Source organism: Gasterosteus aculeatus, chromosome 10 (genome assembly GCF_964276395.1).
Source record: "Gasterosteus aculeatus chromosome 10, fGasAcu3.hap1.1, whole genome shotgun sequence".
Taxonomy (NCBI): Eukaryota; Metazoa; Chordata; class Actinopteri; order Perciformes; family Gasterosteidae; genus Gasterosteus; species Gasterosteus aculeatus.
This window is the reverse complement of record NC_135697.1, coordinates 11,595,314-11,856,215: the sequence shown is the minus strand read 5'-3', so window position 1 is coordinate 11,856,215 and position 260,902 is coordinate 11,595,314. Positions and strand designations below refer to the sequence as shown.

Sequence of the window (260,902 nt, the reverse complement as noted above, 5' to 3'; positions counted from 1 at the left end):
GTGATTTACGCATGTCTCATTTTGTATTACATCTACTTTAAAATGGTGTAGAAAGGGGGCTACACAAATATCTGCCTTCTGAATTTGCCTTTCCTTTATGCTCAGGCATTATTTTTAATCTACATTTGGTGAAGACAGCAAATGTATCATTGTATTAAACAGACCTTTAACTAATATGTGTTGGAAATACCTTACCAGACGAATCATTAAAAATGGATACCGGCGTTACTGGATTGATTTGTCAATTATATTGTGATTTAAACTAATCCTAATATTCCTATAATATTTTATAAAGACTAATAGTGTGTGCACGAGTCAAGTGGCTCATTTGCTTGATCATTTTGCATGTAATCCAGTTCATTGCATCAAATGCTTTGTATCCGGACATTGTTGTAGTAATCCGTATTTTGCTGTCGAACAATAATTCCACAGCATTTTGCTGTGTACTTTTCCCTTTCACATCCAATATTCTGTAATGAATTATTATGATTCCATTCCCCGCTGCCTCTGGTCACCAATGATCACCTTTTCATCACTCGCATTGTGTTTTCCCGGACAACCTGATTGAGCCTTTCAGCGGGTTTCCAGCTCGTCTGCAGAGAAAATGCCGGCTCCTCGCTGCAGACAGTCTGCAGTCGCTCTTGCTTTGTGTCCCCTACAATTAGCCGCTTTGAATGGCAGAGAGGAGGCGAAGGGGGGTGGGGGGGGCGGCACGGAGATCTGAGACAATCCGCATTCCTGTGGGGGTAGACCGGCTCCAGAGCCCTGCCACTCCCGGCCGCAGCCCACCTTCCGGGTGAAATAAAAGAGAGAGAGAGAGAGAGAGAGAGAAAAGGGAAGGAAAATCCTCCACGATTTCACCATGTTATTAGCAGGCAGTCACACCGCGGCCAAACAAACCGTGCCACTGTGGGAAACATTGGGGATTTGAAAATTGATCTAATTGAATTTGCCCGGCCATATGCTCAAAGATATGGAAGTGAGTTTTTACAAACGAACACGATTCACAAAAATACCACACACACGCAAGACTGCATATGACCCACAATGACCCAAGCATGTTACCACTTCCACCTGACACACAATTCCTCTTCGTGATTGTAGCCTACACGCTACACGGGTTGCACACAGACACACGCACACGCACGAGCAAAGGGAACATCTTTTTTTTATTTATTCTGAAATGCCACCCTGCTTGTTAGTTCGTTTTCGGCCCAATTTATGCTGCAGACTAAACGGTGGCCGTGTCATTGCAATGCGAGCAGGTCACTGGAGAAATGCACATCCTTCCCACTGCACGTGCACGCTCTCAAGACCACTCAGGCGCGCGCTCGACCTCAGTGCACATGGAGCCCACACAGGCCTCAATATCTCTCTCACAGACACATCACTACTGTATGTCCCCAAACCATTTGTCCCTCTCTCTTTCCTCTCTCTCTCTCTCTCTCTTGCACGCACATGCAGACACAAACGCGCACACGCACGCAGACACACACTAGCGGTGCCATTATATCGAGAGCCCCCCGTTTATTTCCAACCGAATATTTTCCACTCAGTTTCCCCCCGTTTTGCAAATCGAGTCTAAATAATGACAGTTAGCTTTACTGGACGGCTTCAACTGTAACACTCCACAATAATTATTCTCCAGGATTAGGGCTGCCATTATCATAATCTGGACATTGACAATTACCTATAATTTGCAAAGATGCGCTTGGTTCTTGATTGCAGAGGGCTTTTTTTTTTTTTTTTCAAGCTTGCCATCACTAAACAGTGACAGTAATAACAGCTAATTTTGCAGGCAATATATAAGAGCTTACCGGGGTGTGCAAACACTTTCCCACCTGGATTTGCTTATTCAACCACCGGCAGTAAAACCCCGTGCAGAGCTCTCTTTTTTCTGGTTGTCTGTGTGAGGGAAGCGGAGGAAGGTAAGGACCAGTCTCATTTTCATGCTCGTGGCTTTTCTTGATGTTAAGGCTGAGAATGACTCGCTATGGTTAAATCGTGCAGGCCCGGGCTATGCCAGAGAAACCTTTCGCCTTTTCCTAAAGATAACCCCGGCGCGTGGGTTAGAGGGTCGCTGTGATGTGTGCAGCTATGGCGCGTGGGGATCATTGTGAGAGGAGCTTTTATACGAGAAGCTCGCTTCATGGCATCAGCTCCGTGCTGTTACGGCTCACAGAGCAAGAATAGACGCGTCACTCTATCGACCCCCCCACCCCACCCCGACCCCCCCCCCATATTTCACCGTGCTGCACTTAACTTTTATCTATCTGTACATGCGTCTCCATATTGTCTTGTCTTTTCACCCGATCTCTTATCTTTCTCTCATCTAACGCCATAAATCTATTTCATGTGATTTAGCTCATCAAAGCGCCTTTTTTTCTTCTTTTTCTTTTTGCAAAACACGATGAAACGCGTCAGTTCTCGGAGCTGAATAACCCCGACGTGTATTCATGAGCCTTGTTGATGTTGACTCGATTGCTGCTTCGGGCTCCCTGCAGCCTGCGGATCGGGGTGCACACGGCCCCCGTGAGCAGATAGGCCCCCAGTCTGGTGGGGGGGGGGGGGGGGGGGGGGACCAGGTATAGGCTGAATGTGCGCCAGTGGGACATCCGCGTCTTGACAGCTGCATGAAGCTTTTCAGCGTGGTAATTTCAGATAATATCCCGAGCCCTCGCTCTTCTCGGCAATTTGTATGTGAATAACCGAATAATTTCCCCCTTTGTTCCATCTGTGCTACCTCAAATCCAAATAAAGATGCCTTTTAGTATTAAAAGTGGTAGAAAATTACAGGTAATTATCTTTGACGGTAAAAACGCTGTAATCAGCGGGCTACATCAAAAATTACCCTAATTATGCCTGCATTTATGAGAATGGGAAAAAAAAGCCTCACTTGGATAAAAACCCACAAATTGTCCCAAATATCTCCTTCATATTGAACGCTGCTGCAGCTGGCTGCTTTGTTCACCATCGATCCCGTGGAGCTTGGCATTTAACGGCCTGCATTAGGACGGAGGGAAGGGAGAAAACATTTTGTCAATACTCCTAATAATTGAGGGTGAAATGACAAGATAAGCTGGACCTGGAGCAAATGTCTTTTGGAGGTGAATGTAGAGAGCAGCGGGGCAGGGTAAGTTCATTTCCTCCCGTGTTCAGTGCGTGTGATAAATCTATACAGTGGCGCGCTTCATCAGCCACCAAGCGCTTTTGGAATTATTTAAAATGTTTACTCTGGTAAAAATGGGCTTTTCAGTGAGCCCCGTGTCATTACCTCGTGTTGTCGGTTTGACGCGCGTACACACCAGGGGTACGGGAAATAGGCCCGCTATGATGTGATGTTGGCCCAATATGATGCATAAAATAAAAGGCCCAGTTTCAAATGAATATGAAATCATGCAACAGCAGGCGTCTTGTTTTTTTTTTTTTTGAGTCACGGTTTACTCAATCTGACAAAAACATAAAAAGTGTATGTACAACTCAAATCGCAGATTATATTTACAGACAGACAATTTGCTTGGTTTTGCATGTTGGAGAAACAACCCGGGAAAAAAAAAAAAAAACCCAAAACAGGAGTCCCACCACGTCGACAGGCTCACGGCGCACGCAGAGTGTACAGTCTTTGCCCAAAGTGGCGGAAATGTCACTGATAATATTTGGTATATTGACGTTCAGATGTTGACATGAATGAAAGCATAACAAATATGCGAGCCCATCGAACAGCCATGTACGCTTTAAAAAAAATGGTTAGTTCCCTTATTTGTGTCATCAACTCCGAGGCTTGGCTGCGTTTTTTTTTGTGTGCGTGTATGTGTGTATTTGTTGTTGTTGTTGTTGTTGTTGTTTTTTTATCCTGCAGCCGAGGGGTGCTTCTCCTCTCCAGCATTCAGTCTCTCCGCTGACACAAATTGTAGGCTACGTTGGAAACTGCATGGCGGGGATCCGGAGGCCTCCCGACAAGCTCACTGACCTTCCCGCCTCGTCAGTCTATCTCTGCATCGAGTCCTGATGCGGGGACGAGTACCAGTGAGAGTAGCCGGGCATGTAGCTGTTGGCCGGCATGTTTACTCCTTTGGACGACGCCGAGACGTCCCATATCGGAGGGATGGTCGGGGAGCGCGGGGACAGGGACATGGAGCCCGGCATAGGGTCGCTCTCGTGCGGGTTGCCGCCTTGCTTGAGCAGTTTCTTGAACTTTGACCTCTTATTCTGGAACCAAATCTTTACCTGCGGGGGAGAAGCGTGCATGCAGTTAGTGGAGGACGTGGAGAAATAGCCTGCGTTGAGTTTGAGGCAACGGTTGGTTAGTGTGCGGTAGAATAAGAATAAATAAATCAAGGTCCTCAGCCAAACAAAAACACCCACAGCCAAATAATGATGATAATAATACTAGTAAAAATGTCCTGATATTTGTACTAGGTATGCACATGTGGTTTCCAGGCGTTGATGTCAACGTGTGGAGAGTGAGTTCCTCCTCGTACCTGGGTTTGTGTCAGTCCTAAAGAGGCAGCCAGCTCGGCGCGCTCCGGTAAAGCGAGGTACTGTGTCTGCTGGAAACGGTGGTTCAGTGCTTGAAGCTGCAAACTGGAATAAATTGTCCGAGGTTTGCGAATCTTCTTGCCTTTCCCATTAAAGCGAATCTCCCCATTTTCGATCACCGTCGTTTTCTGCTGCTCTGCAACAAAAACAGCCAATGTTATTATTCAAGCCCGCAGCCCGCGGCGGATATCGTGCATTTTGTTGTGCAGCAAAAGCACAAGCGTGTCTAAACAGCTGTGGAAAATTCCGCGAAGAAAAAATAATAATTTGGGAGTGGGGGGGGGGGGGGGGCGAATGAAACTGTCTAAAAACGGAATATCTCGCATTGCCTTTAGGCGCCGTGGCAGCCACAATCCTCATACGCTGTCATATTTGGGATATTGCTGGTAATGACATGTCAATTAAATGCTAATTACAACATTCAAGGCGTGCGGGCTGCCTAATTTTCACGAGTAGTCGGTGAGGATTGCACGGTCGTGATGATCACACCCCGGGCATTAAAACGGGTTTTTGTGGGAAGCGAGAGGAGTGCTACGCGGGACAGCGAGCAGTCGGAGAGGGCTGAATCGAGAATTATCCAGTGCCATTTACGCGCGGTTTTCTTCGGCGTAATCGCCCACCTGAACGATCATTCGTCCAAATTTGGAGTGGCCGTGCCGTGACTTACTGTGGCATGATACCAACACTGGGCAGGAGGGGGGAGAAAGGAAGAAAAAGGGAAAAGCCACTTGCTAATGGCTGAACTGTCCTGCCGCCTGGGATGGACGCGACGCGGTGCTTCATTTTTTTTCTCTCTCCACTTGGCATGGTGCAAAAAAGGGGTCTCTTACCTGCGCCGTCTAACCTTGTCTGTCCTCCCGTGTTGTTGTGATAGGATGGCAGGTACGGGCTGTGGTGCGGGTGGCTCACGTAGGGGTAGGGTAACGACCTGTTGTAGGTGTTGGTCCCGGTGTACGCGCCGTTCTCGTGCTGGTGGTGAGCGTGTGAGCCGGAGTGGAGACAGTGCAGCGGGTAGTGGCCGCTGGCCATCGACGGGGAGCTCTGCTGTGAGTGCGACTGCTGCCCAAACTCCATGAAAGCAGACTTGGACGAGTCCTGAGCCTCCAGACCGTCAGCCATAGTAGTCATGGTCATCATCGAATTTTCTGCCTTGAGAGCACTCACCCCCTCTCTCTCTCTCAAGACCAAATCGGGTTTCTCTCTCTCGCTCTGCTGTTGTCTCTCTCCTCTCTCCACCGCGAAAAGATATTGTCCTATTAACACCCGGACTTTCCAGCGGCGTCTTTATTCCCCCCCCCCCCTCCTCGTTGTGTGATATTCTCGCTCAAAGTAGCGGAAGGTAGGAATAAGTTAAGGAAGAGATTTTAAGGTGGATTCTGTTAAAATTGAGCCCTGCTTCCAGACTTGATGCAGACGCTACAAGTAAAATGGTTTGTCTCCAAAGGGCAGCGCCTTCCGATTGGTCATCCAACCCAACGTCATCAGTGCTCTGCGTTTCACGGAGACTTGAGCTGGAGTTAACCCACCTTACCAGCTCCCACCACAACTCTGTGGAAATAATATATGGTGGGAAAGACGCAGAATTCCAAGAGACACGCTTCACACGTAAAAACAACTCTTTTTCAATCGCCAATTCGGTTTCGATTTTTTACCCGAACCCTCCAAATTACGCACGACGTGCAGCCTATAACACGCTCTTTGATTTCGCTTAATTAGCCAGCCGTCTATGTGCCTCTTGTTTCTCAGACTTTAACTCCTCCTCTCTTTGAGAATTAATACCTTAAAGGGATGCAGCAATAGTCATCGTGATTAACAAAGAGTGAAACAAGTCGAAATTCACTTTAATATGAAAATGATTCAAGAACTATTAGATTCATTCAAAAATATCTAAATAAATGTTCAGTTGTAATAGTTTTTTTTTAAATCAAATTTGTATATGATCACAAAGTGTAGAAAAACCTCAGTCGTTTTATAAATCAGATTTTTTAAACATCTAATAAATAAGAATAGATCATTTTTTATGTCAAGGAAAGTCCTCAAACAGGTGGAATGAGCTTGGAAACGGGCCTTTAACGTCAGCGTTTTAATTATTGACAAATGATATATATATACACATATATACTTTTACTTTTTTCATTTTTCATTTTTGAACATTACTGTTCGAGAATAAGTGTTTATTAAATTAAATTGTTTTTGCAGTGCAATATTTACTTTGATGTCTGCTAATGAGCAGTCCTGCTTAGAACCCCCCCCCCCCCCCCCCCCCCCCCCTGCAAGTAACGTATATTACTTCCAAAGGCTACTGACCATATGATTAAGCATCTTCAGACAATTGAAAGCACACTACATGTGACACATCAAATAACAATATGCCTGAGGTACAATAGGTTATTTTGCACATAGCAGGGTGGATACCGTGATGAACTGACAGTGCCTTTATCCCTGCTGTAATATGAGGCCGGATATGGTCCTCAATATATGTAAATTATACAGTTTGCCTCTGAGCGCTGCCACGTTCGATTCGCATATAAGATTCAAATGACATTTCCACGTACTTTAACGCAGTAGGTATTCAAATTATGTTTATTACCACTTTCGACACATTTTTGTCTACAATGTAGCATTCAGCAATTTTACCCCCCAAAAAATAGAGGATGAAGAATAATTATGGTAGCAATCAAGTTACTGCGAAAACCTATTTGATTAGCGGCCACACTTTACTCAAATTGCAGCTATAAAATTAAGAACAATTCGCCTGTAATGATTATGGACCGGATTTATTTTGGGAGGGTGGAATAAAAGTGGATATAGCATAAATTATCCCCTAATTATACGCCAGCGTCGCCTCAATTATCCTCTTATCAAAAATGGTTGTCTAAATGCAGCGTTTAGTTTTCAATTTTCTCCTTTTCTGTAACCAGAACTTGGTACCTTGCTATTATCGTTCCGGTTGTTATTTACTTTGTGGGATTTAAAAAGTGCACAACTCAGCCGGATAAATCATTTTTACAGCAGCGGACCACGAGAGCACAGAGGCAGGGATGTGAGCCCCAAGAAAGGATTTATTTCATGCTTCCAAAACTCTTCTATTTTTCGAAATTATATTTTACAAACAGGCTGCCTCTTTTGTCGCCAGGAGCACTGAAGGTAAGAGCTTCCTTTGAATGCTCCTGCTTTTTTTTTTATTTTTGTATGTCCCCCTCACTCTGGTGAATGATTTGATTGCCTCTGATAATTCCGTATTTTAGGCGCTCGGTGTGGCCGCTCAGACGTCGCAGGAAGTCAGCCCACCTTGGTCACCCCTCAGTGATCTGACATAGTGGCCAATTCCCCTGCCCGTGTTCCACTTGGACACGCAGAAGAGAAACCAGATCCTATACCTTTTCTAATCGCCTTTTGAGTGCTACTACAAAGACGCACATGCTTTTTTTTTTTTTTTTTGCAGCGATGTTCAGTGCACGATCTTCGGTCTCGGTTGAGATCAGACGTCTTTTTGCGGCATCTTCTGCGCGCCGCCGCACGATTCTTGTGGTTGTTACTTTGCGGGGTGTTCTGCGCGGTTAACACCCAAAGCCTCGGTGTCCCGCAGGCGTGCTGCGGGAGGCACGCGGAGATTAAGTGAAGTGGTGAAAGGACGGATTTGTTTGAACGCAGACGACATGACATGCTCGACCTTGGTGCTTTCGAAATGTTTTAAGATGCCTGCTGACAACCGTGTCTCATTGGAAGGCACGTGGCGAAACCAGCGGTTCCGTATACAAGCGACAGTGGACATAATTCGTTTAAAATCCAAAATATTTAGACTTAAAAAAAAAAGGAGACGGACCCTACTCCACCTGCCCTCCGTCATATTAAGAGTTCCTGGAGGGAAATTATTTCATATCTCACCTCCGTCTAAATGTCAATCACAAAAAAATGAACTGCGTTCAGCTGCAAATGTAGAAATCACTTTGTCCCTAAGTAGATGATTGACCTTCAGCACAATCAATGGCCGTGGCGGTTGAACAGAAGTGGTCTTTATTTCCAGCTGTCTTATAAACGCTGATGAATGACTCTCTAAAAATCACTCCAGGCCTGATGGGATTTCCCTCACGTCCGCTGTCCACGTCGGGATACACGAAAACTGAGAATATTTTACTGCGCGTTTAGGTGTAACCTGTCCTTATTTGTAGTGTTAACACGGTCGCTGCCAGTTTCGAAGGCGAGCTGTGGCATCTTAAACCTAAATTGGTAAAAAAAAAAAAAAAATCAGCACGTGCTCGGGCAAGGTCCTTTACGGACAACAGACGCGTGCACACGTTTCCAAACGGTTCAAAATATATGAAATACAGCTGTTCTCCACTTCCCTCTCTTACTTTCTCTGTCTCTCTCCCTCTTCCAATGTGTGTCACTGACTGCTGTCACGGTTGTTGTTGTTTTTTCTTCTTTTAAAGTCTGCACGTATATTTTCTTGTCTATTTTGGCCACACGTGTTAATCATACATGAGCGTCGACACGGACTTCCAGTAGAACACGGGGCTTTCCTGTAGCTGGAGGCTGGGCGCTTGCGGTCGGTGCAACGCCAACCTCCGCGGCTGCTCAGGGGGGTCCGGGGAGGTTTTTGGGGACGCTGAGGCTTGTCACCTGCAGGCAGAGACCGGGAGGCACTTAAACAACACGTTTCCCCTTCTCCGCGGCGCAAAGCCGCTGGCGCTAAACAGACAGCCGGGCGTCCACGGCGGCTCTCCGTGTCTGCCGTGTGAAGCGCACGCGGATGCACTCTCCCCGTGCGCAGCTGTCAAGCTGTAACGCGGTTTCATGTAACTACATGCATTGAGAGGGAGCAGCCCCCCCTCGCACAGATGCATGCATGCATGCACGCGCAACCTCACAGCCCCCCCCCCCAAAAAAAGATCACCGATCAGCCTTTAATGCGATCAGAATCCATCCGTGCCCAAATGGTTTACGCACTGATGCCAACCAATTTATGCAAAGCTTTGATGTGTCTCCCGAAAGCGCGAGACGTACACGCAGAAAAAATAGCGCTGTTTGGCCGTAAAGAAAACCACGCACCCCCGGGCGCACGTCCTTTTACAATAAGTTTTGCATCATAAATTGGGATTGCATTATCTCTCTAGTAAATAGATAAATTGGCATATGCATGGCCCCAGGTGCAGGGGAGCGAGGGACTTCAGACGGACCCAGCGTAGCGTGTTGCTCGAGAAAGTAAACCACAAATAAAGCGAAGGCCCGTAGCACCGAGTCTCCACAGACTCTCACGGACTAATGGATTTAATTTGGCAGACTGAATCCGCACTGGTCCCACTCAAGGGCCGAGTCCTAATTAAGACTGCTTGTTTCTCTTGTCGCCTCCTCTCCCTGCATGTTTTAGGTCCAGCTGACTGATTGCATCGCGTGGGGGGGGGGGGGGTTTAAACGATGTCACTCTTTTCTGAAATATTGAAGAGAAACTAGAGTTATCCAGCAATTCTGTCGTTTGGTGAAATGTGGCAATGGGTTTGATCAACCTGATCAGCAGAACTGTGTGGAAATGACGACAGCGCATCATACCGGTGTAATTAAGACAAGGTGTCCATATTGTCTCAAATTTTCGTTTTTTAATCACAGACTGTGCACAGTGCGCATAAATATATATTTTTGCATATCGTCTAAGATCTGATGAATACGCAGGATCCTGTATATCGAATCAATAACAAAAGGAGCTACATATTCCAAAAGTTGATTTGAATGTTTCGGTGACATATAAGACCACAGTGGCGTAGTGTGCGTCCCCCCCCCACACCTCCTTCTGCTGAATACGCGACATTATTAGGTCTGACAGCACAGTGGTCGGTCTTGAAGGAGAGGATTTGGTCGATGGATGACAGACAGGAAGGCCAGCAATCATGGGCTCTTTTTTATCAGAATGTACTGTTCGATGCCGTTTATCCCTGATGATAGAAAATTGCTCTGTTGCCAGGACGCTGCCGCTGAAATAGAGGGCAGGAGCAACATTTCCATTTTCCTGTTTGAAAGCCATTGAAATGAATTAGTAAAAAATGGGGAAAAAAAGAGGAAAAATGAGAACGAAATCCTGTCGTAAACAAAGGAGAGAAAACAAAGATACCATTTTCTTTTGCGAGATCCCCCCCCCCCCCCCCCCCCCTCCTCGATTTACCCCCGTTTCCCCCTCTTCCTGCAGCAGACTGAGGGTTTTACTTCCAACAGTTGCAAATCACAACCGTGGCTCCTTATGCAGTCCGAGGCCCGGCGTCTACTTCAAAGACAATCGTGTACCGCCCCCCCCCCCCCCCCTGGATTAAATTGAGGGGCTTTTCATCTGACGCGAAGGGAAAAAAAGATGCAAAAAATAAAGAAATAATACTCATTAAATAAACCCCCCGAAACTATTAATTTATATTATACCGTCATCAATTATTGCATGGGGGCTTCCTTCAAAATGAGTTTTTTTGAAGCGTTTTGTCATGATGTTTACGTCCCTGATGCTGCTGCCAGTTGGTTTATATGGTTTAAATCTCGTTTCTCAGTATTCTAATGCGACAATCGACGAACGCAGAGCCAACTGATTATAATATAAATCATATATTGAGAGGTTTAAAAACACAGCATTACTGTATTCCTCTTGCATGTATTCTTTCGTTAAGGCAATATAATGATCTGCGGGACTATTTATCGGTGTCACAGACGGATCCATCGTGGTGATGGATGCAGGGCGGCTGTTGGTGTCCGAGCAGGTGACTTAAACCCACAACCATAAAAAGCTCTGAGCTGCATGCAAACACACCCGAAACACTGGATTACAGCGAGCCCTTTAAAGCACAATTTGATAAATAGTGGCGAGGATGCCGCGGATGTAAATGTCCCACCATGACCCGCAGTCCTTGCAGCAGCGGAATGATAAGATGCTATTATGGGTAATAAAGTACGCCCGTAATGAGGACGGTGGGTCTCGATTACAAATGCGAGGGATTAGAGGAATTCAATCTTCGTTTCACACAACACACAATTCCTGTAATATATATCTAAATAAATAAACGTGTTACGTGTCGTCCTTATAGGGTGAACAACGACGGTGGGATTTAGAATTTGGAGCAGAATCTGCTGGATGAATAAAACATCACTGAGCTATCACTAAATCAAAATATCACGAGCACGAAGCTCAAACAAAATCAGATGAACCATGTAAAAGAGGATTAAACACGGGGAAATAATACTAAACTCTCGCTGAAGTGCTGCGACACCGGAGAAGATCTCAACTTTTACTCAACTTTGCCATGAATAGGCCTGAAAATACTGAACAATCCTGTTCGGTGGGAATATTTTGTAGATGCATCTCTCACAAGAACGCCCCCCCCTCCGTCCACACACACACACACACACATCCTCTCCCTCCCCCAACACACTCTCTCCACACACACACACACACACACACACACACATCCTCAATACATACATTACAAACTAATAAAGTAGTGTCTTGTGTGTGTGTGTGTGTGTGTGTGTGTGTGTGTGTGTGTGTGTGTCGGGCTCTCAGGCAACAATGAATGCCCCACTGGAGGAAGTGCTGCACACAATAGCCGATGCTGACTGCAAAATAAAAGAGCTTGAAATTTAAGAGCGCGGTGTGAAGCGAAGTGGAAAACAAGGGTAGAGAAAGGGGAGTCACACCTGGTGAGGTGAGATGTGGCGGACGAGATGCTGCTCGTGTTCTCATGAGCTGTGTTGGGTGGCAGCAGTTGGTCAGGTGAAAGCTGTGGACCTTTGTCTGCTGCACCCTGGGACACTCCTACCTGAAACTGCATAGCAGGCCGGGCTTTGGTTCGGCTTTGCTCCCTGCCCTCCTTCAAGGAGTTGCCTTCTTGCTCACAGAAAGTTGGATTAACAGAGAGCATTTATGCAAAGTCTACGTTTTGATTTATTATTATTTTTTTACCAAGAGTACACCTGCAATCAAATGTTCGGATCCAGAGTCTCCACATTCATTTCTGGTTATTTTGCATTAAAGATAATCGCAAAGAAGGGAACGTTCCTCTTCAGGCTGATGAATGTCCAGTGAAAGACATTTCCCTGCTAAAGGCCTCTCAAAAGGTTTCCCTTGTGAAACAAGTCAATTCTAACAACACAATGTTGCTCTCGCAAGATTCTGAGAAAACAATAGACTTGGACTTGTATAAAAAATTAAAAAAATTAAGCCATGTTTTCCTTCCATCTTTTACCTGGACCATCACCCCTACTGATATTACTATTATTATTACCGGCTCTTGATGTTTATTTTGGTGCTTCTAATGTTGCTGTTGCTGCTATTATCATCATCATCATCATCATCATCATTACATTCATCGCCAGATTGTTTCTTTCTTTATTACACTGCAGCTAATCCTTAAAATAATTCCATAAAAACACCAGAATATAAACAAGGTTAAACGGGAGAATGTAAAAATTAATTTTAAGAATAGCAATTATTACAGAATTATTGTAAAAGGTTTAGAAAACAAGTATGTCAGAATGAACTGATCACGGAGCACTAACATCTCCAATATGAACTACAAAAAAAGTACCAAACTGAAGCAAAGTTGACTACATCCGGCTGTACATGCAGAGGAAAGACATTTCTAAAAGGTCTGTCTCAGCTCAAAACCTAAGAAATAATCATCCACCTTTTTTAAATGTCAAAAAATATATTTTTCCGTCAAAAAAACCCGATAATGAAGGATTTCATCGATTTGATGGCCCACAACAATTCTGTGTCCTGCAGCATGATTGTGTATAATCGTGACTAGACCATACGAACATCACTTCAGCCTTTATAATACACTTTTGTTTTTAATAAAAAAATGTTTTTTTAATAGAATCCTGCTGCAAAACAAATGTATCACAGCAGTTCAGGGTCCTCTTACTTTACAAACTGCAGATCACAGATCAGCGTAATGATTTGGCCAAGAGATCGTGTCCATAGCCAGCTTCATAATATCATACTTATTAATTTGTTGACTGAAAAGCCCTCAGAGCCTTTATTTTCATTTGCTCTGAACTGTCATATTCAAGTGGGGAGATTTTTTCAGGACTTTGTCCATTTTAGTGAAGTGAAGGTAGCCAATTATTGCCATCATTGCCCTTGAAAATGCATTACGCCTCACCTGAGGGCTCACTCAATCAAAGAGACTGAAGGGGTGATTAACAGACAACTTCTGACCTTATTCCATCGCAAAATCCCCCAAAAGAGCCAGTCTGCAATCAACATTTCTCCCTCACTTTTTGTGTTGCAAACCTTCTTATTGTTGGCGTGTAACCTTGAGCGTCCCCATGGCAGCACTGGGTTGAGGAGCCTCAACGTGCCCACCTTCACTCTAAGTTGGTTCAACCTTGAATATTCCATCAAACTAAGCTGTTTTTTGTCAATCAGATTTTCATGAAAAATGTGACAACTGAAATGTGTTCCCCAAATTAGAATTTATTAACAGTATGTTAAAATGTGATAACTTTCACAACACAGTTGCAGATGAATGTTAAGTAAAATTGTGCACAATTAAAAAATCTACATGATATTATTTCAAATGTGTTCCCCAATGGTAATATTCACTTAAACACAATTTGAGTGGGTCCAGACCATTTCCTAAATGTTTTATACTATTTTTAAATGGTAAAAATGGGGACTGCATAAATTACTGTTAAAGGTCAATTCTGATTTTCTAAAATGGGCTTGATGAAAGAAACTCAAAGTTAATTGAAGCAATACGATGTTTCAAATCAAACAATTAAGATGTTTAAAGTAAAAAAAAAATGTTTGCGTCATTATTATTCCTGAAAACTACTTTACGACCTGCAGTTTTCAAATCATTTAAATTTTTCATTTAATTCAAACAAGCTTAATCGTGCCAAGCTTCCTCTGGAGTGTTGCCGGCCTGTCGTTAGCAGCCGCCTCAGCTGGGGATGGATGAGCATCACGTCCTGGAGACAACCTTTTCCTCCTGAGTAATTAAAATGAGCACAAAGTGGATGTAATGTTTTTAACAATCATTTCAATCAGCAGAAGGTAAAATGGATTTTCTCCTTTTTTTTTCTTTCAGGAAATGCTCATGAATAACTTTTTGATCTCTTTTGTCCCCCCCCCCCCTCCCCTTCTCCCCCTTCCTCCCACTGCCCCCTCCCTCCCATTGCATGTCCATCCACTGGTCTCCATCTCTCCTCCATCGCGTCCCCTACTCTCCTCTCCATATTCCTCTTCATACCCACTCTACCCCTCTCTTCCTCTCTCCTCAACCTCGCTCCATCGCCCTAACCTCCCCCCCCCCCACCTAATAGGTACGCCTCCATCCCCTCTTGGCAGCTACACCCCCCCAAGTCCTCCCTCTCCCTGGTTGGTTTCCACAGCTGTGGTGAGTGAGGGGCAGATGACCGGAGAATTGGCCCCTGGGAGAGCGCTGAGCCATCCTGGTGCTATTAGGCTCGTGGCTAATAATAGGTGTTTCAGACCAGGGGAAGATCAATCAGGGGGAATCATGGGGAATGTTCGGAGCAGCGCTTTTTACACATCGGCCCAGATGGATGAAATTACACTTGTCAGTTTTTAGTTGCATTACTCCCAAATTGGTTGTCTGCTCTTCTTTTTCTCTCTCTCTCCCTTCCTCTCTCTCCCTCCCTCGCTCTCTCTCTTCTCTCGCGTTGCCCTCATTCATGTGTCAGTGGCCTGCTAAAGGGATTCAATGGTGAAATCCCTGTCATTTTTGTCTCTTTGCTGTTTAGCCCTCAGCCAGCGACTCTGTTGCCTGCAGATGCACTTTGAAGAAATCCGTTTCAGGTCTGGTCTCATGACTTGGGGCCTTTGACATGTTAAAGGCAGGTGTGCAGGTGTCTAATGTACCTTTTATTGATCCTCTAACACAATTTATCTGATAATCAGTTCATAATGTTTCAAAAATTGCAATGTTTTGCTTTCGCATTTGTTTGTTCCGTGTCACAGTTAGCTGGATACTTTGGTGTTTATATATTGTTGGTTGGACAAAAACAAGTTTAGAAGATGTCACATTTTTAATAATCCATGTTTTGTCCTGAGTGTGTAATAAAGGATACAAATGATGCATTCTTTATGTTGAATTACACATATTCGTGTTTAAACCAAACTTATAAATGTGTCATTTTGTTGTAATCGCAAAATTATCTATTTGTGATGTAAATGAGTCTGTCAGGTGGAAAGTAAACTTGTGGTGTATCTCATGAAACTGAATAAAACACACAGTACTCACTTTCTTGCTATCAATTTGTCAAATAGCAGCTGAAAATTGTTCAAAACAAAATGAGGCTGCAGGTATAGATTAAGACTTTGAAGCAGGACAGCGCTTCTTTACTATTGTCACCCTAAAATTCTTACTGTGATCGATTTGATTTTGACTCAAACATTTAAGAAAGCTTAACACCCCCAACGGGAGCTCAGAATACAACAGATGAGCCGTGTGGTGTTTTATGTGCCGTTGCAGGGGAACATCAAGCCCCGTAGGGTGCAAAGGGGTTTATGCCTGGCGGTGTACAGCATCATCAGCATCATCTGAACGTGTTACACGATAGCGCGTCAAGCGTTTCGAGGCAGAACAGCTCTTTCTGTCAGTGATTTCCACTATTGACTAGATGTTGACAGACTAAAAAGTTTGGTGTTTACGATGCTTTCCCTGCAACTTGTCCTCACGTTAACAATCTCCCCTTGATGTGGGTACCAGCCAAAGCCTCTGGCTCAAAGGGGGGGTTTGGGGGTATGGTATTGATATATTCAAGTGCTTGCTTGTGTTACTCCTGTGTAAGACAAGCGGCTACTGCACCCTGCCATCAAAACACAAGCGTGACAATCACGGCTGAAAGATTGGCTGAATGCGGAAGTAGCTGCTCTGAATAGCTCACCGGGGAGACATTTACTCCCCCTGCCCCCCCCTCCCCTGGAAATCAATACAGCCCCCAGATGTTGGGAGTCTCCCGGTCCACGGGGCTGCCTGATGTGGAGATGTTCCTCAATGTCTGATTGCACAAGGAAGACTGGAGACAGAAAGGCTTCTTTGACTGAAAGTGCGGTGACCAAGGGGGGTGTGGGGAGGAGGAAGGGGGGGGGGGGGGGGACCGGGGCCCTCTGTGAGAGAGTCTTCATAGCAACGGGGAGAAAATTAACATTGACATCCTGACTTCCCAGCACTTCTCTTCCCAGGGTCTCTGCAGGATATTTCCATGGGGCAAGAAAAAAAGAAATATGTTCAAAAGCTGATATAAAGACACACACACTCTCCCCTGCTTGTCTTCCATTTATATTGAAATGAGTCTTTCTCCGCAGCTCGGCTCGTGTGTAGTGAATACAGAGTCCTAATGTATGTATTTTGCTCATTTTACTGTGTCTGGCGTTTCCGCGCCACTCCTCTGACTCTGTGTTTGCCTCCCGCTGTGGTAAACACAACATTGCTATGATAGCACATGCATTTCAGAAAGCTCCAAACACCGCAGAGGAGCCGAAACATTCATTCCCCACCCCCACCTCCCCCTCCATCTCTTCCCCTCCTTCTCCCTCTGACTCCGTCGGCTCTCTCCCTCACTTCCAGCCAAGGTATTCAGCTCCCATGATTGCAAACACGCATAATGACAGCATCTCCCGGGGGCCGGCGGAGGTACCCCACTGATGCTGAGAGACTCTATCCTGTCGTCACGTTGCAGGGAATTTGTCGGCAGTGCACGCTGGAGCCTGGTGAGCTTTGGCAAGGCACAGCCAGAAGCCGGGCTGGCTGTTTTTTGTTAATAAAATGAAGTGCAAATTGTGCCGGGGCTCGTATGCATCGGAACAGCTCACTGCTTCCTCCCATTACGAGGCCAGGGCGAGCGCCATGCAAGCGTAAGCGTGAATACATTATAAAGTAATGAGGAAACATCCCGGAGAGGGTCACGGGGGGCGTCAAGCGGCTCCAGAGGCCTCACCAAGAGCTTTCAGTGTGCTCTGTGATGGATTAGTCATTCGTGTTTGAAGAGCGAGAGAGAGGTGGAGTTCAATAATGTTACACGTAGCAACAGTTGCTAAGAGTTGCGGCGAGCAGGGCCTATTCAGGTTGTGAACATGGACAGTTGCTGCTGAGCAGTAACACAGGTGAGATGGAGCTGTTTTGTGTATCAATGATGATGGCGGTGGGGACATTTCCGCCGCCGCCGCATATTATTCATGAGCATGGAAAACGCTGCTGGGAACCATGGGTATGGAGGGGATGATGCAAAACCATTTGTACCGTAGCAGCAGAAGAGCAGATGAGACAAAATGTCTCAGAGACTTTAAACAAGATTTTCGTTGTAAACAACGACATCCCGGTTCGTGCTGCTGCTGCTGCTGCTGCAGATGGAGCATGTCGTTCCATAAATAAAATCGATTCTAGCTTGGTACCTGAAAGGCCTGGGGAGGGAAAAAAAAGAAAAGATTAATGCACATCATTCTGCTCAGCAGCAAATCACCCACCTAACCGGAATTATCGCGGCCTATTTTAAACCCAACTCCCTTCGGTGTGTCACAGAAAACGCTCGCAGTGACACATTTAACGGAGAAAGCCAGCCCTGAGTGCGTCGCCGAGCCGCTCCCCGTCAATCACGCATCGCACAAACAGGTCACATTCTATACATTCCCGTCGGGTGGGTGGCGGCGAGGGGGCTGGGGGGGGGGGGGAGCCGGTTTAAAGCCCAGTGCTTTAGAGCCACTTTTGGTTTCTGCACGCCACAAATACCCTCCCATTGGCATTCAGCCTCTGATGAGCCCGCCGAGCCGCGACGGAGTCGCCTGATGGAGCGCCATGGCAACGGCCGACACCTGGCAAGAGTTCATCCCACCTCCTCACTCCCTCTCCCCTCCATCGTCCCCCCTCCCCCCAGATGCTGGAACATATTTCCCTCAGACTGACTGAAAGCCCCTGTGAACAAATAATGGGTGCACGCCAGTCTAAATAAAGTGCGGTTTATGAGTTGCGGTCAGAAACGTCTCCCTCTCTCTTGCTCTCTTTTTAATGTTCTGCACGAAAAAACAGTTGCCAACGGTTTTTTTTTCCTTTTTTGGGGGGGTTGGGGGCATGTGGCTGGTTGGTGATTATACAAAGCCATTTTTTCCTTTCTCGCAGCGAGGCACATAGTTAAATAAGAGAGAGCGGCTCCACACCAGTAGTCTGTGAGTGGAACAAGGCTCCCGAGCCAAAACAAACCAATCTGTCCCTCCGCCATTTTTCAGCCTCAGCTCTTCATGTGTTAGACGGTGGCGTTGAATAAATCTCCAGCAGCGAGCTTGAGTCCGGCTGTGTTATCGATTAATCAAATTAATCAAGACTGCAGCGAGTAATGTAGAGGCCTTCCAATTTGAGGGAACCGCTGTTTAATGTGAACCCCAAATGATCAATCACAGAAAACAAACTTGCCGATGAAAGAAGATGTTGTTTCAGAGTTCTTCTCACACAAGCGAGATTTAGGTCTTTGTTATTAATCATTTATTAAATTGAATAGTTCATATTTTGGGCATCACGCATATGTTTCCAAGAGAGATTTGAGAAGACTGATATAAATGTCACGTCTTCAGCCGGAGTCAAAACATGTTTAACCAAGCTTAGACTGGAGACGGCCAGCTTGGCTCTGTCCAAAGTAAAAAGAAAATAAGGTTATTAACCAAATGTTGGCGAATGACCACATTGTATGATTGTACATTTACAATTTGTGGTTTCAGGGGGCGGACCGTGCTGATGCTTTGCTAAAATAAAATATGACATGTGTCTGCTGAATTTGTGATAACTCAACTGCTGCACATTAGCTTGTTACTCAAGGCAGCGCAGCCTCATTCGCTGCTCTACTGGTCTCCTTGGCTGAGAACAAGACTCAAGGATTTAAAACATTTTTAACATATTTGTCATTATAGTCTGTTAATATATTTGTATCCACTGTAGCCAAGGAGCAGCCTTCCGAATTCATTTCAACTCTTTTGCACTCAAACAAAACATTAGCGAAGCCGACAGCAGACGTTGACCAGAAATGTGCATCTGCAACACATATGTTTAGCTTTTTTTAAAGAAACTGTCGGTTTCAACATAAAACACTTTCTTGTTCTTGGTAGAGAAGGCACATTGTTCCCTTGCTTCCAGGTCCTAATGTTTCTAACAATCTCACTTCTGCTCTATACCCAATACAAATACGCCATGAATGTCTTCACCTCCCACATCAACATTCTGAATTGTTCTTTAAAGGAGGAAATCAGCCGAGCGCATTACTTAATTTTGAATTGCGTGCAATGAGGTTCATTGAGAGTTCTTCATCTCTGCCTTGAGTTCTAATGTCTAGTTCTTGATATCAGGTAAGATGAATGATGCAAAAATCCAGCAGCGATTAAAACTTACTAATTATTGTCTGCGTGACTGCTTTGTTTTTTGGTGAAGCCCTTAGTTTCAATGTTTTGTAAAATTCTGTACAGAACCAAATCGTGCCAGTAGGAAAATCAAGATGGCTCAAGCTATTAGTATATTGGCACACAGAACCATATATATAAATGTGACACGTCTACCAGAAATCATGCCCGCCATTTATTCAACTCCCTTTTGGCAGAGCCGAGGAGCTATGTAGTGGAACAGAGTAAACTGGAGAAAAGAAAACATTGAAAGGTGGCCCATAAAATTATGAGACGGAGTAATAATCTTAAATAGTGTAATGGAGCTATATGTTTAATTCTACTTGGTGATCATGCCGCTCTCGCCATAGTCACATTTATCCACGTATACGCAAGGTGGAAAATTGCTATTTGCGAGTCCATTACAACAGCGCTGCACTAACAAACGCTGAGCCAAACAACTTTCAGGAAGTTTGATATTTGCCTCTAATCCCAGAAACAACAAACCATTGTGACTCGCAGGAAAATGAGCAACTTCTTCATAGTCATGCTTGTTTAAATCTTTGGAAACCGTGGTAAACCCGGCGGTAACGTTGCCAAAAAATATGTTTGCAGCCATTAGTAAACGCTCCACTTGCAGTCTCTTTGTGACAAATTGGGCTTCATGTAATGTGTGTTAGCAGTAGCAGTACACTAACTCCATGTTTATGGAGGCTTAAGAGGGCCTGGATCATATCTAGGAATTGCCCCACTTGCTCAAAAAATAAGTGGGAATGACACAAACACTTGTCACAGAAGTTTGCGGTTCTGCAAAATCCATAACCTAATTTAAAAAGATGATCTTTTTCTTTCCGCACAAATATGTAAACAGCTTAAATCTCAGCCTAAGGCTCCAGGTTTCACAGCTTCGTGGAAGCTAAACTGAGATGATGTAAGTCGAGGACTAAGAGAGGCCAGAAGAGTGGATGAGCATTAGGAAGTTCTTAAAGTGTAACCATCTCCATGGACCCTGGATGTGAGGTAATGCCGATCCCCTCACCGCCAACCACAACCAAGCCTCCTCCAGGCCTGGAAACGACCGGCTCACACAGCAATGTTACAAATGGTGGGAAAAAAAAGATATAAAGACCATATTTGATGCCTTTTGTACAACAATTTACGCTCACGTATGGTGAGATCTGAGAGTCCTCCATACTCCGCCGATGACACAGGTCTTTGTGTTTGTGGAGAAAGACGAAGATGTGACAAGAGTTTGCGTGGGATACGGCCGAAAACTGAAAAAACATCTGCGGATGTTCGCTTTTCCTCCAATGGACTACCTTCTGGAATTCTCCTTAAGAGGGAGAAGAGAAAGTCAATACTCCTGTTTTACATCAGCCGAGCAACTGCCGAAAACAAAACAAAAGGACAGAACGTCCATCTAAAAAGTGACGTTTTCTTTTGATGATTCGCAGTGTAACCTCCTGAAGGCCATTGACATTACCGTGGGCTCGAATTCTCCAAGTGCCGTGTTTTCAAGCGATGCCATTGTGAGGCTGTTATGATCAGTGTTGTTCAGCATAGGACTTGAGGGAATAAACACACATGTTTTCTCTATGTCAGAACACCTGCCATTGATCTATCAGCTAAACTGCGATTGAAAACCACATTTTAAACATTACATGAGCGGTTTCAGACATATCTGGGGCATTCTATACTTACACACTGAGATGGCCCCTAATGGCCATAAACGGTATGCGAACTGGTCTTTACTAATTGCACACACACAGCACAGAATAAAATGTATTGCTTGTAATCCAGATTAAACAATGAGGCTGATTAATAGGAATTTAGTTTGTGTCATTTATTTTGTTGACCAAAATGGGACAATGTTCATAACAAAAAATCAAGAAAACAGCCATATATAACTCATTTTGGCAATAGGCATCCTCTATTGTAAACAAGGTACTGCTTGCACGTTGGCCGACCACACACACACACACACACACACACACACACACACACACTAACCCTTCTGAAGAAATAATTATGTGTAGGGAAATACATAAATCCAGCACACATTGATTTGAAAGTTCTTTTCACTCGTAAAGTACATCAACACCTACTGAGTGTAACTAATGTTCGTCACAACAACAGTTGCAGCAACGCTCGCTCGCACTACCTCTGGGATTTATTGGCTTTCAGTGCAAAATTAAACAAGTCTGCTTTTACATAACCACCTCAAAATGTCCATCATAAATTATCGCACACGTCTCGTGTGCAACAGGGTCGTACCTCTGCTTGTAAGAGGAATCATGTGCAGCGAGCAGGTTGAGGAGGAGGAGACAAACATCACTCCTCTGGGGTACAACAAATAAATGCTACTGGGAGACGAAAGGTGCTCATATGTGAAGACACGAAACTTAAAACATCTGTTTGTGAGCAGCAGGGTCACGATGGTTGATTACTGTTCATTTTCTTACTCTCTCATTGAAACTTGTTTTATTACAGAGCTGACACGCTGCTAAAATGCTGCCTAATAAATATCGCCTTTGTTTTTTTATGCCTGCTTTGAGGTAGCCCTAATTGACCAGGCGCTGCACGCTCTCCCCAGTGACATGTGTCCGAGCCCGAGCCAGAAATAACACCTTCACCGAGGAGGGGAAGGGGTGTGCTCCGTTGTGTGTTGCATGCATAGCTATCTGTGTGTGTGTGTGGGTGTGTGTGTGTCTCTCTCACTCTCAGTGCCACTTGTGTGAGAGAAAAAAATGTTCTAAGGGCCACAGTCAGATTTTCAATTTCAGTGCGTCTGCACATTTGCATTGAGAGTGCAGGCCTGGTGCTCTGGTGGAATCTCCCAGAGGAGTGCTTCAGAGGCAGAGGCCCCGGGCGATGAGAAAGGCCTCCTTCCACACGAGAGAGGACGGGGCACAGCCACCTGTGAGAGGGGTGGAGGAGGGAGGGAGGGAGGGGAGGATGTGACAGAAAACCCCCAGGAAAGTTGTAAACATAAAAGTTCTGGATGTTTGAGTCCAAAGCGAATGTGACGGTTACACCGTGAAGTCATTTTTATACCATTTGTTTTATGGAACTGCTGATTTCAATTAATTTGAACTTTATTGGAATATGTTTGAAATATAACATGATACATTCAAATGTGTTTGGTTCTTGTGTCAGTGATTAAAATGCTCTGCTGAATCCAAACCCGACCATCCACCACTAAGCCGAGAGCCAGGAGCTGATCCGTTTAATCCCAGAGTGAAAATTGCTTGCATCAAGTCTCGACACAAAAGTGTGGTTTCAAGACACAGCTGTTTCTTATACATCACCTACCAAAAACGAAAATCCAAATTAGCACCAATAGAAATTCTGGCTGAACATCGTGTCCAACAACATTAACGGCTTCTTTTTTTTTGAAGCCAAGAGCTGATTGATATTTTTCCACAAACAGCAGTAAAGTTTTCTAGTGTCCTTAAATCTTAATTCACCGTATTTGCTCTAGACTAGACATGACATCATGGCAACAGGTAGCCTAGTTTGTTCCACGGCTCTTTAATCATCAAGATTGCCATCATAATGGCTGAGTGGCCCACTGGCTCACAAAAGAAGGCCTCTCTGTGTGGAGCAGGAAGATAAGGTATGTCCCAGCTTCAAACGGTCTGCAAGAAGAAATGAGGAGAACAGCGCTCCCTTTATTTTTGATGATCTCGGATAAGACGATGCTCCCCAAAAACCGCTCCGTTCGCAAATACCTGGAAGTTGCAACAATCAACCAAAATAGACATTAACGGAAGCAGCAGAACGAGGACACTTTGTCGCAGTGGAATGGACCCAGCAACCACAGATGGCTCTCAGGTTTTCTATGATCAACAGAGACAGTTTCCAACATTCATCAATGACCAGACAGACTTCTGCCAAAACACTATCAAGGGCCTGTCAACACGTTCCCTGCACTCCTTCCTCTTCTCTCGCTCCTCGTGCCCGGGGTTGGATGCCTCGGTGTCAGCCGCACCAGTTATTCCCCCTTAATCCTAAACAGATTGGCTTCCGCCACAGCAGAAAACCCTCCGTCTGGCCGCCTCCTCGGCGCTCGCTCTGCAGAAATCCCATTAATCGGCAGCACATGCCGATAGGTTGTGGAACGGATTATGGGCCTCGCGACGCATGTGGTCCACGGGCTGCTGCGACGGCTGCACGGTGGCGTTCGCGGACACGGTCGGCCCCGAACGAGGAGACGGAATTGATCGTCGCCGTTCTCACTTTTACAGCCGCCCCAACCGAAAGGGGGTTCGGGGGAGGGGGGGGGGGGGGGCGACAGTTGTCAGTCATTCCTAATAGTTGCTCCCCTCAACAGCGGAGTCAATGGCTTTCTCCCTGATGTGAACACTGCATAGAAACTCATGCGGTGGGCTGAACGTGTAATTATCAAACGTGGAGCTGCTTATTAAGATGAGAAAGAGGACAGGGCGATTGTGTTTCTTTTATTTTTTTTGTTCCTCGGCACAATGGAGTAAGTGGAGGTCTGTGAAATCATGGCTAGGAAGAAGGATCTGAGAGGAGGAGGACAAGGGAAGCAGAGGGAGGGGGCAGAGGGAGAGAGAGACACGGGGAGAATGAGATAAAGGGAGACAGAGACAATCAGCCACACACACACACACACACACAACGTAATAGGGAGGTAACCACAGTTGTCTTTTTTCTACTGCTGTGCCAGTAGGTGGTATGTATGAACAAGTGTGCGTGTGTGTGTGTGTGTGTGTGTGTGTGTGTGTACCTCTTTAGGGAGGGGGGGGTGAGGTCTGATAAACACAGCTGCGCGGCCTGCTCTGCCTCTGTCAATTGTACAGCACCAGTCTGCCAAGGGTGAAAAGTGACCAAAATTATCCAAGAATCCAGGGTTAACAGTGTGTGTGTGTGTGTGTGTGTGTGTGTGTGTGTGTGTGTGTGTGTGTGTGTGTGTGAAGTTGCGTGTCTTCGTGTGTGTGCGTGTGTGGTAGGAGGTGTCCTAATTCAGGAGGAAAGGATGAAAATTACACCTCTGCACACATGTCCAGAGAGTGGATCATACGCTGGGTGGTTGCAAAGCTGTCTGTGAGGGGAGGACAGTGTGTGATCATGTTTGTGTGTGTGTGTGTGTGTGTGTGCGTGTGTGTGTGTGTGCAGGTGGAGGACGGATTGTGCTTTTCGTCAGACGGTGTCACTTTATTTATTTGTTTCTTTGTCAACCTGATACATGTTACCAAATGTGTGAGCAAGATCGATCTGGCCAACCTCGCATTTAAAAAAATAGATATCAATACCTCCACAAAACTGCTAATTTGCTTAACAAAAATAAAACCTGAGCACGGCTGATTGACACTGTTTATCAGAGGCTCACACATTGTGTCTCAAGTATCCCTACATCTGGGTTAAAGGCATGAAAAGTTAGATTTTGACCATTTTTATCTGAAGAGGAACCGGGTGTTGGACGCTTCCCCGATGATGCCGTTGCAGTGCAGGGTGGAGGGTGTCATAGATAGCAACACCCACCCAAAAGAGGAGTGACTTCCCGCTCAGGTAGACATCACTCTTCAATATGTGCACATGGATAATAGTCTGTGCAGCTATGTTAATGTTGAGAGGGAGAGGGTTGAGAGGGTTAAACATCAAAAAAGTCAATGAATCCTGTCTCAAACTCAAAGATGTAACTGTTTTCAATCTTAAACCACAAATCTAAATCCAAAATCTGAACCAAAATGTGAGCTTAAAGAGCTCTGAGTAGCCAAAATATAGCAACACAAAGCCCAGTAATGCTTCAGTTAAGGAGAGGATGCGGTTGGAGAAACACATGAAATGCACTGGTAGTGAACGTTTAGCATACAGTGCTTGCCCAAAATAATTTTTTCCTCATTATGTTGACAATAAACTGACTGATTAAATTACATTTCTTTTTTTTAAGTAAGTTGTTTATGTCCCATGCAGAAAACTGAATATTGTTCTTCATTAAGTTGATCATAATTTGGATCAGCTCAATTCCTCTTTGTTAAATCTCTGTTAATTCATCATTGATGGTGTCCTGATGTACATAATTGTCCAATGTGGTCTTCAACGTGACATTAATGCACCAAGCAATGCAGCGATGAACCAATAATTGTCAGCACAGAAAAAGATCGCTACAGCAAATAAACATGGATGCAAACAATTCAGGATTTGGATTTGTTTGTGTCAGTAGTCACTCGCGCCTAGCCGTTATGTCCGAGAGTGTGTGTCTGTGTGCGTAGGCCTGATGCCTGAGCACGCATGGCTATAAACAATGGGACTGGTTCATAGACGCACACTACAAGGCCAGAGGGACGCCGGCCCATCGACCGCTCGTGCGACGACATACTGGCTCCTGGCACATTATCTCCCCCCCAAACCGCCCGCCAGGACTGCTGTGTGTTCTGTTAAGAAGGTGAATGAATGGGCTCGCTAGCAAAACATCAGGACGCCTAACCGGCCATTCTGGGCTTTACACAACTGTGACAGGGCTTTCTGCTCCCCCAGTGAATAGTTGAGAATAGTAGATGTGTCCTCACACCATTTGGGTTGCTCATAGTTTGAAAATGATAATTAAAAAATACTGAACCCTTTTTTTTGCTAATGATGAACCCCTTTTTTTAAAAGTATTTAGTAACACACTTTTCTGACGTCCTCAACCCTTTTTTCCCTAAAGTGTCCAAGCAATGAAACACGATTCCTCTCGCTGTAGTTTTTAATTGAATTACTATCGAAAATAAGCTGTATTTTATTTCATTAGAGCCTGGGGCTAAAGTACGGCTGTGTACAGCGCGCAGTGCTAGTGATGATACTTCCAGGTATGTGTTTTCAAAATGCTTATCATTCTGAGCTGTGGATATTCACATAATGGAAGAGAAGAGGTGTTTCACAGAAAAGGTCAACTCGGAGTTACATCATTCTAAACTCTTTAGCATCTCTTCACAGTTAAACGCATTTTAAAAAGTGCGCACTCTATTATATGAGAGGATTTTGGGGAAACTACTAAAAAAAACCTGCATGCACAAGGTTGGGTTTGTGTGTCATGCATGGGAATATTGATTCTGCAGCCTTGTAAAATAATTTGCCAGTGATTTATTTGATTTTTTTTGTAGTGAATGTAAACATGTGGGTTGATTAATTCACTTCATTCGAGACCAAAAGACCAGATTAGCCTCTCCGACAATCTCTTTTTGGCAGAAGGGGGAGGGGGGGGGGGTCCCCTTACCATTAGTAATAATGAACTTAATCTTACTTATTATTTAATTATTTTAGAAAAATCTAATGTTCTTTCAATGAGTGTGGGAAGACCCTCAGCTGCCCTGCGTTTGCCCCTTGAGTGTGTCGCGATCGCAGAACCTCCCACAAAACCACCAGACTGCCTTGCTCTTGATCAAAGGTACGGCCTGTTATTAAGAAAGCCTGAAACTATGATAAAGGGCCTCCTGTTACAATAAGTGGGAAGTTGTACTTTCCTCCGTGGTTCCCCTTCACCATACTCTTCTCGGAGAGGCGCGTTGATCGGACGATTGTGTGCATGAGAGCGTCGGCTCTGACCTCTGTTTGACAGTAATGATCGCTTCTTGACCCCAGGGGTTTTTGTCAAAGTGATGACGACCCTGCGTGTATTTTGGTGAGACATGAGTAAGAAAGATCTGAGGCAGATGCCCGGGTGATAACCGCCACATCCTACCATATGTAAAAATGTGTAGGGGATCGGTTAAACAGTTTTACCAACCAAACCTTTGGGATTCCCCTCGCCGACTCTGCCTGTGTGGACTTTAGGCCTCTTTAAACCAGCAGCTGCAGCCCGCATGCATACATGGGAACTTGTCCTATTTTCCCCTGCAGCCCCCACCCCCCCCCCCCCCCCCCCCCCCGCCCCACCCCATCCACTTCCTGCTATCTCCAGGGCCAATCTAAAGCTGTGCTATTACGAGTCCTGTACTCGGTGTGTTGGCGGCCAATTTCGAACATCAACACCATCAATCAACCCGGCAATGGGGCCAACCAGCTGGCTGAACCGTCCTGTCCCACTGCTGGACAATTTGTCATACGGCGAGGCCAAGTTGCGTTCATGTATCTACACCCAAACCTTTTTCCTCTCTGCCCCCCCCGCCATCCCCTCTCGCTGAAAACCTCTCTTGATGACTTTTTGACTTGCCCTTTCATCTACTTCCTTTAAGTCTCGGCATCCCAGCGCACTGAGGCCTCTTTACCAAAAGCTTGAGGATTGTTTTCTTTCTGTCGCCTCGCACCCCGACGATAAACTCTTACAGACGTCAACGAGACGAGGCTCGCTTTGGATTCTCCTGACTGATGGTTTTGTTTCTGTTCACAGCCTGCTCCATTCACTGCTTTTTGCAATTATCTTTGGTGGAAAAAGCTGTGCGTTGTCCCTAACAAATGTTGTGGTCATTATGCAGCAAAATATATATCGCCAACAAACAAACAAATAAGCATGCAATGGAAAAAACGATGACTCATTGTCCTAAAAAAACTGGATACGGCAATAACCACAGAAATATTTGATTTTATACATGTTTCCTGTACACTCGAGTGATACTACTAGAGTAGAACAAACTTTATGTGTTCAGGAAGTTGTAGACATGGTTGGTAGTAGGAAAGGTTTTACGTGAAACTGATGAACAGAATCTAGATTTATGTTTTAACTGATGTGCAAAACAGCAGACGCCACGGCTTATTTAGATGAAATTCATGAAGATGAAAAGAAAACCAAAAATATGAATACTGTAGCTATACATGTGACAAATGGCTTTTATAAAGCCCCTTTAACAATGATGTCATAGATTCCTCATCACCCACCCTCACAGACACACACACACTTCCCCTTGTAATTGCTCAGTGTTCCCTGCTTTGCCTTATTACTTGGTCGCTCTCACTCTCCAGGCCAGCTGAGAGGCCCCCGGGGGCACTGTGGGGGCCTTGGAGTTGTCCAAACACCCCAAATGAAGGTCTGGGGAAGTTCCTTGCTCTTTTGTCTCCGCCGTCTCTTCCAGGGAAACAAGTGCAGCACAGTGCGCCGGCCTGAGAGTGTGTCTGCCGGGGTCACGGTACGACTGCTCGGCAGTGGCTCCCAGTCACGCTACCACTTCTCCTCCCAGCCACCCCGACCAGCCAGACAGACGGACCCAGCTGCACAACTGGCTGCCCTTTACCAGTTCAATCAGCCAAGGTCGCCAACAATCAACCAGTGATGATGCACATCTGTGTCTGTGTGTGTGGGGGCGGGAAGGTATCGAGCAGCATGCCTCCTCTGAATTCTTGCAGTGAAATGCTAATGTATTTCTCTCGCTACACACGTACGCTCTATTGTTGCCGTCGCCAGAGAGCTGTGCTTAATTTAGATGATCAACTTTCAAGTGCGCGCTAAGGATTAACGAGAGTCTGCGGCAAAACATTGGCGACAGTGAAAATTATTTCTGCTGAACCGAACAGAACCATACGTGAACACGCACGCAGGCTTTATTTGCCTGTAAATAATTTTCCAACATCCCATTTAAAATTTGGAGCGTTTGATTCCAGCTTTTTACGAGAGCATGTTTTACAAATGGCACGCCGGCCAAGAGAAACTGTACCTGGCAGCCATACTAAGGCTTTCCTCACCTTCTCTCGGTATTAATGAGCCCAGAAAGAGCTCGGACCCCGAGCCAAAGTAGATTACGGTGTGAGGCAGTTGCCAACCAAATCGCATGACAAACATGGGTGCAAATGCTGTTGAGATGCAGAACTGGATTCCGTCACATTAAACGGAGACTGATTACGACCATTGATGTTTGAAAATCAAAGCTGAGAATTGATAGAGACATTCTGGCATTGTAACAAATGTGATATTTTTGCCTGTAATCAGATACTCCCACTTGCGACTTGTGTGGCGTTCTTTGCATACCTGGAAGGAGAACGTGTTGAGGCGCATGGGGGAGCGATGGATCGAAGTTATAACAAGCGTAAATTGGACCCTTGGCCTCGGCCTTTCTTTGAAAACCCATAATGACAAATCACCACTTTCAGTTTCACCTCCTAGTGTTTCATCCGGCTTATACGCAGGGTTCTCTGCTCGCATTCTGACCGCCACATTGTTGGCTGAGCTGTTTAAGCCCCGCCCATGGCCATATTCTCGAGAAAACATTTTTGGTTTCATGTCTGCCTTGACTTCTGGCCTAAACTGACATTTACTGTTACCGCTGGCTGTCACCACAATTTGGAAATGCAGGCTGGCAAAAGCATGTGGGAACTGTGGTCATTTTGTTGTGGTGCGAGGATTGATTCTATATCATTAATACCTCTTGCAGAAATAATACTTAAATCATATATAATACATGTCTCAAACAATTACTTCTCCTCTCAAAATCTTCACGTGAATGAGAAGCAAACTAAGGAAACTTTAAATTAGTTATACATGTGGAGTGTGTTATAGCCTTTTCTCTCTCCTTCATTTGCAATGTTTATTTTTCTGTTTTTACCCCCTGAAATTTGTGGAAATGACAATGAACAGACACACTGTGCATCTTTGTTTAAAAAGTCACTGAAGGAGAAGAAACAATTAAGGAACAGTAATGACTTTAACAAAAGAGGGGTGGGGGTTTTGTTCAATGCTTACTCTTGCATAGCTTCCTCTCTGTTTTATCATTAGCATCCTCCAAGAAGGAAATTTAAATTGATACCAAGGGGGTAAAGTAAACGAGGAGTTAAAAATGCTTGATTAAAATTTTAGACTTCACATTATACTCCCATGTATTTCATGGACAAAGTGGATGGTTAATATGCAAATTCACAACACACAGGATTGTTTCCTGGTGATTTCCTGAAGTGGTAATAATTACATATTTTTACGTGAGCAGGCTAAACAAACACACAACCTTTAACCTTGGTGCGGAAGAGTGGATTGTGTGTCCATTCGCAAGATGAAACCACAGTCAGATCTGCAGACCTGACTGATGGCCATGCAATGCCGGAGCGAAATCCAAGCCCAGGTGACCACCAGCGGTCCCTGTCTGCAGCCCTCGTCTTGAGGGTCTAACTACTTAATAAGTGGCTGTCCAAGGTTTCCTGGACATAGTCCAGGCCCACAGAGGGCCCCTTCGAACGGACGCCCATAAGCATAAGGAGGGCTTCATTTATCAATCAGACCAATCACCGACTTTTCCGGGGCTAGGGAAGGCCACATGTTGGGGATTAGGTACACGGAATCCAGTACGACCAAATTGTGGAGGGTTAGTCAGGTAGAGATTACAGCAAATCAACAATGAAAAGAGTTGGATTATGCTGGATCAATGAGCTGTGGGTATTGCCTTACAATGTAAATTCAAGAGACGGGCTGAAAATTACCATATTGGTTGATGCTAAATCTGCCAGGATGCTAAGCTATTGTAACAGTAGCATAAAGTCTGCAAACTGGCCGCGTATAGCACAGTATAGCACACTATCCTAAGTCTGCTAACATTGGCCACCAAAAGACACTGGTTATTCCAGACCTGTAACACAATTTGGCATGAATCATTGGGAAAGATTGTATGTAGACAGATGTATGTATGTAGAACTAATTCCAAAATTATTTGTACTTTAACAAGATCAAACGTTTGCAGGGGGACACTGACCGTGCATGTTACTCCCGCCTCATATCCACAGCATCAAAACCCATGTTTCAAAGTTAGTGTGACATCACTGGAATGGAAATGAAGTCGATCTGAAAGCTTCGGAGTAGATGATTATTGTTACCCAGCCAACAGACCAACCGTGAGCCGTGGTAGAGGCTGACGGAGTTATCTGTCAACGTCACCTCTGGCATGTTGTGTCACTCCTGCTCATTTACATCTGTGCACACAGATGACAGATGAGGCCCTGACAGGTGTCAACCCTGACCCCCCCGTCCCCGCTGTGTGCGGCATGCACACTTCATGTACCATGACTTTTACTAAAAGGCAGTGGCGGGATGCGTATTTCACACGTATAGGCCACCAGTGATGTCGTGCACAGTTCTACCTGAATGAATCCACCTCTGTGCCTGTGACGGTCGCTCGCAAGCGTCCGGCTCAGCCGAACTCTTCTCAAAATGTTTAGCTTTTGCTGAGGATATCTTCATCAAATCGAACAAATGAGATTGTCCAGGTTGCAGAGAAATCGGGGTCATGGGGTTCAGTTGGCTCGCTCTGCATAGATCTGCCTCTCGCTGGCGTGTATCCAATCAGAGGACGCGCTGACGTGATTGTGTGCCCGCAGAGAAGGCTTTGCTGGCCCTGACCGCCTGCCACCGCTAGAAGGAGAGGGAGGTGTTTCCGTGTCTGTGTTTGCTAGATAGAGAAAGTAGAAATTGATTGGTGAGAGCGAAAATGGAGAAAAACAGAGAAAAGAGACAGACACAGAGGCAGCGAACAATATGTAATGATGAAAATATAAAGCAAACGTCTGGATAAGGCAAATTAGGAGAAAGCTAGGGGCTTTTCCAAACAAAAAGGTCAGAAATCCAGGTAGCCGACATTTCTCCAGTGACATGTGACATGTGTCATCTTTCACAAAGCCCCTTTGTGGTCCCGAACTTGGGACACGTCACAGCACAAAAGATGCACTTCAAGCCCAAGTTAGCTTTTGAATTGAAAGAATATGAATATTTTTACCTTCTTGTCCGAAATTAAGAAAATTCTAATTATATTGCTGTCCCATTTATCTTATTTAGAATCTGGAATTCTAAAACAGTCATTCAAAGTAATTTAAATATATCTAGTATGTATGTACAGGTTTATATTTTAGATCATACCATTCCACCATTTAATTTAACTGTCATTTATCTGTAGCCGTCAATGAAAATATGCGTCAATTCACCATGCACCATTGGCAAAGAAATTAACAATGATTTTACACAGAGGACAGCTTAAGCTAATGACTTGGTGTCAGCATGAAGATAGACTTTGGAGATAATGGGTACTTCCAATAAGAGTGCTTTTCACAGAGGGGGTATCACCTATGTTAAGAGTGTGTGAGTGCTTTTCACATACAATATAGGTCCATTGCACTGGACTATGGACACAGAGGTAGTGCACTGTAAACGCACATTACTGCGAATTATCATTTTATGATTTTATTAAAAAATATTTTGGAGGTCTGAAAACTGTTGTAATTGTAATTGAGTGTGTTAAGCGGCAGTATTATGATGCATTTTTCCAAATTCATTTTAAATCTGAAATGCGTTGAGTGGAATTTGTATCACCTGAGTGTTTGGTAAAAAATATTAAACATTATCAGCAAATGACTATTGTGAATATTATGAGTCATAGGGTGTCTATTCCAACCGTATCGACAGTCTAGCTCCACTAATAGAGGTGTCATTGTTCCTGAACTCCAGATTTCAACCAGGGGCTCAGGCAAAATGGAGTTAGACCCCCCATATTTCATTTCTCCCTCGCTGATAGCATTTATCAGCAGTGTCCTGATAAAAACAAAATATGCAACTTAAGCCCGAGCAGGGCTAAGCCGCCGAGGTGGACAGGATTACCTGGAGGCGAGCGGGGACAGGCATCAGATTGTACTGTCATAAAGGGCCATTAGACTCTTGGCAAACTGTACCTCAAGCCCAAGATGACAGAGCTTTTCAAGGCGGACAGGGGGGGAAAATATGAAACTTAAATTCGTCATGACAGACGTCTCTGTGAACAAGACCCCCAGAAATAAAGACCCTGTAGAGCAAGACAACCTAAAATAGATACTTTCTTTTTTATGTGTTTATTTGACACCTATTGCTTTTTTAATTGACTGATTGAAAGTTTGAAATAATCAATATCCACTGTTCCGAACTCAATGGAAGTTTTTTTCTGAAAACAGAAACCCGGTTTCCACACAACACACAATGGAGTAGACTCACTGACTGGCTGGGATTAAATTTAATACAGGATCTTGACAGACATATCCTGAATGCATATCACTCTCTCTGCAGATTTCCTTGAAGCAAAGCTTACATGTTTTGGGGGGGATTTGCCTCATTAATTGGCGGGTTAACTACCCCTAATCCACAATGATCACTTTCTTGTATGTTTTAGGGCATTTCTTCAAGTTTAAAAATCCCACTACTTTCTTCTTTTAATACTTTACAGCCTTCACAAGGAAATACAGCTCAAACACAAAGAAACAATTGCGCCCGCTCGGTTTTGAGTGGCATTAGAGGAAGCTTCTGTTTTGAGGCAGAGAAAGAGACAATGCAAAGTGTGACTGTTATGGGGAGACGTCCAAACAAAGCGTCTGCAGGTACAGCGAGGACACGGCTCGACAAGTTAGCAGCCAGCAGGCCGTCTTCCTGTGCGCCTCTCACGTTCTCTGACATGTGGCAGAAGAGGTCCGGTCTCCTATCTCTGGGAGGTGATCTGGATTATTCGCCGGCACGCCCCTTCTGTCGTCTCTCTCAAAAGTCCACCCGTTTAAAAACCATCCACCTCTCACTGTTCCCTGCCTCAAGGCCTTATCATCGGCGGGGGGCTGTGATAAGGAGTGGTTGGGGGGCGGGGTGGGTGGGGGGGGCGCAGACTGTCAGACTGGTGGGCAGGCTTCAGCCGGAGTCTTCCTCTGTCTGCCCCGTCTGTCTCTTTCAGTTTACTTATGGCGGCTGTCGGCCTGTCCTTTCCCAGAGGGCTTTGTGAAAGGACAGAAATGTGATGCTGATACCCAGACACAGGTTGCAGCGGAGTCTGTCTGCGGTAGCCATGTTGTATCTGCCTTCCTGGCCCCTCTGCCCCCCCTATGGAGAGACTCTAGGCGCCAGGCGCCGTGTAACTGCAGTCTCAGGTATGCTCGACGGACGCTGCAGCCCCTTCCCGGGGCTTCCCCTGCACCTGAGACTGAGTGACACAGGCGTCAGAGTCCGCTAGATAGGGCAGCTCGGAGCAAGAAAGGCTATCGTTCATGAACAAAGTTCTTACAACTGTCTTTACAAGATTCAAATGAAATGACACACTTATTACATTTCATTGCACACATCGTTTCAATCTTAGGGTCTCTTTAAAAAGGAATGACAAGTTATTATGTTTTCGGAAATATGATTAGTCCAGCATCTAATCTATAATAGCTATACTGTAATGGGTATTCTATATATTGCGGCTATTTACATAGTTAATTCATTCATTATTTTACAAGCACAAATGGAAATATGTGTTTTTGCCATCTTCTCAGTTGTAAAGATTTCTTTGTCTCGTGTAAACTAAATATGTTTAGGCTTTGAACTGTCGGTAGGACAACACAAGACATCAAAATATATTCAATATTAATCTAGGTTCGGACCAAAAATTGTCTAGTTATTTGAGGTTATCTGCAGATTAATTTTTGATAAAAAAATAACCTTTAGGTGCAGCCTGAAAAATATCCCAAGCAAACTTTTTTCCTTTCCATTCATAGAAATATTACAAAATTCCTTGAAGATTTGATCTTGTTTTTGGTCTGTAATTCCTAATTCCTGTACCTCCAAGCGTGCATTTCTATGTACTCCATAACAATGGAGCTATTTAAACACAATGGCATTTGCTTACTGCACTTTCTCTCCATGTCTTCTTCCTCTTCCCCCTGAATGTTGTGGTTGATTGTCATATGTAAAGGCTTAGGATGATTACAAAATAATTTGAAAATAGAATAAGTACGTAGAGACTAAGTTGAGGTTTGCTCTATCTGTCAACATATGACAGCTGCAGAGCAATTTTCATTGCGGTGAAAGTGGTTTTGTGGGAAATGCACGCTCTCATTTATCTAAAATACATCCTTAGCTCTGGCTGCCGCTTCATTATTTGAGCAAGCCACATGGGTTACAATGTGCATTTGTTCCTAAATGAAAAATCTTTGCTGAAGTTTGACTGACAGAACTGCACAAGCCTTTTGTGGTGGTGTAGGAGAGAAAAAGTGTTTATGTTCATCTGCCAAAGTCCTAAATAATATCAGTTTAAGATTAGGTCTGTAAAATCCCAGTGACAACTTTACAACAAGAACAAATATATATATATATATATATATATATATATATATATATATATATATTAATACGTTTCACAGTAATTAAAGTACCTTTTTTATTTTATATTTGCTGCAGACCCCATTGACTCAACTGGCTTAGAAAAAACACTTGTTGATATTCTATTATTCCCTCCTCTGGTTTATCAAGCTTATGATTAGTTATTGTATTTTATGATACAATAAAAAATGGATTTCCACAACTAATATACTATATGGAATATTGTTAAATGAGTGTCTGTGTATATTCTGTATTGGCGTGGTGTGATTTAATACCCTATCTGAGTGACAGCACGTGCATATTAATGCAAAGCACTTTTAGTTTACTTTATATCAAATGTGCTGCGTGCGAGAGAGAAAAAATGCCTCGCTAAATGCTGCGTTTTTTCTGCGCAGTCGACGCAATCTGTATCCGCTCGAACAGCCTCGTCCTCCCAAAGGTCCTGCGGTAGAAAGCCGTTCATTTACGAATAGCAACACAGCGCCAGCACTGCTAACATGTCAGACAAGAAACAGACAGTGGACCTGGGCTTACTGGAGGAGGATGATGAGTTCGAAGAATTCCCAGCTGAGGGTAAATGCTACAGATAATGTTTTTAAGTCTACGAGTATTTGATTTTCTTACTCCCCATCGGTATTCTCTGTTTTGATGGTGCTGGGCCCTGCAGCAGTGACTCAGCTAAGCTAGCCATGCTATTTTTTAGCGTTAGCCACCAGTTTACTCATTTTCTGGTAACACGCCACAGCCTGGCGATTTAACCTTAACCAACCTTACGGAATCGGTCAACGGGTGGCACTCGTTGTCTTCTGCTGTCACATAATGTGAATTTATACTTTCACAGTTCGCCTACATATTCATTATTTCGCTAGCGCGTATACCTCGGCTCCCGTGCTATCATTAACGCTAGCCGACAAGCTAACCAACGTTACGGTAGGGTTGAACCGTAGCCAAGTGGACGATGACGGTCAATAACTCCTATTAATGGCATGTTTGAACGTTTCCTATGATTCCAATACGACGTTTTGATAACCGTACTTTTTATTACAGTTTCTAATCGTGTTGACATCCCTCTTGTGTGAATCCTAGACTGGACGGGGCTGGATGAAGATGAAGACGCTCATGTTTGGGAGGACAACTGGGATGATGACAACGTAGAGGACGATTTTTCCAATCAACTGAGGTAATCTTTACACTCTGCAACATACATAATGTTCAGCTCGTCTAGTACAGCAGGTAGCAGATTAAGATCCCGGGCACAGATGGGATTTTATTCATAAATGGGAATGTGTAAGTACATGATAAATGCAATACATCCGACACGGTGCTATTTTTATTATTTGATGCAGAGTAACTGCAACTGACCATCATGTGAAACATTAGTGACATCCTGACTTATTGTCCGATAACCTGCACTTAAGGGATGGAGTGGCTCCTTTCATGTTGTGTGTTGGCTGTTTTTTTATTTGATTGATTTTATAATCACTGTCAAATACCTCCGTAAAACCAAGGATAAATTTTGTCTCGTAATAGCTTACTGAACTATTTAAGTATAAGTAATTAACCCCAATATTCCCACACTCTTTTGCAGTTTATAAGAAATCAAATGCTCCTGATTGGTTTAAATAGAATTCGACATTGTGACCGGACCAGTTCCAGATGATTTCTGGGACAGATTTAACCAGACAAGCCTGTGTTTTTTCAAAGTTGTTGTATTGACAGCATTAAAATTAGGGTTTTGGATATGGATGGCTCTTGTATTTCTTCCACGCATAAGAGTTAAAGACGTAAAACCGCTGTTCGTTTTGCAAGTCATAAAAAGGGATTTGTTGCCTGAAATGATTTGTTCAGCGAGCATCATCTACACAGTTGCGCATATGAGCCATTAACTTACTGTTTTTTTCCAAAATATGTCATTTAATGTGACATAGTTTTAAGCAAACAAATAGCCGTCCTGCAGCTTCTCTTTTAATGATTTGTTTTTTAACTGTCCGACACCCCGGAAAACACCTTGCACAAAACATCAAAGTTATCATGAGATCAGTCATACTTGCAGCCCTATTTTATTGGATAACCAATAACTGATGATAAATAAGTGGCTGTTGTTTTATTTGAGTACACTTTACACTGCGATATGCTATTGTTTTATTTGGACCAATTATGATGGCCATGTTATTAAGTTGTTTCTTAAAGATCATCATTATTGTTAAAGGGCACAGGTGCCACATTTCCATATATGTGTAATCATCAAATCCATAGCTGCACACATTATGTAATATTTTATATATTTTTCACTCCCATCTCTTAATGGTTCTCGCAATCAATAGCGCAGGGTACTTATGCCGCTACCTCCCACCTGTAATCATCTCCACTGACTTGATCTTTCTATTTTCCTTCTCCCTGTAGAGCTGAGCTGGAAAAACATGGTTACAAGATGGAGACGTCCTAGCGGCTAACAAGGCCTTTCGGTATTCGATGACATTCGATATGGACATTTATATTTGAATATTACTGGTTGACCACACGCCACCGCAAACTTACTGAGGATGTTGTTTGGTTGTTGTTGTTTTTTTGTAAGAAATATTGATTGAAGTAAAATGTTTGGAGAAAACTGTTTCTTTGAGTGTTTTGCTTACGGACTGTACTGCTTTTAGTAGAGTTTAATTTACTTAGAATATTACTTTGGACCTGCAGACTAGTCGTGAGCTGGTTGGAATTGAAATAATCAAAGTAATCACAGAAACATTGAAAGTTATATTGGTAAATAATTCATATTTGCTCTCATACCTCCAGTTAATGCGGCAATGGAAACGTTACGCTGATGCCAAAATGATCATTACCTGACATTTATCCCACATGCTTATTCCTTCCTTAAACTAAATGCAACTTTGCAGTTATTTGTTTCTGTATGGATGACCGAGGTTTTGGCTAAAATATCTACATATTCCAGGGTTTGTAAGAGCTGTTGATCTCTGCAGAAGCACACGTACCAAGACTGCACCATCTACCTGTAATGGGAGGCTTGTTCTTGCCCTCTGACACACGGTGGATTTATTTTGGTCTACATGAATTTTGCATGATATTATTCGAGTTCAAGTGCGCTCAACATAATTTATCCAAGATATACGTGATCATTTTGTGTGTGTGTGCTTGTGGTGTATGCTGCACACATACAGAGGCAGTTCCTCTGCCCTGTGCTGTATAACAGCCCTCCCTTCCTTCTCAGCCCCACAGCGCTGGGCCGAGTCCCTGAAGGAGAGATTATCCACTGCCGTGTTTGTCAGGGGTAGGGAGGGGGTCTCAGCATGGGGCCTCCCAGCTTGCCTTGCCCGGGCCTGCCCCTACTGCCAGCCAGGCCCGTCTCTTCCGCTTCGCACAGCAGGGACTCTCGTACTGAACCAGAGGCCAATTTATCCCCGCCACACTCCCCCGGCAAAATGATTTCTCTCCGTGTTTTGTCGACTCTCAGTCCCAGGGTCCTAATGAGGTGAAATGGATGCCAGTAAGACCAAGTCTGCAAAGATCAGCTTTCATCACCCTCTGGAAGAAGAGAATAAGCTAACTCAAGTACTATGTTTATGAATTGTTTGGTGTTTGTTTGCAATTGATATGTAACTAATTTATCTAGCTATTACTGAGAATAATGCTTAATCTTTTTTCTAAACACTTAGTGCGACAATATTGTGCTGACATTACATTAATGTTCATCCACTAAAGAGAACCCCCATGTGATCAAGTAATGTCTGTCTATAGTCACGTCCCAATGAATCATCCAACAACATAAGGCCATTGACTGTGGGACTTTAAACTTGATAGTAGCAACTTCATTTTGGAAAAATAACGGAACAAAACAAACCGACTAAATGAAACCGATTGTTTTATCGTCAACTGATTCCCTAAGAAAAGTCTAGCCTTCCTCTTCCAGTATACAATGTAGTGAATTAAGCTAAGCTCTGCTTCTGTGCATCAAATTGCATTCTCCTTCAAAAGAGTACAAGACCACAAGTGATGAGACCAGTTTGGACATCTTCAAACCAGCAAACTCTTCATCAGTTTCTTTTTTTAAATGTTTTCATTCAGTTTGGCCCTGTTTATAATCCTTTTTCCACCGTAGAGGAAACGCCAAGTTTCCTCCATAATTCACCCACAGGACGTGCTGTCCGTCCTCTGCTTGTATTTAGAACTATTCATTCTGCACTTCGGCGTTATGCACAGATTTTGGTGCCGAAGACTGGCGACGTTGGAAGTGGAAATCAGGTATCTATGGTTGTGTCTAAATCTTGAAAACACATTGACGAGCAGCTGACAGTCTCTCCTTCTCTTCTGGGAAAATGCAAACTCCCTGTTTACACCTAGTTATCCCAATTAACTGCATATCACAGCCCAACAGCCCCCCTGGGTCCATCTAGTGATTCAAACACAATGCTCCAGCTGCTACTGATATACCTGTCAATAAAGAAAATAGTATGCAGAGGGAAATGAAACAAGGTCACATGTTCATCAGGAGATGTGACTCATACATGGTGATACTGAGATCTGCTCGTGCCCTTGAACCTATAAGGGCCCTGGGCCAGATGATTATTCTAAGGGCTGGGGAGTCTGTGAAGTGAGGAAATCGGTAAGTGAGAGGAACAGAGGAGGACCTGTGACCATTTTGTTTGTGCTGAGAGCATAAGATTGGTCCCTTGTGTTTGACGCCATGAGGGCCTCGATGTGCCCCGCAATATTCAACCCTGCGCAGACTGCCGGGCTTCTTTTTTTTAATTGTCTACGCATTAGTTCGTCTTTGATCCCATTTAATCGTGACTTTAATTTGTGCGTGCATTTTTGTTGTTCCTTTGTGACCCACATGATTCCCCATGACACGTACGAGAAGGCCCACATGGCTCGTATTGATTGACTTACCGAAGCCTGAATAACAATCTGATGGATGAATACCTTGAACACATTGAAAGGTTTTATTGTATATCTTTAATACAATGGAACTTTTTGAAAGGGCTGTCCACGTGTTAGTGGTTGGCAGCCTTCGATCTCCATAAAGAAATCCATTTCATGTAAGAATACTAGCAACCAATTCACTGGATTGGGGAACTACGGCTGCTTCAAAATCTGTAACCTGATACTTTCCTTTATGGAAGACTAGATTCCTCACAAAGCGTTTTCTTATTCGCGAATCATTTCCCCTTGGCCCACGCAGCTCCGAGACCACATGACTCCATTCGAGAGCGCGGCCGATGGAACTGTGGCGAAGACTATTTCATAACACTTCGCGTCGGGAGATGGCAGATCCATTGTTCTCGGGGGCCCACGAGCCTGTGGGCGAGAGTCCCTGCTGTGTCCTCGCCGAGGAAAAGGCACCAGCCTCCCAGGCTATATTTCCCTCTCCTTCCTGCAGACTGGAAGCTACTGTGACCATTCAAACTCTCTCTCCCCGCTGCTGCAGGCCCTGCTCTCTCCACTTCTTGCCTCTCTCATCCCTCCACCACTGAGCCGGGGAGAAGACGTTGCTGTCTCTGCACAGCCAGGAAGCATGCAGCTGCTCCTATAATGGCCCTAATTGCACGTTTCTTTTGTTGGGCTGAAATTACCGACCGGGCTACAATGCTAGCCTAAAATCCCCCAAAACGTTCAAGTAAAGATGGAGGGGATAGAGTTTAAATTTTTTTTATTTTTTAAAAGACACTCGGGGTGCGTTCACCAGTGAGACTGCCAACCCACCGCCGAATGGCCCACACCTGCACGCTAGCACCCCCGCTAACGTAAACACAGATAATAAGGTATAATTACTTTAGAAAATAATAACGAGTAGCAACCCTTCAGACCCCCCCCCTGCTCCCATTGACAAAGAGCTGCCTGTTTATTGTCGGGGGGTGAAACAGCCCCAAAGGACGATGGCGAAAAACCTATCAAAGGACCCGAGGCCCCACCGAGGGTCCCTTCTAGGACAGCCATCAGTGTCAAGGAGGGCTGGGGCTTTTAAGTCCCTTTCTATCCTAAATGCCTCAATTAACCAGTATGGATTGACCACAGGCTGCTTTTTCATTCTCATCAAAATGATCCGGCCCTGTCCCGGGATCAGAAGAAAGGAAGAATATGCATCGTCTGATTACATACCATGTGGTGTCTGTGATCCTGCATATTCTCATGAAACAGATGCACAAGTGCAGAGGGCCTTTCAGAAGCTATGGATACGACACGTAGGACTACGCAGTGATGTTTATGGTGCTGTTGGAAGATATTTGCCTTCTGATTTGCATTAAAATAAATCACTTTCACGTTGTTCTGTTAAATATGAATCCGATAGACGGTTAGCTTAGCTTAGCATAAAGACTGAAAACAGAAGAAACACCCTGGCTAAAGCTCACCTTTGGAAAAAATCTAATCTCAAAAAATGATTGTTTCGTGCTCTAAGCAGTTTAGGCAAACAGCGAAGATACCACAAAGTTATTGGTTGATGCCAAGGAAATGTCTGGCACAGACAATCCTTTGGACTTTCTCTGGACAAGTTTTCTGTATGAATCAAACAAACTCCTTGAACTTTGGAGCTGCTGGTGGATTTAATCTTTGACAGAGCCATATGCTAGCAGTTTCCTCAGGACTTCCCTCTGTGCTAAACTAAGGCTCTTAACCTTGTCCAAAATGGTTTAACTAACCAAACAAAAATAATTTATAAGCATTGCTGCAGCACAGAAAATAACTTTCACCCAAAATGCTATAGGTATATTGGGAAACCAAAGCATCGGATGGAAATAATTTACTTCACCTTTTTATACATAAAGGCTCATCAATTCTACAACACAAGAAATTGTTTTATCACATAGCATAATGAAACTTCAAGTATATTTTGTTGTGTTGTAAAATGTCGGTAAATAGCTTCAAACTCCTCGTGAAACTCGCTCACGTTACGAGTTTTTATGAAAGTCATTAACACACAATGAGGATAAAGCCGTTTGAACACGTGGACATGACACCGAACATTTGAGACACATTTTGGGATCACGTACGCGGCCTCACCAACACTTAGACCCGTCCAAATTTTAACCCATTATGACATGTTGGCATAGAGAAAGAAACAGACGGGCATGTTTCAGTTTAACACTACCGTGGTGGTTGAGTCACTATGAAAACACGAGGGTTTGGTTTGATGTCAGGACGGATTATCGGTTCAACCGAGCAGTTTATGGACATGATCCGTCTCGCAGAGTTTGACAGATAAATGTATAATTTCAAAGGCAAAAACACAAGCCCAGAGTATAGAGTTCTTTGCACTGCAAAGCCAGAACAACATATTTGATTGGTTTTATGGACCAAAATCCAACCTAAAAAACATAATCAAAAACAAAAATACAGCTACTTACCTATTTTCTGCATTTCAAACACTATTTTGATGCTCTGGCATCCTAGTAAGTGTGTTTGTTATTCATCATAAATAGGACATGTAGGAATAGTAATACCCAAAAAGTAAGACCAGATAATGTGCCTAGCTTAGCAGATAACTGCCTTTTTCAGCAGCTTCTGACGATCTGAGGTGGTTAGGCAATTTATAAATTCCATAATTAAATGGGAATTTATTATATTTGCTAATTTGTTCAATACCATGAAAGGTGAAGAAAAAGCAAGAAATAAGTGTTTTAATCTCGAGTGTCCAAACGGCTGCATCTAAATGTTTCAGGTTTTGTGTTGTTTTAGGTCTAAATGAGAGTTCTCAAACTTAACATTTCTTTTTCAACTTTACTGATTGTACAGCTGTACTGAGTTACAGCTCTCTTAGCCAACACATGTAGTGTTATTTTTACCACTAATGAACTGCGTTCATGAAGCAAGACGCTACAGGAACCATGGTGATGTCCCAATGACACGAGTAGTTTTAATTAGGGTTGTCAACATTAATGCATTAACCTATGCGATTAATGTGTCCTAGATTAATGCAACAAAATATTTTAACGTAAGTTAGTTAACGTTCGTTTGTTAACTTCCGGTCCCGGAAGTAGACCGGAAGTTGACGGCAGAAACGAAACGGCCGCTAGCTGCAGTCAATTACATCAAGATGGAGAGAGCCTTTTCTATTGGAAGTAAAACAAACAGTGGTGCGACACACAGCAGAGAACTGTGCAGAGGAATTACTCCACGTGTCAAACAGAAGGGGGGTGAGTGGCAAACGGATACTGCTATGTTAAGCTAGCTGCTATGTTAAGCTAGCTGCTAGGCTAACATCTAATGTTACCCTGTGCGGCACACAGTCTGCAGAGGACCACCACTGTGTCGCTGAAAGGCCGTGGTTTGAAAACATTCTGGCTAAATGTGGGGAGATTGTTGGCACTTCAAACACAGCCGTTAAATTATGGAGAATTGAGAAGCAAAGTGCACGAGGACAACAGGAAGAGTCGCCAGTTCAACATGTCCCACCCGGTGGAATTCTGTCTCTCAAATGTGTGTAGTTTTGTGTTTAAAATAACATTAACAATTAAACAGCAGTGTCACTCCAAGGTTTTTTAGAAAGTTGAGAGCAGTGCATTACTTTGAGATTTAGTCTTTAGAGGAAAATTAAACATTTATTATAAACAACATTGTAACATCAATAACAACATTCATTCATGGGTCGTCGTGGCGCAGGGGTTAGAGAAGGTGTGCTGGGAAGCACGAGGTTGGTGGTTCGATTCCAGGCTGCCCCATGTTCCATGTCGAAGTGTCCCTGAGCAAGACACCTAAACCCTAATTGCTCCCCGGGCAAAAATGTGAAAAAAAAACCATGGGTTTAAAGTGTAATGTAAGTCGCTTTGGATAAAAGCGTCTGCTAAATGACCTGTAATGTAATGTAATTCATCGCCATTAATTGAGATTAATGAATTTCAAAATGTGCGATTAGTCAATTTTTTTTTCAATCTATTGACATCCCTAATTTTAATGAATCTATTAGCAGCCCTGTACAGCCATCAACAGGCTGGTAGCCTTCAACCAGCCTGCAAATAACACACCATGTTGAGATTGTCAGTTAGTAAATGTTTCAAGTCCAAGTCTTGTGGAGTCTTGTACTTTTATCAACACATCAGGGGGATAAATGCTGTGATTAACGGACTCATGTAAAGTGAATCAGTGTTTCGTGTGAGTCATCCTCGTGCCGTCATTAAACCACAATGTGCAACCGAGCCCAACGGCGCTGCACGGATGGCAGCGTGTTCTTAACTCTGACGCCTGTGGGCAACAACACTCCCCCCACCCCCCTACCGTGTTTCCTTCCCGTACACCCGTGATACCTGGCAATTAGAGTATTTGTTTTTTTTATTTTTACCCCTGTCCCTTCCCAGACCTCCAATATTTGAACACACCGTACCAGTCATCCACCTGTCCTGCTGCACTTAAAATCATTGAACAGTGAGGGAAGAGAAATTAATAGTGGGGAGGAGGGGGGGGGGCAATTTAGACACCGGAGAGGATTTTATCCATCAGAGCAGTAAAGCACACAAGATGTTGTCATCATCTCTGGCGAATTATTAGGCCTCTGATAATTGTAATTAATCAATCATCAGGCTCACTTGTGCACTCTCAATGAAACCCGGCATCACTGTTGATCAACCTGAGCAGTGTTGACCTATGAGAAATCGATGTGCATCCACGAGTCAAGGCGGACGCTTTCGAGCTTCTTTCACTTGGATTAAAGTAATTAGCATGGTAAATTAGATGTCACAGCGTCTGCGTTATAACTACACAAAGGAGGGAAACAGTTGCCGTCCACTTAAGACCTTCAACGTTGCACAATCCAATTCAAGAGAACATTAAAAGGTTGCAGGCGAATCCCTTTCCTTCCAGTCCCATCGATCATTCTCACCACATTCAACCGAGAGAGCTTCCCCCCACTTCACTGCGTGGCCAAGTTCAAACCAATCGCATGTGTTTATGAAGAGAGTAAAATGACAGACAAACTCATAACATACTGTCTGTCTCTCTCCTTCTCACTGTCTTTGCCTTTCATCACTCTCAGCATAACTCTCTGGCACACACACATGCACGCACGTCGGGTAGGGCCGGGTGGGAGGCCTTGGCCCAGCAACAGTCAGCTGGTCTCAGTCCCAACAAGGAAACAATTAATCATGTGTGAGCGGCTGTCTGAGTGTCTGCTCTCTGGACAACAACAACACTCAAGCCTTTATCTCCCCTCGAGGCAGGACAGCCAGCCAGCACACCACGCAGGCATGTTCCCCCTCGTTCCTCACACACTCACAGATGTGCGACAACCAGAACCAAAGTGCACGATTCCAAAATGCGCTCAAATGTACAGAAATGCATATGTGGAAAAAGATACGAGACAAAAACACTTAAACGCAGAGACACTCTTAACAGTAGATGGGAACGATATTTGGCGATTAACACACACACACACACACACAGGTGCTGTTTTGCCATCCTAATCAGATGGATGTCAGCACTTCCTAATGGCCATGATGACATAAACAGGAGCTACATGTTGCCGGCTCACCAAATCTCCGAGATCAAAGGCAGACTAAAACAACTCAACTTTCTTTTGTGATTTATTTGAGAGCGATGCCTTTTACCACGTTTGCCTTTGATATTTCAAACTCCTGTTCGTTGTTTATTATATAAAAACAGAGTGGAACCATCGGGGTGTTTTTCTTGCACTCCTCCGGGATGATGGAGCAAAGTAGAGTTGACAGTCATTTCATTTCAGGAAATTTACTCCTTTTTCATTTAACTCTTGCTCTTCCAACATGGAAGGCAGTTTTGGAGTGACGTAAAGCAGACAAGACTTAATCAAGCAAAATCACAAATTTGTCTTTCATTTCACATTGCCGCATTGACACGGGGTTGTTTGTGAGTGTGGGTGTGTGCGTGCACTTGTGTTGGTGAGTGCGTCCGAACATCGTGTTAGTTTTCAAAGTGGGTATTTTGGATGTAATTGCATGGTCATCTGTATATGTGTTAGTGTCCCACCTGGTGGAAAAAAAGGGCCTTAAACCTCAAGTGGAGTAAACAAAGAGGCCCGTGTGTGTTCCAGCATGGGGCATCTGGAGGGCATCAGGTGAGGCTGGCGGATTGGTAGTGACATAGGTTACCCCTGAGGTCCCTGGTGAGAAACACTTCGCCTTAGTCTGCACTGGAAAAGGAGCTTTGATGCACCAATGCGTAAAACAAGGCATCTGCATTGAAAGGTTTTCACGTGGCTCGTTTTGTTTTGTTACGCCATCCTCCTCTGGCTAAAGAGAAGGTTCCACTCGAAAGTTGGGCCGCTAATAACGATAGTTCGCAAACAAAAAATAAGTGAAAATCTTAATGATGTCATACTAATCAAACATAGTTGTTTTAATGTAATAGTCGTTTCCTGTAGCTGCTTAGCTCAGCTTGGCATGAAGTCAAATAACACAATTTACCTTTTGACACGTCTAGAGGTCACTTATTAACATGTTTTATTACAAAAACAAACAAACAGCCATACATTTAAGGGAAAACAACATGTTGTATGCTAAGCTAACTGTCTGCTGGCTAAAACATTATACCTTACAGAAATGAGAGTGGTATCGATCTTCACATGCAACTCTCTGCTAGAAAGTCTATTCCTGACGCAGGTGGTGTTCTATAGATAGCAGTGACAGCTGAGCGACTTGGATTAAGTGTGATGTTCGGGTGAACACCTAACCCACATCTATACAAGAAATCCTTCAAAGGCATTTAATCACACTATTCATGTTACATTCTAAAACTTCCTGCACCAACTTGAACTTCAATTAGGTAATTTAGACGAATGCAACCATTCTCCCGCTCCCTCCTTCTCTCTCGGTCCAGGTGGCAGCTTGACAGGAAGAGAAACAGGAAAGGACTTAAAGATTTGCTGCTGCTCTCATTCTCCTTCAAAGACAAATGCCCCTCTGATCATTTCCCATAGTGCTCCTTGCACGGAGGCCTCTGTGATCAGTGGTTATGAGAAAGCACAGGAATCACGGGACAGATAACTGCCTCAACTCTGGGAAGAAGAAGGGGGGCGATGGGGGGGTAAGCCTCCTCTTTCTCTGCCTCTGTGACTCCCCCCCCCCCCCCCCCCCCAACCCGCCCCTCATTCCATCAGTCTGGTTGCTGCATGTGCGGGAAGCATCTGGGTTCATTTATCCCCAACCCGGCCGAGCTGGAAGACCCCTGTGCCCTCTCGGGTTGCAGCCGGGGTCTGAGCACGCTTCGGTGTAGGAGCTCGCTGTTGTGGAAGAGAAGAGCTCGAGTGTGCCCGCTAACCCGTCTGGACCATCTCAAAGCCACCGCGCCCCTCCCTCCCTCCCCCCCAACCCCTCCCTTCGGTGCTTTGCCAGGCCCACGGCCCATCGCAGATGCCCGGGAGCATGTTTAGTGTCGCGCTTCATCTGAACCGAAAGATGCTAAACAGGTCATCATCCGGAAGCTTCACAGAAGACAGCCTACCTCCAGGTCTAGGATGGCAGATGGAAAGGAGGAGAACGTCTGCAGAGGGAGCGAAGCCGGTACTTCAAATAAAAGTGTGTGTGGGGGGGGGGGTGCTGGTATTAACTTTAACTCCCTCGCACGTCCGCGAATGCACACGTCGACATTTGCATAATGAGACAAGCCGGATATGCGCTTTATCCCGCAGTGCGTGCAACACACTCCCATGTCTCACGGCGGCAGGTGAACCTCGGGCCTACTGTTTGGTATAATCCGCAGTCCACTCCGGGCCAAACGTCAGTCCAGGTTATCCGGCTGCGCGGCTGAATGGAAGCAGAGGGAGTCTGGCTGGTTACTTAAATTCATTGAGAAGTTATTCAAACACCCAGTTATTATGGTGTAAACAAAAGTGGCTTGTCACACGCTATTACAGATATGGTGTTTACAAGAATGCCACTTTAACGCAGTGCACGTTATGTATAATGATTAAGGATAGTGTTTGACAGCCAACTGATTGGAGGAATGAAAGTAGATTACAGAACAGGCAGGGTTTTGTTGCTATACAGGCAGCAGAGACGATGTGGCAGGACGCTGTTATTTTGCTAATGGCTTTTATGTATTAGCGCAAATGATGTTTTTATGATAAAGAAGAAAAAAGAAGAAGAATCTTCTTGTACCTCATGCAAAACAGATTTGTTTGAGTTCTCCTCAGGTATCTGGGCCGTCCGTCTGTGTGGTTTTGAGCACACTTCTAACGTATATTAAATTACAAATTTGGCAAGTGTGAAGTTTGCAGCGGTTTGCCGCTGCACAAGGGGCGTTTTCATCTGTGAACACAACTGAAACGACTCTGGCATCAATCTGTGCTCTTAGCTTGAACGTTCCTATATGGTTACAGGAACGTGGTTGAAGGTTTGTAGCCACTGCGTCCATCAACAGCCATTTGTCCTGCTGGTGTGTCCTTGAGCAAGACATTCTGCTTCTCAAAATAAGAATAAGAACATTAGCTGAAATTGTGCAGAATAAAAAAGTAATTTTGGAGCCAAGCCCTACTTTTTCCTTTTCTTTTGTTTGACTTATGAGATTTCAATCAAAGTCACTCACTAGGGGGGGGGGGGGTCACACTTTTGTCTCTACGGATCTTTGGCCATCCAGCTAATTAAAAACATGTCCTGCCTTTTTGCCTGAAGGTATATTAGACACGACTCTGCAAACTGGCATTTATCTAAACAACCTTTCTGTTTTCAACATGATTGTTTTCAGAAAAAAAACTCTGCCTTTAAAAATGTTAAGCAAACTCATTGGTTAGTAAGCAGGCGTACTGTCATTACAATCATTCTTCTTCTTGTTTTAATTGTTGAAATTCTGCACTTTTATGGTAGGATGAGTGCAACAATAAAATACCAATGAAATCGCTAATGACTCATGCGTTCTGTCAACCTGTTTTGACAGTAAGTGACAGACAATATATTCCTCAGTTGTTTTCCAGACTTTAATTCTTTGGCTTTGTATCTCCATCACACACGTCTAAAAATGACATCAGGAATAGTGAGGTTAAATGTGAAACTCTATTCTTAAACTGTGTGAAACAGCACAAAGCACGTTGCTACAATCTGCCTCTTTCACGTCAGGTCAAAAATGTCTTAAATTTTAATTTCATTACCATGTCATGAATACGTCTTGGGGAATCCATTAGGCATTTTCCTGACTAAAACTACAATAGGAATTCACATTCAACCAAAAAAAAAAAAGGTTAGGGAATGAGAATAAAGCCCAATCAAGAACATTACTGTAAAGCTGTTATAGCGCTTTCAGTCCACTTAAGAGGAGGCAGCGAAAAAAAGAGAGGGATGTGAGAGACTGACAGACGATAGCAATAAAAGTAAGAACAAACCGGCCATTTTACTGCGGTGGGCCATTTGAGAAGGGATTATTAACTTGTCAGCATTTCAAACGGAGACACAACTTTTTCGCCACTAAAACACGTCCCTATGTCTCTGTTACTTTTATTAGAAAGTCTTTAAACCTTTTGACCCCAGAGGGCCTCCGTTATTGGCTGTTAATAGGGACTCGCTGGTCAGCGGGGAGACCCTAAGTGCCCTATTAATCATTTGTTTAGAGCTCTGGTCTATTTTGGAAGCTCTGTGTTTAGTGTGGTTTAAAAATAGGAGGACGCCAATGGAGACAGCCGTCCGCCACTCATCGCTCAAGCTGTCAGGACGCGTGGGCCCTTGGGGACGAGGGCAGGAGACCCCTCAGGCCGATGAGGTTCAAAGGTCGCAAGGTTTATCATTATTACTTACTCTGTGGCAGCTGACAGAAATGTTGTTGTTTTGATTGCTTAAAATAGATGCTGAAAGGCAACAAAAAGAATGATCAAATTAAAGGTACGTTTTAAAGATGTATTTTACATAAACAGACAAGAGTTGCATAGGAGAGCTGTTAGACGCTGTAGTTTATATGACTCAAGAGCATTTGCATTCATGAATAATACACAAGCAAAGCAAATGCTGCTCCGTGCTTCCTACAAAATGCCACAAGTAAGTGAGTTGTTTGCTGGCAGATTGACAGCAACGGGAAATAAAATGTCACAGGATCAAATCATTAATCTTGTCAAATATTGTCATATGATCGGGGAAAATACAGGTGTGGAGATTGCAACGGCTGATAAAACATTACTTACAGCCATTTTTCCAATAAGCGATGGACTCAGTGCTGTCAATATTTGTAGGGGATGCGAGGTATGCCCTAGTGAAGGCCATTTTGCGAGGAGCAGAGAGCCTGCTGGGAAAAATACAGTGGTTCATGCTGGGTCTCTGGGAAGCTGAAAAGCCACCAGCAAAAAGCTATGAATTATTTTGAGCGCAAAATACATTTTCTTTGAAGACTGTCGGGCCATTAGAGCCCTTTTGCTCCCTTTTAAATTGTTTTTATGCTGTGAGTAATGTTAACCTTTGCTTTTGTAGTCATGAAATCCTCTCTGCACCTTTTTCCCTCCTGGCGCAAAGCACAGATGGGCTGGAAAGGCTGGAAATAAAGTATAGGAACCATTTACGGCATCGAAAGAATCAGTATGAGGAAGGAACTGAGGCTTTTATTCTGACGTCTATTAGACACCCCTTTTCCTTAGTAGACTACAGTAGGGACTCAATATACATGCGAATAAACCCACGCAGAATAACCATGTTTAATATATATATACATATATAAAAAGAAAGCTTGAAGTGAACAAGGCAGGAAAAGCTTTTGGGGCCAAAAATCCAAAATTGTAGGAGGCGTGATTAATGCCATAACACACTCCCATTGTCACTTTGCATGCTGGATTTTACTGGTACGTTTGGCTCAAACAAGGGTTGAAACCCATAAAAAATATTATAGGAAACCATCAAAAGAAAACTTGTTTGGTAGATTTCTTGAAGCTAAGTCATTCTAGCTTCACTAGTTTTAATATGTTTTCTGTTACCTTATTATGCCTATTATGAAAATAGATACTATATCCCTTTTGACTGGGTCCTGATGACGTGAATGAAGTGGTGACAACAGTGAATCTTCGTGGCGACTCAGAGGGCCCGTCCATAATGGTCACACATTCAGGGGACACATAAGGATGACCTAAACACATTATTTTAAACTCAGGAGGATATATTATAAGTTAAATACAAGATGACACTTCCTCTCTCTCTCTCTTTCTCTCAAAACACACAGACACGCAAACCATCAGTGGGTTTATCCGTGGATCTGATGTCTACAAGCCTCCGACCAGCTGACCTTTCAGGCAGCACGTGCAAAGCTGATCCTCCTTCAAGTCCTCCAGCGTCACGCAGGAGGAAGTGAGACTAGTTGATCACCTTACCTTTGCTTGGCAGCAAAGGTAAGGTGAGTTTTCCACTTGGGTTGGTTTGACATCATATGACAATGACGTTGTTCCTCTTATGTAGCCGGTTGAGTAGTTTTGATGCGTAGTTGGTTAAATCAGACTGACTGAAGTGTCATTAAGGCCCCCGTCTCCAGTTTACTGCTGTGTCTCTGCTAAAAAAAGCCAGTTGTAATCACAGGTAACCTTGGTTAGCATCAAGCTACATGCTGTCACTCTAGGGGCCTTTCTGCAGGCTTCTTTTTTTAGAAACAGGCTTTTTTTTTAGGTCGTGTCTTGTTTGTATCGAACCAGTATGTTCCACAAACTGCTTAAATTCATTCTCTCACACGTGATACTACCACAACTTCTAATCGGGATAATATTCGGTTGGGTGAGTGGCCAAGTTCAAATTATGTTCAGTTTGTCATTCTGGTTCTTTCCCTTTGATTGTGAAAAACAGGATACTTTTAAATCTTCAAACTCCTGAAAGTATTCAAATAAAACGAACCACAGTTGGAGAGCATTCCTCATGCCGGATGCAAAGTGGGACATTGTGCATGAAAGTTGTACTCACAGATGTTCACTTATTGTTTAGCAGGCAGCTCTGCCCAGGAGGGCCGACCCCACTGAGCTGAAAGCCATTTTTGAAAAGGTAGGATTTTATCTATGTATTTATTGTTTGCCTCTACAGGCTTTTCTCGTATCCATCGAGACATGTTGGATTCACCTTTTATGTCCAACTCTAAAGCCCAGCGGGCACCGCTGTGTCTGCATCTGCTTTCCTCCCGACAGTACGCCAGCGTCAGGAAGAATGGCGAGTCGCCAGAGGACTTTGTGGGCCGGTTCCTCCGTACACGGCCGGAGTGTTGGATCAGAAGAAAGATGGGTAGGTGATGACGTTATAAAGTTGGAACTCTGGTGTAGTTATGGAATAACTGATAGAAGTACGAAGATTTGTCACATAGGGCCATATATTCCTTTACAAAACCATGAAAATAGAGGATGACAGCTGCGCGTCTCATGAGGATTGTACTGCTCAATGGCAGAAGTTGCTAATCTGACTGTGGAATTGCTCTGTTGAGTCTCAGATTAAGACGCAAATCTCTCTCCTCTGATTAATATCAAGCCAACTGCTAAGTGGTAAGCTTATGAAAGACTCTTATCAAAGCGTGTGTTATTTGTCTTTGATCTTGTGCGACTACCTTTCTAGTGGTATTTTGCATTTTATAAACAAACCTATGACTGCATCCTTTGGTGTAAAAAAATAAAATAAAAGAAAAGATGTTCATTCTTGAATTATATCGCAAAGAGACATCAAACCACCAAAGGCCCCTTTCAGGTGTTTCCTTCTTTGTAGATACACCCCCAATTTCACACTTACTCCTCCCCCCATCCCCATCACCCCCTTTTTTTTACATTAATATGTATGTATTTAATGATACATAATGACGGGTAATAAAATGTTAGGGTAAGTCAAAAAAGATTTTTTTAAAACACATTGCCATGGTAACCATCCGGGCTTATACAAAGAGCAAAGTGCACATGGCAGTGTAGCTTTGTGTTATTACATCTGCTTTAAGGTGTGTTTGTGTGTGTGTTTGTGTGAGTGTGTGCGCGTGCATGCAGAAACCGGTGAGATGGAGTAGTGGGGGTTTAGGAATTGGAAAAAGAGAAACAAAGCACCCACCCCCCCCCCCCCACACACACACACACACGTGCACATAAAAAACCCACACATGCACTGTAATTGCCCGTGCTATTCAGGAGCACTCCGTTGCATTGTGCGGCTTTGGAGCAGGATAAATGGTGGCCGTGGCATCGGGGTAAATCTATTAGGAACCCATGGCCCGGGCTTTGTATCTAAACCTCATTTTGGTTTTGTGGAGGGAAATGGAAATGATATGGGGGGGGGGCAAAACAGGAATAAAGTCTGTTTAGACCTCAGATTTCATTTGTTTTTTTGTTTTTTTTACAGTTGACTTTGTAAAAGCCTCGTGCTGCTTATATTGTGTGATGTATTTATTTATTTTTTCTCACCTGAACTTTGGTAGATGAATGGTTTAACAGGACAAAGAGTCTCTGTGATTATGTGGCAAACCTGTGTTTCATGAACACAAAACAAATGGAACTAAAACGTAGAGATGAGGCTCCGTTAGTGGTCGCTGGAGACGCCAATGCATTGTTTTTCAAACGCTCATCTGTGAAAACCTTATGAAAAGAACAGGGCGCGAAATAAAAAATACCTCTTTTAGCGACTGTATTCTCATCCATCTTGTCCTCATGCAAATACGCTTGTGAGCAATACGTTCCGCTTGTTACATGAACGCAGTGTATCTGAAGCTAGTGCGCCTGATGCTGTCTTTTTTTTTTTGTTGCCAGATAGGACTCCATTTCAACAAGATGAGTCAGGAGTAATAGATTTAGCAGGGGGTCAGACGGCAGCCAGCATGCTTGCCTACTTTTCTGTTGGAGTGGATCTGTGTGAGAGAAATTTGACTTAGATGCCAGTGTTTGTGTGTGTGTGTTTGTGTGTTTTTGTGTGGGGATGTAAACAGTGAAATGCTTTTGTCTGCCTCGCTGGGACTTTGTAAATCAGGAGATATAGTGACAGTCGTAACAATCTGTTATGTGGAAATCACTTTTCTCCCTCTTATTCTCGCCGCTCCCAGTGAGACAGAGAGACGGATAGATAGATAAATATATAGATAGATGAATATGAGAGAGGCTTCGGAGGGTGGAGATGTCTCAATTTCCAGAAATCCGATGTTTTTGTGTGTGTGTGCGCACCGACAGATTTCCCTCCTTCACCCGACTTATTTATGTCCTTTCTCTCCACTTCTGACTTTCTCCACATTCCACCGCCCTCATCCCGTTCTTTACCATAATTCACTCCATTTAAGGTGGGCTCCATCCGACTCCTTCCCTTTCTGCCTCGATATTCCTTCTTACCTCTGATGTTTTGTTAGATGCATCGGCTCAAGTGAGAAAACCCCCCCCAAAAAACACCAATTCAGTTTAAAATAAGATAAAAACTTTGTTAAGGGAGCGTGCTGGGAAAATGTCAGTGTGCCAGCTGCTGTGGGTGTTCTGGACTCTGAGAGGCCGAACAGACACTGGCAGCTCACCTCGGTGCGTCGTGTGTGTGTGTGTGTGTGTGTCTGTCTGTGTGCGAGCACGGCCGGGTGGGTGGAAGGCTGTCAGTAACAATGCCAGGATGCCAGGGACAGGGCTTTTTGAAGCCCCCGCAGGCCCCTCTCCCACTGCTATCAGCCAAGGGAAGCTGTCTTTCTATCAGCCGGGGCCCGACCAACACCGTGCATTTATGTTACTTGTACACAATGTTTCCAAGCCCGGGTTTTTCGCTTCAGAGGAGTGTATTTAGATGCCCGCTGAGAGGAGACAGAGATAAAAGCCGGGTGGCGAAGATGAAATAAAAATATAATAATAAAAAAAAAAGAAATGAAATATAGGGTGGAGTTTTTATACCAGACAGACGTAGCGAAGACAGTTTAAATTGCATTGTATTGGCATCCGAACAAAAACATCATTCAGCTGTCAACTGCGGCGGCACATGCTAGAATTAAGTCTTTGTTTATGTCTTGTGTGTTACATCTATTGCTTGATACATGTCACGGATATGTCAGCGACTGTTTCTCCATTTCTAACCAAATCCGGGGGGGTAAAAGGGAGTAGGACACGGGGAGGGGAGGCCAGGCTGCAGCATCACAGGAGCCTGGCCTCCTGGGTTCATGCCGCCCACTGTGGATGGTCGGGAGAGGCCGTTGGTTGTGTCTCGTAGGGGGTTTCGGTTTCGGATGGCCTACCCCCCCCACCACCTCCCCCTCTCGCGGTAATCATTTCTGCAGCCGTCACGGCGCTGCTAATCAACCGCCATAAGCTCCGTCCTCGGCCGCCGAGCTGAGCGTAAACGCTCGCGAGGCCCGTGGAATGTTTTCCTCTGATGGATCATGGAGATGCCCCCCTGGATCTTGTCTGGACTCTAAACCGTGGTCCAAATCCCCTTCGTGATCGGCAGCCCTCTCGGTTACACTAATATGCTGATTGTCCACGTCTGGGGAAACGCAGAGGGGAAGACCAGCTTGCATGTAAATTGATGCGTGTGGAAAAAAAAAATAGAAACTTGACTTTTCCCCTCCGTCGTGTCTGGGGACACTGGTCCTCTCTGAGTCCTCGTACTGCGTGTCTACTGTATCCGTCACAAAATAATGATCATTAGCGGAGGGTTTGATAAGCTCCCAGCAGCGTCAGCGCCGTCGGTATTAGCTTTTGTTTTAGCAGTAGATCGCGGACGGGTGCTTTGGTGCCAACTTCCACCCACTTGCCATCAGCAGGGCATCGCTCTTCAGCGCTACCTGCTCTGATAATAAAACATTTAGTCATGCCATTTAAAGCAGCAGCGGATTTAATTAGCATCTCGGGACAACTATGCTCACTGTTATGCTCTTAGTAACACACATCTACTATTTTAAGTAAAAGTATTCACACATAATACCAGTAATGATATGATATATGAGAGTTGACTGCTTTGGCCTGTGTCTTTGGAGGCTAAAAAGCCCAGAATCTAAACTTGCTTTTTAACCTTTATCCTCTCTGGTAATTATGCCGTTATTTTGATAAACAACCCTTTTTGTTAATGTACAGATCTGCTGATTGGGACAGAGATATTTTTCATCCATGCAGCATTTTTTTCCCGCATCCAAGCACCCGTGAGGATGCACACAGATTCTAAACAAACACATCTAAATTTCACCAGTATCATAATTAATTAGAAATGTAATCATGGCAGCCCCCTCCTTCTCCGCACTCCCCCTTCCATGGAAATTGAAACAGGTTTAATAGAAGGATGCGCTCATTAGCACTGACCCCTCCTGTAATTATCCGAGCCATTTGTGATATTCACAACGACCTCGTGGCAACAGTGAACCGGGGGCCTCAAATAGGGCCGGACTGCGGGGTCCAGTTCCCCACAGCAGGGCGCTCCCATGGGAGCTCCCAGTGGGTTCACACAATAGCGCTGTTTATGTTAAATTATAATGGAGAGACAGGACTCTCTCTCACACACATACACACTTGGGAAGAGAGGCAGAGAAAACTGATTGGTTGCGTTTACTTTCGACTCGTAGCTTGTATCTCCGCGTTCCCCGTTATAAAATATTTCCACCGTGGCTGCTCAACCTGACATTTACTCCAAATCGCGCGTTTCACGTTTGTTTTACTTGTTTAAAATGCCACACTAAAATGTATAACTCCATATTGAATTGAAGTTGACTCTCTTTCTCTCAACCAGCTGCCAGCTCAGACTGGGAACACACACTGAGCCTTTTAAACTGTTTTATTTTCTTGCCGTCACACTTGATGAGCTTATGACATTACACGTGAAATAAACCACTACTGGATAAAAGGCCTCTTGGATTGCGAGTGGCACAGACTGATGGCTTGTCTCAGTCGGCCAGTTTGCCACCGTGTGGCACAAATTACAATGGAGCTTGTTGTATAATAAGCTGCTACATTACCTTTTTTTTAAATTTATTCAACCTTTTTTTTTTTTTTTTCAATTAAGTTCCTCTTTACTATGTTTTAAATGACTTAATGAACATCAAAGACTCTGTCTCACACGTGTTTCTGATTAAGTCTTTATACTGACGCTTGGCACTTGAACTGACACACCACATAAATAAATGACAGCGCGTATCAAAGTCCTCACTATCTCCTTTCCTTGCTCCCTTCTCTCAGGTTGATCTGCTTCCAGGAGTTTGTCGCGTTCGAGTCGGTGCTTTGTGCCCCGGACTCCCTCTTCATGGCGGCCTTCCTTCTGTTTGATAAGGCAGGCAGTGGAAGGACCACCTTTGGTAAGTGAGCCTGCTCCTGATGTAGCGGGTCAGGTGCATTAATAATGTGGTCGTGTTACGTCCTACTGAACAATTAGCATCTCCATGGGAGCTGCTGTTATGTGGAATTATGTATCGTTGAACAGTCCAAACAACACAAGATCACTTGCGTTGAGACATATAATGCTCATTTTCAAATATTGCTTTTATGTTTGTTATTGTTCTCTCCTCCACTCCTCCGGGAGCGTCACTTCTCCTTCATGCTTATGTTGGCTTTTTGTTTTTTCTTTATTGAATCGCTCTTCACAAATCAAGAGAACTATTCCATTCTGAGTTCAAGTCTCAACACTGCTTTTGTTCCTTTTGCTTTTAGCATTAAACAAACACTCAGTCAGCCAAATCGTGACCGGAGCCGAGAGCGCGCTCCTCCTAAACGCACCTCTGAAAAAGTTTGTGTTCAAACTCCTCGTTTATTTACGTGTGGGTCTGACCTCCGCCCATCCGTTCCGTTTTAGTTGCGTCCACAAACATGAAAACGCTGGAAGCGGCACTTCATCTTGTCTGTTACGAAGACGAGGTTAGCTCCGGAGGTGTGGAGGGCGGGTGGCAACTAAAGGATGGAGATGAAGATGGAGGAGGGGGGTCAGGTCGCTCTATGTGCATGATTGGCACCATCACTCTGATGCCTTGACGCTCCGAGGTGAAAAGGGGGGGGGGGCAGTTGCACTCGTTGCTTATTTCCCATTTGCCTAATTGATTTCAAACAACGCTCACGCCGGCCTTCTGTAGGTGTGCGAGGCGCCAGCGCATTAGGCCTGATTTGAAATGCGGCGCACACATCCACATCCGCCAGCAGAGACGGGAGAGCAAGTGAATTTCATTGGAATTGTTTTTCCCGTCGACAGGGTGCAAGATCATCGCGGGTGATTATGTATGCACATATGTAAATGTTCACACCTAAAAGGATCAATTAGAGTGACGTTGTCTCGGTGGCAATTAAAAGGTCCGCTGTTTTCCCGCGTCTCCCAAAGGTTAATGAATGTACCGATGCCTGTGAGTTATGAGCCTCGCGCACAAGTGGAAAATTGCATGAAAAACATCATGCCTCACATCGTGGCACGAACAAACACGGACTGCAGTGTGTGCCCTTTAACCACCAAGTGAATAACGTGTGACTGAGATTATAGACTGGTTGCTTTGTTGGAATTTCTCAGATTAAAAGAGTCTCACCAAGGCACAATAATAAAGAGCTTTCCTTCATTGGCCATTAAAAACATTAATAGCTCGGGCTTATGGCGCATTAAAGGCTCGTTTGTTTTTACCGTGTATTAAATGTCTGTACTCTGATTTCTTTTCATTTCGTTTTCTATGAACCTGTTTTTATTTGATAATAGTAATTTATGTTAAGTACAGGCGACACTGGGCTCTGAATTCTTAACACTCAACAAAAATAAATGCATAATTTGGTGGAATGTTGTTTGTAAAAAAAAAAAAAAAAAGCATCATAACATGGTATATGTCGGGCTAGAAAGACGAAAAAAAAAAGAAGTGAAAAGAACCAAAGAGGACGGAGTGTTGACAGGTCTATAAAAGCTGATAATATAAACGGCGGCCTCTGCAGCGGTCTCTCCTTTAAAGAGTTAAAGGCTGTATATTTATTGCCTCATTAAAGTGTAAAAAACAACACTGCAGTAGCTGTCCTACTCTGGAAGGTGAGGCCAAGCTGAAGTAAATATCACCTTTTTTCTTTCTCTTTTACCCCCCCCTCCCCTCCCTGTCTGTCTTTATGAGAAAAAAATTGTTTCTTTCCTGCTCTCCTTTCTGCACTCGTTGAGCACGGCTTGTTTGGTAATAAGAAACAGGTCGCTCTATTGGTTTGTTTTTGTTTCTTTAGTAAGGCTGTAATTTAGGACTCATGTTCAGTGTCTCTGCGCTGCGCTGCCTGCAGAGGCTTAGAGGCTTCAGGCAGAGGAACACGAGCGAGAAGAAAAGGCTTTTCCTTCTGAATGCAGAGCCTACACAGCTCTGACAACTTCTGCCATGTGTCATTCAAGACCGATTCGGAGTTTAGGAACTTAAGTCTCAATCAGAGCAGAATTGTGTTCGGGAGATTGACATTGACGTTTTGTCAGAAAGCGTCAATTTAGAGAAAAGAGAATAATGAATTGATTTGAATGGAGGTGAAGTTGGCGGTTTATGGTCATTGGCCTCAAACGTATCAACTCTGCTTTTATCTTACGTTGCGTATTTAATATGGTTGAATTAACTTTTTATTTACAAATGAATTTATAAGAAAAAAAAAATCCCATGATGTTTAATGTTTAACACATTTAAACACGCTGTAGACAAATGATTCCCTTTCGTTGAAAAAAATAACCTTTTTTGTTTTTTTTCTGTTTCATCTGCAGAGGATGTGAAACATGTCTTCAGCCAGACCACCTTCCACCAGCACATCCCCTTCAACTGGGACTGTGAGTTCATACGGCTGCACTTTGGCACCCGGAGGGACAGGCAGCTCATCTACGCAGAGTTCACCCGCTTTCTCCTGGTAGGATTCATGTCACGGGCCCTTCTCCTCCGATCTGCCGACATGAAATCACCCTTCTTTGCTTTTCCTTGTTGTTGAAGCTGTGGCCGTGTTTTTCCTCAGCCCGTCCGACTGACTAACTCTGTCTTAGTTCACCATCATCCGGTGACCGCCGGCGCTAGTCAATAAATCTGTATAAACCGAGTCATGTGGCTGCACACACTGCCTCAACCTCACATGTTGTTTACAGGCTGTTCCTGCAATCCTGGCATCCAATTGTATTTGACTTATCTGAGCTCGATCAGACGACACACACACACACACACACACACACACACACAGGTTTTCCCGATCCCTCTCAAACACAGCCCTCCATATTGACCAGATTAGTCATTAATGAAACACTGAGGTTATATCTTCGGGACATTTCTTGGCATTAGTTTTCCATTAGCTGACGTAGCATTACTCCCCTCCACCATCTCGGAGGCAGGTAGAGACGCACTTCCACCTCCATAAATACTACAGCCGGAATATTCCCGGTGTGTTTGTGGCGTGTGAGCCATTTTCCAATACGATGTCTAGACTTGAATCAGGCCTAAGCAGGCAGAGTTGCTGGTGGGGGTTTGAGCGAGGGCCTGAGCTGTGCCAGGTTTGCATCCACACTCACGATGTATCTGAATGAGCTTTTTATATTACACTTAACTTGGACCAGATGGCTTACACACAGCGGGCAGGAGCGCATGGATATTGAGACATTGTTATTTGTGCGCACGTTGTTGTGTGTGTGTGTGTGTGTGAACATGCAGCATGTGTGCCTGCACATTGCTGTGGTTTCGGTGCATGCAACGTTTGTCTTACGTATCTGCTTCCCTGTGTGTGTGTGTGTGTGTGTGTGTGTGTGTGTGTGTGTGTGTGTGTGTGTGTGAGAGCAGTGGAATGCTTCCTTGTTTACGCTGTGCTTTTATTTTGGCCGGTCTTTGGCCCGTGCCTGTGCACAGAGCCTGTGGCGTACTGTGCATTGACAGCGTGCCCGGTCGGCTCCCAGTCAGTCACTCAGTGGTTTGCAGCTTCTCACAGCAGCGAGCCAGCAGCCAGTCACGCTCATTTCTCGACATGAAATGCCCGTTTGATCATTGCTCGTTGTTTTTGATTCATGCTTCAATTAAAATGGCAGAGGAAAGCGAATTTCAATTTGTTGCAAGGATATTGAAATTAGTATTCATTTTAAGCTTGGGAAATATTGTCCTGCTTTTCATCTTTTATTACTTGCTTAACTCGTCCAATTATGTTCGTGAAAAAATGTTTTAGGATATTAAAAATAATTTGTTTTGAGAGGTGTAATAGTTCCTTGGGTTCTATTTAAAGTGTGTCACATGAATAAGACACGTTGATAGCACTGTGAGGGTGTATTACTTAAATCAATTACAGTGCTTAGTTGCAGGTACATTTTTAGATTTTTGGCAGTGCGCTCTTACAGTGTTATCACAAACTCTAGTGATTGATGACAGGGTACAACAACATTTCCTGAACTACAAAACCGCTTCACACATACTTGTGATTGTGCTACTTCCCAGTAGCGCCACTTCTGCTAACAGACAAAGCATTTGTAAATGTCAGTCGGGCAAGAAAAGTTATCAGACAGCTATTTAAACAACAGATTATTGCACACACACCATATTGTGAATATCTTACAGTATTTTTTATGATTCTCTACCACCCAGCTTCCCTCCACCCCCCCAGCCCCCCAAGAATGTTCCCATCCTTTATTTCCTCCCCTTCCGGCCGTACATGCATGTGTTTATTGTGTTTTTCTGCCATTGTAACCGCGCCACTGCCAGATGCTCACAAGATGGGATTATCAGGGAAAACGTTTGCGCCGCATATTTCTCACAAGGGCTCTCTCTGGCCAATTACTGTCTTGATGGAAGCCAGAGATTCTCACCAATTACATGCATTTTTCACGTCTCACGCGTGGACGCCGGCCAAGGCCCGGCTCGCGCTGTCGGCGCGGCGTTGTCTGGCAATGATATTACTGATGGCCAGAGAAGTGGCACATACTAGTAGCCCGTATTACGGATCCTGGCAAGCAAAGGTCTTGAAACACGAGGGCGGGTACCACACGAGGCACTTCTTTCCTAAGCACTCAAAGCGATGGCTTTTATTTGTTTTTTTGGCATTGTTTAGATTTTAGAAGTCCCAATTATGTTTGACTCTAGAAATCAGCAGACAGCCCTTAACGTCACTAAAGAGGGCCGACTGGCGTTTGTGCTCCTTGTGTCGCTGATAAGAAGCTGTAACTGGAAAGGAGACCTGTAAGCCTGCTCATTTCTACTGTTTAGGTTTTGACGAGAGGGGGACGAATCCCAGCCACTGACGAACAAACAGAGGTGGCTTGTCATGTGTTTTTATTTTTAATCCAAGGACAATTAAAGCGACTGCAAATGCCTCGCATAAAGCCCCGGGCTTTATGTCCCCTGCCTCCGTCATTGCTCTCCCAAACAAAAAGCACGTCCCCCCCCCGAAAACACACATGCAGTTGAAGCAAGTCAAGAATAAAGTGCTCCGTCCCCCCTGGGCCGCAGTTGTTTTGTTGCTCCGCGTGGTTGCCGTGTGGCTTTTCATAGTTTTAATGGTCCAGGGAGACGGCTTCAAATGATGTTTTTTCCACATGGACTAAAAACAAAACCGATAAATGCTCATTCCTCTTTTGACCCACTGACAACTGACCAGAGGAGAGAAGCCCACAGCAAAATGTCTCACTTAGTTTCACTCTGGGAGTGTTTGCATGCGTCGGCCTCTCTTCGCTTGCCTTCCACTCGCTTGTTCGCGCTGCGGAGCCCCTGCTGTGCTCATAGGTGATACTGACACATGGCTGCTACATTTGCTGTTTTCGCAAATCTGGCTCTTTTGTTGCGATGTCTCTCTTCTCACTCCCCTCCGGTCTGCACTCAGCTTTGTGTTAATGTCACTCTTCCCCAGTCGTTTCTCTTGTGTGCTGCAGATGCAGAGTTCGATCAGTTACGCTGTCAGTGGAATATCACTCAAATTCAACACAACAATAAGTCGAAGCCCCGCAGGGTGTTGTGTTGTACCAAGATTCAAGCAGTCCTCTCCAGCACTTTTCGTCCGGCGTGTAGCTTGAAAAGAAATGTCCATTCTCCTTGGCAAATTGAAAATTTAACGTATTGTTTTTAAACTATTTACTTCACGAATCTGCATCTGCGTTTGAAATACTTTCATTTTGTATGTGTGCAGCATATTCCTTTTTTTTGTAAAACTAATTTTTAATATTCAAGTCAAATAGCTTAAAAAAAAAAATCTTTAAAAAAAATCTAATTATTGTCTTCATTATCATCTAATCAACTGATTATTTTTTTTATGAACTGTTTAATATCTTAAATAATAATAATTTTATAAAATACCAGAAATTTGTGAAAAATGCCCATTACAATGGCCATGCACGTTGGCGTATCCAAATTGCCTATTGGTCAGTGTATTATCACAGCAAGAAATGACAAGCAAAAAAGTTCCACATTTTCTGTCAATCCATCAATGAAAAATTTGTTTCAGCTTTAAATATTTGTGTGAAATTGCAAAAGAGGATTCAGAATAGTGGTTAAAACTCTTGCATCGATGTTTCCCTTCAGTTAACACACTGATCTCAACTTTAAAGGAAGTACCCTTGAGTCTGGTAATTCATCACCATGTGTCACAAACCTCCTCAATAGGAATAGAAGAATAAAACCTCATCATCTTTTGTCCCGAAGGCCATGATACCCAGTCAGAGCGTCTCTTTGACTCTCTGTGGGTTGTTATTGTTCTGATGTCCCCGTCTTGTGTGTAAGACAGAGGAAGTGACGAGGCACCGGTTTGTTTACGGCCGCTCTGCAGACTTGTGGTTGCAGGTACCGATAATGGCCGCTAATTCCAAAGGCCCCTGCGGGACGCGTCCTCACCACAGCCTGCTCTTGTCCCCGCGGACCTCTGAGTGTGTGCGCGAGAAGAGAGAAAAAGTGAGCAGTGAGGTGATTAGGCGTCTTGCCTGTGTGTGTGTGTGTGTGCATCTATGTGTGTCTCTGCCCGTGTGTGTGTGTGTGTTTGTATGTTTCTCCCTCAAGTGGGTTTAATGGGGATTTTGGGAGGGTGTGAAAAGCTCAAGCGACACCACCTCACAGTAGGCAAGCCGCTGTTTGCGAGAGAAAGGCGAGCGTGAAGGCCGGCCAAGCGCCGGCTGCCCTGTGACCGAGAGGCGGGAGACGGCGCCAGGGGGCCCGTTTTCATGCACACGTGTTTATATGAGTGACTTTGTGTGGATTTTTAATTTACAAAAGATAACTTTTAACTAAAGGTAATATGCATTTACTGTGTGATCTAAGGCCTCGACCCCCCCCAGCTGGAACACGCGTGGAAAGGCTTTCATCCAGCGGGACCGAGCCCACAGCGGCTCCATCTCGGCACTGGACTTCAGGGACATCATGGTCACCGTCCGGCCGCACATGCTCACATCCTTCGTGGAGGAATGCCTCGTGGCGGTGTTTTTTTTTTGTTTGGCTCTGTGGTTCCCTCTTCCCTTTTGTTCCACAGTCGAGGCCGGATGAAATCAGGGGAGGTCGGTCGCTGCGGTTCACCTGCAGTTTCGAAACTTTTGTCTTCATGTGAGGAACAAATTGGGTTTTCTTTAAAAAACAATAAATGCAGTAACTGCGAGAAATGTAATTTCACATCACAGCTGTTGTTTCGACGTGGTACATGATTGGTCACCATGTGTAAAACACACGCATCAAACCACGGCTTTGCGTAACCAAACGTAAGGTGATTTCAGAAACTTGTACATGTATTTACTTTATTTGTGATGTGTGCCTCAGGAAGGCAGGCGACCCTATTCACCATGAAAGGGTTAAAAGCAACACTGTTTTGTTCCATCTCACTTCCTCCCTACTGTCTGTTCTCTCCTCTGTGTTCGCTTCTTTCTCTCACCCCCACGGCCCAACGGCGTGGCTTTCTCCTTCCCTCCAGCTGTCCATCCCTCCTGTCGTCCCCTTCCTCGTTACCTTTCCTGTCACCTCTCATCTGTCCTCTCTCTGTCCCCCCCCACTCCCCTTCATTTTTTTCCCTCTCTTTCTCTCCCCGCCTCCCTCCCTCCCTCCCCCGTGTCTCTGTCTCTCTCCCCAACATGTCATTACGTCTAACCTCTCTGGCAGTGTCAAAGCCGAGCAGGCAAGCTGAATAGGAAGATAAGAGACAGAGATAGATGGAGACTGGAGCTTTGCAGTCCATCATCGTTTGTGCGTTTTGTGCTCTGTTTGTTGTGAGCTCTGAGGTGTTTGTGTGTCGTCGTTGCTTTTACATGTGCAGCGGTGTTTGCTGAGCGCGTGCCGGTCCCGCGTCTGTGTCCACCCGGTTTCATAAACACCTTGTAGACTGTGTCATTTTCTCCGCTGTGTTTACCTCACCGACCAGACATCTTGGTGTGCTGTTAGTTAAACGCTGACACACACGTGCACAAACACACACACACACACACACAAACACATCCAAAAACCTATAAACACTGCAGACACATTAAAAGCAGAATTATAACAGAACACGGTGAAACAGTAACCTTTAATTCACTCACCAACGCGGCAAATTACCAGCTCTGCTGTCTTTTCACCCGAATATTTTCCTCCTCCCCCCCTGTGTGAGGGCCTCTGTGTGGGATATTATGGGAAGATCCGTGCCCACAGGCTACACAGATACGAACCGATACAAAAGTGTCCCTCTGTTAGGACAGTTTCCCCCCCCCTCATCCCGCCCGAGATCCAGAGCTTCCCTCCTGGTTGCAAACATGGCGAGCCGAACGCAAACGCCGCTGGATGCGTCTGTAAAGCAAACAGTGCCATCTAGTGAAAGGCCGCCCTGCAGGAACCCTCCGCGCTGTTCATTCGAGCCAACCACGTTTCATAAAAAGGTACTCCGACGCGCGTTTCCTGGACGCACGGCAGCCCGAGCTGCTCCTCGCAGCGTTCCAGGGCCTGATTTGATAAAGATGGGAAGCTGGTTCACATAAAAGAGTTTGTGTGCAGTCTGGAATGTCCTCAAGAGCCCCAGCATCTATTTTTAATATGTTACCTTTTTATTTTCTGTTCTTTTATCACTTCCCTCCACCTCATAAAAAAAAAAAAAAGAAAAAAAGAAGTTAATTAAACTCCCTGAGAGTGTTCGTTGTGCGATGGAAAAAGCAGCGGTTGAGACAGGTTTACTTATCCCTGTGGAGGGATGGTGGAGACCAACGCTGATGGTTAACCGCACGAGTTCTTTAAGATTTCCCTTTTCACGTGCGTCAGTTTCTGAACGTCTCCTCTGTCTTACTCAGAATCTCTAATATCTAGATGTGTTCGTTCTGCCTCGTGTGTAGTGTGATTGTGTCTGTGAAAGGTTTTATTGCGTGTAAAAACAGCGCGTGCGTCTCCATCCATGGTGCAGGTCGCGGGGGGCAGCACATCTCACCAGGTCAGCTTTTCATTCTTCAACGGCTTCAACTCACTTCTCAACAACATGGAGCTGATGAGAGAGACCTACGGCGCTCTGGCCGGCCACCGGCGAGATGTGGAAGTCACTAAAGGTACAACAGGGAGAAGAAAAAAACAAAAAACACTCCAGAAAGACAGACATTATGCAGGACAAAGACTCACAAAACAAATGTGAGCATGAACGGTTTGCTCTCAGACGCACAAACTGCTACCGTCCCACACTTGGGGCCGTATCCAGTGTGTTTTGCAGATGATGTATTTACGTCTGTGTGTGCTGCGGGTGGAAACTTGTTTTTGTTTGGTTTTCTTCCGTCCCGTTTAGCGTTTTAAATGGACGCGCTGGATCAGACCGAGCACACGTACTGCGTGGCCGCGCTGCCTGACGGAGCCGGCTCTGTCTGCGAAGCGTCCCGGCACTCATCGCAGGGCGACTCTTTTCGGTCTCAGGATTTCGAAACGAGCTGTGCTGTCTCACCCTGTGGATCAGTGTGCACGCCAGATGCTTCAAACCATCTATGTAATACGAGTTTCCTTTACTCCTTTACTTACATTTAAATTACTATAGAGCGAGGTTTTCTCTTTTTCTCTGTTTCTCATGGTTAGTTCTTTTTTGTTAAATTGTGATCCCTCTCACTCGCTTGCCCCCTTTGCTGTCTCTCATTCCTTTGCTCGGTCCTTGGCACGAAGCCCAGTGAGCGTTTTCCAGTCTCTCTCTCTACCTTTCTCTCTGACTTCCCTCTCTCCCGCTCTGGTCATCCCGTCCTGACCTCTCTCCGCGCGGCCCGGGGGGCCACTCCTGTAGCCCGGCGATCCTATCTGAAGCCTTATCAGGGGTGTGGACCGTAGCCGACCCCGAACCAGGAGCCCATGTGCTGCCGGGCTTGTTCCCACCGTGGGTACGCCGAGGCTGGGCTTTGGCTCAACCCGCGGTGGCCCGTAGCCACCAGCCATCCACCCTCCACTCCCCGAGTCATTAAGGGCCTCCCCTGGGACTGCAAGGGCTCGGCTCCGCGCTCTCGTTGGCCGACGAGCGTGCAGTGTGCGCACACCCGCACGTATCGTGCGTGTGCATTTTGTACCACCCTATTTCAAACATTTCTCGCATACACACACACACACACACACACACACACACAAGCATTGAGATGCATTAACACAGCCAACCGTGCACACAAGCGTAATAATCCTGATTGATTCCGTATGTGCAACGAGGCCACTGTTTGCCTTGGGGACGCCATTACAGTGCTTAACGCCTACGCAACAGTGCGTGCACACACTGTGTGCATGTGTGAGTGTTTGTGGGCGTACGTGCACACTACACTTTGTTTGTGTGTGTGTGTGTCCAAAAGACTTTGTTTGTTTACGTACGTGCACACTAGACTTGTAGAACACATATTTGTGCAGGCTACATGGCACATTGTGATGCATCTTTTGTAAACGTTGGTGATGGCCGAACTTTGTGAGTTTTTCTGCATTATGTGGTTTAAGTTAAATGTCTAAACAAACGGTTGGATAGAAATATAGTGACACATTAATCTTTCCCTTAGGATGAACTTCTGCAACTTGGGTAATCGCTCTGACTTTTCATATCTCTCTATTATTAGATCTAAATCTATTTATGACACTTTCGTTTTGGACCAAATGCCTGCAAAACTTATTTGATTTCCCCTCAGCCTTAAATGTCCTTTGTGTCTTAAGCTAATTAGTTAGTGTTGGCATGCTAACATGCTAAGTTGACAAACATGAAAAACATGATATCTATTTGAATTTGAGCATTTAGCTTGAATCACTGCAGCCTATATCGAGTTTAGCAGATGTTGCTGTAGACTTTTTTTTAATTCTCTTTCGTTTCATGATTTAATTATTTTTTTTTCTTTCTTCTCCTTTAAAAAAAACGTTTGTAATGTGCTTTGTAAAAGTGCTGTGTGATTCAGAATTACTATTATAATACTCTGTGTTAACAAAGGATTGAGCGGAGAGTTCTAAATGAACCACTATCAACCTTTTTAAGTGCTCTTAAGTTGTCAAGAATCAGTCTGGAAAATTCCCCGCCGATGTCCAAAATGATTTTTACGTCTCATTTCTTTGTCTTCATCCTAGATTCAGTTTGAAAGTATTAGGTGTGTCGAGGAGGAGTGTGGGTGATGTCTGCTCTGCTGACACAAGGTGGAAATCTGATTAGCATTTAGCACCGTGTGGGTAAGACCACTTTACAGAGAGGCAGGTAAATATAAAATGTGTATAGAGGGTCAGTCAGGTGTGTGTGTGTGTGTGTGTGTTTGTGTGTGTGTGTGTGAGAGAGAAAGAGAGCATGCCTCAGGGGAGAGCCGGGCTTTGGCGGGGTGAATGGCTCCAGTGTGGGACGACTTTGTCACAACCCCAGCCTGCTGCTCTTTGAATAAAGCAGGTCAAACAATGGTGACTCCTCCACTGTAAGCCACCCTACAGTCAACCTGTTCTTTATTCCCCCAACAATACAGCGGGTCTTAAGTTACATACTAAGCAGCCTCAGGACAACTCTTGAAGTCCATAACTCTGCATGGCGCACATGTTCTATGCAATGTTCTCATGATGAATTCCACATGCTTTGACAGTTATCACTTGTATGTTCCAACCAAAAATCACCATAAAAAAAAAGAAAAACCCTTCAAACGGGTTCGAGCAATATAGGTCCTGCATGTCCGGGCCCTCTTTATCAATTCAATGCTCATCTTTCTTATTGCACAGGAGCAGATGGAACATAACACCACATGACATTACACTAAGGAGTGTTATCCAGTTTTTTCATTGACCCTGTGTTTAGATCAAAATGCCTAAGACTCTACCAAAGTAGAACAGGCGTCTTTTTCTGAGTTGTGAGAGGTTGTTTTGGAAAACACAGGTATTCAGAGTGATGCAGACCTGGCATGTTAGATTAGATTAGAACGCTTTATTAAATCCCATTGGGGGAAACTCATTTACCACCAAATTTACTCATACAGGAATGGAAACAATTTTCAGAGTGTAAACAAACAAACACAAGAGACATTACAATGAATAAATAACACCGAATGAGACATGACGAACATCATAAACAAAATTAACAAAAAATCGAAAAAAGGGTCTTAAAGCTACAGCATACACAAAAACCTTTTTCTAATTTTCATCCTCCTAAAAGCGGCGTGTTCTGTTCGGGGACATCTTCATTGCAAAGCGCTTTGCTGACAGCGTACTTGTGTTGGCTCCATCGGGGCTTGACCTGGCGTGCACTTATGCAGTTTTGCGTCCAGCTTTTCGGCTGCAAACTTCGGGATCCGGGAGACGGCCAATTGCTTGATTGGAGTGAAGAAAGAATTGTTCCGTCGACTGTAAGAGTTTGAGATGTAAGTTGGCTGGTGAGTGTATGTACAATGGACCACCAGATGGACAGCCTGATTGGCCTCCCCGTTCACAGGATGTTCTACCCTCCTACTCCCTTGACATGAAAACCCTTAAGCTCTTGAGTTACCCGTCGATCTACGCTCCGCTACCAGTGGTCAGGAGCTTTGATCTGGTATCTGAGAGTTCATGTATTCAGAATGAGCTCAGAGTGAGCTGGGTTTCTCTGCATAGAAAGAAGGCAGTGTGGGATCTGATCATGATGCTCCCTGAGGGCCTTGCTGTGAAGTTCCCCGTACCTGGAACCCACCAGAGGAATGGTTCATACCCACGTCCCCCAGATCGATGTGGCTGAGGAGAAAGTCCTCTCGGCTGTTGGCAGATTCAGAGCCGACAAAGGATGAATTGAGATATTTTGCATTCATTTCTTCATAAATGATCGTGTTTCCCATGAGTGCATTTTGGTTATGTATCTCTGAGTGTGGATAAATGAATGAACAGATATCTGTCTTTACTGCAGAGGAGTTCATCGCGGCTCAGAGGTTTGGTCAGGTGACACCTATGGAGGTCAACATCCTCTTTCAACTGGCTGACCTGTCAGAGCCCCGCGGGTAAGACGCACACACACACACTAGCTTTGATTTTATAGCCCATTTTTGATAATTTGACAGTTCTTAGCTGTATAACTTGGATTCCATATTCAATCTGGTCAAAAGGTGGAGGATAAAATCTTCATGGAAACAGTTGTTGGTGTTGGTGGATGTGACGGTTGGTGTCGGCATACATTCCATGTTTCACTGACAACAGTAACATAAGTTCAGGAAGGAGTAGCTCTGTGTACAGAAGGAATAGCATCTAATAACTGACACAGGCTTAAGTCATTTACTCTTTTCCTCAGTTATCAGTTGTAGAGGTTAAGTCCTTCCCAGAGTTGCCCCCCAAAGCGCACATTAAGCCCCAGGTCCGATACCTCAAAGAGAGAAGCGCTTCCTTCATCCTCAACCTTCTCTGCAAAGGATCAAAAGAATCCGCCACGACTGCGTCAGTGCCAGAGAATCCTCTTTCAGTCCAAAACCAATTCAAAATCCTCTTTCTCTTTAAAAAAGGGCAATTGCAGGCCCTATGATCCGTGGCGCACAACAACTGTATGAGTTTCACATTCCCCCACTTCCTTTGCGTCTGCCCAGCGGCCCAACCAGTGCTCTCATAATTCCTAACCCCGGCCTGAGACACCACCTGATTATTATTTCTGGGCAATGGGATACTTTAATAGCCCTCCCCACTCCCCTTGATTGGAGATGCGAGAGATAATAGCCTCAATATTCCTCCCCGGCCTGAGAAATCTGGGACCGCCGTACAGATGCAATGGAAAGCCTGGTTCCACATCCAAAGGTTAAATATCGTTGTTGTACTTGGATGACGGGATTAAGGAGTGGGAGCTGTCGGTTCCTATAAATCGGTTGTCTTACTCAATCATGCCAAGCGCGGGCCTGGACTTTTTTTAATGCCACAATGTATTCACGTGGAACGATGGCAAAGTGTCCGTAAACTTCAAGCAGCTTCAGACTGACAGATCAGGCTTCTAGAGGTCACGGACTCGGTGAAATGTTATATTCCTCCGAGAGTTTTTACAACAGTTTAAAGTTACTTGAAACCTCCCACTGTCTCTCCTCCGTCAGATGTGTTGGTTTAGTGGACATTGAGCAGATCGCTCCGCTGGAGGAAGGCGCCCTTCCCTACAACTTGGCTGCGGTCCAGAGACAGGTACGCAATATGAGGACTTGTTGATGTGTTTGGTTTCCTCTTCCACACTGGCAGCTCTTTTTTTTCTTCGCCCCAGTACATTCTCTAGAGCTCGATGTCAGAGCACTACGATTTATAATTAAGGATAATGATATCTCCTGTTCACAAGTAATTCATCTCCCATTGATTTGGGGTTTTTGGCATGAATTGCACGATTCATCCATTGAGAAATTGTTTTTGAGTTACACGTAAGAAGGAAAGAAGAAGAAGAAGAAAAAAAAACAACGGAAGACACAGATCCAAACATGTTTTGTTAGATGGAAAGTTTGCCCTAAAAAAACTCCCAGTGTTTGTTATTTCATCTCATTTTTAGAATTTCATACTAAGGCCGAGACCAAGTTGCTTCCAAGTAATGTCCCATTACCGACTTAAACCTACAGAGACTTCCGTGAGAGAAAACTGACATGTGTTTGAGGTTTTAGAACGAATATACAGACAAAACTCATGTCCAAGGAAATTAGGAAGAGAGCCATCCTCGACGCCTCATGAAGATAAAAGACGCATGTAAACGAGAGTGAAGAAGGACGTGTGGACAGTCAAACAGACGAGCAGACGACTGTTTTCCATCTTCGGCTGTTTGGTCAGAGTTGTGTTGCCTGGTGGGTTCCAGCAGTGCAGAGAAGGTTTGGCCGGGCCATGTTGAGGCAGACGGGGGCCAAAGGGGAGAAAGCAAAGGGGCCCAGCACTGCACAGACGCCAGTCCCACCACAATGAGCCACTTTAGGCCCTTGTGGTTTGGCCTCGGGGGGGCTGGCCGCCAGCGCGCTGGAGCTCTCTCTCCTCATCGGTTGCTGCTTCTCTCCATTTCCTTTTTTCATCTGCTTCTTTTCTCCCTGTTTCTTATTTCTCTACGCCGGCCGTTTCTCTCTGTGCATCCTGGTGACTTTTTCTCTCTCCCGTCTTTCACCCTCAAACATCTTGACGGTTTGTGTGGCCGAGTCGTAGCGGCGCACACGCGGAGGGAGGATGGTAGAGGTGGAGGAGGTCGAATATAAAGGAGACATTCGGTCAGGAAGGAAAACCTCTGGGGATGGATTGTAGAAGGGGGCGGGAGTTTACTCTGACAGGTGGACCTGTTCTAGAGACCCCCATCCCCCTCTCTCACTCTCTCACTCTGAGAGACACACACACACACACACACAACCCTCCACCTCGCCAGGCTCTCCAGGGTCAAGAGGCCAAAATGAGGCAAAACAGACAAGGCCACAGGTATCAGGTGGAGATGTTACTCTGTGTTCTCATGCCGAAATGATTAGTGTTTTTGCTCGTCGTTCAACTATTAACTAATTATCATTTAAAGTAATTATTCAAATGCAAAGGCATCGCGAGGACGTCATCTTGTGAGATCATAATAACGGGCGTTTCCTTCTTGCATTGTATATTATTAATAGAAATAAAACCATTAAATCAATAAATTGTTGGCCTTGATGTTTGTATTGATAAGTCATAATCAAAAACTCAATGTCTTAAGACATTTGTGTATATTATTTATATCTGTGGCTGCTTGGCACTCTCTCTCCATCTCTCTTGTCCACATTGACCAAGATGCTAAATACCCGTGTCACAATGAAATTGGGACTTGCTGTCAAACGCTGTACAGCAGGTGTGACGACTGATTAATTAATAGCTGGTAATTAAGTCTGCAAGGTGGTGCAATCAGATTACTTTTTTATGAAACAGTATTGAAGTGTTTTGGGATTTTTGAAAAGAAACGAATGACTAAAAACAGTGTCGCGTATCACCCCCCCCACCCCCATCCCCCCATCCCTCTCCCCCGCGGGGCGAGCAGCAGTTGGGCATCGGCGTCCCCCGCCCTGTCCTGGTCCAGGTGGCGGAGTCGGCCTACAGGTTCGCCCTTGGCTCAGTGGCAGGGGGTAAGAGTCACGGCCCATTGGCTCTCTGCATACCTGCACTCCACCACCCGCCCGCCTACCTCTTTGCGTGTCTACCTGAGCCCCTCCCGCCCCCCCCCCCCACACACACCCCTCCGCCCTCTGTTGTCCTCATAAGAAAAGGGTGAGAGACAGAGAGGACAATGCCCCCTCTATTGCCCCCCCTTCCCCTCCCTTGCTAACAAGAGCGACGGTTGCTCCGCTGCTTAAAGAGAAGTGCTGCCCCCCCCCTCCCCCCCTTGTGCCCCCCTTCCTCCGTCCATCCCTTTATCGCTCCCTTCCCTCCGTCTCGTTCGGTCCCGTCTCTCGCCTCTCGGCGCGCCATGGGAAAACCCTCCTGTGTGGATTCTTTTGTACCTGCGTCAGTGATCAGAAGGGGACGGGGGTGGGGGTGAAGGGTGGGGGTGAAGGGTGGGGCCTGGGCCTTGTGTTTGTCTTCAGACTCCCCACTGTTTTCCTGCTCCTCCTCCCTTCCTCCATTCCTTCCCTCTCCTCCTCCCTCTATCCCAAGGGAGACAGCTTAATAAGGAGGTACGGGTCCGCCATGCCTTCTTCTTTCTCGCTCTCTCTCTAATTAAGTCTGTCGCCTTGGGTCGGTTCTTTTTGTTTGTGTCCGTCTGACGGGCCGAAAGACACTGCGGTCTCAAGGCATTTTTCTTAAAGTCACCTCCGCAGACTTCCCCTTCCTCCTCCGCCTTTTCTCTTAAAAAGGGTCACATCACACGGGTTACAAATACGTCTATTTTCCTCTTTCTCCGAGGTTTATTTTTACTGTACAGTCAAGACCCCAAAAAATACCAAATACCAAACGGTAACGTTACAAATTATTCAATTGTACTTCACACAGTTCATTCGTAATGCTTTCAACAACAAAAAGAAAGTCTAATGTAACTTTCAACGTTTCTTATTTTATGAATCTATTTTTGACTTCTCTTCACTTTAAATCAGAATCTAAATAACCATCTTTGGTTTTCTTTGTAGCGGTGGGTGCCACAGCAGTGTACCCCATTGATCTGGTGAAGACGCGCATGCAGAAGCAGAGGACCAGTGGCTCCCTGGTGGGAGAGCTCATGTACAAAAACAGCTTTGATTGCTTCAAGAAAGTGGTGCGCTACGAGAGCGCCTTTACCGAGGTCAGTATGCACGCAGACGAATTTAAAACTCACGCTTTAATGTGTAATGTCAAATATCTGCACGCTAGCAGCAGGTGCTGCGGACTGGGCGGTTTAATGCATCACTCGTATCTTCACAATCGTTCAAAGGGGAGAGCAGTGTGCCAAAATCCAAGTAGTATTGACAGACAGCTTTCAGGAAAAACAACTCACAGGCAGTCAGATCCACAAAATGGGTTTTTGAAAAAACGAAAAATTCTGAGATGTGAGAGAAGAAAGAAGAAGAAGCAGCGGCGGCGAGGAGGGACGATTAGAGTGAAGAGGAGGAAGAGGAGACGAAAAGTGTAGGGTGGACAGGAGGGCCGTGCGAGTTCACCTCTCCGTTGACCTTTCTCCTTTGAAGCGATTCCGGCTGGCTGCGGACTGTAAGAGCAGGACAATGAACGCCGCACGCGGGGGCCACATTCCTTCGGGCCCGTGTCACCGCGCGGTGACGTCGCATGTCTGGACTCACGCGGCCGCAGACAATGAGCAGGTGCACAAGTATGCAGGCATGCACAAGCGGACAGGCGGGCGACTTTTTTCGGGTGGGGGGGGCATTCGAGTATACGGGGCACGACATCCCTAATCACCGCCTGCCCTGTCTTCGGAAGCCGGGACTTTGGGTGTCTCTGTCCGGGTACTGTTGGGGTCGGGTTGAAGACGGACTGAAAGACGTTTCCCCAGAACAGCGGCAGGGCGCTTTTACAAAAATCCCATGATCGTGATTGACAGCACCGGCTCCCGGGAGGAAACTTGAATGCTTGGATTTCTGTGGGAAACACAAAGGCCATCGACAGTCTGGCTCCAGGTAGATGGCCAGACAGGTATCCTGGCAGCCGAACTGTAGTTATGTAATATAAGTTGAGAGTGCCTTCGCTGGAAACCTCGGGGGGAAAACCGGCTGAGCGAAGAATGTTTTGTGCGAGGAAAAAAAACTTGGCACAATTACTGTTGTAGCATAATGTCAGGATCTCTCATAAACAAAACAGTACGAGGGGCACGGGGGGGCTTTTTTAGTCCTGTCTCCGTCGATGGTTTGAATTAGGCGTATTTTCGCCATGTCCTGTCATGTTTATGCATGTACGTTCTGTGTTGAAGACAGCATGTCAAAAGAATTCAGAAATGATTTTTGGAGTTGCTTTTTAATGAGGTCCAGACATCGGGTCCTTTCGCCAACTTCCAAATTAAGTGTGTGATTATGTGTGTGTGGCCTCGCTACACACAAACTACTGTGGATCATTAACTGTGTTTGTAACTTTCAGAGAATGTGTGTGTGTCCGTGTGTGTGTGTGTGTGCTTTTGGCCTTGGGGCTGGGTAGGGGGCCAAGTTTTATTGTGCTCTGTTGTGATTATTTTGTTTATTTTTATCCTGCTCTGGGTTGTAATTGAGGTCTGCGTAAACTTTTGGTTGGTTTGTTTTATACTCTGCCCTTTTTTTTCTATTCTGGGAAGCAGTTTCTCTCTTCATCTCCTCTTTACCCGTCCTTCCTCTCTCTCTCTCTCTCTCTCTCTCTCGCTCCCTCGTTGCTGCTCTGATGTCCCCACACTCCACATCAATGGGTTTCATTAGAGTCTGGAGGATCTCGCAGGGTCCGATGCATGCGCCGGGAAGCCACACATGTTGAGTGTGTGGAAGTGGTACACGTGTGCGTACGCACCAGTGTGTGTGCGAGTGAGTGGGGGTACCACAGCGCTCTTTTTTTTTTTTTTTTCTAATCATCTCGTCATTTTCTAATGATAGGTCTCGTACCACAGCTACTGGGTGTGGCGCCCGAGAAAGCCATAAAGCTCACAGTAAGTTGCTGCGTTAGAAAGTGCACACAGACACGGCTGCACATTCGCAAAGACGTTCAATGCATTGCTTCAATGCTCTTGATGGATTTAATATAATATGATACTACAAATATAACACGCAAAGAGATGTGAAAAAACTGTAGTTACATGCACATGACCGGATTTATTCTGTTAATTGTTCACGTCCTACATGAAACATTGTTTTACATTAATATCATGTTCTAACATACCAGGTAAAATAAATCCTCTTGTGTTTCCAGGTGAATGACTTTGTGAGAGGAAAGACAGAGGGACGGAAACGTCCCGTTGGCAGCTGAGATCATGGCCGGTGGATGTGTAAGTCTCAAAACAACTGCAACTTGCATTTCTTTTTGGTAATTTATGGTGTATAACTGGGTGGGCTGTATCTGGACAAAATGTATGACTTTTCTTCCATTCCATTAACTTTGAAAGTATAGAGTGGAAATTTAAGACAGATATTAACGACCACGATATTAGAAAGTAAACCTCACCTGACGTATAAATGCGGCCTGCTACTCGCTACGTATTTATAGATTGACTTTCAAGGAATATCAAGACAGGTGTTCAACTTCTGGCAAAGCAATAGTAAAAACATAATAGAAGGTCTTTCAAAAAGACACACGATGCAAGAGTTAAAAAAGGAACACGTTTGCAACAGTGTGAACTCAAATCAACTGTCGACAGAACATATTACATACATGTCTTCATTGTCACGGCTCTTGAAAGCGAAAACGATGCTGGGCAGCACACAGACAGTGAGTACAGCAGCGCGGCAGCACACGCGTCTGCTTAACTATGTTTACCTGTCTTCCTGCGTGCCGCCCCTCCGACTGCTGAGCAGACAGACGTGAAGCTGTTTGGAGGCCAAGAAGTCGCTGTTTGTTGATGGAAAGATGGAAAGATCACACATGAAAGACACGATACATTTGATACCACATACTGTACATGCTCACAGGAGCGTGTGCATCTATGACGAACAGAAGAGCCTACAGGTGCACAAACACACGCGCACACACACACACACACACACTTCCAGGGAGGAGATGAAGATTGACAGCCGCTGCTACCTGAGACCCCGGCCGGTCCTTTACCTGCTCCCCTCCCATCGTAGGTTTTGATCACTGAGCTGTCACAGTCTACCCCCGACGCATGCACACACACACACACACACACACACACACACACACACACACACACACACACACACACACACACGTTCGCCGTGAGTCCACCAAGGCCGGTAGCAAATGAAAGGAGGTCTTTCACTCAACCTTCTTTTGATGCAGATCGCTAAAGCAAACTATTTCAGGATACACAAGTCATTATGGGTTTAGCTCCACTCAGGCACATTCAATTGGCGTTATTTGTTACAGGAATATGTTTTAGTACGCTGCATTTGCTGTAAATTTTGTGAGTGGGTTCTTTGTGGGATTTTTCTTCTTTTTTCCTTTTTTTTTGCGACATAGACACAAAAAAAGAAAAAGGTATTGTAACCGCAGGAAAGCAAATATACTGAAGAAACATTTTTCAGCGCGGCACTGGGTGTGAAAGGCAGTGGTTGCTTTTATTTATACAACCCATATGGATTCAGAAGCAGAACCATAACAGATGCATAGGCAGAGCAGAGGATAAATGCAGAGGAGAGGAGTGTGGATGGATGGACTTTTCCTCTTTCCTCTGTGAGCCGTCGTGACAGCTCCTTTCATCCTGGCTGAGGCCCCGGTGTTAGTGCTGGCAATGCACTCTGCCTGCCACTTTATCACACACACACACACACACACAGACACACACACACATCGAACCCTTCTGAACCCTGTTTTAGCCGCTGCACATGAAATCTGTTTATGTCATTTGGTAGCTGTGAAAGTGTTGGTTCAGACCACAGTGTCAGCCCCACGTCCACAGTGCGTCAGGCAAAAGAGAGAGAAAGACGGAAAGTACGAGACGACGGCGATGCTATTTGTTTGCTCGCCATTTCGTAAACTTATCTCGAAAGCCTTTTCATCTTCTCCAATGTCTCATGTCTCTCGTTTCCTCTGCTCGCCGCCTCCACTGGCTCCTCTCCCTCCTTGAAGCCGTTGCTCAGCACCATTGAGCCTCAGCGCGCTTTGCCAATTTCTAATGGTCATTTGGTAAGAATGGCATGCTCCATTGACTGAGCTGGCTGGATGCTTATCTGGCAGTTACTGGTCTGCATTTTAGGACTTGAGTTACCCAAAATACCGACTGGGTCATTGTTGAGAGGGGGAGTCAAAATACAGTAATACTTTGTTCGCGTTCATTGTGAATGTAGCATGGTTGATTTCAGTCTTTGTAATGAGTTTCTTATTCGGGCCTGATGTGGATTATTCAAACCGTATCAAAGAATCTTACACACACACGCGCAGACCCAGACCAGCACATGTAGCATGAAGGGCGTTAAGTGCAAATGGAATTGTTATTTATGGAGGGTATAGTGAGCGATTGGCTTGTGAGTTTATGTTTGGGAGGGTCCTCAATCTTTACTAAACTCTTGGTATGCTCTCTGCAGCACACACACACACACACACACACACGTACACAAAGCCAGGAGCTGCGATGCGTGCGTAAGGTGCTGACGCTCCAGGTTTCTAAGGATCACCTTGCCTTGTAATTACCTGGGAATCATCAGAGAGCCGCCGACGCTGTCACTCCATAATCACAACCCTCAACCTCTCAGCCTCCACCTCAACCTTCCCTCTCTTCTCTTGTTTTGACTACTCCTCTCTCTGGTTTCTGTCTCTCCATCTCTCTCATTAGCTCATTCTGTTTATTCCTCTGATCCTCTTGTTTCTATTTGCCCCCCCTTCACAACCCCTGGATGCTCAAAGTTATTCTCCACAGCTAACTAGGGACGCAATGATGAAGCTGCAGCCTCACAGCTTTTATCTCATGTCGTCGGGCCTAATTGTCACCTCATTTTTCCGAACAACGTTGTTGTTTACACTCCTTGAGTAAACAACGTCTCCGTCTTCTTCATCTGCAGTCTCATTAATAGACAATTGGAGCAGCCATCACTGCCTCGGGGGCCGGAGCCAATGGCCTCTTGATGCTCAGGCTATTAGCCGGCATGTAATCAACTCTGAGTCATAAAGCGTTAGCCGTGAGATGTAGCAGCTTTAGCTGTAGCTATTCTGTGGCTCATTTAAAAAGCGGCTGCAAACACCTTCAATGCGACTATTATGATCTCTGTCTCCCCCTCTCTTCTTGTAGGCAATATATGGCAACACTTAAAAACGGAGGGAAATTAAGCGTGCTGCGGATTGAAGCTTAATGCCTTCCCGTAAGGCGGGAGGCGACGCGCACAATCCATCATTCATAACGAAGCGACTCATGAAAGGGGGAGAAAAGGGAGCAACAACAACAAACAGCCCGGGCCTATTTAGGACAGAAATGGCACCATGGCAACCGATTGCTATCTAATTGCAATGTGCCTCCCTTTCGCGTGTGGCTACAGTAACCACTGGCAACCGTAGCCAGAGAGAGACAATATTAGAAAAGATGAGAGGGATCGTTTTAGTGGAGGTCAAAGCAAGTAAAGGGAGAGAGACAATCCTGTAAAAGACACAGAGAGGGAGAGCGATCAACAAGGGAAGGGAAATACAAGACGGATGTCAGAATATTCAAACTGACGGCCGGTCCGCGTCTTCTAACGGCGTAAACATTTCTCACAAGCCAGAAGCCTCCCGAAGGTGCCGTCATGTCCCCCCCCCGACGAGACACAGTTAACCATTTGTCTCGCCACAACTCCGCCACAGCAGCTACTCCTTACGCTTAAAAGCCCCGCCGCCGACCTGAGAGGCAGAGGAACCGGTCTCAACTTGCAACAGTGTTGTTGCCCTCGCAAGTACAGGTTTGGAGGATGGTGTGAAGTGAGAAGTGGGGGAGAGAAAGAGGAGTCAGAGTCCCCGCAGGGTTTGTGTGATGAAGACAAAACAGCTGACGGACTCCACTGCATCAGCCGCCTCGCCTCCTCTCTACATGTTTGTTTTGCAACGGGGTCGCTGAGGTGGAACTGCTACTCGCAGTACGAGCAAGCGGCTGCATTCAAATAATTTAGGTATATTCAATCAGTGGGTTTTACTTTCACATGAACGCTTTGTCTTCACTGCCTGTGAACAATGCACTCAAAACACAATATCACAGCACAAGCAAGATGTGAATGATTAGCGGTATATAGGGGTGTAACAATTCATTTTAACAATGATTCGATTCGAATCACGATTCATGGTTGCCGATTTGATTCATGGACGATCTGGGTTAATTTAGAACGATTCGATTCGATTCAGTGACTTGAAATTGATTCAGTAACTACTGGACATTGCAGGCAAAGTTTCTGAGATCCCTGTTGTTTCTTGTAAGGAAATCAGGTTTAAATTAATTATGGATATTATAAACAAGCAAACAACAATTGATGGCAATGTATTAACCTTTTATTGTGCAACCATTTTCAATGTAAACATTACACAATGTTTGGATGAATTCACAGAACCCCGGACTTTCAACCACATTGTGGGGTCGCATGTCTTTACAGATAAACTTGGCAATTGTTACTGTGATGTTGAGTTTGGTGCTGGCGAGGCCTGAGGTGTCTGCAGAGCTGGAGTTACCTGCTGCTGCTGCTGCTGCTGCAGCGGTAACGCTGCTAGAGGTCCTGACTGTCGGCGTTGTTTAATTCCACGGCGCCTTAGTAGATGGCCGGAAAGATTCGTTGTGTTTCCGTGGTTTTTTTTATTTGTCTTCTACATATTCTACAAACAGCGACCGACTTATTTAGAACACCTCCGTGTTTGCAAAAGCCAAAATGTTTCCACACGCTGGATCGATAAGTTGGTTTGTAAATGTCTCGCTCGCAGTCGTCTCCTCCACGCTGTGTTTTGTTGTTGTTCTGAGTTTCACGCGGCTGCCGCTGCGTACTGATGACGTCACAGACAGGCAGACTGAATCGAGTAACGTTTAACGGGTCTAAAGTGCTAACAAACAAACAATCATACATCTATAGCATTTTTGTACTTAAATCCAATGTGCAGTTTCCAAGTATCGATACAATCGATTATGTACCATTTCAATCGGTTTGTAATCGATATATATCGTCCGGAATGCCGATTTGCGGAGCACAGATCGATTCAGTTGGATCGCAGGAATATAAATCGATTAATCGATTCAGTGAATGAATCGTTACACCCCTAGCGGTATATCAAAGTCAGAAGTCAGGTTGGAGTACCATGTTGATCCGTATCCCGCTTCTCTTTCTGCCCCCCCAGGCTCGTGGCTCCCAGGTGATCTTCACCAACCCGCTGGAGATTGTAAAGATCCGTCTGCAGGTGGCAGGAGAGGTCACAGCGGGGCCGAGGGTCAGTGCCCTGTCCGTCATCAGGGACCTCGGCTGCTTTGGGCTCTACAAGGTGGGAAACATGGTTTGGGTCTGCAGCATGGTTTGCATGTATTACGCACATGTCTGAGCTACATATGATTCTTCCTTTTGCAGTATTTTACAGCCACGTTTTTAGTTTTAGTTTTTACCCACAAAATGTACTTCTCTGCTCTACAGTATAATTTTTACTATGAAAATCTTGCCCACCATCAATATCAAAGTTCCTCTGTAAAATTGTTTGTCTCATCCCAATGTTACCTCCAAACACAAAAACCTTATTTTTCATTCAGTGTCATTCTTAATTTATAGAATAAACCAGGAAGCAGTTGGAATAATTTAGTCAACACCTATGAAATTGTCTCTATGTGAGTATTTAGTTTTGTTGCAACTAGAGTAGATTATCTGCACATTATCTGCACGTTGTTATGTTATGTATATTTATTAATGCCAATAGTGTAGAAATTCACTGATGCATATTAGCTTCTCAGTACTTACATCATGACAACTTTCCCTTTTATAATATTTTTACCATGTTTTTGCAGGTAGAGTCTCGACATAATTAGATGTCTAGTATTCAGATTGCATTGTATTTTTATCAACCTCACAATTTCACAGCAATCCATTATTTCTCATTACTGTTATGACTAAATAATATGTGATTTTTCTATTAAAATTATACATTATTTTACCCCACATCAGCCATCATTTAAATCAACCGTTTCATGTGGACTTCTGTTCAAGAACAAGAAAAGACACAAATTATGCTAAAAGCAGTATTTAACCTTAATTGCCATAATTGGTATTTTTCAATAGCACACGGCTAAAAATTGCAGTGCACTGTTTGACCATATTAGTTGTGTGATATTATGCACCTTGTAAGGGAAGAGTGAAAGATTATAGTTCATCATGGGCAAATATAAAAATATATTTGCGTTGGTGTGTTTTGAATATTATTTTTTCGTATTTTATAATCACACTCATTTCATATAAAAGACTTCTAGCATCTGTCTCCTCACACCAGGTAGACGTACAGCCCAATAGTGTGTAGGCTCGTAGGCATCAGTGGCTAACTGTGGCTACCGCTAATATCAGCAGCTTAACTGGCTAGACATTAGCCCGCCGGGTTAAACATAGCATGTCTAATTAAATGACATAAATAAGTCCCAATGGAGCTCGGCGGGAGACGCTCCGCTTCAACTGTAAACACAATCAAGTGTGAAAATGTCAATCTCATACCTGTGGTTGTTTTAATTTGCAAGTAAGATGATGGAACTTGTGTTTTTCAAATCCCAAGTAAACTATTAAAGATTTAGTCTTCCTGAGACCGGACTTTACTTTTAAAAGTCTGCTGATTATTTAATAAACTGGATCTCATTCCCTCTGGGGTCCAAAATTATTCCCTCCTCACTTTTGAGTGATTAGAGAAATGATTATGGATCATACAGGGAGCTCGTCAGACAAATCATGCGCTTGTCAGGTCCATGCATGACGGTATTGTTCTTTTTCAGTAGCAATCGATGGTTCTCTACTTTTCACAATGCACGATTTGAGTCCACTATGTAGGGTGAGATGTTCGGACAGCGCTACACAGTCTGTGTGGTCTGCTGATGTGATCACCTGTCAGCCCAGACAACTTCTACGTAAACCTTTGGGATCTTTTAATGAGACTATAACAGAGCGTGGAGCCTCCTCTTGTCTCCGTCTACCTGCCTCTGGTTCCTGTGTCTCTGTAGCTGTGCACTCACGCCTTGTAATTTATGACCGTGTACTAAAGAGTGTGTGTGTTTGTCCACGTAGCTACTGTCTCCATTCTGCCGTCTGCTGCGTCGCCCGTGTGTGAGTGTGTGTGGAGCTGTGCATGCCCGTGCACATGCTTCGGTGTGCTCATCTCCCATGCAAGGAGAGGAGACAAAGTGCATGGAGGAAGCAGTGGTGGTGATGGTGGTGGTGGTGTTGGTGGTGGTGGTGGAGGGGAGCGGGGTAGACGAGACGAGCTCCAGCCTGCAAAGTCCAGACGGGCTGGCTCCGCAGGGGCTGCACCCAGGCACAGAGCAGCCTTTGTCAGGGTAATTATCCTGACGCTCAGCCTCTGCTGGTGGAGCTGCAGGCCGGCGGGGCGGCCGACGCACTAGCGCCACCATTCGCCGCTGGGGGGGAAGTTCTCTGTGCAGGAGTGTTGAACCCACACAGACACTTTCGTGCACCGGGGTTAAGTTGGTGTTTTTGGGTGCCGGGCGTACATCTGCTCGACCGGGCCGAAGGAAAGGAGACGGGAGGGAGATAGCGCAGGTTATCAGCCAGCTGAGGGAGCGAGTCTGTGTTAGTGTTTCCCACAGGAGTTAAACGAAGCCTGCTCAGCCCACAGAATGTCTTCTGTTGACTGGAGTCGCTGTGTCAAGAAGGTGGCAGCGAGCCAGCAGCCTTTAGACGCAGCGGGGAACTCAATAGCCTTGATGACGCAGTGTTGTTTACAGTGGCAGACAAGGAGTCATCTTTGTCAGCAAGTTCGTCTTTTCTCCCACTCTGGTTTTTTTATTCCTTCGGCTTCGCTTTTGGATCCGCCTCCTTCACCTGCTGCCGGGGACGCAGATCGTGTGCATGTGGAGGAAACGGATCTGTTTGGCATGTTGTGGCCAATATTTCACTCCGCTACAGAGTTCCAGGAGTCTTTTGGAAGTCAGGCCTTTAGCGGTAACATCAGTTGATGCTTGACTATTCGGTTTGGAGATGGATAAAAAAAAAAATCTATATTTTATTCTCCCTCTTCCCCCCGCTCTTCTTAGTATTTATGCTTCTGCTTGTTTTCCCTTTCTGACTCGAGTTTGACTCAAACCCTAAAAACCCCGTCTTTTCATTCGGACTCTTTCTCCAGGGTTCCAAACAGGGCCTGTTTTCTGAGGGACGTCCCCTTCTCAGCCATCTGCTTTCCCTGCTACGCCCACCTGAAGGCTCACCTCAGTGAGGACGACGGAGGCATAGGACCGGCCCAGATGCTGTTGGCTGGAGAACTGGCAGGTAAAATAGTTGGTAGTTTAAGCCTTTAAGAGAAAATGGACTCGTTTGGAGCGTTTCTAGTCTTGCGCAATCATTTGAGAAACGGCCGCGTGTTTCTCGACTATTCATAGCGAGTCACAAAGCTTCGGTCCCTCAGTCAAACGCACAGAGCACTGAAGATAGTAAACTCTTTGTTTTCGGGTCCGGTTTTAGACAAAGTGTGAAAGCTGTTCTCTCGCTCGTCTCGGGCCTGCGAGTAACGGTAGCGGAGCTGGCAGTCTGCGAGCGAGGTCGCCTCCGACCGCAGGCTCCATGGCGGTGGCTGCTCATTAGAGCGCCGCTCAGTGATTGGGGAATGGGTGAGGGGGAGGGAGGGGGGGTTTGGAGCGCCTGAGATCCCTGCCAACCGAGGCCAATCGTAACATATTGGACATGCACAGATGTCTACACATGCAGCATGCATGCCATGCACATGCCCCCCCCCCTCCCCCCCCCATGCGGTGATGCAGCGCTGCCCGCAGGTCACCAGAGTCAGCGAAGAGGCCGAGGAGACAAACATTCGCCTTTGTCCCTCTGCGTGAGGATGCGATCCAAAGAGTTTCAATGTTGGATTTACCCCGGGAGTAAACACTAATAACAGACCGGCACTCCCCCGCCAAGTTAAAAGCCTTTTTTTTTTTTTAAACATTTGCATAAAAGGCTTAATGTTTGTTTTGAATCGTAGGAGAAGTGTGAGCAGCACTTTCTTTTTGACGCAGAGGCTCAGCACAACACGGGGGAAAAAAATCATAAATCCTGCCTCCTTTCTCCATTTTTACTTTAATTCTCACCACAAGACTGGCAGCCGCGGCCCACAGCTGAAACCAGCCTCATGATTTCTTTGTTTTTTTTCCTATACTTTGACACATTTACCCTCCTTCTTTTCCCATGTATTTATCAGCGGTTACAGCATTCTGGCAATTAGTGTTTTACAGTCAGAACAGGAAATTGAATTACACGCTCAGTTTGCGGGGCATTATTTAGCGAGGCTTTACTCCGATTTGCGAGGAACAGTGTTGGCCATATCGAACTTACACTGATGTGTGCGCGCGGGACATCTTGTCCTTATTCACTGTGAGGTGTAGGCTTTATACATTCACTCTTTTGTCAAGTAAAGTAAGTCTGCATATTAATTAAGAAATAATCTGCAACAGTTTGATGATTGATTGATTATTGTCTGCGTTACTTTTAGGGCAAAAATGTCTTTTATTTGAGTGTTTTCTGCTTTTCTCTGTTTTCTATTAGTGCTAAAGGCTGCGTGATTGGTTACAATATGAAATACCACTGTGCCAAAGTCAAAGTCTTCTATTTCTTAAATATTTGCTCTTTGAGGGTCAGAGTTTCTACATCGGCTCCCACATCGGCTGCTTTCCAGTGAAAGTTGGAGGTTGGAATTTCCAGCTCCCGAGCTTTCCAGCTGCAGCGCGATGCCAAAACGTAAACACAACACATGGTCGCCTGTGAGAAACTGATGTTTCTTTGACAAGCACACACACGATCGATCCTTCAGCAGCAGAGCCTCTTCGCATAATAAAAACTACACTCGTTTTCCAGAAGATCCAGTTTTTACTGCGTGATAGAAAATACCGCTGTACGTCGCGTTTTAGTTGGTTTTTCCATTGAAGTCACACAACTGCTTCTTCTTTGTCTCCATTAATTAACACTTAACACTTATTTCCACCACATCTTTCTCAAAAAAAAGCTACAAAAAGAGGGGTCCCCCCCCCCCCCCCCTCTCTCTCTCTCCTCAGCTCAGTGCAGGTGGTCAGTCTCCGCCGGGTGCCAGTCCGCTACCTAAAGCTGAGTTGATTAGGCTCGCTGAATAGCTCGTTTTGGCCGCTGCAAAAACCACAAAGTCAGAATAAATCGTCAAGAGGGCAGTTGATGGTAATGACGGAGCCATCAATGATTGAGCCCATTCATGGCTGAAGTGGCTGGAGTGGTGGCCTCGCAGTCGCTCCCTTCAGTCAGGCAGTCACTTTCACGGCCACGCGGGTCACAGTGTGCATTGCTCTCATTACCATCCATTGTCTGGCCCCCGTTGAAACGGCTGTAAGAAAAGTGGGAGAGGGAGGAAAGGGAGAAAGAAAGGTAGAGATTAAATAATGGCCTCGCTGGTGGTATGGATTTGTTGATGGTGAAGCCGTGGAAACGGGCCCCTACTTGTGTGCGCCGCATGTACGCGGCAGACTCGCTGCAAGATGGTCAAGATCCAAGATGACGTGTTTTAGAAGAGGAGACAAAGGAGGCTGAGGCCACTTCATCAGATGCAGTTACGACGATATGCAAAGACTTTCGTTCGGCCGCCTGGCGGCAGCTTTCTACGATCGTCGCGTTTGTCGCCGTATTTAGTATCAAACACATCCGACTGTAATAATAATAATAAAAGCTGGCTTGACCAAACAGCTCTTCTTCTCCACAGGCATGCCAGCAGCCTCTCTTGTGACCCCGGTGATCAAAACCAGGCTGCAGCCTAAAAGAGAACGATTGTTTTTTTCTCAGCTAATATATATATACACATTTTTTTACATCATTTTAACGCACCATAATATCAATATTTGTTTTTTATACATTTACATAATTGTCATTTGAAGGTATGTAGAAGTACTCATTTGCAACAAATATTCTCACTTTTTTGTTTTCTGAAGTTCCATTCACTTTTTGCAGGTGACCTTCAGTTTGCTCAGAAGCTGTAGGCGGGGCTTATTTTCCAAAACGTGTCATAATTGGCCTGCCTCGAACGTATCATCCAAGTCTACATGAAAAGAAACAAACAAATCTCTACTCTGTCCTGCAGCTCGTGTGTTCAGATCCTCGCCTCAGTTTGGAGTGACCTTGGTGACCTATGAACTCCTGCAGCGGAGGACGGTGAGTCCCGCGCTCCTCACGAGACGAGCCTTTTCTATGTCGTCACTGTCACCACTGGATTCTCAACCAACACTTTCCCTAATCTACCAGTGAAACAGCATTTCTGCATCACAACGGCTGCGCGTCGTCGTGCACGTCCTCCCTTCCACAGAGAAATTCCACAAGACCCAAAATAATGTTCATACACTCAGTGAATAGGTCACTCAGGAATAATTCAGTCACTTTATGAAGCCAGAGAGGTCGAGTGCGGAAGAGAGGAGGAGAAGCCTCGCAGGACGACTGAGAAGTGCAGCTGTGTTGCACATGCATGTCACTGGATGGCTTCATGGCTTTTTGCATGTTGCTCCCTCTCTCCCGGAGGCTCGCAGTCAAACAAAAATCATCTGCGGATCCAAAGACACTTTTTTGGGGGGGGTTGGTATCATGCGAGCAGATCCGTGCATTGCTGTTAGTGTTGGCGTCACATCACAAAGCTCCACGTGAGATCAATGAGGGATTTGACTTGTTCTGCTGTTGCATTTCAGATTTTCTATCGAGAGGCTCATGTCTGCGGTGAACGGAGTCGAACACGATCTAAATTTACGATTTAATAACTGTGATAAAACTCTTGTCTGTGCACGCTCACTCTCTCACGCTGCGTTTGTTGTTTCCCCCCCCTTTTAACTCTCACCACTCCTCACCTTTCCCGCCATCTTCCTCCATTATTCAACGCTCTCTCTCTCTCGCGGTGCCTCTCCCCCACCCCCCCCAGCCTCGCCCTCTCTCCCCCTCTCCCCACACCACAGAAAGCCGGCTGGCTCAGAGCCCACCCCGAAGTCTCGGATCAGCCTGCCGGCGCCCAACCCCGACCACGTCGGGGGCTTCAGGTTGGCCGTGGCCACGTTTGCTGGCATTGAGCGCCGGTTCGGTCTCCATCTCCCACGCTGCTCGGTGGCGATGGCGGCAGAGGCCCCCGATGAGAGAGCCCCCCTCAACCTCCGTGGTTAAAGGGAGAAAGGGGGGTGGTGGGGTATATGAGCAAGATGGGGCTTGTATGATAAGTTAGTACATGTAACCATACGGACTAGTGAGCTGATTCCAGAGGGCGCTTTGTGGCACTCGGACTGTAAACGTTTCTCTCTGACGCCGTATAGAGCTGTATTATAACGTGGGTATGTCTTTCATACGGTGAAGTTTAAACACGCCCGAGCTGCTTGCTTTTCTTGGAATATATTATCAAACACTACATACAGTTACAGCTTTTGTGTGATGTGTACATATGAGAAATCCAGGGATGAATATTTTAATATCCATAGACATTTTTGTTAATAGTGCTCATTTGATCATATTCCTCCACAGATATGAGCAAAGATGACTTGAATGTACACAACGCTCCCTGTGAGATGTTTGGTTTCACCGCTAAATGTATGCAGATGTTTAAATCTCAGACAGCTGGCATCCACTGCCGTTCTGAGTTGTGTCACGACTAAGTATTAGAAATGTGTACAGTACAGAGCATGTAGGAGTTACACGCGGCGTGTGATATTCCTGCCTCACTGTGCGTATGGCAGCAGCATGTGGACGAAGAGACTTCTGTTGTTCCCGATGTACGCTGGAGCAGTTCTGCTTTGTGAGGGGAAAGAAAGACAGACAACAGTTCAGCAGCTGGGCTTTAATAGTAAACACAACACGTCTAACAGCCAGCACTCTGCATCACAATACGTCTCTGGATAATTCACTGTTTGTTAAATATGAACGTACTCTTGTTCAGAACAAAAGACAAAGTGCGTCACCATGATGACTCTTCAGGAAGGTGTCGCATGCAGGCAGAGTACACAGAAAAGAAGCACAACATAAAGTCAACATGACGTTTTGTAAACAATACACGACTAGTCTATGGAACCTGCAGAACTTTTAGGATAGTGCAAAACATCGTCACAGTACAGACATCTTCATAAGGCTATAAGACCGCCACTTCCTATATACAGTACGCTCACGCGGCGGAAAGAAAGAAATCGGTAACAGCTTAACCATAAACAGACATTTGACAAGTCCCCAAAACGAACGTAAAGGGGACGAAAGAAAACAACACTGGTTTGAGACACACATGCTACAGTGACGCCGATGGCGCCACCAGGCGGGTGTACTACGAAGCGACTTAGCAACATAGCACGGCCACAACCTAAACCTCCAATCAGCGATGATGGGCGGCGCGTCGACGCACATCAACTGTCGTCGTTCACCCCCGTCTTCTTCGTCGGGCTCCATGAGCTGCAAGGAGAAGTGGATCGATAGCGGCCGGACGTTTTGATTGCATCGAGGCGTGAAAAAGGACCAGTGGGAAATCAGAAAGCAGCGTATATATGATATGCAGTGTGCAAAGTAAAGGTTTAATATTACCGGGAACAAATGGATGCATGAAGGGAGTGGCTCTTGTGTTCCCCCGAGGCTTCAGTGATGTAATGTGTGATTTTACAGAGAGCTTCTTTTTCAGCGAAAAGCCAGAGAACACAACGACATATTCAGCAGTTGAGAGCGCACGAAAAACCCGTGAATGTTGGACTCTGGCCGACGCGTGGGCATCCAGCTCGGTTGACCCAGAGCGATGTTCATGACATTGAAAACTCAACATACGTGGCAGACCCCTCCATCTTTGCTTCATGGTGCACCCCCGTGGTCTCGAATCCCCTCCTCTTCGGTGTCAGAGTCCTGCTCTATGAAGCCAGCTCCAAAGGCCCCTCCTCCTCGCCGTCGGCTCGGTTGGCACGAATCTCCATCAGGGTACGAGCGAAGCGCCCCCAGTCATCGGTGTGAGTCGCTGACAGCTGTGAGAAACATCAAAGACGACACAGGTAACGTGGTATTAAGCCCTGGATGGACACGTCTGCGCGCTGGGGAGACGCTCCTACTGTCCCGGCTCATTGTGAAACCCAAGCGTCCTCTCTGAGGATGCATGGGCATCTTTTCACTCGGGAGATATTATATGATTTTGTCATGTTTCATCGGTTTTGTAATGACAAATGGTTCACGTTCTGTCATCAACGCTGGTATCGCTAGTTAGCGTTAGCGCTCTTGGTTGCTAGAAGAGAAGTCAGAAGAGCATCGAAATCATTTTCATTCATCCACTGGGGACAATCCCATCAAATAGATGTTGGGATATTTCAGTCTGCTGCTGGCTGCACTGATCACAGGGCTCACGCAGGATGTCAAACTGGAAGTTCTTTATACGTTCAGCAGCAGCGCTGCATCGTGGGAGTCAGAATGAGTGGGACAAAAGCTGCGGCTGCCACCCAAGCTGCCTGTAAACGGCTTTGAATGGCTGGGCTGTAATTAAACAGGAACCAGGAGGAGGGAAGCAGCCATTTTGATCCCCCCCCCCCCCCCCCCCCGCGCCCCCACCGAGCCTCCAGGGGCTCGGCTGGCCACAGCAGGGAGTTCTGCCTGAACGTTGTGTATACGGTGCATTTACCGCTAGCAGCCATATTTGAACAGACTCCAAGAAGCGTCGCTGATGGATCAGTGCAGTCAGGCTTCAAAAAGCAGGTCACAAAACCTTTCACGGCGTGGACCTACATTCAGAGGACAACTTTTGGTTTTATCCCATTTGCAGCTTTCTGGAAGACTTTTGTTTTGGACTTTCCATCCAAAACTGGTAAATGACCATTCAAAAAAAAATCCCAAACCCTGCTGAACTGGAGTGTACCGAGTAAAATACTGCTGAAATAAAACTATTTTGCCTTCCTAGGACCATGTCAAGGGTCACTGTGGGCCCGATGTTTGCATTGAAGTAGAAACCTCCAACTTTACTACGACACACACACACACCTCATCATAGAACCTTCCGACCCGGCTCACTCTTATGACGGCTCTTTGTTACCATTTACCCGTCGTAGAGGCCACCAGCTCGGCTCAGCCTCTCTCCCACTAACCGCGCAACAAAAAAGATGCTAAAATTAACCCAGCGGCTCGGATAACTTCACATGGGGAACCCGACCAGAGCACTACAATGTACTTTATATACTTCAATGAGTTTCCACCTGGTTGTTAAACTGTCTCAATGTAATATTGATGCCTCCATCACCAACAGAAACAAAAAAAAGACCTTCAGCAATAGTTCTACTGGATAAAAGCTCCCAGCAAATTCAGACAAGATGAGCCGAGCAGAAGAGCCGACGCTCACATTCTCAGCTGCAAGGCTCTGTGGCATGTTGCCAATTTGCAGGCCCGTATGGGATTTTTTACTTTGTGGTTTTGGCTGATTCTGAGGCAGGGTCAAAGAAGAGAAAAATAATTGACCACACAAGGAAAAAAGAAAAAAAAGAAAAAGGTACAATGAGCTCATGTGAAAACAAGAGCCAGACCTATTTGTTCCTTCAACAGATGGAGAGAATTGCAGGATTAGAAAGGATCAAAAGCAATCGTCAATTGGTCCTCCTTACTGGTATGTAATCACTCTACTGTATTTCTGTAATATGTCGACTGTATTTTTGTAATACGTCGATGTACGTGTATATGTATTTTTGCTAGTATTTCCTGAAAGGCAGTGAGTTTCCGCTTTAATGTCTTACGTCATTCATTCCACGTAAAACAACGCAGTGACTAACTACCTCTCCAGTATCGTAGATCCACACTCGGCCTTCAGAGTCACCCACAGCCACCTCCTTTCCCCCCGTCGACCAGCGCACCCTGTTGAGGGCCGACGCACCCTCAATCGTCACACTGGCAGTCGGTACCTGGTGAACAGATTAAACAAATGACAAATGTTACATTTATTTACCGATATTGCAAACTGGTATAGATGTATACTGGGATGTATAATTAGCAACAAAAAGAGACAGGGAAGTGGAAAGACCTTTTGGAACTCAATCCTGTTTTGGAGTATAAATACTGCAAATTGTGGACTTTTGAAGTAAATCAAAATACAGTCCCCCAAGAAGTAGTATAACATGTCAAAATGAGTTAACCAAGTCACAGTAAAGCATGTTGAAAAAAAACATGATTATATGTCAAATGTGAGGTTAGTCTAGCACAACTTCTCAATATCAACACAGTGCTATTTACTGTATAATACAGTAACTGCACCCAGGTTTGTTATTGTGGGTAAACAGCAGTGCTCCTGTTGCACCTTCAAAAATCCTAAAACCATCTGCAACGTTTCCAGAAACTGCTCCTGACATGTGGCGGGCGAGTCTGACGCACGTCGCCAGTGGAGACAGAGGACTTGGCATCCCGTCGCCTCGCACACCGAGCTTCTGGGTATTCAAAGCGGCGCTAACCACAGACGGACTGCCATTAGCCTGCTAGCTCCCACTGCTCCGCCCGAGTGGATCTGAACTGAGCGCTTTAAATTGGCTGTATACGTCTGCGTACGTGTGCTGGAAATCAGAACCAGGCATCGTGCTGCTCCGTTAGTGTCGCTATGGTTTTATCTTTTTTTTTTTTTTGTGTGGCGGTCTGTGTCTATCAGACTCACTGTGTGATGTGCATGCGTCCGGTCCATCCGCCTGTGTGTGTCTGAGAAAAATGTTTCTCATTGTTGCACATTGTTAGCCAAGTTAGGCTGTCAATAATGAACTCTTCCTCTGTGAAAAGGCCGCTGTTGAGGGGAAGCATTGGGAAATTGTCCTCTGTGCTGCAGGGGGAAGACTGAATGCCAGTGATGGAAGGAGAGAGATGAGAGCAGACGGATATATAACAGAAGATCCTGATGAGGAGTGAGTTTTAGATGCGGACCCTACGAAGGGGTTGAAAGAAAATGAAGAGGACAGTGAAAGGGCATCACGACCGAGGGAAGAGAGCATCTGTAGAGATGAAGGCACTGTCGGTGTTGTCTCCATGGAAACCAAAAGAAAAGGAAAATGGAGGAACCTTTTTATCCAACTTTAGTGATCAAAGGTTTGGTTCCATTCTCCAATCTCAGTTGAAATAAGGTATATATATATTTATTAGAATCATGGAGACATTTCTTCTCTATAATGCAATTTTTTCTTCCTTGAAGGGATAGTTAAATATCTTGAGAGAGACAGTTATTTTTCTCCAAACTGTAAATATTTGGTTCATGATGAAGATCATTCATCTGAGATTATTACTGTTTTGGAATAAAAAGGTATGCAATTTATTGATTTTCATTCCGTAAATGGCCTCAAAGCCTCTCAACCCAAAATAAATGGGTCTTGAGGTCGTCTGTACGTTGGACAGAGGTCACAGGAATGTAAGCGGAACGTCTGGGTGGGAGCCGAGACGCGGAACTGTCCCCCAGTTTGATTTAAAGCGAGGGCTGTGTGAAACGCCCACAGGGGAAACTTGAATTGTGTGTTTGTGTGTGTAGGGAGAGACGTGAAGGGGTTGGTGGTGGTGGTGGTGGTTGGGAGGTGACGGGGTGATGGGGAGGGAAAAGGCTTGGGTGTTTGGTTGTGCGGTTCGGGCAGAGGCCCAGCAGCTGGCCCTGAGGACACCAAACACACACACACACGCATCAACACACAAAGAGATAACACACTCATAATGACCTATTTTAACCTAGCAGTGCCCCCCATCCCCCCCACACACACACACCTCGGTGTCATTGTTGAGGTTCCACAGGTCCAGGCGGCCCATGCCGTCCACGGCGGCGAAGGTTGCAGGGTGCACAGGCGACCACATGACGTCGTACACATAGTCGGCGTTGTCCTCAAACGAGTACAGAGGCCTGTTGTGCTGAAAGAGAGCGAGAGGGGAGGTTATCTACGGACGAGCGCGTGTGCACGTGGAGAGAGGGGACGAGCGTCGGGGATTACAGAAGATGACACAATGGAGACGGAAAGGAGAGAGAGACAGACCGAACGGAGAGAGGGAGTGAGCGAGCTTCAGACAGAGTGGCGCTGCCTCAGCCTTGGGGCCTGTCTGGGTGCAGAGCCTAATTAAAAAGCCTTGCACATTCACACAGCGCCATAAAACCGCTGGGAGAGATGAAAGGGAGGGCCCCTCCACAAGGTGTACTGTAACCTCAGCACAACAGCTGTCTGAGTGCGAGAGAGAGAGAGAGGGAGGGAGGGATGGGAAGAGATGGAAATGGGAAGAAAAGGGCATCAGCAGATGCCAGTATTTAAAACAAAAGTTATTTCAGAAGATTAATAAAACAAACTTGTCCGTGGTCTCTGGTGGACAAACCTTCTTAAAGGGGACACAGTTTCTAGACTTTTAAGCGCAGTTAATGTCTGAAGGCCGCTGTTGTGCTGCTATTAAAGACGCCATTTAAAATCAAATGTGTGTGGGAAAAACACCCTTATGCGTGTGTGTGTGTGTGTGTGTGTGTGTGTCTGCCCAGTAGGATTCCAGAGGCTCACAAACTGCATTCCTGACAGGTAGTGAGGAGACAGGTTGGCTGGAAGAGCAAATGAAGGAATGTAGCCCCTCTTTCTCTCTCATTCCGTCTCTTTCACCTTTACTCTTTCACTCCACAGTGGCTCTGAAAGGTTGTGCGACCTGGAGACAGATAGCGGTGCACACTCCAGCACACACAAACAAACAGAGCTGAGCCAATTTCAAGCCTCGATTGAACCTGTTTTCTAGCCGGCGGGGTGACAGCGGAGGTCCTTTTTCTCAGCATTCGATCAGCTGAGCGATTCCTATTTATGTTCTCTCTCTAGTTTTAGTTTCTGCCCCCATTTTGCAACCATACTCATCCTACCGCTTTTATTTCGCTCTACCCAAATGCATTTCAAATGTAATTTCATTGTGACGGCTGAACGACGCCTCTTAAGACGAGAGCTGTTACTAAATATAAATATGTCAGGGGGACTATTACTTACTGACTTGAGTCAAAAGACAACACTCGGGAGAAATATTTAGATTGATATTTGAGACTAAATAGGATAAATGATGAAAAATATATTTGACAGAAGATTAAGCACAAATGCTGACAGTCATACATCAAATAAAAGTCCCGGTGTGTGTAAACTACTATTTGACTGGAAGATATCAACAATCTACCATCTCAAAAAAGGTGATTTGGGTAAATAATCTGCAGCAACAAAAGCTTTAAACTAATCTCAAAATCCTAGTGGCGCCGCTCGTGATGTAACTGGTTGTCAATATCTTTCCTGTGCAAAGCTGGGGAGTTTCTGGCACGTTTGAACTAGAGAAGCATTACACTGAATACTGATAGTTAGCATGAATGCCACGTTTTAAAATGGACCGATGCGAGCGAAAGATTTAACATTTGAGATGTTGGCGCTAAATTATGCATCAGTCTTTTGATATTGCTGTAAAAATAAAATAAAATCCCAAAGACGTTGTACAACCTATAACAGACTTTTTGGGCCTTCAACACTTTGATCAAAATCCTAGATTATATAAGCACACACTGAGGGGACGGAGGTGCTGTCAAGAGCTCGGTTTCCCTTTCAGCGCAAACACGCTCGTTAACAATCACGTGCGCCGACTGCGACGGAGGCCTTTAATTAACTGCGGAGAAAAAGCGGAACAATTATTAGATGCTGGTTTTGGGGTCGAGAGGGCAGGACTGCTCAAGTCATGCACAATCACAAGCCCACTCGCAGCTGTCGCGACGTCCTCGCTCTCCGAAATGTTTCCACATATTTGCCGCGCGCTTCTGTTGCGACGGCCTTTTTGAACTTTTGCTGACAGGCCTTTTGAGGGCCGGCGTGAATGCGGAGAGAGATGCGCGCCTGTGTGCTGCGACGCGTGGGTTTGGGGGCAAACCTCAGGGGGGGGACTTTAGGAAAGCAAAGGCAGCTTGCTTAAAGTGCATGTGAGGCATGTGTGGTGGGTATATATTTGCACATGCGCGCGCGCACACACGCACACACACACACACACACACACACAGTCAGGTATTCCGCCGCTGCCCACACACAAATATCGGTTTTGTGGGATAAGAGACAGACACACATTCCTGCGGTTCCCCCTGAAAGCAAAGGGAATTCCCAAATCCTGAAAAATAACACACTCTTCTAAAGAAAATCCACAGAAATGTTTTAATATGTGTCGCGGGACCCTTGGCAGACTCATGGAGTAACTGCGTGCAAACATGAGCTAAAACTCATCAGTGCTGTGCTGCCTGTCACGTTCGAGTAGGAGAGCTGTAACTGGATCTCGCATAAAGCTGGAGGTATTATGCAATATGCATTATGCATTCTGCTCACGTTGAGCAGGTCTCTTTGAGGTCTGCCCGTGTTTGCTGTTTGACGCCCTGCTCGTGTTGATCCCTCTGTCCTTCAACGTCAGCATCGCCTCCATAATTTCTCTTAAAACGCCTCCCGGCACTTTTCCCCACACTGACTTTTCTATCCATTTTCCGCTCTCCCACTATTCCTTCTCCTTCCTTCTTTCTGTGTATAAATCTGCAATGTTGTGGTATTTGATCTATTTGATTTGAGCCATTCCTTTAACTTTTGTCCTTTTCTACTAAGAACAATTGATTCTTGACTTTATACATTCTCCAATGTTCCGCTTTCTTCTTCTAACTTGTTCCTCGTTTCAACTCCACTCATTTTATATGAATGATACAATGAATATTCTCTGATTATGATCTCAAATGCCTTCTCCTGTGCAGTATCTCAGACGTAGCTGAGTGCACCGCCATGCATCGCAGCATCATCATGAAAGTCTGCTTGAATCTATTATCCAATTCTTTGATTCTCCAACACTCATTTTGACAGAAAACAGTGACAGTTGTATTATTGCCGCTGATCTTCTGTCAAAGCGGCATTCCTTGCAGCGGATTTGAAAAAACAACAAATGCCCCGAGTGAACGAGGTCACTCAAATGCATTTAAGATCCTATTCGGTTCCTAGAATGCTGCTTTTTAAACAATAATCAAAAGGCTGAAGGTCATCGCAGTGAAAGAGGCTTGGATTCTGAAACAAGAGGAGAAAATGATGTACATAAAGACATAAATCTTGATATTTATGTGATATTATTCTCGATAAAGGTGTGTATCAAGATAGAGCTATATTATTCAAGCTACAATATCTCTATAAAGTACCTACATCGTTTTGGATACTTTTGTTTAAATACTAGACAAATGAAAGTACTCAGTATTTTCATCAAATATCAGAGGTGAGTTAGTATGTGATGGTTATCATCAATCTTGATACACGTTTTAAAGGGGATGTTTTGCTCTGTGTCAGGCCCCCCAGGCGTACCTGTTCTGTGCCTCTAAAACTAAAGCATTGCAGATCGTACTGCCAAATTTCCATCGAAAATATGTATATAATATCACAAAACCTTTTTCTAACTCCCTCTAATGAGGGGATTCACACCTCTGCAACTCTTCAGGTCCTAATTGTGTCACTCTACTATTGTATAATCAACTGACACACAGAAAGGAACCCGACTCCCACGCAGAAAACAGTTTCTTATAAAAAATCCCCCCCTCCCCCCACACTAGTTTATTCTCCCTCTCAGATTTCTCTCACACATATTTTCCACAATCAACCCCCCACACATCCTCTCTCTCACGTCCTCTCACACACACACGCCTACCTTGGTGCTCCAGAGTTTGACGGTCCAGTCGAAGGAGGACGTGATGAAGAGGTGGGAGAAGTCGACGGTGCCCACTGCGCTGTGGCAGCTGATGCCCGTCACCGGCCCCTGGTGGCCCTCGAACATCTCGCAGATACCCGCCTTGCTGCGGGGTGACGACAAAGACCACAGTACTCAGCTCTGCAGGGTTTCAGTGGTCTTTACTCGATGAATACATAGACGTGGGTTTTCCAAAATGAGATTCCTTTACAGATGCGCGTTTTGTAATTCCAGGAAAACTTTCTTCTCAGTTTCATTTGCTTCATTTACTTTGTAAATGTATATTTTTGGGGCAATTCTCGATTATGGAAGCAAATCAATTAAGGCAACAAAACTCCATCCAAACACGCTGGAGTGATCCAGCAAGGAAATGTCTGTGATCTTTTCTCTGTGTGAGTGTGTGTGTCCACCAACCTGCCGTGTCTGGATGCAGTGTACACAGTGCCCTCCTCACTCCCGACCACATAGTTGTTAACATCTCCCGTGGGAAAAGCCATGCCTGTCACCGCTACGGGTTTGGATTTATTGTATACCAGCTCCATGGACTCCTAGTTCAAACACACACACACGAAGAAGAACTCATGTGAGCCCATATAGAGTACACATTCAAACCACGCGCGTGTGTTAGGTGATGTTCCGGATGTGGTGTACCTGTGGCTGGGAAAGCATGTCCAGACTCCAGGAGCACATCCGGCCGTCTGTGGACACAGTGATCAGGTTGTTGGCGTTCTGTGTGCCGACCACGTTCACGCAGTACACAGGGTGCTGCACGCACATAGAAAGAAGGAAAAAGACACACGTGGCACGTGAGTGAGACTGGTGGGGATGCACGGCTGCATAACAGGGCAGATAATGCTTTCAGTATCTAGTAACTTCGGTTAGCTTGAGTCCTCAATAAAATATTTCACATTGCACTTCACGATATCATAACAATCATGAATTCTTTATTTATCTCATTGATTAGAGGCAATACGTATTTCAGCACATTTGACATTTAACATAATAAATATTTGGAGGACACAGCACATTTCAAATAATTTCCTAATGATAATCAAATTAGATTTTTACCCATGAGCCTGACATGATAATGTAATTTTATCCTTAAACACATGAGAATTAGTACAAATCCACATGCTTGCATGCCAGTGTGCACTGTGTTCCTTACAAGAGGAGTGTGTGAAACCACTATGTCATTACTGGGCAGTAATTGATTTGTGTGCTGTGCCGCACAAAGAGTCCATTCAGCAATCAGCACCATGCGAACTGGATGGACCCACTGACTGGAGAAGACGGGAGGGTGATGTGTAGCAGTGTGTGTGAGTGTGTATATGCCGTGACCATAAGCAGCCTGAGGTATTGCTGGTTTGTACTAGAGTGCAGGTGTGTGTGTTTCTATCGTGGAGATCAGTGTCAAAGCTGCAGCGTTATCATGTAAAAAATGTAATCATGGTATTTATTTGGCATTTCACTGAATCCGATTTGTTCCGCATCATAATTTCATAGGGCCATTGATGATGTCTTAAAATAGCCTGCTTGGTCTAGAAAATCAACATTCAGTAATATCAGATATTTAATATTCAATTCAACATTAAGATATTCAACTTTAAGACAAATTTAGAAAACTGGACCTAGCTAAACAATTGCCAATTTCTCTCAATCAACCAATCATCAAATAATTAAATAAAGAAAAGAAACTTGAAAAATGAAGAAAGAGTTTGGAAATCAAGGCACGGATCTGATATTTTTCTTTTGTAAATGTGTCAAAACTGTTGTGCTGGACTGCGTGTCTTACAGTGTGAGCAGCGGCAGACAGAGGAGTCCTCTGGACGGGCGTCCGGCGGTGACTGCGGTTGTCCCACAGGACGATTTGTCCCGAGTAAGTCCCGCCCACAACCAGGTTGGGATGAAACCTGGCGAAGCCCACCGATACCACTGGAGACTGCAAGACGAAGGCAGGGGATGAGGTTACATACGCCACTTGCTTTACTTTATCTTTGAACTTGGACCAGGGGACACGGCGAGGACAGAAGCGGTCGCAGGCGGCGAGAAAACAGCTAAAACAAAGAAAGATACAAAGCGGTAACGCGAGACGGAGCGCGGGTCGGGAGCCAGTGATCAAGGCGCCGCGATGGGTGGCGAGCACCGGGACAGCGGGCGGAGAGCGAGATGATGAGTTTGCCGGCGGCCGGGGGTCCGCTGAGGAGAGGACAGAGGGGTGACGCTGGGGCGGAGACCAGACAAAGAGGGGAATTGTAGTTCTCTTGCCGGCGGGCGTTTCACATTTCAGCATCAAAACCCCGGCGGCCACTGGAGCGCTCACTGCGGCCTCCGTCGTGACGAGCGCACCCTTGAACTCGCTCCCTGCCCAGTGGCGTGTTTATTGGGTCTTGGTTCCTCTCCGCTGCTCGTCTCATATGGGCTTCCTTCAACCAGAACCACTGAACCGTCTTCACTGCGGGGGGTTATGAAAAAATGCTTCAGCGTTATATTGTTAGGGGAGGGTAAAGTGGTGTTATGGACGGTCAAAATCACCCATCCATCCATCTAGCGAAGCTGCAAAATCCTCCTTCGCCGGCGAGACGCGGCCAGAAGAGCGTTGCACAAGGAGCTGGCGGACACGGGTTTAAACGCATGAAACAGGCGTTTTTGCCCAACATGGTCGTGAACTTGTCGGCAGACCGTCGGTGAGTTTTAGTGTTGTAACGTTTCGCTGTATTTATTAAGTATTAACAAGACAACATTACACTGACATTAAAGTATTCATCTTAGCATGTTGCAAGAACTATTTGTGTCTTAATTAAGTGAATGAACACGTTGGTCGATTTGAGGTATCTGTCGTGGTCTACACGCCCCCCTCATGACCGTTTGAAACCCACTGACGTTGACAAATGAAGTATTAGTGAAGAATACGGCTGCTGGAGGACATACATATACATACATTGCTTTGGGCACGGGGCACTAATGTGCCAAATATGTAGGTGCGGCCGTTACGGTAGTTTTGGGGACCAGCCGGTAGGAAATCATTACAAGGCATTAAGTATAAGATTTGTTTTATTTTTCTCTTCTTTTTTTGTATTCCTGTGCCGAGCGCTCCCCCTCTCTCTGTCCCTGCCACCACATCATGTGCTAGGCGGCCAACTCCAAACCCCAATTCGTTTTAAAGGCAGACTGGAAAACAAACCAGAGGGAACGAAAACACTGCACAGTCTTTGACTTTTTTTTTGTTTCTTCTGTGGACTGCAGGCAGAGCGGCTCGGCAGTCGCTTCACATGTCGCGACTCAAAATAAACTCAACTTTGGTGGTAAAAATAAAATCCCTCGTCAGCCGGGAAAGAGGCACTCTCCGGAAAAAAAAAAGTTCATTTACAAAGTTAAGTGAAAGGGAATCAGGGATTTTGGTCTATTAGTGCGTATTAACAGCATCATTTACATTCCATATTGTGTATGTGGCTTTGTCAGATATATTCAATATGTTATATTTGCTGTAAAAGCAGATAAAATAGTATTAAATGTAAAAAAAGCTAGAAATGGACGAGCAGAACTCGTGCCCTTTTTTTTCATAACTCATGGACAATTGAAGGAAAATGTTGCTCATCTGGCACTGGTGTGTGGATACCAGAAGTATTAAAAAAAAACGACTCAAATTTCAAGACAAACGCTCTCATACTCAAAGACACATTTGACCACTTCTTCTAACACACAAGAGTTTCTGGATGACCTTTGCACTCTGCGGGCTGCAGTCTGAGGTCTTTCAGATTGAAGGAAGCATAAACAACGTATAAAGAGATAAATATTTCTTTGTTCTGAATGAATGCAACAAAAATGAAATACTGTTGCTCCCGCTAAAAAGAAAGAGGCTACCAGCATCGACTTGGCTTCAGGTTTTCTCCGTCGCCAGGGTCTATGCTACGCTCAGCTAAATTCAGTTATGCTGCTCAATAACTCCCTTAACACTGTATTTTTGCTACATCATCACTCTGTGGAAGCTCATCTTTATGCGATAAGAGATAGAAACCACATATCTTAGTCCATGTGGTACTCCAGATTGTTCCAATTTAACAGTATACTACCTGAAATACCTTTAAACTACAGAGACAGCCCGTCTCTTTGATCCTTCCAGGAAAGATGCACGTGACCATATTGTGTTTCACTATCAACACCATCAAAATGATGTCTGAGCAAACACATAAATTCACAAACACACAAATGGAAAACATCCCCGCTCCCTTCTCTCTTCCTTGTCATTCTTCCTCCGGTTATCACGCTAAATGCACATCCCAACCCCCACGTGAGTAATGACAACGAGGAGCCAAATCAAACCAAGGGCCCCTCTATTGGCTCCATATGTTAGTTTAACTCCTAAGCCCTATCCGTGTCCCCATCTTAAGAGGAAAAGTCCCGACTAAACCTCTCCTTAAGAAACCACACGTTCTGCCATCATCCCCCTCTGGTACTGTCAGGCTCAGTGAAAGAGCTACTGAAAATGATCCCGGCTTTGTGCCGCTGGTGCACTTTGAGGCGCCTGCCAGCGCCGAGCTTGGACTTAACATAAAAGCCGTTCCCCCTTAAATGCTTCTAATCAAAACGTCACATCAGCACACGTGTTCTGGAGCACTATGCCCATTACGTGTACGGAATGAAATAAGATCAATTTGTCCCGCACTGTAAGGAGGTTTATGATTTAAGCTCAAGGGGAATTGGTTGACACTCTAGAGTGGATTTCCAATTTCAATGTCATGTAGGAAATTAATGACCGAGTTTAGAGCTGAATTATGGGCCGTTGGGTCTCGGCTGTATTTCTGTCTTTTTATTCATTGGCGAACATATACAAGATATATGATTCATCTCACTGTGCAAACACGACTGTAAAGCTGAAATTCTGATTTAAAAGAAAGCTTCACACTCAGATTGGGCATTTATATTAGCAATCTTCCAACTAACTCTTAAAGAAGCAAATCTCAAACCTTTCCCTCAAATCAAATACAACCACGCTCCTCCCACACCCCTGTGGCTCCTCCTCCTTTCAGATTGATCGACCACGCTCACGCATATCGAGTGCGACACGATTGCTAACCTGCCGTTTCATTTCCAAAACGCGGTGGCGGCGTGGATGGTTCTCGTCCCCTGCCAGGCCGGACGGATGGGGACGGAGGGGACGTGGGGGAGTGACAGCTCCCGGAAGAGAACGCAGCGGCGAGAGTCACTCCGGCGTATTAGGGGCCGAGATGAAAACTGTGGAAGTTTCACGGGGCGGCGCTCCTGCAGCCGGAATGCTGGGTCTCGTTTCTCTCCCCGGGCGAGGGCTTTGCAGTGCTGTTTGCGTGTGCGCGCACAGTATCGTCTGCCACATCTTGCATAGACTCACAAGGCTAAGTGCTTCTGGCAGCCCTCATTATAGCGATGGGAAGTGTTCTGCGGAGGATAATACACACATGTAGGCACTGATGAAAGATGGCACCCAGCGAGGGATCGGGGTGCTTCGAAGGAATGACTGAAAGAGAAGAAAGAGAGCTAGAGAGGCAAACACTCCCTCCTTTGTTGCCTCCTCCTCCCTTTTCGTTCTCTCCTCGGGCAACAAACTGTTGCTTAAGTTGGCTCGGGAATGCAGAAATGGAGCAATCGTGCTATGGTGAGAAGAAAGAGGTGGGTGGTGGGGGGGCTGACAGTGCACGCCAGCGAGTATATGCGCCCAAGTAGATCCATGCTCCTTCCCTCCCTCACCGCACTCATCTGTTTTCCACTCTGCCTTATCGGGACCAGATGGATCCCAGTGTCTTCCCCTCGCATCCCTGCTTCTCAACTTCCCCCTTCCTCTCAACCACCTTCCTCCTCCCTTTCTCCCCCCCTGGCTCCACTCGTTTATGACACCCCACGGATTTTGTCACTGCGGTTTCAGGCATAGAATGAAGCTTTGCCAGAGCAAATGCAGGAGGAGGAGGCTCGAGGAAGACAAATAGGCCTTTTTCTGCCTCCTAGAGCCCCAGTCCCTTGTTTCCCAAACTTGTTTGTTTGTTTGCTTGTCGGATTGCTGGTCCGTTGCTTTAATTTGTATTGTAAATAGACTTGTTAGACCATGTAGTGATCTTTTCTATTCTGGTACTGACTTCTTCCTTCTACCTTTATATAGACGTTAATAATACCACACACACTGTGGAGATGTCAAAAACTAGATCAAAGATTCTGTACGGATACCAAAACAACACTCATTTTGAGCTGGGTTTGGAGAAACTATGCTTCTTAGGTTTCTTGTTGTACCATAAGCGGACTGGATGAAATTCCTTTACCATTTCCCTAAAACATTGAACTCTTACTAATTGTGCTGAACTGCTGAACGGAGCAGTATTGAATAAAGAACACTGGCTAGTTTAAATGAAAATGTTCCCCGACTCAGATCAGATACCAAAGGATTTGACCAGGAGTCGTAGAAAATAAATTGAAGCTACCGCACAATTCAACACTATATTGTTTTTGCCAGCAGAAGAAGCGCGCTGCAAATCAAGTACAGTCAGTCACACAGCCTTAACCCATGTGCTCAGAGAGCACAACCGCTCTGCTGAGCCATTTGAACCCAATACGGCTTCATCCTCCAGTTGAGGTTGTTGGACTGTTGGAGTTCTCCACCCTCTCGCTCCCTCCCTCCCTCCCACTCCTCTCCCGCTCTGCTCCTCTTTCTCCGCAAGTCGTGGAAGTGTCAAAGGCCCAGCGGCCGATGCAAAGCAGCAGGATATTAATAAAAATATGAGTCCGATGGGATATGACAGCAGCAGCGGGGGTTGTTACAGGGGGGGGCCTGTGGTCTGGGGAGGGGTTCGGCAGAGGCTTTAAGTCAAACGGGCGCTTTAATGTGGTGTGACTTTGCCCACTTGAGAGGCCGGTGTGAAGTTACAAGATTGGACCCAACTGGGACGGGGCGATGACGGGTCCAACTGCTGAGACATCCGTGATGAGGGGGGGGGGACACGCCAGAATCCTCAGCACCGGCAGCCCCCTGACTCCTGGAGCACGAGCCCCGCCCACACACACTGATGGATCGCACACTTCCTCGACTACATCGCAGATCATGGCTCCGAAAGTGAGGTCATCAGCCCTTAAGGGGGCGGTATGGAGGACCCATACTGTACCGTGACACCGATATAGTTCATTTATGGCGCGTTTCCACCGAGCAGTATGGTACGGTACGGGTCAGGTCTGTTAACCATGATTTGGCGAGCGTTTCCACCGCCAACAGTACCCTTACTGGCGTGGTATATGACGGAAAGTAGATTGACGTCATTCGATCGCGCGAAAACTGAAAGCTAACCGCAAACCACAATGGTGGACATACACGGTAAAGTAATGCTGCGCGGCGACATTGTTGCGACGATGTTGTAGTTTAAAAATGGCGCCTCGTGTGTTGTCTTTACCCTTGCGGCACGCGCGCAAATGACGACACTCTTTCAACCAATCAACGTTCTGCAGTGAGTCTAGCTCCACCCTTTAGTACCAAACAACTGTGCCAGGTACCCCAACGGAAGGGTACCCAAAAAGTGGTACGGTCCGGATTTTTGGTACCATTCTCAACTTTTGGCAGTGGAGACACAAATAAAACCCGTACCGTACCGTGCCGCTCGGTGGAAACGCGCCATTACTGCCTAGAATGAAGCAGAGTTGAAGGGCCGTGATGTATTTAATTTGCTTAGTGTCATAATAAAAGACAGATGAAGGTAATTTCTCATCACAGAAGAACCACAGAAGCTGAATAAAGAGTAGGAATGAAAAGAAAGTGTATAAACGTGCACGTGTACATCAAAACTATTGAACAGATTTTTCTCCAATGAGGCCAAATACAAAAACACCATTTTTTTTGCACCATTCAAGTTTGTTTGACGTTTCTTCTGTATAAACTGCGTCAAAAAAAGCCGAAATAAATAAAACTGCACTGGAAATAATTGAGATGATCAAAACGTAGCAGAAGAAACTTGATTGCGTATTTTTCTTTTTTAAAAGAAAGAAGAGACCATTTTGCAAGACCATTCACCAAACTGCACACGGCCCGGCAAGAAATGTAGAAGCCTGACCTCACCAAAACCCCGTCTGAAACACGAAGCCTTCAATAAGCAATAGCTTTATACGACGAAGCCCCCGCTGAACCAGACTACAACCGCACAACCCTCAACCATCCAACCATCCCACAGCGCTCTCCTCCTCATGTTTGTGTGTGTGACGCTCACACCGACATGACCCTGCACACAAATAGTCATCTACCTATGCAGCCAAACGCAGGGGAACACTGGCAACAAATGCCCAACCGTTTGCCTCTGGGCTCCTTCAGTTGAGGATGGGGAGGTGGAAGGTGCGAGGAGAAATAGGAGAAAGTAGAGCGAGAGCGGGGAGGAGGCACCCGGCCGTGTGGTTTGAGGAGCTTAAGCGGCCGAACATGCTCGCACATTAAGAGTCATCTGATCCGCAGCTAACGGGGGAGCCTCGAATGTAAAAGAAATGTCTCCCGCCATCTACCCCCCCCGTCCCGTCAAACCACTCCATTGCTCCTTTCATCCCGACACAACAGGGACAGAGGAAGTCATCTCCATGTGTGATTTATAAGGCCCTGTTTATTTGCTCCCCGCTCGATCCATCTTTCGCTGTTTTTCTGTCATTCACTTCTCTGTTCCCCCTCGTGAAAAGAGCATGGCGCGGCCCCAGGCCACACGAGCTCACTGACTAACACGGGGCGGTAGGAAAGTGGGCCACTTGGGAGTTTCTGTTCTCTTTCAATTCTTCGTCTGTCTTTTCTCTATTTGATATCGCTTTGTCTAATGCACGTCGTTCCAGTAAAACACACACTTGGAACAAATCTCAGCATGTGAACAAGTCCACTGCGTTTGGAGAAGCGGTTCGCACGAGAGGGAGAAGCAAAAACAAAGTCCGCTGATAATGCTTTGCTATGTTTCAGATTGCTATTTTGTTTTTGATGCTAAACAGGCGCTATTTTATTCCAGCTCCCATTTCCACTTCAGTACAGTTTAGCTCTGCTGTACACATTAGCAGCCGATTGCCCCCTTTTGATAAACCGAGCATTTTATCAGCCGCTAACACAAATATCTTCTTCCCAAACGGCTAAAATTACACAGTCATGATTCACAGATGAGCATGCTTCAGAAAACCACATTTTTAATAAAGTCAGACGTACTGTACATATTTTGTCCGAGAACCAGATGGAAAAACTACTGACTCGTGCAGCTACAAGACGCATCACTGTAATCTACCCTTAAGACCACATGGATTTCAACAGCGGCATAAATTACGGTGCCGGAGCGCCTTAAAATCCACTGCGGAGCTGGACGCGTACGGCGAGTTTCGCATTGAAATATTTGCACGCGGCATGCGGTCGGCAGGAATATGAGGCTCTGCGTGTGATTGAAAAAAGGAGAGAAAATCTATTTCTGTGTTTCGTTCGTTTGAATGACACTTAAAAGCGCGAGAGCGCGTGCATTTCTGACACGATGTCTGAGCAGCGGGGAGGGGGGGGGGCGCGAATGCCTTTGACCGCCACGCCAGTACAGGTGCATGTGTACGTTTCAAGTGTTTCACTCGGTAATTGGAAAGCACAGCGGCGCTGATGTCGGACGCAGCATCGACGTGGGTGGGCTAACGCACATGTGGCAGCGTAGGGTGAGGAAGCGGTAGGCCACATCATTTTACTGCAGAGACGTCTCTATAGGGCCTCGCCTGTCTCGAGGGAGCCGTGAAGCCCTTACACCAAATTCTTCAGTCCCGCCCCTCCTCCCGACCGTTTTCTCCGTGTCACTTGTTATTAGCATCTCGCCCATCAATGACATTCTTTCCTACCGGGCTCCTTCCATTAAAACTTGCCTCTGGTAGCAGTGTTCAGCTATAATCCAATGTGGAGGGTCAAACTAGCTCATGTGGAGCTGCTTCTCATTTCCCTTTTCTTCACTCGCTACGCTTCATTGACAGAGGTCATTATAGGGTAGAAAAGAGGAAAAATACTAACTGACTGTTGGATTGCTGTACAGAGAATAAGAAATTGGAGAACAATGGTGTTATTCAGTGTGAAATTCTGAAAGACATACAAAGAGATAATAGGAAGATGGGGGAGGTTTTGTTCTTTTTTTCTGTGTTTTGCGCTGCAGCAAAACCAAGGAAAATACAGCACAACCAGCTTAACTGCTACGATGGTCTACGGGTATGGAACTATGGGAGAGGTTGAAGTACCTGACAGTGAAAGACGTATTCTGGTGTGGCCTTCTTAAATTTGATGTTCCATACAAGCGCAACACCATCCGGTTCATGAGGAGCATCTTCATTATTGTTATAGGAGGCAACCAGCAACTCGGGATACTGAGAGGAGAAAAAAAAAAAAACTTTTATTACCAAGATTTTGAATTTGGGAATACGCCGTGGCGAAATAGAAGAAAATGTTCAGTGGCAGTTGAAAGTGAGACACACCAGGATGCCAGCCTCACCTGAGTGGACCAGTCGAGACATGTGATCACGCGATGTTTCGACCAGTGTTCATCGTAGAAGAGACGACTGAAGGACAGACTGGAGCCGCTCCCCGAGTCTCTGAAAAAGCACCAGACGTTTAAAAGAAAGTCCTTCTGTCTGCAGGGCTCATTTGTCATCACTGTTGTTTGTAATTCTCCGGATCTTCACAAAGTATGCCACCAAAACCTAATGCATTGCGGTTAAGGCAGACACTATTTTGGACTATTTGCTGAATCAATGAATCATTATTTGCTGAATCACAGAGTAGCATTACACCTGTAGCTGATTGCTAAAAGTGGAATTTATGCATGACAAAATGACTGAAAATACATAACTTCAGTGAGATGAAGTCAAATGTAGTTCAAAGTAAAGCATGGTAACAAAAGTAGACAAACAAATCGGTGATGTGTTTTTCTCCATGACGCACGCTAGGCAGACTCTTACTTAAGCGCTTATTGCAACAGATGCTGTAGACTAATCAGTTCAGTCAAAGCTATGCGAGAATTAATAGCAGCATAAACGATGTGATGAAATGTTGGTTATGTTGTTACGGTTTCAGGAATAGCATGTGCGTGGAAACAAAGAGGAGGACGGATGTCAAGCACTGGGTCACGGTCTATTTTAGACATAATCTCTATTTGACCACAGGCTTGATGCTTCTCTGTGGCTGCAGTGGTCCAAGATGAAGTGAGCTGCATTCTTCTGTAATAGCAGAGCAGTACTCTTATAACTTCAACCAACACTTTCACTGACCTCCATTTGGAGGCAACTCTTCGGACGGCAAAACAATGCTCTTGTGTCACTTCACAGGAGTTTTTACCCCCCCACCCCCCTCTCCTCCCTCCAGAGAGTGTGACATCAGCAGGAAGACATGCATGTTGAAGAACAAAGGCCCCTGCATGGACACACTGGGCAGGAGTCTATGCACATTTTGCAGTTGGAGACGTGCAAGTAAACACTCACATGTGCTCTTATATCAAAACACAGGCTCACTCCTCCTCCTGCCCCTGTCTCGCCTCCTCTCTGCTCACCCCTCTTTGTCCTCCGGGTCCCGGCCGCTGTAGTCAAAGAAAATGTCTCGGTCCTCGGCCAGAGCTCTCTCCATCACCCGGATGCTGCAGTCGAAGAAGCTCTGAAACTCAGAAGAGTGCAGGATCTGCTGCCTCTCCTCCTCTGTCAGTTCGCGCAGGACTGGAAATGGGCCTGAAGAAAGGAACATGGCACGGACACAAAGTCTTCAATCGTTCGACAAACCGTTGTTTGTTCTGTGTTAAATGTCAGTGAACAACACCAGTCGTACTTACATGATCTACAAACTCAGACCAATAGTCCCAGAGATATTTCATGTGTAATAGTTACTTGACAAAGAAAGGCAGTAAATACTTCTAACTTGGAAGCCGCACGCTGGGAATGTTTTGGATTTTTGCTTAGAAAAATAGACCAAAAGTATATGATTAATAGATTATTATTGGTTTCTCATAATGAATAACAGCACAAATATAAATGGACTCATGTTGTTACTGTTCATTGTAGGGTATTGGGCCTTATCCATTTTCCTTTATTTATATTAAAAGTATATTCCACAATCTCTTTTTTCTTTTTCTCTTTCAGGCTAAGCCCTCGTTTTATTTACCCCTATTAACAAACAAACAATAATGCTTGTGCGTATGGCATTTCAAATCAATAAAATACAAGTCATTATACTTTGATGGGACATGCAAAAAACTGTTATGTCGTTGTTCTCTCTGTCCAACAGCCTTAAACTCTTTACTTACTCCATTATCAGACATTGGGACGTTTGTGTCTCTGCTTCGTCTGGCATTTCTCTGTACCTTCATAACTGGCACCGGTGCACTGATCATCTCATTCTCATTTTATTTCTATTATATTGTATTTTTTATTTCTTATGTTTGACCTCCCTCCTGTCTGTCCCTGAGCTCCTCATACGTTGTACTTTTATCACTGACAAAAGTACAGATGCCTCTCTGCATCTTTCTGTGCTGTACGCAGCTATTTTCATTGCCTGCAGAAAGAACGAGCACATGACGTGTTTCCAATGTCGGATTAACATTCATTTTATCTCTATCAAAACCAGAATCCCGTCCGGGACATAATAAACTACAAACAGCTCCTAATGCATATTTTCTAATAAAACCCTACTGCAAGAACTTCATAAACAAGAGAGAAAACAAAGCCCTCTGAGCAGGACGCCTCCCTTTGAACGTAATGGCGGCGCAGCACGGAGTCCGGTTTTTGAAGTCACTGTCCCCAAGCGCGCACGCAATTTTACACACGCACGCCGGCACGCACAGACACACATACGTCGACCTTTACCCTGCCTCTTGACTTTGATCCCCTCTATCCCTTTGTATTTCTTACGAGTTGTCAGAAAAGACCCAGTGAATCGAGTGGCAGAGATCAAAGGCCAGACCTTCTAATAGGCCGGGATGAAGAGGGATGACTGTGTTTATGAGTGCGTGTGCGTGTGCATACGTGTGTCTGCGTGCGTGTTTGAGTTACGGCGTGTTTGCGCTTGTGTGTGTGTTTGAATGCGAGCATGTCCGTTAATCTGTGTCTCCATCACATGTTGTATTTCACCCGCCCGGCCCGATCCATATTTGACCCCACGGACCGTCCGCACACGCACCCACAGACACACTTCTCCATTCCGCTCCACTTTGAAGTGTGGTCGAAGGGTCACATGACAGGTTTTTAATCAGCGCTGACCCCCACATGCCATGGAGCTGATATGCTGCTGCACCCGTCTTAACCCCCACCGACTGGCCGAGGGTGTCACACACACAAGTGGCCGTGTTTCGTGACAGTTTGACCAACAACATGTGAGAAGTCGCGGGGAGAAAGCGACCGGAGGATGAAGAATGGAAAGTGTTGTGTTTGCGGTAGTCGGGAGTCATTCATCAATCCTTTGTACCTTCTGCATTTTCCCTGTTGTCCTCTTCATCCTGCTGTTCAGACTCGGGGCCTGGCTTCACCTCCGTCATCTCTTCATCCTCCTCTTCTTCCTCCACTGTGATAGTTAAAAAAGAAAAAAAAAAGAAAGAGAGGAAGCGCTCATGTTAATCAACAGCTGTTCCAATTTTCTTCAACCTCCCGCTGTGTACTCTGCCCGCCCCCCTTCTTAGCAAAATAATCATTGCCAGACACGCACCGGTACACCTGACTAACGAACATCGGGTCCAAACGGGTTTGATTTACAGACGCACAGGTTTTTTATACAAGACTGCCAATTTAAGCCCTTAAAATATACTCTTCTACTCTGGACTGCAGTCGCAACAGTTAAGAAGTTAAGAGTTTCTATAAGTGTTGCTTGTGGATATTAAGTACACATGATCTCGGTGGTGAAACAAATTCAACAGGAAACCAGCCTGTGACCAAATCTGTGTTGTAGCTGTAGCATGTGTCCACGTGGTCCGCATGTGTGGACAAAACACACACACACACACACACACACACACAGCAGGAAATGTCCGAGTTGTGTGAGCCCTTTTCTTTTGATTTCACCTTTGACCCCGAGCAAGAAGCTCCAGAGATGTGTGTGTCTAAAAGGGGATTCCCGCTGCATTCTTCCAATCAGGCTCTGCAATTACGCCTTCCCTTTTCAGAATATATATCGTGAGTGTGAGCAGTGTGTCTGTGTGTTTGGAATGAGGTGGGGTTCAAGTATGAAGGGTTACTATCAACATAGGCACCTGCTTGTCAGCTACTGCCCCCCCCCCCGCCCAACAAGCCCCACACCCCTCGGGGCATGTGTTAGTAACCCTTGCCAACCTCTCCTCCCCTTTGCTGCCGCTCCGTCCCTCCGAAACAGATGCTGGGAGTCGGGGGGCCTCTCAGAAGCCCTCTTAACACCGTGACCGGACACCTGTGGTCTGACAACACACATGCCACACACACACACACACACACACACACACACCCGGGGCCCTCGCCTGCAGTGCCAGGGGTGGCGAGGGGTTAACTGGCGCAGGGTCAGGCTGACAACAGTCGCTCAGTCCAGCGGGAGGAAGTGACTACATCACACCCTCGGACGTGTCGCGTCTCTGTCTCTCTCTCTCACACACACACACACACACAGGTCGGGTGTGTTTAACTCAGCTGGAGTATGGCCCGGGGGCACCGTTAAAACCACTTGCTCGAGAGCCGCTCTTGCACCGGATGAACTGTCCAATTCATCACTTGAACTCGCCAGAGCTCTTGATGAACTCACTGCTGCCGCTTTAAAAAGACACAAATGTGATTTTGATTGGTGGAGCGATTTAGCAAAATGATTATTACAATACAATAGTTTCTGGCATTTGTTGTGGATTATTTAAGGGTTCCCAGTACATCCTTCTCTTTGTCTGCCTTTGTTTTCCCTTTTTTTTTCACGGCTAAGTCAAATCCTTTGATTTATGACTGTACTTTCTATACTGTGTGTACATAATAAATAACTAAGCTAAATCTAACACAGGGCGGTGAGGCTGAGTCCAAGTCGGTGGTTACCAGTCAGCTGTAGAGATCCAAACACCAGTGACCCACCAGTATGGAGGGCAGGCCGGAGAGGACCAGACCGGCAGACGGCCAGACTAGCTCTCCATGTCGGAGAACCCTTTTGTCCCTCCCGCCATGCTTCAGTTTGTTAAGCTCAATTTCTCTCGGATGTATTTTTTTCTTTCCGTCATCTCTCGGTCTCATCGCTCGGTCTCATCGCTCGGTCTCATCCTCCACAAACTGCTGTGATTACTCAGCGAAGGCTTCAGCATGTGACACAGAAACCCGAGTCCTGCTAACCAGCGTTGTGAAGATACGCGGCAAAACTTCCATTCCTCCTTTTTTCTTGACCTTACGTGAACGGTCCGGTCGGAATGTGTGGTGATCGGGATGGGAGGAGCGTGAGCAGAGGAGAGAGAGACCACATTGAGGAGCCGTCAAACTGTCAACCCCCCCCCCCGCCTCCCCCCCTCGGGACCACAGGACGCTGGAGCGAGGCAGCGTGATTCATGGCCTATGGGTTACCTCACCGAGGGGGGAGACAGATACTGCTGATGTCGTTGCCAGCGGCCATGCATCAAGTTGTTCTGTCAAGAGAACCGCAACAGAAATATCCCCATTCACTTCCTTTAAATGGAAATTTTTCAGAGATACATTTCCATGTACGCAAGTTAAGCAAAAAGCTATATCGCTGTAAACGACGCTGGAAAGTCGGGACCCCTGGGTTGAAAACAATGATACAAAACGATTTTTTTAAAAAGGGACACAACACGGTTTCCTGCAGAGTTGCAAGAGAAGCAGGCAGGATAAATCCAAAAGAAACAATCTTCCGCAGTTTGAGTTTGCCCGCGTGCTACCCTGTAAGTATCTGCACTCTCCTTGCTCGTCACTGGGTTGCGTTTTTCTTTCCACCTGCCGCTTAATGCCGCTCCTCGCTGCAGGACGACAGGTTAACTGGTTTCCTCCCCCTCGCCGCAGACAGGGGTCCACCTTGATGAAACTCCGCTTGGGGGCCCTCGTTTTGCCCGGCTACACACACACACACACGCGGGGTAATGATATCCTCGGCCCCCAGTGACGGCCGCGTCTGGCTGCTTCAATCTTCCCCCGGCTGCATACTCATGCTGGCCCGTGCCCAGTCAATTCGGCACAAGCCAGCAGGTATGTAGACACACAGATGCCCGGTGTGCAGGTACTGACACAAGCACACACGCACACGAATAGGTAAAAGTGAGTGCGGGTACACATTCAGACGCGTGTGCAAGTGCGTGAATTTGTGAAATTGTTTGGAAGCTGAGAAATGTTTATTCGCATCACAAGAGAGGATGGAAGCAACGGCACAGCCTTTCGTGCGCTCTGCATAAGTGCATGCGTATACTGTCAGTGAGGTAAACAGTATACAAAAACTGCAGTAATATAGTGTAACTACACTGTTCATGCATGCTTTTTGCATTGCGTTGCGAATACACAGCAGCAACATGTGCTCGTACTAAATTACGCTGGTTTTTCGTCCAAAGCGAAACCCTCTCTGACTGACAGGAGGGAGTCAACTGGCCATTACAAGCAGCTACTGCATTGAGCCTGATCCGCACTCTGTTGTTATGTCTTCTACGCACAATGCTTTTTCGGGATTTTATAAAGTAACAGAAGAGGGGAACAGTTCAGGTAAGCTAATGGTCTTAATGCTGGCTGACACGCCGCTGAGCGCTTCATTAGCGTCAACATCTTGTATTATTTCACAGCAGGCCGCTACTATCGAGCGCGTGGTGAGAGGTTTTCAAGACACTGACAGCGCGTAAACGATGCACACGCGTCGGCCCTCCGCTCCGCTCCGGCTGCCACACGGAGCACAATGGCCTGGTGTGTCACGGCAATAACGTGTTAGCGTGTGCTCCGTTTGGTGAGGATCAAAGTCGTCGCTAACCTTCTTTTCTGAACCCGATCCACAATAAGTGGTAGTGTTTTGAAATCAGTTAGCGCATGCTAGGAACAATTGGAGTAGTTATCTAGGAGCTGTGTGTGTGTGTGTGTGTGTGTGTGTGTGTGTGTGTGTGCAGAAGGGAGGACGGGACCAGGCTCTGCATTAGGAGGCTGATCATAGCAGCACGGAGGCGGCTGCTGAACTGAGTCACGCACAATCCAAGTTGACAGAACCTCATTTTTAGGAAACTCCGTGGTATTAATCATAAAGAGAGATATGATAGAGAAGAGGGACCCGAATAGGAGATCCAGGAGGACTGTTGGGGACTCACACACTGGGAATAACCCTACAACCATAACACACACATTTATATTGACACACACACACACACACACAGATGACAGGGATGCTGGGAGGTTGGCTGTTGAGCAGACCACAACAAGCACTACGCAGAGGAGTAGGAGGCTGAGATGACTTGAAAGGCTGCTCTAATGTGGCGCACGCGCACACACACACACACACACACACACACACACACACACACACACACACACACACACACACACACACACACACACAGAACTTCACCTCTTCAGATATTACAAATGACCTGAGGCATCCGGGGAATTTTCTCACTTTAATTCGTTAATTCTCCAGTAATTTAATCCTAGTTATCCAAGTACCATAAAAACAATCGATTCAACCACAATTATTTCAGGCAACATGAAATAATGATACAGGTGGTAAAAACAATGAGGCATATCCAAGATAAATGAAATGCGTTTGACAGGCCTGTGGTGACAGACAGGACTTATAAATGAAGCGACTTCATTTACGTTCACGCTACTACAGCGTATTGTAAACGGAAACCATCCGCACATTTTGGAGAGCCTGCATTGCCTCCCCATTTTTTATGTCATTAGATTTTTCAGCTACATTGAACAAATGAATATAGACTCAGAGGATCTTAAATTGTTTGAAGAGAGAAGAAGGTAAAATGCATTAAAATGTCCACTAAATCGGCATCTCTTAATTTTATTCAGTTTTTTTGCCTTTCCGTGTTTTTAATCATGTCATGTTCATCAAGTCATGATTACCGCAGTAGGGGTAAATGTATTCGCCCTATACATACACGCACGCACGCACGCACGCACGCACGCAGCCAGACCTGATGTGAAACTGGTGAGGCTAAAAACTGCAGGATGATTTAGATTAATTTATCTCTTCACCGCACTTCCTCAGATGATCGCATATTGCACATTGTGCGCGTGTGTATGTGTACACACCCAAGTGTACAGCGTATGCACACAAGCACTCACATAATGAGCATTCGTTAATGCAGCCCATTGAGGCCTTCAGGAGTCTGAGGCCGACCCCGCTGTGTGCTGTGGGTACAGTCGGATTAGATTTTCCCCCCATTTCCGTCTCTCTTTCAGCCCCCCCCCCCCCTCACCTCACCTCCCCCTTCTCGGTCTCAACCCCACTCTCTTTCTAGCAGTGCCACCCGGGCTTGGCCCCCGACCCAGACCCACATCTTTAAGACGAGCCACCGTGCCACGCCGCGCCATGCTCGGGGCCCTGATTAAAACCCATGACTTCAAACTTTCCAAACCGTCAGGAGAGAGAGAGGGAGACCAGCAGAGAGGGTAAAAAAACAACAAAAAAAACCCACATAAAATCACCGCTGGGGCATCGGCTCACTTTCAACGCGTCATCGGAGCTGGGATTTGTGTCACTCAGAAATAACGCTGCGTGTGTTTGTGTGTGTTGGTCTGTGTTTGCCACTTGGATGGTGATGGTGTTTCATTTTGTTTTAATGGGGGACGGGCGGACAGATGGGAGCGACGGCTTTTATGGGCCGGCTAAAGGTTGACGCTTGAGGTTGAATCTCTGGATTCTGCTGAAATAGACAAAAGCATTCCCAGCAGGTCCTGCAACACACTCAAAGAAAGCTTTTTGATGGAATTGTATTAATTAAATTAGGACTTTAAAAGTCAAGTTTAAGAGGTTTGATTTAACCTGTTAATTCATATTAGCATAATTTAATTCAAGCCAATACTCATTTCTAGTAAAAAAAAAAAAAAAAATCTCCCGACGCTTTTGGCTGAGGAGGCGGTTGGTGAGGCCTTGAGTTTGTGTGTCAAGAGTGCTCCCTGCTGTCGAGCTGCAGAACCGCACGCCACACTGCGGCCAAACAGAACAGCACGCTCATCGCATCGCACTTCAATCAACTGTCCAGCTGAAGCATAATAGAACTGCGACAATTATCTGGAAATTCCAACTTTGATTAAAAAATGTGTTAAATTTGATTTGCAGAGCAGACTGAAAAACAGTTGCAAACATTTGTAGTTTTAAACCTGGATTATTTTTGTTTTGACTTTTTGAAGTTAAAAAAAAGTTTTGGTCAGTTAAAACCCGAGAGTCCAACGCGGTCCAAAAGGCAAACCAAGGGTTAAACTTTATCCGCTGGGCTGCGAGCTTCAGGCTTCCCTCTCATAGAGAATCCCAAGAGAGTCAGAGGGATCTCAGAGTGCAAGTGAGACCACCCAGGCAAACAGTGTTTTACACACGCTAAAAGAAAAGTGCAGCGCAGGGGAGAGGAGGGGGGGGGAGGCCGGGGCGAAACATGTCAAAAAGTCAAGTTCAACCGAACTTAACTGAAAAGGAAGAAAAAAAAAAAAAAGAAGCAACTTGAAGAGAGAAAAAGGGGGGCACGTGAAACTGTATTCCTTCTCATGCAGAGCCCTCATCAGATGGCAAATATTATTTTGGATGATGGCCATTTTGCCAAAGAGAGAGAGAGAGAGAGAGAGAGAGAGAGAGAAAAAGCCAGAGGGAGATGGAGAAGGGGTTCATGTACCTTATTATACGGTGGTCGTAGGGGAAAATTGCAATCATCTGTGACTTACTTGGAATACCTTACGCGCCGCGAAAGACATTATTTCTCTCTAATATCGAGAGTTCTTGTGGGTTTTCACAGCCGTGGCCGCTTTGACAGAAACCGCTCGGGACCCCGCATCAATCTTCGGGAGCGGAACGCGAGCGGAGGCCGCGCCCTTTTGAGGGCGGCGACGGTGAAAGACGAACTCAGACTTGTTTTGCGAGGAGAGAAAGCGAGACGCGCCGGCCGATTACGTGCGATTGCAGGATAGACGAGAGGAGATCATGATAGGAAAACCCGAGAGCGATGTGAAGTGTGTGTGAGAACGCGCACACACTAAATAGCTGCCCTACACGCTGCCACCCCAGGGCAATAACTCCACAAGTCCCCAAACACCAAAAGACGACTCTCCAAGGTACTTTCAAAGTAAAACTAACTTTAGTACATTCCGTTCGAGGGCACTGGAAACACTCACTGTGGTTATTCACGGTTTTCCTTGAATTTTGACTTTAAAACACACACACACACACACACTTTGGTTCCCGTCTTACTGGTACAACAAGAATGTATGAGAGAAGCACTTCCATATGTGCCTGAATACACACACACACACACACACATGTGCATACTAATATATTATATTATATATATATATATATATATTTCACAGAATATATCACCATGTAAAGAACACTGTCATGCAACCACAGTCCTTCCTCCAGGTCCTTGAGGACGTCCCACAAAGCCCTCAATCACGTTGCTCTCGTTCGGACGGAGAGTGTGTTGCAGTCCCTGTTTTTTTGTTGTTGTGCGATCTAGAAACGGGACAAATCGCCCGACATTTGAGCCTCAGTCACTGACCAATAGGGTTATAAGCCCAGCAAACTTCCGCCCCCAGCCCCTCACCCACGGGCACAATGACTCATCAGGCTGTATATTCACTGGAGCTCGGCTGCTGCACTCCAGAACACGTTTATAGATCCGACCGGAACAGCTGTGCAAGGTGTCAATCAATGACGATGCTCAACATTTTTCAACACTTAAATATGTATATACACACACTGTATATAAGAAACATTCTGTTGAGTAAGAAAAAGTAAGACAGTTTCATACGCAGGTCAAAGGTTAATGCGCTTATATCACGTCATTCAGGCCGTAACATTTGGCTTCTTTCACTTATTACATTATCAGAATGATTATTATTACATGGCAACAGATTAGTAATTCGAGTGTAACCCGATAAAAAGAATTCCTCCAAAAGGTCAAAAGGATGTCAAAAATATATCTAAGGGTCAAATTTATGGGCCCACTAGTTTTAAATAAATATCACAATTATAACACAGCTTTTCTCAGTTGCTTTGGTAGCTGTCTGAGCTCAAAGCTGGTTGAACCTCAACGTCACTTCACATAATAAAAGCATTCGGTTTTCTCTGTGAATGTTTGGCACATTCATGCAATCGTTGTTGCCTGTTGATTCCCACATTATCGGCATGTCATGTTGATCCAAATGTAAGTATTTAAATACAGACACAGAAGCAAAATAATGTTAAAAATGAACAAAACAATGTATCTAGCTGATACAAACTCTATAGAAATAGAAAATATAGAAATCAAGTATGTCTTGTAGAAATGAGGTTCCTTTGCAACCGAATGTCTCTGCAGCCAATTTAAAATCTAAACCTGTTGGATTAAATCCTGAAGGACATGTTGTGTTTAACCGTTGACAAATTAGTTAATGTAATGTATAATACATACATAATGTATTTAGAAGTTTGTGAAAGAAATGCAGAAAAGTAAACATTGTAATTAGAGCAATGTGTAGCCGATGGTCACAATGGTTACATAAATTTGTCGCTTGGTTTCTTAACCGCTCCATTATGGGATTATTTAGAGTTTATGTGACGTTTGTGTGTGTTTGTCGATGTGCCCATGTGCTCCTGAATAAACCTCTGGTCCGTGCATGCTTGTTTTCTCCCCCATGTTTGTTGCTCTGCACATGTGTGTTTATATTTATGAAGCTGTAGACTCACAAAAAAAAGAAAATGTCTGCGTCTTTTCAGATTAGCGCTTGGAAATGGGTTTTCTCTTGCAATTAGAGGCCATTACCAGTTCACCACATGTCAAAAGAAAGCCACTTATTGCAGTAAATATACTTAAGGAGTGAATTACTGACCAACTACATACTCAAGCTATACAGACCCTGAAAACTAATGGTGCAGAAAATACTAGGGGGGGGGGGGGGGGGTGGAGAGAGGGAGCCATTCACACATCATTTTTGCATACAGATGCAGACTTTAACATACACACTCCTGACCCCGTGAACCTTTAACCATAAGAAGGGGCGGTCTGCCTCTGCAGCATCCAATCACACCAAAACACACACACACACAGTTGGATCTCTGAAGGCCTCTTTGTGGTTCCCTGCAAGTACTCACGCCTGTGATTCCACAACTGCTGCTTCCGCTTTGTTTCTCTCCCTTTGCTCCTCGAGCCGCTCAGTTTATTCCCCGGTGAACACAGATTTTGATTTCCTTCTTATCCTCTTTGGCTGCCATTTTCACTTGGGCCCATTACGGATCTAGTGGCAACCTGCACACGTGCATACGTGCACAACCGCGTGCGCCAAGTACCTGCCGTCCCCGTGACCTCTGCAGCTCTTGCCAACATCTCAAGTAAACACACCCACACTGATAGCCATCTTCCGATTGGGATCAGTAGAAAGTAAAAGAGTGTTTTGTATTGAGACATTGACTCCGTTAATGGCCAATAGGGGGTTGGTCAGCCCGGAGGGGGGACGCAGGGGGAAGCAAAGAGAAAGGCAGCAAGGTTGCCCACTTCTTGATGAGGTGTAAAATATCACCGCCTCCTCCCGCGCAGTTTAAAAACTTGGCTCCTCGCGATATTGTCAGATCTGAGTGAAATGGAGGTGGAACATTTCAAGCGCTGTGGTTAAATAATAGTCATGAGAAAGTGTTCCCGGTCTCAATGAAACTGCTGAAATTCTTCAACAGTGTCTGTGTTCCACACTGATGATTATGTGCGTTACATTTTGCAATTTAAGTAGAACATTTTATTTAAGTCTTATTTAAGACTTGTGCAGAGTTAAGTTGTGATCCTTCCCAAAGACTGGGCCCAATCCCATTTTAATTCCATAAACCCAAACCCCGTAAACCCATTTCTGTCTATAAAGAGGCTGTGACAGGTTTGCTCTTCGTGTCAATCTAGCTTGATGGGAACGGGGAGACAAATTTTCATGATCAATGTCCGAGTTGGCAAAACTTTGAAACAAATAGTCTCGATCCCAAAATAAGCTATGAGACATAAGACACATGGCGATTATATCTTAATGTTCTTAGCCCCTCTAGATTTTCACAAGTGATATTTATTATTTTCTGTTTTGGGTAAAAAGCACACAGTCACATATTTGAAAATGCAACGTCCACATTGTTTGGCACCAGACGGAGGCATGAAACGCCAGCTATCCAACACACACACTGTGTTTGACCTTAGTTGGTTAGGTTAGTATCACACACCACATTATCCCTTACTTTATTTCCCTGCTATGTACTCAGACAAAGCGTCCGTCCTTCACGACAAGCCTGTCCATTCATGCCCATTAGGACGGCAGTAAATAGCTGGAGCCAACCATGACTGGGGCTAATCCGATTGCCCCTCACAATGGACGCTCAGGACGGACAGATGAGTGGGCAGCCAATGGGAAAGGGAGCACACATAGACAGCTACACATCGGGACTCTAGGAAGGCCGTTGGACACGGAAATGAAAAGCCATATCATTAACTGGTTTAAATGAGAGTCACACACACACACACACACACACACACACAAACTCCTTTGAAAACACAAACTCGTGAAAACAAAAACAAAACTTGAGATGAACACAAAGAAAAGTCATTTCAAATCTGCAGTTTGATAAAGCGTACACAAGTGTCTTACACACACACAAGCACACTTCACCAGCCACCTTGGGCACGAGGGCAGATAGAAGAACTGGAGAGGTCAGTAGTTCACGAGGGAATATAACCTCCTAGTCATCGGTCAGTAATTTAAAGTGATCACAATGCGACTACACTTCCCCTCACTTTAACACACACACACGCACGTGTCAATACTACAGTTTTAATGTGGGGCCCCCAAACATCCACACCCATCCAGTATATTCAGGCCCGAATAACATTTGATGGCAATGACGATGAACGTCACATGCGCCTTTGAAATGATCCATCGTAGATAGATAGGTACATTATTTCTATCATTTCTCTTTCACGACCCACTTCAGTCCCGCAGTGATAATCCTGGCACATGCTAAATCACAGTTAAAATCATCTTTAAATAGCACATCCTATCACTATTTAACACACACACAGATCAGAAAAGCAGATGAGATGCAACAACTAGAGGTCGACTCAAAGAGATTCATACAGCCGTGAGATACACCACCATAATTAGGACAGATTTACTCTTCCGTTTCATTCCCCCACAGTAGCCAGCTGGCTCCCCAACCCCCCCCCCAACTAAATCACTCTTCTCTCTCTAAATATAATATATGTTTAGTACAACACAGAGGTAAAAGAGTTCCAGATCAGACCTCCGAGGGCAGAGAGGAAGGATAAGGGGGAAACCAAGAATGTCTAAAAGAAAAGAGGGCGGTACTCTGTAACTAGACAAACTATAAAACGGTGAATTGGGGATTGGGCTGATAGGATCAATCATTTCAAAGTAAAGTTAAATATGGTATCAATATAAAGAGCCGAGTTTGAGTTTGACACACACACACACACACACACACACACACACACACACACATATATAGAACACACACCTGTTTTTGAAGCTCTGAGAAATTGTCAAATTTAATTCTAAAGTTCAATTCAATAGCATCTTATTGAATACGAATCGTTTTGCATCCTCTAAAATATTCACTACGGATAAGCATCCAAGAGTTTAAGTACCCGACAGTGATAAATAGCTTACAGGCGGAAGGATTTTTTTCCTCAAAAATTAAGAATAGACGAACATAAACGATAGTGAATCTGGTCTGAGCACAGAGAGAGGGTCCAAATGCAGACATCATTGCACAGTATAAATGTGCAAACGGTGCACACAACCTGTAGCCACAAACCTGTGAGTGTGCTGTGTGTGTGTGTGTGCGCCTCAGTAATCAACAAAAGGAGCCGGCCTGAACAAACATGGAGCCAGAAGTGCGGGCAGGTGCTCCCATCAGCCACCTTTCCTCTTTCCCCACACACCAGCTTTGTGGCAGTTTACAAAAGGGGTCTCCTCAGTCCAAGGTCACCTCCCTGTAGACTTCCACAGCTCGGCTCTGGCTTCCAGATGTTCAGAAACACAAGCGTGCACACTCGTACACACATTCAGGGACCTCCAGAAAATCCGGTTGAAAGCCCAAGAAAAAAAACTTTTTTTGTATCCTGTATGCTGACTAATTACAGCCTATTTCGTTACAAGTTCATCTTTTTTACCAAATTGTCTTGTACAGTTTACAAAAGCTGTATTGTGTGTGTGTGTTTCACTTGTGTCTATCTATTTACTGTAGGTAAACTGCCTTCGACAACAAGACTTCTTGTACGAGCAAACTTTGTGTGATTGTGATGTGTGTGTTTGTATGTGTGCGTGTCTGCCAGTAAGTCAGAGCCTATGTGCACTTGTTGAATAAATGAATCTATTCCTGGGTCCGTCGAGGAAATGGGGGGAGTTGAGGCGTGCCGTAGATGCTGATCAGAACAGACGGGTGTGTGTGTGTGTGTGTGTGTGTGTGTGTGTGGCGGTCTGCCGGTGGAGGAGGGCCGTGGAATCCACACCAGACCATCTATTATAATGACAGGAAGCAGGAAGTACAACCCCTTCACAGTCACATGGCTGCCAGCTGTCTTGACAACAAAAAGAGGGAAGATAGAGAAGACCATAGAGTGTGTGTGTGTGTGTGTTTATTCCATACATGTCTGACAGTAGGTTTGGAGTCAAAGTGTGTAGGTGCAGTATTTGTTTGTGCATTCCTACACGTCGCGATAAATGGAAGATCTGCATTTGGAGGAAAGACGAAGGCTTGAAGCTAAACTCAACTGCGACTGTAATCCGTCCAAATCCCCCCCGCTCTTCTGCTCCAGTGGGAAACCACTCTGGATGTTATAATCGATATGCCTTGAATTTACAACCACCAACATCATGCCAAGTCCCCTGTGGGACCAACCTCCGCCTTCACCATATGGATGTGTTTAGTAACTCCTGCTCGGCGCACACGCGCGAGGAAACACAAATATGCACGCACACATTTCCATGTATGCACACTCAACCCTGCATGCAAACTCACTCTAACACACGCAAGGACACACTTTTATTTATTTTTTTGTTACCATTTTGTGCCCAGACAGAAATAACGATGGAGTGAATGACAGCTCTTTCTTGTCAAGAATACAAAGCTGTCCATAACAAATATGTAAAAGAAATGTACATATGTGTGTGTATAGAACACTCACAAACACACACACACAGCAAGGCAGGCAGGAATCTTCTTTGGTGACGTTCATCTGTCAGTCTTTAAATTACTCCGGGTTTACAGGCTGTGAACTGGCTAAATGAAGGAGCATCAAATTCAACCACACAACAACGACAATCATTGCAACATGACACCTTCTGTTGCTTTGTGTGAACCTAAAACAGCTTAAATCCTACAGTGTGACACAGAGTGTCAAGAGAAGTCACTCACACACACGCACAAATACTCACCTTCAGACAGGTGGGCGGTGAGCGGCGTCTGTGTCTCCTTGCAGTAAGCCACCACCTCCTTGGGAAGGAAGTCTACCTGTGTGATCTTACAGGCTCCCAGCCTCTGCATCCTGCGCCTGGGTACCGGAGACAACATTTTCCCGTTACCACGGCCACATCGCGCACGGACTTGGATCTGTGCCACGTGCAATTGACATTCATTCTAAGGTGTAAAGCAACAAATAACATGCAACCACTATCTCAACCTCCACAAGGCCGCATCATTGGAGTGGTTTACCCTTTAAATGGAAGATCAAATGTGCGTTTTGGTTATGACGTGCCATGCAGTGCCAACTAAGATGTACTGCAGTATTCATTTTTGTCAGACAGCAAACTGGAAGAGAGAAGGAAGATGTACCCGAGCTCAGAATCAGCTTGCAGCTGCAGCACAGAGGGGTCTGCGTCCCACTGCAGCGTCCTGATGTCACCAACAGGGGGAGCAAGAGGACATGCATGTTTACAAACGTTATAACAAACACACAGACATCGGCGCACAGACACACGTTACCGCAAGTATGCAGACACACTCATCTAGGGAACAGCTTAACGTGGGGATTCCCATCAAATTTCATGCAAAGTTGGCCGTCTTAATCCCCCACGTGTAAGGGCCAATCAGGGAGACATGATGTGTTATGATGATTTGATGTACCCTATTTATTTAATGATCTCGTCTCTACCAATTGGTTCCTTGGGCTCTGCTGAAACATTTATGGACAGAACATGAGGAACGGCAGTATGATGCATTGTTTTACCCGTGGGAAAACCATCTAACCTGCTGGCATTTAAATGCAGGAAAGCTCAGCAGAATTGTTTGTTGGAATTTTTTAATCCCTTACGGCATCCACTAAATTGCATCATATGAATCCACACTCGTCTGTGCCTTGATGTTTTATATTGTGCAAACTTGTGTCACATGATGCATGAAAGCCATGAACGACCTATCCAGCAACATGATTTACACCTCGCAAACAACAGCACAACAAACATGCATTTATTGAGATCTCGCCTGCTCAATAGACGTGACAATACACTTGCGATGTATCGTCGGTGAGCTTACCAAACACTGGGGGAACAGCTGAGCTAATTCAGTGCGTCTGCATAATTGTTGGGGGAGGCAAAAATAAGTAGAAGGGAAATCAAGCAACAACTGAAACCGATAAGGACGGATCAAGTCTGCAAACTGTGAAAGGAGAACGCTTCTGACATCAGGACACTTTCTGATGATGGCTTTTAGGGCCAGTGAACGTGCCCGTCAGGCCCTCAGCTCGTGCCACGCGGCGCCAGGGGAGAGTGGCAAGGCTTCGCTTCGCACTGACAGACCGGCTGTTTTGTAGTAACAGCAATGACACTTTAAGCAGCAGATTGTCAACTCTGTGAAGGCTGAAATGACTTTGGTGGCTCAGCTCATGCAAACAGAAAATCCTCCGAGCTGACATTTAAGGGCGACAGTCGGGGAGTCACCGGGGGAGGATCGAGCCACGAGGGGAACAGGGTGGCGCTGTGCTGTCAGGGGCTTAAAAAAAAATAATTGTGATGGGAAGACATCCCTGAGACCACTTACAATGCTGTCGCTGTCTCTCTGTGTTCACGTGAGGGTAAATTCAGCTAAAGAAAGGAAGGGGCCGAGGGGAGGGTGGAGGGGCGTTCCTGGGTTTGAAATCCTTACCTTGAGCTCTGTGCTTGGGACTTGTTTTTAGAAAAACCTGACCTACGAAGGGACAGACACATACACAGCCACAAATGGAGAAAGCTCAAAAATGGCATGCCATCATCCAGGGTGGATTTGGGGCGAGGGTGGGGGGGAGGGGTGCGGGACATTCATTCGACGCAGTAGAACTAACTCACCTATTTGTAAAATCCAATTTGTAAAAGCTAAAAAGAAACCAAAAAATAAATAAATAAATAAATAAAAAGGGGTAAATTTATTACTGCTAGGAACTTTATGGTTTTTTTTAATCCCCAAGTCCACCCCAGTCATTCCAGCATAACATATCACCCCTGAGGGCATCACTCACACACTGACCATCAGCTGCCATAAGAAGCAAATGGAAAGCACCAGACGACCACGCTCTTCTTCACCAGGGACTTAAGTGTAACTCGTCGCTCTACTGGTGTGGAGGGTTTACGGGTGCAGCAGCAGTTTTGACACCTGAGCCAGCACTGACAGGATGGTGACGAAAAAGGGGGAAATGCCGACATTTTGTCTGCTCAAATCGGCTACTTCACAGCCGACTTATGGTTCATCGTCGTGGGGCTCCGTGTTCAGAGGGTGTTCCTTTTACTGGCTCAAAGTAACGACCCCCCCTGTAGAAATGATCACAGCCGAGACTGACCTCGACATCAAACTCAAGCGCTGTGAGAAGCAACAACCTGCACAGCGGTCATCAAAACACCGGACGGCATGACGGGCGACAGATAAGACACAGAAAAACCCATCAGGGCGACACAACCTCACCGCCCATCCTCACCTAAACCTGTCGTGCCATTGACAAGAAAAGAACACAATATGTGTCAAAAACTACCCACAGCCCAAAGCAACGGCACGTCATGATTTATTGTGTGTCTTTCACCTCTTTAGCATTTCTTGAATGAGAGTCGTAGTGAAGAGAGGCTTCTCAAGACACTGGTCGGGGAACGTGACGTGTGTGGTTTCGGCCTGCCTACCTGCCTGCTGCTGCTGCTGCTGCTCCTCCATCAGTGGAATCCTGGCTGCCCGCCTCACTAGGTGTGCTCCCTGATTTGGAGGGTGACACAGGGGTCGGGACTAAATAATGAAAAAAACATGAATCTGACATTACAGGCTGCAAAGAATGGACTGCTCAAAGGAAATTGGATGATTTGCAACAAAGTAAAAACCAGTGAATGAAAAATATAACAAATGTTAAAAAGAAAGGAGAGGAAAGGCAGGGCATCAAACACATTGTGCATTTGTGAGACATACATTTGTACTACTTTTGTAGATGCATTATAAATAACTTAAGCTATTAACAGGCACAGCAGTGACCCCGTTTTGAGGTGCTGAGGGTGTTGGTGCAACTTTAGACCACTAGAGAACAGTGCTTCCAAAGAGCCGCTGAAAGCACCCTGGGGATTCAAACTACACTGAACAACCCGGTTTCTGAACAAGCAAAGGGAGGATTCATCTGCACATGACAGGTTTTTATAAATTCATTTTTCAATTGCATTTCAGAGGAGAATTATCGAAACACTGGACATACATAGTGGAAGAGAAAATAATGTTAAACAGAGATGTAGAACTGACATGTCAAAGTAGTCATGTTCATCACAGTTTAATCACAATGCACACCAAATATATTACAATTCAATTTAGAATGAGCGACAGTGTTATCTGATCAAACCTCATGAAATGCAATGCGTTACAAAGTTAGTAATACAACACCAATACAGCATAATCAACAATGATAATAACAAGCGAGGCGGAGTTATACTGATCATTTTCAGCTCATTAAACATGTGATTGGTTGCTGGTCTGCTCGAGGAGCCCAGTCTAATCATTAAAGGGTTCATCTGGGATTTGGGGCTGTAATGTTTGAAGAATCAATTGTGACAATCGACGAATGCTTTTTGCAGTACAAGAAAAAAGTGGAAGAGGCTTTGAGGGTAAAAGGGTTACGCACCTAGCGGAGGCTCCGGTGAGATGCCGATGCTCTGGAGCAGGGCCTCGGTCTCCCGGCGCTTTCGGTCCAAGTCGGAATCCTCCGGGGTGGCCTCTCTCTTCTGCTGGCTCTCTGACTGTTTCAGGTCACATAGAAATACATCAGCTCACTCGCCATGACATGGGCGGTGACAGGTGACTGTATGCGGGTATGGACACACACACACAACCTCGGCCTTTTTATGTGTCACGGCCTGACAAAAAGCAATCAAACACACAAAAAATACGCACAAGAGAGCCATACAGCGCGAGTGCCGGTTGTGTGAATTTACTCACTTTTTTCCTTACCTCTTTCTTCTTCCTCTCCTCCTCCTTTATCTTTTTTTCCTGTCTGATTTGGGCGAGGCGCTGCTTCTTGCGCTCCAGCTCCGCCTTTAAGTCACTTTTGTCCGACATGGTGTCCTTCAAGCGAGAGTGACAATGTGCTCAGGTTTTGTCATACCACGATGCAGCATAATGGAGAATAGCTTTATCGCGGGAACCCGAGCAATGATCCAGAAACCCGCTGGGTGTGGCAGTCATACGGCCGCCTGCAGCGGCTGCGTAGCCTTGCTGGCCTGACAATTGTCAGCACTACACCACACCGGGCCATGGGGGGATTTCCACACCTGTGTGACTGTAGTACAGTTCTGAAGAGTGATCTCAATACAAAATATTAGATTTTAAATACAATACATCTGTGGTTAATAGGGATGGTACAAAATCTACCTTCTACAGTTCAAGTTTGGTATGTAGTTTTGTCCTAAACATCCCAAGTGTACACTTATGTTGAGCAGTCTTGCAGTCTAAATGTAGCCTTACTTGGCGGTCTTACAGCCTAAATGTAGTTTTCGGTCTGTAGATGCCACTTGACCCTGGTTGTTTAATAACGTCTGCTGAAGCTATTGGAAAACCAGAAACTAAACGGTGCAACCATGACAAAGACAAACCACACTAACCACAACTATAAATATAAAATCACACATTAAATGTGTCGAGAAGGGATTTTTAACTGCGTTACTAACATTGATAGGGGGTTATGCGCCCGCAGCTAACGTTAGTTAGCGTTATTTTAAAAATTAAAGCGCATTTAAATGCTGTGTGACGCGTTTATGGCCTTAATACAGTAGATTGACAGCGAATATTTAACGAAAAGGGGACAATTCTCTCGCAAATGACCGTTTGACGTGGCGTTGCTGTAACACTCGTACCTTGTCCACTCGTGCAGATAAATGATGTGTCACCCGGCAAAGATACTGTCTCACTGCTGCACCCCGAAGGAAAGAAAGGAAATCAGCACATTGTCTGCCGAACGTTAAAGTCACAGCGAGTCGAGGCCTCGGGTCGGTCGTTCAAACCTGATCGAGGCGACTATTGGTGGCGCCGGTCCGTGCGCAGCATCTTCGCGGATGATGACCCATACAGCAGATAACGCAGGTGCACCGCGCGCCGACACATCCCCAGGAGGAGCAGGAGGAGGAAATCCCACCTCCTTGGACATACGCACTGTCATCGTCCCGTTGCTTCTGTAACGTCGCCATCTTGCGGCCGTTGGGAGGAGCGCGTGGGATTTAGCCCAAACAAACGAACACGTGTCTGACGGCCGTCAAAGAGATCCTTATTTAAATGTACACACTAGTAACAGACTCGTAGCGTTAGTTCGACGCTCTACGGGTTCAAGATTATTTATTATTTTAGGTAAACACCGAAGCAGCATGTGGTAACGTTACGTCGTGTGGAACGTCGACAGGACGTCACTTCCGGTACGACGACGTCCTTCTTCTTCTTCTTCTTCTTCTTCTTGTCTTCTTCTTCTTCTACTTCTAATACGGCTTCTTGTTCTTCTTCTTCTAATACGGCTTCTTCTTCTTCTTCTTCTTCTTCTTCTTCTAATACCGCTTCTTCTTCTTCTTCTTCTTCTTCTAATACGGCTTCTTCTTCTTCTTCTCGTTTCCTTACGGCTAAATGGCCATAACACTTTTATTATTGATTTGCCTCGCCAGAACGATGATCAGTCAGACGTTGGCTGGGTGCATAGAGCCCTGGTGTGTGTGAAGGAGCGTTGAAGTGATGTCAGGAGTTCCAACACAGACTTATAGAGTTCGAAACAACCCAGCTGGGTCAACCGATGTATGTTGGGTTGATGAATTTTGACTCAGCGCATGAGTTGCACAAAAATAACCCAAATCCCCTATAAATAACCCATAATGGGTAATACATGTCATAACTCAGCGTTTGGGTAGATGAAATAACCCAGCAGTTTTTAGTGTGTACTGAAAGCTGGTCTGACTTATCCTTCTATCTGTATGTTGAGGTCTTTGCAAAAGAAGGGGAATAGCCAGAGAGCAATGGGAAAAGATGGAACTGTGGGGCAGTACTGACGCAATCCTATGATTTCTGCCTTTGCATAATCTATTTACTCAACTTTTTGTGCCCCAACAGTTTGTTTAAACACCCTTGGCAGAATGTGTATTAAATGGCCTCTGGATATTAACCCATTAACTTCACTTTCCTTTATCTCAAAAGCATTTCTGCCATTTCCACCTGCATCGCATAGCATTGTTTTTTTGCCTGTTGATTTGACATGACTGGATATCGAATATGGAAGCCCATTTCCACTAGTAAAAAAATACTATGACTGTGATATTGACCGGGTGTTTCCAGTAGTTGTTCAATGAAGGTCGCCACATCAGCCACCTTGGTTTTATTTGTCCTATGCCTGGTTTAAAATCCTTGTGGGTGAACTAAAAAAGCAATCCTAGTATTTCACTGTTGTAAAGCCATTTCTCTGTTGTAGGTAACATATCCTAAATGCGTGTGTTCATGTATCTTACAATTTGATTGTATCTATTTGATTCAAGTATTCAATAACTCTCATAATTATGAATTTCTACCTCAGTAGTATGACTCTCTTTGTCATGTGTATGTTTTTGAACTGGCAGAAATGGGCCTGCATAGTAAAATGATTTTAAACCAATCAATAAAACAAAAATACGTTGCTGTTCACGTGTCCACGCACTGATTTTCTATTACGTTGTGTTGTCAACCTCCACTTCACCCCGTCCTCCGGCGCCTATTGGTCCGCTCCGACGTCACTCAAGCTACGCCCCGCCCAGCAATAACGCACACCGCTCAGCGTATGAAAGTTGCATTTGAAGGGCAGAAGATCGACTTGTCGGGAGACAAGGAAGCCGCTCGAGAGAGAAAAACAAACAAACAAACAAATAAACAACAACAACGATGGAGAACTCACAACCAGCACCTTCCACCATGTTGATTTAACGACGTCTGTCTGTGCGCGAGGCCGAGCGGGCAGCTAATACGTGCTAGCTAACGGTCGCCAAACTGGAGCCGACCGGAGGAAGAAAGAACAGTTTGTCCGCTTAAAAACACCGACGGTCGGAGTCTGCGAAGGACGTGGGGACGATGAAGTTTGCTCAGTTCCTGCTGAAGAGCAGCTCCGTCTCGGGGATACCGAGACAAGTGGAGAGGTTCGCCAAGTTCTCCCCCTCTCCCTTGTCTATGAAGCAATTCATTGACTTCGGTGAGTGTGTTTTCGAGGAGTATCGATTCGGCCGCGCGCTGTTTGCACGTTATATAATCGTATAGCTCTCACGGGCCGGCTGCGCCGCTCCCAGTCAGGCGCACGTGCAGTCAGATGGACTTTGTAGAAGAAAAACAAATAGACGTGCAGATTGCAGAATGTTTTCATTCACACACACATTCATTAGGTCCCTCATCGCAAGATCAGATGGAGTCCTCAGAAGAAACCCCGGAGAGATTTCCTTGAGATGTTTCTTAGCAGGCTGCTGGGTTATTGTCTCATTGTCTTGGTCAGTTGGATGTTTGTTTGTTTTTTTTCACTCGTCGTCTCTGTCCCCTCATGTGACCGCAGGCTCGGCCGATGCATGTGAGAAGACCTCCTTTGTGTTCCTTCGGCAGGAGCTTCCTGTGAGACTGGCCAACATCATGAAGGAGATCGATTTCCTCCCTGACAAGCTGCTCGGCACTCCGTCCCTGAAGCTCCTCATCAGCTGGTGAGATCTCTACACGCATCTGATTGTCAGACTGTTGTTATAACCAAACAGTCTCGTGTTTAGCAGACGCGTCTTCCTGCACATCTCTGCATTACAAAAAGGACGATTGAGTGGACCTGTGGCACGAGAGTCCTATTGTGTCTCAGCGGCATCTGGGTTATCGAAGTCCTCTTCTCATTATGTGTCGAAGTATATATTTGTTTGTGTTTCGGCATTATCGTTTTAACTCTAAAACGCAAAACATTCGTGCAATTTGTCCTCCGTATTGTCCGCCGTTGTCTGTGCACCCACTGGGACGTATATTTAAAAAGATAGACCAATGCACCAGCTGTCGCGTCGGTACGTTGTGTACACACGCCTCCAAATACAAGTTGTATCATAAAGATGCGGCGCAGAGTTTTGAAGATACGCATGCATACGACAGCCTTTGTTTGTGGACACCAACCTCAGCATGTGTCAATCCGTGTGCACACACACATATCTCACGGCGTGAAAAGTGCACGTGCAGGAAGACTATAACAGTTACCCAACCTCCGGCCTCCACACAATAGCCTCAGTGATGTCTGCATTGGGCCACGTGCCTCCGACACTCTGGCTTCCTCGTTTGTCTGCTGCACAGCGGCTCAAAGTGTGAGAGCTGGAGGTCGGTTAAAGGACAAACTGGCCGTGTGGAAATTGGAGCCAACCACACTGCTGTTCACCTTTCACCCAGTTTCTCGACTTGGGAGTGCGAACTCACTGAGCTCGGCACTCCGGGTCCACCGGCCTCCTGATATAGCCTGCGATAAAGCGAGCTACTATTGTCCGGAAGGGACAATGTTATTGTAGTCATGTGGAAATACTAATTACACAGCGGTTAAGATACGTTTGATCATGTGTTGTATAACTGAGGCTCACTGCCTGCTGACTCGTTGTTTAAAGCTTTTACATGAATGTACCCGTGAATTACAGTAAATTCTGTATTTGTTTTGTTAAATCCATTATTTTGTGTCCAACAGGTATTCCCAGAGTTTGATGGAGATAGTAGATTTCTTAGAGAAGGATCCAGATGATAAGGATGTCCTGACAAAGTAAGTCGTTTAAAGGAGCTTTCTAGTGCATACCTTTTGCTTCTGTAAACAGTTTATACTTCAGAGCAGTGGGGCTCACTCGAACGCACCAAAAAAGTGCAGAGAAGCAGATTACAACACACACAGGAAGGAAAAAACAACTCCATTCTCTGCTCAAGCGGACACACATTACTCCACTGTATCTTTACATTGCAGAAGGCCGTTTTTTTCACATTAATGCGGTCAATGTCATACAGAGAATATGAACGTCCCTGTCTGCTGGTCACCAATTCAGTTTGTAATGTTCTTCATCAACTGTAGCACCCATCCAATAACTCTGTAATTACGTAACTGCTCATTCTTAATATCGTGTTGCAAGGTTGAGCTCAGTTGACAGTTTGATTGATGTTCTTGTACGTTATTGAAGCGCTCCTGAAGGCCAGCGTCGTACTTGAAGATTAGTTTTGGATTCAGTTCCACTGCTTTGCAAAAACCCAACATGTTGCAAATTCAAGTGGAACCGTTCATGTAATTCAGCAACCAGCAATCAGTTATTTGATCTGGAGCAATTTAGCTTGTTGAACACGTATCTCTATATTTCATCTTTGGTGTAAACCCTTTTTAAAAAATCACGTATCATCTTGTTAAAAACAAATGTAGCTGATTTTTGAATGTTTGTTTCTTTGTAGTGTTGTTTAATACGTTACCATAGCACCCACTGGGGACGCTAGTTTACCAGTGCTTTGGGAGTAGCTACGGCACGTTTGTAGGAAGATAGTGTTGCTATTTTTTTTTCCCCACTCAAATCTCAGCCCTGATTTGTACTAATGGACCCTGAAACGCTCAAGCGGCCATCGTGTCTTTGCCCTCAGCTTCACACAGACTCTGGTCAACGTCCGCAACCGGCACAACAACGTGGTGCCCACCTTGGCCCAGGGGGTGGTGGAGTACAAGGACGCCTTCGGCGTGGACCCCGTCACCAACCAGAACGTCCAGTACTTCCTGGACCGCTTCTACATGAGCCGGATCTCCACGCGCATGCTCATGAACCAGCACAGTCAGTATAGCACTCTGTCGTTGACTGTGAGTTGATCTGCACAGTCGCTCACACTCGGAGCTCCTCCTGTCCTCTCAGCTTATCCATGAAGCGCTCGTAACGTTTAACGGCGGTTTCAAATGCACAGCTCATTGCCCGATCTCACCTGTCACATTTAAAGCAGCGGAAAAGACGGGCAACCTTCAACAATCGCTCGTCTGGAGTTTTCTGTCGCCGAGTGATACAACAGCGTGTGTGTGTGTGACTGCGTCACCACAGTGAATTGTGTCCGTCACACACTTCTGTTCCGTTTTGCCCCGTAGCCTTGATCTTTGACGGCAGTGTGAACCCAGCCCACCCTAAACATATCGGCAGCATCGACCCCAGCTGTGCCGTGGTGGAGGTAATAAAAGGTAATGAAGGATTCCCATCTTATTGCATCTAATCTTAAGGACTCATGACTGTTTGACCTTTTTATCATTGGATTTTTTTTTTTTAGAGTCCGTACACAGCAATCAACCGCAGATGATTTATTTTGGTTTTTGTGTCACTTTCTAGATGCCTATGATACTTCGAAGATGCTTTGTGAGCAATATTACCTGACCTCTCCGGATATGGAGATCATAGAAGTCAATTGTAAGTCTTGCCAACCAATCACAAAAGTGGTTGTCTATATTTCCTTAGTTTGTTTAAAGTTATTGCCTATTCTGTCTCACGGTTGTTTCGCCTGGATAGTTTGGGCCGTAGCGGTCTGTGTGACCATCGTTGTGCCCCTGAAATCGAACTGAACGTTCCGCTGTAGGAATCAATCTTTGTTGGTCCGAGTGAAGTCCTTTGTGTCTGTGTCCCGCCGGCCGGGTCCGCCAAGAGCTAATGTGGACGTGCCTCACTTTGAAGAGTAATCGACAGATGAACAAACTGAACAGAAATAGATTTGATTGTATCATGCTTCTGATACATGAAGCTCACACATCAGTGGCTCGGATAATAACGTGAATAAAGCTTCATTTCGTGGCTTATTATTATCTATTGTTTTCACAGCCAAAAACCCTGACCAACCCCTGCACATAGTCTATGTGCCGTCTCACCTGTACCATATGCTGTTTGAGCTTTTCAAGGTAGAGTACCAAACAAGCCTGAAGACCAGACGCATGTTGTTCCTCACTGCGTGCCTGTTTACATCCCTTCCCCATCCTCCTTTTTCTCTGTTAGAACGCCATGAGAGCAACAGTAGAGACGCACGAGACGAGCCCCGCGTTGCCCCCCATCAAAGTGCGAGTCTCACTGGGAACGGAGGACCTCACCATCAAGGTAGAGGATTCGAGACTGACCACGACTTTAGTACTAAGATCTGTCAATGCAGCAGAGGGAATAACACAGGGAGAAAGAGACAGGGTTATGCTATCAAACAAGTGTTGTTGAGCTTTTCACTACAAGCCCCTGTACTGCATAGTTGCCAGAGAAGGAAGAACACCCCTTGTGTATCTAACACACTGCTCCTTTATCTTAAGATGTCCGACAGAGGAGGCGGAGTCCCGCTGAGGAAGATCGAGCGTCTGTTCAGCTACATGTACTCGACGGCTCCGAGTCCAGTCCACATGGACAACTCCCGCAATGCACCACTGGTGAGGCTGCAGCTGTCTCCGTCAGTATGCAGCATGCTACAATACTACAAACACGCGTTTGCTTCTTAAACTGGGAGTAAAAGTCAACCAGGTGGTAAATCTCCCTAATCAGAGATTCAAACAACGGAGCACGTTGCAAATTGGCTTATCGCAAAGAGGATCGCGGTCAAGATTAAACTTTAACCATTAGATAAACTGTCGACCTGTTTGCAACACTCTCCGGTGTCCACGCTATGTTTCTAAACGTGACCGTGTTATCGCTCCATCAGGCTGGCTTTGGCTACGGCCTGCCCATCTCTCGACTGTATGCCAAGTACTTCCAGGGAGACCTGCAGCTCTACTCCATGGAGGGCTACGGCACCTCGGCTGTCATATACCTGAAGGTGGGAACGCCAATAAAAATAACAGTCAAAGCCAAGTTGGTTCAGTTAGTTCATGTACTTTCAACTACACTTACTGGAGTCACTTAAGTTTGTGGATAATATAAAGTAATAGGGGTGGGGGAAGTTCGATTTTTCGATTTCTCTCGATTTTCTCTAGAACGATTCGGTCTCGATTCAGAAAAGTTAATAATCGTAATAAAAAAAAGTGTCTCGCGCAAGCTATTTGCTCGCTCGCGGAGCGTGAAATTCCTCGCTCGCGAGGTTAGTCTCTGCTCGCGCTCGAAGGTGTTTTCTACGCGCTCGCTGTTTTTCTTTCTGACAGTAAGGGGGCGGAGCCAGTCACCGTGGTCTCTACACCTGATTGGTTACAAACCTCGTCTTTGGATTGGCTGGAGTGATGCATTCACACCACTATAGAAGCCCATTTCCGCACTAATGTAAGGGGATAAAATTATGAGATAAAACGTTGTCAAAAAACAAACGCCCCCCTTCGGTAATCGTAGTGGACCGTAGATGACAACCAGCTACAACCATCATTTACCATCATTACCGGCACATGAAGAGCAATGCGTCCAGCTCGCAGACCGGTCCGTCAGTCTGAAACCGAATATCTTGCCAACTTTACCGAACTATGAAGGAGCCTGCGCATATCTTACCTCATTATTTCGATTTTCCAAAAAGTCGATCCGTATTGAAAGTTGGCAAGATATTTACAGATTTTGACTTTTTTCCGGAATTTTACAAATACGGACCGGTCTGAGACTAAGAGAAGCTTTTTCCTCATTTAAAAGAAAAATGAATCTGTTTAATATTTTTTTTACATAGGCTACTTCCATATTGTGTTGAAATGCAAGCTGCATTGGTTCTTGCATTGTTGATAGAAAATCATATTTGTGACAAAGATTTTTTTTCTCTTCTAAAAAATTAGAGAAGGTAATTCATCTGTTGATTTTCTTTAATTATCAAATAATGTAGGAAGTGATTAGCAACCTCTGAGTAGCAAACTCAGATTTGAGAAAATTTAGAAAATCGAGATGCATCGATAATAGTTTTATCAGTTTAGAATCGATAATCGGTTTAGAATCGAATCGTTGACCTCTGAATCGGAATCGAATTGTGAGGTACCAAGAGATATATATCCCACCCCTATAAAGTAACTATTTAAAAAAGGTCATTGCACGACTGATTTATGTCGCTTGTGATTTGCAAGTCGAGACATGTTCCATGTCAGGAGACCTTTGCTGTCTCTCGTTAAGCCGGTAAATGGAGCACAGAATGAACTTTGTAGGAAAGGCCGGTGAGAAACGACCTGGATCCGACTCTCATTCACGGGGACATGCCCGCGTGATAAGGACACGGACTAATACGTTGTCCCTCTGTTCTGCGTCACAGGCTCTGTCCTCCGAATCAGTGGAGAGGCTTCCTGTTTTCAACAAGTCAGCCTTGCGGCATTACCAGACGAGCATAGAGGCGGACGACTGGTGCATGCCCAGCAGGGATCCAAAGAAACTGGGCAACTCCAAGTGGATTCTGTGATGGCGGACGCAAGTGAAGGACACTCTTATGTAGTTTAATTTAAAGAATTATAGGTTTAAAAAGAAAAGGGTCCACGTTGGAGGAATGAACAAAGTGGTTCTGTGAGTGGGGGAAGGCGCCGCATGCTACGGGACCTGGACTTGTGGATCCATTCATCCTCTCATTTCTCACAGAGAGAAGCAGAAATACTTTAAGATAAATGCACCGAAATAACTGAACTATTACTAGAAGCCTCAAGGCATTTTAATGTAGTTATGTTGTACAATGATTACTGCCGGCTGTTGGTAATCTAACAAGTATTAATCTTATTTTTCAGGTATAATAAACCTGTTATACTTTGTTAATCAGTATGAAGAATATGATTGCAATACTGTAAGACTGAAAAAATAGTCTTTCAATTGAATTACCTTGTTGAGGTAATTGAATTAAATGTTTATCAAGGCTCAGAAAAGCCAGCCAAAGCCAGCAGGTTCATTTGAGTTAAACAGAACGCATTCACAACCAGCACAAAGACAAAGGGAGAAAAGTATTTTCCTCCACTGTTGGACATGTAGGCATTTCATTCATTCATTACTTACAGCACTGACTGACAACTTCTGTATTTCAAGCTGGTCTATTTCAGACTCAATTACATAATTTCAGAGACATTATAAGGAGAATTTGCACTGGTCTTGTGTGTGGTGTAACATTACATCAATGTATTTTAGCGTGTTTTATGTGATGTTAAAATGATTGATGGAGTTCCAGATTGCAAAATGAGGACGTGCCTTTCTGGAAGTATAAACAGATACAAAGTTATTGCAACATATTTGAAGTTAATCTGTTTGGTAAACTGTGAATAATTTTCTTCGAACTGTAAAACTGCCAAATTATCCATGACTGTCTCAATAATAATAGACACAGAACTGAAATACAAACTTTTTAAACCTGCTCCAAGAAAGTTTGATGTGCTTTCAAAGAGTAACTGTCTAGAACTGCCATTTGGGAACATCAAGTGTTTTGAAATGATGCATGTTGTACATTCTAGTGAGTCACTGCAGAGGGTGCGACGGACGTCAGGAGGAACGGACGGGACATGCTAAGACAAGTCTGAGTAAGCTGTATTGATCTAACAGATTAGTGTTTTCTTTATCCAACATACATTTAACCTCTTACTCATTTTGCCAAGTTTGTAGCATTTAGAATGAGAACGAGATCTTGCTGATTCAAAGGTGAACACTAACTTTATATTGTCTCCAGCGGACACGTTGCATTGTGTACTGTATGGATATTATTGTCTGTGTTTGTGTGTTACTGTACCTTGTGGCCACAGTAGAAAGACCAGTGAATGTGGAAAATAAATCTCGCTTAGGCAACCAGCAAAACTCATCTGCTCTCTTCAACTCTCTTCTCTCCCCACAGCTTGTTTTAGGAAACTTTGCTCTGTTTGTCTGACACTAATTGCGAACACAGTCCAGCAGCCTTTTTCGCGTGGCCAGCTGCCATGTGGGGGGAGTTTGAGAACGGGCTGTTCCCCTCCTCTGTCATTACCGCGCCCACAGGCCACACTCTGACCTTCTGCGGCTTTCCTCCGCTGGTCCCTCGGAAAAATCGTTTTGCCAGTTCATTCAGGTACGATCGGCCTTGCGGCAATGAGAACGCCGCATTGTGACAGCTCCCTTCTTAAAGATAAGGGAAAAGAAAATGAAATCACTGCAATGTCAGAATCACCTCCTGATGAAAGCCTCTTTTCCACTTCCTGTTATTATAATGCCTGATTTAAGAATATATAACGTCTCTGTGCGTTGACCTTTACTGCACTATTTTAGGAGGGACAAGGCCTGACCCTTCAATCCTCCACACAATGTTCCCTCCTAAGGAGGTGTCTGGTACACATGCTGACCAACAGATCTCAGCGACACCTGTTCACGTACATGAGCGGTGCAATAATATCTGAAATAATAAATAACGGCTTTGAGACGGTCACTGACATGAAACATTTACCCGGATTTTGGTGCTGTGTTATTCGAGATGAATAAAAAGCTTAAGTTCCTTGATCCTCCTAATTCAGCATTTGTCTTGTAACGTTTCCTGAAGCTTCCAGTTCATTTCTCCACCAACAACACGAAGCACCGAACGAAAGCATTTCAGAGCAGCGACCGTGAGCCGGAAAACCCGCTCGCATGTACCAACCTGCTCTAAGAATAACACGCCGCTGGACCCGCTGTGTCAACAAAGAACAGACAAGTTTATACAACATTATTACACTGTGTCTTTACCAAACAAATCTGTTGCTATTTCACTGCCCTGAGTATCAGATTCAACATCACTGCGCAGTGGACTTAGCGAGAAATGAGAAATTTCATTATTGTATGAAAGTGGTCAATATACATGGCTTCATGTGCAGCCGACTGGAATAACCAGCACTGGTTGTGGAGGGCTTTGTCGAGTGTTTGTTCAGCAAATAAGGGGGTGTCATTAGCGCATTAACTCGAGAGGAAGCATTAAGGCTGGCTGCCAGGGGGATGTGGGCTAACACTGTGATGGAGAGACTAATTGTATTTACCTGATGCTCAGTTCCTCATCTGATGAGAAATACAGTGTGAAATACAGTTTTATGGATTGATGGTGCTTCCGTGTGACCCAGTCAACAAATATTCTCATTTTTCCTTCCCGTAGTCATGTGATGCAAAGACAAGTTGCAAATTATTTTCTTTCCGTACTGTCAAGGAAGGATTTCTTGCGTGTTCCAGACAAAGTCCTCTGTAGGAATGATGAGCCAAAATATAAAAAGACACGCCTGTCAGTACCAGCTCCAACTTGCAGAATGTTTGCTTTCTATAGTCAGCAGACGGGAAACAAAGGGGTCTTTTAATCTGTCATCAGTATAATACCCCCTCGGGTTCCAGCAGTAAGTACTTCTTCATAGGAAGTGGCAGCGGCAGCTGTGCCACACCTGCGTGGCAGAAGCCAGCCAGGCCGGCTCTTATGGCGCATCTGGTCAAGTGGAGCAGGCTTCGAGGAGCGTCGGTGCAAACGGCGAACAGCGAGTCGTAGAAGTCTTTGTGTCGCTGAGTGGGAAGAAGGAAAAAAAAAAAGAGGAGACGGACTTCACATCTCATCTGGATCGTGAGCGATCAATTCAAATTGTTCAAAAACAAAATGACTCTTCACACAGCTTATCACGCTCTATGGCCCAGTTACTCACTGAACACATACCTCATACTAACGTACAGCTTTTTTTTAATGCACTACCTTGTAGCAGTCATCAGGAATGGCGGCCCTCCACTTCTTTGTGGGCTTCAAGCGTTCATAAGAGTTGACCATTATTTCCACCGCCGCAGGGTAGTCGTAGCACGCCTGCAGCACCTGCGGCAAACAAGACACGACATTTCGTCTGAAGTCTGAAATGGGATCCGAAATCGTAGGGCGTCCGTCTCTGCACCTTGTGGAACTGGGGCGGGTAGATCCGCGCCGCGTTGTGGTTGAGCAGCAGCTGGTAGCAGCGCTCGGGTACGGCCATGGGCCGGACCCCGGTCACTTTGAGCACGTACTGAATAGGGGCACAGCCGTTGATGTCCATTGCCTGGGTGTCTGCCCCGGCCTCCAGCAGCATCTGCATCAGCACGTGGTCGCAGTTCCAGGCCGCTTTGTGGAGAGCGGTTTTGTTGTCCTCTTCTCTGAGGTTGGGATCTTGAGGAGAAGGAAAATGTTTTTTTTTTTTTAAAAAGCAAAAAAATATCGGGGGGGGAAAAAGAGAGACAACGCTCACCCGCCTGGTGGTCCAGCAAGAGGCGACAGACGAGGTGGTGATCTTGGCTGTAGTTTTGCTCTTTGGAGTCGAAGGCCCAGAAGCACGCGGTCATCAGCGGCGTTTCCTGCAGCGAGTTCACCGCATTCACAGAGGCGCCGCGCTCCAAGTAAAGGGCCACCAGCTCCGGAACGCCAAATCTGGCCGCCGTGTGTAAAGGCGTGTCCTCCTCATTGTTCTGGCTGGCCGTATCAACATTGGCACCTGCGTGGGGGGACGGGGAGGACAGAGGAGGGGCGAGCAACGGTTATTCTGTATCACTTTGATTAATTCGCCAACATCCATTCGCCCCTTCCCTGCCGACCTTTGAGGATGAGCTGCTCGGCACAGTCCACGGACCCCCCGTTGACGCAGTAGTGCAGCGGCGTGTGTCCGCTCAGAGACGGGCTGTTGACTTTGGCCCCGTGGGCCAAGAGCAGGGCGACGCAGTCCCCGTTGGAGAGCTCGCAGGCCACGTGCAGCGGCGTCATCCCGTTGGGCGTCCGATTGACGGCCGCACCTTCCCGGAGGAGCACCAGTGCCGTTTCCACGGCGTTGTGCATCACGCACACGTGGATGCCGTTCGCCCAGGACGTCTCCAGTTTGTAGCCTGGGAGCCAGTAGCCTGAAGCAAAGGCAACAAATGACTGCTGAGGTTCCACAAGATCACAATGCTTCCTGCCGGGTTATCAAGTGCTTTACAAGTAAGAGGTCAAAAGTAATTGAGCTCTGACTAGATTCACACCTCATAATGGCATTATATTTAATCCCCAGGAGTATGTAATGTAATAGTAGCTCATGTAGAGGGTTTTTAGTTTTAGGAGCCACAGGGATTTAACACCACCTACTGGAAAAACTACAGAACAAACGTTTGATGTTATGATATTCAAGCAGTGTTTACGATCTCTTTTCCTTTCTTAGTGCCTTGTTAAAACTACGACGTTTCACAATCTTATCCTGGATACTCGCGTGAGAATTCATCTTTCAGGGTATGAATGCTCGTCATACTATGACATAACACAGCAGCATTTCAGTGGGGATTTTGTGGAAAAGCCTCCGTACCTTGCTTGTATGAGGCCAGCACCATGCCGGGGTCCTCCACCTCCAGCACAGTGTCAACGTCTAGTTTCCCAGTGTGCAGAATCTGCATCACCTCGTGGGCGTCGTCGGCCCGCAGGGCCTCCGCGAACTGTCGTTTCAGCTGCTTCACAGACAGCTGTGTGGCGCTCGACTCCTCCATGAGCTCAGTGAAAGAAGGGCCTCGCTCCCCGTGTGGCGCTCCAAAGCCAATCGACGCTAACGCTCTCCACGCAACGTGGAGGGCATTGGAAATAAACGCACTAATGGGAATATTAAAGGTGTCAGTCATACCCAACCTGGAAGGCCTCCATTAGGTCCAGCCAACAGATGAGGTTTGAGGGGAAAAAAAGCAAATATGAAGTGAGGCAACAAGTGATATAAGGGAGCCGTCAAGAGGGGAGAAAAATAGGCCTGGAGTGAAATTAGGCTGAGTAAAAATAGAGCGGGGGGGAGGGGCAGGAGAGCTACAGCTGACTGGCTGATCTGGAGTCAGTCTACTGAGATGCCACTGAGAGAAATGCATCAAGCACCACACATGGTGAAAGCAGGAACAATCATAAACAGTCATAACATAAATCTTTGCACAGTTCTGATGCATGTAGCAGGTATTCCTATATATTCCGGCTGGCACATGATCACGGAAGTCAGATAAATGTTGGAAAAAAAGAAGAAACAAAAACACGCAGGTTATGGACAGTGACTGCACATTTTATTCAGTGTGACAGGTTTAGCTGCCCTTTCAAACTTTTCAGGATGCCAAAAATAAGAGCAAGGTAACGACAAAAAAGGAAGGAGGAGAATAAGCAGCACAGCTTTTTAACAGGAGAGGGAAAGCAGGGCTAGCAGTCAGCGATTATCTTTTGCTCTCTACAAAACACGAAAGACAAACCCTTCCGGACGAGACTCAAACGCCTGCCAGGAGCACCAGGGTCTCATCCATACGTTGGTTTCATCATGCCGAGCACACGGAAACGACCCGGAAACACATCGCAGCCTCAGGTGTGACCTTTAAGCTCCTCAGCCCCTCGGACAAACTGTGCACACATACGGTCACGATAGAAAACAAGGCTTCTTTAGGATTCTTTCAGCATATTGCTCTCAGTATTTCACTATACATACAAAAAGAGTCAAAAGAGTGCAGTCGGACTGACTTGACAGGGGTGGGGTGGGAGTGTGGGGGGGTGTATTCACAGAATGCTTCAAGGGTTATAAAATAGACCTAAAGAACACATCATGAGCAGTTTATTGGAGTTGCACTGGAGCAGCACTATGGCTGTTATAGAGGAGAAACGGTACGCACAGTGGGGGGGGGGGGGGGGGGGGGCATCTCCAAACAGTCCTTCATTTGATAAAATCCATCTACCTCTAAATAACTTTAAGTTTTGGCAACAGGAAGTGATCATACAATTCTGGATAAGTCATTGCTAAGTGTTAATAATCATTTATTGTTCTTTCACTCTTATTCTGAATAAATTATCATAAACAGTAGTCAGTTGCTTCATTAAATACAGAAATAAATAAATAATAACATTAGTAGATCAGTGATAAATGTATTACTGTGGGATTGCATGGATGAACTGTATCTATATGACTTGCTCTTAACCAGTTTACAGTACACCAGGCAGGGCCCTTAGACAAAAGGGAATTATTACCAAAGCTGCCTTCATTTTGATCACGGTGACAAAGGTGTCTCTTTAGTTACTGTAAACCCACGGAGTGACTCTCGGGAATGCTGAAGAAGTAACACAGGGATCGTGTCTCTCAGTGACCGGCAAAATTCATAAAACAAGAGTTGCGTAAAGCACACGTGCCGAAAGGTATGTTCATTTTATATCTAAAAAGTAAATCAAAATGTTTCAAGTCTTACTGAACCAGTTTTCGTAGGAAAATGAAAACTATATTTCCTCCATCAGGTGCCACTTCCACATCAGCAGTATCAGGCGTAATCGTCTCTTAGATCATTTCTAGATTCACGGTGTCTGTCCTCCATCGCAGAGGCGACTTGTCTATATGGCAGCATTCCTAAATAATATTCAGAAATCATTTGCAAGGTAAACTCTGTCAACACTCACACTGAAGGGGTACTACTCCTTTAGAATTTCTAAAGGCAGTCGCAGGGTATTATTTCTTTGTGAGAGAAAATACAAAAAGATGTCAAAAGCAGGTTACGAGGTGTCAAAAATTAACATTATGCATTTAAGTAGAAAGTGTAATTTTCACATTTTTTGTTTTGTTTTTGTGGTATAGGCTTTGTTAGTCACAAATTCCATGATTACATTGTATCTGAAGTCTCCATCAGAACCAGTGCCATGAACTGTAGTCTGTCCTCGTTGTCATTCACACTTTATATGTATACTGTACGGCGCATTGGACAAGCCAGTACAGAGGTGGAATTTACAGTGTTTGCACTTCCAGTGTTCTTGCAGATACTGAGAGTTTGTTTCTCCTTCATGCACTCGGTTCCCCCTTTAGTTCCTATTGGAAAGTGTTGACAGTAAGCAGCATGGGGACACCCAGTGGTGGGAGAGGAGTACTGCCTCGTGTCTTCCAACTCTCCAGCGTGAGCTTCGTAAAAGCACAGGAGCAATTTCGCCGATCCATGTATCTCAACGGGATGAACACAAGTCTATTGAAATGGCACATCAGACAAATGTGTACTAGCGCCGTGCCGTCTACGGGTGTTTTTATGGATAATTCCACGAAGACGATATGACATGAGGATGAGTTGAACTGTTTGCAGACTTTTTTTCTGGCTATGAATGAACACTTGTTTACAGCAATAAACAGCCAAATTAAATTTTAAAATCTCAAATGGCCAAAAAACTGGGTGTAAAATGAGGCAATTGAACGGGACGGGATCCTCATATCCAACGGCATATTTTGGTTTAATTTGCTTGGTGAAGAAGTCACTCATTGGTCTCCGACAGTTGGGTGTGTGGCGCCACCAGTCAGAAGCATTGAACTACTGAGCAGGAGTCCCTCAGGGTTCCTAGTGTGGCCTACTGACGTTCTGTTCCTCCAGGTGCTACTCGGTGTGGTGCTACAGAAAAGCAGCAGGTCGGCGATCTAACAATTCACTTCACTTCACGCCGTGCTTTCTCTGCTCGCGTCCTTCTGCTGCTGCTCAAGCTCGCGCTTCCGTAACTTCTCGCGCTGTTTCTCCACTTTCTCTCGGTTCCTCTGGGCCTTCTCCAGCAGAACTTTAAGGTCTTTGATCTTTTTCTTGATCAGGGCCCGGTCCTGGGAAGAAGAAACTCCAAGGGCCTGAAACAAATGAACCGCCCATAACTTTCCTGTCGTTCCTCCTTTAAAGCATTTTATGATTTGAATCTAATTCACTTGTCATTGCTTAAAATGTCCTTATTTACCTGATTTAAGTTTTATTCGTGCCAATATCCCTGTGATGGTTTTTAAAATGTGTGGTACAGCACTGAAAATACTGTTACTATATTTCTATTGTATTCATTTTATATGTAGGGTTTTGAGTCGGGCTTGTTACTTTGATTATGTTACTTTGATTATGTTATAAACATAACATAAAATAATCACACTTACTTTCCGACATGTTAAAATTAAATTCCCTCAAACATATCTTTGGTATTACTACACTTCCTCGCACTCATTGACTGACATGTGACCTGATACATTGGCGTTCTCAAATATATATATATGTGTGTATGTGAGTGTGTACGAACCACTCACCTTGAGCTCAGCACTCTCCAGCTGCAGCAGCTGTTCTCCATCTATGTTCCTGGCAGTGAATTCTGGGATGTGGTGTTCTAAGTGGAGGCCCATTAGCCAGCGGGCCACTTGCTGGGAGGTCCATTCCGCGATGCTGTGGTTCTGACAGGGGAACTGCTTCTGCAACTGTGCCTCGTCGAGGATCTGAGCACATACAACAGGAGGAGAGAATTAGAAAAAGAATGAGATGCAAATCTTTCAAACCCAATATTGCGATATAGATTTTTTTTCCGACAGACTGCTGAATTTTAATGAAAATCCTTCTATTGCATGAATGATGTGTTGTTATCAAACAGCATAATTGGCTTATACGCAACGGACACGTGAAAAATTGCATGCATTTGAACACAGTTCTCACCTCATCATCAATCATATCCAGACTCTGAGTGCGGCAGCATTGAAATAAACAGAAGAAGACTGGGCTGGTAACAGGGCAAACTACAACAACTAAGACATCATTCAAATATAAGTAGTGCATTGATTTAATGCTTGTGGTTTTAAATATGAAAGCTTTTTCCTGTTGGATAATGCTTCTGTCTTTAAAGCCTTTCAGTGAAAAAGTTGAAAAATGAACGGCCGGCCACTGGTTCGTTCAGACAATTCAATCCCTACCGTTGAAATAAAAAAGACACATATTCCAAGTCTATATGGTTACCTCGTCTGAGGAAAGCGCCGGTGTGTGTGAGCGTCCCAGCGCCTTGGTCTCGCTCTGTAGGCCGCTGATCTCCACCGAGCTGCTGCTGCTGCTGCTGGCGCTCAGATCGTCGTTCAGAGCGGGTCCCTGAGAAATCAAGAACACTCTCATAGGACTCAGGGGGAGAGAGGACCGGCTTTAGTTGATTAGATGGAGGGCTTCTCTACTTCTACGCCCTCAAACGGAGAGTCCGGAGGAGGGGGCATCGTACAGAATGATCTATGCGCTTCTATTTGACAGCCAATAAAAAGTACACTTAACTAATATATATATACGCTTTTTTTATTGACTGCAGGACATCAGGGTTGTGCACATTCCTCATTTTTATGATGTTCCATTATAGCAAAAACTGAATGTCATTAGGGGTTGGAAATGATGGAGCTGGATGCAATAAAAAAATACATCTCTCTCTCTCTCTCTCTCTATATATATATATATATATATATGGACTATAAGGAGAGGAATAACTAATAATATATCAGAGTTTCCCCTACCATTATATTAGAGGGGCGCCCCTCTAAGTTAGTTCAAGTTAGTTTTCGTTTAATTTTATTTTCTAGATAGCGCTAGATCACAACTGAAGACAATGATTTGATGAGTGCAGAATCAAAAATAATCTATGGTACCACGTGTGATATCACACAGGATTATAAACAGTTTTCACTGCCCATTTAAACAAATGTAATCTTACTGTGTCATTACGACATGTGTGATTGAAGGTGCATTATGAAACAAACTGATTCGCAAAGGAAACGTTTCTTTTTTCTACAAAATCATGATTTAAGATCCCACGATTGTCAAAAAGGACATTTATTACAGTATCACTGAAGGCATAATTAGGATCATAAATGGGTTATTATTGAGGATCATTGAAGAAAACTCATTGATTTTCTTTGAATTCATAATGCAATTATGCATTTTTTGACATAGCAACTAATTTCCAGTTCAGTACATTGAGGTCAAATTGAACAAAGCACAAAATAATACAATACCAAGTAATATGAATAGGAGAAGAAGTGGGGCCATGTAAGGGAGGTCTGTTCAGAAATAACACATCAAAGCATGTGATCAAACTTACAGTTTGCTCTCACTCCACTTATGAATACTTTAGAGTCACTTCATGTCCTCAGTGTGAACTGTGCAGTGAATCATTAATTGTGACCAAACCTCATGTAGCTTGGCCTTGAGTTTGTGTGGACTGTCCTCTGCTGACGTCTCTGTGGATCTGCGGGACGGAGAGGAAAATGGCGTCAAGGTCAGCTGATGTTTACTGTAGCAAACAGCTTCTGCACTTCCACTTCTGGTAACATTTAGAAGAAGTTGTCCAGCATGAATGAACTAAATACTTGTAAACCATCCATCTTCTGGTCTGATTTCATCATCCATGATACCACTCTGACCAAATCTATCATTTATAAACAAAATAGTTAATAAATGCGTTACAGAAAAATCACATTGAGTGCCAATTAATGGCATTGAAGGACAATGAATTATTCTTCAGTTGGTGTATGTAACGAAATCCTGTCATTTCATTCTGGTATTTAATCTCACCCGGGATCCGGAGCTCGTCTGCGTTCCTCCACACAGTGGGAGGGGCTCGACGTCGCAGGAGACCGAGAACCTGCGACGACAAACGACCGCACACTGACGTTACTCCTACTTCAAGTGACCAGCGGACGCAGCTGCAGATGCGTTGGTGACCATTTGATCCGTGGTGCTCGTGGTGAGAAGTGCAGGAGTGCTGACCTGCGGGGGGCGGCCGGTGCAGAGTTCGCCTGGGGGAGCTTCCTGCGCCATCACAAGAGGCCGCGCTGCGAATAGAACCCGGCCGACTGTGGGCCGGACTGCTGTGTCCTTCCGACGCCTGGAGCATAAAAGGCACAAAAAAAAGGGGACATGAAATGAAGCAAATGGAGGAGAAGGGAGAGGGGAGTGTGAGGGGGGAGTGCGGGCGGAAGAAAATGAACGGGAAACGCAAAATGGAGGAAAGCAAAGGCTCTGAAAAAGAATGTGCATTCAGAACAAACTGTATGTGAACCGGCAAATACGGAAGACTCATCTGGAAGAAGTTACTCGGCATACTTTCAACGTTTCTAATTCCTGCCTTCACACTCCTGCCAATTCTGAATCAGCCTCTCGAAGTGGTTCATCCAACCTAAACTCCTTCCTGCTCTAGCAGAGTCAAGTAACAGCATTAGCCAGATGAGAGCCTTCCCTCCGGAACAATGGCTGCGGCTGCTATTATCACACAGGGGAGAGACAATACGTTGTGACAACGGCAGAGCCTCAATTAGTAACGCAAAGCAACACATTCATCAATTAAAGGAATAGAATGATTGAAAACAAACACGCCGGCCCGACGAACACACATTAATTAAACACCATGTGGTGAATTTAAATACATATCAATTGTAAGAGCAGTCAAATGAACGAGCATCTGGTTGATATTTCAACAGATGTTGTTTAATACGAAATCTGGTGGTGACTGAGAAAAAAAAACATGCAGGTGTGCGTTTTTTCACACAAACCTCCCCCTCTGTGGAGCTGATGCTGTCACCGCACATCTTCTTTTTGTTGGGGGAATAAGGAGAAGCCTCCTTCAGATCTAGTCACAAGACACACACACACACACACACATTGTTGAGCTTAAGTAAAAACAAATACTTCATTAAATACATTTGTTCAGTAATTGTTGTGTTCTTTTGTTTCAGATTCATTAATGGGCTCTTAATTTGGCTCGACACGGACCCATTAAATAATATTAAATTAAAAAAAAACGCAGTTAAAATACCAAGTCTCCCGCAAAAACTAACACGAATTACGCAAGCAATTAGAATGTTTCTGCTAATTTACGGACTGCACATGAAGCTGCTGTCGGGGAAGAGGAATCAATTCCATTTAAAAAGGTCTCTCCGACAGACTTGAGGAGAACAAAAGCAGACAGAGGATTATTATTTTTTGCAGAGACTCAAAGTCCAACTACAGTCAAATTTGAAAGTGCGCGTGAAGGTCGAAGGCCGCGGAAGAGAGGAGGATGTGTGTGTTTAAAGGAATCAGTGTGTGTGTCTTCACAGGGCCAAAGACGTCAATAAACCGCGAGGGCCTGCAAGAACTTTGAGGCAATGTTGTTGTGTTGCATTATGGGTCCTCGTGAGGATAAAAACAAACAATTTAGGTACTCAGTTGTTGCGATACAACAAATGCAAGACGTTCCTGCTTCATCTGTACATGCATTCATTAAATGAACATGTCGTGAAACGGGCTCCTTTGCGTTCTTGCTGAGTGTTACGTGGTCAAATCAATACTTTGTGCATGTTTGTGCGCCCAATGTGACACTTGACCCAGGAGACCTTTAGCTTAGCTGAGACTGGGAGCAGCTAGCCTGCCTCTATCGACTGGTCCCCTCCACAAACACACCTCCGGCTTGTGCTGCCGCCCGCCGGGGGCTGTTCTGCTGAGCGCTGTTGCTGTTGTTGTTGTTGACCTGGATGCCGTTCTGCTTCATCAGCTGCATTAACTCGGACTCTAGTGTTGCAATCTGTGGAAGGAGAGAGAACCCACGTATGAGTATGTAGCAGCTTTAAATTAGTGAAATAAAGGGTCAACATGAACCTTTTGAGTTCTGTTTATAAATGTGTATGTGTTGCATGAAGGTTGGCGCGGTTGCACATGAAGAGCACGAGTCAGTTCAGTTAAAGTCCTCATAACCCGCCTGTTATTTTTTTCCACAGCATTCACAGTGCGGTGTAGAGGGAGAATGAATGAATGCTCACTGGGTAATAGCAGGGGACAGTTGGGTTGACTGCCCACTCAACTGTGGGGCATAGCCTGAGACGTGAGCAGAAAACAACACAGCGGTCTGACTGTTTTAGGACGGAAGGCAGAAAATCAATACAGAGTTTGAAATTGGAAACAACCACAGGCTTCTGAACACAGAGTCCTTCTGCTGCTGCTGCCGGAGGAGGAAAACACCTTCATGTGTGGCAGGGAGATCCTTTCGAAGCCTTGCAAAGCAGTAGTGATGGAGCGATGCTGCTGATCTCTTAGATCATACTGATATTTTGTTTTATGTGATGTGTGCCTAAAGTCATTATTAGTATGTTTAAATTCTAGGGCTGTTTGGGGCCAGGGGAAGATGGAGGTGAGAGATGAACAGGGTTGGCTTCACAGATGTGGTTTACCCTGACTTGCAGTCCCTGGATCTCAGCCAGGTGAGCTTTCTCAGCATCTTCCAGCCGCCTCCTCTCCGCATCCTCCTTTTGGATAAACTCCACCTCTCTGGGGAGACGAGAGGGAGGGGAGATCGTAATGTGGTGAGTAGGTGTGAGCGGACAAGATTTACAGTACGAGACAAAAGGTTGGACACATAAAAAAAAAGTATTTTGATTTAAAAAATACCCTTCGAATAAATGTATAAAAATGTATAAAAATAAAATATTGGTGCCACCAAATACAATACATGTGTTTTGTATTTAAAATATAGCAAATACGTTTTTCTGCAGATTTTCTGCAGCAGTGCCTTCATGTTTGGGTTATATATATATATATATATATATATATATAAAATGTACACAGAGCTCTGATGAACCTCACAAAAAAGAACAGTCACAGAATGTCATGGTAACAAAGCAAAGCTATTAAAAGACAACAACTTGATTGATTAAGTATAAATATATTTTTGTTTAATGGGACTTTAAACAAGTCTGTAAAAATGTGGCTTTGTATCAACACGGAAATATTCATCACAAATAAATAGCCTCACACATCAGGCCTATGTGTTCTATAAAAGAAAAATATATAATTAAATCAAGTTTTACACGGGGTAAAGAGCCTAAATAAAATACAGTACATCAATATCTGCACAGAAAAATGAATAAGAATAAAAGGTAAATAGTAAATCTATATCAAAGAGAACAGGTAACTTTAGGTAGCTGTCTTACTTCCCCTTTACGGTACCTTGGCCAGTGGCAGGGTGGGCCACATATTTAGCATCGCTAGCCTGATATTATAACCATCACCATGGTTACGATAGGCTCTGTAGCCAGAATCAGGCATAAATTATACATCGAGGGCCCCCCCCCCCCCCTTGTCCTCCTCCATCCCAGATTAGGAGGACCGCTTTAATCCAGGCTCACTCACTTCTGCTGGAAGTCCTTGATGAGTTTCTTGGCTTTGTTGTACTTCTTCTCCAGGGTTTGGTACTGGGCCTGGGCCTCCTTCAGGTGCTCATTGACGGTGTGGCACAGGGTCTGCGCTTCGATCCAGTAGCTCTCCAGCTTCAGCATCCTCTCCTTGTTCTCCTCGATGCTGGCCTTCAGCTGGCTCTTCTCCTTCTCCCAGCGCTGCTTCTCCCTCTCCACTGACGACAACTGCACGGGACCACGAGTAACTTTGGTTACAACACGGGGAGAATTTAACAGACAATTGCACACAATACTGAGCAAGGAATCCTCGACAAAAGGACATTTTTGGGGAATAAAAGGTTTTCATTTTTACCATTTTCTACATTTTTTTATCTCAAACCAAAACACTAGCAAATGTATTTTTACTGCCTGCAACTAAACGCAAACATTAGATAAAGCTTTTTTTTTTAAAGTATTTTTTCAGCAATATTTGCATTCTGAGAACAGATTGCATGACTTAATTTATCTGTAAAGGGGGATCTTTTCTTATTTCCTAAACAGAAGCCTGATAAGGCACCGCTACTGTAATAAATTTAATCACAACAACACCTGACACATTAATCCGGGAATTATTAAAATCACACCATCACACATTACACAGATGTGTATATGTAGGTAAACATACACTCTTACACAGAAGTCAATGTGCTCTCACTTCTGTACTGTAGATAATATTTTTAAAGAGAAGTATCGTGCAGCCTCTTACAATAAGCTTGATATGACAGCCACTGTATTAGTAACATAATCAGCTTCCCATTTCAAAAGATTATCATCAAGTGTTGATCTCTTACCTTGTTTTTGAGCTTCTGGATCTCGGCCTCGGTCACTGTGTGTTTGATCTGCAGCTGTTGAGAACAGAGGCGGAGAAAAGAGAAAGAAAAGAGAGGGCGGTCAGAGAATCGAACGCGTGACGGACAGGGGCAGCGGACCTCGTCCTCTCCGACGGCATCTCGGCTCCAGCTCTGGCACGCACTCTCAGAGAGCAAACGCACGGATGGCCGAAGAGGATAAAAAGCTACACTGCTTAAAAAGAAAATTTGACACAGCATTGAATCTAAAAAAATAAAATTCACGGTGGAATATTTATTTTTTATGATGGATGGGGTTGGAAATGGAGAGAGCGACAAAGCAATCAGGCATAGAAGTTGAGATGAGCAATCAGAGATGGTGGATAATAGAGATTAAAGTGAAGAGGAGGTGGAGAGGAAGACGTGAAGATGACGAATGAGACATGTAGTTAATGAGGCAGAAATAAGAGAAAAAAAGTAGGAGAGTACAATTGAATCACTACAAAAACAACTAAAACCATTTTTACTATCACGTTGTCTTTGGATTTTTTTAAAGGACTTATTTCTCAGCTATCTTGCTTCTTTTTTCCTCGAGCATGTAACAGGCAGCAAAGACAGACAGGAAGTAAGTAGGAAATCAGAGAAACAAAAAAGGTAAAAGCTGATTTCTGGGAGACAAGAGGTCGAGATACAGAGGAAACGAAAAAGAGAGCGGCTGTACATTGTTGGACCAGGGCTGCATTATCGTTCTACCCGATTCCCACAAGCAGTTTGTTAAATGTGTCAAACTGCTTGTGTCTGCATGAAAAGGCCTTTACGTGTTTTAGTAGCAGCGGAGTCGATCGACATTAGCAGCTTCTCGGCGGTTCGTCGTCAGGGACGGCGGCAAAAGTTTAGCTAAATATATTCCTTTTCTCACAGGCCGGCGGCGCGAAGCCGAGAGCGAGATACCAATGGATTTAAATACAGGTTTAAAGTGTTTAAAGCTTCATCTGTGGGCTTCCACAAAACACGGGTGATTAGAGATGTAATGAGCACTGGCCTTACATCGCTTTTGTACTCACGACTCTAATCATCCAGATTAGGAATTAGGGCGGGTAAGCGGATCTTAGTTGTTGTTTTTTTTTACAAAACTTTGCCAAGTAAAGCGGGGGGCGGGGGGGGGGGGGGCAGACTCCATTGTGTGGGCATCGCTCCGCGTTTTAACAGAATTCTTATCTGTGGCTTTTGGTCTGTGTTTGTCCTTTTAAATGCATTTTGCGGCGGGCTCCCACGAGTAGAGACCTCTTCCCATTTTGGGATTCGAGAGTGGGGTTTGAACATCTTTACCTCTCTGAACTTCTGGTAGAGTTTGCTGGCGTCCAACTCGGAGGGCGACGGCACTTCCTCCGACTCGGGCAAATCGAACACCTCGATGCTTTTGTCCTCGGCCGCGACCTGCGTCCCCGTGTCCTCGTCATCCGTGGCGTACTCTCCCGTCTGCTGTAGGAGGGAAGGCAAAGCGGGTTTAAAGAGCGAGCCGGTTATACGAGATGTCCGTTTGAAAAATAATGCAGCTGAGAACATTGAAAGGTTAAAATGATAAAGTGACGACTTGATCTCCCGTCTCTCCTCTGAGTGCCTCCCGTTGCGTGTCAAGCACCTCCAGAAACTCCACTATCCTCATGTTTTTTCATCACACTAAGTAGTGCTATTTTAATGCTACCAGTTATATAAGGATACGGTAACACGCAAAGTTGGCCAAAACTTTGTAAAAAAAAAAAAAAAGGTTTGGTCTGACTGCCTTGTCTGGCATTTCTATGGCATTTCGCCTCTTGTTAACAAGTCGAAACTATAAAGAATTTGAGCCTGTAGAGACAATTGTATTTGACGGCAAAGTCACCAGCAGTGAAAGCTTGATGCTGCATATATTCAGGCCGTTTTTCTTTCCTCTAATTCTCAAAAAAAACAAATAATGTTGGCATTTGCTATTAAGCATATGATCTAACTTGATCAGTAATTTCCCTCTTAACTCTATTTTTTTTGAGTGAAGCCATTATATGAAAACATCTATAAGTAAATCTTTATGTCACTATTCTCTCTGTTTCTTTACGAGTATCTTTCCCTTCCAACTTGATTTCTGTCTTGATCTTTCACACACATGTGCACCACACACACACACACACACACACACACACACACACACACACACACACACACACACACACACACACACACACACAGTCTCATCATCCTGGCCTATATCTCCTCCTCATCTCGTTCCCTCCATCCATCTTCCTCCCAGATTACAGCGCTCGGGCCTCATCCATTTGCATGCATGACCGACATAAGAGTTCCATTTCCATAACAGGCTTGCCTGTTGCCATGGTACCAGCATCCTACATTAACACAGGCACGTTGCCAATTTGCATATGATAGATGCATCACCTCCCACCACATGCAGGCGGCATAGGGGGAGGAAGGTGCTAGTTAACGTCTATTATATGTGGTTATGACGGAGGAAAAGACCTTTGAATGGGGAAGGAGCGCATGTGGGCCACTGGGCACAGCTTTGACTCTGTGTGTGTGTGTGTGTGTGTGTGTGTGTGTGTGTGTGTGTGCACTATTGTTCAACTTGGGCTAATGTTGTTATTTGATAACATGCAGGATTTCAATGTATTTAAGTCATTTTATAAACCGTTTACATCAACATCTAACTCCTCATCAGGAATCAGATATTGCTAATCAATTTATTACCAAAATATGTCAGACATACAAGGAATTTGACTTGGCGGTTGGTGCATAACATCCGACAAGACAATGGACAACAAGACAGAGAAGGCAACATAGTGCAAGAACAACATAGAAAACAGAATCAAAAACAAAAACAACAAGAAACAAACCATCTTAGATCTTAAAAATAAATTACAATTACAATTGGGAAAGTTATTTTTAAACTGAAATTTAAGAGCTAACTCACTTCAAACCATAAATATGGAAGAGCCTGGAAATACAAATGATTTACATCAAGATGATGTGCTTCAAGATAATGAAACCCAAATTCAACGTGTTTTTTTTCTTCTCACAACAACAATGGAGCAAACACTCGACCATCCATCTCCTTATGTAAATGTGTGTGTGTGTGTGTGTGTGCGCGCGTGTGTGAGAGATGTGTATTACTAACTAACGGAGCATCTCTTCCACTCGGGAGGGGAAGCCCAGCAACAAATGAACGGCTGTCTCCACCCATGCAGCGCTCCCGGACAGAAACAACCCTCCGCCGCGGTGAGAACTCATTCCAATATTTATAGAGATTAATATTGATGACTTCCTTTTATTGCCCCATAGATCGTTGCAGTGGTTTTGTAACGGTTTACCCTGTCGTAAGGAGTTACGGGTGGCTCGGTGCTCAACATTGGACGATTTCAAGTGCGTTTTACGGTTAGTAATCTATGTATTGATTGCCAAGGAGATTTAATAAAAGCTGTGGCCGCTAGATGTGAGTGGGATCCTGCCATTGGTTTTTTTATGCATAAAAGGCCGTAAAAGCCCCAGTCAATGAAAAACTTCAAATACCACTGATGAAGACAACACACTAGGGAGAGTGTGTGTCTGCATGAATGCATTGATCTTTAGTGTGTGTATGCCCCCAAACACGCAGATAGCATGAGCTCAGCGTCTGCTGGATTGAGCGAGCAAACGCAGAGAGGAAAAGAGTGATGCTTTCTAGGTCCAAAACACACATCGCCTCCTCTTGGTATGTTTGTGCGTGCGTGTGTTTGAGTGTGTTTGTGTGCCACTGTCCGTTAGATGGAGTTAATAAGCTAAAACTTCAGCGCTCTCGAGGAGGGAGCTGATTGACGTTAAGTGACAACTGGAAGCCTGCGTGTCCTGTGTAAGAAGTTCATGGACAGCGGATTCAAATAAATATAGATATAATACGCCTCATTGATACATATGACAATGTTATCCTCTTATGCGTAGTCCTTTATTGCGAAACCCAATGGCCAGGGACGTGCGTGGTCATTACCTCGTCGTCATCAGCATCGTACTGGGCGTACTGCTGCTCCAGCAGCTCTCTCTGCCTCCTCTCCTGCTCCAGGGTCTGCTGGATGAGCGTGGCCACCTCACTCTGCTGGCCCGGACGCTCTCGACCAATCACAAACCTGCAACAACGCGCACCGTTAGTGTCCTGGCAACAACACGGAATACAGGGTCGAACCAGCCTGGGGGGACATAACGGTTACTGCATATTTTGAGTATTTTAATTGAATGAATTAACACGTTAAATCATTAAAAATGATTTTTTTAAATCATTAGTTATATTATGTGTCTTGAGTCCCTGAATCTGATTCTGGAGCAAAGGGTTTGTATGAAGGGGACATAGTCACCGTGAGCTCACCCATTGGTTTGTGGAGCTGAGCAGAACCAAAATCGTTAAAAAGTTAATAACACACTGTGAAAGTATTAAAGGTGTAAAATGAAAAAACGAAGAACTCCCAGACTCAATAGTGCCGTGTTCACGATCTGTCAATCACTAGTAGCCACACACTAAAGCAGCTGCTTTACGGTCTAGTTTACTCTTGCTGTATTGATGAAGACCTGAAACTAGAGATTGAGACCATAAACTCGTGTTAATGTTTACTACGGTAATAATTTGAGTCAGAACTAAATCAGACTACTTTTTGGAACCAGAGGTGAGGCCCCCTGCTGGACATTACATGGATTGGCCGTTTTTAGACGGTTCTGCATTGGCTTGACTTTTCAGGGCCTGATGTTTCCGCCTGGTATGAAATAAAGAGTGAAAGGCATTTTGGGATAATAGGATGGAATGGAAAATGGAATAATATAGAATATAAAACTCACATAATATAAAACACACAGATTCTGAAGGGTTCCCAGTTTCCCATGCCTTGTTTTACAGTGTCATAAAGTTTATAATTTGTACAGAAAACTATTTTTAACAAAAAGGAATAAAATGGCCACAAACATGAAATTCTGCATTTTTTTTTAAGGATATGCAATTGACGCAAACATAGCTTATCATTTTGTTATATTTAAAGGGCATGTATAAACATATTTGGGGTATTTTTCTGGTATTGGTGTGCATTTGCGGAGGAAAAGGACCACAGAAATGCACCGTGTGAGATCAGGACACTGCCAATGGAGCCATGACCGCTATATCTGCTGACGTTTCAGGGCAGGGCCGGGAGACGGGACACGCATAATAATACGAGAAGACAGTCAGCTCAGCCAGGAAGTCTGTTATTATCCTGGCGAGGAACTGAATGGAGAAAGCCACGAGCTCTGCCTCGGAGGACGGCCAACTACTGCCGTCATACATACATACATACGTACCACCGACAACACATAAAGAATTATCAGATATCAGAATTATCAAGAGCACATGGTTTTCCATCAAACATGAAAAAGGTAAAAAGGGAGACGCTGTAGCATTTCCTCCTTTGTAATAAACAGCAATGAACTTCTATGAATTGTTCTAGGAAACCTCCAACCCATTGACCAACAAACCGTTACGCTGCGACTGCGAGGGGAACTTATTTTGACTGAGTGAAACAAAACAAAGCAAAACCCCTAAAATATTCAAAACGTATAGTGAAATGCCCAATGCACTTGTAATCCACCACTAAAGACGTAATTCCAGAGGCAGTATTGCTGTATGGAATGTCTTTTTTTCAGCACTATGCTGGTCTCGCTTATCCCTGCTGCTGAAAATGGGATTTACTTTCCCTTCAGTCTTCATATTTCTCATGGATGTATTCAAATTGTGAACAGCTGCCCAAAATCCATAATAGTGGATTTCGGCTGTCTGGATAATGTCAATTAGTGCATTCCTGGCATTGCTGAGATCTACTCTTGCCAAAAACTACAAATGAATTTCTAAAAGATCTCCCAAAACAAATAAAAATAAAAAGAGTTCGGCCCCGTGTGTGTGTCCATTACTCATGTAATCTATTTACACAGTATCATTGTAGGGACTCAACTGCCTTTTGTATTCAAAATGATTCATAGTCCCTATGAAGGAAAAAAAAAAGTAGGGAAAAGACTTGGCTCAAAGTTCGGGTGAGGTTGAGGACAAGGTGAATAGCAGCTGGGCTACGGCTCAAGGACATTAATGTTACTGATGTAATGTCTTCTTAGTATATATGTGCAAGTGTGTGTGTGTGTGTGTGTATGCGCTTAAGGCATTATTTGTGAACAAGTAAGTGTGTCAGAGTGAGAGAGTGAGAGAGAGAATCAAGTGAATTCAGTTCCTTTCAAATACTTCTGAGGGCGACGTAGAAAAAGGCCTCGCGCTCCAGAGGAGTATTTGATCCACATGTGAAAGAACAACTGAAGGTCACGGTGGAGACAGAGAGGAGTGAAGGCCTGCGCGAAGCCAAGTAGTGCAGTGGAACAAGCCTTTGGACAGCAGGGAGGCCTGAGGAGCAGCTGACCTGGAAACAGCCCCCCGACCCTCACGCATGAGGAGCTCACTGTTCTGAGGCTGCCGCACTCAGCCGAGATCTACTGATCTCATTTACTCAAACAGACACGGTCTCGTTACACATGTGGTATGGTGCCGGAACTTGAAGAAACAACGGTTTTCCTCAGTAGGAAGCATCGAGTCCACAGGCAGTGTGGGTTGTCAGGTGACATGTAGAGATTTCTAAACTTTTCTCTCTGCAGGTTGTAAAAATTGGGTGCATGATAACAGAAATAGTTAAACGGCGAGATTTCACATTTTCAACAAATTCCAATAATAAGAGTTCTTCCGTCAACATTTGCATCATTAGTTGCCCTGAAGATGTGAAAAAATGGCCACAAATACATAGTGTAAAGTAAATAGACCAGAAGAAGAAGTGGTTTCCAAAAACAACGCGGCCGTGTCGCTTTGAGTAAATGCAAAGAAGAGTTTTTACAGGTGCAGGATATTGTAAGATGAGTGTAAATAAACACCATCATAACAAAGGACTTCGTCACCCATTAAAACAGGATGGCTCCTTTATGTGTTTTTATTAGTTTTTGGAGAACAACAGACATCTATGGCACAGGCTTCATCAAGTTTTGGCAAATTCCAATTAAACCATCCATTAAATTGTTGGTTGTGGCCTTTTCATTGTGTTTAAATGAATATAGGATACTGCAGGAATACTTCTTATAATTAATGATTGTTAATCCGGCTCACACAATATGTATAATGGTAAAAGGTAAATGGACTTGTACTTAACTATTTTGTAGACCGCTCAAAGCACTTTTACACAACATATTATCATCATAAATTGCGGATTAAGTGTGGGTGGAGCCTGGGATTGAGCCTTTTAAACAAACGACAACCCACTCTAACACTGAGCCACAGTTAAAATGATCATTCCTGTGTTTATTAAATAGGGCTCCATTTTTCACTTCTCCACATGATAGCAAGAAAGCTTTTCCAATCACTCATGTGGTGAAAATGTGATACGTCCCTTATCATCACATCCCCAAAATGACATTTAAAAAATGTAACTCTCATGGCCAAAATGACCTTGTTATTGTGCCAGCTTTATCATGTTACTAAGTGCAGATACTCCTGAGTTTTACATAAACTAAATATAGTGTCACACCAGGAGGAACTTCTGACTGGAACCTGGATGATTTAGTGCTGGAAGTCAGGGTTAAATATAGATAAAACGACAAATCTAGGACAGTTTGCCATAAAACGTCTGGTGATCAGACAGAGAGAGAGAGAGAGAAGGATTTGCTGAGGAGGAGCAGGAAGACGAGGAGGAGGTGGGTGGGTGGGTGGGTGAGACATGATGGAGGAAGACTGAAATAGAGAGTGAATGTGTGAATCGTTAGAATTTGCTGTAATTGGTTGGAATAGTGTTGTACCTTTTATATGTTAAACTATTATTTCTCCAACGGTCTGATGAAGACTATAAACATTTTTTCAGCGCACATTTTTATTTATCCGCAACTTGCTAGATAAGATAGACAGATGATAGGATGGAACATTTCAAGGCTGCCTCACCTTTAGTGCCACATCCTGGTGTGTGGAGAAAAAGTCAATATTGGTTCAGCAAATATCATCTGCTCTGATACTGTTGGATGTCTTTGTTCAGTCTCCACAGTGAACACATGCATCCTCCCACAAGTGCCTGATGACATGCCAACCAGAATAATACGCTGTTATTATGACCAAATAATAATCCAAAATGATGATTGAAACCATATATGGACTCATGGTTCAATTAATTACACAAATTTAAGCCTTTCAAAGTAAAAAAAACGGACAGAAGTTCATTTGAAAGGAGACTATTCACATTATCAGCAGATAAGTGAGAGAGAGACGAGTAGTAACTCAATAAAAGCTGATGGAGGTAAAACAGAGTCAACAGAAAGAACCAACTTAAAGAAAGAGATGCAAAGGACAGCGATGCTTTTCCAAATCAAAGCCTCCAGGTGCGTGTGCGTGTGTGCGTGTGCGTGTGTGCGTGTGCGCTCTCCGCTCCTCTTAGCGAACTCCATCCTCGTGTCACACTTGTGTTCCCACATCCTCCAGTATCTCGGGCATGTTAATGGTGTTAAGGGACCAAGCCAAGCCAAATCTCGTTGCAGCTGTTTGCACCACGACAGCAGGATGAGCAGCTTTCAGAGTTGTAAGACGCAGTGGCAGCGGACAGCAAAGACTGCCCTCGCCCCCTGATTGCTGAGTTCAAAAGGAGGCTTTTATAAGCTTGCGTTTGTTAGTAATTACGTCTGATAGCGGTACGTCTGGTACGTCTGGTTCTCTGGGCTGATAGCTGCTTGACACACTTCCGTAATCTTATGTTAATCCAAAGATCCTCATCAGAGCGGCGAAATCCCACAAATCTAATGTGTGAATGCGATAAATAAATAATAGAAGAAAATAAACTAATGGATGAAGCACTGAATCTTTACATGTTATTCTACATATGAGCTTAAACCCATGTTGGAGTACCATAGTAGAATATTTGCCCAATCTAGGTCTATTTTTATCTTACTGGCGGTGAAGTCACTGACATCACTCCGTCTTGTTTCTATCAAGTACATCATTAATAAAAATGACATATAGGATCAAAAGACATGGGACCGTGTGTTTGACTGAAGGTCGTACCTGACGACTCCCGATGTGTTCCTGAGGACGGAGGCGGCGAAGCTCTGAGTGACGCCCACCAGACTGGTCCCGTCCACCTCCACGATCTGGTCATTCACCTTGATCCTGATCCGCACACACACACACACACACACACACACACACACACACACACACACACACACACACACACACACACACACACACACACACACACACACACACACACACACACAGATGAAGGTGTTAAAATGGACGAGGAGACCGAGGAGATGAGGCTCAAAACAAACTAGGAGGGCGGACGAGGACGACGAGCTTTTCACCCTCAGCTGCAACACAGCCGGATGAGAGGTCGGCTGAGTCCTCGACCTAAAATCAAACTGATGATCCGCTTATTTCCGTGATGGGAAATAGAGAAACGGATCCGTGAGAAGAAAAGTTCGTGCTCAATATTTCATTTGAACCCCACTTGGAAATCTGCATAAAAACCAGACTGAGGATTGTTCTGAAACGTGGTTTTGAATAATTTCTACGCCATATGAATAAAACAGCATATTTTGTAATACTTTACTGCTTGAAGGCCCGACACACGCATCATGTGCATCAACAATCTGGTCCATTTTGTATCAGCATGCAAATGTGGAGCATTTCTACCAATCTCCTCAAAGGTGTTGAGTGCAGACAATTGAATTACACATGAATCTGCTCCAATTATCACTACAAACGGGTCAAACAAGAACAACTGAGCTGAAGCCTCATCGTGCTGAGCATAATGAGGAAGTGTTTCATGAGTTTTATTCGGTTCTACAGAGATCAATTAGCATGCACCAAACACATTCTGCCTCATGTATAAATTCTCAATACGTGGAGTTCCTTCGAACCAGCTGACTCTGTACAGGGTTTTGTGTAAGTGTTTATGAATGTTGGAATCGGAGCAACACTCTGTGAACCGTATAACTCAATTTTTCCTCATTTGCACAGTGACAAAACAATTGATGGGGCAATTGAATTACTGAGTATAGTGATTGATACTTCAGGGACTCATAAGATGTTATTGTATAACAGTGGTCGTAGTCAAAGCTGCAGCTTTGGAAGAGGCTGAAAAAACCTTTCTTTAGCCCCCCAGAATAACTGGAATAAAACACTGTTCACTTCCTGCAAACCTCTGCATGTTGCAGTTATATTTTTCAGCGTATTTCCTGCAAAGTCAAGACCTAATTCAAGCGGCGCCCTTCAGAGGTTGCATTATCAACTGCGGTTAGCAATGTCCTTTCTGCTCCTTTCTCAGCCTTGTCACAACCTCCAGCCGCCGCAGAGCTGGATTCATTGTTAAGCGTGACACTCAACACGTCAACCAGAGCTGTCATATGGATGTGGAGGGACGCATCAGCCTGACAGGTGGACAGTCAGACTAGTTGTCTGCCAGTCAGCAGCTCAGGACGCTTTTCTGACCTTGGGGCATCTAAAATGTGTCAAATTCGGCTTTAGGGCGGCTGGTTGGTTGACAAACAGCAGCTGAGCGAATGCAGCTGGAAAACAATTGAAAACGATTTGACAACAAAAGGAGGATTCATCCCAATATGACAAAGCACACGCACACCTTCTCATAACCCACATCTCACCCCCAGGACACACACACACACACACTCATATATATATGCGCATTCTAGACATCTCAGTAAGCCAAAGCCCATCTATCTGTCTGTTCCTATCTAAGTGTGTGTGTGTGTGTGTGTGTATGTTTGTGTGTGTGTGTGCGTGCGTCAGACCATTAGGTCTGACTCGGCAACAAGGAGCCCTGTAGCTGGAAAGGGTAATGATGGCAGGAAATTACATTCTGGGTAGTGAGTCCTCCCTTGAGTGTGTCAGTGTTTGTGTGTGTATGTGTGTGTGTGTGTGTGTGTGTGTGTGTCTCTGTGAGTGATAGCAATTAGAGAGCAAATGGATGTGCACAAGCAATCTAGTCATTATTACTAATATCTCAAGTCTTGAGTTTATTTATCTGATACTGAGATGAAGGTTCATTGTGAGATCCATTATGCAGAGAGGCGAAGCTGAAGATTCCTGATACAGGACGGTTCCGTTTCTGAATGCACGACGCAAATGTGTTCATACGCCCACTACTCAATGCAAATGTCTGCTGTGATCTAAATATATACGTTATTGTTTAAAAAAAACCTTCTATTAATAAACATTTCATAGCATTTTTGGATAGGTGACAGCAGAAGATCCAAACAGAAAAATGTGGGTGGAGAGAGAGGAGCATGCATGCAACAACGGTCTCTGAAACCAAGACGTTGCAACTATATCACATCGTTTTAACCATCAGGACACCCATGAATTTATGTTATTGTGCCAAATTTCATGTCAGTCTGGACCAAAGCAGCAAACCAATCGAATAGATTATTAGGTACTTAAGAAAAACAGTATTAAAGAAACTCAAATGAAAGGAGAACTGACATTAAAACTTTCACACAATTTAAAGGAACTAGAAAAAGGATCAAATCAACATGCTCGTCCCCAAACTCAGTAACACGTGTGTCATCCAAAAGGGAGGCAGATCTCACCTGGCGTCTTTTTCAGCGGCTCCGCCCTCGATGACGGTCTTCACAAAGATGCCCAGTTTCTCCAGGCCTGCGTCGGCGCCGACGCCCATCCCGATTATACTGATCCCGAGGCCGTCTTCATCTGGGGGCAAACACACCAAAGGGTCGAAGTGAGTCTCAAAAACTGTGTTACGGCTTAAACGTTCCAATTTTTCCATTATGCTGGAAACCCAAAATGTCAAGTGGACTGAGGGAAACACGGAAAAAAAAAAAACGGTTGGATGAATTCAATCAAAAGAAGAACAGATGATTTATGAATGGAGAATAGGGGAAGGCCGTTTAGTATAGGCAAGTCCACATGAATAGGAAATGTGCTAGATGAGAAATTCCCTAACAGTGAAGCTTTCATCCGTCTCCGTTCTCCATTAATCATTCATGACTTGTTTGGGTTGCATAACAGCCAATGCAAAGCAATTGTATTTCAGTCCTTTGGCAACATTGAATTTCAACACAGCAAACCCTCCGCTGGAAGAAGACAAGTGAAGACGCTCGTGCTGGGGAGCGAACGGAAGTTGTGCACTACAATTTATTCGAACGTGCTTTAATTAAGTTTCTTCCAATCCAAACTTCTGCATTGGATCATAATGCTGAGGAAAAGCAGTAAAATATATTTCTAGGGCTTTTCAAAGACAAAGCATAAATGTTAATGGTTTGAACAAACTCAAAACCTAGATTCAGATGAAGAAATAATGAAGCAAATAACGAGGAAACAACCCAGATAGAAAGACAAAAATAGTCACTCCTTTGATGAAACATAAGTGCCGTCCTATGTGGGTGATTCGGTCTACTGGGTGCAGTGAGTATCTGACAGCATCCACCTCCGCGTTGTACCATTCTCTTTCCTACCTTTCTCCAACTCCACTGGGAAGAGCTCCAGTTTCTCCACCCTCTTCTCCAGCTCGTACTCTGCGGAGGAGGCAACAGGATCCACCTCTTCGTTACGCCGGTCATAGTCCTCGTTGGAGTGGGTGTTGAACACCTGGAGAGGGAGCCCAAGGAGTTCAAGAGCATTGGCACACAAGGTTGACCGCAAAATGTCCCCGCTGGGACTAATAAAGGATCCGCTTATCTTCTCTTATCAAATAGTTGTCAAATAAGTTGGGATGAGATGGTTCCATAGTTCAACCGCATGAGCCTCTGTGTTTGACAAGGTTTTATAGAGGACATGTTGCACCTACAAATATGACAATGATCTATTCTTTGGTGATAACAGTGATCATTGCTCTCTACTTCACACACAGGTCTTGAACGGACAAAAGTAAATACAGCCTTTAACAAAATGGTGGTAATTAAAGGCTCTTATTTTTTTGAAAAAGCCTCAGCTACAAGCGTGAAATCATCACATTGATAACTGCAGCTCAGAGGAGTTAAACGTGGCGATGGAGGACACTTCTCCGCCTACAAGCAGTGGTCCTCGCAGGAGCCTCTCCGCCCGCGCAGCAAGAGTCCGCCGTCACTTCACATCTCCTCCCGGCCAAGAGCTGCCGCCGCTCTCTGAAGGCGGGAGGGAGGGGGGAGAGAGAGTGTGCACGAGCAGACTCAAAGCTCAAGGCTGCCGGTGACGTACAAAGGGGGTTACGAGGTTATGCAAAGTGTCTTTGCATCTGGTCCGTTTACTCGCCCATCGACACGCCTGCTCGCAGCCGAGCGGATTGCGGACGCCATTATTCAAATCGGAGGAACTAAAGCCACGCTGTCCGCGGCGAGTCAATATTTCGCGACGGGGATGTCACACCTTTTAGCTGGATGACGTCAATCAATCAAGTCATTGGCCTCGCTGCGCGCCCACAAGTTTCACCACGAGTTTCACCACAAGCAGCCGGCCGCAACGTCCCTGATCAAAATCAGTTACTGCCTATTTCAGGGCCCTGACCTCTTTGAATCGGGTGAACGAGGACAATGGCGGAGATCAATATAGCGTTATGTCACTTCACATCCATCGGTCCGGCATGTAGCCTGATTTATGTCAATGAGTAATGGCGGCTTCTGTCAAATGTTTCACTACTGTTGGAAATGTGAAATCAGTCTTGGGGAGATCGGTCAAGATGTTTGTGTTTTTAGTCACATGTTTTTCATGCTGATGGCGCTGTGGCACGTGTTTAACTACCACGTGATAAAGAGCCACCAAACACAGCGAATAAATGAAGAGGCAGTGCGCTGGTTCTGAGCACCTCTTGGGCTCATTGATCCATCATGATGCTGTCTGGGCTGGTTTTAATTCTTTTCCCTGAGTGAGCTCCATCCATGACCCGGTCATCAATCATTGAGTGCGATCAACCGCCCTGCATTATTAACGCTTGTCTGCACACACACACACACACACACACACACACACACACACACACACACACACACACACACATTGAGATAGAAATCCATTTATACACCATCACATATATACTTATACATAATGTTGTGCATTTAATTCGATATTTAAGCACAAACCCTCAGCAATAGGAGACGTACACACACACACACACACACACACACTCATGATCAATGCCACTGCACGTACACACCGCTGATGAATGCTAACAGCAGCACTGCCTGGGACGTCCAGGACGCGATGCCACCATTAAGCACACTCTCTAATGGCCTCTCTCAGTCCGTGAGAGACTGTGCGCTCTCTACAAACACTTTGGCGTGGTGCTAAGTCACTTGAGAGAGCCGGAGGAGAAGAGAGGTCAAGGAGACAGTGAGGACAGACGATGGTGGGTCCAAAAGAGGCCGCAAGCAGAGCGGAGACAGAGCAGTGATGGAGATTGATAACAAACAGAAGAGGGAATTCCGCCGAAAAACGGACAGTCAGACGAACAGAGAAGACAAAGGATGGACCGGAGAGCGTTGAAGGGAAAAGGTAAATAAAAGGGTTCGTGCTCCCTGGGAAATAAGAATAGAGAGGCAGAAAGAGAAACAAAGAGACTGATGGAAAGTATTCACCCACAACATAAAGAAACCTGCCCGCTGTCTCCAGATTGTCAGGCTATGTTGAGTTCATTTGCTACACATTGATGCACTAAAGGAGAATGAAAAAGTATCCCGGGTTTAGAGGAGGAGGAAAAAAAGAGGTGGTACAGCATGCTGAAATGTGAACGTCATCCGGAGTCAAGCTTAGCTTTTACATTACATTCCCTCTTAGATAGGATGAATACTCCTCATGTTCAATGACAAGAGCCGTCTTTGGCCGGAACCTGAAGAAACCCGAGGAAAGATAAGCAACAGACAGAGAGGATGTGTGAGATGATACAGCAATGTGTGCGACTGTGTGTGACCTTGGCAGCGTGTTAGGACACTTCCGCATGCTGCTGTGTTTTACAACGGGGAGCAGAAAATTGGCCTGAGTGCAGGACTACACACCCTGCAGCTGGAAAGGCAAAAGTCTGACAGCCGTAAAACAGACAGTTAGCCACATATGTACGTATGACAGCTGCACTCAAAGTAAAAGGCTATTTAAATTGCCACTAAATGATATGCATATCTGTCTGCAACACTCCAGGCATGGCACTAATGACCAATTTTCATGCACGGCTAAAAAGAGATCGAACGTGGTAAAGATGGAGCCTGCAAAGCATCATGCCAGCTGCTAACGTGAACGGCCTCACAGAGCCGGTAGCGTGGGCCTCCCTGCCAGCTTGCTTTAATAAAGTTACTATTGGCCTTCACAGCAACTACAATTTCAGAACATCAATTGTGCTGCGAAAGCCCAACACTGGGTGTATGTAGAGGCAGACTCAGGATACAAAATGAATCCTGGCAGCTCCACCAAACTTAATATGATGCTTATCAATGTGTTGACGCACATAATCCAATAAGCAGATCCGCAGGAGAAGTCGATGCCAGCGCATTTCACCGCTATCAGCATCAATAACTGAGAATTCTTTATCCTCTTGACGCCGGCACATTTCCACTTTCCGGCACAGTTGGTGTGTGCTGAGGCAGGTCATTATCCTCCTACTCCGTTTTTATTGGAGAGCCAGTGCACATGCACCACTACAGAATATTGAGGTGTAATGAGCCATCTCCCCACGTGGGGCCTCCCTGGAATTGGAGTAGTCCTTCGAAGGACACAACACACCTCCATTTACATGTTAATATTTTCCTCTTGCCTGTCTGCACTTTCTTTCAAGCTTAATACACTATTTATAATAAAGAAAGCTTGTGTCAGCAAAAAAAAAAAAAAAAGTCACATTTGAGGATTTCCTATTTATAATGTCTGGGAATATATATTTAAAAATGGCAAAAGAGGGTTTTAAATTGTTTTCTGGATTATGGGACAAGCTCTCCTCCCCCACGATTTAAACTAATATTTCCTCTCTGAGTTGGGTGGGATTTTTCAGAAATTCAGTTTGACTGTCATTTATCAACTAAAGCTTCAGTGGGCACAAGGGCAACTCGCCCTCCTTGCGTTTCTTCTAGAGCGCCTAGGTGTGTACGCTAAAAATACACAGCCAACGTTTGAGTCATAACAGCGCACGAAGGCACGAAGGCACGAAGGCACGAAGGCTTTCGCGTGCACGAGTGTGTCGCCACAGAGACACATCTGCATAAGCCTGCGTCCGTGCGCATGCCAAGCCGGTGTTCCGAGTCGAGGTTCCTCTCGCGATGACAAGCCCTTAAAACTCAATAACGTCTGACAGCCGGTCTGAATGGCTTTTGGGTTGGCGTCAGGGAACCAAGAGCGAGGATTAACCAAGAGCTCACTAAGCCACAAGGGTGAAGAGAGGGAGAGAGAGCAAAAGAGCATGGGGGGAGGGGTGAAAACAACAAGATTTCAATGGAGAGGAAACTAAGATAGAATAGAAGGACGAATGAGGGACACAAGAGGAGATGCAGGAAGCTCTGAGATGATGGGTAAATGTATGAGTAGTAGATCGACAGGAAGAATTGAGTTTAAAAAAGGAAGTTAAGCGATCAGCAGAGAGACAAACTGAGTGACTCATGTGATGCATGTGAAGAGTGAAACAGCCAGAAAGGGGAAAAGCTAAATGTGAGGAGCGAGTGAGGCTCGGGGTGATGTGCTCCGGGGGTTGTTCGAGTTCCTGCCTAACATGTCGCAGCGTGGTGCCGATGCCCAGCCAACCGCCTCTGATGGCATTAAACGGGGCCATCGGGGGGGGTTCGTGCCGCTGCCTGCGCCTTTCCAGACAGTGGACCCCCCCCCCCCATGCCCCTGGGGCGACGCGAAGCTAGAAAGCCCAGGAGAAATGTTCCTACTGCTGTGGCACGAGCACAGCAAAACCCCCGCAGTGGATTAACTACAGCCTGGCACACACACGCACACACACACACACACACACACACACACGCACACACACACACACACACACACACACACACACACACACACACACACACACAGACGGACACACGCGGTGTGATTCTGCAGCGCCAGCTCAGCACATTTGCGTTCCATTACTTGTACCTCTTAAGAGCGAGACTTGACGGATGAGAGGGACAAACAGACGCATCCAGCCACTCGTCCTAAAACACAACGTGCAGGTTTTTCAGTCAGTTGAAGGCCAAACTTTCTGTCATCGTGACGTTCATCCCTCTTAGTCTGAGGAAGTCACACAATGACTTTTGACATGTCGGGGAAATCCAAAATCTTCAGTCAGCATTTCCTTTTTTTAACTCAAGTACCATCTGCATGCAGAGTCGACACGCATACCGCTCACACAAGTGGAGCTAATATGAACTTTTTCAGCTTTCTGCTTCTGCAGTCGCCTCGTTTCTTCCCCCCCCCCACCATAAAGAATGTACTTCAGCCCACTGTTTATGGCACAATACTACCTGGTGCCATGACTCCCACCAAACCAAGCCACTGGCCAAGTACAGGGGCGAGGGAAACCCAAAGTGGGGGGGGCGAGGGTCCAGCTTTAAAAAAGGGGGAAGAGCATAGTAAACAAGCAGAATGACAGAGTGGACAATGCCCGGCTTCATCTCTGTGTCTTCCTCATACATACAGCGAGCGGGAGGACGGGATCAGAGAAAACACAACGACGTGTCGCTTGTCACAGCACTGCTGCTCCACTGCCCACCATCTACTCTACGGACTGCATTATGCAACAAAGACTTGGCGCCGTTTGGGAGACGCACAGCATAATGAGCGCTCTGTGCGCTCGGGAATGACTCCGCTCGTGGCACAGATCTCAGCAGCAGGGAAGCAGATGAAAGGTTTTCGATGTTTCAGCACTCGAAACCGTCTGAAGCCAAACCGTTTAATCATGCTGCCGACCGGCGACACACAAGGACGCGGTGACAGGGCGGCATTGTGAACGGATCCCCTGCACCGCCTCGGCCGAGACACTGTGATCGGTGCCGTTTTTTACTGCAATAAAAAAAAGAAAGAAAAAAAAACATTGATGATTTCACTGTGAAGGGGCCGGGGTTGGATGGCAGTCCATGACGCAGTTCGCTGTGTGTAAACTGACCAGCCTCGGCGCGTCTCATCTTTCCTGGGTCGTTAAAAATGCATCCCTGAGGGCAGATTGGGTGGCACCGAAACAAGCAAACAGAAAAACCCACAGCATCAATAATGGAGTGACTACGCTGCAGTCCCGCACAAATACGTGCATGACCACTGCCAGAGTTTGGAGTAGTTGTCTGTGATAAGAGGAGAAGTAAAAGATCTTTGGGATATTCAGCTGGACCACGATGCAAACAAATACCTTCTTGTGCTGAATCTAAATCTATGACACCTATAAAACAGCGCAGGATTTTTAAAGTTGCCTCTTCAGCTAATAACACATCGAGTCCCCACACAAGTCAACCTGTAAATCACGATGTATCCTCCCAAAAAAAAGCTTAACCAAAGCACCTGCGACTGATGCCAGCCGCTGTTTTTGCTTTTCTAACTAAAATGTCAGCGGTTAGATCACTGCTCTACCAAACTCTATCCCATTATACACAGGTTGCGTAATTTAGAGCTTTATTCCCACAGAAAGAAAACCCAAGACTTCAGGGGCAGAAGAGGCAAAATAATAAATAACATAAAATATCACAACTGCGATAATATAATATATCTGTATCCTTTTATGTGCAGTCAATCAGTGCCACTAGTTGTTCTCGAAGATAACGTTGATGCAGACATACGGAAATGTGCATAATGGATTTTTAGCTGAAAATGCATCCGCTGCAATACTGAACTATATTGAACGTGGCAAAGCTGCAGCAGCAATGCCACTGCAGGGCTTAAATATTATTTCCGAATGACATTGCCAACATCAACGTCAATACCACATATACGGTCGCCCAGAAAGACAGGCTGCCCCTAAGTAGAGTAATCTTTCCATCAAAAACACAGTCAGAACGTCCCTGGCTAGAAGCCATCTCATTTCAGCTTGTGAAGCATTAGACCAGTTGATGCTCCAGATAAGGATGATGATCACATATGTTTTCTGTTGATGCATGTACGTTGGATTTAAACAGTCATGTACAGCAGGGAAGCTCTGCCATGTACAGCATTAAGGGCTGTCGGTGGGTTCCCCGTTTTTAAGCGTCATTGACTTTGCCTTCATGTTCTTTCATGCTCCAGTACAAGAGGTGTTGATATGTTGTAGCCTGTTTCAAACCACGCATACAGCAAACGGATATCAGCCCGTATCAGGTTTACAGAGTTTACAGTAAAGCTTTTATTGGCAATAATTCACTGTGCATTATTAATACCTGTCTTTTCAGTAGAATAATACGGGCGGGACACTAGTTTGGTGCCTGCCCCTGATCTAATGCAAACGAGTCATTTAATTGACCTAATATTCCCCAGCGTTGACCTCACATCCCTTTAAATACGTGAACTAAATATTCAACTACGGCCCCGTTCACGGGAGATAAAAAGCGAATGAACGCAACCCTCCCTAAAAACAGAACAACACATCCGTCAAAACACAGGAGGAGCCACATAAGTCCATCATATGGATTACGGCCCTGAGCTCAGGTCCGTGCCACTCGGCATTCCACAACGCCAACGCAGCGGGAAAATCCGACGGCCCTCGTCGATTCAGCGCGAGAGAAGCGAAGGGGCCGATTACAGCGGCATCACATCCGCTTCATTCCGTAAAGACATCCCGGCGACGCCGGTCTGGATGCCGATCTGGATGCCGTTCACGTAGGAGAGTCGCAGAGGAAGACAAGAGGAGACTGACACAGCAGAATGCGTGCGGGGAGGGGGGGCTAGAATTCCTCTCTCGGACACCTGGGGTGCGGTTCAGCAGAGCTAGACGGATAACACACAAATCTGCAACAAGTGTGTGACGGTGATGGTGTTTGCGATCGAGGCCGAATCTTTTTAAACTAACCCAGAACGTACTCTGACAAGGCGACATCAAGAGGTGCTGAGAGGCTGAATCTACTTCTATGTGCCTCAGACCGAACAAGCCGAGGTCCTGATGTCGGCGGTGAAACACGTTGCCCTGACTGAACGGGAGATGTGATTCTCCTACGTAGGTCTGTGCCTTCGGGGGAGCTGGCTGCCTTTGTTACAGCTGAGTGAAAGAAGGATGTGGAAGTATAACTAGTGAATGAAACAAAAAAAAGTACTTTATTTTAAGGCGTAATGTTCATCATCTTAGTCTCAATTTGCTAATGAGCAAAAACGTACAGGAAAAGTACAGCTGATGTTGAATTTCATCAGTTTTGTAGGTTGTTGGGTTGTTTTTTGCTGGATAGAACATTTTTAAGCGTTTGAAAAAGGATATTGGTCTATATAATCAGGTTTATTTTTATTTAATAGTACCAATCCATCATGTAGATTGAGTACGTAACAATATTTCACAGTGGGAGGGAAAACGCTAACATGCTCCTAAATGATGACCAAGTGTTGTGGGAATCAATCTAATAGTTGCAAAGACAATTCCTAAAAAGCTTAAAAGAGTTTAACTTGGCACTAGATGAAAGGTTGGAGGACAAGCTACAGTCAGTAGTCGTCCTGTGGTTGCATTGACTACAGATGTAGAGGATAATCCATCCAGCGGTTGAGATATTTCGGGCTAGACCAAAGCACATCCACAGACCAAAGCTGCCACTATGGCCAAAAAAAAAAAAAGATTCATAAACATGTCAAGTTAGCGTTTATAAAAAGGATGCTGTAGCTAATTGTTTGTCATCTTCCCTCAGGGGCTGCCACGAGGATTTCTAAAATGAACTAAACTTTCCAAACTGGAATATTGAAATGATGTATCTGTTTTACGGGGCAGGACCAGGAACTACCACACGAAGGGGCGAGAACTTAAAGTTATTATTCTTTTTTTTAAAAGGTCTTCTCCTCCCACCAGGGGTCAAGCTGGACTCGTGCAGGGCTTAGAGAAAAGCTTTGTCCCTTTCACTATGTAGACGGACAAAAGACAGAACCCTGTTTGTTCCTCATGTGCTGAGAGGAGGGGGGGGCATGCGGTGAAGAAGTGGGAGGGTTGCACGTCTAATTGTAAAGGAGCAGCGGACGGGAGGGAATGGGGGGGGGGGGGCGGTGCCTCTGTTGATTATTCCATATGATGAACGAGCGTCTGTTCATTTCATAGAAAACCGAAGGCTTGAAGCGGCAGACAACAACAGAGGAGCATATTCCCCTGTTGGACCTAAATGGGACAACAAGCTTTGTTTCACTTTCACTGTATGATGAATACAAAATGGGCTACATTTTTGGAATCATAAAAAGTGGATTTTGCGTTTTTTGTTATGTATATTATTAGGAAAAGAGAAAGATGCCAAAAGACAGAGTGCAGAGACAGCAATTAGTGAGCCAACGTGATGTTTTCTCCTCAGAGTAACTGGGCTAATTGTTCTGGTTCGTTACAGCACGTTAATAGGATTCATCCTCATCTTGTGGAATGTTTGTGTTCCAAATCTCACATATATATATATATATATATATATATATATATATATATATATATATATATATATATAAATCTCACTCTTTCACATGTCCACACACACACGCACACACATATCCATCCATATTGCTTGTATGTCAAGAGTCTGAATATCTCATGAATAAAAATAAATTTCACCGTAAGTTCCACACAGAATAAAAAAGTTAAAGGGCAAACCATGTTTTTTTTACTACTGCACATGTTGAGCTTATTGATGCTAATGCTTAAGGATAAGACTGAAAAATATTTTTCATAATCTTCCAAATCTATCTTCCCAATCCACAAACACTGGCTGCATTGTGTCCCAATTCAGCACAGAAAACAGAATCAAACTAGTTTATGGCATTTGAAGGAACAAATTCGGTACTTCCAATAATTTAAAGTAAAAAGTTACCAGGAAAATGTATCAGGGAACAGGATGCATTTCTAAGTAAAACCTTATTGTGGGGTAATTAGTGAAAATGCCCACAGGATGGATGGTAAAAATCACACAAATCTCTTGCGAATACATCTGCTGATATCACTGAGTATAATGGACAAAACAAGTTCACTTACTCGTAACCATATACACACTATGTCTGCTATAATCCGTGTATACAGTGTTTAACAGATTCATTTTTCTCTTCCAGTGAAATGCATAATATCCTTATTGATGTAGTTTACACATCAAATCAGTAACAAAATCGGCCTACTACCACCTCAAAAATGTCGCACGACTTAGAGGGCTCATGTCAGCTCAAGACTTAGAAACACTTGTACATGCCTTTATAACTAGTAGGCTAGACTATTGTAATGGTCTCCTTGCAGGTCTTCCAAAACAAACTGTCAGGCAGCTCCAGCTTGTTCAGAACGCTGCTGCTAGAGTTCTAACAAAGACCAAAAAATGTGAGCACATTACACCAATTCTTAAATCCTTACATTGGCTCCCAGTATGTCAGAGAATTAATTTCAAAATCCTACTGCTCACATATAAATCACTACATGGTTTAGGGCCAAAGTATATCACTGATATGCTTCCACTACATAAACCTTCAAGATCATTAAGATCTTCTGACACCAATCTGTTAGTGATTCCCAGAGTAAATACAAATCATGGGAAAGCATCATTTAGTTACTACGCAACAAACAGCTGGAATAAACTTCCTGAAGATGTAAGACTTGCCCCAACTCTGACCACGTGTAAAACAAGACTGAAAACGTTTATGTTCAGCTTCGCCTTCTGCTAAATTTCACCTACATTGCACTCTTAACCTCTGCTTTTAATTAAACAATTTAAATAAGATTTTAATTTATAATTTTATTTGCTGTTTTTAATTGTCTTTTAATTCCTGCATTTTATTTCACTTTATTGTATGAAATGTTATAATGTGAAGCACTTTGAGTCTGCCTTGTGTATGAAAAGTGCTATACAAATAAAATTGCCTTGCCTTGCCTTAATTATGGCTCCCCTGTTTAAATGAGAGCGATGGGGCAGTTTCAGAAAAACAAACACAGCATCATGTGTGAAAACCGGGTGGGTGCAGAACCAGCATGACTAACGCATGCACAGATGTTCAGCTCATGAACACGTCAATTTCCCAGAGGGCGAAGCTTTGACCCACACGCTCTGCATCACCAAATAGCTGCAACAAATTGCTATCTCATCTCTCGTATCACCGCACGCATTACAGCGCAAAAAAGGTTCAAGTAATATGAACGTCTTATGAGGATAACGAGTCCTTATGTCACATCATTTTGTCATTATAAAACTACATCAAACAGTTGTCCAAAAATAACTATGAATGCGAGTCCATTTAAAGGGAGCTCTGAATACGTTATTAGCTTTCTGTTCTTCTAACCTACTTTAGATAGAAGCTGCACAAAGCCTTTTATGTTGGATTGTTTACACAATTAAGGCTTCCACCATAGTTTTTGTCCGGGACCCGACTTACTGTGATGGGGGCGGTGCTGAAACGTATCTTCCTCATCGGAGGGACGTCCTCTTTGTTTTCGTGCGGCAGACCGGGGATCTCCGTGAGACCAGAGCCCGGGTCGTAGACGATGTCCTCGTCGTCTCCGTAGAGGTCGTCCTCGGGATCGGTGCAGCTCTCCCCCCAACCCTGGTAACAGGCATCTCCGTCCGCGTTAAAAACCACCCGCTCGTTCCCAACGTAATCCTCGTCAGGTTCTTCCCCATGGTCCTTGGGGGAGTCAGAGGACTTGTCTCGTCTTGTACCATCCCCGTCCTCCCGGCTTTCCCCCGCTCGTGCGCCTGTTGGAGGCATTGGCTCAGGGGTTGCGTCTTCGAAAGCTTTGTCAGTGATTACCTCATCGCCTGTAGGTTTGGAAGCTTCGGACTCCCCTGCGTCCGGAATATTTCTTCTCGTTTCTGGCGGCTTCTCCTCTTCTTCACATGAACCGTTCACCTGGCCTCCGCTGGTGCTGACCCCAGAGAGCCGCCGCCTATCTCGGCCCTGGGGCTCCAACTTGTCTTGGGCCTCTTCCTCTCGTGGTGCCGGTTTCTGCCGCGTCGCGGTCTCCGTCCCAGGACTGGCGCTCAGAATGTCCTCAGAAGACAAGGACGGGGGAAACTTCCCGCCAGTCCTGCTCCGGGAGCTCCCACGAACTGGAGACTGCCTCGAATCATCCTCACTGACGTCACCTCCAGGGCGGTGGCCCCCGTCCGGAGAGTAGAGGGCCCGTCTGCTGACCCCTTTGTAGGCCGCACCATGATTCGCGTGGTCTGTATTTTCAAACACAGCACTCAGTTGACTGACGGTTGGCGAGGACGCCTCTGCTCTTGAGCACAGTGAGTCCAAGGAGTCTGTGCTGCCTCGATTAGATCTAGGACCTCGCCAGTCATCAAGGTGCTCATGGGAACCTCGTTTGTCACGTCCGTATGGAAAGACTGGGGATTGGGACTGGTCACGTGACTGCTGCTCAAACAGCTTCCTGGTTTCGGAGAACTTCGCTCCAGCCCCTCCAACCCGGTCAGCCGATATGGAATGCTGAAGTTTAATCACGGATCCATCGGCCTTGTTGATGAAGTTGGTTGGCTTGACCAACTTTTGTGGCGAGGAATCATCACAGCTCTTGGCCTTATCCGGCACATTTTCTGAGCCCATCTGCATGAACATGTCCTTAATGCGACTGACATGGCCGCCATACTGGCGGCCCCTTTGCTGTTTCACGCGTTCAAGGTCCTTGGGCTTGGAGTCTCGATCTATCCGAGGCTGGTCGAAGGCCTTCTTGAGTGCCTGAAATTCAGCCCTGTATGCATTTCGGTGGGGGGAGGCACTCCGGAGGCTGGTCCTCTCCCCCGAGGCCTCCGTCTTCAGCATGATGATTTCTTAAGATTCAGAGGGCATGTCAGCATCGCCGTGGCCTCATTAGAATGTGGAAGTGAGGAGTTTAGTTTGAGCGTTTCAGATCAGATCCACCCGTTGTCTTTAGACCCGTTCATACCTGTGGAGACAAAAGGAGGCGTGATAGGAACATTTGGTGTGACTCTGCATGATTTAGTGGGTTCAAAAGAGCAAGCATGTGCATGTGATCAATAATGTCAAAGAAACTAAAAGTGGCTCTTACTAATCCAAATGATGATTATAAAGCCTGAAAAGAGGGTGTTTCCACCTTCCATCAATAACACTATTGTGAAACATGGGAGTCAAAGAGGCTGGTTTATGATATAAAAGCTCTTAGTACACGAGGACGAGATTTGAGTGCCAATCGGACTCTGAAAGCACTCTGATCATGTTGTCTTTATGGAGCGGCTCCAATGTTTACCTTCGCAAATTCATTTGTACACGTAGGTGTACAGATGAATTTGTAGGTTTGAGATATTTATGTTGAAACAGGCACCGCAGAGAATATCTTTTCTAATGTTTCCGCCAATTTTTCATTCTCTCCCACTCACTCTTGTTTCCTACAGTGAGCTGTGACCCGTGTACGCTGCCACATCCTACTGCACTCAATACCATAGCTGACATTATGCCAGCACCAAACAAAGCATTGCATGGTATTTGCAATGTTTACTGCACGTATAAAATGCTGTTGAATGCAGCGGAGAATGTGTCGATATCATCCAAAACAGAAAAATACATTTCATGAACCAAAAGGCTTGAATTTCATCCACCATTTAAACTAAAGCAGAGGAGCAGGCTAGCATAGTAGCTAAATATCCCATACCTACGGCCGTTAATATTTAATCCTGGAATGCATCCCACGGAGAGGAAGATGAAATATAACACGCACACAAAAACATTCATCTGGGACATAAATCATCCATTAATCTCAGCTGTGCCGGATTGGACGCAGCAGCAGCAGCAGCAGCAGCGGTTAAAGCCCAAACCCCCCGTGCACATGGAGGTGAAATCTAAAGAAAAACGTCCGTTTGAACTTGGCCAACATCCTTTGCTGCCTCGGAGGGATTCAGCACGGGGGGGCAAATAAAGTTAGACGTTTGAGAGGAAAAACGAGGCTTTCACGAATTGTGTCAGTGGGACGAGATGAACATCAGCCACAACGTGACAGCTCTCAGGTTTCTCCCTTCCGATGTGTTTTAAACATCTATTTGTCCACCCTGTGCAGGCGTGTGCACGCTGGAGGAAAATACACGACGTGGCTTTTCTTTACTACTAATAAAAGACTTCAGTCAACTGTTGTGACGAACCCCCCCCGGAGCGGCTGCTTCAACGTTACAAAAACAAAAGAGCCAGACTTACGTGCACGGCTCCGTGGCTTCGTTTCGACGCGTGATACAAATATTAAAAATAATAATAATAATTGAAAAAGAAATCCAGAAGGCCGAAGGCTGAACTCGAACGACCTGGTTTTGCCAAAAAAAAAGAAGAAGAAAAAAACATTTCTATCCCACGCTCGTGAAATTGTCCGGGACGGAACCGCCGCTCACAGACGGGTTTGCACACAGCGGAGCCGCTTCAGCGCCATTGCGGGCGGTGGGCGATGCTGCCAGTCGCGCTATGAAGAGGAGGAGGAGGAGAAAGGGGGGGGGGAGTCCATGCTATTTTGTCCGGCTCATCTCACCGAGAGCTGCTCAGCCGCGCTGGGGGGCTTTGTTACGTCCGCGGCGCGTAGGAAAGCAAAAACCGAGTGCGTCGCGAATTGTAAAGCCTCACGTGATAGGTGCTAAAACCGGGGACTGCGCCAATGGTTCGGTCCGACGAGCCGCCGCCGTGCGGGGGGGGGGGGGGGGGGGGGGGGGGGGGGGGGGGGGGGGGGGGGGGGGGGGGGGGGTCAGTGCGCTGCAGCCGGGACACAGAGCACTGCAACTTCACTCGGTGGCTGTTTTTTTTTTTTTTTTTCATCGGTGGGGTTTGGGTGGGGATGATAGAGGCGAGGACCACTCTTGGCTGTAAAGCCACGCGTCTCAAAGGGTGGTCTGCGGACCACCAGGGGGCCTGGAGGAGTTTATGGGGGGAGGTGTAGTCAGGGAAATGAGGTGAACTTTGATTTCACGTGTGAGTTCAATCTGATTAGAGAAATTAGGTGACTGATTTACAACATGTGGTCCTTCCTCTCTTTCATCAATCTATGCTCGGATACGGATGAGCATTGATTCAGAGGGGGGCACATGTTTTAATTTTGCCATAATGAAAATAAAGCCCCTGGAAATCACACCAGGCCACTGAGAACCATCTCACACACACTCTGAAAGTGTCCTTATAATAAAGAGGATATGAGGGTAACAATTGTATTTGGCTGTGTCACACGGGAGCCAATAAAAAACACCCTAAAGCATATGACTGAATTCATGTGATAAATCAATTGAAAGGAAGCTTTGTCACTGTACGAAAATGTTTCCTAATATGTGGCATTGTTGCTACGTACCTACTTTGAAGCAAGGCTTTACAATCTTTATTTTGACTATTAATTGACATTTCATTTTGCAGTTTGAAACTTAGGCACCGTATTCTGCAGAAAGGCATATGTATGACTTAATCCGTAATTTTCTCAAATCTCATGAAGTAAATCTATAAATGCGTGCAGTTGTATAATCTGCCAACATATGTGATTTACCTTGTTATGTAACCAGTTCAGTCCATACCGAACTCACACACAGCCCATTTGTTCTTTTAATGCAGTGGATACTTCTGATCCTTCACATTTTCAGTTCCGGCATCTTGAATTTAGATAATAACAAAAACGAAATGAAAGAGCGTCTTTGGTGTGTTAAATCTGGCAAACTACAAGGAACGCGGATCCACTCAAACCACAGTTTGTCCTTATTTAAGAACAGCCCTCACTTCTGAAGAGAGTGCAATGTTGCATTTGAGAAACTTTCCACTACGACCGAATAGAGTTGGACTGATATCATATCAGTTCACATTTACCACATCAGATATCAGGCACATTTGTCCGCCGTCTCAAGCTCATGCCAAGATGGAACGTCTTCATTAACGCATGCATATAGGCATGTAGTGATTCTTGTGATACACTCATACGCGGACCGATCGTTGGCAATGTGAAGATGTTGCTAAGCAACCTAAAAATAATCTTTCGGGGCTAAAAGGGAGGGTGAGAGAACAGAACAGCCTCACACTGCAGAGCTCGCAGGATGGGTGGCAGCGTGTTTACCACGCCAGGAATCCAGTTTTCAAATCCGCCCTTATCAAACAAGAGCCACCCAGCTGTCAGCACGTGGGCCAGAACGAGCATCCTTTTCTGTACTCTCTTAGTGGTACAGCCAACATTAAGGGAGCATGGGGGGGTTGAATCGAGGGTCCCACAGCCCTTTTAGCAGGCCTGCCTCGCAGCCGAGGGGCCCAAACACGGCCATCTGTCCACCAGAGCTGGCTCTGCAGGGGGTCCGGACAGATTGGAGTGGACCTCTGAAACATGTGTCTGTCCTCATAACAGCTGGCCTTACGAGGTCACGCTCCGGAGAGGGGGTGTGCGTGTGAGTAAGATGCAGAGTGTGTGTGTGTGTCTTTTTAAGTCTCGGTCCAAATTTTGGAGGCATTATCAACGGATCAAGCTGACAAATGAGTAAATGTGTGTTATCAACAAGCCATGGAAACATGCATTCAGGGAATTGGAATGTGACAACACCACGCCGTGTTGTCTTAGGTCAGAAATAGAGAACACCATAAAGAGCACCGTTTAAACTCCACCACCAACCATCTTTAGACATACGGCTCCTATTATGAATCACACGTTGTTTCTGCCCCTTTTTTTTTTTTTACAGGGGACAACCATCTTTTTCCATCCAGATGTTCAGCCAATGAGAAGTGGTGCGTGTTTCCAGCGGAGGGAGGAGGCGGAGGAAGGAATGCTGCAGGATGCTTATTATTATGGCAGTCAATCCCAGTGGCGATTAGATAAAAAGCCCTTTTTAATGCGAGATTTACGCGGATGATGTTCACCATGTCCGCTGCCGCCGTCGCGGTGTGGCTCGGCACGGGTACGTATCGATTCAATCGGGTTAAAGATCCGGGAGGTTTTGGGTTTTTTTTTGTTGATGCGGTGACGTTATTCGGGCTACTGAGCTAGCTAGCTAGCTAGTTAGCATGCTGCTGTGCAGCTACTGTGCTCATTTATTTCCACCCCGACAGGCTGATGAGGAGAGACGGCCAAAGATAGCCGTACCGCCCCCAACGGGACGCATTCAACGTATTATTGCTGTTATTATTATACTGTGGACGTAACGTTGCATACCGTGTGTTATAACTAGGTAGCTAACGCTAGTTCAGCAGCTCAGATTACCCCTAGTTAACGTTACATGTGTGTGATAGGGATGATGTTACGGAGCTGTACATTGTCTGTGTGGTACCTTCAGTTGCCAGTTTATTTGGTACACAAGGAAAAGCCTTCATAGAGGTTGAAATGTTGGGAGTTTTGTTCACAATTGCATTTCATTTATTCATTAACAATCAAGGAATCCACCTATTGACTTATAAATACAGCATGAAGCATGAACTTTAGCTTGTTTAATCCCGTTATTCTGTTCATTATCTCCTTGATTAATCCGTAATTCTATAGGAAGTCTACAGAATGTCTGACTAACACAAAAGATGTTAAGTTTACTGTCATATAAAACAAATAAAATAGATTCATGGAAGAAGCCCAGCTAGTGTATTAGACTGCACTATTACATTACATTACATGTCATTTAGCGGACGCTTTTATCCAAAGCGACGTACAATAAGTGCATTCAACCATAGGGTACAAACTCAGGAGAACAAGAAACAAGAAAGTGCAATTTCCTCAAATTTCCAGCGAGTACCTAATACACTGGCAGCAAACTGAAGGCATAACTCAGAACCCCCTTTGGCCCAAACACTTGTCCCATCCGTGCTTTCATTCAATGACCCAATAGCTCACATTGTGCATGCCTACCACGTGGAACACGTGGAGAGAAATGCCCCCATGGAGCGATCCACGGGGGGCTCGAAGTGGAGAACGTCCCCGTACAGAGACGGTGAGTGGGCGTTGTGCAGTGGTGCACCTCATGTGTTGACCCGTTGCCCCCCCCCCCCCCCCCCCCATCCCTCCCTCCCTCCCGCCCCGGTCGTAACACACAATGACACGCTCAACCGGTGCCCCATTAATACTGTGCCCTTTATTGTCGCCAGCGTGGCTGCTGTCCCACAGACTTGGCCCACTTGCGTTGGCTGTAACAGCAGCGTTGCTTGTCCCTGCTTGAAGTAGAACTGACCCTAAAATCATTAACCGTGAGAGACACAGTTTAACATGATGCAGGCACTTTATGGCACCGCGGCGGATCGCGGAGCGTCACAACAGCCGCTTCGGGCCGAAATGAAAAGTTTTACTGACCTCTGCAGTGAAGACTCAGCCGGCTGTTTTTGTGTCCACTCCTTCCCGTAACTTAAGCCTTCCTCTGGTTGTGACACCCGACTACTTTCACTTCCAGGTCTGCGGGTAGAAAAACAAGGCTCAAACCGCGGTCCAAACAGTGGCGATCCTTGTTCTCCCCGCTAAACAGCCGAGAAGCACATGCATCCTCCTGATCGACAGCATGCACGCACGTAGCTGGTTCCACAGAACCAAAGGAGATCCCTCCCTTGCTTCTGCCTCTGTTAGCTGGTGGCCACGAGAGGGACGAGGGTGGTCTGTCCTCTGCGCGCTCCCAATGGCATTTTTTAAGGCGTCACTCCCGAGGACTTCAGCCGGTCCAAGGTCAACCCGGCAGCAAACGCGGTTAGGCATTTACGCCCGTGAGCATGCCAGTGGTCATCTATCAAGCACCAAGTACACCCGTTTCTTTAGGACGTGTGGCGAACACCTGAAGGCTGGTTTGTATGTGTAACTCGTCGTGTGTATCATCGTGCACTTGTCTGTAGTCTGCGATGGTCCTGCAGCCGGAGGCCACAGGTCAGCCTGCAGCTGACGCTCAAGTATTAACTTTTAATTGGTGATGTATTATGTACTGTAGGAGCACTGTCACCATCATCTCGAGACGGCTTGGCAGAAAGTCAGCACGCCGCAAATAAGTAGGCTTAGCTTAGCAGCGTAGCTTAGTTAGTGATCTTTACCTACACCAGACGGCTGGTCTGAATGGAAAAGACCTGCGTTCACAAAGCGAGGGCGGAACAACAGCCAAGAGCGAGCGTCGGGCCTAAACGCCTCTTGTCCAATGAAATCTTGAATCGTCGACGGGACAAAACGCGTCTCGCATCCCAAAGGTCGTTTCCCTACGCCGCAGACCAATGAGGTGAGAGCGGGGGGCCATCTGTGCCCCCTCGTTTGCCTCCGAGCAGAGCGGCGCAGCCAGCGCTGCAGTGGGTGACTGCGGCCCTTTGTGTGGCGGAAAAAACCCCGATGAGGCCCAAATGAGGTTTTAGCTCTCGGTCGCTGAAGAACCCGGGGTCCTCGTGTCTTCGGCGGCAGTTGTGCAAGGTGGGAGACGGAGTGGGGGGTCAAGTCATGCTCGGGCGGTCGCCTTAATCCCCTCTTGGGAGGAGACGTGGTGGATATAATAAACCTCGGGCAACAGTCCCATTCAGTCGCCGCCGAATTCTATTGATTGCATCTGGCTGTGACGGAGCCCTCGGGGACATCGGACATATGGCCGGCTCAGCGTCTCCGGCCCCGGCCACAGATGTAGCCCAGTTCAACGTGCACAAGGGAGCGTTTTGTAACACTTGCTGCAGCTCACCAGCGCGCTTAGATTGCCTCCGTAGATGTGGACTTCCTTAATAATCTGCAGCTCAACGCGCCACCTAATCTCCTGTAACGGCTTTGTGCACCCTGGTAATAGATAACGCTTAACAACCACAGATCACACAGCGACGTCTTCTTCACCGACACGGATTGAAATGTTAATCCTGCTTTACTACTTCGTTCAGCAATAGAAGACCCGATGTATTAATGGTAGTTATATGCTAAGGGGATGATGAGACAGTAGGCCAAAAAGCAGGAGAGGGGCTCGGCAACACAACTTTTTGTTAACGGGCCGCCATTTCCGTCACGTTGCCCTTCATGTTTGAAACAGAGTAGGCATAAAGAGCACGATGGGGGGGGGGTGGAAACAACTCTGTGCTGTCACATTACTGCTGATTCTACCCAGAGTGCCGCGGCGGCTCCTTGGCACTGAAAACTCATCCTCCTGCTTCGGGCAGCTTCATCTACAAAATCACGTTTGTCGTTCCTGCTCTGCGTCTTCATGGCAAGAGGATGCGTTTACGTTCGAGAGAACCCAGCAGCGAACTAAGAAGAGTAGACAAATCTATTATTGTGGGCGGTATTGATTTTGCAACGCGTGAAGAAGGTTTAGCAGGTGCTTGTAAAACGCTTGCCTCATTAACGCCGTCTCATTATTTTGCTGATTAGAGCTGCCGGCAGGGCGTTAGTGTGATAAAAGGAGCTCATTTTCACCTTTTTCTTTTTTCTTTACCGAAAACCTTCGTTTCAGTGGTCACCATCTTGTCGAGATCACACGCCGATCGGAACGTCTACCCGTCCGCGGGAGTGCTGTTTGTCCACGTTCTGGAGCGAGAGCACTTCAAAGGAGAGTTTCCTCCCTACCCCAAATCAGGTACAGCACCGTCACATCTTACAATTCAGCCGAATGGCTCTGAGTGCTCATTACCACATCGGCACCGTCCTGCAGGTGACGCCAGCAGTGACCCGATCACTTTCAACACCAACCTAATGGGCTACCCCGACAGGCCGGGCTGGCTGCGCTACATCCAGAGGACCCAGCGCAGCGACGGAGTGCTGTACGGCTCGCCCACCGCCGAGCACGTGGGCAAGCCCTCCGTCATAGAGGTGCGTGTGGTCGCCGCACAAGCGTGTGTTGCGCAACAGGACTAGAAGCGGTTAGACGGAAGACACCATCACGCATTTGTAGTTAGAACCAAAGAGGCACACGTGATTCGTTGGATTTGGATGTATTTAGTAGTAGCATAGTCCAGTGTTAGTCTTTGGATTTGAATTCCATCATGTTTTTTTTTTTTTCTTAATGCTTTCTTTGCCCATAAGCTACTGTAGAAATTCTTTTCCCAGAAGGCTTAGCGCTCGCACCGTCTCTACGGCGTCTCAGTTGGGCACATGGCCCGCACAGTGCATCCCGCTCAGCCTCGTCCAAAGGGCTGCTGCTGCCGCGTAAGCCGCACTGATCCGGGCTTAAACTTTCGCCGTGTGCGTTGCAGATTACCGCCTACAACAGACGCACTTTCGAGACGGCACGGCACAACTTGGTCGTCAACATCATGGCCACGGAAGGTAAGCAGCGTCAACGGGGGGCCGCTCCGGGCAACCGGGCGTCGGGCTGTGCAACTCGCCTCAGTGAATCCAGAGGTTTCAGAGGAGCACATGCAGGAATATGTATCGTAGTGATGTAACCACGTTTCATACTGTATCTATTATACTGGCTTCTATAAACACACAGGCCCGTTTTAGTACATGAATTCAGGGTTATCAATTATTATGGCGGGTCTGCAGGAAGCAGCCGTTCCTGCGGATCACACATCTCTGCCGCCGTGTGTTTGACAGACAGCACGTCACCTCCTTGCACGATGTCATCCGCCATCCGTCCCCGGCGCGGCAAACGCGGACAAGCCGGCGGAGTCGGTGTCGTGCGTTGCGGCAGCAGTAGAGCGTCGACGATGTCTCACTCGCCTTGTTCTTTTCCTCGTCCCTGTTGTCCACAGAGTTCCCTCTGCCCTACCAGGCGGAGTTTTACATCCGCAACATGAACGTGGAGGAGATGCTGGCCAGCGAGGTGCTGGGCGACTTCCTGGGGGCGGTGAAGAACGTGTGGCAGCCCGAGCGCCTCAACGCCATAAACATCACCTCAGCGCTGGACCGCGGCGGCCGTGTGCCCCTCCCCATCAACGACCTCAAAGAGGGGTGAGGGATGTTTTCTGAAGGATGCAGCTAAATCTGTCTCCTTTTTTAAAAGGATTTTCGTAGGATTCCTCGCAACGACTCGCAATTGGCAATCGGCATGAGGTGTAACAGCCGTAATGATTTCGTCTACCGTCGCCGCTTCCCTTTCTCAGCCCCAAAAAACTGCTATCTTCAGCCCACTCGCATCATGCTGCTATTTCAATTAATTGGGGCCCGGGGATCCACGCTTTCGCCGTGGTTAGATGAGCCCACTTGGCCGTCAGCACTGACAAGACACTGTCCTGTTCCTCTCCCCCCAGAGTGTACGTGATGGTTGGCGCTGATGTTCCCTTCTCCTCGTGCTTGCGGGAGGTGGAAAGCCCGCACAACCAGCTTCGCTGCAGCCAGGAGATGGAGCCCGCCATCAGCTGCGACAAGAAGTTCAGGGCTCATTTTCACATCGACTGGTGCAAGATCTCTCTGGTTCGGACCGCCTTGTGCTGGGTTTGAACTTCCGGTCAAACTTTTTGATTATAAACGCTGAATTAACTTGGACTCATCTCTTCAGGTCGACATCAACAAAGTGGTCCCGGTGTACATTACCCGTTCCGAGCCGGGAACCGGGGTGCTGCCTGAATTCGGGGAGTACAACCCGCCCTCTGAGTCCCTGATGGGCCGGAACTACTTCTCCGACTTCCTCATCACACTGGCGGTTCCCTCCGCTGTGGCTCTGGTGCTGTTCTTCATCCTCGGCTACACTATGTGCTGCCGACGGGAAGGGGTGTAAGTGCGCTCGGTCTTACTTCAACATTGGAACACATACAACACACGCGTAAATATATGAAAACCCATTGAGACAGGATGGAAAGTGTAGGATGTTTAGATAGCACCAATAATCTGGACCTGGAGCTGCAGCCGGTTCATTACCATCTGGTTGTACGGCCCGTTTACATTCGGTTCCTCATGAATATCCGTCTCAGCTTTTTGTTAATTCCGTCACGTACATCTTGGTGTTTTGGAGCTGTAGCCATGGCGTCCATAGCCAATCATCCACGATAAATCCTTTCATCATTCTACATCATCCCCACCCCCCCCCCCCACCCACATTGTCTTCACCCGACGATCCATTCACATGTGTGTAGATGTCTCTTCAACTATTAATATTAGTATTTTAATTCATCCATTTTGTTTTGTTTCTAGGGAAAAAAGAAACATGCAAACACCAGAGTAAGTGTTTTCACCTCTCCTGTGTTTTCCTTTTTTTGGGGTCTGTCTCTGCCCCCCCCCCCTCTCTCTCTCTCTCTCTCTCTCTCTCTCTCTCTTTAGTTTGCAGTTTTATCATGTATGTCGTCATTGACGGCTTTCTCATGACCATTCATGTGCTCATCTGTGTGTTGACATCCGTTCACCCGATGGGCTGCTCAAAAAAAAATAAAGCAATTAGAACTTATATCACACTTAAAAGTCGGACACGGCAAAGTGAGTCGAAGCGATAGGGAAGCGTGGAGGTCACGTCGGTCTCGTGCGCGCATGAATCAAGTCTGAATCTGATACAGGTCGGGGGCAAATTCAACCGCTTTAAGTTGTGCTTTTCAGGTCAGACGCACCACGACAAACACAGGTTGCTATGCACGTCTTCCTCACCGCCTCCTCCCCCCCCTCCCCCACTCCCTCCAGCATCCAGCTGGTTCACCACGGCTCCATCCAGAAGTCCACCAAGGAGCTGCGCAGCATGTCTAAGAACCGGGAGATCTCCTGGCCCCTCTCCACCCTGCCCGTCTTCAACCCGGTCAGCGGCGAGGTGGTGCCGCCCATCCACCCGGACAACTACGAGACCACCAGCATGCCCCTCATGCAGACACAGACGTGAGCCCAGCGATTGTTTTGGTTTTGGTGGAGGGGGAATGTGCAGCGTGCTCATTAGCAGGCACGCAGATGTATGGCTAAGAGGCGCAATAATTTAAGGGGAAATAGAAGCATAAACAATACCGTTATTATCCAAACAGCAGAATGTTTGCGGCTAAAGCTGCAGCGAGCCAGTCGGTGCTTTTAGAAAAATAAAAGCTTAAGAGGTTCAAGCCGTCCCATGATTTTTCTTAATGAGCTTGAAACAACACATGATACTAAAAGCTTGTGCAATGCATTTGAATGTCTGTTTACCATAATAACGCTGTTCACTATTTCAGGAATCTGCAAAACCAGATTACGATACCACAGCAACGGCCATCAGGTTGGTACTCCCTTCCACATTTCGAGATGATCGGGGGGGTTCTGACATACTTCCACATTGAATAAGATGATTATGATGTGATGTTACTTTTCGCCGCCTCCACCCGACCCGATCTCCATCTCTGTAAAAACACTCGCATCCACACCTTATTTAATCGGACACGGATTATTTAGGGCGTGTGATGCGTACGGGTGTTGGCGCGCGTGGTCACCCTCCTGTCAGCCGCGTGACTAACCTGCCGCTCTCTCTGTTCACTGCTAACAAAAGGAGATAGTTATGTCATGTCGACATTTCGAAGGCTGGAGGTAGGTGCCGCATTCCGCCCATGAATTAGCTCACAGATAATTCATGATTTTCAAAAACAAAACGTGGAGATATTTTGGATAATGTTGGCTGCCGTGAAAGGGCCGAGCTTAAAGTTTGTTTTCCTATTCAAACGTAGGTAAATGGTATTCCTGAGGAGAGAAAGGTGGCTGAAGCGCTGGATTTGTGACCAGAGACGACCGGTGTTGGAGCTTTTCATATCTATATTTTTGTTTTTTCTAACACTTGTGCCAATCTGCATGCCTCAGATGTGTCTTCACAGCGATTTATACTTCATGTTCAAGAGATTAAAAACACAGTAGAATATTTTGAAATATTTATAAATGTTTGGATTTGGATTTGTACTTGCTTTGCACAATGAAACGATCAGGAGGAAAAGGGAGTTTTACATTGAAGCGCTTCAGTTGTTAAGTGTTATTAATTATATGTAATGTGTCACATGGTAACAATAAATTCTTTTGAGAAAAGTATTTTTACTGTAACCATTGTTTTTACACAAAAAGACACATTTAATGTCTAAATTACATGAAAAGCAGATTTTATGAAGGTATTATTAACAATGTACAACAGCATAAAGGCATTTATAAATAATATGTATCCGTTTGACATTTTTAAGACATCACAGAAAAACGTACATGTAACATTTCAAACAGGGGTGTTAATATTTGTTGCTTTTACGTGACCAAAAATATCTATTAAGGCCTGAAACGTTTAACTAATTTATAGCGGTTGATCAGTAAACATCATATAGGAACGGAAATTGCATCAAGGAAAGGGAGATTTTCATCTATACAATGAGGCGATGATTGGTTATAGAAATTACACATTTTCTTTGCTCTTATTTGGAGAACCCAACAGAGGCTGCACATCCGATAACTGACACGAAAAGATGCAAAAGCTGTAGACAAATTGTTCCACTGCAAAGAAATTAATTCTTTTTTTTTTTTATGAGACATACATTTGTAAAACAAAACAAATATTGCAAAGCAATCTACCACCCCATGGTAAATAAAATAAATGTTTTGCAGCTTGTATCTTATAATATACATTTGCTAAGTGACCAAACATTTACCTAATAAAAATGTGCTGAAGTACAGAAAGCATCTGCACGTTGTTAAACAGGTTTGTTTTTCACTGCTAAGAATGAAAGAAAACATGAAAGTGCGAATATCTCTTAAATGTCTGTGAGGATATATAGGCAAAGAGGAAATCACCTATTTGTCTGCTGACAAAATATACAATATTTTCCTTTAGGGGAGTTATAGGTCTCAGCTCATTCTGCGCATCACTTGAGTCGTTTTAAAAGTCGGTTGAGCCCGGATACAAAAAAGGGTCAACAGGCTACATCCCAGATGCTGCGTACTTGTAAGCCACCATCCACTGACCAAAAGTCTGCTACAGCAGAGGGAGCATGTGTATTTAGAGGTTATTCCTATTCCACAATAATATATGAAGCCAGTGCGTTTTCCACCAGAGCTAGAGAGGCATGTTTTTAATAACCCCTATAGGAGGGTTAAAAACACTGGTTAAGTACTGCTTTTCAAAATAAAGTCCCTCACCCAGTCATACTATTCTAATACACAGACTATGTAATGAGCGAATAGGACGGACGAGTGTCAGGCTGTACAGGCTCGACCTCGCAGTGCGTCTGAGTGATTATCTGCGGGATGGGTAGAGTGATCCCTGTAGGACGTCCTTCCCAAGCAGCCAGTCATGAGCGAAAAGTACAAAATCAAAACAGAAAACCCTTATAAAATATAAACATAATTTAAATCATTAAATACTGTACATATCACATAGAATTTCAGAGCTCGAGCAGGTGGCGACGGTGTCTTCTAGCCCAGGACAAACGTTTCTAAAATCACCTCAGAAAAACCATCATCAAAAATATGTCGAAAGGAAAACAACTTTTCAACAACTGCACTCCGAATTTTCACTTTAGTCTGGACAATTTTTAGATTACCCAAGTCAGTTGTTGGTCCATATTTCGCACATTTAGATATCTTAACTTTTTTAGTCCCCAGAGACACCATACAAAAAGACGCTTTGATAGTAAAATGGATTTCCCTCATTTCCTCCCCCCAAAGATATCTGAATATGTAGACCATGGATCCTGAGTGAAAACCCCTTCAACTGTCACTGCCGAGTGGATGGAGGAAGTGCTGTATGTGGCAAAACCCCCCATCTATTAATGTTTGGCTAAATTGTAAGCGACGCTGCAAATATTCACAGAGCAAGCATGAGGTCCTAAAAAGAAAAACGCTTTTTGTTTAACATAAAATGTCCGAATGTCGTCTCTGCTCTTCCACCGAATCCACATAATGTAAACTTATTGAGCGCTTCAGTCTTTGCGATTGGGAAAGAGCGACTGCTTTCGTTCAGTGTGCGACTTTCACAGCAGTCAAACACAGTACTGCTCAAACGTGGGCGGCAGAGAGCCCCCCCCCCACCTCCTCGGGTTCCCGTGTATTCCCCGGACACAGTCGAGGTTGTCCCCTGTGGACAACAGTCGGCTAAAAAACACTGGGCCTGCTCTGGGCCTGGCTTGGATGCAGACGTCAACCTCAGCAGGGTGCTTGGCAAGTCTGTTGTGTGCCCCCCCTCCTTCCCCCCGTCCAGAGGTGTCCATCAGGCGTGGCTGCCCATGGTCAGCAGCAACAAAACTAGACCGAGGAGCCCAACAGCCCCCAGTCTTTTCAGCAGGGCCATGCTGTCTTTGGGGATGACCACCTGGGCCAGATCATTGGTGATGAGGGAAATCTCGTGAGCCACGCAGACGAAGATGAAGGTGCTGACCATGATGTTAAGTGAAGGGTTTCCTGGGATAAGGACCAAAATGCCTTTGGTGTCTGCGGCGAGCCAGATGTGGTACTGGCATATGAACAGCTGGGGGAGACAAAGCATATCCAACAGGGAAAATGAAATCTGTGGTTGTGCCTGCAGGGAGCTACAGAACATGAGACAAAGCTGCTGAGCTCATTTTAGCTGCACCCTTTGTCTTTTGATTTTGATGCAACTACAGAACAACAGGCTTTCAATGTAGGATTACCGCGTTACTGGCTTACCTCCAAGGAGATCTTTCCGAACCAGGCAAAGAATGAGCTGTATACAGATCGGGCGTAGCCGGGAATGTTTCTAATGAGAATGAAGGCCAAAATCTGAGGACAACAGAGAGTGAGGACCTATGAGATTATTACCATTTGAATCAGCGGGTCGAAGACACGGAGTCACGAACACAAGTCAGAGTGAGAGAGAGTTAGTCATGAAAAAGTTGCACTTTCACATGTTCTTTTTCTATTGGTTATTTGTCTTGCTTTCCATGGTCTCGTGTCATATTGTCCAACGTTACGCAACAACCGCCAGGTCAAATTCCCACATACCAGTGCTATCTTTAGCAACAAAGAAAGGAACCGCCCTTATTGTCGCACTCGCATGTCGTGAGAATGACGTCGAGGTAAATCGGGGTATTAACTATACCGCGATTAACCATTAACTATAAGGACGGATCAAACAAATAATACCTGGACCACAGAGATGTAAGGATGCATCTCGTTGCACTCTGTTTTGGTTTTGCAGCTGCTGGCCCATATGGAGTAGGTCTGAAGACAATAGGAGAGGGATAAGTTAGCATGTTTTAATCAAAATGCAAGCAGGTGGAAAAAGATGTGCAATATACGGAATTCAGATCATGAATACAGTAGGTTTAGTAAAAACAACATTTAGAAACAGGACATGAAAGCTAATGCAAATAATAAGTACTGGCCATGTGTGGAATGTCTTACTATGAAGGAGACGACTGACAGGAAGAGGAGCAGGTTGGACATCTTGGCAGAGAAGAGTGCCTCTCCTTTGCCCTCCGACAGCACCTGGCGCTTCTGAAGCACCAGATAGAGGAGGGCGAACAACATGCCGTGTATCACCGCCTGCAAACACAGAAAACCCCGTTACACCCCGGGTAAACACCATTTCTCTTCAGTCTCCTTCAATCATGACATCAAGAAATGACTGACTATGAAAATGGGGTGCAGCTGGAGTGAGACACATTTGACTTACAAATCGGTCCAGCTTCCATCTGAACCACCACTCGTGGATGCTTCCGTTTAGCTCAAAGAGCGCTGAGATGGGCCAAACAGAGAAGACTCGCTCAAAGAAACCCTGTGAAAGTGTGGAAACACCAAAACATGAATATTAAAAAAAGCAAGCAAGGGACCAGACTATGAATTTTAGTCCCTAAAGCTTAGCTTAGTTGGGCAAAAAAAAAAATCATACGTGTGATTGAAAACAATCTGAAAGTTCAAAGCATGGTACATTTTCTCTCATGTTGTGGTGTGCAAAGATATGCTGTATATACTGAAAACATTCAGATGAAGTCAGAAAAAAGTCTAATTTGATTTGCAACGATAAATTTGAAGGTGATATTCTGACTGGTGGATTGAAATGCTGTCACGCCACCCACCTGTGAAAAGGCAAAGATGCAGATGAACAGCAGGAGGGCGAGTAACTTTGCCAAGACCCCAAAGTGCCACAAGCCACTACCTTCACAGAAAACAAGGCAGGCATTGGTAAATAGTTTATACTGCTGCAAACATCTACGACAACGATCACAACTTTAATATTGATTCACGTACTCCACATCTTCACATTTTGACTCTACACCTTTCTGACACCTACTGTTGGCTTTCTTCTGAAGGATCTGAGGCCACACGGCCAGCGAGCAGTAGATGACCACAAACCAGAAGGTGACCAAAGGGACAAAGTAATAGAACTGGTAGGGTCGGTCCATTACTAGACACAGCACCAAGACCAGGAAGTTCAGACGGAAAAGTACCTGGAGTGAAACAAAACATATCTGCTCACAGATCACATCAAGCTTCCCACTGAGAACAGTCAAAGCTAAATAATATTAGTTTTGTTATCAATATGATGGTTGGGCACTGATCCAAAGCAACGTTCGTCTGAGGACAGCAAGAGCTGCGAAACTTATTTTAGCCCAATTCAAAACATCAACTGTCCCTCCCAGTCAACTATCCGCAGAACTGGCTTTGTGTTCATGTCTGTGCTCTCGTCAGTCACCAAACCGCTCGTACCAGAACAGGTTTAACTCAAAACACGGGTGTTGCTCATTTACTGCTGCCTCGGTTGGTTCATTTGTTTTGTTACCATGTGACTTGGTAAATATTAATTAACCTTTAGCACCAGAGGCAACTTGGATAAAATAGAAACAAAAAAAAAAGTCTGATGGCTTTGAGGAGAGCATATATATAACTTGAGTCTCTAGTTTGGACTGGAATGGAACTTAAAGCAGTAAAAAAACCATTTCAGATAAAAAGGGCAGACTCAAACTGACATAGATTTATTTTCGGTGGCTAAAATACATGTTGCTGCTGACGCCTACAGTGCAGTGGATAAGTTCCACGCTGGATCCTCACCTGGCACACCCGGTACAGTCCAAAGTCTCCTTTGAGCCAGAAAAAGGAAAAGTGTCCATATCCGGTCTGAAAGAGGTACGCTGCCACCAGCACACGCACATGCATGTACACCGGAAGGAACTGAAAGACAGAAAGAAAAGAAACCTGTTCTATGCCTTTACATCCAAAATGAATGCGCAGTGCTTGGAAGCTGGTTATTCTGGAATGTATGTGTGGAGTCCTTTGTGTGGCACTCACAGCGCTGGCTCCAGAGACGTGATAGATGAGGATGACTAACTGCATCCAGCCTTTCCACTCGTCCGTCTGCTCACGGTTGAGTAATTTGGACTGTTGAAAAATGACAATGATTGGTGTTTTTTTACCAACAGCAAGGGCTTCATAATAATGTCGAGCACAAGACAGATATATTTTCTTCTCATGTACCAAATTAGAATCCACTGAGCTTGTATTCGATGTTGACCCCTGACTGCGTTTAGAGCGCCATGTATGCTTCCCCCAAATAAAACCAGCGTGCCATCTCACCTCTTTGGTGTTCTCGTTGTAGAACACTCCCAGGACAAAGATGTAGATAAGGGGGATGAAGAACGTGGAGTGGGTGTAGAACTTCTGCTCCTTCATGAACACGTCGGCCCTGTCGCAGAGGTAGAAATAGCTCATGATGAGGCCCATCCGGCAGAGGGCCTGTAACGGCGCCGTCAGACCCGGAGGGGCGGCCGCGGTCGCCGGCTTCTTCTCCTCGAGGCTCTCCACGTCGGGCGGCACAAGCCGGCGGTGGCGGTTCCTGCCGAGGAGGTGGAAAACCAAGAGGGCCGCGGCAGAGCCCGCGAAGATGCACGCCGACAGCTTCTGCAGGAGGTTTGGGGACGCGAACGTCTGGCAGCAGGAGCCGTCGATGGGCCGGAGCAGCTTGTTGCACAGAGAGTTCATGAGCACCATGGCACCCTGAAGGGAGGATCACACAGGGTGGTAAAGTTACTACTCAAAACAACACAAAGTGAATGTTAAGTAAAAATAAAAACGGACTCATGGTAAGTATTTAATAGGCGGCAGAATGGCTCCTTTTAACGTTGAGGTCATAACTGGAAACAGACAGCGCCACACATCAATGGGTAGATATACGAGCAAGCTCAAAGAAATCTAGACACCAGAATGAAGTTTGAAATATGCATTAGACTGACCGATACAACAGGAAATTTGTGAAGTCGTGGGAAGCAAATTATCACGGCATCTATGAGCCAAACGGAAATGACTTATTTGCTAAATGAATAACTAGACAATCATTCGGCGCTTGCATTATGAAATGACTGTGTGTGTGTAATCTCCCGGTCGTTGTGCTCTGTTCTATTGCAGGTCGGAGAATCTCAAAAGCTACATGCTAAAAACACGACACAGAAAAGGAATTCACGTGTGCACATATTTAATTGCAGTGTATACTAACTAACAACTAATATGTGTATGCATGTACCAGGGGGAATGCCTTGATAAAAGCATTCTAAAGCAGAATATTATTTGTAAGAATATTCATTGGTTTTCTTTGAGCTATCAAAATAATGATATTAACAAATAAATTAATTTAGTAATACCATTGTAGTTGCGGCTTTGACCAGTCTTAACATAAAACTTCAAGTCATCGTTGTCAGGGGGTAAAAATGAGACGAGACGTTGGGGAGGGGGGGGGGGGGGGGGTGGGCGGTGGTCTCGAGAACCGTACTGATTACGAGTACAACACCACCTTTAGTTTAGATGAACAAAACGGGAGAAATGAGCTGGTGCGGTCGCCACAGCCGAAACCAAACCACGGATTAGAACGACCTAAAAGCCAACAAAGAAATCTTGCCTACCACGTTCCTGGTGCCCTCGGGAAGGTGCAGGCCATCATCTGATTGGGCCACGGTTTCCAGAGCGGCCTGCCGGGACGCAGCCAACACCTTGACCCGGGACCCGCCGCTGCGCTTGTTTTTGTTGAGCACGTCCACCGCCGCTTCATTGTACAGCTCCACCTGCTCGTTGGTGATCATTTTCCTGTTCTCATTCAACGCCTCCTCATTGACCGGATCTAGAGAGACAGGGGCGTGATGGCGTTTTGCACAAGACTTTGGTCAGAGAGAGTTTGTTTGTTTAGAGGGTGCATGTATGAGGAGCAAATATTCACAAACTCCCACAATCTCGTGCAAAACGCCTGGTCAGCATTACATCAAGTCGTTCTGATGGTGATGCAGTTTGCCATGAATGCAATAACCATATAAGAGACGTGTCAGTGTGTGCAGAAGGGGGTAGGTAGCAATTCTTTATCAACCCAACGGAGAAGAGAGATGGTAAAAAGCTTGCTGTGGAGTTTACCTTGCAGGACCCAATAGACCTCTGCATGGTCAGCCAGCTTCTCCAGGTGCACAGCGATAGCCGTCAGGTTGACTTTGTACTGTTCCAGTGTCTCGCTGCTGCCGCTGTGGAACTTGATGGACCACTGTGGAAAACGGATTGTTGGATGAGATTAAGATCGACATAACTCCACATTGCATTGCTAAACACTTACAGTTGCAGCTCCAAGGATGACAACATCTGGCTTTGCTGAACCGTCCTGCAGAACATGAGAGGAGGTGCAATTAGAAAAGTAAAGCTTTATAGACCAGACCATGTCAGGTCTATAAAGCTTCCTGCATTAATATCTCTGACTAGCTTCTTATTTGTTCATAGTATAACTCAACATTTGTACTCACGTTTGTCCATGACATCAAGCGCTCCTTCATTGAATTATTTGCCTCTGGATACCACAGAAAGTCCTACACACACAGTTAAGAGTATTATCAGATTATGCCTTCAAAAAAGGAGATGAAACACATCTATAAATAGCTTACCACATTGACAGAGGAACTGTCAACTTGAAAGGAAATGTCCTCGTGCTTCAGACATTTCATGTGGACAGAGAGAGAATGTCTGTTAGGTGAATAGCATTCCTCTTTTGTCCTCATTGTTCCCCAATGCTTCCTATTTCAGGAATTTCATGAAGGTATTTATTATACCACTGAAAGCCTCCAGATATTGAATTAAATCACATTTATATAGATATATGGTGTACATGTACAAGTAATACATGCAGCTGCGTGAATGGTGGAATATTTATGGAATGCATTTCCTGGCGTACATTGTCAACTCTTGCTGATCAAAGAAGAACTCGGGGTTTACACAGTGTTTCTTCTCATAATTACCTTGTTTCCATCTTCTGCTTGCCCAGGCTCAATAATTTTTATGAAGGAATAAAAGAGTTGCCTGATTCGTGAGTCACCGAGAAAGGCCACTTGCTTTTCAGCCAGGCAGGTTTGGGCTTCACTGTGAGAGAGAAAAAAAAAAAAAAAGACATCTAAAAAGGAATCTAAAAAAGGCTAAAACCCAACAACTGGAGACAACGATCTTTCATATGTTGATCATTGCGTTCAGGCGATATCACCTATGCAACCTCACAGACAGACACGCAGCGAATCTTTCACTGCGATACCCTTCTTTTTCTCTCAAACACAATGTACACACCAGTGACCATGCACTGCTGCTGGGACTCACATGCTTTTGTATTTGTGCATCATGCAGCCATACGGCTGCCACACGTTCTCCCCCAAGTACCGTCCCCTGGACAGCAGCCGCTCACACGAGTCTCCGCCTGGAGGCAAGAAAAAACAAACAAAAAAACATCCCTCCCCTCAATAAAAGACCACTCTCTTGCGGTCACACATGGTGCATCTTTCTAAAACCTGCTGTTTCAATGGTACCCTTGATGTGCAATCAAAAGACTAGTATACAATGCAGGGCTCTGCTGGGGGACACAGGTCAATATAAAGTCATCAGCAGTGAAGCTTCACCATAAATCTCTCCAGCTATTCATTTACGTGCAAAAAAATGAACGGGATGAATTGAGAGAAACGCGAACAAAGCGGCAGCGCTGCGTTGGCACACAGGTCTCTGGTCCCTTTTCATGAACAGAGTCCACTTCAAATGGGAGTGGTGTGTGTGTGTGTGTGTGTGTGTGTGTGTGTGTGTGACATTTAAATAGTTCACAATCAAACTGTGGGATCTTTGCCATCGCTCTGTGCCGCTTCATTTAGGGCGACGGGGAAATCTAAATGCGACCCAGCGTGTTGACATTAACACCTAAATCAATGCAGCGGCATTTGTTGGGTTTCCCACACCACATTACTGCAGAGATCATCTAGCTCGCATCTGTGAAAGGTCTGTTCACGGTAAATAACTTACATTTACTTATTTGCTAAATATAGATAATCATTTAAGAAAAACAACTAAAATCCTCTTTAGGAAAGACTGCATCGACCACAGTACTAAAGTCACCCAGTAGTGACCGAGCGTGTCCTGACAGGAGCACATAAACACAGCTAAATGCAGCGTTAGCTTTATTCAGCTAGGCTAGACAGATACATTTAAGACCGTAAAGTAAGTTAACCGTTGGGGAATTGTGTCTGTATTTGGCAAAATCCGTTGACACTGGCAAAAGGTGTGCATTGCGGCATCTTATGTATCGCATTTTAAAAGCAACACCGGATAACGGCGCTGTGACCGACCCGCAAAGCGAGATGCTCGCAGACGCGAACAGCTAGCTGTAGCTAGCTATCATTAGCAGTAGCCGGTAGCTCCGGGCAGCAACATCAAGTCCACCTCCGATAAAAGGGAGCCCACTTACCTCCATAGTACCGCGAAGCTGTGTGAAACACGACGAGTAGAACGACGAGCACCACCGATATCAGTTTGGCATTTTTGATGGTAAAATGATGATTTATTTCGCGTTTGCCCAGGCTGTAGGCCAGGACCGCCATCTTTGCTCCTCCATGACAACAAGCACCTGTGCGGTCTAACAACGGCGGTGCTCCCTGTGCACCATCCGCCGGGGCTGCGTTCAGCAACACCGCCTCCTGCTGTTCCATCACTGCTCTTTAAAGCTGGCGCGGATCAAAAGGAGTAGCTTAATGTATAACCCCACAACGGCGTTGTACATAAAACGTGGATTTAAAACTTTCGTACCTTTTTAAAAGGAAAAGTTTTAAGAGAAAAAAGAAACTTGGTGGACGAGCTGTCCCCGCGTTGTCGCCGATAGCTCCGGGCGATTGGGTGAATCTTCTTTACTTATTTTAAGTGTTTTAGGGAGGTGCAGGCTTTGCCGGCTGCAGTGAGCAAACACGTATAGAATGTCGTTTTGCAAAGGTAATCATCTGGCGACGTGAGCGACTTGGCGAACCTGTTGCGCAGCGGGGAATGTCCTCTTGCAGGCGGCTCAACCTGCAACAGGAAGTGGCTCCGCCGCGGTCTGCGTGAGAAGAGGTTACACCGAAAAGAAAGTTACATCAGCTGTGTTTGCCCCCCGAGCAAAGTGTAGTCAAACCATCAGGAACTATTTGCAGTCTCTGCTCCTTGAACTAAGGATTTACTGCACAGGACGGAGATTTTATGTAATATTCCCCAGTAAAAATTGCATTCTTTTCCTGACTTTTAAAAATAATGTAGGCCTATTGCTTTTTCTTTAAATCAAACATCTCACTTTAAGGATATTTTTTAAAAGACTCTTGAAATATTTTTTTCTGTCACAATCTGTGTAACGCTTCACATTTTATTTCTAGTCTAAACGACTGGGAAACTGTGCTTTATAATCAGATTATATGATTATTAAGTACTCAATAAGGTATTTAGCACTGCTAAAGTTAGTATAAAATATTTCAGATCACCAACTGCAACCTGCCACGCTGCACTTATGTGACCTTATTTTATTGGTATTATTATTTATTGTTAATGCTCTGTTTGACTTCCTTCTTCTTCTTACTAGACGTGTATTTCTTCATCGGACAAAGGCCACATTTAGGTGAACGTCAAAGCTAAATAGAATGACAACTACAGCGACCGCTCTACTGCACAAACCTGGTGTAAATGTAAAGTACGCATCTACAAAAGATTATAGGGACTTCTAAGCAACTCGGTAGGGCACCTGCTCAGGAATACAGTACTTCAATATGGCTGGACTGGTGCAGAAGTGGAGTTAAAGGAGATCTTCTTACCCTACTTTTAGTCACACAGCAGTGTAAAATTACGGCATGTTACTTCTACTATTTAAGTCAAGAAAGCCATTTGTGGCCACAATCATCAGTAAGGCTGCATTATCAACCGGGCAAAGATGTCTGTGTGCCAATGGGTTGTATGTAATCTGATTAACTTTTTTTTAGCACCAAATCGCCCAGCCCAAATCATGGTATGTGTCAACATAAACAGTTCCCGATTCTGATTCTGAATAGTATTAATTAATAATGAGTAAGTAGTAATTCTAGCCGTTGTAGCAGTAGAATCAATGTGAAAATGTTGCAACTTCAGCATCGATGCTAATAAAATCATCCTATACTGCTCTCTTGTGGTTACTGGAAGCGATGCATGTGACTTTTAGTTTGTTCATAACTCCGTCTTCATCTGAACAAAAACTGGTTCTTCAGTATGATTGCATCCAAACCATAGAAATTTATTTGGATGCAAAAGCTGTATTATGCAAGAAAAAGCAACATCAGAGGATGCATATTTACAAGACACAATGCACGTTAGTAATCACACATTGGCATGGACAGTGTCAACAGAAATTTACTGTACATTAAAATTCAGATTTACTATTGAAAGGAATGAACGATGGGGAATGTAAATAAGATATGGCTTTGCTTCCACAACGGGAAGATGTTTAAATTTTTTGATGTGTTAACATCAGTCAAACTAGAACCAAAATACAGTGACAAACCTTTAATGGTGTCATTAAAACATTAAAAGGACTTAAGTCACTGAGTTGGGTGTTTTGGAACATTGGACATGCTTTATTTCAGAACTTTTCACAATTTATTTAAACATCTCACATATACAAAATAGGTACAATAGACTTTGTGGTTTCATTTTTTGAGAGAGAGAGGCCGCCATTCAGAATTGGGTGAAATATGTGCTGTCAGTATGAACATTTGATGTGGGGTTTTGAGTTAAAAAAGCCTGAACAAAAAACCAAAACAAAAAAAAACAACCTTCTAGACAAAACAAAAAAAGAGCAAAACAAAATGAAACAAAAACCAGACATCAGATTTAGAAACATTCCACCTGCTTAAAGTGGGGGAGCATCAGGGGACGAATGCGAGATCCCTCAAATGTCAATACAAAGTAATACAGTAAAAGTGGTTTGCTCCACAGCTGCATATTAGCACCATAGATCTCTGCTTCAAGTAACTGAGCACCTTCCGATACAGCTTGAAGCATTAGAAGTCATTAGAAGTCGTAACATCTCGGTTGTGGACCCAAGTTTTGTCAAAAGTATTTTCTTTAGGTACAGGCATGAGGTAGCTTAAACCTTTTTTTCATGGAAATTGTGGTTTTAAACCTCCTCTTTGGAAGATATACAAAGACCACAAAGTGATGCATACTTTCAGCGTTTTTATTACACTTCTTTTATTTTTTACAAAAGGATGACATGATGTCCCACAACAAGCTGTTTTCCCGCGTCCCTTTGGGTTGCTGTATTAATTTGCATTGCACAAAACGCTCCGTTCAGTCCATTCAGTCCTCTCAGATAGTTGCCCATCTTAAGCAAGTGGATGCGCAGAGGGAAATCAGCAATCAGTATAAAAAAAAACAACACAGAAAGAAGGGCAGAGATTTTGTTTTTTCGTTCTTTCTCTCTTTTTGGTATTTAATTTATCATGAGTCTATTTATTGGAAACAGACTGGGCCAATGTCCAAACCAAACTCCTGATCAGCTCCACCAATGTCCAAAGGTGCAATGTCGAGGATGGGCAGGCGAGATGGTTTATTTGTTCTGTACTCAATCACTGTCTTGCTCCACTCACCAGTGTGTCTCTGCGGGTGTAAAGGAAGAAAAGGGCCAAATGTTAGAGCAGTGGCAAAATAATACAAACCAAACAACTGTGAGAAAAACGATCTCTGTCTAGTGACACCAAAAGCTGCATTAGTGTAGCAGTTTGTAAAAAGAGTCATGTCTTTTCTCGTGAGGAAAAAGAAAACCGAAGCGATGAAGGTAACAGTAAAGACCAAATAGAAACTCACAGTGCAGCCGTCCTCTAGCACGGAGAAGGTGAAGCGGCTGTTGCCCTCGGCTCTCAACTCTACGTCGTTGGAGCCCTGGATCACCACAGCCTTCTTCAGGTTACCGGTCTCATCGCTCATGTAGGCGTTGCTGTTCTTGCAGTGGTAGGTGATGTTCTGGCTAGCTTTGTTGGACAGCAGGCGCATGAAGGCAAGCTGGGTGGCCATGCTCTGGGGGCTGAGGGTCTCATCGTTGTAGGTAAACTGCACCAGGGAAAGAATAAAAAGAAAATTCCGTTAAACACTGGCCTTCTGTGCTTGTGTGGGGTTTAAACCCTTTCTATTTCAAATAAAATCCAAATATTCCTCTCTGTAGACGCTCACCTCGGTGCCACCATTGATGGTCTCTCCGAACCAGACGTGCTTCTTGCCCTCGGTGCTTCTGTACCAGTTCTTGCGGGCGATGCTCTCGGGGTGTGCGTGGATGCAGGTCTCGCGGGTGGTGAAGTCGCAGAAGACCTTGATGGCGTCAGTGATGCATCCCTGGTTGGGGTCAATCCAGTAGAAACCTACAGGGCAAGAAAAAAGTTTTACTCTGCTTCACATGGGCGGCAAAAGCGATCTGAACCCCACTAGTAAGTAAGTGGTATCTGCTCCACACTGCTGTCTGATGAAAGTTAGCTCACCGTTGCTCCATTCGGGGTGGCTGAGCTTGATGTCACGGCAGGTGCGGGCAGGGTTCTTTCTGGATCCCTCAGGGGTGAGCAGGTTCTCGATCTGAGTGTTGAGGGACTTGAGGGTGGCATCAACCTCAAAGTCCTTGGCTCTCAGAGATGGCTGATCAGCTCTGTACTCTGATCCCTCGTATCCAGAGACATCATAGGAATCACCGGAGGGGCCGGGAGGTCCGGGCAGACCGGGAGATCCAGGAGGACCCTGATATGGATAAAAGAGAGGATTGATACATGATCACAGTAGCGGGTTGGCAATTGTCAGGTTGGTAAGAATCTAGATGTGCTTACAGCAGGTCCAGAGTATCCAGGCGCTCCACGAGCACCAGGAGAGCCAATGGTTCCATGGCCGCCGGATCTGCCATCCTTACCAGGGGGTCCGTTGGGTCCAGCAGGTCCCTACAGAGGAGGTCATCACATGACACGGTCAAACTTTTGTCTTTTTTGGAAATCCTGGATTGGATAGGACTGTGGTTGATCAACTTCCTACTCTGTTTCTGCCATGTTATCGGCCAAGTTGACCGTAACTAGCTCTGGCAATTTCTAGTTCACATGTTAACTTTTAGTTTTGAGGGCGCCTCTATGGATATCGGAGGAACAAGAAAAGCTCTAGGTTATTAGGATTCCACTCACTCTGGGTCCAGAAGGTCCATTTGGTCCAGCAGATCCAGCATCACCGGAAGGTCCCTAAGGGGAGACGAGTGGATCACCGAGTGACATCATAGTGGTCATTGTAGATTAGGTAAATATCAACACAAATTTTGTTTGTATTGGGACGGTACGGGTCACTCACAGATGGTCCAGGCATTCCCTGGAGACCAGCATGTCCACGCAGACCCTTCATGCCTCTTTCTCCCCTGTCTCCAGCACCTCCCTTCTCACCACGGGCTCCAGCAGGTCCCTGTAACACAAACACACAAATAGGCAATAAATCAGCGTCGTTTGTGTCAATGAACTATTCTTTATACTTTTTATATCACCACAAATGGTAATTGTACTTACAGCAGCACCTCTAGCTCCAGCTGCTCCAGCAGGTCCAGAGGCACCTCCTGGGCCCTAGAGACAAGAAGAGACAAGAATGAAAGGAAGACAAAGCGGAAACCTGACAAATGTTGCTGTTTGGATTCGGTTTAAATGTGAATTCATCTCAAAAGCGGTGCTGTTTATACGTACAGATTCTCCACGGTTTCCAGGTCTACCAGCAGCTCCAGAGGGTCCAGAGGGGCCGGGGGGACCAGCGACTCCCATTTGACCAGCAGGTCCGGGCTCACCACGGTCTCCCTTAACATGGTGAAAGGTTTGGATGTGGATCAGAACACAGCCTATGTGTGTGTAGAAACGTGTTTCAATGTGTATCAACAGGCCTTCGTTACCTTCACTCCAGGTGAACCAGGACGACCAGGGGGTCCATCGTTACCAGAGTTACCCTGTAGATGGCAAAGAATATTACAGTTTACATAAAAGTTTCTATCTTGTTATCGGGTTACTGTGTCAGTTCTCTGAGTCCATGTTTTGGTTCAATCCACTGAAGTAAATCTCAACCAAGAAATCGAAGGGACATTTTCAACAAGTATATGTAATAATAATATATATAATTATAATACACAATTGGTTACCACTAACAGGTAACTACAGTACTTGTTATGCCCAGATCAACACTTACCTCACGTCCAGCCTCTCCCTGAGGTCCGGTCATACCAGGCATGCCCATGTTGCCAGGGGGACCACGAGCTCCAGAGGGACCAGCAGGTCCAACGCTACCAGGTGCTCCCTTTGATGCAGAGAAAAACACTGGTCAAATGCAGTCACAGGCTTCATACTGCATGTGATACAGTATGTTTGGAATGCATGTTTGACCAAAGGAGCTGTTTATAACTCATAGTATCCTCAAAATGGTCATGGTGCCTGAAAACTAAATACAAATTTACCTGTTGACCAACTCCACCGGGTACACCTTGAGATCCTCTAGAACCGGGCAGACCGACGAATCCCGGAGGTCCAATCAGACCACTGCTTCCAGGTAAACCAGGAGCACCCTAAACACAAGCCACATATTAATGTTAATTAATATTAATGTATCTGCGATCAATGTCTACAAACGTAAACTCAGTCATATTTGTCCAAAAGCTGTTATTGTTTTCAACATTTCTGGTCGAACTTACAGAGCGACCAGGCTCTCCAGTGGGTCCCTTCTCTCCAGAAACACCAAGTGGTCCCACCCTACCCTGCTCTCCCGCAGGACCACTGGGACCAGGTTCACCACGAAGACCACGAGGACCATCCTTACCAGATGGACCAGCGGAGCCAGGGGGTCCAACAATACCCTGTGAGGAAAAGATGAGCAGAATGTGTCAAGCACTCTGATTCCCTGATATGAGAACCAGCAAAATGTTACTTAAGTAATCCGATCTATTCAATATGGGCTTGCATGTGTGTGTGTATGTGTGTGTGTTTTACGTAAGAGTAATACTCACAGCGGGACCAGAAGCACCAACTCTGCCAGCAGCTCCAGGGAAACCAGTCAGACCCTAACATCAGAAAAATACACCATCAAAGTTTACACAGCAGTCATCAAGAATATGTGGTGTGTCTTTTTGTGTGTGTCTATGTGTGAGTAGATATCACAGAGGTACAACAAGTTTTTTGGTGAATAAATAAAAAATAGAACAAAAAGAAATATTAAACTTTCAATTTGGCACACTAGAAATTAGACTAGAAAGTATGGCTTTCGCTACAGCTGCATGATACATTTTCTTAAAAAGTCAAGAAAAAATAGAGCTGAAGCTATTGGTTGACTGTCGCATGTATATATATTATACATGTGCTTAAGTTCACTGTAAGAATTTTAAGGATACTAAACAAATGCAATAAATGTACTCAAAATAATTTTTTGTTATTGTTGTATATGTTTCACTACTCACGGGAGGCCCGTTGTCTCCACGCGCACCAGGAGGTCCAGCAGGGCCGGAAGCACCCTACATACACAGAAATATGACACCATTTACATCACTCATGTCTCATCTCATTTATAAAATTGTCAATGTAAATGCTCGTATGTCCACGTCTGGAGCCTTGGTACTAACAGGAGGTCCAGACTGTCCAGCGGGTCCAGAAGGTCCAGATGGGCCAACTTCTCCCTTTATTCCAGCAGGTCCACGCTCTCCCTTTGCTCCGGTCTGACCGCCATTACCCTGAAGACAGGAATGGTAATGGGGATGGGTCAATATCTAGGCAATTTTGTGGGTGTATACATTTTTTTCATCTTAAATCGTATTTTGTGTTAAAAGATGGTCGGCTGCTGACTTACAGGGGGTCCAGCAAATCCGGGAGCTCCAGGAGGTCCAACCTCTCCACGCTCTCCCTGTGGAGAACAAGCAGTGGGTCAGAAGGTCAATTTATGCTGCACATACAAGCTTTAGGTTTTCCTTGAGTCATTGGCTGGTATTTATATTACCAGTTAATTTGAGGGGAATAATGGTAAAGTGGGAAAGGAAGGAGGTCACAGCTACTTACAGAGGATCCACGAGTTCCAGCAGGTCCGGGAGGTCCAAAGCCACCACTCTCACCCTGGCGGTGGAGAACAGTGAGTGTGTCATTATGTGTCTGTCATGTGATTAGCATAGCTGCATCCATCCAAGGATAGATAGCTAATGAAGCTGAACTTCTTTTTTGTGACAAAACAAAAATGTGGTGTCTTGGTTTTCCAAAAGCAATAGGCCAGCATGCATGCTATGCCATTCTAGAACAAGCTCTGGTTGAGCCATCGCTGTGATATTATTAATCAGCCGTAAGGGGGCAGTGTTCTGGCATCAGATACAACGCGAGAGTTCTCCTACAGAGGAGTGCGATATTCAACGACGTGGACCATCAAACAGGCCATTTTGAATAATGTTGGAGGCGTTTTTTAGCTCGTTACAGTTTTCATCTTAAATGCTCTCGTTCTTATGGTTTATGTCATTGTTTGTTTTGAGGTAAATAATATCCAAAGATCACCAACTTACCTTGTCACCGTTGGCACCAGTTGGGCCAGGAGGTCCAGCGGGTCCAGCCATTCCCTAGAAGGAGAAATGAGAAGACACTAAGTCCGTGGCTCTGGTTGTTACACTGCAAACTTTTGTATCAAGTGCCACAAAAATAATTAGAGTTTTACTTACACGGCCACCATCTCTACCAGCATTGCCATCAAGTCCTCTGTGTCCACCCTCTCCCTAGAGGGGATGGAAAAGGAGGGAATAAACAACAGGAAATAATGTTTATTATTTTAACAAGTTTGGATAACGGGGACCAGATATAACAAACACAAACTTTAATACTTGAAATCAGGTGATCGATATTCCACACAGCATATTTTATACAAGAAGCATTATAAAAGAAATACTGTTCACTATGCACATAGTCGAGCATATTTACAGAGCTGTTGTGGCTATTTTTAGGGTTTACCTTGTCTCCCTTGGTTCCAGGGCCACCGGGGGTTCCACGCTCTCCGGGCATGCCATTAGATCCTTGGTGTCCAGGTGCACCAGCAGCTCCAGCAGCACCAGGCTCTCCCTGAAAACAGACATGACACACTATGGTTCCGTTTTGCATAAAAAATACATTACCATAGATTAGCTTTGGCACCAAGATGACCCTGATTCAACAGGACCATTTTAGTCAGAGGAGCAGACAAAACACCATTATATGGCATCATTTTACCTTGCCACCATCGGTTCCAGGGGCTCCAGCGGGTCCACGGGGTCCAATTGGTCCCTGAGGTCCATTAGCTCCAGCAGCACCAGAGTTACCACGCTCTCCCTGCAGGGAAACACGGAGGGAGTCAGTGTATTGTCTCTGGCTACTAATGAATGCAAATGTATTCTGCTACATTGATAGAGGTATTCTGTTTAAATTCTAACTAATAGTTTTGGCATTTTATTATCATTGATAACTCATCCTGAATATTCTGGAAAACCCTCAAAAGGCCTGAACAAGTGGACTGACCTTTGCACCAGCAGGTCCAGCAACTCCGTGGTCTCCATGGATTCCCTTTATAGAAACAACAACGGAGGGTTAGAGATGTACTGCTTATTCTGCACTATATGGTTCGACTTTAGTGTCAGTGTTGCTTACTCTTTCTCCGGGCTTGCCAGTCTCTCCAGCACCTCCAGCGGGTCCGGGCAGACCCTGAAAACAGTAATCCGCAACATCAGGACCAATGGGCCCAATATTGCCACTCATGCAGACACTGCTATCTCAAAGGTGCACCCTTTGGTGCAGGTCATATATTACATGTCTTCTTAAACCTCTAAGGAAAACAGGTTGTCATTTTATTCCAATTAGACTGAAAGTGGTCTGATGAATGCACTTTTTTTTTAATGTTCATTTGTTTTTTTATTTAATTTTCTTAGCCGTGTAAAATGAGCAGGCAATGGAAACATGATGGATCCGAACCTGGAAGCCAGGAGCTCCAGAAGGTCCTGTCTCTCCCCTCTCACCAACACCACCCTGTAGCAAAAGAGAAACAGAAGAGAGCAGTGTTGGTGCATGTATTTGCCTGAAAGGGCGATATATATTTGTGTTTATACATACAGTCTTTTTTATATAAGGATACTTACAGCAGGTCCATTGGCACCACTGGCTCCGTTGTTGCCATCAGCTCCCGGTGCTCCCTACGTAAGAATAGGATGACATTTACAATGAAGCTGACCAACCATAATAAAAATGTTTTATGAGTGAGTTACTTATCAAACTATCAAACACTTGCAGGGTGTTGTTTGACTTACTCTCAGTCCAGTGGCGCCTGCGGATCCCCTTTCTCCAGGCTTGCCAGTCTCACCCTGACGGAGGTAAGCGGTGAGTCAAGTGAAGGTTAAGAAACTTCAAGAATAAAAAGGAGATGTTGCTTAATCATGGTTCAGTATTGTTTCTGTGTCGTGTTTCTACTTACACTAGGTCCTTTGGGTCCAGGGAAACCAATGTTTCCGGGCTGGCCTCTAGGCCCGGTTGGGCCGGGAGGTCCAGAGCGGCCATCTTGTCCAGCGGGTCCCTGGAAGGGGAAAGAGAAAGTAGAGCAGAACGTAAATAATGAATATCATGAACTGTACAGAATGAGATTGCATCTTGAACTAAACTTTGGGGATGGTATGAATTATAGATCCACAAGTCCCAGGGTAAACAAATGATTTACTCACAGCAGGTCCCTCCTTTCCTGGGGGTCCGGAGCTTCCAGGGCTTCCTGGGTGACCCTGTACATGATGAACATACATCAATCAATTTTTTCCCTTCAGCAAACTGACTTTCCTCAAATAATTGTGTTTAATTATGCACACAAGGCTAATTCATTTAACACAATAGCCTTTCTTCAAAATCATTATAGCACCGCAGATCCAATCCAGAGGCCTTTTCTCTCTTCAACATAGACTCGAAGATCTAACATAGAGACCAGATCAAAAATGAACTTAGCAGAAGACTCACCCTGTGACCAGCTGCTCCGGGCTCACCGGCGCGTCCAGCATCTCCGGGGGCTCCACGAGGTCCAGCATTACCAGTGGACCCACGGGCACCAGGCATACCCTAGGAGAAAGAGACGTCCAAGCGAAATGAGGGGGCAGTTCCTCCTTATGACTGATCTGCGATTATATTTGGAAGCAAAACTAAAGATAATATAGATTGGTGGAAGGAGATTTGTTCATTGCACACTTACAATTGGGCCGGTTCTTCCCTCAGTACCAGGCAAACCACGGCTGCCAGGGGAGCCCTGAAAGAGAGACACAGTCATCAGCATGTGGCCTAAGAAACGTGACTCCAAATACGGAATGTTACGGGTCCGGGTCAGAGATGGTGCTCTGGTACTCACTCTAGCTCCACTGCTTCCAGCGGGTCCTGTGGCACCGAGCTCACCATTGGGTCCTCTCTTGCCCTCCTCACCCTGAGGTCCGGGGGCTCCCTGAGGTCCAGAGTTACCCTGAGGAAGGAAGTCAAAGGACAGTCAGTTTTCAGAGGTCTTAGAATAAGGTGAAACTAAAAGATCAGGGCGTGAACTTACAGGCTCTCCTTTGGGTCCGCCGTCTCCCTTGATACCCTGTACACCAGGATCTCCCTGAAACAGATAAACAGGCACAAATTGACTACTCACACAATTATGTGCGTATCTGCGTACTCTCACAAGGACTACCAACATGCTTTTTCATTGTTGCTCATGTGTTGGTTGTGTACTCACGCTAAGGCCTCTCTGTCCAGCAGAACCCTGAGGGCCCTGAGGTCCAGGTCCTCCTCTTGGTCCGGGGAAGCCAGGAGATCCAGCAACACCAGGAGTACCCTATATAACAGACATGACGGACAGGTGAGCACCACAAGAGCCTATCTTGAAACATTGAATTCATTTGATCAAAATCTACTTTTTAATGAAATGGACTATATTGTGTTTAGTTGTAGTTGTAGTGCAATAAAAACTGCATCCTGCCATCAGCAACATTAAATGATATGCATGCTGTAACCTCTGTATGAACTGACATTTGACCTTCATATGCCCTAATATTATAACTTGAGTACTTACAGCAGGTCCCTTAGCTCCATTCAGTCCATTATTACCAGGGTTACCCTGCAAGAAAAAAACAAGAAATAAAAACAATTTGTTATGTCACTTTTTCAAACACTTACCAAGTACAAAAAATAGCACTTTAATATGTCATAATATCATGATTAATAAATAATCATTAATGCAATCAAAAACAAAACAAAGGAATAAATAAAATACATGTTTTTGCTAATCATTTTTACAAGAAGGTGCATGTATAGTAACATATTTGTATACGTACAATGGGACCGGTGGGGCCAACAGCACCATTGACACCAGGCTCTCCTCTTGCTCCCTGAGGTCCACTTGGGCCAGCAGCTCCAGCACCTCCAGTCTCTCCCTGTTAAAGACAAAATACATCAAGTTAGTTAAGGATGGTCCAGAGTGGCTGAGGCTGTTAGATGTCTAAACTATTCCCATGGGGATAATGCACAAAAGCTATTCGGATGTGAACTTTGACAGATGGGCGAAGGGAGTTTGTTTTTCTGACATATGCTTATACTGTATGCTAATTACTTCCTCGATGCATGGCCCTACACCAGAACATCTCTGGGAGGATGTGTTGGCAAAGGACAGTAAATTCCAGAGGAATGTGGTGACATCACACTCACCTTGGGTCCGGGGCCACCGGGGAATCCTGGGGGACCAGCAGATCCGAGGGGACCCTGGGTGGAAGAGCAGCAGACATGACACTCAGCCTTATGTAATATAGGTCAAAGCTCACATTTGGGTGGTCTAATATGGGAGCAAGAAAATGCATTGATCTAACCAGGTTTTAAAAGGTCAGTACTCACAGCAGGACCAGAGGGTCCAACATTGCCATCAGCACCACGAGCACCAGCAGGGCCAGCAGGGCCGGGTCGGCCTCTCTCGCCAGTCATACCACGAGCTCCCTAAAGAGGGTATACAGGTCAGGACAAAGGTGTCTTTACTGCAGACGTCCGATGGCAAATGTATTGATGGCGGAATTATTATTAGGACGGGGTTCACTAAGGGAAGGTTTTGCTCATAAGTGATGAACTCAATCAAAAACTTACAGCCAGTCCAGGACTTCCAGAAGCTCCGTGGGCACCAGTCTCACCCTATAGTTGAGACAGGAGAGGAGATTATGTATCTGAAGTAACGGGACTCAAGGTCAGAGGTGAAAACCCTGACAAAGTGTTGGTAAAAGTATTGGAATTTTTGGTTTGGTTTTTCACCTACATCAGTAGGCCGACATTAATATACATACAAGATAAACTAGATTCCTACATGAAATAAATTACTCATTGGGTGCCCTCCTTACCTTAGCACCAGCACCACCATTCTCTCCCTTGCGTCCATCCAAACCAGTGTAACCCTGTACACAGAAAGAGAGAGATGATGGAAGATGTTTAGAAGCGAAAACAGACATTAAACCGGCTGTTTACACAACTGCTACTCTTTATTTAAACTTTTTAATTTTCTAAGACAGTAGAAATCTAAAGAGAATGTTGGATATTCAGGAAGCTTGTCTGTCAGCTTGTCTGTTCGCACGAAGTTTCACTTACTGGCTGGAGAATCCCTCATAGAAATCAATATAATATCTCAGCCATTACAGCTTTGTATTAAATCTACATTACTCCTCAGAAGGCAGGGGGGGAAAATGACTTCCACAATCATATGTTGGCCATGTTTTGGAGCAGTTTTGGTTACTTGCCCTCCTGCCAGCCAGTGTGTTACAGGTGATTCAAAAAACCACGCAGGTTGGAGTGGCAAGTGGAGGAAACAAATCAACACTCACTCTGTGTCCCTTCATTCCTGGAAGTCCAGGGGTTCCAGGGAATCCACGAGCGCCCTGACATTCAAAATAGAGAAGATGTTACTGAGACATACTCCATATGTATCCTTTTCTCTCCGTGTTCTTGTTTTGGAGAACATCTCTTACCTGTGGGCCGGGGGTTCCTCTGTCTCCGGGCTTGCCAGGTCTGCCGTTGTTACCCTGCGAGTCGGCAAAAGAGAAGCAACCGTTGCAAAATACATAATCGAAGTCTTTACAAAACTTGTGAATCAAAAGTGTTGACTGAAAAGTGCCTGTGGAAACACAAGTGTTTACGTACATCCTCTCCAGCTTTGCCAGGTGGTCCAGGGGGGCCGGTGGGACCCATGTGGCCCTTGGGAAGGAGAAAAAACATTTGTTATCATCAAGACAGAAATTTTGGGATGATCCATCACATGGATGAGAAATGACCTCAAAGCAGTTCTGGAGCCGTGATCATTTAAAGAACGGAGAGTATTTTGGAGGTTAATCTTACAGTCTGTCCAGACTCTCCGGGCTCGCCGGGGTGTCCAGCTTGTCCCTGAGCTCCCTGTTGAATGACAAGAGGCGGTTATAAATACTATAGAGTCATCTATGCATTGTAGCAACACCCGATTGAAATTAAATTAGCAGTGTTTGTGTGTGTGTGTTCACTTACTGACTCTCCATTACGTCCGTTAGGGCCAGGTGGGCCAGGTGGGCCCTAAAAAAGGAGAAATAATAATTATAGACAACATTTATCAACAATAAATGAATGTATGCTGAAGCGCTTTGTCATTTGTTTGAGGAGTGGAATGACAATTGAAAGCTGTGAGATAAGTATCCCTGCATGGACTAAAAGTAAAGACACACATAGAAGACAACAGACAATTTAGGTCCATTGAAGTCTGTATTTATTGAAATAAAGGCTGGTTGGTAGGTAGATAACGATGTGCGCTTATTTGTGTGTGTGTGTGTGTGTGTGTGTGTGGTAGAAAGAGAGGGTCCCTCACCGGTGGTCCAGGGACATCAGGAGCTTTTCCACCTTCATACTGAGCAGCAAAGTTCTGGTAAACAGAAGAAAAACCCACAACAGTGTAATCAGTCTCTTAGCAGAGCAGAGCATTGATCCAGAGGCACAGCAGTGGTCACTGTTTGCAGCGGGCAGGTCTACTTTATCGTCACGAAACCACAATCAGACATTATACAGACATTGATTCTCAAAAGAAATTTAAGTGATGGTTCAAAGGGAAATATTGTGTTTCTGTGTTGGGTCCAAAGCAACAAACAGGTAAAGGACAAGGGGTCAAGGGTTACGGTTATGACAGCATAAAAAAAGCTAAGCGGTATGGCTGATTTTAAACTGCCGGCGCCGCGCAGAAACTAAAACCAGAATGAGCCGAATGTTGCTCGGACACACAGACAGGACTGATATATTTCAATGTCAAGTCTGCAGCACGAGAGCCATTGGAGGCCAAATCCACTGTTGAAACATTTTTGCACCACTTTTTGGAAATTACACTGGGTAGTCGAGCTGCTTAATTAGCGAGTGGACTTACTCCTCCGAGACCAGGGGGACCAGGGGGACCATCGGGGCCAGGGAATCCGGGTCTGCCATTTTTTCCATTTGGGCCTTTAGGACCCTAAAAAACACAGATGATACAGTGAGTGGACTGCTGAGCTGGTGATTGGACGGTTTCCTGTGCGTCTTCAATTTTAGCATTTTACGGATGAACACAATCGATAGATAGATAGATAAAGACTGATCACTGTGATAGCAAATAGTGCTTTTAAAAAGATGTAATGTGCAGACTTCATTTCAGTAACAATGAGGGAAAATTGAAAACTTTGAAAAATGTATCTGCTAGTATAATAAATTAGGTAAATATTTGAAATAGGACCCATCACATCCATTTACATTACTTATGGTGATGTCACCAAAGAGGTGTGTCCTATTGAGGGTCAATTGAAGTCAACAAATACAACCCCAAAGATTCATAAACAATGCCTCACATTAGCTGGAGGAAATGACACATTCGATAACAATGGTTTGATCGAAGGAGGCAGAGTTTTGCTTCAGCTTACCCTGTCACCTCGAGGTCCTTTGGCTCCTCGGGGACCCTGCAGTCAGACCAGAACACACAGCGGATGCTTTAGCAACATGTCAGATCCTGCACGGCCCTCTAGCAAAGCAGGTGTCTAATCTAAACCGTACTAAATGTGACGAAAGCGAATCCAAACTATACATTCTGTTGAATGACAAAATCAATAAAATGTGTATAGAAAACAACTCAATCTTCCAGCAGAGGATTAGCAAGTGAAAACACATTTCAAAGATGACTTCATGATATGCTACACGCTAAACGACACGACAACAACATCATGTGCTCACCTAAACCTTTCCACAAATAAATAAAGGAAGATAAATAAATGTGAGATGTATTTATTCAGCCTCGTCAGGCCGTTTAACATCGAGGCCACTGCGAGCATTCGGCTCTCTTTTCTTTTGCATGATGATGAGTAATCTTTGTAAGTAACTAGTAAGTATGCTAAACAAGATGGAATACTATATGGTGTGTACGTCAAACATGCTCATGCGGATACAGCAGCTTAAAGAAGCATCACAAACCAGACGACCCCATAGCAGCGCATATGTTAGTCCAAATAAAGTTCTGAGATGTCACCAGAACCACAGTGAGCACACTGCACCTTTAAAACAGTGACGTGCTGGACGGACCATATTGTCTCATCATGTTCTGTCATTTAAAATGATTTTTATATTTTTATATTATCCGAGCTGAAGATCTCAACCTTCTGTTAACTTGTCTGAGATCAGCTTTGGTAAATCAAAATCAAATCCTTATCAAGGAGCCGGGGGGGAAAGACTCCAACCGGACCCAAAGCCAGCTGTTAGGGAGCAACCTCCCTCTGCCCCTCAGAAAGGATCCTTTGTACCAGGCCCCATGGGCGCCTCAGAGCTGTGGTTTTAGCTTTCACTGACACCAACTTAAGCCAATAGGACCCTCGCCTATTCATGGACAGGAAGGGAGAAAACTGCAAGAAACAACTTGGTTCAGGGGGCAGAAATTCCTAAATGAAGTTATCTGCCGTGGTTGAGATCGCTCATGTGCTGCAGACCAACCGAGAGGTCTCGCTTGCGTGGAATATTTCACAGCGCTTTGGAAGATTAAAACAGCAAAGAGACAAGGTAAAGCTATCATTAGGAAAAGTTGCTTTCATGATTTCATGCACGTGTACTAACCGAGTCTGTGGCGTTGCAGGGATGAAGGGGAGGAAGAGGGAGAAAATGAGGGTGGGAGAGAAGAGGGAATACTCCGTTAGAACATGTTAAGCATTTTGATTCTACTGAAAAACAAACAATGTCATTTCAATTCATCTCTGAGGTTTCTCTAACTTCTTTCAATGAAAAAAAAGTTCTGTTAGCCTTTGAATAAGAACAAAGTCTACTAAAATGTACACACTAGAATGCAACCACACTATGCGGAAACAGGGCTAACAGTGAAGGAGCCATGTTAACATCTAGTTATCCCATATTCAAAGATAATGTCAGTAACAGAAAAATATCAAATGTTCATCGTTAAACAGAATGCTGCGCTGCATGCCTGTTTTGTTGGCCGTCCTTTAGGGCTTAGATACCGCGTTGAAGATAAAGACTGCCAAAAACAACACAACATGTATCACCGGAATCTCAAAATGTTGAACAAAACCGTCTGTGATTTGCCCTCCAACTGGCGGCTGTAACACGAGTGCAGCGCAGGGCCATCTCTGCCTGCCTCCTCAAACTGTCTACGTCTGCATTGAGTGTGAATCGTATATGAGTTCAGTAGCATTCCAGAAGGATTCAGCTAAAAAAACAGGCCTGGACGGGTCGTTTTTGCCCTTGGGACAAGAATAGCCGGACCGCTACTGCAAACAAGATAAGAACTACATCAGTTGTATTTCGGGATGTTTGACCAGATCAGTTACTCTCATTCAGGTCTCAGTTCTGTTCTGATTTCTGCTGCTTATGTTGTTAAAAGGAGCAATTTTGGTGAATTTCAGCTTAATTAGATTGAGTCCTACCATCCACAATTGTAAATGCACATCTGCTAATGTGATGATTGTATTATGGCCGATGTTCAAGTGTGTTTCTCTCATGCAAAATGTGTCTCTGGTGGGCGTCAGCGGTTCGGCCCAGCTGGGACCTCCCCATGAACTCCAAAGCTTCATGTCCAATCTGGGCCACAAGGCGGCGCAATTGGACATTCAAGGTGATGGGAGACAATTTATCTCCCCATTTTATGTACTGTATTAGTGAAAAGGTTACCAAGAAGCTTTGTCTTCAATGCCTATTTTGAGGTATACACTCTAAATCGTTTTGTTACCGGAATAATTTCACATTCCGCGGTAATATGTAGCTATAAAGACATTCAAGTACAAGGTTTGACGTGAATCTAGAAGCATTGTATTATGCAAGCATTTAGTCCAAATCTTACTTTAAAACCCCAGATGGGCCTTTCTAAAGAGGAAAAAATGTAATCGGTGCCAAGTGGCAGTTTTCACTCACAGCCACCAGGGGGAGACAAGCCGTCTGCTATAATAAAGCTTCATTGGCTGGACGTCTGGATGGAACAATAAGTACAACGCCCCACGAAGTTTTCCAACTAATGTCTAACAGATTATTCACATTTAGCCTTTTCTTAAGATTCTACATGCATTCAAATATTTTAAAAGTATCAAGGCCGATTACTTTAGACGTTTCTTACAAAGCGAGAAAACTTTTTTTTTTACGAATGCCGCTTCTCCCTCTCAGAAACTAACTAAAATATAAAATGATTGTATCCTTGGAAAAAAAGGTGAAAAATCCTCTGCACGAGCTAAATCCGGTCAGCTTTAGTCTGCAGGGCTTTGAGCTGTCTTCATGTAAGTCCCAAACAAAAGTCAAAGCGCAAAGATCCTCAACCAGTACGACCCGAGAAAAAAAATATCCATCTCAGAAAAAGAGCAGATATTCAAACTTACATTGACATGATGCTATGCATGCAGTTACTGCAAGCAGCAACAGAATCCGAGTATCCACAAAGCTGAGCATGTCTACGCAGACATGCAGACTCCTTGTGCCGCTAAACCCCTGTTTTTAAACCACCGTCAAGCAGGCATACAGTTGTGGTGACACGAGTAACTCCAAACTCAGCGGAAACCTGCTGCCGTGATGCTAGAATAATAATGTTCTATCGGGCCTATTTATATGGCAGGAGGGTCCCCGGTCTGCGTGTCAAAAGTCAGCCCACCGGCCAATGAGAGAAGAGAAACCCAATCTGACTCCCATCCCTCTGCAGCTCTCACTCAGTCATGTGGTGCTGCATCTCCCAGCCTCCTCTCCACCAGAACCCGTTTGGCAAGGCTCTGGCGATGATGACGAGTGCAACGTTTTAATTAGATCCATTCTTTTTGAGGACGTGGACAGCGTCGAGGTTTAAAAGGGAGAAGAAGGCCTGTTTTTTTTTCTTCTTCCCCTTCTTCCACGGGTCGCACGGGATCCGGAGTGTCCGTACGGAGATACGCGCGCCTGGTGTCCAACCTTATACGCGCAGTCTAGGCTTGTGCGTAAAATGTGCCCGTTTTGGTGAACGTCGGTGGGCTTCAGTTGGAACCGAGGGGGGCCCGATTCTTCTCCATCTTGGATCTTATGAAGAACAAATCGGTGTAGTGTAGAAATGTCTATTGAACTGATTTTGATCTTTTTAAAAACTGAATTGGAAGTTAGCTGGCCGTTTATACTTGCGGATTTCTTGAATAAAAACTTAATCTCAGCCCTATCCTTCTATTTTTATGACATTCTAACGGCAACCTTGCTATTATTATATATTATATAGTATTATGTGGCTGCCAACAATGTGCAGTCTAACGGATTTGTGTCATGTTGCATATTTAATATTCCACTCAAGTGCCAATCACATGCATTCAATATTTCCTAAACAATTGACATTTATTTTTACACAAAATAATGTTTTTGTTTCTCCATCTGGATATTTCCGTAAGGCTTCTAAACTTTTAAAGAGCAGTTTAAAGTTGGAATTAAACGCCCCGAAGTCTTCACTCTGTAAAAGCGCAGCGGTGGAATGCAGTGATTCACATTCAATGTAGTCTGCTGGACCTTCAGACCGACACAAGAAGAGGAGATATCTAGTTTCAACCTCTCATTTCTCTCAGTCTCTGTCTCCTCTTTCTGAGGAGCTCTCACCTGCCCCACATGACCAGACATGTCATCCTTTCTCCTTCCACCCCAACAACGCTCAGCATGGCCCTCATGCTGCCTTATATCACACGTCCACCGGCCTTTTTCAGGGAGCACAAAGCGTAAATCTATTGCTTGTTAAAGTTAATGCAGTGATGCACTCAGTGTTTAAACTCTTCTATGTACATTATTAACCAGAATCAATCTATTCACCAATGGAAACAAATGCTCAGTGCACCAGCCCGGTGTCCTGGCTGGGAAGGACACGAGGAATAATCACAAAAGGAAAATGTTCTATTGGCACGTGATGACTTGATAAAAAAATAAACCAGTAAAATGAGTTATTTTCAACTAGTGACCAATCACCTCAGTGTTCCCTCTTATCGTATTCTGTATTTCAAAAAGCTGCAATAAGGACCGTAAATCATAAGACATACACGTTCTATATTTATTTTACCCCAAGAAAAGCTAAATATGTAAACTAGTTTGTCCATCAGGCAACATATTAAGGATGGCAAAAAAAGGATCTTCACTTTGAAACTCTTCTGTGAGCCTTTTTAATGCAGTTCATAATGACAAAAAAAGCTTGCTGTTTCTAAAACGACTTCATGAATCATTCTGTGCATTGTGTTTTGCAACACGTTGGGCTGCAACTACTCAAGCCACTCTAAAAGAATACAACGTAAGAGGTTATATCCTGATATATCAAAGTTGACTGAACTATCCCAAATAGATTTCTTTTGCCTCGTGCCGACAGAAAGGCCCGTTCCCTTTCCTTCCCCCTCTGCGACAAAAAGCCACCGAATTGCTGGACACTCCCGACAACTTTTCTTCACCTCTTCCCTGAGTCGAACCAGAAAGATAGAAAGACAGAGGAAAGAAAAGGAGGGGAGGGGCGAGCGAGATGAAATGTGTTTTAAAGGTGGCAGCGCTCCCACTCGCTGCAGAGTTACATTCCCATGTTTGCTGAGGAGCTAAAGCCTCGAAGTAGCCGGAGAGTCCAGACAGGCGGCGTAGGAAATCAAAGATGGCAGCAAAGCTCCACATCATCATACTCCCCGCCCCCCCCCCCCCCCCCCCTCCCTCTTGATTCCTCCACGTTTCACACAAAACAGTCAGTTTTATCTTTTCATATCAGGGCTTTTTTGCTCTTTCTTCTTCAAGAAGATTAGCCTTAAAAAAAACACACCCACCCACGAGGCACTCACTGTTATTTACTTCACAATACATTTTTCCAGTCATCCTACACTGAAGAAGTTGTAGTTGCCATTTTCAAGAGACAATGTCTCTCTTCCACGACATTGTGAGTGTGTCCTGCATGGGTCAATTTATCACCGGGGGTCAGCAAGTATACAATGCATCTGCAAAGGGTTCGTTTACTGATGTCTTCATTCATACACGTCGGTGTTCTCCTGGGAAACATCTGCAAATGGGACACGCCGAAAAAAACGCTCACCCTGTGTCACTCCTATCGCCCAGTTCAACATTGGTCACAGCTAAATGTTAAATGCCATCAAAGCGAATTGCTCCTTCAGCCGTGCTTTTTCGGTGAGGTCAGCTAAATTAAACGACAAACAACATGTATTCCTTTCAACGTCCTTTTATTTCATTTAATCCCTCAGCCATCTTGAATCTCACATGTTCCTCCTCTCCTCTCCTCTGCTGTCTCCTGTAGTGCTTCCAGCTGGGCCTGCAGACAGATTCCTCCAGATGTGCAACGCTCTGATTGGCCCGTTGGAGTAACGTAGTCACCGGCCTCGTCTCACTGCGTCTCACATTTCCATTCTGAGAGAGAGAGAGAGAGAGAGAGAGAGAGAGAGAGAGAGAGAGCGCCAGGGAGGACGGGTGGAGAGGATCCTCTCACGTCGGGATGACTGTCCACCTGTCGGTCAGCTGGGGAGGAAAAGAGCACAAAACCAAGGAGATCAGATTTGTTCAGCTGTATGCTCGGATGGAAATGTGGAGCCGTTGCTTCGTTGCATTAGAGCGAGAAGAACATCCGCTGATAGGTGTTTATTTATTTTAAGCATTGCTCTGAGAGAATGGCCTGTTTTTGCTTCTTGTGTTTAGCATGAAATGTGTCTTTAAGCAGTTGGAAACGGGACAACGTGATCGTGAAGGGCAGGGAGAAAGAGAGAGTTTAAAGAGGAGGTGCAAACACACACACACACACACACACACACACACACACACACACACCGTATAATCTTCTCACACAGACAGGGACAGGGAGACGACAGAGATGAGAAAAAGATTTAAAAACAGTTGAAGGAAGCAGAGTGATGGATAAAAGGGTTCAGACACACTGTGACACGCACACACAGATAGAGGCACTAATTAAACAGGGCACTGCGCACACACACACAGACACACACACACACACACACACACACACACACAGACACACACACACACACACACACACACACACAGCAGACATGCTGGGGAGGTTGAGGTTTCTAAATTACAGCCTATATTCCAGTCAGTTTTTGTATTTCTCCTCCCAAACTTGAAACTGACTTTCCACACAGTATCAACGTTGGGAAAACTGAAAACTTTGACTCTGGCTCTCTAAAAAGAAAGGAGTTAAATAATAAATAATAAAGCATTTCTAAACTACTGTCAGCTTGTACAATCGGGAATCAGGAGATGATGCAGATTTGACGGACTGTCTTAAAAATCGGTAAAAAAGTCAACAGTTGTAAATTTCCATTTCCCTAAAATAATAAAAGTTGTGTTAATGTGTAGGATCATTATGCTAAAAAACTGACCAAACACCAGAGTCATCTTGCTGCAGTTATATGGGAACTGAATGATCAATGTGACACATATCTACAGGTACGGTTCATACCAGACCATGTTCCGCTCACATCTTCAGCTCAAACTTCAGGAATTCAACTAAAATGCATGATGTTGTTCTCCCGGTTTAAACAATGTCGGGGTGCAGATCATTGGTTTGTTAATACACCCCCCCCTCCCCAGATGATCAGAGGTAAAACGAGTAACGTCAATACCTCTTTATTTAATCTTGGTGATGAACCACTGCACCTTCAGATAGTCAGTTAAAAGAAAGCAGCAGCAACAGGCAACAGAAATATTCAGGCATGTGGATTTAGCTCCATGCAGATCGAGAGGAGAACCCGGAGGCTGCAGGCACTTGCAGGCTCCAGTCTTGGAGCACGACGATCAAAAAGGCTGGCGGAGTCAAAGAATCCAGCTCCCTTGTTGGCCCGACAGGCCCGAGCGCATTTCGGCATGCCGAGGCCCCCCCGGCACTATTCCCCCTGCCGACTGACTCTGTAGCACCCAGGAGGGAAGGAACCGGGGGAGAACTATAGTGAGAGACTCGCCGGGGCTTTCTAAAGGAGCTCTCGTTTGCTTTAAGTGCTTCAAATGATACTTCATCCTAGTTGGACATGAGTATTTGTGTCCCTAACACCTTTTCTCGCTCATTCCCTTCATTCTTATATGTGATCTTTCCCTGGTTTCTTGTATCGTTTCAGCGTCTCCCCACCAACTCTTCATCTTTGCCTCTCTTGCTCCCCGTCTTCCTCCCCTCCCTTATTTCACCACATCTGCAGGCTTTTTCCAGTGGAATCCATTTCTTGAACTTGTGCTAAAGGGAGGCGGGCTTATTGAGGAGCTGCTCTAATGTCTGTTTGGGGATGGGTGGGAGTGAGGGGTACGGGTAAGGGAGAGTATAAATACGTGTCAGGAAACACAAGCGAGCAGGGTGGAGAAGTTGAGTCACGGGGAATAGCTCTTAATCACTTATAAGAAAACAGCTTTTTCTCGAGCAAAAAAAGGGCTTCTTGCATATTTTTCTTTTGCATAAAATCAAAGCAAAGACGAGTCCCACCGAAAAGCTTTTCTGTCAATGAGAGAGCTCGAGTGATGAGAAAGAACGTGAGAATTGCAGGGAAGTAAAAAGGCAAACGAGAAAAAAAAATCAAAGTAGGGAACCTCCCTTGGCTGGGACTAACTCATGGTTAGATATGCATGTGTGTCCACATGACTCACAGTCTGGTCAGCAAACGCATAATAAACGTGACAGAAATATCCCCGCACAATGTCACCAGGGTCCACGGCAGCCGGTTAATTGCTAGATAGAGCTGAGCCGTGGTTTGAGAGAGGAAAATAAAGTCCAACTCATAGAAGTGTAAAGAGAGAGAATGCTTTTCTTTTATATTTCTTTTACAAAGGCTGCAGAATCATCATGCAAAAGAGTTAAGTTGATCTTTAGACAGAGGTCAGTCAAGGCTTTGGTGGATTGGAGATAAGATGGGGGGTTGTCCTTTGGTGGTTGATTTAAAAAAATCATGAATTCAGTCTAAGGAATGCAGGTGCTTTTTCAGTTACTCACTAAATGTCACTAAATGAATGACCAATAGTCACTTTCTGATTTAAACATTGTTAAAAGGAGTGCGTCACATTGTCAGTATGTCAGTATGTTGACATTAATATTCACATCCGAATATCAACGTGCTGATCACCAACTCAATGCCTCATCAGGTGGAGGAAGTCCCCCAGAGGCAGTTGTTGGCTACAGTTGCCCCGAGGGAGGAGTAAGTTAGTCGGTCGGTCCGCCACTTGGGCCCAGACTGATGAAGACGATCCGATTGGCTCCTCAACCAGCTTCATCAACTGGTTGACATGTTTGTCATAGACCATCCTTACCAACCAATCCAGCTTTAACTTTTGATTTGTTTATGGGCAGACAGGATTCTCCCTAAACAGCCTCACCTGTACCTTAGTTAGTCACTAACATGCTAAGTATTTGAGCTTGAGCTTGAGTATTTGAGGTTGATGAGTCTTATATGGTTTTTACATGAGTTGCCTGAAAAGAGTCTAGTTTACATAGAGATTTTCTATGATAAAAACTACGACTAATATTCCACCTATGAATTTAAGTTTTTATTGTCATAGAAAAGGTGGTTGATAATGAGGGACTGACGTGCATAAAAAAAACTACTCTGTCTTTAACGTAGTGTTGTTGACATCGTCTGAGGTGTATTTCGTTTGTAGCATAGAACGCTTTTCAACTCTGCCGATGGCATTTACACAGAATAATATACCGTAGAGACATCTCTCAGAATAAAACACGTAATTGCATTAACCTGCCTTCTTAATCGTTTGCTGTAATCCAAAATCCAATAAAAAAATACCATTTACCATTTACCATGGCACCGCAGCACCCTTTTGTCACAGCGAGAAGGTTAGCATGCTGATATTAGCATTGTGTGTTGTAGCAATATGGTTTTAATTGGTCAACATTCTTTCTGTAAACTTAAACCCCAAAATTAAATCATAGTCTTCTCAAAAGTCACAGGAGGCACAGCAGACTTATAGCATATTGCTTAGCCCTTGAACAAAAATAGAAATTAAGCCATTTAGAGTCACTGAGACATAGTTTCCGGCTAGTTGAAACGAAGTTTGCAATCTGACTGTACAGTTGTGTGTGTGCAGATGTTGAAAAACAATAAAGAGTTGTAAACTACCCTGAACGGGAGCGTTTTGGCTGTGGAAGGGTTAAGCTCAGTTATGGTGAGTGGAGGCGAGAGCGCCGAAATCCTTTCCATATTACGGCACACATGAGGAGCACATTTAAGTGAGTTCAGCTGTCTGGAGTCTCTCTCTCTCCCTCTCTCTCTCTCTCTCTCTCTCTCTCCCCCTCTCTCTCTCTCTCTCTCTCTCTCTCTCTCGTTAGGGGCGAGTTTAACCCAGCAGTTTATCATTACACATCTGGGAAAATGCACTCAGAGACCCAGATGACACAGCAGAGAAAAGAGAAAATGCGCTCTACCTCTGTGGTAAACGACAAACGAGAGTTTTTAAAAGAGCCTTCGGACAAAAGGTTTCTAATGAAACAGCGTGCATCATAAAGTACCACTTTGTCCCTATGAGAGACAGGACAGGGACTCTTAGCGCTGTTAAGCAGTCAATGACATACGTTAGAGAGGGGCCCTGCAAAGAAATAGTGAACACGACACATCGTGGTACTGGTATTAAGACATGATGGAAATCGGAAACATCAACTTCTCTCCTGCTGTCACCTCCCTTCAGTAACTCCACCTCTTTTAAATGTCCTACAGTTTTATTCTGGTGGGATGGACGCAGACTGGCTGAACTTTCGGGGAGGGAGGAATCTTAGGGTTCTTTTTTTCACCCCAGTATGGAAACTGTTCGGTTCTTGGTCCGCATTCCACAATAATAAAGAGTGTTTCTCTCTTTTCTCTCTTTGATTTTCCTCTTTCTTGTTCTTTCCATCCTGTGACTGTCTTCCTCAAGACACTTACACACACAGAGAGCCAGTATCATGGGTGGGAAACAAGAGTTACAGATGTGAGGTGAAAGTTGAGGTGGAAAATGCTTTTCAGTGGAAGCAAAATCATTTAACACTTTGATATGAGGTGCAGGAATTGTTTTCTCAAAAGGAAACCGATTTGAAGGTGTATCCAAGAGGAGTTTTGTTTAAAAATACTCTTCAGCTCAGCTCACAGTCTTCAGTGAGGCCTGGCCTCTCTGGCTTCAGTCGGTGTGACAACAAGGAAGTAAAACGACTCCCCCAGACCTCCCCCGTACTTGAATGATTTCACAGATGGGAAGGAGGAGGAGAACAATCTACTGAAGAGTTGGAGGCGGGAACAACATTCTTTTCTAACAATCATATTGCTGTACTAAAACCCCTGGTGGGCTTTTTTATCTTGACAAAACCGATAATAAAATCAACTTAATTAGTTTATATGAAAGCCAAAGATGTAATACAAGAGTGACAGCCTGAAGCATTTGACCCACACAATCCCAAACAGTAACGCTGGTACAGCAGATTCAGGCCAGCGGCTTCAGGGTCGGAGCAGGACGGGTGTGAAGCAGAAAGTGGTCACATTAAACTACCACAGATACTGATTGAACTATGGCTTCTTCTCTACTGAACGTGTCATGATTCAAGAATCAACCAATTAAACGTTTAAAAAAAGAAAGAAAACATGCTTATTTGTTCATTGTACGATTGTAGGAAATTCAGATGAAAATATCCGGATGTTTCACATTACGGAGTGCGAGCACCTCGTTCTCTGGCTCTGTGCATATGAACGTGGCAGAGAAGATAAATAACTGAATTTGGCAGCAAGTTAATAACTGTTTAGGACACCATGGCATTACGTGACAGATCAGAAGTTGTAATTCCATAATAGGGCCACTTTGTAAAATTTGCATCTGTCTCTCCTGCAGGCTTGATTTATGCATATTACTGAATTTTAAATTAAAGTCGCCCTCTGTTTATTTTCATATCTTAAATCTAAACTATGCACGTGTGCAATACAAACCCCTGTACAACCTTGCAAAATGAAGATCAATAAATGTGAACTGAGACCATGTATTTGTAATGCCCTTAAGGCCTTGCTCCTCTGGATTCCACTTGGCCTTGTCTGGGCTCAACGGAGCACTCGAACAGTCTGCCACCTGCCACCAATCAAACCTCCGGCTGCCACAGAAAACACCTGGCGGATCCTCGCTGAGGGAAGTGCACCTCTTAAACCTCCCCAAGCTTGCGGTGAGAACGACGCAGCCTGAGGACAGAGACGACTTAGGTCACAGCTGAAAGTCTCTGGTCTGAGTTTAGTTGTTTAACTTGGTACATGGTGGAGAACTATAGTACATCTAAAGATCCAGACACCGTCTATGTGTGTGGAATATCATCCACTTCCGTCTCCACAGACATTTGTAACTGCCCACTGTTTGTGTATTCTGAATAAATCCTGCAAAACTAAATTGCTATCTTTTTTGTCTACATTTTAGCGCTGTCTGGGAAGAGCGTTATCTTCTGCAGTTCACTCTGCTGCTGTGTCACTTTTTCCACCCGCTCAGCCACAGGGGGGGTGCAGCAGTAAAACTGTTGAAGCTACGGCTGGAAAATACCTGGACAACAGAAAGAACATCAACAGCACTCGGGCATTCAAAGTACAGTACGAGAAAGACTAATGTTAGTAGACTGAGCATAGTATAAAACATCAAAATACTACATGTAATAAGAATGACCATTTGGCATTGTGGCGTAGGAGGGGGGGGACTTATCCTTGGATACCCCGTTTACAGCTCACACAGAGCGGTTGCATGAAACATTTGTGATAAGTTAAGGGAGAAGACAGGAAATTGAAGGAAGTGAGGAGTTTCCCCAAACCGTCGATGGGTACGACACACTGTGACAGCAGGAGGAGCCTCTACTTCTACAAGACCCCTTGTTGTCCTGCAAGGAGGAGCTGGAGCTCTGATAATGAGCAAATACGTTTCAAAGAAAAACACGTGGAGATAATGAAATGGAAGAAAGACAAACCCTTTAACATCCCTCCTCAATCGGAGTAGGACTCCCAGTGTCATAAGCTCCACATCATCACTCCTCATCTCCTTCCCCCACTGCTCCTTGCATTCGGCTCTTCTCTGCCTGTAGCACAGCTTCTACGGATCCAGGGTTTTGTCTGCAGTCTAAATGTTAGGGTTTGCCGTCCAGAGAAAACACAGTGCAGTAGAGGAAAGAGGAGGAAAAAAAAGAAAAAAGGGGCAACTAAAGTTTGCCGTTTAACAATTCCAGTTACTGCAGGGAGCAATTCTGTCCCGTTGTGCTGTTAAGATGTACAGAGTTAAGGCACAATGTCGTGGTTACAAAACTCCAAAAAAGGCAGAGTTCTACACCAAAATCCAAATGCATTTAGGGGATGTGAATAGTTAGAAGTCTGACAGAAAACAAAAAACACAATAACCACAAATCACAGGCATCACGTGTCAAAGAACACCAGTTTGCTGACTGACGGTTACAAGTGAGTTACAGGTAGCGTAAAGGACAAAACCCCAAATAAATTATTTTTTGTATGAAATGCACACGACAGTGAAGATAATAAAAATAAGTTGTATTATTTTGCCTGTCAAAGTTCCAGCAGTTTGCTATTGGCTTTCATTACAAATTGCACCTTTAACACAATGACAATGCATTAATCCCAATGGATTAGAAGCATTAGGAAAGCGCAGTACACCAATCTGTGAAAATTTGGCTTGCTTCAGGAAACCTCCAGGTGAGTTTGGAAGTTCATGGCAGACCAAGTGTGTTCACTACAGTTACGTCCCCTATTTGAGTTTGTCTAGGGACGGCGTGGGGAACAAACACAGAACAGTCAGTTGGAGAAAGTTACACACTAACTGATTTGCAATTTACACAAATTATCTTTCAAAGACTATTTCATGCAAGTCTGTACTCCGAGTGCGGGAGGCCGGGACCTGTGGTTGAACCTAACAAAAGTAAGTAATATATCAAAACTAGGCCCGCCTCTGCAAACAGAATGAACAGAACGGCCATGCAGACTCCTCTACAACATATTTGGCTACGGAGGAGCCATCCACCAATAGCTTAGTGTTTCTAGACAATAGTTGACTATGTCAGTAATAACATATAAGGTAGCCCAGACTGACCTGGTCCTCAACCCCCCAACACCACCCTTCACAACAACTTTCAAAAAATACATTCATTTGAACAGATCTGCGTCTCTTCTCGTTTGACTCGGTCTTCCTCCTTTTAAAGCCTTTATGTATTTTCCTTATGTGTAGGATGATACAAATCGTATAAGACACAAAAGAAGAGAATTAGATCCGTTTATGATGTTTCTGTCTGTGAATAACACTTGACTGAAAGCACCAGGAACAGCAGGACAGACATATATAACAACCCAGTCTCACAGCAAAACGTGTAACGTGGTATTCTCACGCTTTTGGGGAGAAAGCGTGAGAATAGAACGTTTTAGTTGCAACTAGGTCACGTGACTATCAACTTTCCCTCAGCTAAAAAAAGAAAATGGCCGACTGTCGGTCTATTATCTGTGAAAAACACAATATTTTAAGAAAGCATCGGCATTTGTATGCATTTTGATGGCATTTCTAGCGAGAAGTATGCGTTATATTTTCATAATCTTCTATCGGTGAATGTAGAAGTCCTTCCGTTTATTAGTTTCTAGTGACGTAGTTGCAAGGCAATGTAAATGAATGGGCCAAAATAAAACGTCGTACCGTCGTGATTTGTGGGAGTAAGCGTGAGAATACCACGTTGGTCCAACGTAGCTATTATACGTTTTGCTGTGAGACTTGGTTGTATATAAAGACATCATGTTTAACTTGATAATAAACTAATTGCTCAGCGTGAGTGCAAGTTACTTAACTCCACAGGAGCTCGTAGCTCTGGCTTGACATTCTTTACGTTTCATGCATTGCACTTTGAATATGCTACTTTGCGTAGCCGTGTTTCTTGTTATGAGAGCAACATTTTTAATGTGTGCAGAACCTGTGAGATCACGTACGCAGGCTACTCTTTGTTTGTGATTATGGATACACGTATGTGTATGAGAGAGAGAATACCTAAAAAACACAACAAACAAAAAGCCTCCGCCACATCTGGAATGCATTATATCCTTATGGAGCCGTGTGGCGGGCACAGTCTTAAAGTGGCAGGGGTAGTTTTTCCCACATTACAGTCATCAGTAAAGTCCTCAACCCCCCGCTATAGTCTGGTCGCTTGGACGACGTCTGGCCTGACGTCATCATCACGGAGACTCCTTGTTGTGTTTTTTGGGCGATTCAATATCTTTAGTTACGTTTCTGTCCCCAATTACTGTTTAAGGTATCATCTAAAGCAAAGAACTAAATCATGATGAACAAAACAGATCTTTATTGTATTTCTTTAATTGTGAACGATTGACGATTTGAACAAGCCACACGTTGGTCTGGTAGTTTTGGTTAAAAGTCTTCCTAATTTCACTGTAGGCGGGGCATGTGTTGATCTAAAGTGTATGTAGGCCACTGGATCCACCAGAGTCTCCGCGTGTGTCGACCTCCTCTGCTGGTTACATTGGGAGGTTTGGCTCATGATGGAAGAAATTCCATTTGAGAATTACAGATGTTTTTTTTCCTCCTTTGCTTTTGTCTGGTCCCTCCCCCTCCCTCCCTCTCTGTCTCTGGCTGTCTTTGTCTCTCTCCCTCGCTCTCTCTCTGCTCGATGGAAAATCACCATCATAGCAAATGCAAGCCTTGTGTGTCTGTTCAAACTCACTCAGTCGGACAAAACTCGCACCCTGTAGATTTGGTTTTTCATGGACACGGTCATTGTATTTTAAAGCCTTTTCCTTTACTTTCGCCACCCTAATTATTACCCAAATTAAATTCACAACAATACGCAGTCCATGTCCCCTTTTTGTCAGACATCTGCTTATATAGTGGATGAGTCAGAGCAAGCACAGAGGGAGATGAAGGGAGATGAAGGGAGATGAAGGGAGATGAAGGGAGATGAAGGGAGAGGGGGTTGACTGGGTTTAGAGAAGAGGGGTAGGTGAGACGGAGAGGTTAAATGAGTAGAGTGAGGGAGAGCATGAAGAAAGGGGGAGGTTTCAGGGTAGAGCAGGCAGCCCATGACATAGCTGAAGCATGAGTACATGCCTGTTGGCTGACGTTCACTGTGAAAGTTCTGCATCTGGTTAAAATCTACTGCCTCTGCTGCTTGAAGTCCTCTACTTCCCTGCAGCTGCAGATGCTTCTTCCTCATCTTTACTTTTCATTTTAGTCTCCTATCTTCTTTGTTTCATTCAGTGACCTATCCCTTCTCCCAAGTGTTCTTGGTCTCTTTTTCCCCTTTTTGTCCCTGATTTCCACAAAGAAAACGTAACACGGACAGAAGGAGTGAGAAACAGAATGGAGGCAATCTGAACATTAACGTTTCAATGTAAATTGAAAGAAAGATCTTTGCCTTTTTGCCAGTGTTTTGTCTGTTTGCTCTTATTTTGCAGTTGTGTTTGTAACTATCTATCCCATTTGAACTTTGCAACTAAAATGTTCTTCTTGGAGAATCAATTCAGTTTCAGGAGTAAAAGCTGTATAATGAGGCAAGCAGATGCAAAGTGAATCTGGAATACGTTGCTGTTTTGAGCATTTTTTCTTTCTTGCTGAGAGCTCAACAAACACCACTCTTTTGTTTGCTTAACATGATCTAGCTCTAGCTAGTTAGCATAGCACAAAGTCTGCAATCAGGGGAAAGCAGCTAGCCATGGTCTTCCCCCATAATAACACAAACTATGTTTGTTTAATCTGCTCAAACACTGAATAGTGATAAATAATACAGTGGTTTGGTGTTGGAATTAAACAAGACTAAAAAAACTTGATATAACATGTTCATTTGTTTGTTACCTTTTGACCGAGCCAAGCTAGCTGCATTACAACCAGTTACTAGTCTTTATGCTAAGCTAATTGAACCGGTGGCAATGTTTTACAATGGACATATAAATAATACACGTTTATAGAAATAAGACCAAACTAGAAAATGGGCAGATAGGCTGTTTTATTTCATTATGTGGGGAAAGGAAATGTCCTTTACACTCTCAGGTGAGTACTTTCTCTTTTGTATTGTTACTCTCTGTTACTCTCAGGGGATGTTTGGCTTTGAAGTTTTCAAGTAAGCAAACCCTGTGTTCACCATAAAATCAGGAAATCAGGAATAGGCCCCAAAAATGGGGCGCTTTTCAATCAATTCAAATCAACTATAAAGATTTAAACTGGCCAGGACTTACAGTTGGTGTTTTCTGCACAAGCAAATAGCGAAAAAGAATGCGATGTGTGGGGACCCAGCTGAGCACAGGTTTTATAATGGCAGTAAAGACTAATGGAGGAGACCACTTGTTAAAACAATGTGCAGTTATTCCAGGGTTTAGGGTGAGACAGGTACGGGCTTGTCTCACTCACTTTCACTGCTCTTCACGCGCACCTTTTCTTCACCAAAGCTGCCTGCAGATCAACAACAAGCCCCCCAATGCTGACAATGACAACACGCACTCAAATATGTCCACGCGTCTGATTGTTGTTTTCTGACATGAAGTTCTGATGCCTGAGATACAAATGTGCTCATATCACTTTGTCCATCCATCCATCCATCCATCGTCAAACCGCTTATCCTGCACACAGGGTCGCGGGGGGGCTGGGGTCTATCCCAGCCAGCTTCGGGCGAGATCATACCGCTTTGTAGAAAGAAGAAGATACGTTTCTCTTTCTTATTCTACTCTTCCCTCTTTGGCATTGTTCTCTTTTTTGCTGTACTCTTCCTCTGTCTTTTCATTTTGTCAGTAATATAAACACACGCACCTCAGAGCTTCAGGGCGTGTCCACACTTCCCCTCTTCACCCGGTTCAGTTTGTTAACCAGATGATTTGCTGCAGCCAGTCGTAATGCAGAGGCGGAGTCTTCTTTCAAACAAAAAAAGAGAGAAGCTCAATGCAGGTTTTTTTTTTCTGCCGAGCCCAAAGCTTCTCGACGACCAGAATTTTCTTCCACGTGTCTCCAAGCGAGATTTGGATGGAGGAGGGGAGGAAGAGAACATGTCTGGATTTCTGAAATATATACAGTGGTTTCAAATGCCGAGTGCTCAATGTTCCTTTCCATGGGATGCACAGACACAAACTCAACAATTATAACATAGTAAAAAGCTACGCGACACGCTACGCGAAAAGCAAGAAAGGTTGACAAGAAAATAATAATGAAACACATCCCTTTGATTCCAGAGCTGATGATGGCATCAAAGGCACCTCGGTTACTTTTCACACCGTTGAATGTTGCACTTGAGCAACACTGGCCGCACACTCATGAGCAAATGGTGGCTTGTAAAGACTAAAAATACTCCAGGCGAGTAAATTTCTGATCAATTTTTAACTGTTGGTTGTGTAACGAGTCCATGTAAACTCTGCACCTTTTAGTATGGCAATCACAGTTTATTGTGAGAAAGGTCCACGTGATGTTTACGAAAGTACTTCAGCATGGAGAGATGGACTGTGACACTTTTGAAGGAATAAAGATTGTGGAGAAATCGGCCATTGAAATGAAACTGTTATTTATCACAGGGTTCACACGTGACTGTTATCAGGATTTATATTCATCTGATCTTCACAAAAAATACAAGAAATGACTTTATCATGATCTAAACAAGGAAATAATAACAATGTCTCTGTTGCTGGGCTTCTATCCTACAAGTTGTTTTCCTTTCCAAACAGAAAACAACTTTTATTATTTTATTATTATAAAAGATGCTCACTTGTGTTTTTTTTCATTTCAGATTTTGGTGTGGTTATACATGGACTTTTTTCTTTTGGAAAATTCCCCCCTCCGGTGCATTACCTGACCGTCATCTGTCCAGCAACCATTTACTTTTCTGAGACCAGGATGGTCGACATCGTGGATGTTAGAGGTTACCGATGTGCTGAGACTTGCTGTGAGAAAAAGATCGAGAAATCTCTCTGTTCCTCCTGCGCAAAACCACAATGCCCAATCCATGTTTTCCCTTACAAAACATAAACACGTGACTGAGGAATCTCACCATCATTTCATATTTAATCCACATACAACTTTTCTTTCAAACATGAGTGTGTGTCCCACTTTTTGTAACACCAATGTTTCAAACATTCGTTTGATAATTGTTTCATAATCATTTCAGCTAGAATAAATGTGCGAGGAATATACATAAAAGTCAGGGTTTCAGTTTTCTACCTCATAGGATGTAGTCATCAGCAGTGACACCTGTATTTGTCTGAAGTGACAGCAAAGCATTGGGAAAAAATGAGTGCTACTTAAGGCATGAGACACAGAGGATGGGATTCTACACACCAAGTGATCATCCTCTTGGTTTACGGTACCACACACACCCTAATACACACATGGAGGTGAGCATGTCTGGTGGTGAGGCGCACATGTTGCTGTATTTTCTTAGCCGGTGTCGGACAGGATGAACACACTGAGCAGGAGGTTTCCTCCAACTGCTCCCAGGGGTCTTCAGTATCAACACACACACACACACACACACACACACACCAGTCTTTGCCATCAGAGCAATCTCTCTCTCTCTCTCGCTCTCTTTTGCTTTCTTAGACATTTTACTTGTATTTTTAAACTGTTTCGATGGATCAATGGTGATTCTATATCAAAGGACGAGGCCTTTTGGTGTCCAATTTTACGGTCTTTAACGGTTTTAGAGGAATGCAAGATTTTACTTTTAGTGAATTTGAGCAGGTAGTGTGAACTTGAAACCTGCAGCCTCACAGATTTGGTATTTTTCAACATGGGAGGAATTTTCCTGCCTTTCACCTTCTGTCTATTTTATTCAAATTTTTTCTTTCTTGTCCCATGTCTGTACTCCCTCTGAGGTAATGCTAGCATTTGAAACACTAAGGGTTAGCATTTCCCATTAGCCTAAGGACCAAAGTGTTGCATGTGCAATATATTGGATTTTGTCTTAATTTAATTCAAAGCAACTTGCTCATTCCAAACTACTGCAGGTAAACCAGTTATTATTAAACCAAGCTACGTTCAAACCCATCAGGCGTTGCTCCATATTTCAAGCACAAATCCTAAAGATTTTTAAAGAATTTCGGGATGCCCTGTGCAAAAGATGAACACAGTATTTTTATTAACTGCACAGCATCCTACACGGAATATCACATAAAATGGAATGTAACGTTTCTTCCTATAATAATGTGGTGCACAGTGATGAAGGACCTGGAGAGGACGTGGCGGGGTCGGGCTGCTGAGATGGTGTCTGCCTCTCGTGGCTCAAACCCATTTCTAAAAGAGAAAAAGAGGAAGAAAAAAAAAGTCTTAATGACAAGCCACGGAGACCAAAGTGAATCGAGAGCTGGCAGTGTTGGATCCCATTTCCATGAGTCCGCCCGCCTATTGTGGAGAACAGTCAGTGTTTAGGAAGAACGTCTCAGGCTTAGAATAACATAGCATTAAACGCACAGATGACAATTCTCAGTCTTCTTTCACCCCCCATTCCCTCCTCGTCCGTCACTCTGTCAACTTTTGAACCGTAAACGCACACATGCGTCTCCCTTTTTATTTATCTCCGTTTCTTCTCACACCTTTCTTCTTCATTATTGCTGTATTCTGATAAAAAGCACACCGTTTTGAAACAAACCCTCCACATCTTTTAACTCTGCTAAAGGAAATGTGTTTTCTGCTCTTTTCTCAATCCTATTCTTTTCTTTTTTTCTTCCTAACCAGATGTGTTTCTCCTCTGCATCTCTCCCTGTCCAGGCCCCCATGATTCATTTTCCACAGACATCTTAAAACGTACCAAATCTCTCCCTTCCCCCCACGCCTTTTTTTCTTCTTCTTCCACACACCACCCTTTCTCTCTTTCCCTGAGTTCAGACTCCCACTGCTGGATTGTCTCAGCCTGCAGCGCTCGTCAGCAACAATGCAAAACGTAAAAAAAAGCCAAGAAAGAATCTTATATGGAATCACATGGCTGAAAGTTTAGTTTTTCCAATCTTTTTTTTCCTCCCCTACCCTGCTGGTCAGAGGTGGAGTTGTATGATCCTGCCCAGGTGCTGCTGTGGGCGTATCCACGGGAGGACACTCTTTGGGAGGTAAACACACCTCCGGTATGAGGGGAAAGGATGCGGGAGGCGGGTCGCTCTACTTATGAGCTGCATTAGCTGCTTTCACTGATGGGAGGTCAAAATGGAGAGGCAGCAACCAGCACTCACAGCCACTCTTCACTCTCCTCCCCCCCGTTCTCTTTGCGACCAGCAATATTCCCACCCATTCCTCCCGTCCCCACCCGGAGACACCCGTTGCTTCCTAGCTCCTCACCCACTTTCTCTTTTCCGTGTTATTCACTTTTGGTCTTCTCTCTCAGCCAAGCTAACTGGCTTTAGCTTCATATTCAATGTTACGGTCAGAGATTTGCATCAACCACTCCAGCTGTAAAACAAAAGGGACAAATAAAAAGGCAACATGATTTAGTTTAGCTGAGCTTTGAGCAGCTCGGATAGGTCATGTAGATCATACATTCTTTCATTTTGTTCAAATTTCTCTTTACACCCCTAATGAGGCACAGAGGGCAGAAGTTATACACACACCTGTTAATCGCAGGCCTATTTCTGTCAGGTGACTTGGGTGAAGTGAGTGTGTGTGTGTGTGTGTGTGTGTGCCTGCAGTACCTTGTGTTTAAAGGCACGTGACCTGTGATTGCAGGTTGAGGGAATCTCCCCATTTCAACAGCAATAAAGTGTAAATTGAAAGGTGGGCCGCGAAGTGAAGCCTTCAATTACCCACCGTCTGCTCTGCAGAGCATCCGTATTCCCTCAGTGTCACAAACCTTCACAGGAACACCTCACAAGTTGTCCCCGCATCTGCACACAGGCGCCAAAACGGTTTTACACCTCATTCGCTTTCGAGATTCATTTCTTGGAATTTGTGTTAAACTCAACAATGATAGAAAAGTTGCAATTGTGGGCAACAACTATAAAAAGAGCTTAAACAAGTTATACTGTAAATGTCAGACTCCCTGAATCACGCAGTTTTTTGACTGTTTACTAAGGATTTGATTTATTAAACAGTCACCTTCAGTAGGTAGTGACCCTTGACCTTTGAGACCTTTATTCAACAGCTAAATTGTTCTTTCTTGGGCACAAACAGGAAGTTCCATTTTAATGGGGGCAGCCCAATCATTGTGATGAAGCCTGTCTGCAAAGAGAAGAAAAAAAAGTGAGGAGAAGATTGTACGCAACAATAGTGTTTGTCAAACCAAGCAATCATCCGATTTGATACATATGCAAAACCTTGAATGTTACTTTAGTCAAATATTAGACTACATTTAATGCTGTGTGATGTGGCATCAAATTGATATTGAAAATTGCATGATGCAAAAAGTCCCCTCAGGTAAACTGCAAACAGCAGTTATAAGCGTCTGAAAGTTAATGACTGTTTAGTTGCAGCACACTCATGGAGGGTTATGCCGAGCTTTCTTCCTGCACACATCCTCAGATGAACCCAGATTCCTATCATCCCGTCCAAGGTCTACATCGGACAAAACCTCCTGCCACGTCGTCTCTCCTGTTCTCGCTCCCCTCCCTGTCTCTCTCTGTCTCCTCCTCATTCCCTCGCTCTATATTTCTCATTCTGTTTTTTCTCATTTCTTTAACTAAAGGCTCCTCTCTCTCTCTCTCTCTCTCTCTCTCTCTCTCTCTCTCTCTCTCTCTCTCTCTCTCCCTCTCGCTCTGATCAGACCTTTCTTTTCTTATTTACAGCAATGAAGGGAGGGTCAGTCCAGTCGACTTGCTTCCTGTGCTCTGCAGTCTAAACGCCAGCTTGGTGACCACGCGGCCTCGCATGCCGCTTCAGTCACAAGCCATATTCACCAAGCTGCACTCTCTCATTTCTAGCAATCCTGTCAGACGCACACAGTTTTGTAAGATGAGCCTCCACATACACAAAATGCACGCGCCAAGTGCAGTTAGCTCGAAGAAAACCTGTTTTTGTGCTTTTATTTGTTCAATTTGACAATGAACACCTGCAGCATGATTTTCTTTGAGATAACTGGTCTCTCTAAAATCAATAAACAGCTGCAGTTATTGTATATATCAGGGACAGTGCAGTGTTAGCTTTTAAATCTGTACTCTCTGGGACAGAGAAAGATCAAATATATATTTTAATGACATTGAAATCGATTGTGATTTTTAAAGGTTTTTCCTAGTCAGTTCCTTCCTATCCAGCTATAATAGAATAAATTACAAATTTTCAAATAAGTCTAAACCGAAATGATTTTAGTTTCAGTATGTGTCAGTAACGTGTGTCAGTAAAGGCCAGACTGTGTCTGCTCCTCCTCCAGATGAAACCAGTGAACTGCTGGTTATTCTAAATTCCACTTTCACTCATAAAGTCAAGCAATTTCCTGATTTATCACCAGGAACGTCAGGTGATTTAATTGCATTAAATGCATATAACTAAGTGTGTCTGACTTTCCTTTTTTCTGTTTCATTTGTTTAAAATAATCGGCATTAAGGCGTGGTCAATATGCACCTGAAGGCTAAACATACTTGTTAGTTCATTTACTTCTCTTGTAATCAAAATGTTAATTAACCACTTTATCCCAGTGTTGAGTGTCTAGACTTGCAGACACTAAAGCTCCAGATATCTACGAGGATCTAAACTTTAGTCCTCTCTGACTCTCATTTAAACCTATTTACAGAATTAAGCTTCACCACAATCGCCACTTGCAACAGACGTGAACATTCTCAGCCCTTCCCACAATCTCTTTTAGACACTGGTAAGGCCATCTGCAGACAACAGTAAAGGGAGAAAAGAGGAAACATTAGCCGCTTTTAGGATAAATGACGAAAAGAAAAGAAGAAAAGCAATGTGGCATTTAAAAAAGCCGGGTTACTAGACCAACTGTTTGAACTGTAATTTTCTGTTTGTTTGCTTGTTTCCGTTACTGTCAGACAAAGACTTTCTGCACAGGCAGTTTCTTTCTGTCCCTTCATGAGTTAGAGAGCAGCGTCCTCTCCTGGTCGAAATGCTCAATGAACAGGACCTTTGGATGGATTCACCCCTGGCCTCCGCCGCTGTGATCTATCGCCTGTTCAAAACGAAATGTTCTTCCTGATGTTAGTCAGTTGTTCTTCTGGCCATAGCGCTGATACTTCACCTGTGATCTGACAAATAAATCTACCAGAATGAGGGAAGTTGTTCGGCTGAATTCTTCCTGATGTCCCCAAACGGGCTTCAAATTTTGATCACGTTCGTTCTTCTTTCAGGTGCCTGATTTAACATGGACCCTGACATTTTTTTTTTTACATTAATCAAGAATGAATATTTCTTTTTGTCTAAAAGAATAAAACCGCAATACATAAATATTGTATTCTACAGATAAAGATCCTTTCCTGTTTCTGTGAGTTGGATGGATATGAGAACAGCACATCTGTTGCAAACAAAAGTAAACTATCCAGCAGCACTATTTCTAATAAGGAACACAAACAATCTCTAATGAATATTACATCTCATTTAGAGTTTGAGGAACACAAAGTTAGTATAACGTGTTTGTGTAACAGAAACAGCAGTAAAGACTGGTGTAGTAAACAACACACATAGAGACATATACTTTTTAAAATATTCTCTCCCTCCGAGGTTCATCCTCAGGCTCTGTGGAGGATGAACTGCAATAAAGTCTGATGTTTGAGGCCTTCACAGCAGAGAGAATTCGAAACAAAAATCTAGATAAATAATAAAATAGAGCATTGTTTTTATGTGAAATCTCCAGGTGACCTGCTGGTTTATTTTGGCTTCTATCCAGATACTGTGTGCGATCTGAAAGTGTTCGCCAAGTTCAGCTGACCAATGACATCGTGGCGACAGTGAAAACACCCAATCTGGATCTTATAAAAGAAAGCAGAGACATTGGTCTCATTAATTTTCTCGATCCCGTCCAACGGGAGATCAACAGATCAACTCCTAAAGAGACACCAGCATGCTCCTGTTGCTCTTCTTGTTGGGTCTGGCTCTGGGGGCTGTGTGTCCTTCTGATGACCCTCCATTTCAACTACAGCGGGGCCAGTGTCCCATGTTCTGGTACAGCTTCAACGGCCGCAGCTACAAGTACGTTGCTTCACGTCCTGGATTGATGCAGAGATCCATTGTGTGTCACTTGGAGCCAATCTGGTGTCAATGCACAGTCTACAAGAACAGGTGTTTGTAAAAACCCTGATCAAGAACTTCGACCCTGCTGAGGGACACACGTGGTTTGGACTGTAAATCTTTTTTCTTTTTCAGGATAAATGGACAAACCTACAGCGCTGTAGTCTCAAGAGTTGAAGTTTCCAAATGAGGATCGAAGTGTCAAAATAACAGCATTTGAACCAAAAAGCAAACTTAATTCACAAATTATTGTCTTTTTTTACTATCCAAACACTACTCACACCTTCCATATTACGTGATATTTTTTTACAATTGCTTCTATATCGCAAACTCTAATACAGAAATGAGAACTCTTCAGAGACAATGAGTTATATGAGTCTAGCAGCATAACTACTGTAGAGTTGCATTACAGACACTTTTAAGAGATAACAATTTTATAAGCAGCTGTATTCTGTCTCGGGCACATTGAAGGATTTGTACTATTGTAATATTGCTGATGTGTAAATACAGTGTATGTTCATGTCTGTTAGTTATCAGTTGTAAATGAAAAAATAGTCAAATACCAAAATGTCTCCCCTTGTGTTCTATCCTCTGACAGCTAAAGCCACGTGTCTTTTCTAAAGCAGCATTTTATTATGTCCACATTTGACTGTAATGAATTAAAGTTTTGTGTGACATGTGAGTGAGTTTGTCTTTCTTTGTCTTTTGATCAGAAGTTGTGTACACGTGTACAAGGAAAAGTGTTGACCAAGTGCAGGTTTTTCCACTTCCAGTATGTGTGTCAGATAAATATGGGAACATCACACCTGTTCCAATGACAGGAACACCACAGTAAATATTCAAGTAGATTAAAACTCAACATTTTCTACACTAATGAATTCACTCTGTTTTGAGTTTGAGCAGCATAAAGCTTGTTTAGTTGTTGGGGTAAAATAGGCTGAATTATCAGAAAAATTGTGACACTGAGGGACAGCAATCACGTAGGAAATAAGACAAACCGACAATGAGACAAAGGACACACACGGCTTAAATACACTGAGAGTGTGCAGGTGATCGGACTCAAGAAGGAACAATTGGGGACCATGCAGACCATCAATAGGGAGGGAAAGACACACCAGGGGAGGAAGGGAAGCGAACTCAAGGACACGAGGGGCAGGGAAATACAAAATAAAACAGAAAATAACCTCACACCATGACAGTTCCCACACAACTAAACTGCATTTATCAATCAATTCAATGAAGTGTGTCCAAACCTTTGACTGGTACTCTACGTTTCCAAGAAAAAGCCATTTCATCGTGTACATATTGGTGGTAGTGTTTAACAGACGGTTAATGTTGTAAATTGAAGAAACCCAAAACCAAGTATAATGATTCATTTCAGTTGCAGACATGATTTAGAATAAGTTAACGGAGACTTTGGGTGAAGCCAGTCTGATGACATGGTTCCTCACTGGGAGGCAGACTAAAACGAACGACTGGATGCCCGAAAGCTGGAAATGGAAGCGATGCGTTGTATGACTTGCTGGGGCCAAAAGTGCTATTGGAAAAGCGAACGTGATTTGAAATGTATTTGTGGTACATTAGAAACAATTTTCCCCGAAAATGTAATTAAAATGTGGTTTTCGTTGATTTCCTTACCTGCTCCAGTCTATGTGTGTTGAATAGATATGAGAACAGCACATCTGTTGCAAATAAAAGTAAACTATCCAGCAGCACAAATAATCTATAATGAACAATAAATCTCATTTGGGGTTAAAGCAACACAAAGTTGGTATTACGTGTTTGTGTAACAGAAACAGCAGTAAAGACTGGTGTAGTAAGCAGCAAACATTCAGACATAGATATACTTTTTAAAACATTGTCTCCTTCAGGCTCTGTGGAGGATTGACTGTAATAAAGTATGATGTTTGAGGCCTTTATTGCAGAGAGAATTCAAAACAATAACCTAAATAATAAAATGGATCACCATTTTATGTAAAATCTCCAGGTGACCTGCTGGTTTATTTTGGCTTCTATCCAGATACTGTGGGCGATCTGAAAGTGTTCGCCAAGTTCAGCTGACCAATGACATTGTGGCGACAGTGAAAACACCCAATCTGGATCTTATAAAAGAAAGCAGAGACATTGGTCTCATTAATTTTCTCGATCTCGTCCAACGTTGCAGATCAACTCCTAAAGAGACACCAGCATGCTCCTGTTGCTCTTCTTGTTGGGTCTGGCTCTGGGGGCTGTGTGTCCTTCTGATGACCCTCCATTTCAACTACAACGGGGCCAGTGTCCCATGTTCTGGTACAGCTTCAACGGCCGATGCTACAAGTACGTTGCCACACAGATGTCCTGGGCCAATGCAGAGATCTATTGTGTGTCACTTGGAACCAACCTGGCGTCAATCCACAGTCTGGAAGAACAGTCGTTCATCAAAATCCTGATCAGGAACTCTGACCCTGCTGAGGGACACACCTGGACTGGACTGAGTGACACTCACAAAGAAGGCGCATGGATGTGGTCTGATGGATCGAGAGTCGACTTTACATATTGGGACAAAGGAGAGCCAAACAATACAAATGGAAATGAGCACTGTGTCCATACCAACTATCTCGGCTTGAAGAAATGGAACGACTGGACCTGTTATTCTAATCTTCCCTTTGTTTGTGCATCTCGTCTAAGCTGTCCTTAGGAACTGAGATGTTCAACATGTCTGATTGAACCTGGTCACTGTTCACTTGTTGTTCTGTTTACAAGCATTTTGGCCTCTACAATAAAAACACAGATGGTCACTTGTGTGTATCGGTGTGTGTGTAAACTTTGTTTTGATTAATGTTGGCTACTCACAAATGGAACTCTTGTTGATCAAATTGAGTGTTTTGATAACAAACCCACAGATTTTGAGTCAGTCTGCGTTGCAAAAACCTATTTATAAAACAGTAATTACAGTCCAAGTGAGTTCTTATCTGCCGTCAAATGATAACAGGTCGTACTTGTAAATCCTTTTTATTTTTCAGGATCAATGGACCTAAATCACTGTAATGTAAAGAGTCATTTAGTTTCCCAATGAGACGTCAAAATGAAAGGATTTGTTCTAAAGAGCAAACTTAATTCACAAATGATTGGCTTTCTTTTTTTTTTTTACCATCCAAACGCTCCTCACACCTTCCATGTTACTTTTTTCAATATGTTTTTACATCACAAATTGTAATATAGAAATGAGAACTCTTCAGAGACAAAAGTTACATAAGTCTTGCAGCATAAATACTGTGGAGTCGTGTAACAGACCCTTTTAAGAAATAACTATTTCATAGCCAGCTCTATTCTGTCTTGCACAAATTAAAGGCTTTGTACTATTGTAATATTGCTGATGTGTAAATACAGTATATGTTCATGTTTGATCTGTTATCTATCAGTTGTAAATGAAAAAATAGTCAGTCACAAAGCAAAATGTGCTCTATCGTCTAACACCTGAAGCCACATGTCTCTTCTAAAGCAGAGTTATATAATGCTTTGACTGAAATGAATAAATTACAGGCTTTGTGTGACATCTCTGAGTGAGCTTGTCTTTCTTTCTTTCTTCTTATGATCAGAAGTTGTGTACAAAGTGTTTACCAAGTGCAGGTTTTTCCATCCAGCATGCGTGTCAGATAAACATGGGGGCACCACAACTGTTGCAATGACAGGAACACCACATCCATCCATCCATCCATCGTCAAAATGCTTATCCTGCACCATCCCAGCCAACTTCGGGCAATAGACAGGGTACATCCTGGATTGGTCGCCAGCCAATCGCAGGGCTACACAGAGACATACAACCATTCACACTCACATTCACACAGCAACGGGCAATTTAAAGTCCCCAATTAACCTGATCCCCAGAGCATGTCTTTGGACTGTGGGAGGAAGCCGGAGAACCCGGAGAGAACCCACGCAGACACGGGGAGAACATGCAGACTCCACACAGAAAGGCCACTGGGCAGAATCGAACCCAGGACCTTCTTGCTGTGAGGCAACAGTGCAAACCACCACGCCACCGTGCCGCCCTCCACAGTACGTCTCCACAGGAACACCACAGTGTGTGATTATTTGATAATGTCGATAAAACTTTTCTACACGCTCACCACTGAACTCACACTGTTTTTAAGTTTAAATCTCATTTTGATTTAGAGCAAACTAACAAAGTTAGTAGTTGGTATTAGGATTAGGATCATATTTTTGATGTGAAATCTCCAGGTGAGCCTGTTTGTTCAGCTGATTGAACCTGGTCACTGTTCACTGGTTGTGACTTGCATTTTGGCCTGACCAATGACATCGTGGCGACAGTGAAAACACCCAATCTGGATCTTATATAAGAAAGCAGAGACATTCATCCCACTAGTTTTTCTCGATCTCGTCCAACGTTGCAGATCAACTCCTAAAGAGACACCAGCATGCTCCTGTTGCTCTTCTTGTTGGGTCTGGGTCTGGCTGTGGGTGCCGCGCCTCCTTCTGATGTCGCTCCAATGATACCAGAGCAGACCGATTGTCCCACGTCGTGGTCCAGCTTCAACGGCCGCTGCTACAAGTACTTTGCCACAGGGATGTCCTGGGCCAATGCAGAGATCCATTGTGTGTCACATGGAGCCAATTTGGTGTCAATCCACAGTGAACAAGAACAGACTTTTGTCAAAAGCCTGATCAAGAGCTCCGACCCTGCTGAGGGACGCACCTGGATTGGACTGAGTGACTGTCACAAAGAAAGCGCATGGATGTGGTCTGATGGATCAAATGTTGACTTTACCTACTGGGCCCAAGGACAGCCAAACAACTACGATGGAAGACAGCGCTGTGTCGAAACCAACTTTTCCTACAAGAAATGGAACGACCACTTCTGTTCTTATAATGTTCCCTTTGTTTGTGCATCTCGTCTAAGATGTTCAACATGTCTGATTGAACCTGGTCATTGTTCACTTGTTGTACTGTTGACATGCATTTTGGCCTCTACAATAAAGACATGAATAGTCACTTGTGTGTGTGTATAGATTAATGTATGTATTTGCATGTATATTTTGATTAATGTTGGATATTCACAAATTAAACTCTTGTTGATCACATTGTTTCAACACTGTTGGGGGAGAATCTTTGATCTGCACATTGTGGGTTTCTCAGAATGTGATCTTGTTGGGAAACCTGTGACCTAAACTCTGTTATTACAGCTGGAACCGATGTACGCTTTTCCTTCTGTCTGTTAGCAAATTATTGCCTGGGTGACGTTAAGGGAGGGACAAGGTGTTTTTTCTACGACATCTGGGTCTCCAACTGAAATTCCCTTAATCTGCAACCTTCTGATTGGACCACACAAACCTCTCAGAAGTGTATTAAAGCTTCTCCTACACCAAGAAGCTTTGTCTGCTCTTCCTGCTCCTCTGAAGGAGAGGGAACAATCTGTACTTACCGCTTGTGTTGATGATTTCTGTATTCTTTATGATTTTTCTATATTCTAGTTAATAATAATCACACAGCGACTTCAAAATACTTTTGAATTCCCACAAATTTCCACCACAGACACATTTTTGATATTCTAGTAAAATGTAGCTTATAAATATGAGCTTTTTTAGTCACTTCAATAATCCTCAATGTCAACAAAATAACACAACATAACAAAATAACAAAAACATAACAAAATAAATACTGATACTATGAAAATGATGTTACACTCCACAGGTTTTGTGTAAATTAGAGTTAGGCATGTTAAGCGTTGTTATTGCATCAACACGTTAACTGAAATGCGGCAACATTTTTTTATGAAATATCATTTTGTGTGTGTGAGATCCATTGTCCACTGGCTATGAATATAAATATACAGACCCACCACGGATCACAGACAGGGTGCAATGTTTATCAGTATTGTCTTGGGAGAGGCGTCATCACGCATCTTAACCAATGAGAGCATTTGGGAGGTGGGCCTTATACTGCTGCAACGGCTCACCTGCACGCCGGATAAATGGAGATCGGTAGAGATCGCTTTTCATTCTGAATCTCTTCCAGGCAGCAGAGTTGATGAGAGCAAAGTTATGAATAACCACTACTGTTGTGTCATTTTATATACACACGCTGGATTGTAGATCTTTATTCAGGTTGTTCGCCTCACCTGAAAACCTCAAAAGGTGCCTTTGTTTTTTTTTAAACAAACTAGATAAAACGTTGAAGCCCTGCAGTGACAAATAGCTTTGATTTTATTAAATTAATTTTAGCGATAAATCACAATTAAAAATTGGAATCTTTATACGGCAATAGTGTAAATATATATTTTTAGGTGTTTTGAATTTCTGCTCCAACTGTCTATCATCCACTGCGTGTTTGTGTGTGTGTGTGTGTGTGTGTGTGTGTGTGTGTGTGTGTGTGTGTGTGTGTGTGTGTGTGTGTGTGTTAAATCTGGGAACAACACAGCTTTCATGGTTTGACATAAGTATAACCACTTAGTTCATTTTATATGCACATCTAAAAAAATCTACAAAACCATAATCAATTTTGATCAACCTATAATAACATCAGTATCAAAACTGAAGAGGAAATGCTTAAAATATCTCTCTGTATTGGGACTTTTCTGAATATACAGTATCACTGCCATGTGATATATAGTATCACGTGACTCTTGTTTCAGCAAGAAAGATAACTGTCTAGACACGACAGCAAAATGACATCAAGCAACAAAGGGAGAAACCAGACTACTGACCAACTTGTCCTCAATCTACTCACAACGCCATAAAATACCATTATAAGATTATGTCGTGAGATGATCACACACATGATCCTTCTCTGTACTGTTGACTAATGCCAACAGACCAAACACTCACATTATTATTAAAAGTTTAAATCGAAATGACCCAAAACCAGAAGACGGTTATTGTTGGAGAAGGACACAAGAGGAAGGGAGCAGTGAAAGGAAATGAGGACAGCGGGAGGAAGAGATTGAGAGGAGAACATTTTCAATCTGAAAGACTAATTGTGGACTTTAATATAAAGACTTTCTAGTTGCGTAAACAGCTGCCTCTGTCTCCCCTCCGCTGATTCCAGCTGGCATGAACTGTGGTAAGCAGTCAGTAATTGGTCGGCGGTGTTTAGCGCCCCGGGTGTTGCAGTATGGTTTCCTGAAGCTGCTAAGCCCTATTATTTTACAGTCACCCTGACGTGTATTTTACCCAGCAGCCTTCTGACAACTCAACAACAGTAGTGCATGTAGTAATGAAGGTGTGTGAGACAACCCGATTACATAGGCGTTGATGCAGGTGGTGTTTAATTGACAATCTGGCTGAGTGCCCTTGTAAATTAAAACAAGTGACAAAGAGTATTTGGGTCAGGGCCAGGCTTAAAAAAAAAGAGTTCACAGGCTGTGGCTCCATTTCTCTGGCTTTAGCTATATTATCTCTTGGATATATTTTTGTTTTCAAAATTCATGTTAGAAATGCTCTCAAAGCCCAAACTGCTACCTCGATGCTGGGCAATCCCTGAAATCAGTGGTAGAACAAATATTTAGATAATTTAGTCAATATATAATGATGACTATAATGTACAAATACGCAAATACAAGTAAACATTTTTAAAAAGGTTTGTATCATGAGATAACTGAAGTATTGTAAGCAAACGTATTTCTTAAGCGGCAGAATAAGATGTAAAATCTTAAAATTCCAGTAGACTTAGAACTATAAACTCTTAAATATATAAATACAACGGAGTAAGATGTATATATTGCATTTGCATATGAAGTGGTGCTGAACCTGCATAACCTGGAAATGAAGTACATAAAAGTAGCCTTCATCAAAATTGAATTTACATCCATAGTTAGATTCCACCAGTGCGAAACGTATTTTTGTGTCTATTTTATGAATGCTTCATCTTTTCAGGAAGCTGTCATTAAGTTGGTTAATAGTACACAATTGTTTGTATCTATATTTCAAAGAAAGAAACAGACCCAACGGATTTATTCCTTGTAACTTGATTAATGTGCCGTTATTATAGTGGCAGATATAACCACGCCCATTTACCTTTTTCGCGCGAACGGCGGACTGCTCCATTTGCAGTAAGAGGGGGGTTGTTAAGAGAGACTTCCTCTAAAGATGGACAGAAATCTCTTTATTGATAAGTGTGAGGCAGTTGTGACTTTTCTAAACATTGCTCGGCTTTAATTAGAGCCTCCAAAGTCCAAGTATTGGACTTAACTAAACATTAATGCACAGGGCCAATAATGAAATCCCCCACTTTTGCAACGACCGTTATTCTCCTGTTATTCATTTTTAAACCCACCGCTGCTCTATAGCTTTTGTATTAGACAAAAGTTTCTGTGGAAGGGAAATTTACCGATAAAGGGAGATAAAAATGACACTCGCGTCAAAGGTAAGTGGCAGAACAGTACGTCTAAATGTAGCTCCACGTTGCGGTTTTGTCACAAAGAAAAGTCGATAAGAACCGGGGCTTGAATCGTAGTTCATTCGTATCGTTCTTCGAAAAAATGAGTTTTTCTGCTTTAGTGTTAGCGTTAGCTTGTTCGGCCTGCAACACAGACATCCTGCAATGCTGGTCATGCTTACGTCTTTGTTTTGACCACCCGGCCCACACATGAGCAGCTTCACGCCAATGTTCACGTTTGCTGTTTCTATTTTGGGCAGATGGTCAAAGTGAAACGGTGTTCAATGGTCGCCCTGCTGCAAGGTCAGAGGTCAACACCCCCCCCAAACTCTGGAGGCAATGGTTCATCAGATATGCAGAAGATATGCAGATGCATGCAGAAATGCATCAGACACAGCCTGATTGTTTCACCCGATAAAAAAAATACAGTTTCACTTGCAAAGATTCCAAGCCTATTACAATATATGTGACTACTTATTCCTCATGTTGTGTTTGGTGACCTTTACCATCAAAATATAAAAAAAATAGATATGTATACATGCACTGCCCATATAATGTATAACACATCTTAACGTGATTATATGTTCCATTATAAATCTATCACACGTGCTGCATTAGGGTCTTTGGGACCCTAAACTATGAGGAAGTGAAGCCAATGTCGACAGAGTACAAGGATTAAGTGTGTGTTCCTTTTCCACCCCACGTTGTCGTGGCTGAGAAGATTTCCGGGCCGGCAGTGACGAGGACGTCCTCAGGTTTGGGTAATTCCCAACGTAGACTCTACAGGAAAAACTTCCATGTCCGTCGGGCTGGTAGTGGCAAGTTGTGCGTTGAAGGAGTCGTACTAAATTCAGCGTTTCCTCAGTGAGGCCGATGTTGTTGCACTGGAGGAATTGTGCTCCATCTGGTTTGCGACTGTATCTGAATTATACTTTGGGGCTTTCTTTCAAAGGACAACAACAACACTAACTATGATACAACATGTGTGCCGACAGGCTCCGTGCTTCAAATCCAAGTTCATCACTGCTGAGCTGGCTCGTCTGTTCAGCCAGTCGGACAGCGAGGAGGACTTTGAAGGTTTCAGCGAGGACGAGGAAGAAGAGGACCGGAGATCTTTTTACACGCGGCGAAATGCCAAGGTATGAAATGATTATTGTTGCCGTTGTTATTTGAAGAACGTGTGTGTGACACACTGAAGCCGAATGAGCTCCAGACTAAATGCTCTTTATTCTTGTTTTTTTTTTTTCCTCCAGCTGGATTCATATGAGAACAGCGACTTTGACACGGGCTTCTACTCTGATGATGAGGGAGCCCCCCCGCCAAAGAGGAGGAGTCTTTTAGTCGCCCTGAGGTGTGTGTTTGTGTGTATGTGTGCGTCAACTGCCCAATAAGCATGTGGGTAGTTTTTTAAAAACTTTTACAGGTGATTGCAACGTCTGCACTGTTATGATGATGATGATGATACAAAAACCTAAAATGCAGCATGAACATGTCTTTTACCAAAGGAAGTGAAGCCAATGCGAAAGTGCGTTTTAACATTTTCTAAAATGGCGATGTCCAGAACGGTGAACTCCAGGCTTTAAAACAGCAGGCTGCACACTAATGGGTGGCTTCACAGCAACAATGTCCACTTCCTAAATCTAGTTTTTAGTCTTGACTAGGCAAGGTTTGGCTTTGGGTCCTTCTCTATCTACTTGTGAGGTTAATTACTCGCGTCACCTTTGATGGTGCAAATCCTGATCAGCCAGAAATAGAGGGACTAATCATTATGATTTGGCCTTTAAAAAAAGGTTAATTCTCTATAGATTCGTCCTAGTTTTCTATGTTATTTATCGTATTGGCCAGTTATCCAAGGGCCCAGATGATAGATGTGGTGATTCTTATTTTAATCTTGTCCCTCAGGTTTCCTGTCAAAAGATTGTCTACCCACAAACGGGAACTAAAAGAGAAAAATGCCAAAAAGCCAGTCAAAGAAACTCCTCCTTCACAGAGAGCCAGAGGAAGGCAAAGGATGAAGCCGCAGCAGCAGGATGAAGAAGAGGAGGAGGAGGAAGATGAAGAGGAGGAGGTCCTGTCTCAGAGCCTTCGGAAACGAGACAAAAACATCCAGGAAAACAAGGCCATGGTAATGAACCAACAACCTTTGGGTGTTTTCTCCACATTCTCTTTGTCGCATGTCCTTCACTCCTCTCTGCTGCTGCCTTTCAGCTGGCCAAGCTGTTTGCTGATCTGAGCACCATGGCTGACCTCACTGTGCCCACCACCCCTCCAGTGAGTACTATTACTACTAACTATAACCTCAGCTAGGCCACAATACATTTCTCCACATTGGCTAAAAAGAAACACAAAACACAACAATGAGAAATATTCGAATCGACACAAACGGTGCTAAATTGTCTTTAATCCAATTTTAAAGGATGTCTTATTTTAAGTTTAAGACATTACAAAAAATGAATGCAACGATACAATAATGTGGAAATATGTTGATTACGTAGAACCAATTAACGAGAAGTTGCCAGTAATTAAATATTTGGTCACCTTGTGTACAAAACTGTGTATAATGTAGATTACATTTTTTGAGTGTTTGAGATTAAAGACGCATGGTACAATCAACAACTTCATCATTAAAGATATTTTTATATGTGTTCATGTTTGTCCTCTGACTCCGTTTTTTCAACAGAAAAAAAGAAGCTGTAATTATAAATGATAGAACCTGTGTGGGACATGTTTTTAAACATTTTCATATTGTTATGTTTTATTTAAGAAAAAGAAGCGGGCATCGGAGAAAGCGTTGCCACGGAAACGCAAGTTGGAACCAGAGATGGGGTCTGAAAGGAGGAACCCGTCTCGTAAAGCTCGTCCTCCTGAGAACTTTGGCGTGGAGAAGAGCGAGCCACTCGCCATCAGAAACCCCAGGACGGTGGACATCAGGAGACTGGTGGAGGTACGACCCCCCCCCCCCCCCACATGGAAGTTCAATGCATCTGTCGAATAAATGAAGAGGCTGGTTCTATGAAGAACACTCCATTATATTATACAGTCCACTATATTTCAGTCGAATATTGTTCCTTTTTACGTTTGTTTGTATGTATGTTTATTTGACAATATTAGTTATTGGCTACTTTGGAGATTCAGATTATTGATAAAAAATACAACAAATAATTATGCAATGAAAACCTTGGATGCTAATACTTTTACTAAAGTAACATTCTGAATGCATACTTTTATACTTAACTTTAATCCGAGCAGACATTCTACAAATTCAATATCTGAAAAATAAGATGATGACGAGACTTGAACACAACTATTCTCAATCTGCTGGTTGTGATTGGGCAGGTGGACGAGGAGGTGGGTGGGAAGAGGAGGAGGCGGAGCCGCGGCTCCCGCAGGAGCCACTATGCGGTGAGGTCAGTTGACGACATCACCCAAGAAGACCTGGACAACATAGCTCACCGCAGCAAAGACAAGATCTGGGACAAGGACACAGTGAGTCACATCGGGCTTTCACCCGTCTCTTGGCCTCGGCTCTGTACTCCACTGCGTTTCTGGGTCGGCTGCTTTCTTCACTGTGTGTCGTTTCATTTCATCCGTTGCTCCAGGGCAGCTCGTGCCACCAGTGCCGACAGAAGACTCTGGACACCAAGACGGTTTGTCGCAGCGGCTTCTGTGTGGGGGGCAAAGGTCAGTTCTGCGGGCCGTGCCTGAAGAACCGCTACGGAGAGGAGGTCCGCGATGTGCTGCTCGACCCGGTCAGTGCGAACACGCGCGTCAACTCGCCATGTGCAAGTTACAAATGAAAAAAAACATTTGTCTTCATGATTTTTGATCCCATTACTAAATATATAAAAGCTTAAGGGAACATTACAAGTAAATAATATATAACAGGGTATGTCGTAAGACTACAATTCACAACAAAGGGATTTTTATTTTTGTTTACAGGCCTTTGTTTTGATGTGTCTGGTGTTTCAAAGAGTTCTCCCTTAAAATGTATATCAGGCTTAATTTTACACAGCAAGATAATATTCATGTTTATCAGGGGTTTGCCTTCCTGTTATTGTTTTTAAATAATATATTTAAAAGAGAATCTCAAAGGCTTTCAGATTCATTTTCAGTCGTCCCGTTATTGAAATGTTTTCATATTTTCTTTTCAAGCACCTTGAATCTTATCTGGAAAACATTGGAACTCATCCACGTCCACCTTTTGTTTTGATTCAAAGCTGAACTGAGTATTCAACAAGAGAATACTGAGAATAATATACGAGATGTGGGCTTACATTGCTCAGCCAAACAAAGAGCCCCCCCTAGAGAAACTTATGCACAATTTCTGAACAATTAAATGAAAGCAAAAGAATGTGAATGTAACCTTACATTGATTAGCATGTTCACTTCTGTGTGTGAAAGGTTTTTCCTTTCGATTCTATATATTTTTCTGTTACATATTTACATTGTGCTCATTGGTCTCAGAGGCCATAGTTTGTTTTTAGGTCCCCGTTTGAATGCTCTCCTTGTCTTTTTGCTCTGGGGAGCATTTGGCTTTCATTCAAACCACTGGGCACAATGTGTTATCACAGGAAAATTCATGACTTAGCAACCAATACGAATCACAAAAAAACCCTGTTGAGTGTTCATTCCCGGAATAAGCGAAAGCAGGTGATTTGAAAATGTTGAAGACGTGGACCTTTTCTCCCACAGACGTGGTCGTGCCCCATCTGCAGAGATATGTGTAACTGCAGTCTGTGCCGTAAGAAGGAGGGCCGCTGTGCCACCGGCATCCTGGTGGGACTGGCCCGCTACAACGGCCACGGCAACGTCCACGAGTACCTGGAGAGGTACGTCGCTTATCATGTTAAGTGATGGGTTCGTTTTGAAACTGTTGGTCAGAGAGGCATTAATCCATCCAATACAAGCGGCGAGGGTTGTTGATCATCGTTGATGTTTTGGGGTTTTGAAGCGTAAACATACAATTCTAAGTAAGAGTGACGATGAGTTGTGGCCACGACGAGATCTCAGCTGCTCACGTTACTGTTTTGTCTCCATTGCAGCATTCAGAGGGATCTGCTGTGAAGTCCAGAGAGAAGAAGCCGCTCCTGCTGGTGGAAGATGGAAGCAGGCTGTCGTGCTGCACAGTACTGTGGAACTCATTCCAAAAGCACATTTTTAGATCAACCTTTTATAGCTGATTATGAACAGCAAGAAGACAAAGTTGTTGTTTTTATGCCACTTTAACACCAGGCACATACATTGTTAATGTTTTATACACCCTGGGAGTTTTTTTTTTCTTCTTGTTTTTAGGTCAGCACTCGGTTGAGTTGTACATTTTTTGTTCTGATTATTTCAACTGTTAAACAAATGCGAGGTATGGATGGATTTTTCATATACCATCTTTTTACGCACCGACTACTTTAAAGTGGCTGACTGGACAGCATTGTAGGTCTCAGTCCACTGTAAATTCTAATAAACATCATTCTGTAAATGATCAGCCATGTTCACTTCATCATGCATTTTGGGGGGGGGGGGTGCTCACACACCCCACAGTTTTCTGATAGGTTGCCAATTGCGTTTGTGTGCTTGCTACACGCCTCGGGTGGGAGGGGTCAGCTCCAGGTCAGCTGACCTCCGTGTAATGACCAAGCAGCATCGATGCAGGGCGGAGGGTCACGGCGCAGTCAGGGGTCACCCTGAGGTCGCTGTGAGTGCAGCGTGCAGATCGGAAGACAGTCCTGTTTTTACTGCGGGGGGGGGTCAAAACGACAATATTGGTCCTCGTCACTGCGGTGAACTTTTGGAATTCACTGCATTACACTAATTTGAGCTTTTGACAAATCCACAAAATTGCCCGAGGGTGCAGAGCGAGGATGTAGACGTTGGGTGTTTTTTGAAGTTCTTCAAAAGTGGGACTCGTCAGAGGTTTGCTGCCTAATACTTGATTCTTTTTGTATACTGGCAGTGAAGGTGTGAACTCCCAGAAGTCCCACTTTGATCACAGCAGAGTAACACTGGGGGGCGGGAGTTCCGAAATAGACGGTTAATTAGCTAATTATCCGTTTAAACCAAGAAAAATAACTCCGTAAAAGCAGCGGCGTGTTTGTGAGCAGCATTAGAATAGTCACAGGTTTGATCCTCACATCAATTCAGTCAACAAAGGCGAGATTGCTAACTCGGAGCAGTAATTGTTTGCACCCACAACACAACACAGATTAGCCGGTAATAATTCGGTGGCAGAAGTTGTAGAGATTGTGTGTTTGATTTTAAAGTCAAAGTGTGCAGATACATACCAGAGCATCAGCAATGAAATTACGACCGTTTTAATCACTTTATTGTCAAGTGTTAATTAGGCAAAGCATCTTTTCTGCTTAAAGTTGTTCTTCTATTTTTTTTTAAATTTTATTGACATAACACATTTGTACAAACCAGTTTTAAAAATATCAATAAACTTAGGCCTTTGAGGCTAACCTGGCAAAAACCCATTATCAAATGTTATGGAGACAAACATCTTTTTAGAAAAAGATTTACATATGAGATGTCACTACAAAATATCAAAGAAAGAAAGTTGGTCATCACACAAAATATTACCAAAAACATCTAAATTCGTTTGGTATCAACCTTTTCAACTTTAAAGAATTGTAACTTTTTTTTGCTTTCTTCTTCTTTTGTTATTTTCCTCCCAAAAAACATTATGGCGCAAAGAGAAGAAGAAGAAAAGAACAGCAATGGTCAGACGTAGAAAAAAGAAAAAACGAAGCACAAAGATTAAAGAAGAGAGAAGCAGCACTACGGCAAAAAACTCAAACATGCTGTACACAACCTCAGAATCAATACACACAAATACAAGTCCAGCAGAAGGCAAATAGTACAACTCAAGGATAAATAATAAATTAGCCGTACACAGTGGGCTGTGTGGGGAAACAACCGATGAATTCTATAAAATAAAAGCATCATTCAATTTTAAAAGGAATGTACGCACTTAACTAACACAGAGCAACACCACCAGAAAACATCCCGTAATATCCACACAGCGAAGCAGCCCGACCCTCTTGCGCCCCCCCCTCCTCCCCCTGCACCCGCCTCCTGTGCTCTCCGTCTCTCCCCGGCTACGATGCAGCGGAGCTCCCCCCCCGTTCTCCCCCCAGCCAGCTCCGAAGGTTCCCTCCGTGCGACAGCTTGTGTTAAGGCAATGGCGGCACATCGGTCACGTAGCGGCGACGGAGGCCCAGAGGGGTGGGGGGATGGTGGGGGCACCGGAGCACAGTGGGGCGCATGAGCAACATCGGGCACACTGTCGTTCCGTCCGGCAGGTACCACCTGGTGGAAATGTATTCTAGAAAAATTCTATAGACAAACGGGCATCGGATAGACTCTGGCCGTGATGTTAGAAGCCACCCTGTGGTATCTGCAGAGCAGCAGCTCTCACATGTTCTCACTACTCTGGCTTGTTTTATCAACAGAGAACTTCCCCTGACAATGTAAACATGGTTTCACTGGGATTGTCATTATAGTATTGCTTTCACCACACAAACAAAGTTGTAGAAAGCTAGATTGTTTTTCTCTATAGAAACCTTTTTTTGTCTAATGGCCGCTGTGCCTCAATAGGAATGCATTATTTATAAATCTTTTTATGTGCTTTTTTCTACTTTTTTTTTATTTGATTTTTTTTAGAATTTCCTTCTCTTCAATAACAGTTTATCCGTAGACTGGTCTCGGAGGAATCAACACCTGAATCTGGTCTGAGGACTAAACCTGAACCATGAATATAACTCAAATTAGGTAGATCCTCTTTGTAAAAGCGAGGGAATTCAGACACACACACACACTTGTTCACAGAGGTCATACACGCGCACACACACACACACGCACACACAATCCCAGACCGCCCCTGCTCTATCGCTGCTCCGCAACAGTCCTGTACCATGATTGACTCTCAGCCCAGGTATGAAACAGGAACACAAACACTTTGTGCATAGAGTTAGATTCTGTTGCGATTTAAGGAAACGTCCCTCCGTGTTGGATGGTTTCAGATTCAGCAGGTTACTCTTGTGCTAATCTAGACACTACTTGCATTCCTTTCCCCACTGTGAATAGAATTAGTATAAATGAATTTCATAAATGCCAAACTAATCCTTCATTTGTTTATGCTAAATTTGTTATTATTACTATGTTAGTTATTTTTAGATTGTGATGTTTATATTATTCATTTTCTGTTAATCGCATGATCACGTCTCTTTTGAGTCCCTTTTTCATGAGAGAACATTTTTTAAATGTCAAATTAAAGGATTTTTTTTTTTTTTAAAGAAAAAGTAGTCACCCCCCCTCCAGTCCCTGCAAAGACTCCCAAAAAAACAGGAAGTAGGCCTTCGGCAAACAGGAGTCAGTTGCTTATTGAAACTCCCCCCCGTCCTCCTCTTCCTCCTCCATGTGATTAGATGTGGTGGGCGTAGCAGGGTCAGAGTCACGTGAGAGGGTTGCCACAGCGACAATCTGGGGGGAGGCGTCCATGCCCTCGGGGGCGTCGTCCTCCATGTCGTCAGTGGTGATGATTGCCACGGCGGCGCCGGCCTTCTTGTTCTGGTGGGTCTTGATGTGCTTGGAGAGGTGGTCGCTGCGCATGAAGCGCTTGGAGCATTCGGGACACTCAAAACGCTTTTCTCCTAGAGGGGAGAATCCAAAGAATTGCATTTCTCTGTTGATGAATAAAATCTGCCTTCTTTTATTTATATATAAAGACATGAGTAGTAGTTAGGATGGTTGAGATGTTAACAAGATAATTGAAATTAGAGGTGGAACAACTAGTCACTCAGAAGCAGGCATGAAAACGGGTCAAGAGTGAAAAAGGTGAGAAGGATATTACCCTTCTAGGGCAGAGGTTTTCAACTGGTTTCATCCCAGGGACCACCATTCTGAATAGAAAGTAATTTGCGGCCCCACTGACGTGCCTGCACGCACGCTCGTGCGTGTTTGTAACCACCACGCCCCCCCCCACAGATATTCTGCCTATAACACTTGATATGTGCAGTTATCAGGGTAGATCACTAACCGCCGTCGCCACGCCCCCTAATCCCTGCGCACATATTCCGCCTGTAGCACTAGTCGGTGTAAATTCTTTGTTGCGGGCGGAACGACCGACGGGGGCCGGGTAGTAGTCGCACGCTCTGTGTTCGCTGGTCGGCGAAACTGCCGTGCACGGTAAAAGGACAAGAAAAACGCCTGGTGACGCGTGGGGAATATGTCAGAGGGACGAGCGCACATAATTAGTAGAAAAGCCGGTCAATTTTCAAAATAAAACATTTTTCAGAAAAAAGATATATATATATAAGCTTTCTGTGGTGCGGCCCGGTACCAAACGGCCCACGGACCGGTACCGGTCCGCGGCCCGGTGGTTGGGGACCACTGATCTACGGTCCACTACCGTTACAGAGAGGTGCCGTTTGTGTTTTGACAACGTTTTATTTCAGAATTTTGACTTTCTATCCCCTTTCTTCAGTGCGGAAATGTGTGAATGCATCACGCGGGCCAAACGTCGGTTTGCCGGTCGAGAGGTGCACAAAGTTGTGGAGGAAAATACGGGACAAATGTGTCCACGATGAAAAGCAGCAGTGGCGATGCACGGGGCAATAAAGTCTATGATAAATAAATAGACGTGACTCTCTAGGTCGTCTTCAACAAAAACACGTTACTCCGCCTGTTGTTCTGGCGGTGAATTGCTCTGCAACACACGCAAGACTTTTAGAAGCATGAATTGAAACGAGTGCGTCGACGCAACGACGCAAACGCAGAAGCATGCGCCGGCCTTAACCTCGCGAGCAACGAAGTTCACGCTCCGGCGAGCGAGCAAATATCTTGCGCGAGACAGGACTTTTGCTCGCGGATGTTTGATTCATGCGCGCGCATCAACCTGAATTGCGCTCTCGAATTTTGACAGTGATTTGCCGCCCGCCATACCCACCCCAAAAAAACTCAACGGATCTACATGATTCACGTAGGTCACCTATTTTGGTTTCAAAATGGCAAATTTCGCCGAAAGGTGAGGGATTTTCATGCCTGCAGAAGAAAAATCATTTTGGATTCATTTGGGTTTGCTAGTCAAACAATTTGGGAAGTTGCCTTCTTTAAAAAGATTAATTGCGGATACATCATCCGTTGCAGCCCTCGTTTGCATTAATTACGAGAGGCGGTCCGCCCCGTCGCCATCCCCCAAAGGCCTTCCAAGGGCACCAGGGTGACCCACGTCCCTGCAGCGGTTCGTCCTACCTGTGTGTGTTCTCCGGTGTCTCTGCAGCTCGTCGCTCCTGGTGAACCTCTTGCCGCAGAAGATCCAGTTACAGACGAACGGCCTCTCGCCGGTGTGCCAGCGCAGGTGAGCCCTCAGGTGAGATGTCTTGCCGTACACCTTCCCACATCCCTCCATGTGGCAGATGTGCTGCTTCTTCTTCGTGGGGTCACCGCTGTTCCTACAAATCCCACACTGGAGTTAGGAGCGGCTAGAGGTGGTATGTGCGTGTGCTTCATAAAAGCTTTCAGAACCCAGTTAACCTGCACCGTGTCTAGAAGTAATCTCCAAAACCCAAAGCGAAGATAAATGTTCACTAGACAAACTCAGCTTAGATTGGGTGCTCTGATTATTCTAGTAAAGCTGAATACATTTCCCTGAATATTCTCAGTTTATTTTTGGGGTGAAGGCTCGTCATTACAAAGTGAAATGTTGGCTGGCGAGAGGTCAGAACTCTCGCTTCAGGCAACGAGCTACACTGTGTTCTGACCATCTGCCAAACCAAGTGTCCAAAAGCTTCCTTGTCAACTACTCCACTATATTCAGGACTAATTTCAAATAGACAAAGCCCTTTATTCTACATCTGGCCACATGTTTCACCCCAGTGTTTGTGGAGCTCTGTGTTTCTAATGTTTCCGTACCTTCCCTCTCCGTCCCGGCAGTTCGGACAAGAGCAGGCGACGCGACGAAGCCTCTTGCTGGGCGGCCCTTCCTGGTCCGAGGAACTTTGCACTGAGCCCAGCTGATCCGGACTCATGGATGAGCCCGATGCCACATTGCCGACAGTGACTGTGACTGGAGACGATTGAACTTTGACCCCATCTTGACCCTGTGGTTGACCTAAAGGTGATTTGAATATTTAAAAAAAAAAGTTTGAACTTAAGTCTGGAGAAAATATGACACTGTAGAAAGCAGAAAGAAGAAACAGATCCAAAACATGTCACAATTTGAATGGGCGAGCGCTGCGGCAGAATAACACGATTCTTTAGAGCTTCAAATTCTAACAATGGCCGACCTCATTGCTTATACCCTATTTTTGTTTCTGATAATAAATGTAACAGTGATGGATTAGCCACAACGACTTCACACAGTTACTCTCCCTAAGGTCTTACCCTGTAGACCGGTAATAGTGAGCGGAACACCCTGCACCTGAACGCCAGCGGTGCCGAGCCCCGCGATGCTGACCGTCTGTACTCCAGACCCCGGGTTGATCTGGGCTGCGCTCAGCGTCAGGGGAGATCCACTCAGGGACACCAGCCCTCCACTCCCCACTGTCGTCCCACCGGCCATGGGGGCCAGCGTCAGCTGCTGTGGCATTGCTGCCCCGAGGCCGCCCTGCAGGGAGACGCCGCCGGGCAGCTGCAGTGTCTGCCAGGTGATCTGCCCTGACGGGGAGAGGGTTGGAGTACGGATGAGGACCTGGGCTTGGTTCTGGAAGGCCTGGATGGGCTGCAGGGTTTGTCCTGGGGCCAGCTGGATGGTCTGAATGTGCTGAGGTTGCTGTTGCACTTGGGCCTGACTCTGAGGCTGCAGATGGATCTGCTGCACCAGCTGGTGCCCCATTTGTCCCACTATCACTTGCTGAATGGTTCCGGCTGAATCAATCTGGTT

The 260,902-nt window shown here is 44.8% G+C and overlaps 12 protein-coding genes, 1 long non-coding RNA gene and 1 pseudogene across 59 annotated transcripts in view; 7 read left to right on the top strand and 7 right to left on the bottom strand.

Moving 5' to 3' along the window:
- Positions 1–3,416: 3,416 nt before the first annotated feature.
- On the bottom strand, positions 3,417–6,148 carry dlx6a (distal-less homeobox 6a). Its single transcript, XM_040189082.2, has 3 exons — positions 5,370–6,148; positions 4,482–4,675; positions 3,417–4,227 (listed from the first exon to the last, which is right to left on the bottom strand). The coding sequence occupies exons 1-3, from the start codon at positions 5,674–5,676 to the stop codon at positions 3,988–3,990; spliced, it is 741 nt and encodes a 246-aa protein (XP_040045016.1). The 5' UTR covers positions 5,677–6,148; the 3' UTR covers positions 3,417–3,987.
- A 30,042-nt stretch (positions 6,149–36,190) lies between these two features.
- Positions 36,191–38,502, top strand: LOC120826840 (uncharacterized). Its single transcript, XR_005713296.2, has 3 exons — positions 36,191–36,467; positions 36,981–37,074; positions 38,298–38,502. It is a non-coding gene; the product is annotated as an uncharacterized LOC120826840 (long non-coding RNA).
- Positions 38,503–52,675: 14,173 nt separating this feature from the next.
- Positions 52,676–89,471, top strand: slc25a13 (solute carrier family 25 member 13). Its single transcript, XM_078081879.1, is given in 21 exon segments — positions 52,676–52,699; positions 52,745–52,798; positions 52,939–52,996; positions 52,999–53,032; positions 57,901–58,016; positions 60,404–60,603; positions 64,899–65,054; positions 66,988–67,126; positions 70,912–71,002; positions 72,071–72,155; positions 73,984–74,068; positions 75,068–75,219; positions 75,743–75,749; positions 76,982–77,034; positions 77,295–77,317; positions 77,319–77,370; positions 82,338–82,478; positions 84,448–84,455; positions 85,332–85,462; positions 88,278–88,438; positions 89,012–89,471. Coding segments are annotated over 21 exon segments (2,094 nt in total). The 3' UTR covers positions 89,336–89,471.
- Positions 89,472–89,984: 513 nt separating this feature from the next.
- dync1i1a (dynein cytoplasmic 1 intermediate chain 1a) lies at positions 89,985–130,989 on the bottom strand. 26 transcript variants are annotated; one of them, XM_078081763.1, is made up of 20 exons: positions 130,451–130,893; positions 130,304–130,359; positions 129,390–129,515; positions 129,076–129,190; positions 128,102–128,201; positions 127,283–127,309; positions 127,104–127,145; positions 125,796–125,855; positions 125,399–125,514; positions 112,275–112,370; positions 110,374–110,545; positions 109,321–109,420; positions 109,070–109,195; positions 100,647–100,793; positions 99,506–99,619; positions 99,269–99,402; positions 98,816–98,960; positions 94,883–95,023; positions 92,935–93,060; positions 89,985–91,152 (listed from the first exon to the last, which is right to left on the bottom strand). In XM_078081763.1, exons 3-20 carry the CDS (start codon positions 129,507–129,509, stop codon positions 91,042–91,044), a joined length of 1,992 nt encoding a protein of 663 aa, XP_077937889.1. In that variant the 5' UTR covers positions 129,510–129,515; positions 130,304–130,359; positions 130,451–130,893; the 3' UTR covers positions 89,985–91,041. The 26 variants fall into 26 exon arrangements, with proteins under 26 accessions (XP_077937889.1, XP_040044125.2, XP_077937890.1 ...); XM_040188191.2 differs by having other exon boundaries at positions 128,102–128,252; positions 130,451–130,875; XM_078081764.1 differs by having other exon boundaries at positions 129,402–129,515; positions 130,451–130,875.
- pdk4 (pyruvate dehydrogenase kinase, isozyme 4) lies at positions 130,902–140,122 on the top strand. Its single transcript, XM_040188194.2, has 11 exons — positions 130,902–132,636; positions 132,988–133,129; positions 134,128–134,199; positions 135,051–135,235; positions 135,538–135,627; positions 135,773–135,850; positions 136,256–136,332; positions 136,427–136,525; positions 136,726–136,839; positions 137,109–137,222; positions 138,615–140,122. Exons 1-11 carry the CDS (start codon positions 132,519–132,521, stop codon positions 138,756–138,758), a joined length of 1,233 nt encoding a protein of 410 aa, XP_040044128.1. The 5' UTR covers positions 130,902–132,518; the 3' UTR covers positions 138,759–140,122.
- An 840-nt stretch (positions 140,123–140,962) lies between these two features.
- Positions 140,963–144,301, bottom strand: asb4 (ankyrin repeat and SOCS box containing 4). Its single transcript, XM_040188193.2, has 6 exons — positions 143,590–144,301; positions 142,853–143,152; positions 142,510–142,752; positions 142,183–142,430; positions 141,993–142,106; positions 140,963–141,808 (listed from the first exon to the last, which is right to left on the bottom strand). Exons 1-6 carry the CDS (start codon positions 143,894–143,896, stop codon positions 141,620–141,622), a joined length of 1,401 nt encoding a protein of 466 aa, XP_040044127.2. The 5' UTR covers positions 143,897–144,301; the 3' UTR covers positions 140,963–141,619.
- Positions 144,295–185,092, bottom strand: ppp1r9a (protein phosphatase 1, regulatory subunit 9A). Of its 9 annotated transcripts, none has more exons than XM_040188955.2 (20): positions 184,340–185,092; positions 177,496–179,008; positions 166,545–166,677; positions 165,660–165,780; positions 163,114–163,218; positions 158,023–158,158; positions 155,343–155,495; positions 154,017–154,070; positions 153,182–153,411; positions 152,224–152,320; positions 151,460–151,580; positions 150,571–150,647; positions 149,789–149,906; positions 149,594–149,663; positions 149,210–149,267; positions 149,035–149,079; positions 148,004–148,129; positions 147,707–147,730; positions 147,310–147,492; positions 144,295–146,871 (listed from the first exon to the last, which is right to left on the bottom strand). In XM_040188955.2, exons 2-20 carry the CDS (start codon positions 178,882–178,884, stop codon positions 146,692–146,694), a joined length of 3,420 nt encoding a protein of 1,139 aa, XP_040044889.2. In that variant the 5' UTR covers positions 178,885–179,008; positions 184,340–185,092; the 3' UTR covers positions 144,295–146,691. The 9 variants fall into 9 exon arrangements, with proteins under 9 accessions (XP_040044889.2, XP_040044887.2, XP_040044888.2 ...); XM_040188953.2 differs by lacking the exon at positions 184,340–185,092 and adding an exon at positions 180,268–180,840; XM_040188954.2 differs by lacking the exon at positions 184,340–185,092 and adding an exon at positions 179,732–180,629.
- Positions 182,607–190,879, top strand: sgce (sarcoglycan, epsilon). Of its 8 annotated transcripts, XM_040188962.2 has the most exons (13): positions 182,794–182,966; positions 183,882–183,983; positions 186,438–186,560; positions 186,636–186,793; positions 187,177–187,249; positions 187,678–187,876; positions 188,176–188,338; positions 188,424–188,638; positions 189,056–189,082; positions 189,533–189,721; positions 190,042–190,085; positions 190,353–190,390; positions 190,528–190,879. In XM_040188962.2, exons 1-13 carry the CDS (start codon positions 182,918–182,920, stop codon positions 190,576–190,578), a joined length of 1,431 nt encoding a protein of 476 aa, XP_040044896.1. In that variant the 5' UTR covers positions 182,794–182,917; the 3' UTR covers positions 190,579–190,879. The 8 variants fall into 8 exon arrangements, with proteins under 8 accessions (XP_040044901.1, XP_077937904.1, XP_040044902.1 ...); XM_040188967.2 differs by lacking the exon at positions 183,882–183,983 and having other exon boundaries at positions 182,607–182,966; XM_078081776.1 differs by lacking the exon at positions 189,056–189,082 and having other exon boundaries at positions 182,793–182,966.
- On the bottom strand, positions 190,866–201,122 carry casd1 (CAS1 domain sialic acid O acetyltransferase 1). 2 transcript variants are annotated; one of them, XM_040188961.2, is made up of 19 exons: positions 200,861–201,122; positions 200,523–200,778; positions 199,394–199,490; positions 199,045–199,165; positions 198,694–198,738; positions 198,556–198,618; positions 198,372–198,416; positions 198,179–198,302; positions 197,680–197,894; positions 196,361–196,780; positions 196,076–196,165; positions 195,839–195,958; positions 195,081–195,237; positions 194,866–194,945; positions 194,463–194,564; positions 194,192–194,332; positions 193,931–194,008; positions 193,475–193,567; positions 190,866–193,295 (listed from the first exon to the last, which is right to left on the bottom strand). In XM_040188961.2, exons 2-19 carry the CDS (start codon positions 200,761–200,763, stop codon positions 193,038–193,040), a joined length of 2,490 nt encoding a protein of 829 aa, XP_040044895.1. In that variant the 5' UTR covers positions 200,764–200,778; positions 200,861–201,122; the 3' UTR covers positions 190,866–193,037. The 2 variants fall into 2 exon arrangements, with proteins under 2 accessions (XP_040044895.1, XP_040044894.1); XM_040188960.2 differs by having other exon boundaries at positions 200,523–201,122.
- Positions 201,123–202,649: 1,527 nt separating this feature from the next.
- Positions 202,650–219,163, bottom strand: col1a2 (collagen, type I, alpha 2). Its single transcript, XM_078081779.1, has 50 exons — positions 218,952–219,163; positions 217,852–217,853; positions 216,015–216,050; positions 215,489–215,572; positions 214,943–214,996; positions 214,609–214,653; positions 214,447–214,500; positions 214,252–214,305; positions 214,080–214,133; positions 213,936–213,989; positions 213,459–213,512; positions 213,211–213,255; positions 212,968–213,066; positions 212,785–212,838; positions 212,415–212,513; positions 212,153–212,197; positions 211,817–211,915; positions 211,643–211,696; positions 211,454–211,561; positions 211,301–211,354; positions 211,072–211,170; positions 210,789–210,842; positions 210,545–210,643; positions 210,381–210,434; positions 210,213–210,266; positions 210,049–210,102; positions 209,728–209,781; positions 209,599–209,643; positions 209,314–209,412; positions 209,059–209,166; positions 208,773–208,826; positions 208,620–208,673; positions 208,132–208,185; positions 207,926–207,979; positions 207,702–207,809; positions 207,540–207,593; positions 207,093–207,146; positions 206,781–206,942; positions 206,547–206,654; positions 206,282–206,389; positions 205,992–206,045; positions 205,792–205,899; positions 205,621–205,674; positions 205,412–205,519; positions 205,252–205,305; positions 204,910–205,017; positions 204,574–204,823; positions 204,272–204,456; positions 203,909–204,151; positions 202,650–203,701 (listed from the first exon to the last, which is right to left on the bottom strand). Exons 1-50 carry the CDS (start codon positions 219,019–219,021, stop codon positions 203,555–203,557), a joined length of 4,059 nt encoding a protein of 1,352 aa, XP_077937905.1. The 5' UTR covers positions 219,022–219,163; the 3' UTR covers positions 202,650–203,554.
- A 23,624-nt stretch (positions 219,164–242,787) lies between these two features.
- LOC120825940 (ladderlectin pseudogene) lies at positions 242,788–243,439 on the top strand (annotated as a pseudogene).
- Positions 243,440–245,039: 1,600 nt separating this feature from the next.
- On the top strand, positions 245,040–245,822 carry LOC120826787 (galactose-specific lectin nattectin-like). The gene is made up of 2 exons (XM_040189336.2): positions 245,040–245,580; positions 245,791–245,822. Exons 1-2 carry the CDS (start codon positions 245,073–245,075, stop codon positions 245,820–245,822), a joined length of 540 nt encoding a protein of 179 aa, XP_040045270.2. The 5' UTR covers positions 245,040–245,072.
- A 2,858-nt stretch (positions 245,823–248,680) lies between these two features.
- On the top strand, positions 248,681–254,506 carry cdca7b (cell division cycle associated 7b). Of its 4 annotated transcripts, none has more exons than XM_040188689.2 (10): positions 248,681–249,015; positions 250,023–250,166; positions 250,281–250,378; positions 250,930–251,152; positions 251,236–251,298; positions 251,792–251,971; positions 252,364–252,513; positions 252,627–252,776; positions 253,720–253,856; positions 254,070–254,506. In XM_040188689.2, the coding sequence occupies exons 1-10, from the start codon at positions 248,998–249,000 to the stop codon at positions 254,089–254,091; spliced, it is 1,185 nt and encodes a 394-aa protein (XP_040044623.2). In that variant the 5' UTR covers positions 248,681–248,997; the 3' UTR covers positions 254,092–254,506. The 4 variants fall into 4 exon arrangements, with proteins under 4 accessions (XP_040044623.2, XP_077937875.1, XP_077937876.1 ...); XM_078081749.1 differs by having other exon boundaries at positions 248,699–249,015; positions 253,720–253,872; XM_078081750.1 differs by having other exon boundaries at positions 248,935–249,015; positions 249,288–250,166.
- Positions 254,507–255,326: 820 nt separating this feature from the next.
- sp4 (sp4 transcription factor) overlaps positions 255,327–260,902 on the bottom strand; it is an 8,717-nt gene continuing 3,141 nt past the window's right edge. For all 3 annotated transcript variants that reach the window (XM_040188688.2, XM_078081746.1, XM_078081747.1), the window contains 4 exons: positions 260,404–260,902; positions 259,933–260,131; positions 259,273–259,472; positions 255,327–257,672 (listed from right to left, as the gene is read on the bottom strand). The exon at positions 260,404–260,902 is cut by the window's right edge and continues 675 nt beyond it. In XM_040188688.2, the coding sequence (XP_040044622.1) occupies positions 257,401–257,672; positions 259,273–259,472; positions 259,933–260,131; positions 260,404–260,902 (1,170 nt within the window). In that variant the 3' untranslated portion in view covers positions 255,327–257,400. The remainder of the gene's footprint in view (positions 257,673–259,272; positions 259,473–259,932; positions 260,132–260,403) is intronic.

Coding starts and splice junctions, on each gene's coding strand:
- dlx6a (XM_040189082.2), bottom strand. CDS start 5,676: ATGATGACCATGACTACTATGGCTGACGGTCTGGAGGCTCAGGACTCG. Junction 4,676..5,369: donor GACAAGGTTAGACGGCGCAG/GTAAGAGACCCC, acceptor TTTTTGTTGCAG/AGCAGCAGAAAACGACGGTG. Junction 4,228..4,481: donor TAGGACTGACACAAACCCAG/GTACGAGGAGGA, acceptor TCTCCCCCGCAG/GTAAAGATTTGGTTCCAGAA.
- dync1i1a (XM_040188175.2), bottom strand. CDS start 130,633: ATGGCGACGTTACAGAAGCAACGGGACGATGACAGTGCGTATGTCCAA. Junction 112,371..125,398: donor CACCGCCCACCTGTCTGAAG/GTGAGTATTTGT, acceptor TAACTATCACAG/TGGAGGAAGAAGAGGAGGAT. Junction 109,196..109,320: donor GTCTCGACTGGTCCACTCAG/GTGAGGCTGGCA, acceptor TTCTCCTCTCAG/TATCCCGAGTTGCTGGTTGC.
- pdk4 (XM_040188194.2), top strand. CDS start 132,519: ATGAAGTTTGCTCAGTTCCTGCTGAAGAGCAGCTCCGTCTCGGGGATA. Junction 132,637..132,987: donor GAAGCAATTCATTGACTTCG/GTGAGTGTGTTT, acceptor ATGTGACCGCAG/GCTCGGCCGATGCATGTGAG. Junction 134,200..135,050: donor GATAAGGATGTCCTGACAAA/GTAAGTCGTTTA, acceptor CTTTGCCCTCAG/CTTCACACAGACTCTGGTCA.
- asb4 (XM_040188193.2), bottom strand. CDS start 143,896: ATGACTGACACCTTTAATATTCCCATTAGTGCGTTTATTTCCAATGCC. Junction 143,153..143,589: donor GCTGGCCTCATACAAGCAAG/GTACGGAGGCTT, acceptor CCTTTGCTTCAG/GCTACTGGCTCCCAGGCTAC. Junction 141,809..141,992: donor TTCCTGATGACTGCTACAAG/GTAGTGCATTAA, acceptor CTTCCCACTCAG/CGACACAAAGACTTCTACGA.
- ppp1r9a (XM_040188955.2), bottom strand. CDS start 178,884: ATGCTGAAGACGGAGGCCTCGGGGGAGAGGACCAGCCTCCGGAGTGCC. Junction 165,781..166,544: donor CCCAGTGGAGTTGGAGAAAG/GTAGGAAAGAGA, acceptor GTTTGCCCCCAG/ATGAAGACGGCCTCGGGATC. Junction 147,493..147,706: donor TGGATATGATTGATGATGAG/GTGAGAACTGTG, acceptor GTATGTGCTCAG/ATCCTCGACGAGGCACAGTT.
- sgce (XM_040188962.2), top strand. CDS start 182,918: ATGATGTTCACCATGTCCGCTGCCGCCGTCGCGGTGTGGCTCGGCACG. Junction 186,794..187,176: donor GCAAGCCCTCCGTCATAGAG/GTGCGTGTGGTC, acceptor TGTGCGTTGCAG/ATTACCGCCTACAACAGACG. Junction 188,339..188,423: donor ACTGGTGCAAGATCTCTCTG/GTTCGGACCGCC, acceptor TCATCTCTTCAG/GTCGACATCAACAAAGTGGT.
- casd1 (XM_040188960.2), bottom strand. CDS start 200,763: ATGGAACAGCAGGAGGCGGTGTTGCTGAACGCAGCCCCGGCGGATGGT. Junction 198,303..198,371: donor TCATCCTTGGAGCTGCAACT/GTAAGTGTTTAG, acceptor CGTTTTCCACAG/TGGTCCATCAAGTTCCACAG. Junction 193,296..193,474: donor TCGGAAAGATCTCCTTGGAG/GTAAGCCAGTAA, acceptor TGTCTCCCCCAG/CTGTTCATATGCCAGTACCA.
- col1a2 (XM_078081779.1), bottom strand. CDS start 219,021: ATGCTCAGCTTTGTGGATACTCGGATTCTGTTGCTGCTTGCAGTAACT. Junction 211,697..211,816: donor CTGGACAGAGAGGCCTTAGC/GTGAGTACACAA, acceptor TATCTGTTTCAG/GGAGATCCTGGTGTACAGGG. Junction 204,457..204,573: donor CCACCCCGAATGGAGCAACG/GTGAGCTAACTT, acceptor CTTGCCCTGTAG/GTTTCTACTGGATTGACCCC.
- LOC120826787 (XM_040189336.2), top strand. CDS start 245,073: ATGCTCCTGTTGCTCTTCTTGTTGGGTCTGGGTCTGGCTGTGGGTGCC. Junction 245,581..245,790: donor AACATGTCTGATTGAACCTG/GTCATTGTTCAC, acceptor TGGGTTTCTCAG/AATGTGATCTTGTTGGGAAA.
- cdca7b (XM_078081748.1), top strand. CDS start 249,999: ATGATACAACATGTGTGCCGACAGGCTCCGTGCTTCAAATCCAAGTTC. Junction 250,167..250,280: donor ACACGCGGCGAAATGCCAAG/GTATGAAATGAT, acceptor TTTTTCCTCCAG/CTGGATTCATATGAGAACAG. Junction 251,153..251,235: donor TCCAGGAAAACAAGGCCATG/GTAATGAACCAA, acceptor GCTGCCTTTCAG/CTGGCCAAGCTGTTTGCTGA.